Source organism: Gymnoscopelus braueri (genome assembly GCF_963280865.1).
Source record: "Gymnoscopelus braueri genome assembly, chromosome: 15".
Classification (NCBI taxonomy): domain Eukaryota; kingdom Metazoa; phylum Chordata; class Actinopteri; order Myctophiformes; family Myctophidae; genus Gymnoscopelus; species Gymnoscopelus braueri.
The window spans coordinates 25,538,850-25,827,207 of NC_137620.1; the positions used below are offsets into that span (position 1 = coordinate 25,538,850).

The 288,358-nt window shown below is 42.6% G+C and overlaps 11 protein-coding genes across 17 annotated transcripts; 7 read left to right on the plus strand and 4 right to left on the minus strand.

Annotated features, from left to right (window-relative positions):
* Positions 1–4,163: 4,163 nt before the first annotated feature.
* ank2b (ankyrin 2b, neuronal) lies at positions 4,164–114,038 on the plus strand (the record flags this gene model as incomplete). The annotated part of the gene is made up of 45 exons (XM_080451935.1): positions 4,164–4,295; positions 36,121–36,222; positions 43,131–43,229; positions 46,410–46,508; positions 46,964–47,062; positions 48,071–48,256; positions 53,157–53,255; positions 54,365–54,463; positions 54,844–54,942; positions 55,502–55,699; positions 56,419–56,517; positions 57,019–57,117; positions 57,445–57,543; positions 57,668–57,865; positions 63,187–63,285; positions 63,775–63,873; positions 64,541–64,738; positions 66,392–66,490; positions 66,658–66,756; positions 67,341–67,439; positions 67,702–67,800; positions 68,918–68,990; positions 71,287–71,428; positions 72,217–72,304; positions 72,832–72,935; positions 76,023–76,247; positions 78,408–78,562; positions 79,252–79,463; positions 80,119–80,323; positions 80,449–80,545; positions 81,371–81,599; positions 82,077–82,202; positions 82,288–82,410; positions 83,272–83,293; positions 90,636–90,713; positions 92,449–92,580; positions 92,847–92,999; positions 93,101–93,335; positions 93,844–93,904; positions 106,200–106,292; positions 106,930–107,013; positions 108,333–108,497; positions 108,827–109,015; positions 109,694–109,785; positions 111,157–114,038. The coding sequence occupies 45 exons, from the start codon at positions 4,164–4,166 to the stop codon at positions 111,377–111,379; spliced, it is 5,805 nt and encodes a 1,934-aa protein (XP_080308061.1). The 3' UTR covers positions 111,380–114,038.
* Positions 59,286–60,464, plus strand: LOC308102130 (E3 ubiquitin-protein ligase pellino homolog 1-like; the record flags this gene model as incomplete). Its single annotated transcript, XM_080451734.1, has 1 exon — positions 59,286–60,464. One exon carries the CDS (start codon positions 59,286–59,288, stop codon positions 60,462–60,464), a length of 1,179 nt encoding a protein of 392 aa, XP_080307860.1.
* A 4,551-nt stretch (positions 114,039–118,589) lies between the features above and the next one.
* On the plus strand, positions 118,590–121,682 carry LOC308101445 (solute carrier family 12 member 7-like; the record flags this gene model as incomplete). Its single annotated transcript, XM_080450864.1, has 1 exon — positions 118,590–121,682. One exon carries the CDS (start codon positions 118,590–118,592, stop codon positions 121,680–121,682), a length of 3,093 nt encoding a protein of 1,030 aa, XP_080306990.1.
* A 1,170-nt stretch (positions 121,683–122,852) lies between these two features.
* On the minus strand, positions 122,853–147,281 carry gba2 (glucosidase, beta (bile acid) 2). Of its 2 annotated transcripts, none has more exons than XM_080451886.1 (18): positions 146,939–147,281; positions 145,648–145,921; positions 139,655–139,746; positions 139,400–139,515; positions 137,783–138,001; positions 137,006–137,245; positions 136,562–136,664; positions 135,788–135,941; positions 134,905–135,030; positions 131,553–131,737; positions 129,791–129,895; positions 129,511–129,618; positions 128,790–128,941; positions 128,045–128,151; positions 126,848–126,990; positions 126,220–126,335; positions 124,690–124,881; positions 122,853–124,144 (listed from the first exon to the last, which is right to left on the minus strand). In XM_080451886.1, the coding sequence occupies exons 2-18, from the start codon at positions 145,833–145,835 to the stop codon at positions 123,908–123,910; spliced, it is 2,583 nt and encodes an 860-aa protein (XP_080308012.1). In that variant the 5' UTR covers positions 145,836–145,921; positions 146,939–147,281; the 3' UTR covers positions 122,853–123,907. The 2 variants fall into 2 exon arrangements, with proteins under 2 accessions (XP_080308012.1, XP_080308013.1); XM_080451887.1 differs by having other exon boundaries at positions 146,906–147,281.
* A 1,492-nt stretch (positions 147,282–148,773) lies between these two features.
* On the plus strand, positions 148,774–157,235 carry rgp1 (GP1 homolog, RAB6A GEF complex partner 1). 2 transcript variants are annotated; one of them, XM_080451262.1, is made up of 9 exons: positions 148,774–148,826; positions 150,218–150,333; positions 150,508–150,641; positions 152,391–152,474; positions 152,593–152,742; positions 153,937–154,083; positions 154,716–154,843; positions 155,013–155,190; positions 156,177–157,235. In XM_080451262.1, the coding sequence occupies exons 2-9, from the start codon at positions 150,218–150,220 to the stop codon at positions 156,398–156,400; spliced, it is 1,161 nt and encodes a 386-aa protein (XP_080307388.1). In that variant the 5' UTR covers positions 148,774–148,826; the 3' UTR covers positions 156,401–157,235. The 2 variants fall into 2 exon arrangements, with proteins under 2 accessions (XP_080307388.1, XP_080307387.1); XM_080451261.1 differs by lacking the exon at positions 148,774–148,826 and adding an exon at positions 149,371–149,551 and having other exon boundaries at positions 156,177–157,234.
* Positions 157,236–158,037: 802 nt separating this feature from the next.
* Positions 158,038–160,114, minus strand: msmp1 (microseminoprotein, prostate associated 1; the record flags this gene model as incomplete). Its single annotated transcript, XM_080451340.1, has 3 exons — positions 158,038–158,209; positions 159,311–159,419; positions 160,009–160,114. The coding sequence occupies 3 exons, from the start codon at positions 160,112–160,114 to the stop codon at positions 158,038–158,040; spliced, it is 387 nt and encodes a 128-aa protein (XP_080307466.1).
* Positions 160,115–166,949: 6,835 nt separating this feature from the next.
* Positions 166,950–191,806, plus strand: pik3c3 (phosphatidylinositol 3-kinase, catalytic subunit type 3). Of its 3 annotated transcripts, XR_013934604.1 has the most exons (26): positions 166,950–167,338; positions 169,908–170,096; positions 171,423–171,566; positions 171,990–172,119; positions 175,155–175,241; positions 177,165–177,260; positions 177,384–177,467; positions 177,656–177,760; positions 178,685–178,777; positions 179,472–179,657; positions 180,305–180,456; positions 180,835–180,916; positions 182,166–182,233; positions 182,330–182,435; positions 182,826–182,942; positions 183,914–184,045; positions 184,656–184,784; positions 185,283–185,352; positions 185,635–185,699; positions 186,906–186,990; positions 188,198–188,272; positions 188,874–189,042; positions 189,659–189,749; positions 190,619–190,744; positions 191,358–191,564; positions 191,716–191,806. XR_013934604.1 is itself a non-coding variant. In XM_080451583.1 (25 exons), exons 1-25 carry the CDS (start codon positions 167,274–167,276, stop codon positions 191,370–191,372), a joined length of 2,661 nt encoding a protein of 886 aa, XP_080307709.1. In that variant the 5' UTR covers positions 166,950–167,273; the 3' UTR covers positions 191,373–191,634. The 3 variants fall into 3 exon arrangements, 2 of the variants coding, with proteins under 2 accessions (XP_080307709.1, XP_080307710.1); XM_080451583.1 differs by lacking the exon at positions 191,716–191,806 and having other exon boundaries at positions 191,358–191,634; XM_080451584.1 differs by lacking the exon at positions 191,716–191,806 and having other exon boundaries at positions 166,951–167,338; positions 180,305–180,444; positions 191,358–191,634.
* Positions 191,807–208,218: 16,412 nt separating this feature from the next.
* tesk1b (testis associated actin remodelling kinase 1b) lies at positions 208,219–237,882 on the minus strand. Of its 3 annotated transcripts, XM_080450714.1 has the most exons (12): positions 237,658–237,882; positions 237,156–237,230; positions 236,332–237,013; positions 224,182–224,303; positions 223,888–223,936; positions 220,551–220,697; positions 219,634–219,716; positions 216,596–216,686; positions 215,124–215,207; positions 212,430–212,516; positions 211,289–211,385; positions 208,219–210,651 (listed from the first exon to the last, which is right to left on the minus strand). In XM_080450714.1, the coding sequence occupies exons 3-12, from the start codon at positions 236,521–236,523 to the stop codon at positions 209,612–209,614; spliced, it is 1,992 nt and encodes a 663-aa protein (XP_080306840.1). In that variant the 5' UTR covers positions 236,524–237,013; positions 237,156–237,230; positions 237,658–237,882; the 3' UTR covers positions 208,219–209,611. The 3 variants fall into 3 exon arrangements, with proteins under 3 accessions (XP_080306840.1, XP_080306841.1, XP_080306839.1); XM_080450715.1 differs by lacking the exon at positions 237,156–237,230 and having other exon boundaries at positions 236,332–237,003; XM_080450713.1 differs by lacking the exon at positions 237,156–237,230.
* A 7,083-nt stretch (positions 237,883–244,965) lies between these two features.
* faah2b (fatty acid amide hydrolase 2b) lies at positions 244,966–261,276 on the plus strand (the record flags this gene model as incomplete). Its single annotated transcript, XM_080451979.1, has 11 exons — positions 244,966–245,166; positions 246,259–246,341; positions 249,196–249,332; positions 250,015–250,224; positions 253,488–253,607; positions 254,377–254,512; positions 255,203–255,320; positions 257,351–257,470; positions 259,255–259,366; positions 260,024–260,212; positions 261,101–261,276. 11 exons carry the CDS (start codon positions 244,966–244,968, stop codon positions 261,274–261,276), a joined length of 1,602 nt encoding a protein of 533 aa, XP_080308105.1.
* A 2,428-nt stretch (positions 261,277–263,704) lies between these two features.
* Positions 263,705–275,257, minus strand: nelfa (negative elongation factor complex member A). Its single transcript, XM_080451483.1, has 11 exons — positions 275,012–275,257; positions 271,253–271,424; positions 269,241–269,402; positions 268,383–268,466; positions 267,947–268,077; positions 267,764–267,833; positions 267,520–267,608; positions 267,228–267,339; positions 266,347–266,726; positions 265,399–265,498; positions 263,705–264,501 (listed from the first exon to the last, which is right to left on the minus strand). Exons 1-11 carry the CDS (start codon positions 275,219–275,221, stop codon positions 264,317–264,319), a joined length of 1,695 nt encoding a protein of 564 aa, XP_080307609.1. The 5' UTR covers positions 275,222–275,257; the 3' UTR covers positions 263,705–264,316.
* Positions 275,258–278,725: 3,468 nt separating this feature from the next.
* nicol1 (NELL2 interacting cell ontogeny regulator 1) lies at positions 278,726–281,327 on the plus strand. The gene is made up of 4 exons (XM_080451331.1): positions 278,726–278,789; positions 278,992–279,125; positions 279,890–279,978; positions 280,186–281,327. Exons 2-4 carry the CDS (start codon positions 279,017–279,019, stop codon positions 280,255–280,257), a joined length of 270 nt encoding a protein of 89 aa, XP_080307457.1. The 5' UTR covers positions 278,726–278,789; positions 278,992–279,016; the 3' UTR covers positions 280,258–281,327.
* Positions 281,328–288,358: the final 7,031 nt, after the last annotated feature.

Genomic DNA, 288,358 nt, shown 5'->3' on the forward strand with positions numbered 1-288,358 from the left:
ATGAGATGAAGAAAGAAAATAATCTCATTATTGTTTTTGTAATTTATGACAATCTCATATTACAGGTGCATTTTTTACGTTCTCAGGGTTATATTAACACTCAGAATTTAACCCCAGCACCCCTATTCTGGTGGGAACGTTTGCCAAAAAAGAATCTGTTTTTGGCAAAGAGATTTGGCGTAGGCGGAAAAAAAGCTGTCCAAGTAGTTGTAACTCAGTTGTGTTTTCACTAAGACTAGAGGGTTTAAGTGGCTAACTGTGTAGTGTCCTGTTCACTTGTTGACAGTACCTGTCTGTGGTCACGTGGGACAGGTTGACTGGCTGACACAGTGACATGTTTCTGCTAATCGTCTTTCTGGATCATCGCTCGCTCTCGCCTGATTACCTCTGCTTATATGTCTGCGGGGTCAGAGGTCACACTACAATCTTCCTTGAGAGACAGTGGCGCGTGTGCGTGCGGGCGTGAGTGCGTGCTTGCGCACGCATGTGTGTGTAAATGTGTAAATAGCAGCTGTACACTAACTGTAACCCTAGTCACACAGAGACCTCCTCTATTTTTCTTCACCCTCCCTCCTTCCTCCCTCTATATACTTCTCTGTCTCTGTCTCTGTCTCTCTCTCTCTCTCTCTCTCTCTCTCTCTCTGTTAAGACAGGATTGGGAAAGGATTAGTAAACTAGGCAATCCTCCCTAGTACTACGGTTAGGCCAGAGAGAGCCCACTGCCACGATGAAGCACAACACACACACACACACACACACACACACACACACACACACACACACACACACACACACACACACACACACACACACACAACATTTTAAATGCTGCTGTATCAACATCAACAGTGTCAATAGGTTGTGCTTCATTGCCTCTGCAGTGGCCTTGCAAATGGCCCTTTTATTATCACTGCTGGGCAATGCAGTAGCACTCAGTGGCCTACAGTATGAGATTAATGGACATGCTGTGACTGTATAGGCCTGTACTGTAAAAATGTGCTGCTCTCTGCAGTAAATCAGTTAACCTGCCACACTCCTAGGCTGCAGTACACACCTGTATAATAATACATGTACTGTATACGTACATGTATATGTATATATATACACACTGTACATATATATATATACTGTACATATACTTTGTAAGATTGTCCCCATCTTTTTCAGGGTATGAAATCAGGAAAATATACACACACACACACACACACACACACACACACACACACACACACACACACACACACACACACACACACACACACACACACACACATGCACACACACGCACACACAGTTAATTATCATTCTTCCCATTCATCACTCCCTGCACCTCTGCATATGAAGTCTACCACCCTGTGACCAGTAAACCTCCAGTTTTCCTGTAGCATTGTAATCCTCACACTAAGTACCCCCCAGGGCCATCTATCCCATAGTCAGCACTCCTGCATATTCTCCAATCTAAATGCCATCACACAAGCACTCACTATTGTACTGCAAGTGGTTTATATACCACAGGACTTGGAGGTGGTGCTGCTGGTGCTATTTGCGTATGCTATCACATATTGTGGTCAGATGGGAGTGGAGTGCAATGATGGTGTTTGCCATAAGGTGGCAGCATTGGACTGAAAATTGAGACGGGAGAGGCAGGGAAACGCCTCACCCGGGAGGAGATATGAGTCTCTTCTGTTTTGTTACTTGGAAAGAACATTAAAACAGAGCCCGGTTTAAATGGTAGAATGGTTACTAACTGTTTAAATACTGTCACATAGTACAAGTACAGTGTGTTTGCACTGTCTAAAAGGTTTGGTGCTGACCGAGATTTCGTGCCGATTGACCGTGTATTTAGCTTTTCTGTCCATAAGGTCTGCTGGGTAGACTCAGATACTCATAGATGCAATTGCATTACTCCGGTGGTTCATCACACAGCATTTCTGTCAAAAGACATTTGTTTTATGTTTAATCTATATCCTTTAATGTGCAGGCTGGGCTAATAGGATTTCAGCACCATGGACAGCACCTCACATTCACTGTGGGTTTTATGACAGCAGCCACGCAAGACAATGCAAATACTTTAGGGTCACTTCTGCTTTTTGTCACAGCCTGCATCTGCATATACTTAGTAAAGATATAGGCTCATTTTACTTTGTGTTTCATGTACTACGGAATATCCACTTCTCCTCTCTTGCTTTCTATGAATTTTTTGCTCTCTTTCTCAAATATTCTGTCTCATATGTGGGAATGAAGTGAGGTGATGCCAAATCCAAATGGGTCATCCAGACAGACACTGAATACACCCATCAATGCTGCATGGTTAAATATAAAAATACAAACAAATGCACACATATTCGCAGACTTCTGAAAACAGTACTGTGTATACACTGTGTAACATTGCACATCCATGGAGACATTAGACATGTAGACAAGCCTACAGATATGGCATTATTTCCATTACAGTGCACAGAATATAGCCGACATGTTCATGAAAGGATGTCAGGACGCTGTTATACTACTATAACATGAAGAACTCTGTCTGTCATTCTGTCCTGATCCATTTTTCTCCTCAGTGGGTTGACCAAAACAATCTGGTCTTGCACATTTGCATTGACCAGTGGCATATGCAGGGACTGAGGAAGGTGAATTTTCTTCATTAATTTAAGGAGTTTAGTAGCATTTTTTCCAGGGTCTATGTAGTAATATCTGTAGTAATAGGCATGGCCCCTTAGCACGGAAGGACGGCCATACCGTGCTTTTTTTAGGGCTGCCAAGGTTAATTGATTGGCAGGTGCTTCCAATTATCTAATTGTACTCTCCTCTTTATAGTACTGTACTGGACCTGGCCTCATGGCTATACATGCTCACACACACGCACACACACCAGAGAGAATGCCAGTAGAGAGAGAGAGAGCTAGAGCTCAATCGTGCAGTTATAAAGGACTTTGATTTAATCACATAGCAAGCAGACTCAACAAGGCTTGGCTATATAGTAAATTATATTTGCTATTTTCATGTGGACATTTACATACAGCAGTCATTTTACAGCCAATTTCATTTGCTGCTCTCATTTTCATGACCACAGAGTACTTAGTATTGAGTGGTGCCTGTGTGCGTGCATGCCTGCATACTGGACTTTCTAGGTACTGTGGAGGTGGTGCCAAAACAGCAGGTTGTTTCCACTGTGTGTGTGTGTGTGTGTGTGTGTGTGTGTGTGTGTGTGTGTGTGTGTGTGTGTGTGTGTGTGTGTGTGTGTGTGTGTGTGTGTGTGTGTGTGTGTGTGTGTGTGTGTGTGTGTGTGTGTGTGTGTGTGTGTGTGTGTGTGTTGCTCTGGAGCTGTCAAATCTGCAGGAGTAGGTAGCAGTGATCAGGGCAGACTGTACCACTTCCAAAACATGTACAGGGGGTGGTTTGAGCAAACACAGCTCCATCTCCCCCTATTTTAGTGAAGATGGCCCCTCTTCCCGTGTTGTGCTCTCTGTGGCTCCGCCCACCTACCATTTCTCCTCCCTCCTCCTATGTGATTAGTGGGGAAATCATGCATCTGAATGACTGACAGCACAAAGAGGAAGCTTCACATCTGCTGTTGCCCCTGACACTCCATGGAAACGGGTGGATCTCTGTCTCCCTCCTCCCACTCTCTGACTGATTCCAATGTCTTTTCCATGCTATTGGCTCTATACCTTACCTCCGACGTTGAGCATTGGTCCGCCCCCTTCCCGTTCCCTCTGTGTTCCTCTCTCTCTCTCTCTCTCTCTCTCTCTCTCTCTCTCTCTCTCTCTCTCTCTCTCTCACACTCATGTCATCCTCGGTTTTCCACGGAGTGGGTTGTGACCAGACACGCAGACGTTCCTAGTTTCAGTGGAGAGAGAGAGAGAGCTGGTGGGTTAGAGGCACAGTCAAGCATAGTGCTGTCTCTGTCCTCTCTCTTCCCATCTTCGTCTGTATCTGTACCTTTTGTTTTGCGCAGAGCAGTGGGAGCAGGCAATTTGTCCTTGGACAGAAAGTCACCTGGCCAGCAGGGAGAAGCTTGATCCTGTAAGCTGGCTGACTGACTGGCTAGTGTCTCTCCCTCTTGAGGGGGGATCTTGCTGAGGAGATCCCTAAAAGTGATCCAGGTGATAGCGTTTTTGTTTACCTCGCGGAAAGGTGAGAAGTGAAAGAAGGCAGCCATGGCGCATGCCGCGGCCCACCTTAAGAAGGCCAGGATGGTCGAGGTGGAGCCGGCTCCGGACCTGAAGGCTCTGGAGAAAGCCAAGGAGAGGAGGAGGCGCTCCCGGGAGAGGGCTGAACGCAAGCGCAAGGTACCGGGAACCCTGTGAGACTCACTGTGACATCACCATCCCACCCACCTGCTTTCTCTGCGTCTCCCTTCCCACACACTCTTCTTGTCATCCATCATTAGAGAACGGGGAGGATTTAAGAATAAGATGCATCATTTCACCCTAATCGTCATGCCATCTCTGTGACACCAACTTCATCTTTAACCTCAGTCATCCACCGCAAGGCCAAGAGTCCTGTCTGAGCTCGCCTGATGTCACCCGATCATCCGCTGTCCATCTCCCCATCACATCACATGAAGCATAGTTACCCGCAACACTTCAGGTGTGGGTACACTCATCAATCATCATAACCAACAGTCATTGTCTGTCTTACGCTAGCTTGCCATCATCACCACCACCACTATTCTGTGACCATCTCTACAAATGACCAGCCTCAACCCACTTTCTCTCTCTTTTGCTGTCATCACAAGTCACTTAACCACATGGACCCTAGTGTTCCTATTCTGGGGTGGACATTTCCCCAAAATTGGCGACCCACAAGCTCAGCATTGTGTACTTTGGGTATTTTCGCCGAAGAGATTTGGTGTAGAGGGGGAAAAAAGTGTTTATAGGTGGTTACGGTTGACCTTTGCCTATTCTGGTGTTTATTTTGAAGCACATTCAGTCTACGCCTGTCGTATGACATGTGCTATATACTGTAAATACGTTTGACTTGACTTGATTCTAAAATAAGCCAATTCTCTTGTGGTGTGAACTCATGGTGTCACTACAGTATGTCACTACATGCATTGACATGATACAGTAAATGGCTGACATGTGTCAAACACATTTCGCCATCAGTGTGTCGCTCCCCAATCTACCCTGCACAGTTTTAATTTAACCTTGAAAGTGTTGCAATGCACCCGTAAGGGTCTGAACGTGTGAGTAAAATTAACTCCCTTAAAGGGACATTTTCTTACTGTTTCAGAGTTAAATTAACATTCCGGATTCTACTGAAAATGAAGATGTAAAAATACTGGAAAAGTGCCCCACTGCCCCAAATCGTTGCCTTCCATAGCACACTTGGGCACTCCTTGTTCCTAGTTCATGTACCTGCAAAGGTATCCTCTTGTGTTGCAGTGCCAGGCAGCAAAACGCAGTGCATCTCAGCACTGCGTTTGCTTCAGTAGCACTGCTGGTCCATGGATGCAGTGTCTGTATCTTTATGCGACAGCTTCTCATTGTCCTCGCATTGTCCTTGTTGCGATGGACAAGTGCATGCTGTGTTGTTGCTGTTGCAGGGTGTTTGGGAAATGTTTTTGGCTAACGTGTCCTTGGCAGGAGATGGATGTGCGCTTTCTGTTCACGATCAGGGGTAGCCATGATATTGCACCACAGGATAAAGCAGACAAGCTGGTATTTTGTGTGTGTGTATGTGTACACGTGCAATCTTGTGTCTTGCTTTAATTTGTACAGTGGGGTGTCATTGTACCATGTAATTTTACTACACACAGTCAGACACACTCAAAACTTTCACTGCAGTTTTAGGCAAATCTTATAAATAACAAGGCAGGAACTAACACTGACACAACGCTGATGAAGGCTTGACACCGAAACGCGTACGTTGCTGTCTGCTCTGCAGTTTACCATGCCAACTTATATATATATAAATAAAAGTGCCTTAAAGGACAGTTCCGTGAGTGCTGGTATTCTCTTTAATACAGAGATTTATTTTAAAGGAGCTAAACACTGCCCACAGACTATAATAAAGGAATTGACAGTGAGAAAGTTACATAAGCTGTACAGTCAGTTTGAAGCACTACTGTAGGTTTGAACGTTGTCATGAAATTAAAGGGAGCCAAATGGAAGAATTTATTTATGTATTTATTTATTTGATTAATTCTAAGCAGTGTTTGCTGGCCAGTTTCCTCCCCAAGAATAAGACATCTATGGTTGTCATAGTACATCACTGACATCAAATAGACACTTTCTGTGGACAAAGAGCTTTAGATTAATTTGACTTACTTACTCACTGCATTGAATACTTCTCATGACCAATGGGCTTTTCATTGTCAAAGGAGCAAGGGGCGGTCATAACAAACAGGGTAGTGGCTGCCTGTCAGGTAATCAGAAGGTCACCGGTCCCCCCCCCCCCAGGCTCACCCAGTCTACTGTATGTGTCGAACTGTCCTTGAGCGAGACGACCCCTCCCTGGGCGCTAGTGCCCACTGCTCCTCATAGTTAAGACGGGTAAACGCAGAGGACAACTTTTCACATAATGTGCAAATATACTGTGACAAGAAATACCCCAAAGGAGTGGGGACTAAATTGGATCAGTGTGACATCATGGGTTTGGGGAGCAGGACAAACTCAGTCCTCCTTGTGGCTGTGAGTTGGTATGTAATACAGGCCATCTTTAGAGTGCAGGCAGTAAAGTGCTGTTGACATTAACCACATTAACACTGGTGTCCCTATTTTTGGCAGATTAAAATCTTCAAATGCTTTAAGATATCTGATATTTGTCACACATCAAAAATATTTGGGCTTAAATAGTTAAAAGCACACTAAACTTTCCCCCACACTGGTATTATTGTTGACCGAGCAGGCAGAGAGATTATCACATGGGATTATTGGTCCTCCAAGCATACCCATCTTGTACTAAAACTCTCTCTCTCTCTCTCTCTCTCTCTCTCTCTCTCTCTCTCTCTCTCTCTCTCTCTCTCTCTCTCTCTCTCTCTCTCTCTCTCTTTCTAATGGCAGATGTGCTAAACACACACACATTCACAGAGAGCTAAGAGTGATTAATCGATTCCATTCGCCAAATTGTCTGCCAAGCACCGAAGGCAGACATTATACATCACATACTCGCTCACATATGAACATACACACACACAGTCTAACAAGTCCACATGCTTTATCGCCAGCAATCAACTGCTACACGGACAAACAATTAACCTCATGTAATTGGTGGTCCAGTAGAAACTACAAGGTCAGGATTGAAGTATTATGAAGTGGTTCAATGGTCATGACCAGGACATGCATCTATGAAACTCAATATACATCATTACCAATAATAAAACCGCTTCTCCCCCCACCGGATCATTCATAATCTCTGTCCTCTACTTCCAACATGTCACCAGAAAGGCACTTTGTGTGCCTTTCTGGTGACATGTTTGATGCATACTCTCCAGAGACCTTTTTAATTCCCTGAAATTATAGCTTGAAAGAATCTCCAGGCCACGCTCCCTGGATGCTCTCTAAATGCAACCACAAACCCCCACCCACACACACATTCTCCCACATAGTCCATTCTGCCATCCTAGCATCCAGGAGGATTTACACTTGTGCTTTTTGCTGTGGAAAGTGATGGATTAATATCGTCTCTAGCAGCGTGTGTGGCTTCAGCGTCACTCTCTGTGGGGTCTGCAGTAGGGTTTAATACCGGGATTCCCGGGATTCGGGAATCCCGGGAACCCGGCATTTATTTGCCGTCCCGGGAATTGAAATCGGTTCCCGGGATCCCGAAGGTTGTTTTTTCTTGTTAGAAATGACTACTAATTAGTAGAAAGGCCTATCTACAGCGCGGAGGAATAACGATTATAATTAGCCAAGTTACTTGCCGCGTTGCCGACCAGGACAGGGCCCCATCGTCCCGTTTTGAACCAATATGGGACGCACTGAATTTAACAGTAATGAACAAAATAAAACACAAGGAGAAAGCAAGTAAGTTTGTCGTAGGAGTCGTAGGATCCAGGTTGGACCTCCTATGCCATATGTTCAGTCTGTGCCGCTCTGTGCTGCTACGCAGTGTTGGGTGAACGGTAAACAGAAGACTTGCCCCAAAACACATCACCCCCATTTCTTTCGCAGACAAGCGGTTCTTATTCTTGTATTTGTTTTACTGAGGATAAGGTTAGGAATATAGTTTTACTGAGGTTAAGTGTAGGAATAAAGTTAGGTGTTGGCACCGTTTTACTGAGGTAACGTTTAGGAATAAGGTTAGATTTAGTTTAGGCATAGTTTACTGAGGTTACGTGTAGGAATACCAGGTGAATACCGCCGGATTTGCCCCAGGGCTACTGTGTTTTGGGGCGAGCGTGTTGCCACGAATACGAGCGCAGCGCCTGGGTATTTAGACCGATGCTAGCTTAGTAAGCCTACTAACTCCACCACATCTCCAGAACTGAAGAGAAAACGCACGCTAAAGTTAATGTGTTACGGTTAACGGCACAACACATGGTGGTCTGTCTGATCAAACAGAATCCCCAAAACAAGAGCAAACAGTCCCGTAACGTAACGTCACGTCAGAAACACAGAACACCGCAGCAGCAGTGCCGGTGTCACAGGTGGCTACCCCAATCATCTCCCGATATATATGGTATGGAACATCTTGTTCTAAATCTGATCCATTTGATCATTTTCTTGTATATTTAATCAACCCGATCTCCAGAGATTACCGTAACATTGCACGGAACGAGTGCACTTCATTCCGTGGATAGCCGCCTCGGAACTCCCGAATTGCGTGCATATGGTACGGCGCTCCCTTTGTGACAAAACCATTTCGGAGGCGCGCAGTCACAGGCGAACTGTCACCCCGTGAAGGACCACCGAGGGAGCTAAGGCGACCGAGTTGCCGTCCTGAACGGTGGGACGTTCGCCTGTGCCTACTCAGCGCCGTTTGAGTTATGTACCGATAGGCACAGAATCGTAATTTTTTTTGTGGGGACTGCTCTGCTTCCGGGTTTTTCCGGGTTGCGACTGGTTACGCCCACCGTGGGACTCGGCGTACATATGCACGCAATTCGGGAGTTCCGAGGCGGCTATCCACGGAATGAAGTGCACTCGTTCCGTGCAATGTTACGGTAATCTCTGGAGATCAGGCTGATTTAATAGCAAATAGATAGGTGTCAATGCTTACTAGAAATACAGGATAGGTGGGCACAATAGGGACATCTGGGCACCTCTGTGTAAAATTGGCTATTTAAGTATCTACATATAAATGCATTTTAGTGGGCCTTGAAAAGGTCTGAAAATTCCTGGGAAATTTGCTATTTCCCGGAAAATATTAAACCCCTAGTCTGCAGTCGACACAAACATGTTACAGTATGTGATTGTTTCTTTAAAGAATATTACAGTTGCAATGCATGTACACACAGCTTTTGTCAACCCATGCAGTTCGTTTTTTCAGCCACTGTGAAAAAAACTCACTAACTGTCAAACACATGCTCATCTATGATATTAACAATGTAGAAGCCATGAACCATTGCAGTAAACTCAACAGCCACTGTGTCTTAATGGACACAGACAGGTCAGCACCATAACATATTATGATACAGCAGTAGAACAGTATGTTCTGTGGTCAGTACACCTACATTCTCTTGGCATTAGATGAGATAAAAAAGAGTCAGGATATGCTCAGTCCCCACAATTCTTGATTCTTGAACAATTGCTGGACCAAAAAAACGAAAAGTAAAAAAGGCACTGTAATGTCCGCACACATCATATAATGCTATCCCATTTGTTGAATAATCACCGGACTGCATTATACTGTATACTGAGATCAGATAAAACGCATTATGACAACAGTAGGTTCTGTGGTCAGTAAACCTACATTCTCACGGCTGTGTCAGACACTTCTGTCCCTCTCTGCCTCTCTGACTCTCTCCCTCTCTGACGATGTAAACATACATCTCTTGGGAATTTGGCATGCATTGCTCCGTGTCTAAGCAACCAGCACATCTATATATATAACATAAGGCAAGGCTGAAGCGGGCTAACTGTATCACCACAGCTTAGCGTGCCTGTATGAATCACCATGGGGTGTAGGGGAGGACCAGTGAACAGCATCCTGCCTCCATCTGTGGGTTTTGGCCTGTTCACTGACCACGGATCAGCTAATATACCATAACTATTTCATCTTGTATTTAAAGACATTAACTCTAGACATCAAGGTCTTTATTAGCCTGTGGCCAGCTCCAACAATCAGTAAGGCCGTGCACTGTAAAAGTGTTAAACACAGGCCAGCAGATCCTTTTCCTTTTGGAAATGTTATATATGTTATATGGAGATGTTATATCATCTCTGTCGGGTGGAAACCTCATGTCCAAAACTGTTACTTTTCAGGAAACAATTGTAGCAAATCTATGAGCTTGCAGATCTGCTACTTTTGGTGCTTTTGTGTGACGCTGTAGTATGATCAAGTAGGGGATTCATTTACGAAAAAAACACAAAAAGTAAAAAATATGGAGAGAGGTTTCTGCCCGACAGCAATGATATACATTTTGGAAATGGTGTTTGAACACCTAAATCTGCCCTGCCCCCAACATTTTCCATACTCAAGGCTGTGACGTCAGGAGTGGAAGTCGTGCTGCTTCTTGACCACACTACTCCACAAATACGGGGACACTTATGTCATCAATACATTTCAATTTATATTTAGAGAGGCTTCCAGAGCATCGCAAATATAGCTGCTTTTGAATGCTGTACATTTACAATGTACATTTATAGGCCAATAACGTACCAATTACAGTCAATACAATATGTGCAACTAGCAACTTCCTCCGCTTGTGATGTCATTTATTGGGCAGTTTGAACTGATCCATCCCACTTGCCTTTTCAGAACTTTTTCATTTTAAGTTATTTCCATATTTATATAGAAAAGCAACTGATAATGCTGTCTACTATATGGCGTAGTATGTAAATCAGAACATTCAGAAGTTCTTGCATTATCTGTTACCCTACCTTTAGTACCATTTTTACACACTCCAGTGAAATGTATTAGTGTGTACTTTGCCAATTTGCAATAGTTTTACACACAATAGCAGCATCTTATGCACTGCAATGTATGCAGAAAAAGATCCACTGTCTGTCAATTTGACAGTTGCTTGTTAACTGGTAGACTTATGGCTCTGGGATAGAAGAGTTCAGTTCACTTGTGTTTACAGCCTTTTTAACCGTATGAAGCCGTAACTATTCTGGGGGGCGAACATTCACCAAAATGTGTAGAGAGAAAAAAGGAGGGGCCCCCTGCAGGGACTCCTGTCAACGAAGTATATAGACCCTGGAGGAAACTTCTGGTGTCACAGCAGCAACGGCCGTAAGCATGAAACACTATAGGTGGGGAGGCACACGACAGTTCAGAAAAAAGTGACCCATTTTATATCATCTGACCTCTCCTCTCCTCTCCTCTTCTCTGCTTACAGAGCATGTTTACTTTCTCGTATTGCCTCCACTTACCTTCCCTCTCTCTATGTACAGTATTATGGGTTTTCAGCTATACTGCGGTGCCATTTTGACAACTGCAGTCATCTTCTCTGCATACTGAATATATAGAACATGCCAGTATACTCAGCTGCCTCTGTTCTCGCATGTATTATTATCGCTCTCTCTACCCCCCCCCTCTCTCTCTCTCTCTCTCTCTCTGTCTCTATCTCTCAAACACTCACACTTACGGTATTCCCTTGCATCCTCTCCTTTCTCCTCTGCTATCTCTCCCCTCTGTCTCAGCAGTATAGAGGTGGACAGCATCCATGCATGAAATGAGCATTCACCCCGTTATCTGTTAAGCTGACTAATCGTACGACGGTGTCGCATGGCGAAAATACCTGATCTGTAGCTATAGCTATAGATCGGCTAGTAGATCGGCTATTTTCAGAGTGCGATACGGTCGTACAACTAAGTAGAAGTCAGGCTTAACACCGTGCACCCTATGACTTCACACTTTCTATCCGCCTCTCTCCATGCCTGCACTGTCCCCCCTACAACACACACACACACACACACACACACACACACACACACACGCTCATGATGTAGGACCATAATGAGACAGGGATCTCTGTAGTGTTCAGCCCAGGGAGAAGCACCTGTCCCGGGCAGAGGGAGCAGACGGTGTTGCCCAGGTTTTGGAAGAGAAGGGGAGATGTCCTTGGCGACTAGCTGGCACCATGAATTATGAAGCCTGTGTTCTGTGTGTGTGTGTGTGTGTGTGTGTGTGTGTGTGTGTGTGTGTGTGTGTGTGTGTGTGTGTGTGTGTGTGTGTGTGTGTGTGTGTGTGTGTGTGTGTGTGTGTGTGTGTGTGTGTGTGTGTGTGTGTGTGTGTGAGAGAGCAATGCAAGAATGAGGGACATGATGTCCCTCATTCTTACATTGCAATGGTAGGACAGAAAGTTAACCACATTAATCCTGGCGTCCCTTTTTTTGGACATGTTAGTTCTTACTTGATGGTAGGGCATTATTTTGCATTATTAAGAATAGAGCAATAATATTATGAATACTATTACAGCTCTACTAAATGAATGAATTTCTTTTTTTTTTCATGTCTTGTCCCAAGACCTTTCCCTTACAGGATCATCTGACACCAAAAACGTATAATTACAGTATACAAAGTTACATTCACTTTGTTTACTTGCCAACTTACATCACTTCTCAGTAACTGAAAGCTGCTTGACAGGCACATTCTTTACAGGAAAACAAAAACAAAACAATCAATTGTAACACAAGGGCCAAAATAAAAAATATAATGTATATGTTTTCTGTTTTTCACTTATCCAAAGCTTTCTCCATGTATTCAGTAAATGCAAATACCTTGTATTCTCTCTTGCGTCACTGAACCACATCTACTGTTATCCGCAGAATAGAAAATGCAGAGGCAGATATCTTGACCATAATGCAGACTCATTGAGAACAAGCTCGTCTTTCTCCTTTCTTTCTTGCATTGAATTACCTGGTTTCACTGACCCATGGGGGCTGCAGTGCTACAGATAATATACACAATGAAATTCTCACTGTTAATTTAGTGTAACAAATGGACCCAGTCCAATTTTACACTCTCACTTTTAAATTAATACTTAGGATTTTGCTGTGCACAGAGTCCAATTGAAATGAAGTGAACCATTATTTAAGTTCCCCTTATCTGCTCCTTGCCTGTGTGTTTCTCATTGTTTCTCTGTTTCTTTCTTTCAATGTCGGCCTCTCTGTCTATCTCTGTCTGTCTCTCCTTCTCTACAGTTCATCTCTATAATATGCTTCATAACTTGAATAATCTGCTCTCTATGACTGCAGTCCATCTTTTTTGTTTGTCCTTGCAATGGGTTGTTATTGTGGTTTGTGTTTGACAAGCAGTCCATTTCTAGTCATGGCCATTATAAAGCATTAGTGTAAAACATTATATGATGGACTGATACATTAAATACACAGACTTTTCCTGAGTGCAACCCTCTCCTTTTGTCTCTTGTCTACAACATATAACGTTTGTCCCAAAGCCCAGCAATTCACCATGCTGTTTGTTTTCCATAAATCATCGTAACTCCAGTTCACCAACATTAATTCCACTGTCACATATAATAAAGACTTCAGGCTCTATCCCAGGGTAGTGTTTGTCTATATACACTATATATATATATATATATAATAAGAAGTTTTATGTACAGTCGTCTAGCATCAATGAATATATGAATGAATGTACCGTAAATAAGTCTCACAGCAGTTATCCTCAACAGGCATCTGTCATGGTTCTGTATTGTACATCCTAGTAGTCCATGTGCAAGTACAGCACCATAGGAGTCAGTAATCCTAGAACAGAACAGAATGGAGATTGTCTGTGGAGCCTGATGGTTACTGGCACAAAGGACTGTCCAAGTGACTTAGTGGTGTGCGTGAGGGGAGTGCTCCTCATCATAGTGGGGATGAGACGACTTTATCAGGATTGTGTTGAGCTTCTTCCTATCTGCAACCTCTCTTCCACAACTCTCCAGTTCAACTCCTACAGAGCTAGCCTTCCTCGACAGTTTTTCCCTTGTGTTGATGTTAAGCCCCCGTCCCCAGCCCACTGCAAAATAGAGGAAACTGGACATACTGGTGGAACATTTTTACATATATTTTTTTAAATGTAGGAAACGAAGAACAGGGATATTTATTCACTACCCATAAAAATTGTTCCGCGACCCAAACATGGGTCCCGAGTCCCGAACCACCGTTTGGGAAACGGTGCTCTACGTTATCTCCTCCCTCTGCCAGGACATAACATTATGCGTCTCCATCTCATCCTCCTGCTCACTGACTCTCCATCCATTGTTACATGTACAGTAATCTCTGATCACAGCCAGCCGCTCGGATGATGCAATTTGCCATGAAACGTTTGTGTAATGAAAGATAATCTCTCGTCCTTCTGCCCGTCTATCTCTCTTTTTGGTCTCTTTTTTCCCTGAGAATCTCTTTTAACCCTGTGGATTATTGGACAGAATATGTGCACACTAGTACGTCCTCTGGTGCACTCTGGTGTAGCTGTACTTTAATACTATAGTGACATCTGGACTGGAGCCATGGTTTGCGTGTGACCTTTATGTTATCACTGGAGAGAATTCATACTGCAGATGCTTTTGCCCTCCACTGGAATTCTTGACTTTTATAAACTGGAAAATTGAAAACCTGTTTTAACCTGTTTTTACCTGCTTGTAGTTTGTTTACCTTGTGGAATTTGGCATTTGCCCTTTTCCATCTTAATTTTTTTTACCCTGCATTTCCCTCTATACCAGCAGTTATCAGCCACTGGAGTAGTGTGGTGGTGTTTACCTGCACGAAATCTGTGTATTTCATTTTTTCACTGTTTGTTTTGGTAGACAGTGACGTTTTTGGAAACTAAAACAGTGAAAACACCTAAATACAGTGAGAGGGCAATGTGTTTCTGCAGGTAAACACCACCGCACTACTCCAGTGGCTGATAACTGCTGGTATAGGGGAAATTATGGGTATTTTTTTTGTAAATTGTTATGTAAACATGGGGCAAAGTTACATATTATGCCTTTAACCAATTTAAACCTGGCGTCCCTATTTTGGACACATTTTCAAAGAGTATAAACAGCTGTGCTACACAATTGTTGTGTGCTACACCCATATACATATACTTTTGTGAATTTAATACATTATTTACAACCTATAAATTCACATAGATTGTAGACTGTAGGTCTTTGGCTGTGGATGTGATGGATGGATGGAATGTTGGTTGGAATGGATGTTGTTGCTGCTGTTTGGCCGTGAACTGAACTGGGATTGACAAAATCCCAGATTAGAGGGTTTATAATTTGGTTGCCATGGGCACACCAGTTCAATTCCAGTACCAATCCCATCTCTGTGGAGACTCGGGAGACAATAAGAGAATAAAGGGAATAATGGTGTGGACAGTGGACACTGACCAGACAATTGTCACTCAGACTGTACTCATAATTGTTTATCTGTAGTGGAATAGAATCTGAAGCGTTTCTAGTTGCAGTTCTTGCAAGCCACTCTGGATAAGAATGCCAAGGCAAGGTTCAAGGTTTCTTTATTGTTACATGTGGGGAGGGTTCACATTCACAAGAGTAAAATTATTATTGTTCCGCTTTCCTCAGACATTGTAGCACCGATAAATTGTAACACTGGCTTCCTCTAATTTATGCACCATCGTATACGTCAAAATAGCAGATCCTCTAGCTCACGACGCGTTGCATCATGTACACACAGGGACTCAGGGGTGATAATTTGATTTCAGACTACAGGAAGAGGTGTGATATTGGTGTTGCTACCTGAATTGTGTGTGTGTGTGTGTGTGTGTGTGTGTGTGTGTGTGTGTGTGTGTGTGTGTGTGTGTGTGTGTGTGTGTGTGTGCGCGCGTGTGACCGAGACCGACCAAGTACAATCTGTCAGTCTGGTATCCCGACATCCATAGTCCACTCTGTATAAACCATCATGATTCTGAACAACACCTAGAAACCATTGCACACATCACCAATGGATGTAGTGCATATAAAAATGTGTACATTGCTCGCCACGACCGCATTGTCGACATAGTGTCCGATGCAGTCAAAAAATGTATGCCATCGGTGGCGCAGTCGGTAGCGCTGTCGCCTCACAGCTAGAAGGTCCTGGGTTCGATTCCCACAGGGGACGCTGTGGGCGCTGGGGGTGTGTTCTCTCCTCCGCGTCATCAGTGCCCATACCCTAGGTGGGGTTGGCGAAAGGGCCTTTCTGTGTGGAGTTTGCATGTTCTCCCCGTGTCTCCTAGGGTAGGTACCCTCACAAAAACATGCAGTAATCCTGGTCACTATACTGCCTCCCCCTGGCCAGCCGGGGCGCCTGATGGAGGGGAAAGGAACTGGTTGGAATAATGTGTTCCTTCCACGTGCTACGTCCAACCAGGGAAACTCTCCCCTGTCAGGTGATAAGAAGGTCAGTTGGCTCTCATGCATTGAAGGAGGCATGAGCTCGGCCCTGGCCTCCCTAGGTTGGCAGAGGGAGTGTAGTGCCCAGGATTACATAGACAATTGGCACTGGGTGTAAAAAATAGGGGTTACAAAAATCGTGGGATAAAAATTTAAGTAAAAAAAAAAAAAAAAAAAGTATGCCATCCAGTGCAGCAATGTACAAACACTCAAGAATGCTACCAGATTGGTTTGGTTTAGCTTGTGATGTCTTTGCTAACATCCCAAATACCCCTGATGTAGTTTTTGTTGACACCTGTCACAAGGAGGCTCTGATTCTGCGTGTCCACTCTACCTAGATAAGCAGTGACTGTAACATATTAAACCCACTATGAAACTACATAGTACAGTTTTACTGTCTCTCTAATTATCTCTCCCTCCCTCTCTCTCTATTTCCATCTCCCTCTCTCCCACTCCGTTCAAATCTCTATCTTGTTTCTCTCTCTCTCTCTCTCTCTCTCTCTCTTTCCCTCCCTCCCCTTCATCTTCCAGAGAGCTCTGTGGGTGTCTGGTCTTCTATTTTCAGCACGTCCAACATACATCCACGTCTCTCCTCTGCTCTGCTCTGTGTGTGTGTGTGTGTGTGCGTGCATGTGCGTGTGTGTGTGTTCCTCGTTCTTCTACATTCATGTCCTTCCTCACCATGCTTATGGAGGTTGCCATAAGCACTTCACAGCCAGTAAATGCGTGTGTGACATTGTTGTCATTGTGATGCAGATCGGCCAGTAACATAATGTCATTGTCCTCGCTGTGCCACGTCACACCAATTCAATTAAACAGAGCTGCTTTAATTTACCCTGCTGGAAGTGACCTAGCACTATTTTGGTACCGGCAGGTGTGTGTGTTTTTCTGACAACTCACTTTTCCCATGCCAGCATTATGGCACCAAAACATTGAAAGCATCTTTTTGAAGAGCATTCAACCACTTAAACCCTATATACTTTGTTGACTGGCGTGGTCCCTCAGGGGTCTGTACTCGGTCCCTCCTTGTATCCCTATACTCCAAATCTCTTCGCCGAAGATAGGTGATCTACAAGTTCACAACGTGTCTCAACGCAATGCGATGTGACCTTGCAGATCTGATATTTCTGCCATACTGTATGTTAGTTAGCCTATTCTCGCACAGAATAGGGAAGCTACGGTTCATGCGGTCAAAGTCCAGTCAAACTATTATGGTAACATCACCATAGCACAACCATGCATGCTACAGCAGGCTGGTTCATAAGGTGGGCTAGCAGGTCCAAGGTCACAGCTTACAAGCTGGAGCCTGTTGCGGCTGCATCTGGACTTTAACATTGAGAAACGTAGAGCCTGCACTCCACTCACATGGAAAATAACCACTTTATTTGCAAAGCATGACAACGTTTCGATCCTCAAAGGATCTTCTTCAGGTCCATTTTAACATGCACACCTGTTCAGTCCTTTTTAAACCCCCTGTCCCCCAATGTGTACCCCCCCCCCCCCCCCCCCCCCACACACACACACACACACACACTGTGTGCCACACAGTCACAGCAGGTGAGCCTCATCCCCTTGCACTTTCATGCCAGCCTGTTCTCACCAAGATGCGTCCATGCCAGTGATCCGTACAGAGAACACATTGAAAAATGCCTATTTCCTATTTCCTCATTTTCAAAATCAAAGCCTGTGCACTATAAAGGTCTGACACAGAAATGATCAAAATGTCGAAATGCATTGTGACGCAGTATGAAGTCTCCATAATAGACTCCATTATGGTCCTATAGGACCTACTGTATAGCACTTGCATAATTGTTTACTAGCACACAACAATGGACAGCAGGCAACATGTCTTAATGTGAGTGCCTTAATTGATAATTAACTAGTTATGAGAAACATTCAAAATGGTCATCCTGTAACCAACCATCCATCCATAACATTTATTTTGAAATATGGAATAGGGAAATACATTTCAATTTGGGGGTCCTTGACATGAAAAAGTTTGAGAACCACTGGCCAACAGTGCATACAGTTTACTGCAGTATGTCCTTATGTATGGTGTCTGAACATTATGCATGTCTTTATACTGTACATCATTGATTGCGAACGCAGCGGAAGGAGGCGTGCCGCGCAAGTGGAGCTTACTATGAAACCGTGCTCGGGTTGTGCGTCTGTCTGTCTGTCTGTGTGCAGTATTGTGTGCACTGCCTGTGTGCAGCCGCGCCCCCATGTGACTCACGCTCTCATTGGCTGCTGAGCCGCGCCCCCATGTGACTACAGTGTGGCTGAAATCCGCCTGCCCCTCGGTGACTAATTACACTCCTCTGAGAGAAATATAGCAGCTACAGTCAAAAATAACACATCTAAAAGCATCTACACAAGTTCTTCCATTGGGATATCTAAGAATTCCATGTCATTTGTGCATATTTCAGGCCGGATGGAAGTTGAAAATGTCTTAGTTTGAGGACCCACTTCTCTACAATTGCTCATTCCTTTCTATTCATCTTATTGTTATTTTCGAGCTGCGTTCGCTTCCCGCGTTCGCGCGTCTTACTTGTTATTATCTGTCTCCCCTCCACTCTATTAGAACTAACAAAGACATAATTACCAAAAAGCTTCAGCATGTGAATCTACTTTACGTAAGACTCAGACAGGCAGCTCACGTCAATAGAAATAAGTCTGCTGATAACTCTCCTCGCAGTCAGTGTTCCCATAGCAACACGTCTTCTCTATTATTCATGTTTTTAGGTGTTGTTATAGCTACCGCTTTCATTGGTGGATTAGTGACAGTGTACAAATGAGCCCAGAAGGAACTTAGCTTGTCTATTTAGAAACGTTAATACTATTGCTGCACTTCAAATGTAGTGTTGCGTGTGTGGCATAAATACAGAATGCATACACACCGTGTCAGACTTTATTTATTTATCTACCTACGTAGCTGATCTGTCTGGCTGTCTAGAAGACAGACATTCATGTGCTTCTTTAACAGTCTCTTTGCCAGCTGTGTGTGTGTGTGTGTGTGTGTGTGTGTGTGTGTGTGTGTGTGTGTGTGTGTGTGTGTGTGTGTGTGTGTGTGTGTGTGTGTGTGTGTGTGTGTGTGTGTGTGTGTGTGTGTGTGTGTGTGTGTGTGTGTGTGTGTGGCTGGCCAGTGTCGCCTGCTTTTAGATTTCTCAACATGTTCTGCCAAACCTGCTGCCTCCACGCAGGATGCTAAATGTGTTTACGTACCCACACTCCTCCCATCTGTCCCCTGCTCCTTCCCTCTCTTCCTCCCCTACCTCCTACCGCTATCTTCATTTCCAGTGTTCTTCTCCCCCGTGTTGATTTAAACCCATGACTTCACAATAAGGTTCTGTGCCAATGCGCCACGCCCCCCTAATTGCACAAAACGAGGTGCGAGATGGTACCTGAAAGAGTAAAATGCTTTTCGCTGCAGCTGCACCCTATGAGAGTAGGAATCATGTACCTTTGGACATGGTCCATATTTGTACATTTTAGTCTGTGCTACCTTTGCTGGAAAAAGCATGTACCCCAAGTGACAAAAAATGTACTTGGGTAAATTAACCAGTTTTGTACAATTTTAATTGGCAAAAGCATCCTGGTGGTGGTACTGTCATTTGAGTACCAGGACTGTGTTGATTTTCTGGCAACATTCCATGGCGCACAAATGCATAACTATTTCCCCCCCGCTTTGCCACAAATCATACCGATGAGATTTGGAATAGAAAAAAAACAGTCTCCAGTCTCAAACATCCCAAACAGAGCCTTGTATTAGAGAGTTACGCCAACCCGGGGGCAGAAAACTGCGCCGGTCACGTGGTTCATGTAACTCGTATAGTGACAAACGCTCATAGACTACAGTGCATTCCGTAAACTTCCGGTTCAGGGCTTTGTCACTAGGCCCCGTTGAGGTCAATAGAGGTGACGCAACTCTCCTTAAATGGCTCTGATCCCAAACAGCTCTCCTCTCCTCTCTTACCAGCTGTCAACGCCCCTCCCACCCCCCCATACAGCTGTATAAGTCAGTGGAGTGATACTCGGAATGATAGCTTTCACCTTGTGCACTGACCTCAGAGTTAAACACAGAGCACAGCACCAGTAGTAGCAGTGGGGCAGTTGCCCTAGGTCGCTATTATGTCCATATCCTGATATGAGACACTATAGGTATCGTCTGTGATTTTGGATATCGTAACATTGTGATACGACAAAAGTGTTTTAATCACTTAATGCCTTATTGAATACTTTTAAAAATGTATTATTTGTTTATATATATATGTATATATATTCTGTATAGTAGTGTGTATATCTGTCTGCCTCTTACATCATCATGATTTGTGTGCATGGGGGTCTCATCTTAAACAAGCTGCGTGCTTAATGAGAGTTCCAGTTTAGTAGACCTTGTATTGTGAATTTGTACTTCCATGTACTGTCATGTACTATTCTCATGTCTTACTAAATAAACTACATCAATCAAATATATATTCCGTATATATATTCCGTATATATAAACCACACAATTTTTGTCACAATATCCATAACGAGGTATATTTGGTCAAAATATTGTGATATTTCATTTCCCAGCCCTAGTTTGCGCTGAACTCCCTTCCTCAGTCCCGTCGCTTGCAGCCAGCGAGCCATATGGTCCATGGCAGATTAGGGGCGTTTTGTTGTCACTGCCACTGCCCCGCCCAGCAGATTAGCAGCCCAGAGAGGAAGAGAGCAGAGCTAGGGGGGTGGGGCTGAAGAGATGGAGAATAAGTGGGATTTGATGATGGATGTTGTGGGAGGGGGGCAGGGGTTATTAGGGGGGTGGGGTTTATGTGGGGCGGGTGGACAGTCAGTGATGGGGTTTAAGTCACACCAAGAAAAGTTAAAGATTGCCCACTTGGAACTCCATGTAAACTGTTAGCTATAGACGACATTCCAATATGATTGGATGATAAATCAAAATTATAGTATAGAGTTCCTTTCTGATTGTTTCTCAGACAGCTTTGATGCTTTTGTGTGACACTGTAGTATGATCAAGTAGGGCGTTAATTTATGGAGAAAAAAAACACTAAAAGTTAGAATATGGAGATAAGAGATTTCTGCCTGACAGCAACGATATATTCTGTTGTGTGGTACTGAATTCATCATGAAAACTAAATGAGCTTCCCGTGTGAAAGCAGGTGAATACCATCCTGTGTGTCACTGACACAGCCGTGGCAGTCCTTATTGGATGAGTGTGTTGACAGATGACGGAGGCATTAGAGGGGAGACTGGAGGAGCACTAAACAAATTATATCCAGGTAGATAATAATGACACTAACAGGCCCGTTAGCCCACGGCTAACCAGGGACAATGTTAAGCTGAAGTGACGTGGGTGCCTGCGCGCGTGTGTGTGCACGCACGCATGCATGCATGAGCATGAACGTGTGCTTGCTCTTCTGCTTCTATTGAAGTGAAGGTCATAATGTTCTCAAAAGAACGATATAAAAATGTATCTGGCCTGGGAGTGATCGTCTCTGGCTGGCATAATGCTGACTTCCATCGTGTCGCAATGCAACACTTTGTGAGCTTGTAGATCTGCTATGCTGACTGCTTTAAGACAAGGGTCATGTTAAAATAAGGGTCATATACTGTAAGTGTTGATGTTAAGACAGTGAGGGGTTGGATATTAGTGTACCTTAACAATCTTAAAGAAAGCAAATGTGTGTGTGTGTGAGTGCATGTGTAGTCTGCAAATGTTTGTGTGCATCGCTGCAGTAAATGTCAAAAGCCATGTTTTGGCTTACACACACACACACACACACACACACACACACACACACACACACACACACACACACACACACACACACACACACACCCCCACACACACACTTCAGGTTTACTACTTGTAGTTATTCATACTGCATGTTCACCTAATACAGTAGGTCATACTGGCCATATGCTTCTGTCAGTCACACCTACCTAGACATAGTACTGCCCTCCGTAGGAGTGGAGAGACAAGCCCAATTTTTACTTTGTCATACGACACTGATCTTCAAGCTCTCAACAAGCCGCGTCGCAATGTGAGCTTGTACTGTAGATCGGTTATTTTCTTAGCTTGACACTACCTTATAACGAAGCATAACAGAGTGATCCCAGAATGATGTGGTTGTGAGGCACACATTCAAGGCTTGTTGCTTTCCAAAATATTCTCCACTCTAGACCATGCTTCATTTGTTTTGGGACTGTACTTCTGCCGTCCCACAGACTTATGGGAATCGCAGTTCTAACAGACAGACGCTACCAGAGGTGTTGCTAAAAAGACTACAACATTTTTAAATATGACTCTTTTTTTTTTAAGCACCGTCCTTCAACCCACATCACTGTGGCTTTTGTCAGATAATTACAGATCCGATTAAGGATATATTTTCATGCCATCCAGTTCTCCCCCCACACATTTCTGCCAACCTATCTTCTAAGATATCTCATTCTGATATTGCCAGTCACAGAGAAACATTTATGCCTAATCACTTAGTTCATCATTCATGTATTCATTCATTCTTGCTCATGCCGTTCTCTTCCCCACAATGACGGGGTCTCTCCCCCCTACGCTAACATTATTCAGTGAATGAGTAATATCTGAGTGATATTTGGAACAGCGAGGGCATTATGTACGATGTTACAATGCTGGCTCCTGAAAGACCAAGCGTGTAGAATGGGGACATTTACCTCTCGCGTGAGGAGGGACAGCTCGTGCAGGCGTGTGCACTTATGTGCACGTGTACACACGAACACACACACACACACACACACACACACACACACACACACACACACACGCATAAACTGTACATAATATTATGTAAACACACATACTCTATTGTCATGCACATACTATAAGTAAACACACCACACACATGCACGTTTGTGTTGAGAGAACAGAACACACACACACACACACACACACACACACACACACACACACACACACACACACACACACACACACACACACACCCCCACACACACACACACACACACACACACACACACACACACACACACACACACACACATACAATTTCATTTGGATCTGCACAAAAAGCGCAATACATGATAGATCCAAACACTGATCAGAAGAAGGTTACATTATACGGTCAAACCAGATAAAACTGCTTATTAACACATGAAAAAAGATAACACATTGATGACATACTACTATATACAGAAACTTTTTCTCGCCCCTTAGCTACTCAAGGATAAATAAAACATCGTCTTCTCCAGATAGACAGACTGCCCATGATAGCTGAGACAGAACAGTATTTAGCCAACTTTTGTGCATTTGTCTTATGCAATCCTCCCAATTGCAGGTCTCGGAGCACAGGTTTGTGAACGTGGCCCAGACTCCCAAACACAAGGACAATAAGTTGACAGTTATATCCCAAGGCCATAATACGTTCCACCAAAGTGGAACTTATTTCATAAGTTTGAATGTAAAACAAGTGTCCATATACAAATTGAATGGGCGTGCACACACACACACACACACACACACACACACGCACACACGCACACACGCACACACGCACACACACTGTGCTGAATTACTCATCATTCATTCTCTTAAACCCAGACCAGTCCTGAAAAGGGCTTCAACCTGCATATAGAGCAACACAATCAATACACCCCTGCCCAGGGCTATTCTCTGACACAGCTAACGGCATATGTCTGCTCCCATTAACCACAATGGTGACATGAGCTTCCCATGTGATCACAAGTTACAGTGTTTGTGTGCCGTGTTTGAATGCCAAACGTCTTTTGTAATTCAAGGTTGCGAGAGGAAGAACTCAAAGTTAGAGGCACAAACCGAATCTGAAAGTAGCTGTTCCTCCCATCGCCTGACTGTCCAATCGAAAATTCAGTGTACCGCCTGAGAGGATGTTGTCTGAAAGGAGAGGTTATTGCACAGTACAGTATACAATCCTGCTTCAATCTTTGCATCCCTATTCTGGGACTTGGTGAAGAATGAAATACTAGTGGTCCTAGTTTAGATCCCTTGGGGGACCCCAGTACTGCATAGGGTTTCAGTTGTTAAGTTAACTCTGGGTTCATTTGTGTCCATTTTTATAAAAAAAAATTCACCACGCTCTAATCTTGACTCCTAAAAACAGCAACTTTAAAATAACAGAGCTAAAGAAGAAAAAGCAGCCACAGGACAAAGACAAGCTAGCAGCATGTCCTGTGTACATCCTGGATGTTGTGCAGTGACGATAACACATCGGAAGTCATCAGTCATAACCTTGCTTCACAACTCCTGCCACGTGTGTGTGTGTGTGTGTGTGTGTGTGTGTGTGTGTGTGTGTGTGTGTGTGTGTGTGTGTGTGTGTGTGTGTGTGTGTGTGTGTGTGTGTGTGTGTGTGTGTGTGTGTGTGTGTGTGTGTGTGTGTGTGTGTGTGTGTGTGTGTGTCTTCCTCTGCATATGTATGTGATGCCCTCCTCCCCTTCTCTGTTTTGGCATGTCGCCCTCCGTCCCTCCCATGCCGACCACCCTCTCCCTCCACATGCATAACTGAGCTGGTGGGTGTAAAAATAGCCCGGAGGGGGGGGGTCAATGGACTAGGGCACTGGCACTAGCAATGAGGAAGAGGCACTGTAGTTCACAGTGACAGTAGCTAAACTAGGCTAGGCTAGTAGACATCTGACTCTCCAGGGTGACGGAAGGTACCACAGCACCGCTCATTGGCCGAGTGGAAGTGAAGTTTCATCCGGCTTTGGGGGTTACCAACCTGGCTCCCCCCCACGCATGGTAGCCCCCCCCCCCCCCCCAGAGCTAAGGTTGTAGGGGGAGGGGAGGGGGAGGCAATCCCCCTTTGGATTGGTAAACATTTTGGCGGAATTGACACAAACCTGCGTAGATTTGGTAAAGTTTTGATGGGATAGAAGTTGTACTGTAGGTACGCATTCCGCCATGGGCAACGCTGCCTTGTGTAAGGTGTGCGGCTCAGACAAGGGCTTGAGGACTTCCAGGAGTCAATCCAACGTGGACCCCAATGCTTTGCCAGACTACTACTGTTCTCAGCATTATCCACATCAACAAGCATTGAATCCGGTAAGACCCTTAAGACAGATTTATATACTTTGTTGTGCGGCAGTGTCGTGGGCTGAAAATGCAGATGTGACACAATGTGACCTTGTACAGTAGATCAGATACATATATTTCTGTACAATATGTTGTACGATGAATAAATCAGCAGGCTTTGCAGAGCCAAGAGAATATGTCAGAAAACATCTTCTTGCCACTAGGCCTGTACCGCAAAAAAAATTATCATGGTTCAAAATGTACATTAGAAATTGCCAAAATATTGGTCATTTGTTGTATAATTTGAAACGTAGCTTTTTTTCCAGTGTACAATGGGGCAAGTGTCATGTCTTGGCTGTTTGGGGATATTGTTTCTGTAGCTATGTTACATGCAGGTTTTGGGACAGTTATTTCAAGAAGACAGATTTCTAACACCTGCCAGTGAATCGTACAGCTGTATGAAGGTGTACACATGACATGATAATGTTGTTTTGATTTAGACTTTTATTTATTGGATGTAGATTTTGCTTAGGAACTGCATTGTGAAGTAATCTGTGAAGGTGTCTGCATGCGTGTGTGTGTGCGTGCATGCGTGCATGCGTGCGTGCGTGCGTGTGTGTGCGTGTGTAATATGGAAGGACTTTTGGGCATTTTACTTTGAAACGTGTCGTGTACAGTTGGGAGTGTCACTGGTTAAACGTGGTTGTGTGAGTATGTGGGGAGGCTCTGTGTGGTTGTGTGCATGTCTGTTTGTTTGCGTGTGTGTGTGTGTGTGTGTGTGTGTGTGTGTGGTGTCAGTTCCTCTGCTCTCTCTTTAAAGGACACTGTGACATGTTCTGCCCTTGTCCTTGGCTCATAGGAGATATACTGCAGTGGTTCATTTGAAACACTTGGGAATTACTTTAGCAGCATGCCAGTGGTGGAAAAAGTACTCACATTATTTACTTCCTCAAAATTGTACTTAAGTACAGTACTTGAGTAGATGTACTTAGTTACTTTACACCACTGCAGCATGCCAACATTCTAACACTAGATCAGTGATTAGTGAGACAGGTTCCCTTGTGGATACAGTGACATCTCATAAATGAGAGGCCACATCTTCAATCTCCACTGCAGTAATTTTTCTCTCTCTTTCTCCCTCTTTTATTAGCAAAGTACAATTACACCTGCCTGGAGTTAGACTAATGCCCTTTGGTCAAGGACACTGGCAGGAGTGTATTCCTTCAGTATCTGGTTACGATGGTAGTAGCTGAGTGGCTAGAGAGGCCGTCTGGGAATTGGAACGACGCTGGTTTGACCCTCGGCTCGCCCAGTCCACGTGTGGAAGTGTCCCTGAGCAAGACACATAACCCCCTAACACTATAAACGTCATTTTAATCGCGAGTGCCGGGGATCGACACTCTGTACTGCACTCTGTTGGGTGGAAACCTCATACGTCCAAGACGGTTGCTTTTCAGGATTTAAATTCAAAAACAGCAAAAGTAGCAGATCGACAAGCTCAAAACGCGCCGCTTTGTGCTGCGTTTCGAGCTTGCAGATCTTCTACTTTTGATACTTTTGTGTGACGCTGTAGTATGATCAAGAAGGGCGTTAACTTACGAAAAAACACAAAAAGTCAGAATATGGAGATAAGAGGTTTCCGCCCGACATTAAAAAATCATATTTTACAGTTAATAAATACCATGTCGAAAACGTGTTGTTGTCCATAATACCCTCAGGCGATAGCTAGCTTGGACCCTGCAGCATTACTTATTGAGCAGTAGATTCCGTATCAACACTGACATGGCCTGGACATCGCCAAATTAATGTTACACGGTATGACTTAAAAAAAAACTCAGTGTGTGTGCTCTTAGTGTGGACTTTTAATCCATTAAGAACGGGAAAGCTTCTGTGTCTTTGGGCTATTCAAAAGTTATTTGGGCTTTTCTTTGGGCTATTCAAAAAATAACTTATTTTTTGAAAAATCGTGATTTGTGCAACATTTTTTATATATATTTATTTTAAGCGAACATTTGTAACCCAAATCTTTGCTTCTGGGGGGGGTCCCTGGAACTAAATATTTTGAGATGGGGGTCGTGGCCAAATACATATAATTTTGGGTGGTCCTTGACATGAAAAAGTTTGAGCACCACTGATATTATAGCAACATAGGTTTTTCATAAACCTAGTTAGGATTTAGAAGATATTTGCAGACATTTGAAGACATTTGTAGATGCGTTCCTGGATTGAATGGGTTAAATCCACGTGAGGCACAACAACAGAGTTGTCCTGTGGGGAGAAACCATCACAGCGCTCTCTGAGCTCAAAGGCTTTGGTACTTGAAACATTTTTGCTCGAGTGTGGCGATTGTTGAAAGGTTGAGGTGTATAAATAAATACAAAAGGGTACCGACTAAGCCTTTGATACACACGAACGCACACATGCACACGCACACGCACACACACACACACACACACACACACACACACACACACACACACACACACACACACACACACACACACACACACACACACACACACACACACACACACACACACACAGAGAGTCTGTTTTAGTTGGCAGTGACACAGGTAACCTATTGACCTACTGTGTGTGTGTGTGTGTGTGCGTGTGCGTGTGTGCGCAAGCGCGTGTGCGTGCGTGCGTGTGCGGCAAAGCCAGAGGGCAATATATTGTCCATCTTCCTTGACTCGAGTCGGTACACTTTCCCCAAAAGTACATGACAAATGATAACTGCTTGTAGAAATGTCAACACCAACCAACTGCTGTAATTTAGACATTTAGCAGGCGCTCCTATCCGGAGCGGCTTACAAAGTGCAAGATCATAGTAAATGGCACGAACCCTTGTCAACAAACGACAGGGTAAATGGGCACTTAAATAGAGTGCAAAGAAAACAATTAAGGGCTGAAAAGTAACTAGGATACCAGGTACAGTAAACATCAAACTTCTCTGTCTAAACAACGCTCTTACTGTAGCCCACATATGCCCACAAACAGTCATTCTGTATAATGCTTCACCATTGAACACTTTGTTGTGATTTGTGCTGTGTCGTTCACAAACTGCACACATACGGCAGTAAGTTACTATCAATAGCTTGGTTATATACAGTAGGTAGGCCTTGCTGCTATTAGCCTCTGCTGTAAATCTTGTTTTAATTCAATCCGCCTTTCAGCCTGTGTGCCTGCAAACCAAATCCATGGTTAGCAGCTTTAGAACGTCATCCCTGGACGGCAATGAATATTGATCAATGCCGCAAATGAAGCTCTCTCCAGAAAATAGACCACACCACAGCTTTCATCTCTGTGGTCTGAAGGAAATTGATAAGAATCAAGCCACAGCAAGTCCAGTCAGTATCTATTCACACTTACAGTTGGTAACACTTCCTATAGGCCCATGTCTATAATGCATTATAAACACTGAATAATTATATAACTCATATACCATACTCATAATGCTTCATTACAATACTCATAACCCATTATAAAGTATTTTATAATGTATACATGCATTGTAATCTGTTTATACAACACTGTATGATTACAGTTATAAGCACTCATAAGTAGTAAGTACTCATGATGCACAGTCTAGTAGTGTATGCACAATGCACATTCTCAACGTTTGCATGGTGTGGCATGGAAGATAAGATATGATATGAGCTTTGAGTTCTTGGTAGCACTCTACCGAGTTCTTTTCTCTCGGAAGACCCCTCAACCTGTTTTTAGACCTGCTCTACTCTAGCTTTACCTCTGGCTCCACCCCCTGACCTGTGACATGTGACCCATATGCACTCTGGTGTCACTCCTAAGTGGCATAATTAGCACCATATTGTATTACAACTAAAGTTCAGTATTCCACATAGGGGAGCAAGCAGCACTCCAATTTAAAGGAATAGAGAGAAACAGTTCATCGAACTAATCGATCTAATCAATTATAAAAGATAATTGATCATTTTACCTCTGAACAGAACATCTCTGTCTGTTGCAGCAGATCTCTGCTCAGTGAATTGTGCAATCATTGACATTGCTACTGCAGCTTGCCATCTCACCCTGTTATGAACAGCCTACTGTCTACTGAACCTTTCAATGTTACTTACGCCATAAATGTTACTTAATATCGTCGCTGTCGGGCACAAACTTGTATCTCAATATTTCAACGTTTTTTTCTTTTTTTTTGGTAAATGAATGCCCTACTTCATCATACTACTATGCTAAGACTAAGACTATATACTAAGATTTTGAAGGTGAAAGTGTGTCTGTAGGTTTTATAAATATTTAACCAATGAAAAGTATTAACAAGAGCTTTTGACTAAATAATAATTACATTGGATCCATTGGAACACAGGTAGTTTTTTCCATTTTCTGGAAAGGTACAGTTTTATACATAACAAGGTTTCCACCTGATAGCAAAGTTATGCAATACTTTTTCATGCATAATGAAATTTTATGTTCAGTCAGTAGTACACCCACAACTGATACCCAGTATAATATTCTGTATAAATGTTAGCTTTTGAAATTCAAATACTCTTTGTCTGCTGTTAAGTTATGTATTGAAATGATGAAGAAAACATGATGTAGAATATTCCATTATATGAACCTGTGTACTTGCCATTAAGTGCCTCTGATTTGCGACTCTAAATTTAGCATGAATGTACTTAGGAAACTCAAGGGCCACCGCTGTTGTGTGGTATGCAAATCAGTCCATTGGGACTGCTCTGATTGGCTGGGAGCTGTCTGGAGGGGATCGTATCCTGCTTGAGTTGGTATTGGTCTGTGCATGTCAGCTGTAGATGTCATTGATGATGATGATGATAATGGTGATGATGGCAGCATGAAGGGGTGGTAAACAACAAGTTCTCAGTGGATGCAGTGGTTCTTGTTCATACAGTTGTAGACTACTAGAGCACCAGTTACGTGATGATTTTTAACTTACTTACTCTTATCTTACTTATGATCTTACTAGTTTTTGTCAGGTTGGTATACCAATTTAATTCTATCAGGAGTGAGAACTCATACAGGCTATATAGGATAAACAAGTGAAACTGGAAGGAAGTGATGACACAAAGCAGACAAAATCGGAACTGTAACACTGACATTGAAGCTGATAAATGGGTACTCTTTCCTGATTGGCTGCTGTTGGCAACCCACCTGAAAATGTATTTTCTCTTTACTAAAGAGCTGGAGAGACAGGGAGACCCCTGTTATTGAACAAACACTCTATAGCAATGATTACTATCAGAATGTAGAGCTTTATCTTTTTAAACAAGAAAATATCACTTAGCCTACCTTTAATTAGTCCTAAATGGATAGTGCTTTTGTTTTCATATACATGGTAAACCATTTAAACATACCACCCCTAATGTGTAAAGCCAGTAATGATGTGTTTCTTTGATAGAGCGCTGTGTAGTGACAGAGTGCTTTCATGTCTCAGTCTGGTTCTACAGAGGCAGGGCATGCAAGGCAACCCTGGGGAGCGTTTAGTGACGCTCGCTCGCACACACCCACACACACACACACACACACACACACACACACACACACAGTCACCCACAGATCATAGCGAACGATGGCTGAAATGTTAAGGTTGATTGCAGAGTGCGGTTGCTAGTAAACAGTGATGATCTGTTATTCTGCCCTGATGGCCAAGAATAGAATGTCTCTCTCCAATCACATCAACAAGGACACAGTTGGCTGTGTGTGTGTGTGTGTGTGTGTGTGTGTGTGTGTGTGCGTGTGCGTGTGTGCATGTGCGCGTACGCGTGTGTGTGTGTGGGCGTCCGAGCGCGCGTGCACGCCTCTTAATCTTAGTATACATGTAATGTGGGCTATGATTCGTCATGGGACACGTAGACAGGGTTAATGGCTCCTTCGTGCATACTGTGGTTGGTGCTTTTGACGCACATGCACGCATGCACACGCACAGACGTCAAATGACTCAGGTATAATAACTATCACATGCTGTGTTGCTTTGACCTTTTTTCCAAAGCAGCAAGACAGAGAGAACTAGAGATAGGGAGGGGGATTGAGAGAGGGATAGGGGGAATAGAAAGGGAGAGAGAGAGAGGTTCTCAACCATTTTCTTCTCAAGGACCACATATTGATATTCATTAGGCCACGGACCCCCATTATATTGGATTTGTATGTTTGGGAGCCCAATCTAACGACAAATCGAAAATCTGGTTCCATTTGTATTTTGTACACTCTGAGTTACGAACCTGTAAGGGACCATCTGGTCCCTAACTATCAGTGATTTAGCTGGGGACCCCCTGGAACACCCTAACAGGACCCCTGGACGTCCATGGACCCCACGTTGAAAACCGATGCTGTAGAGAGTTCAAAATAAAACACAGCAGCGGCCTGCATGTGTTTCCTGTGATTTCCTCCGCCGTGGCAACCACTACCGAAAGCTCTGTTGTCATGGGAACCTCAGGAGGCAGGGCAGCGCTTGTCTCCGTGGTAACTGGGAGGGTGCTTGGATGTATCCGCGACATTGGTCGATCGTCTGGGAGGGAGAGACGGATGGGGTGGGTGGGGGGGTGTTTACATTATTGATAAAGGCTCCTCACATAGACTCCATTTATGAAGGGAATGGGTGGATGAATGTTTGATGTCATCTGTCAGAGCAGGGCTTTAGGGACTGTGTTTTGTCGCGCTTGACAAACTTGATTAAGTGTGAGTTTGTGTGGTATGTGTATGCGTGGGAGGCTATGTGTGTGTGTGTGTGTGCGAGCGATATTATGACCGTCTAGACGTAGCCGGACTATAATTTAGAGCTAACGAATCATGACATGTTGTTGAAGAATCAAAACATAACATCAGTGAGTATCAAGCGAAGTTGCTGATAGAAAGAAACATTTTTTCACTGAAGCGTGCAGGGGGACCCCAATGGGGTCCTCAGAGCTACTACAGGGGAGCCGCCAAATCTTTGTGCGATAGGAATTTCTTTCTTCTTTTTTTTTTACTATAATTGTTATGAAAATACACATAGAAAATATCATATGTAAACAACCATTTTTTAAAAAACATATACAACACTGATGATAGTGCTGTCAAACAAGTCTATGAAGCTATCTATGAAATCTGTGAAAAAGTTTAATATGCAACACAATTGTACACAATATGTAGTGGGGGTCCCTGCTTCATCTCTGTCTGAGCTATGTGGTCCTTGGCCGGAAAAACATCGAAAAACCCTGGCTGGCTTACTGGCTTACAACAGACCCGGCCTGTGCTGAGAGAGTGTCATGCCTTGTGCACTTAGAAAACACTCACCCTCTTGGATACGGGAAGAAACCATTCACTCTGGCTTCTGTCCGATTAATATAAAACAATTTCTGTAGGAAGTGGGTAGGCACTAGTCCCCCTTTTTTTCATGAATGTTAAGTGCTTGTCATTCAAAACCCCACTTGTTCAAGAAGTCATTTTGGCTTCAGCATAGCTAACAGGCATAATAACACAAGGAGGATTAGAGCAGGTCTTGTATAATGCGAGCCTGTGGCTCTTTAAGGAATCTGGGGGGCTATGTTCAGAGGGGTTTATCTCCTGTGGTAATGGTCCCATTGTGTGGTGGTGGCGCTAATGTACAATGCTAACCCTGTCTCTGTCTCTGTATGTCGCTGTGTCGTCTGAGCTAACCGCTAACTGAGCCAGTCATTGGCCCCAGATCAAGGCCTACCAAGGCATTATTCAGCTAGAAACTACCAGATGATTCATCATCAGTGATGTAAGACTCAATTGCGGTACGGTTTGGTGCTCAAAGCACCCAGGGGTTGTGGGCTGATGTCCCAGAGGGGTCATCACCCACAGGGTGACACTCACTTTGGATCTAATCTATGGCCTTGGTTGGTCAGCACTAGGGATGGGAATTTTGGCCAACTCACATAACCTCGACTAACATAACCTGACCCACATAAACTAACTACAGGACGATAGTGGTTCAGGAGGTAGAGCAGCTCACGTTTATGGGTAACCGGTATCCGGAAATGTGGATTCGGTTCATGATTGGAACCTAATTTCGATACCTAACCCTACCGAGCAGCATTTGAAATGTTGAAATAGGCCTATACAATGAACATGCTGTAACAGTATATTCTGATGAGACATTTTATTTTAAAGTATTAGAATAGAATAACGCTATACGTCTGCCACTAAAAGCAGAACGATGTTTTGAGAATCACTTGCTACGTAACAGCTCAGCATCATTCAGAAAAAAGGACACATAATCAGTCATGTTATGTTTATTTACAAGTTTCAGTTCATTCATTCATTCATTCAGTCAGTCATTATTTAACGACAAGGGGAACAAGAAGCAATTACTTGAGACGTGAGAGATGAAAAATACCAATGCAACTAAACAATCTAGATATCCAACATCATATGCACTATAAAATCAATGTAGCCTAAATTAATGAGGCTGCATTAATTAATGAATGAGTTATTTCTAATAGTACTTATAGTTATAGTTTAGTCAATCTGTTGTCCTGCATGCATGTGTGCAGTAAGATTTACTCACTCAGATACCGTAAAATGGCTTGAAGTAAAAGCCGTCAGTTTCTCACCCCTAACGTTAACTCCTTTACTGACTGAAACACCAACATGGTGCATGAGGTTATAGCGCATATTTTTCTGGTCCCCTTTGTGAGGGGGAATTGCTTTTACACCTTCACACTGCTGATGACTGCTCAGATGGCTCTGTTGAGTGCACAGGGTGGGATCTGTTAGGGGTTAAGTGCCTTGCTCAGAGACACTTTGACACGTGGACTAGGCGAGCCGAGGGCCGAATTGGCGACCTTCCGATTCCCAGGTGGCCTCTCTAGCCACTCAGCTACAGCCGCCTGTCAGCATCACACTGGTACGGTGACTGGTAGTTTGCCAGTTTATTTTGGCATGGTCTGCTTAAAACAGTTTCTATTCTCTAGCAGGGCCAAATATTGCCACGCTCTACTTTTCCGTGACATCATTAAGTCAGAGTTATTAGCAAGATTTGGCGTGGCAAATACTGTGTGTCATCATGCAAAAATTAATTGTGCCTAATATTAGACATTACAAGTCCAATAAAATGTTGTGAGAACAGTGTGATATTGAAACATTTAATATATGGAAGATTTAATTATAGAAAGATTTAACCACTTGAACCTTAGTGTCCCTATTCTGGGCATATCACTCGGTGTAAATACAGTAGCAGATTTCCAAACTCACTAGATGCAATGCACCACTTTGTGTGCTTGTACTGTAGATCGGCTGTTTTTGTCAAATACATTTGGTGTAGAGGGAAAAAGGAAGGGGGCCAAGGATAAGCCCCTGAAGTACAGTACATTATATAGGGTTTAAGTGTTATACTGTTACACTACTGTGTTATAGTGTTAAACTTATAGTACAGCAGTTGTGCATAGCGCTAACATATGTCCCCATTCAGTGGGTAAGTTTGGTGGAGGATGGAGGTTAACGGCAGCTGAAGTTCAGCCAGTGCTGCAGATAGCTGGTCTTGCAGGGTCTCTGTGATGCAGTGCAGCCTCACTGCAGCACACAGACACCACCAAACTGCAGACCACTGAGACTCACATCAAAGAGTGTGTGTGTGTGTGTGTGTGTGTGTGTGTGTGTGTGTGTGTGTGTGTGTGTGTGTGTGTGTGTGTGTGTGTGTGTGTGTGTGTGTGTGTGTGTGTGTGTGTGTGTGTGTGTGTGTGTGTGTGTGTGTGTGTGTGTGTGTGTGTGTGTGTGTGTGTGTGTGTGTGTGTGTGTGTGCGTGCGTGCGTGCGTGCGTGCGTGCGTGCGCGCGCGTGCGGGCGATGCAGCCACCACTGCAGCACTGTCGGGCACTCATTTCATGAAATTAGTGGTTCTTTTTCACCCCCATCTATTACTGTGTCAACCGATGACAGGACTCTAATGACGAGTCAGTTTCCATACAACACTTCATTCTGTTGTGTCACTGTATCTTGAAGTGTACACCCTTCCCTTTGACCTCAAGTCAGAGCATGAGAAAATTAGATCAGAGTAGTTCTTATGTCGTTTGAGGGACAGAGGGATACACAGGTATAAGGGCTACACTTTGGTTTTTGGGGAAAGCTCACACTCTTATCGAACTCTATCTGTCTGATAGAAGGCTGTAAATTTCCCATCAGCACAGGGTTGTTTATCAGGCTGTAAGAGTGTTTCAGCACAGCAGGAGGTGAGAGCTGAGTGCCTTTTAAAATTGTGTACCAGCCAGGCTCTGAATTCGGGTGGAAAATGCTGAATCATTCTGCCTTCTTCTAACTCTGTTGGTCCATTTCTAGTTCAGCATCCACAAACAGAGGATATCCACTACACACACATGAAATACCTAAAGTATTTTGTTATTATCCCCTAAAACGTTCATCTTCAGTGATTTTGCTTTTGTTTGGTTCCACTTCATAATGCACAAAGACATAATGGAACCATAATTGTAACCTAAGCCTAAGAAGTAACATTACGTTCTGTTCTATAATTGATTCAGCTTCATTGTTTCTCCAAAATGTCAAGGAAATGGCTCACTTAAAATTAAACTTGAAAAAATAAAGCCACTGATTCAGATGAATCTTTGAAATTCTGTGATTATCATTGTGATGTGTTTTTCTAAAGCAGTGCTTCTTTCTTTCTCTTCCAGTCGGACAGCAACACCAGTTTCCTGCGAGCAGCGAGAGCAGGGAACATCGACAAGGTTCTGGAATTTCTGAAGACGGGAGTAGACATCGGCACCTGCAATCAGGTAGGAAGGAGATGAGATGGATGGATCACACACACACACACCAGCCTGATCTCCAGAGATTACCGTAACATTGCACGGAACGAGTGCACTTCATTCCGTGGATAGCCGCCTAGAAACCCCGAAATTGCGTGCATATGTACGGCGAGTCCCACGGTGGGCGTAACCAGTCGCAACCCGGAAAAACCCGGAAGCAGAGCAGTCCCCACAACAAAATTTACGATTCTGTGCCTATCGGTACATAACTCAAACGGCGCTGAGTAGGCACAGGCGAACGTCACACCGTTCAGGACGGCAACTCGGTCGCCTTAGCTCCCTCGTGGTCCTTCACGGGGTGACAGTTCGCCTGTGACTGCGCGCCTCCGAAATGGTTTTGTCACAAAGGGAGCGTCGTACATATGCACGCAATTTGGGGGTTCAGAGGCGACTATCCACGGAATGAAGTGCACTCGTTCCGTGCAATGTTACAGTAATCTCTGGAGATCGGGTTGCACACACACACACACACACACACACACACACACACACACACACACACACACACACACACACACACACACACACACTGACACTCTTGACCAGGTTATTATTTTACCTACAGTATGTGACTTTGAGTCTCTCTGGTGTGGTTGACAAAGACCAATGTTGGTACAAGTTCAGTTGGCACACAGTCATATGTCACCTCTGGTCTGGGGATCAAGAAATGGCTGTCGATCTGTTTAAAGTGACAAGGTGACCGTATACTCTCTAAGGGTAGTGCTACCAATCATACATTTACATTGAGCAAGATAACTAGTATCTTTTGCTACACATAATTCCCTTGCTGTTGTGTCTTTATTGAGACGGATGAGCATGAAACCATGTAGGAGGGATTGACAGTGGGAAAGAAGGGAAGGAGACAGTGTAGAGGAAACAGACAGCAGGAAAGTTGAGGAGACCATGACGGACAGACAGTAGGAAAGCTGAGCGGACAACAGTGTGGGAGAGACAGACTACAGTATATGAAAGCTTAGAGAGAGACTGTAGGAGAGACCGACTATAGGACAGCTGAGAGAGAGACTGTAGGAGAGACAGACAGCTTATGGACAGCACATATGATGGCAGGGTTTGTATTGGTGTCTTCATGTACAGGGAAACACGTTGTCCTTGAATCTCATTAGGAGGACATTTCCTCCACATCCACCAGCACATTATCTGAAAAGTCAATCCATAAACAGAACCACAATTGATGGTTACCAATAAATACCACCATAAGAAGATTAAATCCATCCTTTCATTTCAACCACATGTTCCTCCTTTGGCACTTTCCCCCCCTCTCTCAATTTATAATTTAGAGATTTAGCAGACTCAGAGCAAATGAATATCATGGATCCTCCTAGTTAACAAAAGACAGGGTAAATGCTCATTTAAATAGAGTACAAAGAAAAAAATGAAGTGGTGCAAAGTATAACTATACCAGTAAAACCAAATATACTTCAACATCAAACATACTTTTGCATTTGTGGACAAGCAAACACTATTGTGTCTTATCTCAATAACATAATATATGTGAACAATAAACAACAACAAGCATAGCATAACTAGCATCTATCAAACATAGGCAATGAGGGATGAAGAGTGTTTGGGGGTGAATAGGGTCTGAAAGCAGTGAGTTGTCAGACTGCAGTGGAAGACGTGGAGTGAGTCTGCAGTTTTGACTGGGGGGGGGGTAATTCCTCTCTCTCTCTCTCGCTCTCTCTCTCTCTCTCTCTCTCTCTCTGTGGGTTTGAATCATTCTCCTGTCTTTAGGGTCATGATCATGTCCTCCAAACCCATTAGCATTCCAGCCAGAGGGTGGAAAGTGAAAACTGATAGGGTGGAAATAGTTTGAGCCCAACAACGGCCACACAGGTCACCATGGTAAACAGCAGTGTGTGTGTGTGTGCGCGCGCGCGTGTGTACTAGGACCTTTCCATTCTCCTCTCCACTTCTGTTCTATTCTGTTCAGACCCATCCACGTGCCTCCTCTCTCACACAGACATCTCATATCTGTTATAGCCGTCATACATCCTGCAATGGCTTCTTATCTTATCTGAGGCACTTGTTTACTTGGCTCCTTCTCTATCCCTGTCTTCTCTCCCTTCCTCTCCTCTGTCCCAACAGCTCCCCTCCCTGTCCATTATGGTCAGTTCCACGTGTGTGTGTGTGTGTGTGTGTGTGTGCGCGCGTGTGTGTGTGCGCGTGTGTGTGTGTGCGTGCGTGTGTGTGTGTGTGTGTGTGTGTGATATGGTATGTAGAGTCAAATTCCTATTGATATCATACAGCGTTATGTGTCACACAGGATCATTGGATGCACTTCTTAAATCAAATACACGCTTATTAATTAGTGCCGTGGAAAGATTACAAGGCGGGAGTCGATAGTGTTGAGCCTGAGAGAGCCTCATGTATAGACAGGAGACTAAGTTGCACATTCCCAGTTCCAGTACCACTCCTCTGCATAGAAAGAACATTTACAGCAACTGAGGTTTAACACCCTTCCATTGCTGGCATGACAACCATGAAAAATTGCAGAGCAGAAACATTCCCTACCACTCCCCAGGGGAATGTCCTTGGATGGATGTATACATCCAGGACATGTTTACTAATCACATCCATCAAAACCTAGCAAGTGCAATTGTGCAGCTTATCAATCACTTTGGAGAGGTGTGTCCCACATCGTCGTCATTATAGATCACCAGTGTGCTTGACCTTGAGAACACGTTGAAGTCATCATGCACCTATACAATACGGCAGCAACCAACACAACACAAATATGACAGTGACAAAAAGAGACAAGTATGCCTTGTACACCAGTGAAATATCACTCATAGCTGGGCCTCATCCAGAACCTAACCTGGCACCATGCATGGATTTCCCTACAGGCATTAATAAAGGTTCAATTATAAAAACCCATATTCTCTCTCTCTCTCTCTCTCTCTCTCTCTCTTTCTCTTTCTCTCTCTCTCTCTCTCTCTCTCTCTCTCTCTCTCTCTCTCTCTCTCTCTCTCTCTCTCTCTCTCTCTCTCTCTCTCTCTCTCTCTCTCTCTCTCTCTCTCTCTCCTCTGTTCTGTTTGTACCGTGTATTCCTGTCAAGGAATCTCAAGGTTTGAGTTGTTGGCAACTAATTATACCTACATTTCCTCATACATTACAGAATATGTGAGGTGACCCTTTCTAACGTTATCTGACACTCACTAAAACATGGCGGTTTGTTGTTCAAATATGATTCCTGGTAAAAAACACTAATACCAAAACCTAACCCAAACCAGTGGATAAGCCTACCTATACCATGCCCTGAAGATGACTCTTATTACTAATGTTATTGTTGGACAGTTGTGTTAGTTCAGCTCTGTAGTTAATACTGCAGTGGGGGCTTGCTTTTGAAGCCAGGAGTTGGGTTTTGGAGTTCTCTGTACTCCTATTAACAACACCAGATGTATTATTCACAGTGTTTGTCTGCCAAATTTGTGTATCCTTATTTTGTCAAAGCCGTCGTCTGAACCACTACATTCACACATTAATGATGATGGTTGCTGTGAAATTCCATTGGGTGCTTTGCCACAACATCCTTCTGCAAAGTCAAGCATAGATTTTGAGCAGAAAATAGGTAATTCAACAGCCAACATAATGACTTTAATGGTGTATCCCCCCACGCGGCAGACTTTTTGTGTACAGACTGCGGTGTACACTGCTCTCTAGTGCTGAGTTAGTATTTTGCCTGCTTTTGTCCCCCAACTCCACCCCGGGGAATACACCTGCCCTGCTAAATTACATTTTCACCTCGTTACAGAACAACTATGGAGGCAATACATCTAATAAGTGATTAGAAAACGTACTATGAGTGAATAATGTGATATTAACCACTTACTGTAAGGCCTACAGTATGTACTATGTCATCTTCACCCAGCTGATGGCTGCTCAGAGGCGCTCATGATGAGCTGTAAGTGTCTTGCTCAGGGACACTTTGACACATGCTGGGGAGGCTGGGATTACCAGACTGCCAGACTGCTTCTCTACCCACTAAGTGATGGCTGCCCCATTAATAAGGGTCATGGTGTGTGACAAAGTGACAGTGTCCACCTGGCGTTGGTGAACGGAGGGCAGTGGAGATGGCGAGTGGGGTTAGAGATGGATGGGCCTGCCAGAGGTTGCAGACAGTAGGGTTTTTATTGGAGACTGGCACGAGGACATGTGGGTCCACCATATGGAAGAATGAGTTCACTCCATCTCTCCATGCATCGCATCCATCCTTTGGGATAAAAGGCAGTGGTGCTACAACCGCCTTCTTCACATTTTGGCCTATAATTCTTGAACCTTAGTAGCTCGTACAATCAACATATTTTTTCCCCTGGATTCCTTGCATATGGCGCAACAGACTGTACTGTAGGCCCCATTTATGCCAGATTACTGTACATTTTCTACCATTTGGGGTTTTGTTCAAAACACACTTTTTGCCACTACTCCTACAGATATTGTCCCAAACTCACACAAATCGGTACACATTATAAATATATGTCATGTGATCAAGATGTGTGAGTCAGATCCCGTCCCAATTGGTTTGCGTACCCTGGGTAGGCAACCTGGCCTAGATATATGAGATATATGTCCAAGTCTTCATATTGTACTTTTCATGTCTCTCTTTTTATTATTTTGGCCTGGGTAGACCTGGTCACAAGTGTATTTTACTTTTGTAAAAATGCATTATTACAGATGTAGGTGATGCCTGCCTCTGCTTATTGTGGCCTTGCACAAAAAAGCATGAGAGGTTCTTTTCCCCATTGTGGTCCTTTGCAAATGTGTGTAAACTGAGTGCCACGTGTTTGGGGTTGGGGGGTAGCAGAGACATACAGAAAAATAAAATCAATAGTAAATACATTCATACCATTTCCAATGTACAGTATACTGGATAACTAAAATAGCAAAACAACATTATAAATGGAACCTGCTATATCTCAACTAATATAATTAAGTTCAGCTGCTATTCAGCCAGCTCTTTATGGAGGACTTGACGTTAATAATAGAGCTAATCAACTTAGGGCTTCCAGGTAACCCATTCCACAACTGCTGCAGAGTTTAAAAATGAGTGAATAATATATCCAGAATTGGGTACGTACATCCCTATTAGGGACCCAAGAATTCCAGTGGGGGGAAAAAAATTATAGCCTGCCCTGAGGGATCTGTCGTGGTTGTCATGCTGATCAGCCACAGAGGAAATGAATTATCGACCCAGCAGCTCAAACTGGAGCCTAATGCCTGGCCTGCTGAACGGGTTATTGTGTCTATTCTGGGTCACAGAGAAAAGTCTCCCGAGAGAATTAGGAGAACTAACCCTAAATTCACCTCAAATGTATTGTTCGATTTTCATATTATAGTCATTTTGAGCAAGCTGCAAAGTATACTACAATAGTTGAGTATCCTAAGAAATAAAAAAAATAGGTGGAGTGGCCGCCTGACAACCGGAAGGTTCCCGGTTTGATCCCTGGCTCTTTGTAATGTTGTGTCATTGAGCAAGACACTGAACCCCATCGGTGTGTGAATGTGTTTGTGAAAGGGTGAATGTGAGGCATATATTGTAAAGCCTTTTGAATAGTCAGAAGACTATAAAGGTGCTATATAAATGCAGTCCATGAATATAAATATGGAGCTGCAATAGTGCTCATATACACAAAATGACACAATGATGATGATAGTTTTTCTCATATTGTAATAATTATACAGTAGCCTTGTTATTGTAATTAGCTGCCATGATGGATATTTCTGGCTAATCACACATTCCTTATTGTCCTCTACCTCTTTAGTGATAATATATTCTGTCATTGGCTCAGTCTCTCACCATCATTAAGATCCAGTTATATAAGCGCCCATGAGTGATTTACAACTCAACATGTCTATCATTCTTTATCCATATGTTGTTTGAGATATTATTACAGTACATTATGTGGAACTCACTTGAGATATCAGCGGCAGCATCTTTCAGTTGACACAATAGATAAAATAAGAATAAAAAGACACAATGTTATGTTTTTTTCTTTTTACATTCTGTTAATCTTCATTTTGAAACATATATCGCATACTTACATAACATACCTAATCTCTGAACAATGACTGTTTTATCCCCCCGTTGCCCTCTTTTTACTTAATGTTCTGGGATTTTCTCTTCGAAACACCACGTTAAAACTTGAACTTTGGCCCATTCTGTATTTTTGGAGTTAACCGCTAAATGCTTCATCTCCTTAATCCCGGGTCTAATCCCACCAGAGTGATATTGGAATGTAATCTTCATTTCCCTCCCATCATAATGATTGTCACAGCAATTCAGGAACAATACAGCATATTCTTCACATTAGGATAGAACAGAGAAGGTGATGAAATCTGCCCTATTCTCTGGCTGTCTGTATGTCAACAAGTGTATTGAATATCACAAGATTTCTGAAAGTAACAGAATCACAAACCATCAAAAAGCTCTAGATAGACGTTTTTACATTCACGCAAACCCATGCAAACCCACACACACACACACACACACACACACACACACACACACACACACACACACACACACACACACACACTCACGCGCGCACAGAGAGGTTATAAATAACTCCATGTCCAGGGCTGGCCCTCGTCCACAACAGCATGACATGGCACAACACATAACCTCGTAGCTTTGATAGCTAGCCTCGATATTAGAGCCATTCCTCGCCTGCATCGACAATGACACTGATGCCCAGCCAGGAGACAGATCCATCGAAGAACAGAAAACGAGAAGGAAAGACGGATGTAGTAGTTAGAGTTATGGACCCAGAGGAGGAGGTAATCCCTCCTCCTTTCTTCTGTGTGCACCTTTTGGTTTCATTTCGCCACCCTTACCATTGTTATTCTTCTGCTTCCAGAATGGGCTTAACGCGCTGCATCTGGCGGCAAAGGAGGGTCATTTAGACCTGGTCCAGGAGCTACTGGAGAGAGGCTCTGACGTGGACTCGGCCACAAAGGTAGGTTAGCTTCTCTTCACCTCCCTTCCTCATCTGCCCTCAGTTCCCCTCATGCCTTGGACAAAGATGGCAATAGGAGCATTCAAATGTGTTTCAATAGTCTTGTCTACACAGTAAAGATGTTCAACTGTTTGATGATAGAATTTACTCGCCAATGTTAATGTGTCTATGTTAAAACATAGACACATTAACACATTTTAAATTATAAAACAAAACGTAACTTGCAGTTGAATGACCAGGAATGTTTCCTCTGTGAATGTACACAGTCTTAGTCTCTCAAATGCTTTCGCCTAGAAGCACTGAAATTAGTAGAAAATAAAGTCCCCACCCACACACACACACACTTCTGTTTCACCTTTGCAGTCGCATAAATAAGTACTGGAAACCAAATTAGCCAAAGCCTATGTAACTAACTGCTTAGCAGAAATGGAAATATATTTTAAAGATATCCTACAAAAATATGTAATACGGCCCGGACGGTTGGCGTAACCGTCTGGGCACCTAGGCTGGTAATTCCGCCTGACAGCGTGTCACGGGTTCGACTCCCGATCTCGATGACCTTTGCTGTGTGTCCTGGTTAAATCAGACCTGGGTACTCAGAGTGCTTCCAATTTCCCAGTAGTACCAGATGGTAACTATAGGTGTGGTAACTGTATGCAATGTACATACACAAAAAAAATCTACGTTTTTTTGTCATCCTCACACCGGCCGGGATATATCCATACGTGGTGCGATTACATGTAGCACAACGCATGTGGTATATCTCATCCGGTGCCCCTGTGGGTTGGCATATGTAGGCAAGACATCCCGGGCTCTGCGCACCAGGATTACTGAACACAGGAGTAGTATAAGAACAGGTGATGAACGTAATCCTGTTGCTGCTCATTTTTAAAAGGCTGGTCATAATCTTAATAATTTGCGATATGTTGGTGTTGAGAAGGTTGAAAAGCCACCCAGAGGTGGAGATCTCGAAAGGTTACTTCTCCAACGTGAGACCTGTTGGATTCATCTCCTCAATACCATGTCTCCTGATGGTCTAAATGAGGAATTTGATATTAAGCCTTTCCTCTAGGTTGTTGTTTAGCTTATACATTATATCACCATTTATGACTTTTAACTGTTCTTATTGTTGGTTTTTCAGAAATGTATTTACTGGCTTTTAGTGTCTAATATGTTAGTTTAATTAAATGTGAAAAGTCTATTTTCTGCCCATGCATTGAACACTCCCCAGAGGGGTGTAGACAGGTTTTTTTGTCCCTGGGATTGGAGTAGGGTGTTTTTTGCTCCTCCTGACTCCCAGGTGTTGTACATCATCATTAGTCAATGTTTGTGTATATGTCACAGGTAAATTGGCATTCCAGGGAAATTGGAAGTGGAGCGCTTGTTTTTAAGCTCGGGGCGGGGCTGCGATGCGAGGACGACGACGACAACATGGATAATAAACATACATACCGGCCTCAGTGGTGCACTTCGATAATCATTGGACTCCCCATCCACTATCACTGGGAGTCTGGGTTTGACTCCTGCTTGGGATATGACTTTTTCAAACAACCGCGGACTATGTTTTTTGGACCATGACGGAGGCGCGCCGACTCAGCAGACCTTGAGGCGCGAGTGCCCGCGACGACCGGCCGATGGTCTGCTAGTCGACTAAGCGCCGTCCGAGTTATGTACCGATAGGCACAGAATCGTAAATTATGTTGTGGGGACTGCGTTTGCCCCTCTATGGTTTGCCCCAACTGCCACTCACTGCACTAACATAGCCCGCCAGCCCCGCCTCCTCAGGCTCGCCCCCTTGTGCTTCAACTGCATGGAATAAGGCTGTGCGCGCATGCGTGTGTGCGTGCTCGTTTGTGCGTGTGTGCATGCGTGTGTGTGTGGTGTGGGACTCATGTCTGGCTTGCATTGCCCTCTAGCGTTGGTTCTACAGAATTGCCTGGGGGGGCGGTGAAAACAAGCGCTTCTTTTCCAATTTACCTGGAATGCCAATGTACCTGTAACATATATATATATGATGCTTTTGTCTGTCATTATAATATTTGCCTGATGAAGACCTAGAAGGTCGAAACGTTGATTTTCTTGGAGCTTGAGAACAGTGTGCGGACTTCCTTCTTCTTTTTCTTGATTCTTCCTTGATGTCCAGCACCTGGCCTAAATACAGGCGTGGGATGTGCACACAACCTTCTCTTTGAACTGCGTGTCACCCCCCCATCTCTCTCCCCATTTCCTGTCACCCTACTGTCCTGTCAAATAAAGGCATAAAAGCCCCCCAAAAAATCTTTAAAAAAGAATATATGTAATACAGTAATAAAATATATATTTTTGTGAACGGATATGACAAACACATGTCACAAAGTTGCGTCACAAAGTTGTCTGCCTTGACAGACGAATGCTGTCTTAACCAGAAGCTACTATATCTGGCTGCCAAACCACAACCCTAAATCTACAGTAACCCTACCCCGGTCATTGCGCATATCGTAATGCTGATCATTCATTGAGGTGTAAAAACAATCTTCTCCAGATGGTTTAGTATTTAGACATTAGAGATGAGGTGAAACAGGCATGCTCAGAAGACCTGCTACAGATAGTGGAATAGTCAACATAAAAATCTGCGACCAGTCCAAACCGTGTAACTAAAGGTCTGCCATTTCTACCGTTTAGGGTATCATCTTGGACGTCGGCCTCAAAATCAAATATATGCTGCATGGCAGTTGCCTAGCAGCAGAGCTCAACTGCAGGAACAAGAGAAATGGAGGCCTTTGAATGTGCTACGTGCTAAGTAAAAATATCACAGTCTCTGGAGATGACATTGGACTCCCAAAATATCATCATGTTGTCAATGAGTTCTTGATGTGAACAGACATCAGAAACGGCCATAATCATCAAACATGGCGGAAGCAAAGGAAGTAAACTAATTATCTCTATGCTTTTATGGATAGCTTACTGCGCTGGTTCTCAACCGGGGACCCCCAGGGGTCCTTGAGAGTTAAGGGTCCGTAACTCAGAGAGTGTACAAATGGAACCAGAAGGACCCATGTCCATCTGGTTTTTAATACATGCTAGTCTTAAGAATTCTGTTCCTCAAATCCCTTCAGCGTTTCTGACACCTTGGTATGGTGTTGCATTTTGTTTCTTTGTTTCTCATCGCCCCTGTACTGTATGTTCTCTCTCCTCCTTCAGAAAGGAAACACAGCTCTCCACATCGCCTCTCTGGCTGGACAGTTGGAAGTTGTGAAGGTCCTGGTCAAACGAGGTGGTGACATCAACTCACAGTCTCAGGTAAACCTAGCTATGGCATTCAGTACATTTCTGAGCAGACATCTTTGCTCTCTGAATGAGAGCAACACATCTTTTAATACCTCAAATACCCATAGATCAGACAAATGGAAATATGTATGAGGTGAGTAATTCAGTTCAGGACACCGTAGAGTATTCTCAACGTTAACTGTGTTCCCACGCTTATCAATAGACTACAGTACACAAGGCTATGCTTAGACTCACCACAGTGCACATCCTATAAACAAGACTATACCTGGCTGTAATCAAAATTATTGTGTTGCTTGCATCGCGGGAAATGCGTCACTCTGTTGCATTCACACCGGTTGTGAATTTTTGTTTAAAGCAATATACACACACACACACACACACACACACACACACACACACACACACACACACTATGACTTGCATTGTGTTAATTAACTGCTATGTTATCGTGTTTGTATGTTTTCCAGAATGGCTTTACTCCTCTGTATATGGCTGCCCAGGAAAACCATCTGGATGTAGTACGATACCTCCTAGAGAATGGAGGCAACCAGAGCACCGCTACGGAGGTGAGGAAGTGTGTGTGTGTGTGTGTGTGTGTGTGTGTGTGTGTGTGTGTGTGTGTGTGTGTGTGTGTGTGTGTGTGTGTGTGTGTGTGTGTGTGTGTGTGTGTGTGTGTGTGTGTGTGTGTGTGTGTGTGTGTGTGTGGATTTATAATCCTGGGAAATACCCAGAATTTTAAATTAATTAGTTAAATGCATTTCAATCATCATAAATATGATGGACTACTAGAACATAAACGTAAATCCTCCTTTGAAATAGAAACACAGGCATGCCTTCCAACAATAATAATTCACTGGCTTGTAAACATTTATTTTTTTCATGACCAAGGCCATGCTATGACAAGTGAATGTCTCTTGTGGGATCAATAAAGGCCTATCTATCTAAGGCTGAACATCTCGTGACCCACTTTTGGCGTCCAAATAGCCGGTTATAAGATGACATGAGAATTACAATTATGACATTAAGTAAGACATGTAGTCTTTGCATAAGTCCATTGTGTGGATGCAGTCTGTACACAGTACTGTGGGTATCAGCGGTAGTAGTAAGTCATAAAACAGTGGTTCTCAAACGGTGTGCCGGCCCGTGAGACATATCCAGGTGTGCCTTGGGAACCACACATTATTATTGCAATATATACAACTAGACTAAGTTATGAATTATCTATTTACTTTATCAGTAATTTGTGCACACTCGTTTCCTAATACAAAGGCAAACCACTTTCAACCTGGTGTCTCTATTTTGGGCATGTCAATATAGGCAAACATTCTAAATTGTATTTATTTATCAATTAAATGTTTTAATTCAGAATGTACTTTTCACAAATTAGCCAAAAATTGCTGATCTACAAGCTGAAGCTCACAATTTATCAAGATGCAACATGTTGTGAGCTTGTAGATCGGCCATTTTAGCTAGGAATACAGGTGGGCCTTGAGACTTTTGACTTGCCCATTGGTGTGCCTTGGGCACAAAAAGTTTGGAAGCCACTGCCATACGGTACCTCCTCTCCCCTCCAGGACGGCTTCACCCCGCTGGCCATCGCCCTCCAGCAGGGACACAACCAGGTGGTGTCCATCCTGCTGGAGAACGACACCAAGGGCAAGGTGCGTCTGCCCGCGCTGCACATCGCCGCTCGCAAGGACGACACCAAGTCTGCCGCCCTGCTGCTGCAGAACGACCACAATGCTGACGTCCAGTCCAAGGTACGTTGTCGCAAAATGGGGACCGGGTCCTGTGAGTCAGTGCTGTTTCTGGGTCAGTGTGTTGGCATGATGTGGTTGCTACTGTATTGTGTGGGTGCTATGTGTTGAGATGTGTTGACGTGCCAATAATGTGGGTTGTAATTGTCTTTTTTTTAAAGTGTTAAGACACTTTTTGAGAGGGCGTGAACTCACGAGGGAATCGAACTTGTGAATCGGTACTCTAGCCGTCTTACGAAAGATGATGGCAGACTTTTGATTTGATGTTAACCTTAACAGTTTGTATATCTGTCTGTAGTGCTTCAGTAGTTGTGTTTCCATCTGTCTGTGCATCTCTCTCTCTCTCTCTCTCTCTCTCTCTCACTCTCTCACTCTCTCTCTCTCACACTCTCTCACTCTCCTTCAGTGTCTGTGTACCTGCCATGTGCCCTTTGGTCCTGCCACTAACTGGGTCTATCCCTCTCTTTCTCTTTCCTCAAACGCCTTTTCCTCCTCTGCCCCACTTACTCTCACCCCCCCATCACTCGCTACCCTCCCTTCACCCGCTGGGTGTCTAAGTGTAGCACGGTGTCTACTGCATGGAGAATGCCACTGTGCTGCAGGTTGTATGGGGGTGACGTTATGGGCTGCATGCACCAATTGGGGGGGGGGGGTGCTCTTCACTGGGTTGGGGAGAAAAGGTCAATCCGGTATTGGGGACACCACTGTTGCGATTGTGAACATGGTTAGTGAGTAGAGATCCTAAGTCAAATGTAATTGTACCTGTTTAACCAGTGAGACCTGAGGAACAACGGGTGCTATTACATCACATTTGGGGTTTGGCCACCAGTGTAACTTGCAGTAGTTGAAAGTTTCAGGTTCTTTCAACCTGTAGAGGCCGGTGCAACACTATTTTGCTGCACTATGTGACTTAGGGTGAAGTTACTCTTTAAAGCTAAATTACACTTTGGTTGAGTTGTGTAGTTACCTTGCACCGTGTCCGGGTAGCTCAGTCGGTAGAGCTCTCGCCTTCAGACCACAAGCTCATGGGTTCGATCCCGGGCACCGCCAACTCAGCGCATGAGTAGCACGGCTTGGGTGCGGTAAGTCGTGCGGTAAGTACTGGGAGCTGAGGATAGGTGTGGCGCTCCACCTCAGCAATCCATCTCCCAGGGGTCTAGCGCATAGTAACGGGGACAGACTCCCGCGTGTTACTCGGCTGATACCGACAATAAGCCATCTCCCGACCTACTTATTATTGCACTGATTTAAGATATCTTCAGTAGTTGCTCCACTGATTAGAAATTGATTTTCCAAAATAGTCTTCTCATTGACTTGCATTGCAGAGTGAAACTGCTCTCAAAGTCACTATTTTAGCACATACATGAATATATAACATTGCAAAACCCAACACAGCATAAAAAAGAGAACTTTGTGTTGATTTTGATTTAGGAAGAAGATCCCGAATAAATCTGCATATTTTCAAATAGTAAAATCAACAGGAAGTTGGCATTTTCATAAAAAGAATACGCTATGTCGGGTTTCGTATTGTTATACGTTGGCAGAATCCGCTTTATTTGCATTCATTTATGAGCTCCTGTTTGGATTATCAATGTCTAATCAGCAGAGCATCTACTGACGATGCTCCAATATTTGGAGTTACATCATGGTAAGGTAACTACACAACCCAAACCTCTACCAAAGTATCATTTTGCTTTAAGTCCCATGTCTGTCCTGTGAAGCATCCTTGAGTGACTGAATTCCTGATGAGGTCCAAGAGCTATTGTTCTTTGGCTGACCGTACGCTCGAACATTTGCATGCGGAGTCGCCAGATAAAAGAGAATGTACCAATACACAAATATAATAATAATTTCAAAATATACATTATAAGAAAAACTGTGTTAATGTTGGAACACCAGAGCTGTGGCAAAACCCCAGCACAGCTATGAGTGTTCCTCCAATACCGGATGGTGGCTTTAAGTGGCGTGGCTAGAGTGAAGTTGAAAATACACACTACCAACTGTTTCCTGTATTAAATGTTTGATGCACCAGTGCTCCTCAATGTTAAATATTACATACGCTATATTGTACTGTGAATGCAGTTAACACAAGGCGGCCATAATGTGTGTTGTTATATAACAGAATGCATACATCTGTACAGTGACAGGGTTATGTGGACATGAAATGGAATGGTTCAGCTGTAGCGATGCAGTCATCAACATGAGTCACAGGAGAGCGGCTATAAACGGCAGCATCTTCACACACACGCACACACACACACACACACACACACACACACACACACACACACACACACACACACACACACACACACACACACACACACGTGAACGAGTGTGACGTAAATCAGTGTAATCAGTTAGGCTTTGGGGACATATCTTCTTCTGCATTTCTTCATTCCTGAGATATGGCTCATAACGTAATTGTAACCGTGACCCTTTCAGCTTTTTGACCCAAAACTTAATCATCTCTTTGAGGCAGCCTACTGATAATTTCCAAATAAAAATCTTATAATCCTCAATATTGATCTTGACCTTGATTATGAACTTGACCTTTTACCCTTCCTAGGGGAGCCTACTGATCATTTCCACCAAGTTTCATGTCCCTGAGCAATACACAGTAAGCCCCAGCTGCTCCCCCGGGCACCATATTAATGGCATCCACTGCTCTCGATAGTTAGCATGGGTAAAAGCAGAGGAAGAATTTCATGTGTTATACCCCAATAACAAGAGCTACAAACAGACAGGAACAATTACAATATCCTCCCCTGCATGCATACGGGTCCAGTGTGTGTACTGTAAATGGTCACATTATAACAAAACAGTTTTGACAGCAACTTCAAGTAAATCGTACCACTCCAGCCACGTCGCTTGCCAGTATAATACCTCACTGTACAGCTAGCCCCTGAGCTGATGTCGCTTGTGTGTGTGTGTGTGTGTGTGTGTGTGTGTGTGTGTGTGTGTGTGTGTGTGTGTGTGTGTGTGTGTGTGTGTGTGTGTGTGTGTGTGTGTGTGTGTGTGTGTGTGTGTGTGTGTGTGTGTGTGTGTGTGTGTGTGTGCGCGTGCGTGCGTGTATGCGTGCGTGCGTGCGCGCGTGTGATGCGTGTGATGCGTGTGATGTGGTCTAACTGAATGATGTTTCCCTCCCTTGCTCCTCTGTGCTTCAGATGATGGTCAATAGGACTACTGAGGTATACACACACACCCTCTAAACATCTCCACACCTTCACCACTACAGTCACAACCCTTCTATTCCTCCCTCCCTTCATTCTCTCACCGTTTGAACCTCCTCATTGTTCCACAGCACTGCATGGTGCCACGTTGAGGACCACTTATGAGTTTAAAAAAATGTCACGTTTTTTTTTCCTGAGTTTGGTTTGAGTTTGCGTTGATGATAAGCCCATGCACGGCTAGTCGGCTACCATGGCGTCCACTGCGCGCACACGCACACACATGCCGAGCGCACTTTGGTTATAGTTTGCTTGGTTTTGCTTTTACATACGTGTATCTATTCATTGTCATTCTTCTTTTGTTTTGTTTGTATCGTCACCAAGTGGCTTTTGTTTTGTTTCCTCATGTTCATGATCTTGCTTCTTTAAAACCATTGAAACTATTCTATGCATAATCATGACTGAAATCTGTGCATATAGTGCTGAAGCGATGTACCAGCTATGATACATGATATTGTCTTAGAGTCTACATTATGTTGTGTGTTTATGTTGTGTTGCATGATTTATAGAGATGCATTTTGAGATAAGGCGACCATTCAAAACAAGTCTTATTGTAAACATGATGAATATAAGGATTACATTATCTGGGGTCTCGTGACCCCCTTACCCATTAATTTAAAAGCATGCTAGTATGGAGATCGGAGATGGCTTATATTTCCCAATCTTGGCATGCAAGCCTTAATCAAAATCTACGATGTGCTTGGCAAGAGGATTGTAAAATAACCTGAAAAGCATGTTTGCATCTATGCTATATCTTCAGTTGCACCATTTTAAGCTTTTTAAATGTTTAACTCTTTTGAAACCATCACGTTAGTCTCTGTTCTTCACACTTTTGTAAACAATGTTTTCACATTAAATCGGACCGTGACTTACAGAACGGAAAGGTAAGGCAAGCATTTCAACAACTTAATATACTGTACAACCTGCTCTGCAATCTCTCTTCATTTTCCATATCTATCTTATCTACATCTTTCTTGTGCCTTACATGATATAACTGATATGACGTACAGTCAACATAGTGCACTTTGGTGTTATAACCCAAAACGTACAGTCCCAGTTCTACGTAATAATATGATTTCACTATGATTTGATGGTGGTCTTTCTGGTCTCGTCCTGTAAATGCTGTACTGTATGGGTGACTAATATTGTCTGTTTAGTTTTATGTCGACAACAGTCTGTGTGTACTGTACGTCTGTTCAATCAGCTTTTCTTTGTTTCTTATACCAAAGAACGACTTTTTGTTTTTACCCCCTTTTATGGTTGTTAGATGCCCTGCATGATAGGGGTGTGTTTGAGTGTGTTGGGGTTGTGTGCGTGCGTGTGTACATGCGTGTGTGTGTGTGTGGGGAGGGAGGTGGTGGTGGGGGGAGGGGGTGTTTAAAAAATCTAATATTTCTTTATTTATCCACTTTTTGTTTTTCTCATTTGATGATGTTTTGATCCCCCTCCCCCTCCTCAGTTTACTTTCTGTTCCCCTGTGATGCTTGATGAGACTGCTGCATGCTGGGATAGAGGATGCGAGGTCAAGGGGGTAGGGGTCAAAAATGCAGTGGCCTTAAGAAGGCACTGACGACTGACCTCTCTCTCTGTCTGTCCCTCTTCTCTCCTTTCTCTGTCTTTCTACCACTCTACCTGTCTATTTTCTGGCTCTCTCCATCCCTTCTGTCTTGCAGAGTGGGTTCACTCCCCTGCATATCGCTGCTCACTATGGGAACGTCAATGTGGCCACGCTGCTGCTGAACCGTGGGGCAGCGGTAGACTTCACAGCAAGGGTAAGGCCACACACACACACACACACACACACACACACACACACACACACACACACACACACACACACACACACACACACACACACACACACACACACACACACACACACACAAAGAGCACTTTCTTCCTTGTGTGCTGAAGCCAACTCCTGCTGCCAGCATGTGTGAATGGACCACACACACACACACACACACACACACACACACACACACACACACACACACACACACACACACAAGGGCCTTTCCTCCTACACAGTCAGCAAATCAGTCATTTGCATCAGAACCCCTCTCTTAGCTGTGTGCCTCATCCATTCTCGGGGGCCCCTCCACTATCTATGTGTGTGGCCCTCACAATCCCACTCCACGAACTGACATCAACTCATGCACAACAAAAGGTCCCTCTCTTGAAGCGGGCCTGTGTCTTTTCATTGTCAGAGACACGGCCCATGGCGAGGTACAATGGTGTTTTAACAGGGTGACGAAGCTCTGAAGGAGCAGCGTAGGCTTCTCTAGCTTGTCTACTGTAGACGTTCAGATGAAGACAAAAAAAGAAAACAGCAAGGTCAGCAGAGCCTGCTTGGTCAGAAACCTTAGCTTTCATTTTATGGGAAAAGGACGGATCAAAGAATGATTGTAATTTCTGCTCGGTCTGACTTTTTCAAATGCGAATCTTTGTCTCAGTCATCAGTTGTGCTGTGAACTCCCTGCTGTGATTTTAGATCTGGCTAAAGGAAAAAAGGCACGGGTTTCACATTGTCAAGGCGTTCGTAGAAGTGGGAATGGACGCTCGCTGTCAAAGAAAGGGGAGATATAATGATTAGTCACAGCATTGGTTCCATTTCGTAGTATAAACTTTTCAATGAATACTCTCAGAAATATTCCACTTGATTTTGTGTATTAACCACTTAAACCCTATATACTTTGTTGAACATCAATAGCAAAAATTCACTCACAACGCGTTGTATTGTCATAGAACGGATATTTTTGCCGGCTGTTGGCCTATTTTTGCCAACAGCCTATTTTTTCGCCTATTATGACTTATTATTGTGAATTTCACACATTGGATACCTACAGTATACCTAACATGCTGATGTTGATCCATGCAGAATGGGATCACACCCTTACATGTGGCCTCGAAGCGTGGGAACACTAACATGGTGCGCTTGCTGCTCGACCGGGGCTCTCAGATTGATGCTAAAACCAGGGTGAGTACTGTGTGCGTGTGCGTGCACTGTGCATGAGACGTGTTCGTGTGTGTGTGTGTGTGTGTGTGTGTGTGTGTGTGTGTGTGTGTGTGTGTGTGTGCGCGTGTGCGTGCGTGCGTGTGCGTGTGTACATTTTATTTTACTTCCAATTATGTTTTATTGATTTCTCAGAAACGACAATGTACAGACAAAGGCAAGCGTACAGTACATTGAATGTCTCTTTGTGTGTGTGTGTGTGTGTGTGTGTGTGTGTGTGTGTGTGTGTGTGTGTGTGTGTGTGTGTGTGTGTGTGTGTGTGTGTGTGTGTGTGTGTGTGTGTGTGTGTGTGTGTGTGTGTGTGTGTGTGTGTGTGTGTGTGTGTGTGTGCGTGCGCTCTGTAGGATGGTTTAACCCCTCTGCACTGTGCGGCCCGGAGTGGCCATGACCCTGCTGTAGAGTTACTGCTGGAGAGAGGAGCTCCCATGTTGGCTAGGACCAAGGTACTGTAAGCTCTCTCTCTCTCTCTTATACAGCTTCCCTCTGACTGCACATTTTGTTGCGCTGTACTGTGTTTGACAAGCTCGAACATAAAATGTGAAATAAAGTAGTTTTAGTTATTCAACCATCTAGAACAGGGGTCTTCAGCCCTTTTCAGGCCAAGGACCCCCTAGCTTCGAGAGAGATGAAGCAGGGACCCCCGCTACATATTGTATAAAATGTTGTTGTATTTGATAGATTTCATAGATTGCATCATAGACTTGTCTGACACCAATATCATTGTGTAGCATTGTGTTGGATTCATGCCAATGTGTATTTTCAATTAACCACTTAAACCCTCAATACTTAGTAAACTTGTACTTGGTCGGCTTTTTTTTTCCCCCTATACCAAACCCCTTACAGGTTACATTTGGTTCCTTTTGTACTGTACACACTCAGAGTTATGGGGATCCTTGAAATTTAAAAGTTTGAGAACCAATGGTATACTAGTCAAACAGCCCGAACTGTCCAATCATTGCCTTTACTTTCTGACCATTTTGTCCCTCGTCTCTCCACCTGCAGAACGGTCTGTCTCCTCTCCACATGTCAGCTCAGGGTGACCACGTCGAGTGCGTCAAACACCTGCTGCAGTACAAGGCGCCCGTGGATGATGTCACGCTGGACTATCTGACGGCGCTGCATGTGGCGGCACACTGCGGCCACTACCGCGTCACCAAACTACTGCTGGACAAGAGGGCCAACCCCAACGCTAGAGCACTGGTAAACACACACACACACACACACACACACACACACACACACAAACACACAAACACACTCACACTCACACTCACACTCACACTCACACTCACACTTAAACGGGAGGGTAAAAGATCCAATTGGTAGACATCCACTTTTATGTTACTGTAGGTTAATTAGAAACACTACAGGATAAAAAATAAATGATGACAACGCAAGCACATTAAAGTTTATATGTCATCAGAAGTGTAGTTATAAAGTACTGTATGTTTTTAATACTCTAAGTACCTATACTAATTATTTGACACTTTTATAATCACGTTTCACAGTTTGTATGTATTTGATTATAATGAGCAAGCTATGCAATTTAGCAACATAATAGACCAAGCTGAAGTGAGACGAAAGCCAAAAGCCAACAGCCAAGCCAGCAGGCTGTTTGTGCTGTAGTGTTCATACATAATGCTGGTGTATCAGTTTGTGAGTGCTGCAGCAGAACACTGCTTCAATGAATGTTTGTACGTGCTTATGTTGACACTGCAGCGCACAGGCTGAGCTGATATCGCCTGCAGCGGATAATTTCCGTATTATGATACATAATACGTGTGTGTGTGTGTGTGTGTGTGTGTGTGTGTGTGTGTGTGTGTGTGTGTGTGTGTGTGTGTGTGTGTGTGTGTGTGTGTGTGTGTGTGTGTGTGTGTGTGTGTGTGTGTGTGTGTGTGTGTGTTGCTTTTCCTTTGTAGAATGGTTTCACGCCGTTGCATATAGCCTGTAAGAAGAACCGAGTGAAAGTCATGGAGTTGCTGGTTAAATATGGAGCCTCCATCCAGGCCATCACAGAGGTACTGCAGTGCACACTGACCGAATGATCCCTAATAACATTCCAGTAGAGGTTGGCAGTGACAGGGACTATTATATACATTGGGGGGGAATTGGCAATGACTAGATAAGGGGAGAAAATGGTAAAACAACAAAAACAGTTAACTACTTAACCCTAGCGTCCATATTTTGGGGTGAACATTCGGCAAAAATAGCAGATCTAAAAGCTTGTAGATCTGCTATTTTTGCAGAAGAGATTTGGTGTAGAGGGAAACATTTTGCTGACCTAGTAGAAAGCCCTGGGGGACCCTGGTAAACCAAGTACTGTATATACGGTAGGGTTTTTAATAAAAAAAAGAAAAGAAAACTTTATTAACTGTTGTAAAAACACCCCGCAAAGTGATCATGAGTTCAAACTCCATCTGGTTTATGATTGCATAGGATTTGCACAGTTTCCACAGTACGTACAAGGTGCCTGACACTCTTAATATCCCTCTACCTCTCCTTCCCTTATCCCCCCCCAGTCTGGACTGACTCCCATTCACGTAGCAGCCTTCATGGGTCACCTCAACATTGTTCTGCTGCTGCTGCAGAACGGAGCCTCGCCTGATGTCAGCAACATTGTGAGTAATCCACAGATCAGAGATCAAAGACAGACAGAGGAAGACAGAGAGAGTGTGCGCGCGCGTGTATGCGTGTGCGTATGCGTGCGTGCGTGCGTGCGTGCGTGCGTGCGTGCGTGCGTGCGTGCATGATTTTGGGTTTATGCTGACTTAATGAATCATACACTTGAGTCAAGTGTGACACTCAGCACTGACTAAGGGGAAATGCAATATGTACCCCAGTGTTGATCCTTTGTGTGTGTGTGTGTGTGTGTGTGTGTGTGTGTGTGTGTGTGTGTGTGTGTGTGTGTGTGTGTGTGTGTGTGCGCGCCTGTGTGTGTGTTACAGCGTGGGGAGACAGCCTTGCACATGGCAGCCAGGGCGGGTCAGGTAGAGGTGGTCAGATGTCTGCTGAGGAACGGAGCCATGGTGGACGCCAGGGCCAGGGTGAGACTACACACACACACACACACACACACACACAGGCACACGTCGCACACACGCAAACCTGCGCGATTATGTGCAGTATAAGCCAACAACGTGTTTTGTCCTCCCCTGCTCTTGTCTCCAGGAGGACCAGACTCCCCTCCACATCGCCTCTCGTCTGGGGAAAACGGAGATCGTCCAGCTGCTGTTGCAGCACATGGCTCACCCCGACGCCTCCACCAACAACGGCTACACCCCCCTCCACATCTCAGCCAGGGAGGGACAGGAGGAGACGGCCTCCGTGCTGCTGGAGGCTGGAGCCTCGCACTCACTGGCCACCAAGGTGGGTGGACAAAGACATCAGTCACACACACACGTAGACATACTGTGTATGTCATCACTGTCAGGTGGAGACCTTGTACTGTATATCCAAGCAGTTACTTTTTCATGGAAAGAAGAACCTGTGCTCCAATGTAGTATTTATAGTCACAAGCTCCTGTTAATACTTTCCATTGGTTCAATATTTATAAAAAGCCACAGACAGTCTTAACCACTTTCAACCTGGCGCCCCTATTTTAGGCATGTCATTATTGATGAACATCTGTCATTTTGTAAAAGTTTTTTTCAAAATGTTTCACAAATAGCTAAATTAGCCGAACTTATAGGCAGGTTTTTTTTTTTTTTTTACTTTTGCACTACACTAAATGTTCTACAATGTAAAGACAGTTTTATACTATAAGTATAAACGGGGAATTCATTTTTAAAAATCATTAAAAGGAGACAAGGTTACTACCCAACAGCGACGACATACTAATGTATTTTTTTTTATTTTTTTATTTTTTTATCTTCGATAAGCTTTTTATTGTATTTAAAAAAGAAAAAAAATACAAACATTATCACACAAACATAAATAAAATAAATAAAAAAAAACATAAAAAAACCAATAAAAAGATCCGGAAAACAAACAAACATAGTAACATACGAAACAGAGCATACAGTAATAGGTCAATACAATACAAACTTTGCTGCTATTCGTCCCAAAGGTTTATAGTGAATTGAATTGATAAATGTATGCCATTTGTTTCAAATGTTTTTCCTAAGCTAACTTTTCCTACATCTATGTTAACTTATTTTTACAGCAAATACAATTTGTATGGCTTTGTAAGATTCTGTAAGTTGCAATGTAACACAGCTCTTTTAACGCATTTCTCTATTCCCATTTAATTGTACCTATGTTTTATTTGTATTTTTTATAGTTTGGTTTCACTTTTGCTTTGGCAATATAAACATGTGTTCTCATGCCAGTAAAGCCCCTTTGAATTGAATTGAATTGAATTGAATTGAATTGAATTGAATTGATTTGAATTGAGAGACAGAGAGAACCCTTTGATCAAGCTGATTGTCAGAGAACTGTAAATGACTGAATCAGCTGAAAAGGTTTTTGATCAGGCTGTATATCAAAGAACTGTAAATGATTGAATCAGAGATAAAGAGAGAGCAGCACATAAATAGCACATCATGAACCTCAGTTCAGACATTGAGGCTTGAGGACTTGACGAAACAGAGGAGCTGTTATAATTACTACAAAACTTCCTATTGAGAAGCTATTAGTTTCTTCTAAGCCGTTGTTGGATATCCTACTCAAGATAAGTCAAGTTAAGTGAGACATAAAGGACAGCAACAACCATTAGACTTTGAAGCAGGTGACAGAGGAGTGTTTCGCTTTGGGAGAGCCCTGCACCAACCCTGCCCTCCCTCCAAAGATGTCCTCCTCACCGGCCTCCATCAAAGGCCCAGTCAAATATGGGGAGCTCATTGTCCTGGGGTACAATGGACTCCTGTCCAACGGGGACGAGGCCAGGACGAAAAGCCCCTTCGCTTTGTACAAGAGACCCAAGGCCAGCGGTGTGAAACCAAGCACTATACACATGGGCGATCCACAGGCTATCAGCAAGGACAAGGACCAGTTCTGCACAGTCTACGTCAACCAAGTCAACACAGTCGTGGTGGAATACGCTCCTGACAAATCTACGGACATGCTTCAGATTGGGCGTTCCACGGAGAGTCCCATTGACTTTGTGGTGACGGACACAGTGCCCATGTCGGTTAAGGACACCATCTCGCGCTTCGCCTGCCGCATCATCTGCCAGAGGAGCTCGCCCTACGCCGCACGCATTTACGGCGGCGCCTTCGACTCCTCTAAGAACATCTTCCTGGGTGAGAAGGCAGTTATATGGGAGACAGGTGAAGATGGACAGAGGGACGGACTGACCACCAACGGCGTGCTGGTGATGCACCCGCTCCATGGCTTCACTCAGGACTCCAAGCCCGGCCTGTGGAGGGAGATCTCGGTGTGCGGCGACACCTACACCCTCCGGGAGACTCAGCAACTACAGGGGAAGAAGGTTTCCGTCCAGGTGCACAATGAGTCTCAGGAACTGGTGGACGGCTCGCTGATCTACCTGTGTGGTGTGACCCTCATGTGGCGCACGGCCGAGGGCCTGGCGCGCATGCCCACCATCGAACACCTGGAGGTCCTGTGCCAGGAGCCTTCCGCCGGGAACTCGGTGGGCTTCAACGGCATACAGGAAACACAGGCGCTGGACGCGAAGCAGCCCTGGGCCTACCTCCAGTGCGGTCATGTCCTCAACAGAGAGGCTGAGGTGGAAGCGGAGGTCCAGAAGCGCAAGTGTCCCATGTGCCGGGTGTGGGGCCCCTACGTGCCTCTGCAGCTGGGCTGCGAGAAGAGATTTCACCTGGACGCCGCACTCTCCACCCACGCGTTCGTCCCCTGTGGCCATGTGTGTTCAGAGAAGACTGCCACTTTCTGGAGTCACATGACACTGCCTCATGAGACAGGCAGCTTTCACGCTGACTGTCCCTTCTGTGTCCAGAAGCTGACAGGAGACACCGGCTACATCAGACTGATTTTTCCGGCGTGAAGAAGCAGGGCTCCGCTCAGCATCCCCCCCCCCCCCCCCCCCATTGACAAAACGCTCCCGGGGGGCACCGAACCGTGGTCCGCGCAGCAATTTATGTTTGTGTGATACTAATGTATTTCAAACAGACATAATGTGAAAATCCTACAGCCATGTCTAGATGTATGTATTCTACTAATGGTGCATATCGTTGTTTGTGATTAATTTGGTCATAGCTGGAGCATGTCTAAATGTTTCTCAGTCAATGTGTCAAGACCCAGATATAGAAACAGGTTCACAGAGGAGGAACAGCCAGTTCAAATCAGTTCAGAACCACTGAGTCATTTAGTGAGTTGACGACTACAATGCACCGTCGGCACCATTTATCACATACAGTATGTCGGACATCCTCCGTTCAATTCCCACCTCAGGACCTTTGTTGTAAATCCTTGCTACTCTACTCCATCCTCACTATTCACCGTCCTCTTTAAATGAAACTATAATACCGCAAGAAAATGTATTCACTCTTCATGAAGCCATCAATACATTCATATGTTTGAATGACACACGGCCCTGTAGGAAGGAGACTCCGGTGTTCAGTTTGACCTAGTTGTGATGAATGATTGATAATGTCGAGTTTAATTTATTGACGCCATCGTGACCAAAGAGGTGCTTACAGCAAGAAGCTGAGGACACTGGAGATGTAGTCCTTCAAGGATCTTAAGTGCGTCCAGCAGGAAAGATTATTGCTTAATTTATTCACCCACACAGTCCTGGAACGCTGCAGTCAAAATAGCACCATCTGTCCAGGCTCTGTTTGTCTCTCCCTCTCCCTGTTTCTCTGTGTCTTCCATTTCTCTTGTTGCTATCATCTCTCTGTGTTTCATATCTCTGTCACGCTCATCTCCCTGGGTTGAAGTGAGTTTTCCTTTAGCTTAATTTATATTCCCTCCCCCTCTTATATTCCCTCTCTCTCTCTCTCTCTCTCTCTCTCTCTCTCTCTCTCTCTCTCTCTCTCTCTCTCTCTCTCTCTGTCTCTCCCTCCCTCCCTCCCTCCCATCTCTTCTGGGAGAAAGGGTGTGGCTGTGTTCCAAGCCTCAGAGACCTGACATGCTGTTTCAGTTTGAATAACAATCTAATCCCACCCTGATCCCACCTTTTAGCATGACCAGTTAACATTTAAGATTATCTCTCAGTCGATCTGTCCTTGTTTGTCACATTGTTATGAAATGTTTCTTCACTTATTGGTCTTCTTTCTGCCCCCCTACCCCCATGCCAGTATTTACAACTGGTTTATTTTCAGTTAGACATTACATCAGTTATATTCCGACGGACAAACAAAGGAGGGTTTGGGCATGGGCTGGTTCATAACACACTGGTCATGTGACTACTGTCAGACACTGGCAGCCTATCAGAGCAAGGCTGGCTGGATGTTCCATAATGGCTAAAGATTGCCCTCTGCTGGATGCGGTGTGAAACTGTGTGAGGAATTTGAAGCATTGTGTTGGATATGGTTGATGCCGTTTGACGTGGAATTGAAATACGGTCAGCTCTGACCTGCTTTGCTATTTTTTTTATTAATTAATCCTTAATTATTAGGTTGTTGATGCTCACATTTAGACATAAAATTATACTTTTTACATGTTGTTGCTGTTTTGGGGGGTTTCATCTGATTGTAATAAAACCAAAATCATATGATTAAAAAAATTAAACAAATCAGACAGAATTTAATGTTTTTAACCACCACAAAATTGTCACATTTCAAAGTTTTAGATCTACAAGCTCACATTGTGTCACATCACAATGTAATCCAGCCTGTGCCCAATACACAATACACATTGAGAGATTCTCCTACGTATAGGCCTGTCACAATTATTACATAATCGTCTGATCACAATTATTTCAGATAATTGCAATTATTTTGCATAATTGTCATAATCCTTTCAATTGTTGGAAAGAGTTCATACATTTTAAAACATTTTCATAAACTGTGGAAATAACCGATCTACAAGATCTCAACACGTCGCATCACCACGCCTTATGAGCTTCTAGATCAGCTATTATTTCCAAAAGTATAAAAGTATTTATATAATCTTTTTATAATTAAAGTTTTTATTTCTCTCATGTGTCTTGTGGACAAAGACATCACAACCATACATCATCTGGCACATGGTACATACATAATAAACAATAAACAGCCACGGGTAATGTCACACAACAGAACACCTAGTCACAGCCATGTGTGTCCTGCTTATACTATAAGAAAGAAAGCGGTCCCATGCCCATTTCCATTTGTCCCCTTCATTATTATTTACTTTTGTTCATACATCTGTTCATATGACACTATTTCTACCATATTCTCTTCAATCCACTTTTTGGGGTCCGGAGAGGATGTGCTCTTCCATAATCTCAGAATATTTTGTGCGGCCGTGACCATATGGCTTACTTACATTATTTACTTACCTATTTACATTATATTATCTATTTTGATTACTGGTGTTTGGTTTGTCATTGTCAGTCATTTCTTTGTAAGTTATTTTTCTTGTTATCTGTCATTTTTCTTTACAAAGCGTAAAAGCCAAACATAAATGTAATGTTTATGTATGTTTAATGCCAAAAACACAATGAAATCGTTAATGCCAATCTTTTTTGTATGACAATTAATCGTCAAGTACAATTTCATGATTGCGACAGCCCTATCGACGTATGAATGTTATTCATCATTCTACCACATTTCTCTCCACAGAAGGGATTTACTCCCTTGCATGTGGCCGCTAAGTACGGAAGCCTGGATGTGGCCAAACTTCTGCTCCAACGTCGGGCTCCCCCTGATTCTGCTGGCAAGGTATGCATCGCAAATGTGCAACTCAGACACACGACAAGATAATAAAACACATGCAGGGGTAGGGTACAGCTGAAATGTAATGTGAAAGTACATCTCTAAAATGAAAAACTTGTGTTGCTATTTTTGTATTGAGGCTATGTTGACTGCCACAGCATCGGTAAGCCTAGTTTGATTCCAGTCAGCCTTCGTTTGGATTAACTGCTATTCATTCCTTTGTTCTAGGAAAGAACAGATAACAAAAACACATTTGTTTCTCCAACATTTGTTCTTCTGTTCTTCATAACAAGGACCCCCCCGTCCGTCGTTCTCGTTCTTGCTCTCTAATATAACTCTAAATCATCTTAACCTGCAGTACAATCCCCCCTTAACATGTCCTATAAACCATGTAATGTTACTGTATATGTGTGTTCATGTAGACTAGCCATAACAGCAGCTTGCTAAACTAATCGCTGGTTAATCTGTGTGCCACTGACCATCCATACCTTACAGAATGGTCTCACCCCGCTCCATGTCGCTGCGCATTACGATAACCAGAAGGTGGCGCTCCTGCTTTTGGAGAAAGGAGCGTCCCCCCACGCCATGGCCAAGGTGAGACGGAGTGGCCCCTCGTAGACTGGCCCCCCGCTCCTCCTATCACTGTTCTGCAGCGAGGAGGGCCTCAGCATAGCCATGTGGATTTACACACAGAAGATGTGTAGATATGAGTTGGTGTATCTATACTGTGTGTGTGTGTGTGTGTGTGTGTGTGTGTGTGTGTGTGTGTGTGTGTGTGTGTGTGTGTGTGTGTGTGTGTGTGTGTGTGTGTGTGTGTGTGTGTGTGTGTGTGTGTGTGTGTGTGTGTGTGTGTGTGTGTGTGCCCAATATCTTCGTACAACATATAGTGAAAATAGCCAATCTATGAGCTCACAAGCTATGAGCATGTAGATCTGCTATTTTCGATATTTGTAATTACTATAATTTGTTTTAATCTTGATTAATTGACAAATTTGACAAAATGCATGTTCAGTAGGCTATTTAATTCAGTCTAACCAGAAGCACGGATAAAACACATCCCACCAGCCATAAAAACGAATTAACATAATGGGGGATATCAAAAGCGAAGTCATTGACCACCCATAACCCTCCCTACCCGCCCCCCCCCTCCAGCAAATTGAACCCTGGATGTATATGTTTATTATCTACAACACACATAACCCTGTCATCTCCTGTACCTGCATCAATTACACCACTCTTCCCTGTGTGGCTGCACCACCAGAACGGCTACACTCCTCTCCACATCGCGGCCAAGAAGAACCAGATGGACATCGCCACGGTGCTGCTGCAGTACGGGGCAGAGACCAACATCCTCACCAAGCAGGGCGTCACTCCTCTCCACCTGGCCTCCCAGGAGGGACACGCAGACGTGGCCGCCCTGCTCCTGGACAAGGAGGCCCAGGTCAACATCCCCACCAAGGTACTGCACTGTAGGACCACCACTGGTTGTACCCCCACACTCTTCTTATGTCCCGGAACCGCCCCAAAATTGACTTTCATCAGGCCATGGACCTCCAATTCAAATTATTTTTTTCCAAGGGACCCTGACATGAAAAGATGTTTTGGGTAAAATCTAAAATGTAATTTACCACTTAAACCCTATATACTTTATTGACCGGAGTCCACCAGGGGTCTATACTCCTTTTTTCCCTCTACACCAAATCTCTTTGAAGATAGCTGATTTACAATCTCAGGTTGTGAGCTTGTAGATCTGTTATTTTTTACGAATGTTTGGCTATTATGCCTATTATGGTTTATATGGTTAAATTGTCTACATTTTAAAATTGTATATGTAGATTCATAGTGGTGATATTGAAACATACAATGCATAGTCACTCATGCATTTTTTGCTTTTAAACGACTCTCCATTTGGTAGGGGACCCCTTTGAACCCTATAGGACCGCTGGGGGTCCCTGAACCCCACTTTGAAAACCACTGATGTAATTTAGTATGTAATGGGGCCAGCACTGCCTTATTTTAGACAGATTTATGATTATGTACCCATTTGTACAGTATATATATGACCACTAGCAGCATCGGCCCTCAAACTGGCAGCTCTATTCACCTTGACATGACCATCAAGCCTGACATTATTATATAGCATCTGTTATCATCTGCAACCTCAGAAGGATCCAGTGCAACAGGACGGTGGTGTTATTTTAACTAAGAATTATATTTTCACCAAAGGGCCAGTGAGACCTCAACTTGACAACTCTAGAGATGACATTAAATGATGAAGCAGCTCATCAGAGCCTGTAACACTTGTGACAATTGTGGCTTTTGCTAGCACAAGAATGGTGATCTATAATATCAGAATATCAGAAATGTACGGCTATGGTTGCTTGTTTGCCTACTCACTGGAATGGTCTTTTTGGAAGCCCGTCTATGGCAAGGGATTTGAGACAGGGTGTTCCATTGATGGACTTATCTTCTGTTACCAAACTGTGAGATGGAAACACGGGGTGTAAATTCTGGTTCCGTTTTGTTCAGTGCAGTAGAGAGCAGAGGAGAGGGGGACAGTCATGACATGTCTGGCCCTGAATGCCAGAACGAATCCTTCAATCAAACACGGCTCCAATTTACCAGCTGTCAAGCTTCATCTGCTGCCCCAGCACAAATGGCAGATTTATACCTGTATGCCTCTAGCACAGGGATGGGTGAAACTATTAGAACTGGTCACTTTTCACCTCACCAACGAGGTAGTCACCCATGTGAGATAGTTACATGCAGTTAATTTATAATAATGAAATAATTTAATTCATGTAATCATGTAATCATGTAATCGAATCACACTTCCTTCTTACATATTCTCGACGGTCGACGGTTCATTCTAGCTGTCTATTAAACATGATTGATTGGTGATGTGGCAGGAGAGTTTGTACAAGTAGAGTACAGACCCAATCATGATGTCAAGGGTTTGAATCTGGCTCCCGATTGACTGATTGTCATCTAAGAGGCCTTTAAAAATAGTTTCATAATTTTGCAGAGGTACTGAGATGTCATCAAAGAGGCCTTTAAAAATAGTCTCCATAATATTGCAGAGGTACTGATGCATCGTTGTCCTTGTGTACAGAGTGGACTGACGTCCCTCCACCTGGCAGCCCAGGAGGATAAAGTAGCCGTGGCTGAGATCCTGGCCAAACACAGTGCCAACCTCGACCAGCAAACTAAAGTATGGAAAGCACTGACTTTGTCTTACACAGAATTACATTCCTCATCTTCATGGTCATTATCATTAAAATCCAGCTTTAATAAAACACATTGGTAATGTTCCTTACATTATTTTGCTGTGTATCTTCCTAGTTCTTTTTCTAATCATGAACAACTGTCATTTTCCAGTTGGGTTACACTCCTCTTATCGTAGCGTGTCACTACGGTAACGCCAAGATGGTCAACTTCCTGCTGCAGAATGGAGCAAATGTCAACGCCAAGACGAAGGTACTAAAACTACAGTGACATACTGGTGCTAAAATCACATTGACGTACTGGTACTAAAACACTACAGTGATGTATACCAGTACTAAAACCACATCAATCCAATGACTTCTCTGGCTAAACATGTCAGACCAACACCATGGTATGGTGGGGCATAACAGCTGATCTCAGAGTCAAAGATTACTCTATGTAATCATATAGTAGAGTTACTTTGGATAGGAGTGACAATTGAATACATAACACGTTGAATGTAACTGATATGTATTAAGATGGCTTTCAAAGTCAAGACCATTATGCTAGATTTGCTTCAAGTGTTCTTATTTACACACTACTCATGAGTGAGCATTATTCAATTACTCCCGCATTGCTGTGATGACATAGAGACAGAGCATGGCTTTGTTGAATTGCTAGTCATATTACATATATCTACTGTACATCAACATTGTATATACTGTATGGGAGTGGTCCGCCCTTCTTAGTATTCCCCCTATACTGAGACAGACAGTAGGTCCTGTAGGGGAAACAAGACGGTAGGAAAGCTGAGAGAGAGACGTTGTTTAACCATCAACATCATGGATCTTTCCCAGAATGGATACACACCCCTCCACCAGGCCGCACAGCAAGGAAACACACACATCATCAACGTGCTGCTACAGCATGGTGCCAAGCCCAACGCTATCACTGTGGTGAGTGGACACACACACGCACACACACACACACACACACACACACACGCACACACACGCACACAGGATACAGGAATTTGCCTTGGACATAAACTAGGTTGATTATTCACACCTTCCCATCTTGGACAGTTCGGGACAAAACAATGGCCAGCTACTACACATGACCACTGCACACATATACATTTGATGTATAATTATCTTTGTATATACACACTCACATCCTTTGCCTGTTTTTGTGAATGTTTATTTTGTTCTATTGCAGAACGGTAACACTGCTCTGGCAATCGCACGGAGACTGGGCTACATCTCCGTGGTGGACACTCTGAGGGTCGTCACTGAGGAGATTATCACCACGACAACGGCACGTCACACACCCTTCATGTCACTGGGCTGTCTCTATTAATTGTCATCAGTAGTTGCTGGGGGTAGTAATGAGTGTGTTGTAATGGAAATGTACCAGGGGACATTGCAGACTTTTGTGGAAGTACAAAAAGAAAGAACAAGTGTGCACAACAGCTTAATGCTCCAAATGTGTTTTTACTAAGCAAAAGCAAACAACATTTTGACCAGGTTTGGTCTTAACTCTTTGACTGCGGACGACGCGATAACGCGTCAAGTGCTACTTTGTCCAGTTGGCCGTCGACGCGTTCGACGGGCTGGACGCGCGTTCATTGTTTAATCTCTGATTGCGCTATGCTGCTTAATATTCAATGTTATTCTCGAGTTCCACTTACTTTACGGACATCTGCATCCGGTTTCATGACCTGGATTCCGTTTCCGGTTTTTTGATTTTTTTCCCCAGTCATTTTCGTCCAAAATAGGTAAATAAACGTTTTTTCACACGGTATAACGGACAAACGGACAGCTTCTCTTCTATAATCTATGGTCTGGGTGACGATCAGTCATCGCCGTCGTGTATCACATCGTAATTTTGGCCGATCAAAACAATCTAGGACGACGTCACATCCGTTTTCATGTTTTTCCCTGTCTAATCTATCAAGAAGGGTGAGAGAGACCCAACGACCTGATCAGGCTGTCATGTGCTGCTCTCTAGTGGCGGATTTGTGCTGGGTCTTTAAATTATGTGTCTTCAAATTATTTTCATGAGAAAAATTCAAAATATAAAAATAAAAAAACACGAAAATTGCTGGCACTGGAGGAGTACTTTATGAAAATACTCTGGCAGTCAAAGAGTTAAGATCAAACCTGGTCGAAATGTTTTTTTCTTTTGCACAATAAAACAAAAAGGTGGAGGATTAAACTGTTGTGCAGACTTCTTTCTTTTCATACCTTTACTTACTTTGTTCTGCACCAACAACCGAATATACTGTATGGATGTGCATAACAGTACCTTTTGAACTAGACTTTTGTGGAAGGCCTGCATTTGAAGCATCTAACGTAACAACACCTGCGCAACACATAAGGGCCTTTTGAGCGTGGTAGATTACTACTAACCTCGTTCTGTCCTGATTTTACAGACGGTGACAGAGAAACATAAGCTCAACGTACCAGAGACCATGACTGAAGTTCTGGACGTCTCTGACGAGGAGGGTAAGTGTTGGTGGACACCTGAGCCAAGCAACGTCGGCCCCCATCAAGGCACTCAAAATGGAAGGAGACCTTTTAGTGGCATGTCGTCTACGTATTTGTGAACCCTGTGGATCAGTTACAGTAGACCAACTGTGTCAGATATCACAAATCCTTATTTATGTCAGTGGGTTAGAGGCTAAGCCTCAATCAGCACGGTCCTTAGCACCTGCCCTGCTTTAACCCTCCAATCAGCCAACTCATAAACCAACTCATAAGCTGGTGAGAGGACCAAAGTGTACGTGGCACTCATTTTAAGTGTACATTTTTGCACTCTATCATGGTGTGTAGAAGCCCGAAATGTAAAATAACCCCAAATGGAATGAATCCCAGGACATAATAACTGGTCCAAAATGTAATACAATTCTGAACCTAAAACCTAAAAAAACTCAAAATTTAAGAAAACTTTTCATCTTCTTAATAAGTTTAAAACTGCATATGGGTCCTGGCCCACTGGTTTTGGAACACTGATTTATTGAACCCTAGGGTCTACATTGTGGTTCTAGTACTTGTAATGAGTGACCATGTTGTCCACCCACAGTGTTGAAACGCATTGAGGATGATGTAATGTCAGATGACTCCATGGATGTGGAAGGTATTGAAAACAGCGCTGTCGTGTGAGAGTTCACTGTGGAACACACTAAAGGGTGCTGTGACTTGCATGGCGAATGAACTTAAAGTCATGGCCCTTTGGTTACGTAACTGAATACTAACGCGTGTTATGTTTGGAAATAAATACAGCAAATTGCTTGGAAAGTTAATACACGTCACGGGAGAAGAAGCCAAGGAGAATTTGTCTTTGAGTGGAGCATATTTGAAATGCTGTTCTTGCTCACAGCATCATCACGCTTTGATACTGTACGATGTTATGCCAAAATGTCAACACAGCATGTTGTTTTTCTTAGCTTGGCCCCCCTCTAACACAACATTCAAGGGACTAAATAACACAGGAAACATTTGAATAATATATTCAAAGCTCTGCTCTGAAATGTTTTATCCCCCTCAGAGATGTTGTGGAAAATCCAGAAAAACACCCTCTAAGACCCCATAGCAAATTATGATTCATTGTCAAATGTCTTTTAGGATGACATTCAGTGGACATATGTTTTCTAAGTACTTCTATGATAGCAATTCAACCTTCTTGTTGAACAGTGGAATACATTCAGAAATCACATTTTCGCGTGTGCCTCCACTGGATTTAGTTTTTCTTATGATTGATGTGTCTGACCTTATAGTTATCTGCTGTGAAACAAACCCCACTGAAATGATACAAAATGTATTGATTTGTCTTTGATACACATTTCACTTAAAACAGCACTATTGAAACTGAATGATACTGTACTTCTTTCAATTTGAAGCTCACATTGTTTCATCCTTTTTTTTTAACCCTTGACCTCCCCAGGGAGCCAGTATTCTATTGCCACCAGAACATCTCTGTCTAACTACAGTATGTGTCTTACTTGTCCTGCTGGCCTAGCATACGCTTTCTGACACACCTGGGGGGCAAAGTCAACTTTGGGAGCGTTTGCTTGAGTGTGTCTGATGCATCAGATGGATGGAGCCTTGATATCTGTGTCACAGCATGGAAACGAACAGATAACCAACTGACCCAGATTTGTGTAATAGTGCCATATAAATATGGCGCTGCCGTTTTGACACTTTCTTTTATGACGAGGTGTCCTGCCTCAACTGTAATTTCAAGTTCATCCGTTAAAGTGGGTGATTCATACCATCACGAAACCGGTACAGAATGATTGTATATTATTACATTTCACTCATAGTTTATGGTTTAATGCACCATGCAGTTTAATGACCACATCACATCACACACATCCAATACACGTTACAATGGAAGTTGGCCCTCTGTTCATCTCTACTCTGTGTCTGAGGTCCTATCTGAAGGGTTCCATTACAACAGATAAGGCAAGCTCAATCAATCTTTATCCATCAGTCAATCTCAATGATCTGAGAATTTTGGTCCATGTACTGTATGCCTGCAGCCAGTAGTGATTCTGGGGGATTCTGCCCCCTGCTGTACAATAGTGGTAACAACAGCAGCAGTAGTGCTTTTATCCATGGCCATAAAGTGCGCAAACAAATTCTGCACCCCATTGTGTGCTGGGTGAGGTTGATAGAGGTGTGTATGTGAAAGAGAATGACAGAAAGAGAGTGCACACTGCAGTGTATGTTGCTGTGCACAGGCTAGCACTGAAACCTGAAATGAGCCCATTCTCATGTCAGAAATATGCTCTGTCTCTAGGTGACGATACGATGACAGGGGACGGAGGGGAGTACTTGAGGGCAGAGGACTTGAGGGAGCTGGGAGATGACTCCCTGCCGGGACAGTACCTGGACGGAATGAACTACCTCCGCTTCAGCCTGGAAGGGGGGCGAACCGACAGGTAAAATAAACACACACCCCTCAATTTATAAAGGGGAATGGAGGGGTTAAGAGATAGAGGTTTGTTTGTGTGTGTGTGTGTGTGTGTGTGTGTGTGTGCGTGTGCGTGCGTGTGCGTGTGCGTGTGCATGCGCAATCACATGTGATTTCATTCTTACCATTTACAACATGTACTCATACCACCACCAATATTTCCCTCTGCCTTCCCTGTCACACCAACATACAGCAGTGGAACACAAAGGTACTTTATGTGCGGAACCTGACCCACGTGTTGTGTGTGAATCCTCAGCACTTAATTCAGTAGTTTGTATAGACAGACAGACAAGTCCTGTAGTCTTAGTGTGCTAGAAGGCATATACTCATGAATGACATTCAGATATTTCACCCCAGCTCATATCCCAGGTGTTCCATGGCAAATTAATTTATTTAACTTTTCACACAGTAGTAGTTTCAATGGTAGGAAACTAACATGGTTTTATAAGGGGCTCTTTTCCAGTTAACAGGAAAATCCTGAGTGTTCATTTAACTTTTAAGTATAAAAGTGGGCCCACAAGGGTCTATTTTTACATCCTCTGAGTTAATTGAATTAACACTGTGTCAAAATGTTACATTTGAGTGTTATGAAACTCTGTTGGCTTTCATTCTGTTTTTCCTATACAATTTCTATCCCTCATTATACACCAATATGTTTATGCTTACAAATGACCCACTATCTGTGTCATTCCCTGTTATATCCTTCCCTGGGATGTTATTATCAGTCTGACCGCCCTCTCCTCTCTTCTGGCCCAGTACGGACAGGTCGTTCACGCCCACCCATCACACCTACTACTCAATTAAACATGAAGGCATAATGGAGGAGATGCTCGCCAGTCACCAGGTACAGTACACCATCGCTATGGCAGCACAGCAGTTTGCTGATCCAAACCATACTGGTTTTTTTTGGCCAATACCTACAGTATATTAGGGATAGGGAGTAAGAAATTCCAATATATGTATACCAATTGATATATTGGCTGACACTCTTCTATCCATATGAACAAAATAAATGTATTCTGATGCCTTAATTGTTATCAAACACTTTGACAAAGATATGTGATGGAGGAAGGATATTTAACAATACACTTTATTGTCCAAAAGTATGCACTGAAACAGTAAACTTTACTGGGAATTGAATCATTATAAATGAAAGATAAATACCAATAGAGTAATTTTAGTAAATATAGTTTACATGTCGGCACATAGAGGACAAGATATGCACCGATATCTTTGTGATAAGTTCAAAGTTGATTTAACTCAGAGAGTGTAAAATTGTGATTTGTTACACTGTTCACAGTGCACGCACGGTAGCATGCATGTTGAAGGGTGTACGTAAAAGACACACACGCTCTTTGTTGTGTGCCACAGGTATCGGCTCTTGGTAGAGAGAATGAGAGGGACTCATACCGGCTGAGCTGGGGGACAGAGAACCTGGACAACGTGGCCCTGTCCACCAGTCCCATCCACTCTGGGTAGGTACAGAACAACAGACACTGTGGCCATGCCAAGAAACGTAAGGTTATTCACATAAAATCCCTGGCTCTTCGATATCATGAACGAGATATCTCGCCAAAACACCCTCCTTGCCTTGATGGCGAGGAAGGGATTTGCTAATCTTGAATGACAGGTCCGCACTACTATGGGGCCTTGTAAGGCAGTGGTTCTCAACCTGTGGGTCGGGACCCCCTGGGGGGTCCCCACATGATTTTGGGGGGGTCCCCAGATGTCAGTGAAGTGACAATTTAAGGACTTCTAAGACCTTTTTAATACCTAAAAAAAAAGAAAGAAAGAAAAGAAAAAGACCATAACTATACTAAAAAAACTAGTCAAACATTGGCCAAATTGTCAAATATTATAAGATCGCAATAGCTTGTCTATATTAAAATAATATAATAAGCAACACACAATCACTAAACTCCCGCCCTGTGCACTCATCTGATCTTAGCCATATGAGCAGCCATCTGCTAAGTAAAGCAGTAAAGGCAATTTCCTCTCGACTGGGGACCAGAAAATACTCCCCCTATATATTAAGTACAGAATGGAGGAATTAGTTCATTGGTTGAACACACGCGCGCACACACACACACACACACACACACACACACACACACACACACACACACACACACACACACACACACACACACACACACTACACACATTCATGAATATGCATACTGTTAATTAGCCTATTGGGCATAGCAGTGGTGGCCATTTTGTGGTTCCACAGATATAAACCCCATTAATCTTTCCCATAGAGATTTCCGAAATTATTTATTGAATTATTTTAAGCCTGGAACCAAGCCATCCAGGCACCTGTTGAATCATGACCATAAAACATTTGATTTTGTGTAAAAAAGATAAAGAGACCGCAAAAAAGGGTATTTATTAAATAGTATAATTGAATATTCAAATATGTTTTGACACAATCAAATGTTTTATAGACTGAAAGAACGAGCCCAATCGATGGTCTTGAAGGGCGGATCCAAACCCAGCCGCCCGGATTCCTGCGGCGCTTCCTATTGCTTCACCAATCTATGTCCCCGCCTCCCCTCCCCTCCCCCCCTCTTGGTTCCAGGCTTAAAATAATTTCTATAAATATTTTTGGAAATCTCTATGGGAAAAAATCATTGGGTTTCTATCTGTGGAACATCAAAATGGCGGCCACTGCTATGCCCAATAGCATCAGTGACAACACATATCTTTTGCCGACTGTGAGTGTGTATTGTGCATGGAAGTGGAAGTGGAGGTGAATAATAATTATGTTTAGTTGATGTGTGGTGCGGGGGTGTAAAATTAGTTTTTCTCTTTTTTTCTCTCTAACTTTTTCTGTTGTGGGTTTCCTCTCTCTCTCTATCTTTTTCTCTCTCTCTCTTCCCTGCCCTCTTTCTTCCCACCCTGCGTTGTGATTTCTTTAGTCGTTCCTCTCCGTGCCATGATCATGGAGACCACAGCAGGTGACCCACTGCACCTTGCCTTTACCATCCATTATTGTCCTTCTTTCTCTCATCTTCCTCACCTTCCTCTTCCTCTCTTCACAGTGTGCTCTCATCGGAGGAGAGGTGTTTTTTGTGTGTGTGTGGGTGCGTGTGTGCGCTACAGGTTGTTTTGTTATATTTTTTTACCTTCTCTGCCTCATACATGGTTAAATCCGGAGTGTCCATTTAACTATTGAGAGTGTAAAAATGGGATGACAGGTAGAGCAGTGTGCACTAATTTTTACACTTTTAGAGTTAAAGGAACACCCCAGATTTGACTGTGTACAGTATCTTTCTCTGTTTGGGTTCACAACTTCACTCAGGCAGCTATGCTCCAATGTAACCTGAAGAAACAGATCATGTCTGTTTTCAAATGTCGTATACAAAATATCTACATGGAGCATGGTGGGCAAGTTCAAGATACGATTGAACGCTTTACATCTGAGAATGAAAGCAAGGGTGACCCAAGAGATGCTAAGAGGCACAGGAGGTGAATTACTGTATTGTTTATTCCACAAATGTCTTGTTAAAGCACTGTCACTAACATGTTTTGCCATTGTGTTCCTCTGTTTCCCGAAGGGGCATTTTGGCAAACACCACTAGTTATAATATAGTACTGTTGTCCAAAAGGACAATCACCTAAGTCCACTTATTTCCCTGTGTTCTCACATCCACAAGGTGACTCTTTGCCAATAGTGTTTTTATTTATTTACCCCCAAACACTTGACAAAATGAAAGAAGCAGCTATGATCGTTATCTTAACATCCTTGCTGGCCATGTTAAGTGCTGTCAAGTCTCTCTGTGTTGTGTTCAACAGTGTGCCCAAGTGTTTGCTTTGCTTAAACTCCCCCAAAAGCAGTATTATAACATGAATAGACATTGGTGCCACGGTCACACACACCCATCACACCCATAGCCCCTCATTGACATCTGTGATTGTTGTGTATATTCACCACTTGCATTTTGCATGGGTTGTTGTGAGCACTGAAAGAGGTTTTCAACAGGTGAGGTCATTTTCAATTTAAAGGTACTGTGTGTGCTCTGATATAGTGTACTGTGTACTCTGAGGATGGTGCGATGAAGGTGCAATCCATGTCTTCCATGGATTGTTTTTCAGCAAGTTCATAGTTCTTGGCAGAACCCACAGCCAAACACTTGTACAATGAAGCTCATCTGCCATAGATTTCACTCAACCACTTAAACCCTATATACTTAGATGACCGGTGTCCCACAGGGATCTATACTTAGGTGGCCATAGCTGAATGGGTAGAGAGGCCGCCTGGGAAAAAGAAGGTACCCCGCGGGACCAAATAGGTCTAAATTATTATTATTATTAATTATACAGTACCTTTTTACCCTCTACACAAAATCTCTCCCAATCTACAAGCCAACAATGCGTTGTGTTGCAATGCGTTGTGAGCTTGTAGATCGGCTATTTTTGACGAATATTCACCTATTATGATAATGCCCAGAGTTGGGTTTGTGTGGTTAAGTCAATTCTCAGTCTCACTCTAGGAGATAAATACATTGAGTATAGGTTACCTGTGTAAACGTTCCTAACCATGTCAAAACTGTTTCCAGCTTCCTGGTGAGCTTCATGGTGGACGCCAGGGGTGGAGCCATGCGTGGCTGCCGCCACAACGGCCTGCGCATCATCATCCCGCCCAGGAAGTGCAGCGCACCGACACGGGTGACATGTCGGCTGGTGAAGAGGCACCGTCTAGCCTCCATGCCCCCCATGGTGGAGGGAGATGGCCTGGCCAGCCGGATCATTGAGGTGGGGCCCTCTGGGGCCCAGTTCCTCGGGTAAGGCTGCAGACGTGTAGATGGATCGATAAGAAAGAGGGTGGTCATAAAGGAGGGAATGGGCTGAAGGCCAGGATTGTAAGACGTTTGGGATAATGGAGGAATTTTATTTGTTACTCTTTTGCTTTGGCTACAGATACTGAAGTATTGAATGCCAATGAAGTTCATTTGAATTTAAAATGAATTGAGAAGGAATATATTCATAGATGGCTTGGATTAGGCTTCTAATAAATGAGGGGTACTGTACACACTACACAGTATAATACAGTACATAAGAGTTACTTAATTCTGAAAGTGTAAAAGTGGATGTGTCAGAGATAAATGAACTCTCCAGATTTGACTGTTGTGTCAAATGTAAATGTCATTTTATCTACCTTTGCATCCCGGGTATTGATAATCCTTTGCATTCCTCTTAAAAAGAAGCTAACAATATGCTGCCCTTTCATTTTTTTCAGATTAAGTTCCTCCCTGCCTCTGCCTTACTAAACCTGTTTCTGTATCTGCCTTTGCTTCTGTCCAGCGTCAGGGATTCAGTGTACCTATTATAGTTGCGTTTCCACTGCATAGTACCGCCTCAGCTCGACTCTACTTGACTTTACTCGCTTTATTTTGTTTTCCACTGCAGATAGGACCTTAGATGTAGCTCGCCGTCATAGCGACATCCAACCCTATGCATAGGAGAGCGCTAAACAAGGCTGAAGTTGAAGTTATTTCTAACGCTACTACAGTACAATAACAAAAACGATTTATTTTAGCCTAAAAATAGGGGACGCAGTTAGTAGCAGGTAGTTTTGATTTATTTCACATTTACAACACCTAGTTTAAAAGTTTGTTAACAGTATTTGGGAACTTCCATGCAGTAGGGGAGTACATCATGACGCAATGATGCTAGTCAAGATTCTCTCTGACCAATCAGTAGTATGTTTTCATGTCACCTTTTGGTATCGCCTCAGCTTGCTTGAAACCTCGATAGAGAAAGTTCCAGGTAGCATGTATCTTTTCCGAATGGAAAACCGAAAAAGTCAAGTAGTCAGGTCGAGATGAGCCAGTATGCAGTGGAAAAGCACCATAACTCTGCTCTACCGCATGCCTCTGAAACTGCTGCGAGCTAACTCTCTCTTTAATCTTATCACCCTTCAGAGTCAAGCTATTGCGATTAACTACTTCACCCTAAATAAATTGCACCATGATTGATTTGATATGTAGCTTTATAATGTTTTTCCCACACTTGAGTGTGAGCAGCACTCTCTGCTAGCAATGTTTACTATCAAAGCCTTCACACCGGTGATAGACTTATAATATGAATTAGCAAAAAAAGCCTCAAAATAGCAATGGACCCACATACGGCTTTGACTGTAGGGGGTTTATTTGAGTTCCCTGACCACATTTTTGACCCCTCGCGCCCGCACCCCCAAACAAACACTGTGTGCTCTCTTCTTCCTCACTGCTGCGTACGGACCGGTTGCTTGGCTGATTGGTCGGTCACACAGTAAGCTCCACCTCCCCACCGCCCCACCCCCTCTTAACGAGGGCGAGAGCTTGGTTAGCCGTATTCTCCAGCTGGGGCCGCCAGGGACAAAATTCCTCGGGTAGGGGAAAAAAACAACAGCAGACAAACCCTTTCACATCAACAGCAACGCATATGAAACAATCCATGGATGCCGGTTCCATTTCTGTTCATTTACACCAATACTCCCCCCTCCACCTCCCTACTCCCTATCTGCATTTGTATGTTCCTGTACCCCATGCTAGTGTCCCATGTCCTATAGTTAGTTTTTGTATTGTAGATACTGCTCCCACTACATTACTGTTATTTCCACTTAGCACATGCACTTATGCCTGATTTATGCTCTGTCGCACGGCGAAGTATAAATCGGCGTTTACATTCCTGTGCTCGTCATTGTCTGTGTTAGTGCTTCCCGTTTCACGGGTGTCATCGTATTCCTGGGTGGATGGTTCTCACTTTAGCATGCTTCACCTAGACTTGTAGTTGTCACACTGAGATCGGTGTGTCGTGCGTGGCGGCCTGGTTGCTTGGTGAATGCTGGCGCGGTGACATGCACGGACGCTCGCTCGCACGCACACGCGGTTGTCCTCCATCGCATACACGCTCACTTGTTGTTGTTGTCGTTGTCATTGTGTTGGTCCACCGCTCCGCAGCCCGGTGATTGTGGAGATCCCCCACTTTGCCGCCCTGCGGGGGAAGGAGAGAGAGCTGGTGATCTTGAGGAGTGAGACGGGGGAGAGCTGGAAGGAGCACCACTGTGAGCACACCGAGGAGGAGCTCAACCAGGTCCTCAACGGCATGGACGAAGGTGGGACTCTGATGGTGTCGACGTGAGACAGCAACTTGGGCTGGGCGATATTTTGACTTCAAATTAAGACCTGCGGCCGATTCTACAAATGCCTTCTAAATCTAGTTCTCACACTTTCAAGATTTTTCAAAAATAGCAGATGTACAAGCTCGCAGCACGGCACGAAGTGACGTGCTGTGAGCTTGTATATCTGCTATTTTTTGTACGCCACCATTGTACACCGCTGAATAATACAGGCTTACTCAGACTAATCGATTTAGTTGACTTAAAAAAATCAATTTGATTTTTTTTTTGTGGATTTGTTGATATATAAGAAAATATATATATAAAAAACTTTGCTTCTCGATTATTCAGTTACTCCCAAATATCTGTTTCGATACATTTTCGGTTAAGTGCCCAGCCCTAACAGCAACACAGCGGTGCATCGTAGATGCATACGAACTGTAGAACTCCAAAAGTGCACTCTGGTCACTCAAATGAGTTAATGTGTGACCGCAACCTTCTGAGTTAGATGCTAAAACTTTGGCTCTGACATGGCTTTGCAGAAGGTGTTCCTCAATTTGGTTTGGCTATTAGAATTATTTAATAGCTGCAGATGGTGTAGACTTTTAGAAACACTTCAAAACATATAATATTTTTTATACTGAGCGTATCATTGATGACGTTTGCTTTGTGCCCTCCTTCTGCAGAGCTGGACCCCCCAGAGGAGCTGGAGAGGAAGCGCATCTGCCGCATCATCACCCGAGATTTCCCGCAGTACTTTGCGGTGGTGTCTCGCATCAAGCAGGACAGCAACATGATTGGCCCAGAGGGAGGCATCTTGAGCAGCACGGTGGTTCCCACAGTGCAGGCTGTGTTCCCAGAGGGAGCGCTCACCAAGAGGATCAGGGTTGGTCTGCAGGTGAGGCAATTCTTATAAAAGGTAGATAAGCATATTGCGTTGTTTGTACCAATGCAGTGGACAAAGCAACCAACTTCATACCTGCCAGGTAACATATATGCTCGGTGTCGGTTTGTGGACCCTAGGTGTAGAACAAAACAATACAGCAATTATGTTGTACCTGCAGCCATTGCACTATTAAACAACGATAGTACAAGATACGGTAACCTCGCAGAATGAAGGGCACTTAACCACATAAACCCTAGTATACCTATGCTGGGCATGTCATAATAGCTGAACATCCTGGAAAAATAGGCAGATCTACAAGCTCACAACGTGTCGCAAAACGACTGCTTTGTGAGCTTGTAGATCTGCTATTTTCAGTGAAGGGATTCGTTGTAAAGGGGAAAAGGGAGGGGACCAATAAAGGCACCAAAGTATGTAGGATTTAAGTGGGTAAGCTCTGACTGAGTGGATGAGTGAGTGTATGTGTTTGTAAAAGCACCGTCATGGCCCTCTTATTAGGAGTTGTATACTATGATGATGAGTATTTTAATGTCTTGTATCTGTATTGTTGAGATTGTCTTGTTTTTAACTCTGCATGGCTGAATCTCCCATCGATACAATACATTTACACTCGGGTACTAAAAAAATTACCTCGACCTTGTGTCCCCAGGCCCAGCCCATGAGCGTGGACGTGGTGAAGAAGATCCTGGGAAACAAGGCCACCTTCAGTCCCATTGTCACTCTGGAACCCCGCAGGAGGAAGTTCCACAAGCCCATCACCATGACCATCCCTGTCCCCAAAAGCACCTCTGATCCTGTGGTCAACGGCTTCGGAGGGGACACCCCCACCCTTCGCTTGCTCTGCAGCATCACAGGTCAGAGGCAAAATGATGGACAATTCAAAATAGTCTGCAGTGTACTCCCACATAGACACTCTGGCATACAGCCATGTATAATTGGTCACCTCGTCTAATTCCGCATTGTTTGTGTGTAATGGCAGGTGGAACCACGCCCGCCCAATGGGAGGATATAACAGGAACCACGCCCCTAACATTCATCAACGACTGTGTTTCCTTCACAACTAATGTGTCTGCCAGGTAATGCATTACTGAATTACCTTCAGTGGTGGAAAAAGTACTCACATGTTTTACTTAAGTAAAGGTATCAATACTGCAATGTAGAAATAGTCTGTTTCAAGTAAAAGTCTGGAATAAAAAATTTACTTGAGTAAAAGTACAAAAGTATTGTTATCAAAATGTACTTAACTCATTCAGTGCCAGACTTATTTCTGTCTGTGTTTGCCCAGTGCCAGAGATGTTTCGATTTTTCTTACATTTTCAAGTAGTCACTGAATATTTATCTCCAGTATGATCGATCCCCTGAAAAAGAAAAAAAAATGTCATTGTGACCTCCCGTTCCCTTTATTCCACCTTTGAAAATGTCTCGGCCAAAAATACATAGTAAAAAAAGAAAGTACACAGGAGCCGAGATACAAATGGAGCAGCAAATCGTTTTTATTTATTTTTTCAAAATGGACGTCGGCGACGTCCATGGCGCTCTGGGCTTATGAAAATGTGGACGTCGGTGACGTCAATGGCACTGAATGAGTTAAAGTACCAAAAGTAAAAGTACTCTTGATGCAGAATGTCCCGTTTCACAAGGTAATATGTATCAAATGTATTAAAATCTTTTGAAAATAGCCAATTTACAAGCTCACAACGCGTCGCATCGCGGCACGTTGTGAGCTTGTAGATCGGCTATTTTCAAATAGACAAAGCTTGTGATTAAGCGGAAATGTCCTAAAAATCTACAGACCGGCATCAAAAGATGACGTTAAAAACATCCTTTTATTTGTTTCACATCCTGCCAAAAGTCAAGTGTCAACATCACATGATTCTCTCCCATGCACCTTTCTCTTAAAGGTTCTGGCTGATAGACTGTCGGCAGGTCCAGGAGTCTGTCACCTTCTCCACTCAGGTGTACCGGGAGATCATCTGCGTCCCCTACATGGCCAAGTTTGTCATCTTCGCCAAGACCCACGATCCCATCGAGGCCCGACTGCGCTGCTTCTGCATGACGGATGACAGGATCGACAAGACCCTGGAGAACCAGGAGAACTTCACTGAGGTGGCCCGTAGCCGAGATGTGGAGGTGAGGATGGAGGAAGGGAGTGGGGAAGATGGATAAAGAACAATAGATGAAGCACAGACAAATTGTGTCAGAGTAAATATCAGGACAACAGGATTTGAGGTGGTCGAGAAACGAGATATACGAGAAATAACTACAGATACAGGCTAGAGCAAAGGAGGGGACTTCAACTTCAGCTTGAAAGACAAGGAGAAGTACTGGATAAGTAATTGTGGGTAGAGACGGTATAGAGGGATTGTGCCCAGAAGTTTACCAGTTAAAACCCCTGGCCTTGCTGGGAGCGGAACGTGAATGAGAAACACTAGCGTTCCCTCAATGTCTACGGTGCCTTGAGCAACAGACAACAGTGGTCAACAGGATTGGACTGTGGCTTTGCTAGGCACTACCCACTTGTTAACCTGTGCAAATGTGAGTGTGAAATTCAAATGTTCGTCATCATTTTCCCCTCTATAATTAATATTTGCCATTACTTCTTGCTAGGTCCTGGAAGGTAAACCCATCTATGCAGACTGCTTTGGAAACCTGGTGCCTCTCACCAAGAGTGGCCAGCACCATCTCTTCAGCTTCTATGCCTTTAAGGAGAACAGACTAGCACTCTTCATCAAAGTGAGCAGCATTCCCTCTTTGTTCATTTTGTCCTGCAAATAATCAGCTACTGGATGTCGATTGGTAACTGTCTTCGATGTTGTAGATCCGAGACAACACTCAGGAGCCCTGTGGTCGTCTGTCCTTCATGAAAGAACCAAGGAACTACAGATCACTGACGCCAGGTGCCATCTGCAACCTCAATATCACGCTCCCATCTTACTCGAAGGTAAGGGCCCTGTATAATAAAGAATAGTGTGTTCACCAGATCCTTAGTTCCTGTCTGACTTACATTTTGACTTAAATCATGCTAATGTCTAATGCTGGGAGATATTGCCATTTTCACAGTGCTTTTCAAATTTCAAGCAAGTGAATTTTTGTTGGTCTAATAGATGTGTGAATCCACATCTAATGAAAGGTATACTCTATTGCCCAAGACTATCCTAAAATATCTTAACTGTTACTTTTTTGCTCCAATATGTGACAGTGTATACTAATATAAGTTGTATTATTTTGTACTTTCTGTGTCATAACACAACACTAACTATTATTTTCTTTGAAGTTTGTGAATATAAATTCTGTTTATTATATCAATGTTTGACAACATAATACATTGATTGCAGCCCCCCTAAATTCCCACTGACTGTCCCTTTTCATAGCTATGATAACCATGCCTCGCTTGCTCTCTTTTTTACCCCCCTATCATTCTGTCTGTCTGTCTGTCTGTCTGCGGTCTCTATCTGTCCATCTCTCTGTCCCTGCTTCTCACCGCCGCTTGCTCTCCCCAAGGAGTCCGACTCAGACCCAGAGCAAGAGGAAGAGGTAACCTGAACCTCCTCCCCCAACTAACTACTGTTGCTCTGCTGATGTGTCCTGGTCACTGATAGGCTTGTATGAAGCCAAATATGCTAATGTTATATATGTTACCATATACCATATACTGTATTTTAATGCATAAGTCAATTGCAAATTATGGAATCCATTTGAGCTGTTTCATTTGTGTCTTTGGTGTGCTGTTCTCAGTGCTCTGAAGTAGAAAGTTGTAATGGTGAAATGAAACTAATTGGCACTGTATTGTCTATTTTTACAGACTGGCAGAACACTCGACAAATGTAAGACATTTATTCTTTTTCTCTGTTCTAATGTTCAAAGTAAGGATTAATGTATAGTGATGCGGCCGCCGGCCACTGTGCATTAAACTTATTCACTATGTCTGGGTTTATTTTTCCAGTAATGACCCCCTCACTGTACATTATCCCATTTGTTACACGGCTACTTATGGGCAAAGAAAATATTGATGTTAAAAGGATTTCGTTAGCATTCAAGTTTCCTATTCAATAGTGGTCTGTTATTGAGAACAGTTGTCTGCTATCAAGAAATAAACTGCAGAATGCACTAATGCAGTAGTTGATTAATCAGAATCAAGCATTCAACAAAGCCGTGTAATAAACTACTAAAAATTTAAAATTCTATAAATACCTACTTATAGTAAATCATAGTATAGTAAGTTTGTATTTCCTGATCTTGACAATTAACTAACAATAATACAGAATTGGTTCCCAGTTATATTATTCCTACTGTAGTAATGAGTATTACTGTGTGATTTTATTAATCTAATACTTTAGTCCAGCTTCACTTCCCTCTGCCACGCTGTAGACAAGACGCTTCTTTTTCAAAGCCCCCTTTGGTTCCTCATGCTTTTCTGATCACAAAATCATAACAGCACCACTTTCATCTCCCCAAGTCAGTGTTACGTTCCTCCATAAGGGTCCAACTTATCACATTTATTTTCTTTTGATCATCTCTCACCTGCCACACACGGTCTTCACATTTTACAGTAGGTCTTTCCCCCTGTTTAACCTCCAACTGTTTTACCTCCAACTCCTTTGTGTTAAGATTATGAAATTGGATGTACAGTGCAGTATGGAGAAGCGTGAAGCAAGACTCAGTCATACTGTGCTGATGTCTTTTAGTGCTGTAGTACCCCAGTGACTAACCAGTTGTGCACCAGTCCACAATAACCAGAGCCAGCCCTTCCCTACCCTCCTAGCCTTTCCGTTTGGTTGTATGAATTGGCCTTCAGCCTCTGAAAATCTAATAGTAATTGAGCAAATGTACCCTTGCCTGAATTTAACATCACAATCAAAAGACTAACATAATTGTTATCAGGGTACGCCTGCTGAAGAGAAAATACAGTATATAGTTTTATTAGCTGAGAAATAATAATCAAGGATTCACCACATTATTGAATGTCAGTTAACACACCATTATAGATCTTCTTCATTACCACAAATCTATGATAACTCATCTCTTGACTCACCCCACTCACTCTTCACTTCTCCATTTGATTTGCATGGAAATAACTTGCCTAACATAAATGTGTGCGTGTGTGTGTGTTTGCATGTCTATATAATATGTGTCATGTTTTTGGAAGTTCCTTTGGCTCTTGTGTTTGCTGAGATTCTATTTGGCTATGGCTCGGTACACTGTGCTATGATTTAACTGTTATGATTATACATTTTCATTGTTTATTTGTAGTGAAGATAGAATGAAGGGCTAAACAAATACAAAGCTGGTCCTTCCATTGCAGATACATGTTTCAGTTTTCCATTTCTTTGGGTTAAGTGCTACTGAGTAATGTTGTCAAAGTAGCTTTGCTTGGTACAAAAAGCACAGGAATATTTTCTTTTATTGTTTTCACTGGCTTTCTTTGAAAGATACAACAACCATTCTTAATTGTTTGCATGTTATTCATTTATATTTTTCTACATGAGTTTCACATTACTACAATCTTGAGATGTCTTCATATTCCGATTCCTTTGTTTTTCCTTGTCATCCTATTTGTTCAGGTATCGTTACTGTGTGCTCACATTTGTCTGGTCTACTTTTACTTATTTCTTTAATGTCCTTGGTTTTCATTCTGTGTGTGTGTGTGTGTGGGTGTGCTGAGTCTGCGTATAAGCAAGTTATTTCCTGCTCATATCCCTTCCCATTATTCTTGTTCAGTTTGGTTTGCTTTACCACAAACTTTACCACAAAATACAACCGAACGTACAGTAGAAATCCAATTCCTCTGCTGCCCTGATGTTGAATCCATTGTGAACCTTTTTCCCTATGATCCTGATCCCCGTGCTCTGCTCCTGTCCTGACCATATTCTCCATGTCTGTCTCCTTTCATTTGAACTTTTGATTTTCTTTACTCCTTACTCGTCCTTCTTCCAAATGAAAGATGAAGAGTCGGAGACATCAGCATTGAAATCAGAGCTGATCCGAGAACCAGACCTTCTGTCCGACGTGTCAGAGATGAAGCAAGACCTGATCAAAATGACTGCCATCTTGACTGCAGATGCCACAGAGAAATCAACGTCATTAGGAGGGGGTGGCATAGAAAAGGGGGCTGAGGAGGTGTCTGGAGAGCCATTAGAAATAATGGAGAAGGACTTAGAGAAGGTCAAAGAGGACCTAGAGAAAGTCAGTGAAATACTGAGGAGTGGAATGTATGAGGGTGAGGTGGCAGAGGAGGCAGCCAAGGCAGCAAGAATGGCTGAAGAGTGGGTCCTGCTCTCAGACAGTGAGATAGAGGAGGCCAAAAACATGGCACCCTTAGAAAGCCCTGTTTTGCGTGAAACCAGGGCAAATAAAGGGGCTCCAAGGCCCAAAGCTATAAAGAACAGTGGTGACCTCAAAGAATATCTCCTCGATGCACCAGTGGGCTCTAAAGCAAAGGCTAAAAAAGAGGTGGTGGTCCAAGAAAAATTCACTGACGTTGTCCTGCGTGAAAATACCAAACCAACTACACCAACCAAATCACAGGACAGAACCACTGTCAGTGACATAAAAAAGCCAGCAAGGCGGAAGGGCAAGGAGCAAGGGCAGGCAGAGGAGTCAACAGGGGCCACTACGCAGCTAGTTGTACCCACAGATCCTGCTCCTGTGTCACCAGTATCCCCAGTGATTGAGGAGACTCCCATTGGGTCAATAAAAGACAAAGTCAAAGCACTTCAACAGAAAGTGGAAGCAGAACAAAAGAGCAAAAAGGTCACTGGTACCAAACCTTCACAGTTACCTGTTATGAGCAAACCTTCTCCAAAGGCCAAAGAAAGCCCTAAAGCCAAACAGGGCACCCCTAAGTCCCCCAAAACTGAATCCGAGAAACTTGAGGAGACAATGACAGTAAAAGAGCTAATGCAATCCTTTCAAACGGGGCAGGACCCCTCAAAGCGAAAGTCAGGGCTGTTTGAACTCAAATCATCCACTGGGGCATTACCTCAGCAAAGTATAGACTCACAAACTATCCAGTCCAAAACAATGACCAAAGCCATAACCCCCAGTGTCTCTCATGAACGAGAAGTATCTCTGGACTCAAAACCCCACAAGAAAGAATTCACTCATCAGGAGAGAGATGCTGAAAAAAAGTCAATTCCGGACCCATGCTCTGAGCTCACTGAAACTGTAGACTTTGGAAGTTGTGGCCTTGATGATAGCTCTGATAGTTCGAAACATGAAGGCGTTGCAGACTCTCTAAGTGCCAGTCCTGGGGATGGTACGTCTCATCTGAGCTCTGAGGACAGTTACAAACATGAGGGCTTAGCAACTCCAGGTACAAGCCCTGAAAGCTTCGCTCTCACTCCCAAAAATGGAGATCAGACCACGAAAACATCGGGTGACATGAAAGAGAAGTCTGCAGATTCTGGTGTGGGGACCGTTGATGACCAGCTGTCTACAGAAATGACCCTCCCTGTCTCATCCAGTGAGGCTGCAGATGACCGTACCACAAGTGAGTCTTTATCAGTAATGAGGAGCGATTCTAAGCCATCTAAGCCGCAAAAGCTTACAAAGAGAATCTCAGAGACTTTAGAAACTTTTCTTAGTGATGAGGAGAGCCCTGACGGTCAGCTAGTATTATCATTAGCTGGATCTCCAGCCTCTAGGTCATCGTCTCAGCGTCATGGAAGCTTAGAGCTGCATTTAAGACAAGACTCAGATGCCCTCAGTCCTTTAGCTGATGACTCTTTGACAATCAGCCACCGAGACTCTCTAGAGGGTAGTCCCCTGGAAGAAAACTCCTCACATAAGTCCCCAGACTCCATTGAGCCCAGCCCCACAATGGAATCCCCCTGTCGTGACTCCTTAGAAAACAGCCCTGTTGAGCAAAAGAGACAACCAGGCTTCCCCCCCACTCTAGATCAGCCTAATAAATCCTCTAGCCACCCAGAGCCCTCCAAAGCCCCAGAATTCCCCCCAGATGCTTTGCGTAGTAGGCTGCTGCGAGACCACGAGGCTAGTGCCAGTGATGACAGTTGTGAGCAGACATCTCAGATGACGAGTTCTGGTAAGAGTCCCCTCTCCCCTGAAACCCCTAGCTCTGAAGAGGTAAGTTATGAGGTAAACCCTAAAACCCCCGACCACATGTTCCTCTCTGTTCAGTCCAAACCGGCTGTTATCCCCGAAGATCCAGAGGGAGAAGATGCATCAGAGAGCAGTGAAGCTCTGAGAAAAATCACTCCTGAGGAAGAGATGTTTAAGATGGCAGCCAAAATAAAAACATTTGATGAGATGGAGCAAGATGCGAGGAGCAAAAAGAACTCTAGGAAAGATATGAATGCCTCAGCAGATCCCAGAGTAGGGGATGACAGCTGCGAAACATTAGAGCCGACAAGTGAGAAACATGAAAGTGGGCTCTCTAGGCCCAGAGAGGATTCAGAGTTAGCTAATTTTGTTGATTCCCATATTAAAGTACAACCTCCCTCTCCTTTTCCAGCAGGTTTGCATGAAGGACTCCACAGCAAAGAGGCCAAGAGTGCGACAACAACAACCAATGTCATATCAAAGGGACCTCATTCTGTCTCAGATCAGCATGGTTCAAAATCTAAAGCAGAAACTGAACAAGCACAGGAAGTCCCGCCATCGTCAGCAGCTGACAAGGAAATGACTGCTAAAACAGCAGCAGTGACTTCATGCGCTGCAAACATAACAGATGAGCAGAAGGAAGAGAGCCTGAGGAAATGCAGGGAAAACAATAGAGATGAGAGTGAAGTTAAATCCTTGGCCACTGGCAGTCCACAGGCTGTTAGTTCAGGTAGCAATGTAACAGATGAAGTGAAAGGAGATCCGAGTGGACATACAGGATCATCAGAGGCGGGACTCAGTGCTCCTGTTGTCATTGGGCAAGCAAAGGAGACATTTAAACCAGAGATCTGTATTTATGATGACACAGAAGAGGATGATGACCTGGTGGAAGCTCCCAGAACCGAGTCTAAGGGTGTCACTGCCAAAGCAGAGTCTGACCCCTGGACTGCCATGTGTGAGAACAAGGCGGCTGCTTTCGTGGATCACAGCAAAGAGCAGGATCAGATACTGAACCAGATACTGAATCTGATGGCCGACCAGCAGTCTCCACAGGCGACCCCAGACACATCCCCTGTAAGGACTCCGACAGAGGAGAGCACTCCCACCAGTGAGCCCAACCCCTTCCTGTTCCAGGAGGGGAAGCTCTTTGAGATGACCAGGAGTGGTGCTATTGACATGACCAAGAGGAGCTATGAAGAAGAGGGTGGTGGCTTTGCCTTTTTCCAGATAGGCGAACAGCCCATTGAGGAGGCAATCTTAGAAGAACCTAGGCAAGAAGTTAGTACAGCAGCAGCTGAAACCGAGGTTGCCCTCAATCTAACATTGGAGGTTAAGGTGGAGGAAGATGATAAATCAAAAGAAACCACTGATTCTCAGCATGAAGCTCATGTTGAAGATGATCAGACAACCTCCAAATCTGATGTCTCTAAATCTAAAATTCCTAGAATAGCCGTTTCAGCCTCAGCCAAACCTACAAAGATAGATCAAACTTCACCTGAAGCTGTAGAAGCGAAAACAAATAAAAATCCACAGGAAGGCCCCTTAGACGCTAGTTCCTCTGATCCAATGATAACAAATGTACAGACAGCAGAAAGCACAGTAACCAGATCTGTGTACTCTGAACAGGGCCAGGAGTCCTCTGATTCCTCGCCAGAGGAACCACAGTCAGTAATAGAAGCACCCAAATCATCAGGAAAGTCCAAAGAAACTACATCCACTAGTGTGAAAAAGACGCCAGCCAAAACCCAATCTAAGGCAGTTTCTCAAGGTCGAGGTCAATTGTCAACCTCCTCTTCATCTCATGCAACTTCCTCTACAACCATTCTTAAGAAAGAGTCTTCTTTCACTGCTGAGTCCAAATCTAGAATTCCTGTCAAGGCGGGCTCTCAAAAGACAGATTCTATGGCCAAGCGTACTGAATCTGCCTATGAAAGAAAGCTTAAAGTCCCTGTAAAGAAGGACAGCAGGAGAAAATCTGAGACAGATGCAGGTCCCTATGTGGATGGCAAAACCAAGACATCATCTTTCAAAGCCAAGAGTTTTTGTGAAGGGGATTCCTCCAGGCCATCTGCTAAAAAGGAACAGGGCCGACCATTAAGCGTCGAGTCCGCAAAGTCTAAGGGTTTCCAGTCTAGACTGCCAGTCCGAGGCAAAGCTGGTCAAATCTCCCACACGTCAACACCCACTAAAGAAAAACGTGGACCACGCAAACTATCTGTTGAGTTCTTTGAAGAAATAAGTGATGAAGCTGCAAAACTTGTGGCGAGATTGGCACAGGCTGAGAAAGACAAAGAGCAAGAGGCTTCAGCTGCCTACTCAGATGATGAGAGCAGTCTAATAGATCCCTCAGTCATTGAAAAAGAAACTTTCCCTGAAATGCAGTTCCCTCCGTCAGGAGACGTCTTTCCTATTAGACCATTGTGGGATGACCCTGTTGAGACACAGATGCAGCGAATCCCAGACGATAAAGTCCGAAGTCAAGGTACCCCCCTTCTCTCGGGGCACATTCTTGTGCCTCAGTAGTATTCTATAGTCGTGAAGGTGCCGCCTCTCTTTCTGTCATAGTTTAACATCTTTTTAGCTTAGGACTCTGTGGCTGTGTTGCTTGAACTGTGTTTGTGTTTGTGACGTGTCTATCTCTTTCCTTCTATGTGTTCTTAAAATCTCAAGATTGAATTAAAGTCTTTATTGTACTGAAGCTATTTAAAGACTGTTATCGAGAGATTCAAAAAGAAATAATTTCAAATTGAAACTATGCCAAAACATTTTTCAGGAATTAGGGTTAGTTAGTCAATTTAGTAGTGATTTTTTTTATCCATAGTCAGAGGGTATGTGATGGCCATCTATGACAAGTGTTTACCACCCTCCAATTGTTTTAGCTTTGATATAATTAAATAACTGTTACTTTTAATAAAATAAACCAGTGTGATACTTTTAAAGTAGATGTGTGCCAACCTCAAGGTCAAGTCCACTTCCAAATTCCCCACACCACACAAGAAAAGAAAGCCAGTGAAGATTTCTTATGTACTTGATGGAAATTAGTTTGACGTATTTTGGTGATCCTTGCGGTTCTGGCTGCTCATGGCTGTCTGGTGGTATTTGCAGTAGATCCACAGGATGAAGCAGAGAGGAAAGAGCAGCGGTTGGCCATCATTGCCGACCACCTGGGCTTCAGCTGGACGGGTGAGTGTCTGTATGTCTGTATGTGTCTGTCCTTTGAAAGTAGACCAACTACAGATCATATTGCAACATGCAAGACATCACGAAACAGAACCACCTCTGGCCATGAGACTATTAGCCTACCACACTAGATGACTTATACGGCTTCATTCACAAGTACCACATGTAGATCAATAGCTAAAGACACCTTTATTTGACTAAATACAAGTCTTATGTTATTATAGCTGAGCACTCGCATCCACAGAGGCAACCAGAGGAAGCGCAGCTGCTCCACATCTAGACCTATATTACACTCTGTGTTTTACCCAAATATGTTGGGTAGCTGAAAACTGTCTCTCAACAACATTTCCGTCTGAGCTAACAAATACTACACACACTCTATCAATATCACCATCTCTGTGATCAAACATAATCTCTCTGTCAGAGTCGGAATCAACTTTGTCATCACATCACATGATGACAGAGTGGTTTATTGTCTCCGCCAGGCCGAAGGCATGGCGAGAGAGTATGTTTTACCCCTTGTCCGTCCGTGTGTGTGTCCGTGTGTGTGTCCGTCTGTCACCAGCTAATCTCCGGCACCGTTGGCCCGGTCGCTCCGAAACTGTGCACACACACTCCCTGGATGCCAATTCAGAACCTCTGCCCCAAATCTTTCACATGGGCCTGTTATAGCGCCACCAGGAGGCCGATTTGTGCAAAACCCATTTTTTAATATTACTCCTACAAATTTTATCCAAACGTCATGCAAATCGGTACACAGTATCACTATAGTCATGTGATCAACACGGATCTGTCCGATTTCCCATATTCCATCCTCATTGCCTAAGGTTGGCTTCCAAAGTTTGCAGGATTGGTCCGTTTTGAACAAAAAGCCTCAAAGTATACACACAGCTTGGGATTTCCGTGAAATTTCACACGCACATTCCCACTAGGCCGAGGAAGAAATGCCACCCTTCTCACATTGGCCTGTTATAGCGCCACCAGCAGGTCTAATTTAGCAAAACACATTTTTGGAACAAAATGCCTCAAATCATGAATGCAGTGTCAATGCAAGAATAAATGGCACGGTTGGCACCCTTTTCACATTGGCCTATTATAGCGCCACCAGGAGGCCAGAATAACGTACCTGACCTGGTGGAGACCTGTGCTCCGAGGAGCACTTTTTCTAGTTATAGTTTTTTTCTGCATATGATTGCTTTTTCTGTAAAGCACTTCTGCTTTATTTATTGTTTGTAAAGCACTTTGAGCTGCATTCATGTCATGAAAGGTGCTATATAAATAAAGTTTAATATTATTATTACAGGAGGGTGAAATGAAGTTCTCAAATGTTGCAGTCACAGAAAGAGTTAGAATTGGAAAGAGCTAATAAGCTAATAAATTAAAATATACAAAAGTCCAATATACATCTGGTGCATCATTTAAAAAATGTGCAATGGATAGTCACTACGGATGGCAGAAATGCTTCTTGTGCAGGTGGAAAACATCTGGGATCTAAAAATAGCTGCAGGTATATAAAATCATAGTTTAATGGGCATTGTTTAGTGGAAATACAACATAGCAACAGGGCTCAGCGCACTTGTGTCTGCTGAAAACCTAATTTACTGCAGTACATGCAGTACAATCATGTCAACATGTGTTATATCAAGCAAACATGCACATATGATGACAACTTTGAGATGTTGAGGAGTATTCAAAACATTCCTTGGTGTTATAACCATTTGTTTTCTGTTCCCCAAAGAGCTTGCACGTGAGCTGGACTTCAGTGAGGAGAGGATAAACCTGATAAGGATTGAGAACCCCAACTCACTACAGGACCAGAGCCATGCCTTGCTGAGACTGTGGACAGAAAGGGAAGGAAAAGATGGCACAGGTTTGTGATAGTGATAGATAGTATTCATAGATAGTATAACATTTTTAAAACTTGTCCAAACTAGCAAAAAAAAATCTGATCTACTGTACACACGTCACAACGCATTGTGAATTTGTAGATTGACAATTCTTCACTACTTTGTGGGGCACTGTCGTACTACAAAGTATAAAATGGGGCATTCATTTATTTTAAAAAAAAAACATAAAAAGATGGTATCTTTGATACAATGATATCCCTTTTGGTAATTTGTGATCATTTTTCCACAGAAAATACATTGATAAAAAGACTGACAAAGATCAATCGAATGGACATTGTTCACCTCATTGAAACCAAGATGACCAAGTCCACAGAGGATGAGACATCATCACACACTTATGCAGAAATAGAGAGAACTATAGCGCTGGATCATCATAGTGAAGGTACTGTACATAAGCTAATGTTGGCTTGATGTAGATACAATTGATACAATTGTATCTAGAGAGAAATGATTTACCAATCACTATACTGTACCACTTCTTAGGTTTTTCTGCCCTTCATGAGGACTTTGACAGTCCCAGGCCAGGCAGACGTTCAGAATCCACAGCCAGGAGTCCAGGCTCTGGAAGACAAGTACCCATGGTGTCAGCAGAGGACCTGTCCTCCAGCTTGTCATCGCTCCAGGAGACGACGGGACGGTCAGAGACGGACGCGTTAGCAACAGGCCTCCTGAGAAATGCTCAGAAGGAGAAACGGCAAAAAGAAATGGAAATAACATAGTAAGTATAATGGGATCGTTAATGAGCATGACAATTTTTTTGAGGTGTGGTGTGGAGGGATGTTTTGTGGTTTTAAGATACCTTGAGAAGGCGCTCCGGTCGTGCAGTGGTAAAGTGCCTGCCCACCACCACAGAGGTTGTGGGTTGGAATCCACCGTGGTGCATCTGGCTTTGTCGAGCGTCTATTTTTTCTTTTTTTGTCGAGCGTCTTTATGAACACAATTGGCCCGTGTTCGGGGGAGGGAAGGCGGGGCGGGAGGGTGATATCACTGGACATAATCCTATAGACTGGGGAGGCACCTGTCAGCAGGGAGTGTTGGGCGGGAGGAGTAGGGCGAAGGCTCTACGTCCTCCCGGTGGGGGCTCCTCACTGGCAGGTGAGTCAGTAGGGTACAACAGCAGTGACAACACACACATGTGTATTCGGGGAAAAAGCAACAAAAGAAATCCACTGATAATATTTTGTATCTGTTGTGGGGACTAACCATTACAAACTCTCTTTTCTCAGCACATCGCAAAGAGATTGTGAAGAAGCAACGGAATCGGTACATCAGGGAAATCTAAAACGAGTAAGTCCTTTCTTCACATTGTACCGCACCTCCCCCTACCAGCTCCGGTCCCATGTGATAGATCCTGTGTACAAAGGGGCACCCAAATTATCTGGCCAGGTTACCCCTCCTCTGTATCCCACTGTTGAGCCAGCTGAAGAGGTGGCGGAGGAGGAAGGGGCTGTGGGTGGAGAGGGATGGAGCTTGGAGTGTCTACAGATGACCCGTCCTGAATATGGCAGTCATTGGTTGTCACCGGTGACTTGGCGAGAGTCATCCAACCATTCTCGAACAGGTGTATGTGAAAGTCGCCCGTTGTCCATGACGGATTTTGGAGATAGTTTGACAGAGTCTGATCAGGCTGAACCAGATTTCAGTGAACTGGCTATGGAATTGAAGGGGACTGAGAGCATCTCAGCAAAATGTTTTACAAGTAGCATTACACATGAAGTTAGGACTGAAATATTGTCTTTGCCTGGTGAACATCTCACTGCTGCTAATATTGGATTAGAATCTAAGCAGGCCCAACCAGCAACCATAAGACAGGCTCTTTCAGAGGAGCATTTGAATGAAGTAACTCGTCGACTGTACGGTGTCCTTTATGGGTCTGACGTTGATTTGACGGCTTCAGATACTGAAAGCGTACCGCTGGAGGCTAAGGACACATCCAGTGAAGAGTCAATCCAAGCTACATTGGGGATGGATGAAGTTCAGCTGGCTGTTGAAGTTACAGAGGTTTATGAAGCCATTTCCCAAACCTGTAAGCCTGCAAATGATACTACCACATTACTACAAACATTGCCCCGTATTATCTGTCCAATTTCAGTGGTTCAAACAACGAATTCCATGGTCTCAACAGCCTTCATTCAGGTGTCACATGACTCAACTGCCAAGCCCATAAAGGAGCTAGAAAGTCCTCTAGTAGTTGATCCTCAATCAGGCAAATCTCTCATGCAAGGGGTTGAGTATAGTTTTGAGATAACATTACCACTCATGCAGGATGGAACTCGAAATGCAGATATAGCCTATATAGAAAAGGCAGCAGATTCACAGTCCTCAACATCAATATACGATAAACAGGCCTGTAGGCCCCTGACACCTGAATCAGGTCTAAATAGGTCCCCATCGCCCGAATTGGCCTCAGAGTACATTCTTGAACTCCAAAGGTCATCTGATAGATCATCTCTTGAATCTATGACATCTGCCGATAAGTGTTGGTTGGTATCACCCGACTCAGCAATACATATGAATCGTCCATCCACTCCTGACATGTCAGTACTACTGACAGAGAGTAGAGCCTCATCACCAGACTCAATATCTTCAACAAAGGAACTAAGTTATATATTGCCTGACTCCCCTATACCTCAGTTTAGGCCCTTGTCTCCCCTTCCACCCGCTGTTGTTCAATGGGAAGGACAAGCCCTGCTGATTGCAACAGATGCTACATCCACGTTGCAAACATCTGAAACAGAGGAAAGGTCATTGACACCAATGGTTCCAAACAAAAAGCCATTTGGAAGGCCACTTTCACCAGACAGCGACTACAGTGGTGGTAGATCCATTTCATCTCAGTCTTTAACTTTTGACATGGAGGACAGGGTACTGTCACCAGAGTCTGTCATTTTAAAAAAGGATCAATTGCTGTATACATCAGAATACAAAACAATCTCCCTTGACTTAACCATACCAGACCTCAGAGCAGAATTACCTACAGAAGACGCATCCCCATCACCTGTCGAGTCAATCTCTGAGTTTGATGATGACTGGGTTGTTGTGTCTGTGTCCGACACTGAGGAAACAGAGGAAAGACCTCTTTCTCCAGAGTCTGCAGCTGACTACAAACCTATGTCACCTGACTCAGCAATGTCGATGGCAGAAGGCAGAGTGTCATCTCCTAACTCTGAGTTATTTTCATCTGATGTCATTTCAAATCCCTCAGAACGTCATACAAAAGCAGCCGAGTCCACATTACCTTTACCTTCTACAGCAATACAAGTGCCTGAGTATGAACTTGTGTATGATGCAGAGCTGTGGAAGTTGATTTCTCAACTCCATGATCCACAGTATGTAGGAGAAACATTCCATAGTAAAACAGGTGTATTTCAGTATGCTGGACATGGAATAGACTATGATCAGAAACCACAGTATGAAGTAACAGCATTATTAACAAAGGACATACTAGTTACACTTGATTCTGAAACCAGACCTCTTTCCCCTGAATCTTTACCTGACTACAGGCCACTGTCACCTGAGTCACTTATCTCAATGGTGAATATGAGAACAGTATCTCCTACATCTGTCTCATCAGTCAATGAATACAGACCACTGTCACCAGACTCTCCAATTCCCCAATATGGGCAATCTGACCCAGTGGTTTTAGTGACCGCTTATCGATCTTCAAGTCCAGAATCTGTATTTTCTGACAGAGGAGATGATCCAATTCCAGTTCTTGCATTACTTTTTGAAAATAGACCATCTTCACCTGAATCAGTAGCATCAGCTGGAGAGCAAAGATCACTGTCACCCGACTCACCCATACCTGACTTCGGAGGATCACAATCTGTATCTGTACTTGCAGAAATAGGACACAGACCATCATCTGCTGAATCGTTATCCTCAGATACGGAATATATTCCAATGGCTCTTGACTCAGTAAGCACAGAGGATAGGTCAGAGTCACCAGAAGCTCTGTCGTCAGGAAAGGTTGATGCAAAGTCGATTTTACATTTGGAAACTTTGGCTGAATATGGCTCTGTGACTGAGATGGTTCAATCTGAAAATGTATTGCCATCTGGTGAACCCATACCTCTGAATTTGACATCTGCAATGCCACATACTTTCAATAATGAACAGCTAGATGCTAAATCACATATACTGACTAAAGAAACTAAGACAGTTACATCTGTATTAGACTATTTAACAGAAGATGTATCTCATGAGTCTTACCCAGGAGAAACAGAGGAGACAAAACCCAGCCTGATAACTGATAAGGCAAAAACTGTGAAAAGACGAAAATCTAAGAAATCAAGAAAAACTGAATGTGAAACTGCCAGTGATGTTACAAAATGTCAGGTAGTATCACCTGAATCTAGTATAGAAAAACAGCTGAAAGTGTCAAATGTAGCTGAATCTTCAGATCATATGTCACCTCTATCATCAGAAACTGTGTGTGATAATGGCATTACAGACCAACCTATACCAGTAAAGTCTACAGCCCCTATGCATGAACGTCATATGGATTTATCCCCAACAGCAGTCAGAGTGCCAGTATACAGACTTGTGTATGATGCAGAGCTTTGGAAGTTGATCTCACATATCCGTGACCCACAGTTTGTCGGTGAAACCTTCATGAGTAAAACAGGAGTCTTTGAATATGCCGGAAGTAGGATAGAGTATATTCAAACTGAACCACATATGACAGACGTGAATGACCGTGCTGGCCTACGATCAGAGCCTAGACCTTTACAAAGACATTTGTCACCGGAAGATTATTCTGATTTAGAATATAGACCCATGTCCCCTCAATCGCTGAGGTTGATGGCTGAATTGAGAGCAGATTCTCCACAGTCAGTAAGGAGTTTAGATGAGAACAGAGCGTTGTCTCCAGACTCACCCATTCCCCAGTATTTTGTGTCTGAACCCTTTAAATCTTATCACAGGTTATCATCAGCTGAGTCATTGTCAGATATGGAATTGGAGTCTGATTTACACAGTTCAAGGCTTTTTGAGGAGAGGCCAGAATCTCCTGATTCAATAGCATCTGGAAATGAATACAGAGCACTCTCACCCGAGTCACCCATTCCTGAGTTTAGCCTGGTTTTACCTGAGTCTGCAGTTTCCTGCAGAGGATATAGGTGCTCGTCACCCGAGTCATTATGTTCAGATGTAGAATATGGGGATATCTCATCATCATCATTATTCTATGAGGCCAGACCCTCGTCTCCAGATTCAGGTGATGAATATAGAGCAACCATGTACACAGAAAATGACAAGGAGCCTATCATGGAAAAATATAGACCAATGTCACCTGATTCTGAGTCAGAATTTAGACCACTGTCAGCTGACGAGCTTAACGTGATAGATCATTTCAGATCAGATTCCCCAGCGTCTTTTGAGGATTTTACAGCCTTTCCACCAGATTCTCCTGTTCCCCAATTCTTTACTTCACATGCTGAAGTTGTGCAGCCTGCTCTTCGGTCAACCTCACCAGAGTCAGTGTTGTCAAGTGTTGAATCAGAGACCGAATTGTGCAGCCCATGGCTTTTCAGTCAAGATAGACCCTCCTCACCTGATTCAGTAATATCTGTAAATGAAAACAGGGCATTGTCACCTGACTCACCCATCCCTGACTTTAAACTACCAATGACTGAGTCGGACACAGTTGCGTATAGATCCTCTTCACCAGAATCAGTGCTCTCAGATATTGAATATGGACATTCAGCTTCAGAGGCCCTTACAGAGCAGAGACCAGACTCGCCTGACTCTGTTGTGCTCAAGCCTGGAGAAGGGCCTGCAGTTGCTGCTCCAATGTTTAAAGTGATCCAGATACCAGTTTACAGACTAGTGTATGATGCAGATCTTTGGAAGCTGATCTCTCAAATTAACGACCCTCAGTATGTAGGAGAAACTTTCATGAGCAAAACTGGAGTGTTCGAATATGCCGGAACAAGGACAGAGTATGTAAAGATTGAGACGGATATGAAAGAGCTTGGTAGAGCCCTGTCACCAGACTCTGTGTCAGAGTATAGACCCCTCTCACCTGATGAACTGAGATCACTGGCTGTTCTCAGATCTGATTCCTTGGAGTCAGTGAAGTCCCTGGATGAATATAGGGCTTTGTCTCCAGATTCACCCATTCTCCAGTATTCAGTCTCGCTCCCTGAACCTTCATTTTCAGGTCATAGAATGTCATCACCTGAACCTGTATCTGACACTGAAACTGAGTTATTTGACACTACATTGTATCCTGTTGAGTTTAGGTCACTATCTCCTGAATTGATAGCATCAGTGAACAAACACAGGCCTCTCTCTCCTGACTCACCAATACCTGACTTTACACCAGTTTTACAGGAATCAGTTTCTATGTTTGGTGTATGTAGATCTTCCTCCCCTGAGTCAGTTACCTCAGATATTGAGTGTGCACCATTGATTTCTGATGAAACAGTCTATCCTGGTGCTCAGGATAGGCCGGATTCCCCTGAATCAGTGGCATCAGAGGCTGAGGAGAGACCATTTACACCAGAATCAATACCAGAGTACAGACCCTTATCACCTGAGTCAATGATGCTGATGGAAAAGATTAGGGCATCATCTCCTGAATCAACAACATCAGTCAATGAGTTTAGATCTCTGTCACCAGACTCTCCTGTACCACAGTATACAAACTATGTAGAATCAACCATGTCCATGACTGGAAGCAGACCATCGTCAACTCTTTCTGTAATGTCAGAATTTGAAATGGAGGTTTTGGACACACTCTTATTTTCAGTTAACGGGAGGCCATCTCCGCCTCATTCAATAGCATCTGGAGATGACCATAGGGCTCTCTCCCCTGATTCTCCCATTCCTGATTTCAGACAGGCTATTCTTCAACTAATGGCTTCAAATGCAGGGTGCAGATCCATGTCGCCTGAGTCGGTTATAGATATAGTGTCACTTGATTCTGAGTCAGAGGACAGGGCTTTCTCACCTGAATCAGTGATGTTAATGTCACATCTCAGATCATCTTCTCCTCAATCAACAGGATCTCCGAATGAATTTAGACCTCTATCAGCTGACTCTCCCATTCCTGATTTCAGACAGGCACTACAAGAGTCTATCATGTCACATCTGGGAACCAGGTCCTCTTCACCTGAGTCATTGTCCTCTGATTTAGAGATGGAACCTGAATTAACATTCACAATGTTCTCTGAAGAGAGAGCATCATCTCCTGATTCAATGTCCTCAGTTAATAAACACCGAAGACTTTCACCAGATTCCCCCATACCTCAGTTTGAACACGTATTACCAGAGTCATATGCTGTTGCCATGGAATACAGGTCCTCATCACCTGAATCAGTAGCTTCAGAAATAGAATTTGCCTCTCACATTTCTCAGCTCTTTGAATTTCAGGATAGACCAGAATCTGTGGCATCAATTGACGAATACAGATGTTTGTCACCAGACTCCCCTCTGCCTCAGTACATACAATCTGAGCCTAGTATGTCAGTAGTAAGATACAGATCTGTATCACCTGACTCAATAAGTTCCGATATGGATGTGGAGGCTGATTTGTATAATCTGTGGCTTTTTGAGGACAGACCCGCATCTCCTTATTCTGTTGCATCTGGGGATGAGTTTAGACCTCTATCACCCGACTCTCCCATTCCTGAGTTTAGACAAGCAGTACAAAGTTCTGCTATCATACACATGGGAACAAGATCCTCTTCACTTGAGTCATTATGTTCAGATTCAGAGATGGAGCCTGAATTAGCTTTCACAATGTTCTTTGAAGAGAGAGCATCCTCTCCTGATTCAATAGCATCAGTCAGTAAACACAGAAGACTTTCACCAGACTCCCCCATACCTGATTTCAGACAGGCTATTCTTCAGCAAACAGCTTCAACGGCAGGGTACAGATCCATCTCACCTGAATCAGTTTGTTCAGATATAGAGCACAGGATTATGTCTTTAGCGGCACTATGCGATGAAGGTCGACCCTCCTCTCCTAATTCTGTAACATCTGGAGATGAATACAGGGCCCTGTCTCCAGATTCACCTGTACCCGAATTTAGAACAAGGTTACTTGAACTTCCATCATTTGTTGGTTTTAGACCATCATCTCCAGAATCTGTTACATCAGATATTGAGTATGCACCTTTGTTGTGTTCAACAATTGGCATTGAGGATAGAGCAGATTCACCAGAGTCATTCATTTCGGAAGTCGAGGAGAGACCTCTGTCACCTGATTCTGAGTCAGAGTACAGGCCTTTCTCCCCTGAATCAGTGATGTTACTGTCATTTATCAGATCATCGTCTCCTCAATCAACAGGATCACTGAACGAATTTAGGCCTCTATCCCCTGACTCTCCCATTCCTGATTTCAGACAGGCACTACGAGAGTCTATCATGTCACATCTGGGAACCAGGTCCTCTTCACCTGAGTCATTGTCCTCTGATTTAGAGATGGAACCTGAATTAACATTCACAATGTTCTCTGAAGAGAGAGCATCATCTCCTGATTCAATGTCCTCAGTTAATAAACACAGAAGACTTTCACCAGATTCCCCCATACCTCAGTTTGAACACATATTACCAGAGTCATATGCTGTTGCTATGGAATACGGGTCCTCATCACCTGAATCAGTAGCTTCAGAGATAGAATTTGCCCCTCTAATTTCTCAACTCTTTGAATTTCAGTACAGACCAGATTCCTCTCTATCTGTGGCATCAATTGATGAATACAGATGTTTGTCACCAGACTCCCCTCTGCCTCAGTACATACAGTCTGAGCCTAGTATGTCAGCAGTAAGATACAGATCTGTATCACCTGACTCAATAGGTTCTGACATGGATTTGGAGTCAGATTTGTACATTCCGTGGCTTTTTGAGGACAGACCAACATCTCCTTATTCTGTTGCATCTGGAGATGAATTTGGGGTTCTGTCGCCTGATTCACCTATACCTGAGTTCAGACTAGCAATACCTGAACCTGTTCTATCCACTGTTGGACACAGATCCACCTCCCCTCAATCACTATGCTCAGATATAGAATATGAGTCTATGTCTGAGACATCCATATTCTATGAAGACAGGCCCTCATCACCAGATTCGATAGCATCTGGGGATAAATATAGGGCTCTGTCACCTGATTCCCCCATACCTGAATACGGACAGGCAATACTTGAATGTATTACAAACACGTATCGATCAACCTCACCTGAGTCAATTGCATCCGATATTGAGTACATATTAAGTGAATACTTGACGTCTGTAACTTTTGATTCTGAACATAGGCCAGATTCCCCTGTATCTGTTACATCAGAGGAGGAAGAGAGGCCATTATCAGCTGAATCATTGACAGAATACAAACCCATGTCACCTGAGATGCTGACATTACTCAGAAATATCAGGTCAGTATCTCCAGAATCTACTGGATCTGTTGATGAACATAGGCAGCTGTCTCCAGATTCACCTCTTCCTGCTTTTACACAGAGTTTCCTTGAGTCTAGCACAATGGAAACTGGTTATAGGTCTTCATCACCAGAGTCCGTAACGTCAGACATGTTCTCTTCTTTGCTCGATGTGTCGTTCATTGAAAGCAGACCACAATCCCCCACGTCAGTGAAATCCGATGATGAATACAGATCACTTTCCCCTGACTCACCAATACCTGACTTTTCAAAGGCCATTGTAGAGTATTCCATGACTGTGAGAGATTTAACACCGGATGAATATTCCGATTCCGATGACTTAGTGCCAACTGTGGAGTCTTTTGTTAATGAACAGAGACCAGTGTCACCTGAGTCCATTGATTCAGAGGCAGATGAATTGCGACTATCACCGAAATCATTAGTAACTGAACTAAACATCCCAGTGACTGCTAAATCAACCACTGAAGTTTTAGCCACATCATCACAGGAATCAGCTGTTCTGGTTGCAGAGTATAACCTGGTTTATGAGGCTGAGATGTGGAAGCTGATTTCTCAAGTGCATGACCCTCAGTATGTGGGGGAAACATTCAGTAGCAAAACAGGGTTTATGAAATACGTTGGCAGCACATTAGAGTATGTAGAAACTGTTGAATACAATGAACTAGATCGAGAAGAAAGATTTCAAACCAATTATAGTGACTCTGCCACAGAACCTGTTTCAGAAATATCCTTAGTTTCTACAATAGAAACTACCCAGGTTGATCATGAAAAACTGTCTGCTGTTAGCCCGCAATTCACATCTGTCACAGTAGCTGTGCATTCACCACCACCAATGATTGAACACATGAGTTATTCGCCAACCACCCAATACAGACAGACAGAGGTTAGCTTTGAAAGAGCTGTCCCTCAGGCAGGTCTAGAGATGGGTGATGACCTGGGGGTTCTATCAGTGTCTGATCCTGTGGATGGTAATAGGCCTCTTTCCCCAGATTCCCTCGCAGACTACAATCCCACGTCATTTGAATCAGCCATGTTGACCGAAATGAGGGCATCATCACCAGAATCTAACATATCCATTGATGAGTTTAGAGCACTCTCCCCAGATTCCCCCTTGCCTGAATTTAGAAACACATTATCAGTCTGCATTACATCACTTAGGTCTGCATCGTCATCACCAGAATCTGTTGTATCAGATATAGATTACATGCCTTTGGGTTTGGAACATTTGTCCACTGAGCATAGGCCAACATCTCCAGAATCTTTGACGTCAGATGATCAGGCTGAGAAAGACAGACCTCTATCACCCGAGTCAGAATCTGAATATCAACCTGTGTCACTTGAGTCAGCTATGCAAATGCTTGACCAAAGAGTCTCCTCCCCAGAATCGACACATGAGCATACTGAAAACAGGCAGCTATCTCCAGACTCACCTGTCCCTCAATTTACTGTGTCACTGGTGGAATACACCACCACATGGACAACACACAGGTCATCCTCACCCGACTCAGTGAGTTCAGATTCAGAGTGCGAGGTGGTTGTCACGTCATCAAGAGCCATTGAAATTGAGAGGAGGCCGTCCTCACCTGAATCCATATCATCTGTCAATGAGTACAGACAATTGTTGCCTGACTCACCTGTACCCGAATTCATGAGAATATTATCATCCTATTTTGTGGATGTTGGCCCTGAAGAAATGTCATCTTCGCCTGTGTCTTTGTCATCAGACAGTGAGTTTGAACCAACTCCGTTTGATTACTGCATTGATGATAGTCTAAGGCCATGGACGCCGCAATCTGTTGATTCAGAAGAGGCGTCAGATTTAGGTTTGGAGCAGAAAGAGTGTTTAGTCTCTGAAGCAGAACATTTGAGTCATATGACACCTGTTTCAACGGTTGAACAACTTCCACTGGCTCGAGACGAAGGGCTTGTCGACCCATTACTAACTTCAGCTAATGAGTCAAAGATTGAGGACGGACATTTCAAAACAGATGGTCAAAAGATAACTAGATCAGAATCAGAAGCAATATCTGCATATGAGGAAAAGCTACACCACGAATCAGCACACACTGGAAAGATGTTAACTTTGCAAACCACTCTAAGTGAGGAAGAGTTGGGGAAGATACATGAAGACAGTCCCATCCACCCATCACCAGTGAAGGCCCAGGACATAAAAGAAACAGGAGAGGAAATCCTGTACGCCAGTGCTGGTGAACAAACTCACACAACTGCCACACAGAGGGTAAGAGAAAGAGCATGGCCGTCTTTGCGAGGGGTTGCATCACTTGCCACAGAGGAACACATTAACATGTCACTTGAATGGAGGACACTAACCGTGTGGTTTTTAAGGATGTGTCTGGATGAAGTGAGATCACAAAATTGAGTGTGCTCTGTTTTGTAACATGTGTGCAAAAAGAAATTAAGTGATTACTAATTTCACTCAACAGCTCACTCTTTTCTTGCATTCAAGTTATTATAGTCAAGTCACACATCTTATGTCTAACCAGATGTTGCTTGGTGGAAAATAATTGTAGTTTCTTTGAATGGTGATGTTAAACTGGTGAAAATGTGAAGTGAAGTTAATGGTGCATGCACCAAGTGTATACGTAATATGTTCTTAATCAGATGGTAACTGACATTCATTTACAGGGTTCACCTCAAACAGCAAAGGAAACACAGTTGCAGACAGAGAATAAAGTAGAAAACAAGCTGCTGCCCACTGCAACAGAGACACAAGAACTCGATCAGTCATCAGACCAATCGCATGGTTACTCGGACTGGGAGCTGTCCCAGTCCAGTGAGCTTTTTTCACCGATGTCAAGTTCCTTTCTGGTGCCACCAGATTATGATGCCATATTTTCAGGACGTCAGGCCCCGAGAGCTTCTGAATGTAGCCGAGGCTCTCCGACAGACCTGAGTCCAGTCTCCCCGGTGTTCAGTGATCCCTCTTCAGCTCAGGGTGTCACTCAGGCCACCCCCAAGGAAACCGCGGAAGACTTACAGTTCTCTCCAGGCTTCAGGGAAGTCCTCTCAGAGTTTGAAAAAACACTCTCTGAGTTTGGAACACAGGAGCCAAAAGTTTCAGAAGAAAAACTCCATGAGCGCCCAGAATCCTCGTTACACTCTGACTCTGATGTGGAGTTCTTTGACTGCCATCAGGGCCTCTCAGAATTGTCTGAAACAGAATATAACCTGGAACCTGAGATCAGCTATCGGATCTCTGAGCCCCCATCCCCTATGCCTGGTAGCAGCCCTGAAACTTGTTTCTTTCAAGAAAGCCCCCCTGAATACGCAGGCCAGTCGTTCCTTCGGGTGGATCATCGCAAGCGCTTCTCGTCGGGCAGGGAAGGCCTCAGCGACTTGACTTATGATTCAGAAGGTGCAAAAGAATACAGAGCAGAGAGGAACTTGCCTGCATGTGAGGAGCTACCCTCCAGAGATGATGCAGGCTTTGATGATGATGATGATGATGACTTTCTGGGAAGGGTAAGAGGTCAAGCATGAGCTCACCGCTGCCCTGGTTCGTGTCCTGCCTGCTCGGGCTGCTTGCAGTGGGGCTGCACTTGACATTAAGAAGGCTGCCAAACTAAAACACACAGCTTAAGAGTGTTATTCAAAGAATTCAACTAGGAGGCTAATGAGTGCCATGTTTGCATGTGTGCATTCACCTACTGTACATCAACGCAATAACAGAAAAGGTCTAACAACAACTTTGAGGACAGAATAGAATATTGGATGGTGATTGGTGACTGAGTTGGTGTGCTGTGTTGACAACAGCCCATTTTGAACTAAACATTGACCTTCACAGGGTGTTGTGACATAATAGATTGTGTAATAACGCTGTATAAGCCACTTTCACATTGGTTTTACCCTTTTGCTCATTTTGATTTTGGCTTGTTGTCATTTCCATCCACGCATGTCCGTTTTGGTCAAACATTGATATATCCATCTGTACCTTCTCTTCATCTTCTTCCAATGTTGCGTTATCCATAATGTATACAATATTATTTTATACCCTCATCTATTGGTTTTAAAGAACCTCTCTGTCAAACTAAACTACGAAAGCCATTGCTCAAACCAAGAGAAAAGAAGGGACAGGTTTTGCCTGCTATAGTATAGTATATGCCTGCGGTGACACTGTACACACATGTCCTATTGACACATACCAGCTGTGTGCTGTCTCTCAGGAGATAGAAGAGGAGCTAGGGATGCTGTCCTCTGATAGCTCAGAGGAGGAGGTGATAACTACCAGGGTGGTCCGACGCAGAGTTATCATCCAGGTAAACCAGCATGAGCATGTACAGGTGAAGGGATGCTGTTCGTCCCCGGTGTGCCGTGGTGTGATGCTAGGCTAGTTAGCATTTATTTAGTGGTTGCTGTTTCTTTCATGCAGCATTGACTTAACAGGTGTTGAGATCTACTTGATGGCTGCATCAGGTATCATTGGGAAAGACAACTATTCTTTACGGCCTATGGGGAAGCTTATGCCATTTTCTTTGTTCATTTCATTTCTGCATCATACTCATCCATTTTATTTTGTGGTGTTGCCAATGATCTTGCGGTTTTTCTGCACCCTATTGTCAACATTAATTTACTGTTGTCGAAATCTTGAAAATCAAAGTCTACACAGACGGCATGTTTATATACATTATTTGTCCTGGTTTGAAATGTTTGGGTGATAACATAAACCAGGGTTCTCAGCCAGTCGGTTGCAAGATATTCTGACAGCATCCCAATCCAAACAACTTTAAATGAGCACTGTTATGTTGTGTGTAATATATATATATTGGGTACTGACTTCATGGTCATTGTAAAATCCAAAGCCTCAGTATGCAACTAGTTGAGAATCCCGGGTATAATGTGTGTAATGCTTAAATTGTAGCATAATTTACCTAACGGTGTGCTTGGTCCATGCAGGCGGATGATTTGCCAGACATCCTACCACAGACTGTGACGGAGGAGAAGTACACAGATGAGCACGGAAACATTGTCGTCAAGAAGGTACAATAATGTTTTCTTGCCTAACCACATGAACCCTAGCATCCCTATCCTGGGCATGTCATAATAGTTGAACATTCAGCAAAAATCTTCAAACATTCAGCAAAAATAGCAGATCTTAATCTGCTATTTTTGCAATTTAATGTACAACTAAGTAGGGTTTAAGTGGTTAACACAATTAGTTTACACTAGACCATACCCGTAGGGGGATATGAGCACCCAAAGTGTGCAGTTTGGCTTATGCGCTGTGAACAGACAGTTCATCAGGGATGGAAAGTGAGTTTGTAGTGTGTACACACACGCACATCCCGTCGGCGCGTTGTGGAGGCACAGAATACACACAAACACCCGCGCATATACAGATGTAACAGGAGCCACCCCCCGTCGCCAACACACACACGCGCGAGTATATATACACACACACACACACACACACACACACACACACACACACACACACACACACACACACACACACACACACCACGGTACATCCTCATGCGGCCCCGTCGCGAACACACACACACACACACACGACCGTGGCCTTCTTCTTGCTGCTTGTTTCACGCGCGAAACGCTGCTGTTTTCCAAGAGGCAATGTATGTGTGAAGGAGCTTCGTGTGGCCTTCTTCTTGCTGCTTGTTTCTCGCGCGAAACGTGGCAACCCTGATGTCCCATTGTTTGACACATAAACGCTATTAATAAGCGGAGATTTGTTGAAATTGAAAAAAGGAGCAGTTGTGTTCAGATGGTAATGGTAAATGGCTGTGTGCAAAATCAGATCAATTGCTCCAGGCAGTGAGGAGAACGGGCGCACATTTTTGCTCTCAGAGGTTACTAGAATTATAGGAGGATGATGCTACTACCTTGCATTAAAGGTACACTATCATGATTTTCAACATTATCTCCATATTTATGTTGTATTTGTTCTATAAGAATTTGTATTATTTATTCATAGATAATCAAAGAAATTAACTGCACATCACCACCATTATAGATTCTATTTAATGATTGATAACCTCGATCACACAGCATTGTTGTATCATAATGCTCATCAACCACTACCCAGAGATAGTGTAGTGGTTAAGACCCTCATCAATGGAGAAACATGTCCTGGCCTAGGACTGAACCCTGTTAGATGCTTTCCTGTGCTTAACCTAATCTGTGTTTCTGTTAAGTGTCTCAGAAAAGATAATCACAGCGTGAATTGCACTGCTCAATCCTCTCCATGGCACCTCTTGAAAAACCAATGGTCGAGTGATGTTTTCTAGTCAGCCATGAAGGAAAAGGTGTCCTGTTTAAAACTCTGTCCTCTCCACCAGATCACGAGGAAGGTTATTCGTAAGTATGTGTCTGCGGACGGAGTGGAGAGACAGGAGGTGACCATGGAAGGCTCTCCTCAGGAGATGGTGCCCATAGAACAGGGAGACCTAGTGTCCAGAGTGGTGAAGAGAACTGTGGTTCGCAGCGCGGGAGATCAGGCAGAGGTCAGTGGCATGATCTATGACAGTCTATTGACACTTTTATGACCTTATTTGTTGCCTTGGTATTCAAACATTTGCAACACAGATGTTGTTGTTTTTTACTCTCAGACTGTACAGATAAAAATGTCCATGATAATGTTACAGTAGATAAAAGTATACATAGTAAAATCGTCCTGTAAAAACCCAAATGGACCCATCCATTTTAACACAGAGGATGTAACTGTGTATATTATTGCACACAAGGTACAGCCAAATATACATAAGTGTTACAGATCAATCATGTAACTTCATTTCCACTGACTTAGACAAAATGCTTTGACCTCTGATTGCAGCTGACCTTCTCGGAGCCCCTGGCTCTGGGCACCGCCACCGCCTCTGAGTTTGAGGCGGAGCCGGTACAAGGTCGGAAGGTCAGCAAGGTGGTCAAGACGACGGTGGTGAAAGGCGAGAGGATGGAGAAGCAGACGGGTGACGCCTCATTGGCTGCCGACCTCCCTTCAGCCAGAGAGGACTTTGAGAAGGTCAGTAGAGGACTAGCCCACATTCCTGTCAACTCTACCGCAGGATCTGGGGCTTGTTTAGCGTCCTTAAGCCTAGTTTAGTCCAAAGATTCGAGACATAATTAAGTTGGAGGACGATTTATGCTTTGGTAAGACTGTTCTAAAATAACCAATCTACAAACTCACAACACATCACAGATGCAACGCGCTGTGAGCTTGTAGATCTGATTTTTGGCATGCGGCATGATGAAGCATAGGTTAACTTTGCAGAGAAAAATCAGTGGCCTGAATTACCCCTTAGACAATATAAATGAAGACAAGGGTTAAAATATCAATAAAATAACATTTCAGTCCATCTAGGACTCATTTTGATCCATCCACTTTGATCCATCCACATGGACTTGAAGAAAATCCACATGAAATAGTGTTTGTGATGTTTTAATGTATGTTTAATTGTCCAGGAATTATATTATCTTCACTGACAGTCCAACATCATACCTTGATTTGCAAATAGTGGCGCCAAACGGTATATGCCATATTTTCATATTACCTGTTGATAACTATTGTCAAAGATGTTTTTGAACTTGAAGAACAAGGGAAAGCTATTTCTGTTGCAATCCTACTGTAGTGTTTTATAATTCCACTTGCTCCTTCTTCTCATCTTTCTCTCCTTGTGTCCTCCCTGGCTGTCTCCTCCAGGCACTGAGTTATGCGGGAGGCTTTGGGAAAGTCCTCCTGCCTCATTTAGTAGAGAGACAGATTGTTCAGGACGACGGTTCTGTGGTCAAAAGGTTCGACTACTAGAGCATGGTGGAGTGTTTAGAAACGCCCTGAAAGACATTCATGTTGACTTGACAACTAAAACAAGGCTTTACAAAAAAATAACTAACTCTGTTATGTGTTCACAAAACTAACTAAAACAAACAAAAATCCCAGCAAATGCCTTTAGTTTTTGTCTTTGACAATTTATTTATTTATAGTATTTTTGAATCTCCCCCCTGACAAATACCCCAATAAAAAACTAAAACATTCCATAAACTAAACTAGCAAAACTGCTTTAAAAATTAATTAAAACTAAACAGAAATTAAAAAGAAAAAGTCAAAAGGACTGTCAAAAGGTGTGTGTGTGTGTGTGTGTGTGTGTGTGTGTGTGTGTGTGTGTGTGTGTGTGTGTGTGTGTGTGCGTGTGCGTGTCGTAGCCAATGCAGGCCGGGACTTCGGACGTGTCAATTTCCCATGTTGTCTTGCATGGCTGTGCTGGTTTCCTGTTGAGTAGTTCATTTGACGTTGGAGTATTGGCCCACTGAAAGGAACTGTTGTTGAACTTGAACTCCAATCTTCTGATAAATTGGACTAAAATGGAAGCGAGCAGTAAAACCTCCGCTTCTGATGTGGTTGAAGCGCTTGTGACCATTCCCTTACATGGAAGCATGGTGTGACTTTAACCAAAGGTTGATGTATAGCCTAAAGTGTTGCTTATAGAGTGTCTGCATGGTTCAGGTTACAGTATAGTCCCTTCATACTGTCTAACCCAGTGGTTCCTAAACAGTGTGCTGAGGCACAATGATGTGCCTTGGGATTTTGTGACAGCCACACATTATTATTGCCATATCAATTATACAAAATATTATTAGCATTATTTTTTGTATTTACTAATATCAGTACTTTGTGCTCATATCCTAATACAGAGACAAAACATAATAATAATAATAATAATAACAAGGTTTTAACCACTTTCAACCTTCCGTCCCTATTTTGGGCATGTCATCATATACAGTACGAAATGTTTAATATTACATTTTTGCTTTTTAAAAGTTTTAATGTTTTCACAGCTTTTCTAAGATACTGCAAATAGCAGATCTACAAGCTCACAACCCATCTCATGAGCTTGTAGTTTGGTTATTTTTGCTATTTCCGAAATTTTTTGGAAGTATGAAATAAGGATTAAATGGTTAAACAATTTTTTTTCCCCTAAATAAAAACAAACATTTATAGAGTGATACAGAGTTATGACATATAACCTGTTATAGAGGCTATTTTGCATGGATATGAACACAGGTGTGCCTTGAGATTTTGATTTGCCCTTTGGTGTGCCCTGGGAGACGATGCGTTTGAAAGACACTGACGCCATGGTTATTCGCTCTGTCCTTCTGTGTGCACAGAACCCAGATGCGTAAGTCCCGCACCCAGAAGAGGACGGTGGTGAGGGACGGCCAGGGGAAACATGTGCACCTGGAGCGGCTGGACGACACCCCCGAGGCCCTGAAGCCCGACGCCCTGCAGCGACACCTGCATCTGCTGCTCCAACGCTACTGTGACGACAACCCCGAGGAAGAAGAGGAGGAGGAGGAGGAAGGAGATAAAAAGGAGGAGAAATACGAGTGATAGGTGGATTCTACGGCCTGACACACCTGGATTCGAACCCTGGTCTCCCGCATGGGTAACCAAACATCCACCGCTCATGCAATGGGGAAACCACCCCCCCCCCATTCCACGTGAGGCTCCAAGCCAATGAGTCAGGCTTCTTACCCATTAAACGCTTGAGAATAGGAAGAGATCCTTTTTTTTGGCCGCGAGACCCCTAAATCGTTCACTTTAACAGATAAACCTGCGAGCTGTCCAGTAGTGTCTATCCTGTGGGGAAACTTCGGAGGGAGCCAACTACTAGATGGTTCCATTACGTTTTCACTTCTGGGCTGCTACTGTGCTGCACCCTGTGTACTGTAACACACCCGGGTTTGAAACTAGGTGGTTAAACTGACTCGTCCCCCGCTAACCCCACATGTCCCCTCACTGCCCTACACAGAATCCTATGGTGATGTAAGCTACCCCAGGCTGCCATGGTTTCCCATCCCTGTAACATTTTGCTCACTCTTTATCATGAATTGTCACTGCACACAAGATTTACATCTTTTTGTTATGATTGTCGTCCCCCCTCCATGGCAAATAAAGGAGCACTATTCTTGTTTTATTTTGTGCTTTAACTCTTATCTTCTGACTTCCTGTTTCGTTTGCTCATCTTGTGACCAAAGATAGCTACCCTGTATTTTGTCGGGTGACTTATGATGTCGAGATTTTTCGTGGTTATCCTTGCTTTTTCTCCCCCTACTGTTGTTTTTGAGCTACTGCAGTCTGATTAAAGGACAACACTTAACGAACGCAATGGCGGATCAAAGTTGAGTGGCATCTTGGGACGTTTGCCTCATGCACAGGCCTCTTCTGGAAGAACTACTGTAAAAAAAAAAAACATTTGTACATAGAGGAGAAGGGGAAACAAATCATGCTCGGACTGGGAAGCATAAAAATGTAAAAGCATTTAATACATTAGCCCACCTTTACCTGCTGTACATGTACTGTGCACCAATCAGAATCGCTCTGCTCTTCAAAGGTGTTTTAAGTCACAGATCGCCACCACAACGATGAGATTAATGTTACATAGAAAATAGAACAAATGAAGCCGCAGCTTTGGCAAGATGACACCAAGAGGACTGAATGTGTAAATCTTCCATTGATGACTGTAGGAGTCACTGAACCTCCCTAACTAGTGTATTTGAAAACCTATACTCATTTCATAGCCATGTACCTGCGCACGTCTCCAAACATGCTCTGTTAATGTTAGAATCCATGTTCTGGAGTAGGCTTGCGTGTAGATTTCTTTACCACGTGGGCTTTGTGATTGCAACTCCATCGTCTCGCCATGGCGTTGCCGCCTGTCATTTACTTTCTATGTGTCTTGTCTTTGTTACGTGATGTGCATTCACCTATTCTTCCGAGCGGTGTATCAAAAGCTGCCACCCGTGTGTGTGTGTGTGTGTGTGTGTGTGTGTGTGTGTGTGTGTGTGTGTGTGTGTGTGTGTGTGTGTGTGTGTGTGTGTGTGTGTGTGTGGATAGACCATAGCATCCTCGCCGGCATCGTTAACCTGACATGTGAAAGAAAGTATTGATCAGGAATGTTTCTTTTAATTACATTTTTGTCATTTTATTCAATTTGCAGAATAAGCACTTCTCCTGCTGTAGGCATGGTGTACAACATATATAGGTTGACCCCTCTGTTCACCCTCAGTGGAACAGTGGAACCCATATGATTGTCTTTGATCCAGCCTGTTATGATTGTAAACTGGGAAGAGTATAGACGGATGGCACGCTGAGTGATGTGACGCTTTATTTGATCTGCTGTTGCTGATTCCATTTTGCATTGTTCATCGTTGGTATCAGACATCATCATCACTTAAACCCTTTACCTTGTTGACTGGTGTCCCCCAGAGGTCTATACTAGTCCATACCATATCTCTTCGCTGAAAATAGGCAATCTACAAGCTCACAACTTCATCTTGTAGATCTGCTATTTTTGCAGAATGTTTGCCTATTATGGCATGCGCAGAAAAACTAGGGTTCAAGTAGTCAAATTCTGTCTCAGAATGACTGTCTCAGTTCAACAGATTATTGCTGATGATAGCATTTAGTCTTGTTTCAAATATTTTTATTGTGAAGCGCTGCAGATACATCACAGAATAATTGTTTTTCTTTTAATTCTTTATTTATTTATTGGCAGCCCTTAGTGATCCTTCAGCGTCTGAAGCTGAGGGTGGCGTGTATGTTTGTGTGTTTGAATGTGTTCTGAAGTAATGACAAACAAGAGGAAAATGAGAACTTTGGGGGAGTTGAACGATAACTTGCCATTGTACACGACACTTTGTGTTTTATTTGAATTCTGGTTTGCTGTGAACGCTTTCACCAGTGCAGACATCAAATGACACTCTGGCATGGAAATGTGTTGGTGTTATTTACAGTACAGATTTGATCTATGTAACAATACAATCCTCACGTTGCCATTTACTTTGAGTGTGATCAAAAGCGCAAATAAAAATGTGTGGTCGGAAACAAAAGACCTTTGATTTGATAAATCAGCATCTTGTTTCCATGGTGATAATATATACATATTTACAGTTCCAAAATATCTATGCGGGCATGTATTAGTTATCAAATTATTACTAAAAAGAGAAAAAACAAAACTGAAACGCTAACATGGCATAGCTGTGTGTACATGACAGAAAATAAAATTGTACATGTGTCAAATGTGGACTGAGTAACTGTCATTCTTTCAAAGGTGGATCTGTCTTTTTTAGTGCAACTCAAAGGAATGTACAACTGATGAATGGAGGCTGTTCTGAAAGGATGAACGTCGAAGGGGGCGTGGTCTAGGACATTGGTTCTCAAAGTGGGGTCCGGGGACCCCCAGGGGTCCTTGGGGGTTGCTGTGGACAACAGTCTCCTGGTATGAAAACACACAATGATCATCATTTATTGCACATTTATCCCACTGTTGAGGGCCTCAACAGTGGGATAAAAATCAATATGGTAACGTCTTATGCAAATGAGCCATGCGGTCGAATGTAAACAAATCCCTAGTGCAGTCTGGATCTGTCATGGCCGTCATGGATGAACTTCAACCTGGTGTTCGCACTTTCTCCATTTTTGACCCGTTCATCTACATAAATGTTCGGATTTCAAATATAAGGTTTTTGACCCTGGCGAGGGTGAGAGTTGAACCTGTAACCTTCTATTTGTCATGCAGGTGCTCTATCCATTGAGCTATGGCTGGCACTTCAAGCAATATGGTGGTTCTCAAAAATGTTCATGTGAAGGACCCGCAAATTGATATGAATTTGGCAGCATACCCCAATCTGAAATGTAGTGCCTAAGGGCTCCCATAAGAAAGATTTGTATTTAAAACTTATTAAAATTAATTCAAAATTTGGCAAGATTCTTTAAATATCATGGATAACTTCAAACAACTGGAAATCAAACCTGTGACCTCTTGGTACCCAGACTGGCTCTTAACCCAGTGAGCCACCATACACATGTTGGGTTCTGAAAGCAAAATGGATAATGACACAAAAGCCAGAGCTTTAAAAACAAAGTATTCCAGTTTTGTCAAGATGTTGCGGAGACTTTGACAGGGCCAGGATTCAAACCTGCACCCTTTTGTTTTGAGGCGGGCTCTTACCCAGTGAGCCACTGTGCTTACCTGAATATGCCGAATTGTTAAATAAAAAGCATTTTAATTCGATTGGTGGTCATTTCCCCCGTATTTTCTACATATGCTTTCAACTACGTGACCCTATCAGCTGGGAGGTGTATTGCACTCTGATACATTATCTAGTAGTTCCTAGTAGTTCCTTATAATAATTATAACATTATTATTATGAATAAATATAACATAATGTGCATAAACACGTTGATGAATACATTTGACTTAAAAAAAATTACGTATTTTGGTCTCATCTTGTTGCCATGCCACCTGCTGGCCGAAAACGACAAAGACTCTCCCGACCAAAGTTGGCAAGACACACCATCTCCGGTTTACTTCCCGTATCTGCGAGAAGTGGGCGGACCATAGAGGTATTATAATATAACGGGGCGGACGCCTTTTTAGGAGACAGGAAGCAGGTTGGAGTCTATTCCACTGGTGTATGGTGGGTTCTAACGTTGACCGGGCCAGATCCTTAAACCCCCCTCCCCCCGAGGGGGGTTTAAGAATCGGAAAACGGAACGCTCGTCCCAAAACACACTGCCCCATTTTTTTCCGCGGACAGAGGCCGCCGGTTTAGACACGGGGCAGGGTGTTTCAGGACGACGGTTCTTCTTCTATTACATTTCTGAATGGAGAGCATTAACAATTCGGCCGAATGCAAATGAGCCCCATTTGAAAACAAAGGCGACTTAAAGGGTGAGGGGCTGCTAATGTTGTTATGTTGATTTTGTTTGGGGAGCAGGGTTTTACAGACCGGGCCATGGCCTCGTTGGCCCCAATGAGAATACGCCTCTGGTCTATTCGTTCCAATGGAAGAGTGAACGGTGAACACAGCTTCTGAACCCATTCTTTTAGCCCCATGGTCACAGAACTAAATATTGGACCCGATCGTCACAAGTCATACAATATTCCCAAGATTTTCATACTAAAATAGCTTTTTTCAGAGAGACGAATCAGGTGAAAATCAACTTTATTACTGACCTTTCTCTGTCCCAGTAACACACACTCTCGCGGGATCTAGCACCAGTACCAGCCTAGCCTCGATCTCCAGGCTTTTATTGTTTAGTTTTGCTAAAAAATAAAAGCCTGGCCCAGCACGTCGGTGTACTCGGTATGAGGAAGTGTTTCACTTCCCAACCAACCAGAGTGCAGTGGGCGTCGCTCGTAATGTTGTGTTAACGGGGCGGGGGTTGACGGACAGATCGGTGAACCAATGGGGATCAGGCGCAATCTCTCGCCGGCTCTAACACCCGCCCCTCTATACACGAAATCAGGAGCGTTGGGGCAGTCTAGTACCAGCCTAGTACCAGGTCTCCTAAAAAGGCGTCTCCGCCCACTTCACGCAGATACGGGAAGTAAACCGGAGATGGTGTGTCTTGCCAATTTTAGTCGGGAGAGTCTTGGTCGTTTTCGGCCAGCAGGTGTCTGGCAACAACATGAGACCAAAACAACTCTATGAGAGAATGGCCACCGATCGGATATTTTAATCCAATCGGTGGCTTTTAGTTTTTATTGAACAATACGGAAAATACGGGTACTTATTGAGGGCCCGTACATTATTGTAACATCCGTGGCCATGGGGTAAACACTTTATATTTGAAATCTGAACGTTTATGTAGAGAGTATGGAGCAAAAAGTGAGAAAGTGCAAACACCAGGTTGAAGTTCATCCATGACCGTCGTAACAGACAACCATTATGTGATCCATGTCTAGAAAGCCTTTGTTTTCATTCTTATGAGACCGCATGGCTCATTTGCATGCACGTCAATACATTAGAAATGGCGGAAAGTAACTAAGTACATTTACTCAAGTAGCCTACTGTGCTTAAGTTACAATTTTGAGGTCTTTTTTAATACTTTATTGGAGTATTTCCAATCTTCAGTACTTTTACTTCTACTCCACATCTCAGAGGCAAATATTGTACTTTTACTCCACTACAATTATTTGAAAACTTTAGTTAGTAGTTACTTTGTAGATTTGGATTATTATTACAGAACATACATTAACCAACTATATACATTTCAGCCATTTGAAAATAGCAGATCTGTGTGTGTGTGTGTGTGTGTGTGTGTGTGTGTGTGTGTGTGTGTGTGTGTGTGTGTATATATATATATATATATATATATATATATATATATATATATATAATAGAAATATTAATATTCCATTCAGGTGAAGTTTTTAGATCATTTATTAGGAAGATTTCAGCAGAGAGACAGCATACAGATTATGAGAAGCAGGGCTCCGGCCCTGCTCCAGCAGCCCCTCGGGGCACAAGCCTCCCCGCACCTCATCTCACACAGTTCTTTATAGTCCACATTGTACCAAAGATGCTATTCTAAATGTTCATATAAGGTATGTACTAAAGATAAGAGAGACACAAACATAGCTACACAAATACAAATAGCTGTCACAGTGAGAGTAGCATGGGGGAAACAGCTCAGCTGTTAGATTGACAGCTGTAGCTGAGTTGGAATTAGCGAAACCTTGCTTCAATGAGAGAGATATATATATATATATATACATATATATGTCTGTCAGACATTTTTTATGATATAAAAAAAATCTGTAATATATTATCAAACATCTAACAACAATATGAACTATAGTGTTAACATAGAGAGAGTGACAATGACATATCATTGTGAAGCAATTATGATTCATAGTCACACTCTATTTCAGTAATATAATTCAATTGATTATATCTTATTGTATTTATTTCATTTTATTTGAATGCAGGGTCATTAAAATGAGTCCATATACAAACACATGTTGAATTAACTGTGGAAAAACTACTTGAAGAACAAGGCACTGGATTAGGTAAGCTTGGCTGTTAGCCTTGTCCCTACCAGGCTAACTTCACAGCAAAATTTCCATGGTAACTACGGTAGGATTGCGTACATTTTCTTTCGTGAAATCGAGTCATGGATAAACTTATCCAGGGTGCTCTGGCTAAACTAATCTGGCAAGATAATTCAGCTTTCATGAAACCGATTCATCGCTAATCCTGGCTAAATTAAGCCAGGATAGATGTTAAATGTTAGATGTTAAATGTTAAACCCCTAATTCTGCTTTCGTGAAATAGGCCCCTGGCTCGACAAAGCCTGGCTTGACAAGGTCTTGCTCGACAAAGTCGCTCCTTTTCAGCCTGGCTTGGCGTTCATGGAACGGAATAAACCAGGCTGTACGGACCAGACTTAATCCAGGCTTATTTAATTCTCCTTTCAATAGGCCCCAGGTTGAAAGAACCGCTGGCAATGATGTACCATTAACAGTGTTTGCTTCAATTGCTTGGCTTTGGCTTTTGAACTTCTCAGACAGTGCCATTTAGAGATACATGCAAAATTGCAAAATTCAGGACAAGGGCGCCTGTGTAAATCGGCATGCATGTCAACAGATTGTGTTGTGTGTGATGTTAGACCAGAGCTCTTGTCATCCTTTATGTGTTGAAGATGCCAGAGATTCTTTCATTTTTCTGTACCTTCAGGTTGTAGAAACACAGCATAAAGCTGTTGTGGTTTCCCCCAGGAAACAATGTGATAAGTGGAGACACACAGGAAGATGGGGGATATGAGCGAGAGATTTGTGGTTGTGCCGAGCGACGAATGCGACCCTTTTATCAACACAGATAGTGTCACAGGGAGCAACTATGATGGCAAGAACATGGTCCTCTTTGAAGAGGAGATGGACAGCACCCCTATGGTTTCATCTCTCCTCAATAAACTGGCAAACTACACCAATCTCACCCAGGGGGCTCAGGAATATGAAGAGGATGAAGATGAGGGACACGAAAAGAAAGCTTTCAGGCCCAATCAGATGGGGACCTTTATGGGCGTCTACCTGCCCTGCATCCAGAACACCCTGGGGGCCCTTCTCTTCTTGCGTCTACCCTGGATTGTTGGCACAGCAGGCATCATGGAGTCTCTGGCCATGTGGTTGATTGGCTGCTTATGCACCCTTCTGACGGCCATATCCATGAGTGCGATTGCTACTAATGGTGTTGTACCAGCTGGAGGCTCCTACTATATGATCTCCAGAGCTCTGGGTCCAGAGTTTGGTGGAGCTGTGGGCCTCTGTTCTTTCCTGGGAACAACCTTTTCCAGCTCTATGAGCATATTGGCTACTATAGAAGTTTTGCTGACTTACATCTGGCCTCAGGCGGCCATCTTTGTTTCCTTACAGAATAACATGCGTATTTACGGCACCTGTTGCTTGACGCTCATGTCCCTGGTTGTATTTGTTGGCTTGAAGTATGTAAACAAACTGGCCTTGGTCTTCCTCGCCTGTGTCATCCTGTCCGTCTTAGCTATATATGCCGGTGTTATCAAGACCACCTTTGAGCCTCCAGACTTCCCTGTTTGCCTGCTGGGGAACCGCACGCTACAGAACCAGGACTTTGACAAGTGTCTGAAGATGGAGATCATCGACAATGTGACAGTCACTACAAAGTTGTGGAGTCTGTTCTGCTCAGGGCGGGAGCTCAACGCCACCTGTGATGAGTACTTCCGTGTCAACGAAGTGAACATGCTACAGGGGATCCCCGGGCTGACCAGTGGAGTCATCTCAGACAACATGTGGAGTGACTACGGTCCACTTGGCATGTTATTAGAAAACAAGCATCTGACATCTATTCCAGTCACTGACAACTCCAGGGACACCTACAGGCCCTACTTGGTAAATGATATCACCACCTCTTTCACTCTGCTGCTCAGTATCTACTTCCCCTCCGTCACAGGAGTAATGGCCGGTGCAAACCGGTCAGGGGACCTACGAAACGCCCAGAAGTCTATCCCCATCGGAACCCTCCTGTCTATTGTTGCCACCTCCATCATCTACGCCACATTTATTGTGGTGTTTGGTGCCTGCATTGAGGGTGTTGTGCTCCGAGACAAGTTTGGTGACTCTGTGAAAGGGTCCCTTGTCATTGGCAAACTGTGCTGGCCCTCACCTTGGGCGATTATGATTGGCTCCCTTTTCTCCTCCTGCGGGGCAGGGCTTCAGAATTTGACCTCAGCCCCACGTCTGCTGCAGGCAATTGCCCGAGACGGCATAATACCCTTCCTACAGGTGTTTGGCCATGGAAAAGCTAATGGAGAGCCCACCTGGGCACTGCTGTTGACTGCAGGAATCTGTGAAATTGGCATCCTCTTTGCCTCCCTGGACGCTGTGGCTCCCATCCTCTCCATGTTCTCCCTGATGAGTTATCTGTTTGTCAACCTGGCCTGTGCTGTTCAGACCCTGCTCCGTACACCCAACTGGAGACCACATTTCAAATACTACCACTGGACCCTATCTTTCCTTGGTATGAGTATGTGTCTTGCTCTCATGTTCATTTTCTCATGGTCCTACACTATCATAGCCGTGGGCTTCGTTGGCTCCATCTACAAATACATTGAATACACAGGGGCAGAGAAGGAGTGGGGAGATGGGATCAGGGGCCTTTCTCTTAATGCTGCACACTATGCTCTTATGTCCCTCGAGGAGACACCACCACACACCAAGAACTGGAGTCCTCAGTTGTTGGTGCTACTTAACCTGGACTCAGATCTGGCTGTGAAACATCCTCGCCTACTGTCCTTAACCACTCAGTTGAAGGCAGGGAAAGGCCTGACTATAGTGGGGCACGTCCTGAAAGGAAATTATTTCACCAAGGACACTGAGGCCAAAGAAGCTGAGAAAAACGTCAAATTGTCCATGACAGCGGAACATACCAAGGGTTTCTGCCATGTTGTCGTATCGTCCAACCTGCGAGATGGCTTCTCTCACCTCATCCAGGCAGCCGGGCTAGGAGGTATGAAGCACAATTCTGTCCTGATGGCCTGGCCTCGCACCTGGAAGCAGTCCAATGAACAACAGTCCTGGAAGAACTTCATACAGACTGTGCGTGAGACCACAGTAGCCCATCAGGCTTTGCTTGTGGCCAAGAATGTGGACAGTTTCCCCTCCAACCAGGACCGTCTTGGGGAGGGCACCATCGACGTGTGGTGGGTGGTTCATGATGGAGGGATGCTGATGATGCTGCCCTTCCTGCTCCAACAGCACAAGGTGTGGAGGAAGTGCAAGATGCGCATCTTCACCGTGGCCCAGATGGATGACAACTCCATCCAAATGAAGAAGGACGTCCAGATGTTTCTCTACCAGCTCCGACTGGACGCAGAGGTGGAGGTGGTGGAGATGTACGACAGTGATGTCTTAGCCTTAACCTATGAGAAGACAATTCAGATGGAGCACAGGTCTCAGATGCTCAAAGAGATATCGCTGTTGAGGACGAGGAGGAAGAGAGAGGCCCAGCTGAGCCATCACCAAGCTGAGAACATGCCTGGGCGGGTCCATTTGACCCGGACTAAGGAGAAGCGCTTCATCGAGTGCCATCACCATCGTGAGCCCAACGGCAACATGGCCTTACATGACCTCTTCAACATGAAACCGAACCAGACTAACGTTCGTCGGATGCACACGGCAGTGACGCTGAACGAGCTGGTTGTCAACAGGTCCCAGGGAACCCACCTTGTCCTGCTCAACATGCCCGGGCCACTTAAGAACAAAGACGAGGACGCAAACTACATGGAATTCCTGGAGGTTCTTGTAGAGGGCCTCAACCGGGTCCTCTTGATCCGCGGTTGTGGTCGTGAGGTCGTTACCATTTACTCTTAACAAAACAAACACACACACACACACACACACACACACACACACACACACACACACACACACACACACACACACACACACACACACACACACACACACACACACACACACACACACACACACACACACACACACACACACACACACCCCAGTGGTGAAGAAGTCAGCTAGCCTTCCCACTCCACCCCCTGGACTTCAGGAAAGACTGGTAGGGTTTCAGTCTCCTGAATCTTCCACTTCAAAATTGCTCTCCCACAGGATCAATCAGCAAAGAGCTTGCACGTCCACTAGAAAGCCCAGGTGCAGGACAAACTGGTCAATAGTACATTAAAATAAATAGCCTAGTCCGCACACTGCAGTTGAACTTTTCAACCCGCAAAGGGTCTTTATCAGAATGAATGAATAAGTATACTTTTGAAAAATACAAAGCATGAAAAAACAAACCTTATTTTTTCTGTTTTTATTTGTTTATTCATTTTATATTTTTTCCTGTGCTATTTTTCAACTGTGTTGTGGCTCCTTCAAGGTTAAGATGCAGTTATTTCTGTGTTTTAAAATGGTTTCTTGTTGTTGCAGTATTATATTTGCCAGACCCAGAGGGTCGGCCTACATGAGGCTCTGCCCCCTTTCGTCCATACATGGGCGAAAAAGACCGGCTGTATAAAAGGGACCCTTTCTTCTCCATACATGGGCATAAAAGGGACACAGGCTGACACGTAATACGAAGTCCGTCATACGAAGTCCATATAAAGTACTAGGAATTTATTCTGGGTCTGGCAGAACCAGGTCTCCTGGTCTTGTTTTCTCCCCAGCTGTCAGAGGTGGCTTGTAATTATTCACTGTATGTCATACAGTTTGGTTCCAACTTAATTGGGAAAATATATATTTTTTTGGTTTACATTATTAAAATATATATTTAATGAATCCAAAATTAAATAATTTGTCACTCACTGAGTGACAGTCACCATCCAGTGGACAGTGTGCGTTACCCAGTCGATGGCTCGTGTTGTCAACTCACACTAGGTGGCATGACTGGATATCGTTGCTGTTGGGTAGAAGCCTTGCATCTCCATATTTCAATTGTTTTTAATACAACAGTGCTATTTTCTCTACTTTACAAAAACATCTTGATAGTGTTTCTTTGGGTTTTCTAAATACTGAACCAATGAGAAGTCAGTTCCACAATCTTTAATCACTCCTCAAAACATACCTGTTTGATTCATTCATAATATTATATTATAATACTAATAAACTGTAAATAACAATTGTTTTTTATTTATATTTATTTACTATCATTGTCCTCAACAATATTGGATTGTATAAAACATTAAATGTCACTGCTACATGAATATGGATAACTGCAAATGTGCGCAAAGGCACTAAATGCAAAGTAAATGAAAAAGTACATGTCAGGTTTGATTTTAAACTACACATCACATATTACATCAGTCAGTAAAGCATTCACATTGGAAAAACGATCTTCAAATTAACTGGTTTCTTTTCAAGCTTCTATGTTCTAAACCCACAAATAATCCAAAACTACCTCGGTCAGTCTCCCAGATGACCCAAGGTGGGACCTTGATCCTTCAAGTTCAAGATAAACATTCTGTTTCAGTTCCAAGATGAGCCTAAATGTCATAATGATTATATGAGCTGCTACAGTAATAGACAATTGTCCTTCTCATACAGTTTGCATTCACTTTTGAATAATATGCAAGCATTACAATTGATGTGGACAGTGTTTAAGAAATAATGTACTTAACTGGAGCCCTGTGGCTGTGCATAACACAAACAGACGTTTATACTTGATAAAACATGAGATCAATGACAATGATCAATACATCTAGCTATGATATTGATGCTGTCTTGGCAACCCACCCCACATTCGTCAGCATCCATCTGATGACAACATTCCCAATTCAGCTGTCAAATTAGTCTCAGCTTTGACTTGAGCCTCATATGACTAACACTATAGGGTCGGATAAGCCAGAGAACTACTAATTCAAAATCTGTAGCCAGTCACAGGTGCAACGCAAGATGGAAGGGTTTGAGCTAGAAGCTGAGGGAGACCACGTGAGAGTTCAGAGGTCAACTTTTGTCTGGGTCAGTTCCCTTGCAGTCGTCACTCTATCCATGCTGGCCTAGAGGCTTGGGCTCAAACTCATTTAGACTTTGTCATTCAACCTTGTCATTCGCGACACACCATTACAATAAAGTATGAATTAGCCTTAATCGTGTCCCTGTTCCCCGTCAGAGATCCCAGTCTGATTCTGTTTGGTTTGGTCCTTGCGTGAAGAGTCCAGGGCAAGCTGGATAGCCCAGACACTGAGAGGTCTCATGTAAGCCAGGGAGCGATAGATGCCCTTTTCACAGTATGCTTCAGGTGTTTGGAAGGCCATGCCCAGTCTCTCCCACACGGTCCGATAGCAACCCTCCGCTGTACGAAGTCCTTCCTCCAGCATGCCCTGAGAGGACAAACAGCCATCGGAGGGGGAGATTAGACTTCAAAACACCAATGTTATAGTGTTCATGTTACAAAGTAAACATGAACACCGAAGTGAACATTTTATTTACACAGTCAAGAGTAGCAGGAGTAGCTAACACATGTACACATAGCAATTAAACATGCTTTACATAAAACATCAAGCAAGAGAAACATAGCAGGACATTTGAAATCAGTAAAAGTTAAACACCTATCCTACCTAGGAATAGGAAACACCTTTTCAGGACACAGAGCATAAATAACTGGAGTAAAATTTCTTGGTATTAGTAAGGACTCGAGCAGCAGCATTCTCAATCAAAAGCAGTTGTCGACGGGGTGATTTTGTCACTGTACATTTTGCAGTGCACAGTGCATTAGGAGCAGTGCATTTTGAGCAGTGCATTTTGAGTTTAAGTGCGGAAGCAGTTGTAGACGTTCAACAGTCTAAGGAGTCGGCTACAATTGTATATATACGTGTAAGGAGGGATTACAGCTTAATTGCCAATATTCAGACAAACACACACTTGCCTCATAGATCATAGTGGCTGACAGTCCGTACACCACTCCGATCCAGACCTCATCTGATTGGACACTGGAATGGTCAGGCACTCCTTCAGGACGCATGCCGTTGACAGCCCCCATCTGGCCTCCAGCGAAACTCATCACATTCAAGTCAAATACCGACTTCAGTGCACTGCGAATCTTCTCCTGGGGAAAAGCCTTGGGAAAGAGGAAGTGAATGTTGGGACCACTACCTTTTGAAAAGAGTATCTCCTGACGTTGTCTTTATAGTGCCAGCTGCATGTATTATAAGACCGTAAGAAAACAGCAGATCTAACGACCTCTTAATGTTGTGCCTGAAATCGGCAATTTTTGCTCATTTTGTACGACACTGTCATACGACCAAGTATAAAACTGCGTTTAAGTGGTTAACCACTTAACCCCTGTATACTTCAGCGACAGGGATCCATCAGGGGTCTATACATGGCCCCCTCCTTTATTCAAAATGCTAAATCATACTTAGCCGGAGATACTCGGGATACACAGAGGCTCTCTGCACCCTCACAGTGTCCACCCTAGCAGAGAGGCGCACTCAACTGTGTCTCGACTTTGCCAGGAGGCTGTACAACTTCAGAAATTGTCTACCCTACCCCCCCTTCAGGAAGGAGATCTCTGGTCGCCTGATATTGTCCTTCTAATGTGTGAGCAGGCCGTGTTTTTTCCATTTATCTTTTCATTTATTTTTTATAATTATTTTGGAAAATGAAAAATGTATAAATAAAACTAAATAAAATGAATGAAAAAAGCAACAAAAAAAAACAGCCCCCTCACGTATTAGAAGGACACTATCAGTCACCAGAAGCAAGGACAGGTGTTTTCGATGAATCTATCATGGTTAAAATAGTTTGAAGTTACAATGGGTTTGTATAGGAAGGGGGCGTGTCTGATAAAAAGAAGGTCAATATCTGTGAATACTTAATCAAGCAAATTAAAAACTGTCTGGGGTGCTCACAAAAGCCAGAGTAGATGTTAAAATGACCCCAAACATGTTTGAAAGTGAAATATCCCTTCAATAGGGACACTTGGGTTCAAGTAGTTAATATGGAACACAGTGCTTTTGTCTGCTTGTTTTGTGGTGGCTCTTCAACTGAGTTGACTCAAGCTATGAATATGACCATATATCATAATAACCCAGATGATGCATGGCTTCCTCTGTTATCACAGACAGGGCAGGGTTATGAGTCATCGCTGTCACAGGAGCAGAGAAGAGAGCAGGGCATGCGAGTGTCTGGGATCACACATCCCTTATTAGCGCTGAAGCAGTATTGTTGCTGTATCAATGTGCAATATCTATCTTTATTTACAACTACATTTAATGTAGCATGTCTGTGAATAAGACTTCGCAATTTCTACATTTAGTCGCTCTGCTTTGAATCTGTTGCACACTGATTTGTAGCATGTCATCTCCACTGAACTGAACACCAGCATGTGATCTCTCATGATGACATTTTAGCCCATATCTATTGAACATGTGTCACAGCTATCTAGATGACTGACCTGGAACTCCCCTTCCCCCAGTCCGGAGGCCCTCAGGAACCAGTGTCCAGCACACTGGTCTGACATGACGCTGTTAGACAGGTCTCTCCCACTGCTGTCATAGTTGTAGTACTTGCCTGAAAACATAAGCATAAGAATATTTTATTTAAGTCTAAAAGAGATACTAAAAAGAATACTAAAAAGAAAACTAATTATTTCATTATGATGGTTACAAATATACAAAAGAAACGCATAGGCCCTAATTTTTTAATTATGATGGTTTTAGTCTAAGAAAGTTGTAGAGTAGGTTCAATTGAACTTCAGTCAACCAAGCCCTATTTGTACAGTTCAAGCTTCACACAATGAGGAAGGTCCTTAGACCTGATGAAGGTCTAAGGACCAAAATGTTGTAGTCCTAGACAGTGTGCAGAACCTTCCTCATTGTGTGCAGTTGGACTTTTTTTGTCCTTTCCACCTGTCGTCAACCACATAGGTGTGCCATCTGCCTTTTATCCATTTTCAGTTCAAGCTTGCCATCTTTATCAACCATTTACACACAAGTAGGAATAGTTGACAATTAAAAATGGCTGTCTCTAAAACCAATTAAACAATGGGGGGAAAGAAAAGCTAGATTTACTCATAAACTTACCGTTCCACAGCAGCTTGTCATAAGCAGCACTGCCTCTGTCCAGTATGTCTCTGAAGCGCTGGTAGGCTGCCTCGTCCTCCATCAGTTTAGCCATCTTGCACATCACACACACCGATGCCAACCACAGGCCCCCGCAGTACGCACTGACACACACAAAAGACAAATTCAAACTAATCACATGAACTTACAAATCACTGCCAACAGGTGGCACCACACTACAGTAAGAATGGAGAGAGCAGAGAAGTATGCAACAGCTGGAGAGAATTCAGACAGATAAAAGATAAAAACACAAAACAGTCATTTTCTTCAAAAGGTACATCCGAGAAAAGGATAAAGCCTCTGTCAGTCTAGACTTTGCCGTATATATAATGGGAGGGGGTTACATTCGCAGCTTTGAACCCTCTGCATCTACACTTATCTAAATAAACTAGAGCCCGATTATCTTTACCACTTTCATCACTCTGATCTGATCAAATCTTCTTGAGTTTAACTTTTTAAAATGTTGGTTAAATAAAATAATGTTCAGTTTATATGTGTATTCTATATTTACCTGTTTGCTTGTCATTGTATAATTAAAGTTAAATGTTATTTTCATATATTGAAGTCTAATATATATATATAACCTTTGAACACAGGCTCAGCTCCCTGCATAGAGCCAGACCAACAGTTACAAATAACTCATCATGGAGCAAAACCTTTTCCTGCATTTTTTATTTTGTTTTTGTCACTGTGGAAAAACTTGAGTCATGCTTCTTGCATTTAGCATTCCTGCTCTTGCCATCTCTCTCTCTCTCTCTAACACTTCATAAGCTTGTGTGAAATGGAAAACCATAGTAAAAAACCATAGTACCCTCTTTCACCTTGTTTATGGCATTATGTGAATTAAGGGTTTTAAAATTGGAGTGTATCAAGTTGCTCCTTTTATTCTTATATAGTGTGTATCAGTATATCATTCATGACACTGAGATGTTTAGTTAGTTAGTCTGAGGGTCAGGTTGGGTAAAATGTACATTCATTCCTCTGTCCAGTTCTGTTGTCCATACAGATTCCTCTTTAAACCTCACCTGGGTCCAGTAACAGTCCTATTTAAACCTCACCTGGGTCCAGTAACAGTCCTATTTAAACCTCACCTGGGTCCATTAACAGTCCTATTTAAACCTCACCTGGGTGCAGTCAACAGTCCTATTTAAACCTCACCTGGGTCCAGTAACGGTCCAGCCATCATATGTCTGGTCAGCGTAGCCTGAGTTCTCTATTAGTCCGTCACCGTCTAGGTCAAACTTCATCTCTGACTCCATCACAGCCTGGAGGAACAACCACAAGGAAGCCAATAAGAACAGGTACAGTATCTGAGCAGGTAACGCACACATCTATTGGTCAGCCCTTATTATTATAATGTTCTGTTTTCAGCCACGCCAGCTGTGGGGCTCTAAGGATGGCAATGTCTGTCAAACAGCACTGCCCAAATGAGATATCTCCCTTCTAAGGATTGACATGGAATTAGCTGTGCATCTTCATGCTACCTGGAGGATGAACCCTACTAAATGGCCTCTAGTTCCACCCTTATGTGGTCATTTCCACTTGCATTCATCTGTGCTCAAACCCCTACATTACATGAAACAATAGTGAGGCATTACATTTTGTTTAACTCGGTTCCACAGATAAATATTGTTAAAATAGCCAATCTACAAGCTTGTAGATCGTCTATTTTCACAATTTGTGTCTATTTCTTATATTATTTGACAATTTGGCCAATGTTTGACCAGTTTTTATAGTATAGTTTGATTACTTTTAATGCAGTAATGGTATTTTTCTTTTCTTGGAGGTATTAAAAAGGTCTTAAAAGTCCTTAAATTGTCATCTGGGGACCCCCCTGAGGTCCCGACCCACAGGCTGAGAACCACTGACATAAAAGGTACAATTACTGTTCAGTTCATCCCACCTGACAGATAGGCCACATGTCTTTGAGGTACTGGGAGTCTTGGGTGAGATGGAAGTCCCTGTACACCTGCAGGACAAACTTCAGGTTCAGGTCTTTCCAGTCTGCAGTGTCATGGATGAGGTAAGCATTGACCCTCTGCCATGGCTCATCATCTGAGGAAAGGGGCACAGGTTTGTTCTATAAAAAAAACTTTGACCCATTAAGACCTGAGGCCGATTCCTACAAATGTCTTCTAAATCCTAACAGTTTTCTGAAAAAACATACTCAAACTTTTTCATGTCAAGGACCCCCAAAATTGTTGTTTGGCCGCGGACCCCCGTCCCTGGAACATATTTTGTTCCAGGGACCCCCATAAGCAAAGATTTGAGTTGAAAATGGGCGCTTAAAAATAAATAAATATATATATATATATATATATATATATTCAAAGATTTGCACAAATTTTCACGATTTTTCTAAAATAGCAGATCTACAAGCTCATATCGTGGCACGAAATGACACGCTATGAGCTTGTATATCTTCTATTTTTGAATAGCCAACGCTAAAATCTAAAATGACACAGATGCTTTCCCGGTTTTAATGGATTCATCTTATTTATTTGATGTCTGCCTTTTGAAGTAGGTTTTAGACACAGCTAACAATGTTCTTTCTAAACTCCCTGTCGTGAATAATTCCATTGATACGTGAATAGCGGTGCTTTAAGAACTGCTTACTCTCATACCTGGGTCTCCTATGTCATGAGGAACCACATTTTTGGCCTTGACGGAAGAATAGCGGCCACTCATCAGATGAAGCCTCTCAGTGGGATCATGCTGAACCACGCTGCCCGCTTGGAAACAGAGGGAGGATAGAATGGCGTTTTAAAAACCCCAACATTCAGTCAAAACCAAGAACCTGTCACTGCAAACATTTCCCCTTTCTAAGATTCTGATACTGATTCCGATTCAAATAATCGCATCATTTAACGCGTCAAACCACTCAGAAAACAGCCTTCCACTCACCAATGTCATACTGCAGGCTCAAGGCCAGTTTGGGCCACAGCATGATGAGTGCAAAGGATGCGTAGAAGTGCACGTCATATGTGTTGTACATCCTGTACTCCTGACCTGAGACGCAAGACATATTGGCATCAGTACAGGGGATCAAACTTGACCATTAACATTCAGCAAGCATTCACCCAACAATTGAGATATCGACTTGTTTCAAAGTGGATATGCCTTTTTGATTAGGGCTGTCCCGTCATTGTTGATTAATCAGTTGGTTTGGTCTTAGCCAACCAAGACTTTGTAGTTGATTAATCATTTTGGTACTGTATATATTCAGCAATATAGCATATGTAGTCAGCAAATGAGTCAACTAAGAATTCTGGTGTGTGTGTGTGTGTGTGTGTGTGTGTGTGTGTGTGTGTGTGTGTGTGTGTGTGTGTGTGTGTGTGTGTGTGTGTGTGTGTGTGTGTGTGTGTGTGTGTGTGTGTGTGTGTGTGTGTGTGTGTGTGTGTGTGTGTGTGTGTGTGTGTGTGTGTGTGTGTGCGCGCGTGTGTGTGTGTCTGTGTGTGCGCATTGTTAGAGTGAAGAGGAGTACGGCTTTAGGTAACCATATCCAGTTTAACTCTTTTCTCTGATACTGTATGTCATTGTTGTAATATTGAAAAATGTAACAAAACCAGGGATCATCAACATGTCTGTACAAGTCTAGCCACGTGTCAGTGGTTATTTTGGTTAAAATGTGTCTAAGAGTCTAAGTCCATGACTACACCAAGGTTTTTGACTTGGCTAGAGGTGTTTAACATTACCGATCGGAGTTGGGCGCTGACTTTTAATCTGTTTTCCTTGGCTCCAAAAACGATTATTTCAGTTTTGCCTTTGTTTAATTGAAGAACATTATGTTGCACATCCAATTGTTGATTTGTTCAATGCATTTACTCAGTGTTTGTATTGGACCATAGTCCTCTAGTGATAATGGTTATGTACGGTAGATTTGTGTATCGTCTGCAGACACTTTCTGACAAACCACAAATCATTTGACTAGAGCTTTCCAGCAGACATAGAACTGAGAAAAATAAATAAGGAACTGAAATCTCAGCCATATGTATTGGTGTACCATACATAGGTACATAGGTGCATATTTGTGTATCGTCTGCATAATTATGATAGCTTATTTTGTTGTTTTCCATAATCTGAGCAACCTGATGGTGAAGAAAGGGAACTTGGAAAGACACTTGCGGACAAACCATTTGACTAAATTTCCAGCAGACAGGGAAATGAGAAAAATAAATAACCTTAGGAACTGAAATTTCAACATTTTTTTTCTATACAAAGAAATCAATTCACGCACAATCGATTTTAAGTCTCATAAATATATTTTGTATTATTGTTGACACTTTTTTCATAATTTATCTTTTCTTTCATTCATATTAAACTATTGACTTATTCTCTTTGCATTATTTGAATTAGCGATCTATAAGATGAAAAGGCAGTGGCTAAATAGATCTCATGCCCCAAATGATACTACTGGTATAGACACTATGGCACATTACGAGTCCATTAGTTTACGTTTAGGGCTAGTCATTTGTGTTTCTGGTCAAATTATTGACCAGTTATTTTGTTTGTCTGTGACAAAAATATAATATTGATAAGAAATGTCCACCAGCTGTCATGGTTATGACCACTGCACATAACATTTGCTCGCATAATGAGTTTAGTGCAACTCAGCTATACGATAAACTGCTATGTCTTGTGTAAGGGCTATTTCCTTGCCACTCACCCTCTAGGTAGGCAAAGCGTCCATACTCCTTGACGACAGAAGGCTGGGCAGGCAGACCCCCATCCTCGCTTCGTACCCCACCGCTCACATCACTGTCCTCTGGGAGCTCCGTCCACACCGTCCCTCCGTCCACCACAAAGTACAGCTCATTGAACAGGGCCGACTTGTACCAGGAGGGGAGAGAGCTACGGCACCAAAGAACATTTACAAACAAAAGGTGAAAAGAGCTACTAAAGTAGAGAGATAGGCAGTGGTGGGGAAAGTACTCACATTTTTTACTTAAGTAAAAAGTATCAATACTGCAATGTAGAAATACTCTGTTACAAGTAAACGTCCAGAATTAAAAATGTACTTGAGTAAAAGTACAAAAGTATTGGTATCAAAATGTACTTAAAGTACCAAAAGTACATGTCCCATTTCACAGGTTTTCTTTTGAAAATAGCAGATCTACAGATCTTTGTGTCCGGGTAGCTCAGTCGGTAGAGCTCTCGCCCTTAGACCACAAGGTCATGGGTTCGATCCGGGGCACCACCAACTCAGCGTATGAGCACCACGGCTTGGGTGCGGAAGTCGTGCGGTAAGTACTGGGAGCTGATGGTAGGTGTGGCGCTCCACCTCAGCAATCCATCTCCCAGGGGTCTAGCGCATTGTACCGGGGACAGACTCCCGCATGTTATCGGCTGATACTGACAATAAGCCACTTCCGATCTACTTATTACAAGCTCACAATGCGTCGCATCGCATCACATTGTGAGCTTGTAGATCTGCTATTTTCAAATGGTCGAAATGTATATAGGGCTGAAGTGGTTACTGGTTTGTAATAATAATCAAAATCTACAAAGTAACTCAAGTTTTCAAACTCAAGTTTTTAGTGAGGTAAAAGGACAATATTTGTCTCTGAGAAGTAGAAATAAAAGTATTGAAAATTTGAAATAGTAAAAGTACCTCAAAATTGTACTTAAGTACAGTACATCATTATGCACTCCAATTCCTTGACCAATTACCCTGTTGGTTGACTAGAGTTCACGGTGCTTACTCCAACCTCGCAATTTGCAAGTCACTCTGGATAATAGCATCTGCTAAATGCCTAAATTGTAAATTATAGTCCACATCTATGCCTCAACAGTTTTGAAAACCTTTGTAAACCGAAACAGACTGATGATTAATATATGAAGGGGCATTGAAAAAAATGGCTGTGGAAAGGTTAGTGATGCCTTCTTCGTCGTCCGGAATTGACATGGAAATTCCACTGCACACCTGTAATATTTGTCACGAACAATGGTGAGATGAATCAATAAAGATACACAAATCGCTCATGGTGTGGTTTAATGTTTGCAAGTATTGGAAAACATACACCTATACACCTCGTAAGAGTTGTCTGAGTGTCTGTCTGTACTCCATATACATTAGAAAGTTACATCGTTTATAGACGGACTGCCAGTTAACTTGTCTTCACAAACACCTGGGGCCTGTTCCTCAAAAGGTGAATTAGAGCTAAACCCTGGCTTTACCACCTATCCTGGCTTAATTTAGCCAGGATTAGAGCTGAGTCGGTTCCTCAAAAGGTGAATTATCTTGAAGATTAGTTTAGCCAGTTCACCCTGGCTAAGTTTAGCCTTATCCGATTCCTCAAAAGAGAATTGAAGCAAGCCTAGCTTAGTTACCATGGCAATTTAGCTGTGAAGTTAGCCTGGTCAGGAGCAGGCTAACAGCCAAGCTTTATTAATCCAGTGCCTTGTTCTTCAAGTTTTGTGAAATAGCTGTTAGTCCAATGACTCCAATCATAAACCAATGAGTTTTTCTACACTTATTCAATTCTTATGCGAAAATCTAAGATCTACAAGCCCGAAATGTTTTTGTCTTATGGCGGCCGGGGGTCCCCGGCCCCCCATGGACCCCCGCCCCCGTGGTCCCCCGCCCCCCCATGGACCCCCGCCCCCGTGGACCCCCGCCCCCGTGGACCCCCGGACCCCCGTGTACCCCCGGCCCCCTGTGTACCTCCGGACCCCCGTGGACCCCCGGACCCCCGTGGACCCCCGGACCCCCGTGTACCCCCGGCCCCCTGTGTACCTCCGGACCCCCGTGGACCCCCGGCCCCCCATGGACCTCCGGACCCCCGTGGACCCCCGGCCCCCCATGGACCTCCGGACCCCCGTGGACCCCCGGACCCCCATGGACCTCCGGACCCCCGTGGACCCCCGGACCCCCATGGACCTCCGGACCCCCCGTGGACCCCCGGACCCCCATGGACCCCCGGACCCCCATGGACCCCCGGCCCCCTGTGTACCTCCGGACCCCCATGGACCCCCGGACCCCCATGGACCTCCGGACCCCCGTGGACCCCCGCCCCCGTGGACCCCCGTATACCCCGGACCTCTGTTGGGGGTCAACGGGGGTCCGGGAGTACACGGGGGGCCCGGCCCCCCGTGTACTCCCGGACCCCCGTTGACCCCCGTTGACCCCCGTTGACCCCCGTTGACCCCCGTGGACCGTGGACCCCCGGCCGCCAAAAGGCAAGCTTTTCCCTTGTAGATCTTCGATTTTAGAAATTAGAAATTAGAAAATTATTCTAAGTGTTTATAATTATAATTCCAACATTCACTTAAACTCCTTATGTTTAAACCTAACTGAATTATATATTTATGGATTTGTATATAAATTAATTGCATATTTTTGGACAACTTGTGCATTTAATTTGTCGGCAATACTTTGCCACGCTTTCTCCCTGGATCTATATTTATTGCAGCCGTGTTTCCTTTCTTGATTATTATAAATTTTACTTCCTTGTAAGATTCCATGAGCTGCTGCAGTGCTGCTGTTCAGCCACAGAGAAGAACGTCGCTCTGGTTTTGGGCTCCATGATTGGTCAAGTTCAAGGATTCTGCTATCGACTTTCATGGTCTTTTATAGAAATAAGTGAAGCCTGGCTTCATTATCCTGGCTCGACACAGCCTGGCTTGACAAGGCCTAGCTCGACAAAGTCGCTCCTTTTCAGCCTGGCTTGGCGTTCCAGGAACCGAATAAACCAGGCTATACGGACCCGACTTTGTCAAGCCTGGATTTGACTTAAATCCAGGCTTATTTAATTCACCTTTCGAGGAACAGGCCCCTGGTTTTACCAGGTCCAGCATATATGAATACCATATGCGGCTTACTATTAGAATCTTTACCTTGGCTGCTCAGTAGCCTCAATAGAATGGAATGTTCTGCCACTAAGCACAAATAAGATAAGAGAGAACCAACTACAGCAGACATGGCTTCTGTCTGCAAAGGCAACATAATGAGCATAGAAAAGAAACGATTACCGTATCCTATATTACTACTACTGTATTAATTTTCCATCACGGCATACCTGTCTTCCAGTATGGGCCTCTGCCACTCCTCGATGCTTCTCTCCCATTGTCTGTAGTGTGTTAAGGCGTAGTGACTGAGTGAGGGAGACGCGTCGCCCTGTGTCCCAAAGTAACGGGTGTATCTCCTGTGAATAGAAGTGTGAGAAGCTGATGCTAGCATTGTTATCATGATACTAGCAGAGCATTTCTACACTCTGGTTGGTAGCTGTTATTAGATATTAGCTATTGGTGGGTTTTCTTTATGAAAGAAAGAGGTATCTGTAAACTATTACCAGAGTGCTCTATGGTTATTAAGTGTCCAATTGCATCACACCAAATTACACCAATTACGTCCGAGGAATGTGACTGCCAGGCATCCAGCATGTTATGCTGAATTCAGTCTTATTTCCCAAGTTTTCTTATTCGCAAAATGTCTGTGGTGGAGTGCACACTGCAGAGCAATGAATTAATTGTTTTCCAACAAGTTGTGTTGCAACACTACAGATGTCCCCCATGATTTCAAAATAGCGAGAGTAACACCTCTGTACAAAAAAGGAAGGGAGGGGGAACTTGTTTATTGTTCATATTTTTCTTTTTGATTTCTAACTGTTTATATGATGTTTTGCATAGTATTGTATATTTGTCTGTCATTAAATGTTTCGATGAATTGAGTACAAAGGACCCCAATGGAAACAAGCTATAGGTTTTCTTGGGTTTAAAATCCTCTTAGCAGAACTTGTATTGAACTGTTCTTTACTGTGCTTTTTTTTTGCAAACTGCTAACAAAGTATTCAATCAATCCATCAATCAGTCTTCAATCATCTGCATAAATGGTATCACCCACATTTGTACATAATTTGACTAAGTCAGACTTGCACTTTGGTGACTTATACTGAAGGCTACCTGACGTGCACCCGTTCCCTGGAACCGAAGGTGATCTTGGGCATGTCCCAAGACAGGCTGAACTCCAGGGCATTGTGCCCCTGAGCAGGTACTGAGCATGCAGTAGCCAGGGCTGCTGCCACCGTCTCTCCCTTAGGGGTGGGCGGGCTGCAGCCTAGGGTTAGCAGAAAGAGGAAGATATTAGGGGTGCAACAGAACTAATCAATTTAATTGATTATAAAATACAATACATTAAAAAGAAATAGTGAAAATAGCAGATCTACAAGCTCACAATGCATCGCAATGCGACGCGTTGTAAGCTTGTCGATCTGCTACTTTTGCATGATACTGTTGTAGGACGAAGTATAAAATAGGGCTTTAGTGGTTAATCAGACGAAGATTTAGTTCATTATAAAAATCTGATTTTATTTTGTGTAAATTTGTTGATAAACCGTATACAAGTTAAACATTTAAAAGATTTAAAGACAAACTTATTTCAAGATTATTCAGTTAATCAAAAAAGTAATCGATAGAATAATAAAATAATCACTAGCTGCAGCCCAGAAGGTATGTCTATGATTGTGAAAGGGAATGGTATGCTGTCTGTCGAGGCATGCTTATCATTTATTCTTCTTTCATTTCACAATGCCACGTGTTCATGTTAGATTCTTTTACAGCTACGCTGTGTTCAACTCCAACAAATACTAAAGAATCCATTATGCTCAGTGGATCACAGGATTAGAATTCAATTCTGTTCACATATCCATGTCCGTTCTGTGCCTTCTGCAGACTGACCGGTAGGTGAGTCCAGCCGTCCATCTTTGATAAGGTCACTCCACAGGCCTCCACAGGTTCCCTTTGGACTGAATGCTGTCTGGTGACTGATCTCCCGGTCAGGCTGTTAAGATGCATAATGGTGCACACACACACACACACACACACACACACACACACACACACACACACACACACACACACACACACACACACACACACACACACACACACACACACACACACACACACACACACACACACACACACACACACACACACACACACACAGTAAGCAGTATTCAGCACAATACATTAATAAGCCTAATGTTTAATGAGCTCTAAGCTCTTTCAAAATATCTGAAGCTATAGATCCTAAATCTCAAGGTAATTCCTCAGCAAAGCGCTGGTGCAATGCGTTCTTGTATTTTCAAATCTACACAGGCAACTAAGCCAATGTCCAACCTGTTCTCGCGCTGCCACGCACAGAGTGTAAGGGTTCACTGTAGGGCAGTGGTGCAGCAAGACCCCGGACACGGCCTCCCCCTCCTTCTCTAGGTGGAATGGTTCGTTCCAGTGCCCACCTCCCTTGTCGTCCTTGTGGCCCGACCCATTGACCACAGTGAACATGATGGACACATCCAGAGCATAGTCATTCCTGTTCTCTATGTCCCACACAAACACTGCCACTGGGAGGCTGGAGTCCTGAGGGAGGGGGTGAGAGAGCGAGAGAGAGAGAGAGAAGGAAAGATAGACAGAGACAGACCAACAGAGAGACAGACAGAGACAGAGAAAGAAAGAGTGAGAAAGATAGGCAGAGAGAGATATTTAAGCCTGAGAGAAAGAGTTAGAGTCAGATGATTTTCTTCTTTAAACTTTATTTGCACAATTTACCCAAAAAATTATAAGCAGTAAATAGTGCACGGAGAGACAAAACAAACTGGGCTTATTTGTAAAATAATGTGTTTAAAATGTGTTGTGTGTGTGTCGTGTGAGGAGAAAGAGTGCTTAAAGGGGCAAACAGACAAAACAGTTTAGTATGAAGTATTTTATTCAATATTGTTAAGGCCCATGTTAGAATCTTTTTCACTATGTATGCAAGACAAGACAATAATGGATTGAACAGAAGAACATCCTTGCTAAACACTCGAACACAACACCAAATGAAGAAAGGCAAACAATCCAGAATGGGGTCAGTGGGATACGTTATACCTGCTGGAATGTGCTTTTATTTTGCATTACCTGATAGTCGTGTGGGATGACGGGGGAAACCTGTCTGCAGGTAAGGGTGACGTTCTGTCCGGGCAGGTGGTATACGGTCCAGGCGCGGGGGTACAGGGCATGGTAGAAGGCATACTCCCCGCAGTAGCCCCAGTTCCAGCCCTGCATCGTAGGGGGGCGCTCTACCGACAGCACCTGCTGGTAGACCGTCTGACCGCCGCGGCGTAGACACACCGTGAACTAGAGAGAGATGGAGGATGCGCAAGTAGAATTTTTTGACCCGTGTTCATTTGAAATGAAAATAGCCAATCTACATGTGTGTCGCATTGTGACATCGTTGACAACATTTAATAAAGTGAATTTTCTTCAATTCTTTTTAACATTTTCCCAAAACATGGATTAATGTGGGTTAACATTTGTAATAACATATTTCAACATACTGTGTAACTTTCTCAATTAAACCCATTTTTGATATAAGCTTTCACATCACTGGTATATTTTTCACAATAACCATTCCTCATAAATGTGTTTTTGACAACTTCTCTAAACAAAGAATATCAAACATATTAGACCAAAACGAAATGCTTGTCTTTAGAAGAAGGGATTAAACATATCCCCACCAGTCACAAAAATGAATGACCAGAGGGGTATTTTCAAAAGAGGAATGGATTTCCTCTCCATCTCCCCAGGAAATCAAACCCTGTGCGTTGGTTGGGCAACAATGTGACAGTGACATACGCATGTCTATTTGTTATGTGTTTTTTGGGTTGTAGCAACAATGTGACAGTGATATTTGTCTATTTGTAGGCGTCGGTTGGGTTGTATCAATAATGAGTCAGTGACACGTGTTTGCAGTTCGCATGTAGTCCCACTGGACTACATACTTGTCTGTCAGCTTTTCTGTCAGCTTTTCCCCCCTCCAGCCTTACAAATTGCACAAAATGTACACTACACTGAGGATTTTACAGTGTACACGTTTTTAATTGTTTACACATTGTCACTGCGGTTGTAAAGACATGTTTTTTTTTCCTTTATTTGACAAAAACGACAGGAAATGGGGAGTGACATACAGCAAAGACCGTCGGGATCTTGACTGAATGGGTGTTGTTTTGTTTGTAGATTCAAATGAAGTCTGAAAGCATCCCGGATCCATAAAGCCACAAACATTTGTCTTTCGGACACTTATGGGCTGTCCACACCAAGCCCTAACTATAAATATATTGTTTTTAAAATCGTTCCAACTCAAATGGATGCCAGAGTCCACACTGACAACTATAACGACAACAGTGGTGAATGATGCAGATGGTGTATAGTATAGTTATAGTTACAGTGCTTTGTGAGGACGGGTAGTACAACATTTCTACCCATCAGCCTAGCACTGCTGGATGTGTCAGTGGCTCAGGAGGTAATCAAAAGGTTCCCGGTTCAAACCCCGGCTGCTTCCGGCTTAGTGTCAAAGTGTCATTGAGCAAGACACTTAACCTCCAACTGCTCCCAATGAGCAGATTGGTGCCTGGCCCTTGCATGGTTAACGCCGGCATTGGTGGTGAATGTGTGTGTGAGAATAGGTGAAATGTAATGCACATTGTAAAGCGCTTTGGAGAAAGACGCTAAATAAATGCGCCATTTACTACGTACCTGGTTAGCTATGACGGTTTTGTAGTGGTACATCCCTGGGTTCATTTGCCATCTGCAGAACTCCCCCCTCCAACCTCTGGTGATGGTGCCTCCCCCAATGCCTCCAAGGGGAGCGCCTGCATAGTTGTTGTACCAAAGAAAAAGTACAGGACTGAACAATGGACTTTATGCATTCAAAGACTAGCAAGGCGTGATGTGTGTCTGGCGACAGATCATGCTAGATGCTACAATGTACTCTTGGCTAAAAACACCTACCATATATCTGACGCAAAGGCAGAGCGCGGAACATGTCAATGAAGGGAGCCTTCTTTTCCACCTGGGTCTTCTTGTACCACCATTTCAGATACCTGGCACAAACAGACACACGTGATCCGATTACTTTGGGTCACTTCCTGTTATAACAAGTTACAAATGTTTGCTTGATACTTTCACAAGGTTTTCACAACATTGGAGAGAGGACCCAAAACAATCACTGAACAAAACAAGGTTTTGGATGTAGGTGTATAGAGAATGGACACTCCACACAGAGACGGAATGACAGAGACTGGACATTCCACAGAAACTATTGCAGCGGTTCCCAAACATTTTAGCTCGAGACCCAATTTTTTTTTTTTATGTCTCCCCAGGACTGAAACTAGTGAAAATAGCAGATCTACAGGCTCACAACACGTCGCGATGCGACGTGTTGTGAGCTTGTAGATCTGCTATTTCTTAAAAGTATTTTCCCTCCTCTCATTCATGGATTTTTGTTTTGGAAAAATGTTTGATTTTGTTTTTAACTTATGGAAAATTGTACATTTGTGAAATCATAATAATTAAAAAACTAAATGTAGTGGAAAAGAAATAATGGCGTATTTTCTTGCGACCCACAAAAATGGCTCCGCAACCCACCGTTTGGGAAACACTGAACTATTGGACACTTCACACAAAGAGTGAACGACAGACTGGACACTCCACACTCCGTTTCAGTTTCTGCCCAATCACAACGGCACATTGACTCAGGAAAGACGATATGCGAACTAGGCTGGACAAGAACTAATGCCTAAAGTGTCTAACTGGAAGAACAGGGCTACAGATCATTCCGGTAGGCTGGACAACATGTAACCTTGTACTTCCTGTACTTCCGGTTAGATACTTTAAGCAGTAAGCTAGTTATTTTCCAGGAATTGTGACCTCGTGAGAAGGAGATAAAACAAGGTTAGAAGCTAATTGGTCATGTGCCGGTTACAATTAGGGATGCTCTCATTACTTTTATGGGCTAACTGACATTGCAAATTAACGCATAATGTAGCATCACACAGATGCTCTTTGAAAGCAAGCTCTCTTCTCTAACCTCTTCCTGTGTCTATTCATACACTGTTAAAGTAGAAATGCAGCCACAGCTGTTTAAATGCATTTAGCACTCTGAACTAAAGCTAGAGCCAGCAGCATACAATTCACACACACATGCATACATACAAAAAGGAATAGAGAGACAAGAGAGAATCTGTGGGACAGCTAGATAAAGGCAGGAATTGTTTGTCGTGCTGCGTGGGGTCAAAGTGGCACATCCAGTGGACGGGTGCTTGTTTGTGCACATGTCACAGAGACTACCACACCATGGTCTTCACGTGAACTAATGATCAGGGTGTGCTGCAATAGGGCAAAAACAAGCCAACGTTATTCTGGGTGAGGTCTGAACCTAATAGGCTGCCTTATCTGCCGTTTGTGCCAAGATAGAAAGACAGATAAATTGTATTGATCCCGCAGGGGAAATTCAGTTGCCAATGGCAGTACAGCAGTAAGAAACACAGTGCAGATACAGGAGGGAAAGAAAGGAACAGTATTCAAACCAGTTTCAGTGCAGTATCAGTATGTAGACGAGACAAATACAGTATCGTAACAGAAATGCCATGAAGAGGGACAGCAATGGATTCTTTATTTTGTGTTTTTGATTGACTAATTCATGTAGACTATAACATGGGCACATACAGGCTGCAGTGTCAGTAATTACCTTTACACTACAAGCGTTTAGCTGTCGTTCATAACCAGTCGAGTACAATGAGCACAGCAGTATAATCAACTGCAACACTGGTGCAGATAATGTTGTATGCAAAGCAGAAAAGTGCTGTAAAAGTAATATTTCAAAAGTATAAGAAGAGAGCTGCGTTTATCTTTTCGTTACATTAGTAACAATGCAACGGTTTTGTGTGACTGGCATTGGAAAGCTCGGTCACAGAGGCATGCCATTGTGGCCAACCACTCCAGCTTTATTATAGGGGATCAAGAGATGAATGGGATTGCTTTTGACCATGTGTTGTTTGAAGCTGTGCCAAGTAAACTATTGATAGTCTCTGGATAGAGCCATTGCTCTCGTTTAGAACCTTTGAATATCTGCCAGATCTTCTAGATCAACTTCAAGATCTAATGTGTTTATGACATCGTAGTAGTCTCGTCTCACTGCGACTGTGAATGCTACGGACGTTGTACCGAGTCTGTCCAGACTCAGACTCAGATAGATGAAGATAGTGGAGGGTTTCCTCTAGAAATGTTTGTAGCTGTGGGAGTAGTTCCAGTTCTCACTCAGTCCTGTTCTTCTTCTCTCTCCCACTCACTATCAACTGCACAAATTGTGGCATGACTTACAATTTAGGCATTTAGCACTCTCTGAACCAGAGCAACTTACAATAAGCAAGGTACACATATGTCAAATGCAGAGAGACAGTGCAGTGCCTCAGTAAACTAGGATCACACGTCAACCAAGAACATCTCTCTAAATAACATGCTATCTAGATCAGGGGTCAGAAAGTACGTTTAGATGGTGGGAAAGAACACAATCTCTGGCTAATTTAGGACCTAGAACATGCGTATAGAAATGTGTGTAGAATAAAATGTTACAGGTGCATACAAGAATTGCTTGTGGAATCATCTTGTGCAGGTCACCTTGAATGTGGCACTTGGAGGATGTTTAGTTCATCAAAAAGTTTAAAAAGAACACTTTATCTGGAGACAAACAGTCATTCTCCTTTTCAAACTAGAGCTTTTTCTTGGTTCAAGGTCTCGTCTTAGAACAGAGAGAAACAATGTATCGTTTAAGGCATGCAAAACACATTTTTGGTTTGTTTTTAAAAAGTCTACAGAGGCAAGTTGACAGTGAAAACATAACATTCAAAGAAAGGAAATAGAACTATGTGTTCATCCTACTTGGTTTTATCAATGCAAAGCCATTGCTGTCAATATCCTACATTTGTGGGACTGTCAGTCAGATATTGTAAATTATTTACAGAATAATTTGTTGAGCCAGATATCATCGCTTAGTTTTGGCCCACCGGCCGCCTGTTGCCTAACACTGATCTAGATTACAGACTTAGACTTAAAATTCATACATAATAATCATTATATATGAACACAATGTGTTAGAACTGCCATTGATTGGACTACATACAAAGTCCAGATTAGGGCTGCAACAATGGATTATTATCTTAGCGATTATTCTATCAATTACTTTTTAGATTAATCGAATAATATATAATATTTTTTGTGAAAGAATTGTAATCGATTATGTCAAAGTCAATTATTTCGATTACTGAATTTAAAGACATGTACAAACAACAATATGTAGAATGTATTTTCTGTCCGTGTATGTCAATTGAACATCATCTCTAGATATCACAAAGTCCTCAAGCCTAGAAATAATTATAATAATTGGACAAATAAAAGAAAACTCCAGGATATAACTGAAAAGCAACTGAGATGTTTAGTTTCTCCAGAAGCCCTTGACCATACAATATGATTGTATTTATATGATAAGCTTACATTTCCCATCACACACCATTATGCACTGTGCATTATCCCCCCCCCCAAAAAATAAATAAACATAATTCTATTTTCTTTTAATAATCAATTAAATTAATTCGTTCGATTAACTGCTGCAGCCCTAGTCCAGAAATGATTTATCTCTCTCTATCTTCTTGTTATGATTGTTTGTTTTTATATCAGTGTGATCACATTTCTAAAAGTGATAGGCCCATGGCTGCATTGATGTAGCTGAGTCACTGGTTAAATCTTTAGGCCTCTGACTGGTAGTAGGCCAACTACTGCTGCATTGACAATGCCATTCACAATATCATTGCTGTAGCACTAACTCAACCATATCTACCATGACAATGATTAACAAGTATTGCCATGGTGACTGACTGTGGAATCTTTTGAGGTAATCTGTTTATGTTGATAGAGCCACACCTTTGAAACAACTATTCACTCTGGTGTTATGGGATCCATAGGGTTTAAGCTATTAAGTCTGCCATGTATAGTATTTGTTAATATGTAATGAACAAATCAAAGGCTCTTTACCCTTATCCCTTTAAGACCTGAGGCGATTCTTTAAAAAAATCTAAATCCTAACAGTTTTTGGAAAAAAATCTAAACATTTTTTTTTCACGATTTTTTCAAAAATAGCAGATCTACAAGCTCGTAGCGCGGCACTCGGTGCCGCGCTATGAGCTTGTAGATCTGCTATTTTTGAATAGCCTAAAGAAATCTAAAAGTGACACAGATGCGTTCCAGGTATCAATGGGTTAAACTAAGGTGCAGCCCAGGTGACAGTCCACAAAAGCATGCTGCTGAAAGAGCCCACGCCAAATTGTGTAATTTGGCGTGGGCTCTTTCAGCAGCATGCACAACCACAGTGGATTTGTTGAGTTAATATGAAACAATAATGAGACAGTAAAACATGTCATGTAAATGATAAGACAAATGTGTGCACATGATTGGAAGTAGATGTTTGGCAGATCACAATGAAACGTCCTTAGGGCGAGTGAAATTTGTAACTATTATATCACAATATATGCATATTAATTCACCAGACGAGTAGGACCTCTGGTACAGAGAGCATTCCGTCCCTTGGAGGCCTAATCACTTAGTACTACCACCTGATCCAGGCTCCACACCCAAACAGTACAAGTCCTAAAGCAGCCACCTGCCAGATTATTTTGTCTGACTGGTTCCATAATCATAATTTTATGTGCCGTAGTACGACGGTGTCGCTTGCCATGCGATGGATGGAGTATACATTAAATACAGTTTCAATAGAAACACAACTTGATCAATTCTACTGTATGCCTCTGCCATCAAACTGCATTGTAAAGATGTTATGAAAGCCGAGATAATAGAGGATGTTGTTGGCTGCATGCCAAAAGGTAAATTCTAAGGCTATACTTCCTGTATGGATTATTTCTCATCCCAAATGCAAAAAGAGTCGTAGGGGTGTGGGGAGATGGATGAAGTATATTAGTTCAAATGAATAAATACAAAGTTATACAAAACTGCAGTTGTGTTTCCTGACACATTATGTGTATAGCAGTTCAGGTATAAGAAAATAAAAACAAGTTTTGGGGCCATATTGTGTCAGACTCACTCACATACAGTAGAGGTAGGATTACATTTCACACCCGCTCTCAGGTGTGTGCTGAGACACATGACACTAGACTAGAAGCCCCAACTCACCAGCTCCTCTTCCATGGTAACATTGGCTATAGTAGCACAGCAGTTTGCAACAGCATATTAACCTCTTAAACCCTATACTTAGTTGACAGGAGTCCCTCAGGGCTCAATACTAGTCATCTCTCAAGAACAGATTCTGCTCTGCGTTTGAATCTGTCGGGGGGGGGGGGGGGGGGGTTCGTCATATTAACTCATTTAACAATAGCCTCCTCGGAGCAGACAAAACCACGGAAAGATATTCACATTTTAACTTGCTCTTTCATCATAGAAACAAGTGGGCTATACTAGTGACTTTTCTGTTTTCACGCTACATACATACAGTATCTTTGCTGCGAAGGTTTCCCCCAGAATACAGATGCTAAGTGGTTAACACATTAGGACCGGGGGAAGCACTTGTGTCATTTTAGATTTCTTTGGCTATTCAAAAAATAGCAGATATACAAGCTCATAGCACGGCACCGAGTGCCGCGCTACGAGCTTGTAGATCTGCTATTTTTGAAAAATCATTAAAATGTGTGCAAAATCTGCAAATCTTTGAATATATTTTAAAACGAACATTTGGAACTCAAATCTTTGCTTCTGGGGGTCCTTGGAACAAAATATTTGGAGATGGGGGTCCGCGGCCAAATACATATCATTTTGGGGGTCCTTGACATGAAAACGTTTTAAAACCACTGATGTGGTTAAATACCACCTGAGGGTGAGGCCAAACATTATACAAATCAACAGTCAACAGACAGCCCGAGTGAGTGAACGTCTGATATTACCTGAGTCCAAGGCCAATGTGCTCCAGGATGTTGGACAGAGAGACATCTTTTGCTTGAAAGGGCTTTCTCTTCTCCTTGAACTCGTGCGCCAGGCAGATCCTCCAGCCCTCCTTCGGTACGTGATAGCCAGGTTCTTTGGACACATACGTGCTCATGAGGTCTGCTGTCGATTTCTCGCCCCAATCCATAGTGTCTTCTTCACTAGGGTGCCCTGCTAAAGGAATGGTTCTAACCTACTGTTGTCTTGTCACTGCAGGCAGCGAGACGTCACCACCTGTTGTAAACAAACAATAACTTTAGCAATTGTGGAAAACTTTGAAGTGCTGTAACTACGCCCTGTATGAGTTATTCTGTCTAAATCGTCCACTGGACTATTCCACTTGCCAAGCAGTACTCGAAAAACTAGCTTTGAATACCTGTGGGCTGTGGAGCAGGTGAGTACTAGCAAAGTGTTCTTCCTTCCAAGTGGGAGGACCAATAACTGCCATATACTAATAGAGAATGTCCACATAAGCATTTAGCCGGGTAGAATTCATATTTTTGCCTCCATGCTGAACGTTGGAGAACCCTACAGATTGTAACTTTACAGAAAAAAACACAAACCCTTTGCAACAAGTCTAAATCCTGGGTGACATATGGTCTGTGTCAGTTTAGAGATATTGGTAACAGGCAAAACAGTGAAGTCTCCAAGTATCTGCAGATCAAGTTTGAACCAGAACCAGTAGCAGTGAGCAGTGGTGGAAAGTAATTAAGTACATTTACTCAATTACTGAACTTCAGTACAATTTTGAGGTATTTTTACTTTACTGCAGTATTTCCAAATTTCAGTACTTTTACTTCTACTTCACTACATCTCAGAGGCAAATATTGTACTTTTACTCCACAACAATTATATGGAAAACGTTGTTACTAATTACTTTGTAGATTTTGATTATTACAAAACATACATTAACCACTTCAATCAGCCCATATACATTTCTGCCATTTGAAAATAGCCGATCTGCTACTTTCAAAGGTTTTTAATATATTTTACACACATGAAAACTTGTGAAACGGGACATGACTAACAGTACTTCCACAATGACTTTCACTTTTGGTACTTGAAGTACATTTTGATACCACTATACTTTTGTACTTTTACTCAAGTCAATTTTGAATTCTGGACTTTTACTTGTAACAGAGTATTTCTATATTGCAGTATTGATACTTTTACTTGAGTAAAAAAAAAAGGAGGAGAAAAAAAGAGTACTTTCCCCACCACTGGTGAGACGATCGCAGAACCTCAAGTCACCTGTTAAGTTGCAGAGCAGAGCAAGACCAGAGCCCCGCCAACAGAACAGAACAGAACCGGGGGGAGCAAGTCAACCAACGGTCATGTAACGTTAGTTAGCTACACCGAGCCCAGTGCTAAGTAACGCTGCCGGGTCCGGGTGAGAAGAGCATCACGTCCCTCCCAGTGCGATCGAGCAGCAACACAGTGGCAACAACAACAATGTCTACCCGGCCGTTATAACACGGTTATAACTGTGGGTTCGCTGTCATTTGAGTGTCACTGTGTGTGCAGCATGCAGCAGATGGCTGTGTCACAGCTCCATGTAGAGACGCTGCTAGCAGGGCGCTGCTCTGACACAGTTCCCTGTTCACTTTAACCGGAGCCTCCTGCTGCTGCGAGGCCAAACCAACCTGCACTGGAAACATAGGGGGGATTCGGCCATAGTCACACAGTGGTGTAAAGCAGTGGTTCTCAAACTATTTCATGTCAAGGACCCCCAAATTGACACTTAATATCCCGCAGACCCCCATTTGAAAAGATAAGCCAGGGACCCCCATGAGAGAAGATTTTTACAGCTCTCTAGCAGTGATTTTCAACCATTTTAATTTCAAGGACCCCCAGTTTAACATGCATTAGGCTACGGACCCCCATTTAATTACATTTATATCCCTGGGACCCCAATTTATATTGTAAAATCAATGTTAATTTAACTCTGAGAGTGTACAAATGGAACCAAATGGACCCGTTAGGGTCCATTTGGTTCCATTTGTACACTCTCAGAGTTACAGACCCATAAGGGTCCATTTGGTTTATATCCATCATTTAGCTGGGGACCCCCTGGAACCCCCTCAAGTACCCCTGGGGGTCCCCGGACCTCACTTTGAGAACCAATGGTGTAAAGTAACTAAGTACTGTACTGTATGTCCAATTTTCAGTACTTTTACATCTACCTCATCTCAGAGGCAAATATTATACTTTTACTCCACTACAATTATTTGAAACTTTTAGTTAGATAGTTACTTTGTAGGTTTTCATTTATTACGAAACATGTAATACATGTTATTACATGTAAAACATGTAATAACACTTCAGCCCTGTATACATTTCGGCCATTTGAAAATAGAAGATCTACGAGCTCACAGTGCATCGCGACGTTATATTATACCTCTATGATCGCGACTCATTGTGAGCTTGTAGATCTGCTGTTTTGAAAAGATTTTTATGCATTTGAAAACTTGTGAAATGGGACATTCTGCATAATGAGTACTTTTACTTTTGGAACTTTAAGTACAGATACCAATACTTTTGTACTTTTACTCAAGTACATTTTTTATACTTGTAACAGAGATTATTTCTACATTGCAGTATTGCTACTTTTACTTAAGTAAGATATGTGAGTACTTTTTCCACCACGGTCTAATTTCAAAAGTTGTGGGTGACGTTATTGCTTGAAACACATAGCACTGAAGTACAAAGTACGACAAATGTACATAATGAATCTAATAACGTATGTAAAATGTATCTGAGTGAGTGATCATATTCCCCTGTTTTACAGCTTTCATGGTAGAGTCCGTTACGTCACAATATGCCACGGAGCTTCCTCTCGTTGTCCAACCATAATATAGCGATGAGTTTATTCTATCCGTAGAGTTAAAATCACGTTTAATTCGTGCACAGAATAGTATTGTATTGACTATTGAAATGCTGCAGTGTTTTCTTGGGGTGCAAAGTGTGTTTCCTCGTTTTTGTATGGATCCTTAAGCCTTGCGCATGTTATTGCAGTGTTCCTACCCAGTGGTGAAAAGTAACTAAGTGCTACTCATACACTACTTAGCCCTGAAACATGAAAGACAAGCGTCATGTGAACCATGGCTACTCAAGTACTGTACTTAAGTACAATTTTGAGGTATTTTTTACTTTACTTGAATATTTTCAATACTTTTATTTCTACTCCTACATCTCAGAGGCAAATATTATACCTTTACTCCACTACACTTATTAGTAACTAATAACTTTAGTTATTAGTTACTAATAACTTTAGTTATTAGTTACTTTGTAAATTTGATTATTATTACAAAACATACAGTAACCACTTTAGCCATTTGAAAAGAGACGATCTAAGCTCACAATTGCGTCGCCTACGTGAGCTTGTAGATTGGCTCTTTTCAAAGGATCTATATACATTTCCTACATTTTTGAAAACTTGTGAAATATGGGACATTCTGCATAACGAGTATGTTCTACTTTTGGTACTTTAAGTACATTTTGATAGCAATTATTTTGTACTTTTACTCAAGTACATTTTTAATTCCGGACTTGACTTGTAAGTTGTAACAGAGTATTTCTACATTGCAATTTGCAGTATTGATACTTTTACTTAAGTAAAAAATGTGAGTACTTCTTCCACCCCGGGGTTAGTGTCTGGTCGTGCAGCAGCAGTGGAGCTAGTATTCTCCATATTGTTGTTTATGCTATAGCTCGTATGCTAGCTGTGTTTTGCTTTTGATGTAGAAGAAAAGCCTCACGGTTGTCCTGTATGTCTCCAGTAGAAGAACACAGCTTGTCTTAGGAGTGTGTGTGTATATAAACTAAGGCATTGTCTTGCTGCTGCAGTTCTATTCAAGACCAAAGGTTTGTACTTTATAAACGGTCCAGGAGATCGAGTAGCCTGCAGACTTTAGCTAAGTTAACACAGGCAAGCTCCACAAACATGTTGACTTATTGCTGTTTGTGTTTTTAGACCAGTGGTTCTCAAACTTTTTCATGCCAAGGACCCCCAAATTGATAAATATCTGGCCGCGGACCCCCATCTGAAAACATGTTGTGCCAGGGACCACCAGAAGCAAAGAATGTGTAAATTGTGTTAAAGAATGTTCACTCATGTTAAAGATTTTTGAAAAAAGAGCAGATCTACAAGCTCATAGCGCAGCACGAATATGAGCTTGTAGATCTGCTATTTTTGAATAGCCAAAGTATAAAAGGTTAAAGAAGTGGTTAAAATGATTGATGCTGTATTAACTGCTTTGGCTGGGGACCCCCTGGAACCCCCTCAAGGACCCCTGGGGGTCCCCGGGCCCCACTTTGAGAACCAAATGGTTTTGACAACTTGACAAGTAGCACGACTGCCCTTACAGTTCACTAACGTCTAAAATGTGCTCAATTGGTTTCAGTAAATGACCTGGATTGACCAATCAGTTGCAGCACAGCAGCGTTGGTTGTATTTGTTTATTCTATGATGGCTAACTGTAGTAGACAAATTCTCAGCTGGACTTTTGTCTGTCTCCTATAATTATCCAGATGATTGAGGTCGTGGCCTCCATGGCCCGGGGTCCGGTGTTCCTGGCCGGGGAGCTTATGGAGTGCCTCATAACCTTCACCAACCCCATGTCCCACCTCTCTACCTCTGCCAGCAGGTAGAGTATTTCTACATTGCAGGATTGATACTTTTACTTAAGTGAAACATTTGAGTTTTCCACCACTACTGTCCACATTAAACTGTGTTTTAATAACCAATTTTCTGTAGATTTGAGATGTGTCTCTAGAGAAATAACTATCCAGTTCCCTTGTCTTCCTGCCTTGTGTCGCAGTGAGATGCTGGCATGGGCCAGTGCCCAGATCCACTGTCAGTTTCATGCCAGTGAGGGCAGAGTGGCTCTGCCAACGCAGGGCAACAAGCAAGATGTCCAGGCTGAGAGCGACACAGTGCTCATTCCAAGCAGAGGTCAGTGGTGTGGATGAGTCCATGACTAATGGATGGAGTGTGGGAAGAAAGGGGAGACAAATGGCGAGGATAGTAGTGTTGGAGAAAGATGCATGATTTGAAGTGAGATTAGGTTTTGGAATCTGTTATCTTATATTTAATTGTCCTTCTATTCAATGTTTGCACCCAGTGACAATTGCCAGAAGAATCTGCTTGTTTGGGCTTTTTCAGGTCACATGGTCTGTCAGGCTATAGTATTATACATCCATTTGGTCTGAGCTACATCATTTGAAGTCCACATAATCATTCAAAGGAAACACTGGCCACTGATCTTGCATCCTTTCATTTTGTTTCCCATCTGTTTGCTTCTTCCAGATGTGAGACAATTTATTTAGCTATTAATCTTATGTTAAAGGAAGCTCCATCATGGAAGAACACAGAAATGGGTCCAGTCAATAGGTACTTTACTTTCTCTTAACAGGGCATTTAAGTAGGGTGGGGTGCAGGATAGGCAGTAAGGAAGCCTTGTGTTTTATGGCTTTGTATAGCCTCTGTGCACAACTGTTGTCCAACGACTTCCAGGTTTCCAGAAGGTGTTGTGTTTTCCAATCAATTACTCACCCTGTAGAGCCTTGAATTCATGCAGAATATTAGTTTTTGTTGCATTCCTTGTGAATTAAGAAACAAAAAGAATACTTGATGAATTGAAGACAAAAGGGGTTTAGGATTAACAACGGCAAAACTATGCGTGTGAACTGAATTTGTGTTTGAACCCCACACGTACACGCAGGTACACTAGACTTTTTGGTGCATGAGACTGTTACACCAAATGTGTTTCAAATAGTAGAGTTTCAGTGAAAATGCATTGTTTTGGAAGTAGTTAGGACATGGACTCGATACATGACACTTGGATTATACTGTGAGACCTGTGTTGGAGCTTTTAAGTGGACTTTTTACATAGTTTTGCTGTTCTTAATCCTGGCTACCTATTGTCTTCAATTCATCAAGTATTCTCTTTGTTTTCGGATTCTTAATTCACCGTGAAGGAATGTGACACAAACAAAAAAAAAATCCTATGAATTTAAGACTTCACAGGGTGAGTAACATAAAATAATAATTTTGGGGTTAAGTATTTATTTAAATCTGCTGCCGCATGAATAAACATGTCATCTACAGTACGTTGATGAAGATGGCATCCTGTTCAGAAAAATTACAACACGATCACCATGCTGAACAAATTCTAAACACACCAATAACTAAAAAGTGCCATCCTTTGGTTCAGGGAAAAGTGACTGCATGTCTATATGTTGTGCGAATGTTTCCATATGAGTTTGCATGCTTTTTTTGCATTCAAATGTATGCAATCTCCTATTTAACTAGAAATGGTATTGTACTACATCATTTATTCATTATAACATTGTATTTCACAACTTAACTCTTACCTGTTGTTCTTTCCCATTTACAAGAAACTGGTATGACCACGTGGTAGAAACCAGAAATGATCAGACTACAGTTACGCACTGTTGTACAACTGTATATTCTGTATTGTGTTTAACGACTTACTATTTTATACTTCACTCTACACAAGTGGTATGCACAATCTGTGAAAATAGCAACGCACTGCGAGCTTGTACTATAGATCCGTTATTTTCACTATTTTAGAATTAATAACAATTTTGAATATTTTAGAAAATGTTTGCCTATAATGACATGCCAAAAATGGGGCCACCAGGTTGAAAGTGGTTTTAACCTCTGATTGTTGTTTCCCAGGAGAACGAGGCCAGTGCATGCTGGACACACCGCCCAAGATCCTCTTCTGTGACCTGCGCCTGGACCCTGGCGAGAGCAAAACCTGTAAGTCACTCTTCCTCTGCATTGTCCACCACGCCCGGTCGCCCACATTACTTTTGTGGCGTACAATGAAGTATACAGTAATTGGTTGAGCCTCCCTCACACACATTCTCTCCCTCAGATTCATACAGTGAGCTCGTCCCCAACGATGGTCCCCCTAGTTTCCGTGGTCAGGCGGTGAAGTACGTTTACAAGCTGACCATCGGCTGCCAGAGGGTGAACTCTCCCATCAAACTACTCAGAGTTCCCTTCAGAGTGCTGGTCTTGCAGGGTGAGCTACAGTCCTTCTAATTTACAGTTTGTAGAGTACAGTTTTTGTCCACAATAATACATTTAATTAAAATAGAATAATGCAAAGGTTTATTCTACTCTACCGTGTCATAGTAACTGTGAATCAGATTCAGATGTAAGACAGCGGACAGGGAGGGTAGAAGTCATGGCTGCTAGCCATGCTGGAGTAGCCTGGTAAACCCTCCCTCCGGAAATCTCATTTCTATTTGATTCCTGGAGTGAGTCTGGCCTGATCCGCCTTTCTGCAATATTGGCTGTGTACGCCAAACGGACGAGCCTATCAGCGTCGTCGCTCATTGTTCTGTGATTGACAGCTTACGTTGGCCAATCAGGTGGCGAGTTCGAGTGAGCCCAAAACACGAACGGCAGCCATATTTTTCTTGTCCGCTATATTCTCCGCTATTTTTTTACTTCAAAAAGCTCTCTAACTTCTATTTTGAGGCACGGAATTTACTTATAAGATATCGTTTGGATAGAATTTAGTTGTTTAACTTCATATATGTGGTCAATTAATCATGACAAAGCCTATTTAAAAATGAAAATTTAGAGAACCGGTAGGGGCGGGCAGTGACACCCATGTATCCGAATAAGGCAACCCATTTTGGCCATGGCTGTCTCAAAAGTCCCGTTGCGTCACATTAAGACTGGTGAACTGCTGATTGGCTGAAGGGGAAGAATTATCATTGGCTGAAGGGGTTGTCAGTCAACGGTATTACTCCCGCCCAACTCCAGCACAGCCAATATTGCAGAAAGGCGGATCAGGCCAGACTCACTCCTGAAATCAAATGGAAATGAGATTTCCGGAGGGAGGGTTTACCAGGCTAATGCTGGAGTGCTAGCCGGCAAACAGAATATCTGGCACATCGTTGCACGGCTAAAAATAAATGACAACATGGGCAAAGCGTAAGGTGTTGAACTCAATCTCACCTCAGCTTGGTGTAACTTCAAATGCTTCACTGTTGATGGGGAATGTTGTTTATGCTCTGAAGCCATAGAAAACACCAGGGAAATGTGAACTTGCACTTCTGTGAAATGGGATCACAAGCAAAGAAAAAAATATATATAGATATATAGAAAGACAATGTCGTTCTACCCATGCCAAAGTGTGTGATGTGTGTAAAATGGCCGTCCTGTGAATACGGTCAACGGTGACATGTTGCTGTGTGCCAAATAGGCATGCCAGAGCCGCCATTTCCACAGGACGAGGAGGTTTCTCCCTCCAACCCCTTCCTGGAGGAGGAGGAGGGGAGCCGGAGGGACGCCAGGCCCCTGGAGAGAGCCCTGGACATGCTCATGGTCACCACTTCAAGGCGCTGCGCCCGTGAGTTCAAGACCTCTCTTACCTGCACTGTTTTCACTTTGACTTATCAGAATGGGACCTTGCCCACAATCTACAAGTTTGCATTCAAAAGCAAATAAGACCAATCTAAAATGAGACAATGGATAAAGCAGTTGATTGAGTGATTGTGAGGAGGGCGACCCGCTTGTCAAGTATTTAGCGCATGTACTGTACCAAATGGGCTCTAATGCCACTCAGCGAGTCCCCGGTTCGATTCCCAGCTGGCCAGACAACTTGCTGCATATCACTCCCCTACTCTCTTTGTTTCCTGCTTCTCTCCACTGTACCTGTCAAATAAAGGCTTAGAGCTAACAACACTTTGTACCGTGATGTGTTGTTAGCTTGTAAAGCTGTTCTTTTTGTCACGTGACGCCTTCGCTTGAGTCTGTCTTGGGGCATAGCACGCTGGAGCCTTATTGCACTATATGATTGCTATAGGCCTGGAAATGAGGAAAAATACATTAGATAGATACATATTTAAGTTATAAATACTTAAATACGTAATACGAGGGTTCCGGAAGTTCGGAACCCTCTTCTTTTCTTTTTTAAGGATTCAACAGCTGAATGGGCAGTTACAGTATTTGAACTGTGAACCTTTGTTCCTCCCCCCTCAGATATGTTCAACATCACCAACCAGCGCGGGAAAGTAGCAAAGTTCTGCATCTTCAAAATCATCTACAGACTAGGGGAAGACATCGTCGGCACATTTAATTTCTCGGAAGGCGACATCCCCTGCTTACAGGTGTGTATATTGTACAAAAATAGAAATAGTAGATTGGCTATTTTTGTGCGTGAGGCTCTTGTGCAATCAAGTATACATCAGGCTTTACAAGGGTGTCTTTGGAATATGAACATAAACGGCTATGATGTGTACAGTATGTGAAGTTAATCGTACTCTGTGTGTGTCCCAGTACTCGGTGAGCCTCCAGAGCGAGGAGGAAATCCAGCAGCTGTACCAGCGGCGGTCCAGCCAGGCGGTCAGCGTGACGGGCCACGGCCGCCACCAAGAGTCCTGCCTCCACACGGCCTCCAGCCACTTCTCCCTCCCCGTCCCCCTCACTGTCACACCAGGGTTCAGCACAGACATAGGTCAGTGGTACCCTGTACTTACCATGTAGTAGGGCCCCACAGCCTAATTTGTTCCAGGTTTGGTCTATGTTGAAGTGGGTTGTTGGTTGTTTTATAAAAGTTTGAGATTATTTTTGAGCGGTGTAACCGCTCCTATAAGAGGGTTTAGGACCATCCGTGGCGAAAGTTTTTCTTTCCGTCGTGAAAATTTGTCTTTCGCTGTGACGCCATGCTGTGGAAAACACACCCATAGGCTAAGCTCTGCAGGACGTGCTGTGATTGGCTAGCGAGACACATGATGAAATTAACTTCAAACTTCGCAGACGCGCTGTGATTGGCTAGCGAGACGCATGATTAAATTAATAATAATGTAAAAAATGTAAGCACGTCACTTCGCAGGACGTGCTGTGATTGGCTACCGAGATGCATGATGAAATTAATAACTCATAAATAGCACCGCTCACTTCACACTGGGTGTGATTTTTTTTCAGAATGTATGTGTTTACTGCACAGCACTTCTCAATATATGTATGCTCTTATTATGGTAGAAGGTAGGTTCTGCAATCGTCTCTTCAGAGCATACTGTAAGAGTACTGTAGTTTTCAAAGTGGGGGCCACCAAGGTGGCCAGTTGAAAAGCAGTGGAAAATGAAAAAAAGTAATTAATTGATCATTGATCTACAAGCTCACAACGTGTTCACAATACAGGGGCCGGGCTATGGCTATTTGGGTGTCCTTGGCATGGAAATGTTTTGGACCCCCTGCTGTAGACTGATGAAATTCTCCTTTTTTCCCCATGACCATCTGGAATGTTCTTATGACATTTTGATTGACAAGCTTCATTCCTACTGTTGATCATCAGTTAGCTGTATTTTACCGGTCACCATTTGTTCCTATTGTATGTGGTGTTGTGTACTGGTGTATGTGGGTCAATAATCACTGACCGCTAACATGAATTTCAGATATAAGCTTTATTTCACTCAAATCTTAAACACCCGACTTTTACAGTGACCCTGAGGTGGCGTCTGCACTTTGAGTTTGTTACCGCCCGGGAGCCCATGGAGCCGCCTACTGTACAGCAGAACCAATCAGAAGTCACGGTTTGGACAGGGGCAGAGCACGTGGATGTGGATACGTTCAGCTGGAATCTGCCCATAAAAATCCTGCCCACCAATCCAGCCTTGGCTTCCTACATGTCCCAGTTTACAGGGAGCAACAGCATCAACATCTGAGAGTGTGTGTGTGTGTGTGTGTGTGTGTTTGTGTGTTTACAGGGGCTGACAGCATAAACGGAGTGTGTGTGTTTGTGAGAAAATACATCCTAATGACAGAAATTGTGTTGTTTGTGTTGACTCTTGCAAGCTGTGTGTGTGATTTGTCTTTTTGTCTTCTCAAAGTTGTACTGTTATAAGGGAAGAGGAGTGTATTTTCGGAAAAAGGAGAACATTTCCATTTGTATATTCAGAATTTAAATTTTACTCCAGATGTAAAGTATGCAGTTTTTTCTTTTTGCCTTTTTGCTTCTGTATTTTAACATGCATTTGGCAGTGCAGTCTAACTTTGAATACGTTCTTCCTTTTTAGGGAGATATATACATCACCTTTGTAAAGTGCAACTATATCTATGGTCATTTTGCATTTCTGTATTTATTTAATTTTTGATCCATGTATTCAAGAGCCCACTTGCGATCTGCTCTTTATTATTATGTAAAATGGTTTATTATGCAAGTGATTTATACTGTTCAACTGTCTCTTTTTTTCCAGTGTGGACAGTCTGCACCAAGATGTTATTCATAAACTTAAAGTGTGATTTGAAATACAGGAAATGTGAGTCATGTTTTTCCAATATCATAATTTTATTTGGAGATTAAACAGGCTTCCATACATAACAAATATATTACTATATTGTTTTATGAGCTGATATTTACAATAGTGCATTGGTTGGTATTGGATAAGCCTTTAAATATGAACGTCAATTTTCCCAATTTTCTCAAAGAGAGGTTCCACATCTTGTGCTAGCTCTGCTATGAAACTTTATAGAAATAATATGCAGTACTACTTTAAAACACATTTTGTTATATTTCTGCTGTTATACAGTATATCTGCAGCTTCAGTCATCTATTAAAATGCATTTGGTTGGCCAGCCAATGGTAAATACTACTATACTTGTAATTTGTGATATCGAACACACACACAGAGACATTTCCCTCAATTGCTTAACCACTGTCAACCTGGCATCCCTGTTTTGGGAATATATGTTACCATTTTCAAAAAGTTCAGACATTGTCAGAGATAGCTAAAACAGCTGATGTACAAGTTAACATTGTGAGCAATCCATCAATGATCCATGCGGTTAGTGTTGTGCATTTACAACAAGGTATACATGTAAAAATGGTTAATGCATACAGAGTTAATGCAACGATAGCTTAATACAGTGATTCTCAACCTTTTCTGTCCACGACCCCCCAAAATAATCATATTTGAACTGGGGACCCCCCACCCTGATAAGCACTTGGAATGTGGGAGTTGAGGCATTACATTTTGTTTGACTTGGTTCCACAGATAAATATTGTGAAAATAGCAGATCTACAAGCTCACAAACAACGCCTCGTGTTCTTTTGCCTCTTTCTGATATTATTTGACAATTTGGCCAATGTTTGATCAGTTTTTATCGTATAGTTTGTTGATTTTTTTTTTTTTACGGATAAAAAAAGTTTTTTTCGCTGTCATCTGGGGACCCCCGCAAAAAGAAAATCATGTGGGGGTCCCGACCCACAGGTTGAGAACCACTGGTTTAGTAGAGTCTGTTGTGTAGGACGATAGAACAGATGGTGTCCATCAATCACTGGTCTGACCGACTGGCTGACTGGCTATCCCTCGAGCTGCTGCTGTAGTTTCAGTGATCCATGGCTAGGGTCCTGGTTGTCCTCTCCTGGGATACAGGGCAGACGGCGGTCGGACGCCTGCACCAGAGAGACCTTACAGGTAACCGGCTCCACGCGTATCTCACACCATGGGGGGAAATCCACTGGCCGATGAACACTGAACAGGAGGGAGAGAGAGAGAGAGAGAGATCACTTTTCTGACAGCCAACCTACAACTACTCAACTAAAGGATCTATTATTCAACTAGAGATTCAGGAGGTGAGATTACACAAGATGAGAAGCATTTTTAACTGGAGGTGGGGTGCAATTGAGGTTGGGTCAAGTTTAGAATCTGGGGCGGCGTACGGTCGGTAATTGACCAGATAGTGCACTCTTTTATCTAAATAAAGCAACAAAAAAACAGCCTGATAAAAAATGGTTTAAAATGTAGGATACATGATGTTATGTACCTACAAAATGCAATTTGTCTGGAAGGAAAAAAGTAATCTTTGATAACATTAAACCCTGGCATTCCAATTTAGATCAGTTAGAAAAGGTCTGTGAGTGACCAGTAATTATGAAGTATTATGATACTTGAACTTATGAGTCTTTATAAAAGGCTGTGCAATGTTATGATTGCATTAAGAGGACTTATGAGTGCTTACCTGTAATTTATCAGTGTTATAAACATATTACATTGCTTTTATACTATGTGTTAGGATTATTGTTATAAAGCATTGAGTTCTTATAACTATAATTATTCAGTCTTATGAGTAGATTATGATGCATTATACATGTGTTTATAATAAAGCATTATAGACATGGAATGCATACTGTAGCAAGTGTTATCAGAATTTCTTATTAACGCATTAAAACCGGGAAAGCATCTGTGTCATTTTAGCTATATATAGCAACTTACGTGTTTCAGAAAACACTTAGTATTTAGAACATTGGTTCTCAAAAATAGCAGATATGCAAGCTTGAAAAATCTTGAAAGTGTTTTAAAGATTTCTAATAATTTTGAAACGTTTAACACATCTTCTCTGGGGGTCCCTGGCACAAAACATTTTCAGATGGGTGTCTGCAGCCAAATACATATCATATTGGGGTCCTTGGCATGAAAAAGTTGACTACTGACAACTACTGATTTGAAAGGCATTTTTAGAATCGGCCTCAGGTCGGAATGGACGAAGTGATTAAAAAGTGTTGCTGAAGCTGGCTACAGTGTGAACCAGGCTAATATGAAGACCAAACAGTGTTTGTGTACTGCTGTACTCACGTCTCACAGCAGCCCACACCAACAGGGTGCAGGCAGGTGCACTGCAGACAGCCGTCTTCCATCCAGCTCTCTCCCAGGGTGTAGTGTCTGCCCTCGTGCACACACACCCCTGCATGGGACAATGTCAAGTATTAACAAAGGTTATCGGCACAGTTTTTGTGAATTCAGGACAATTAACAAAATGAGATTGTTTTTATGTTGAACAAAATATCTGGAGTGAGATACACGTCCAAGCAGCACATTTATTTTACACCCAGGCTTGAGAATGATTAATGAATAAAAGAAAATGACAGATGAACCCTAGTGGTGTAACAGTTAATAGAACTAAACAACTTAATTCATTATTTAAAAATGTTCGTTTTCAATAAAATAATCGATTTTGAGATTTTGTTTTGTTTTCAATTTTGTGATGCATTGTGATCTACAAGCTCACAACACATCGTAAAAACAAACAAACAAACTATAGAATGGGTCAAAAGTGGTTAATCAGACTAATTGATTTAGTCGATTATAAAATAATCTATAAATATTTTTGTTCACGTCAATTCCTTGAATATAGAATAAAATAACCAAAAAGTAATTGCGCTAATAATTGCAAAGAGAATAATGGATAGTTGCAGCCCTAAACCCCATGGAGAATGAAGAGCATCCCTACAGGTCCTGATGAAAGAGCACAGAGGACACCAGCAGCATCTTACCTCTGGAGTTGAAGTGGCACTCCATGGACGCCGCTGAGCAGCTGGTGCTCCACAGCAGAGTGCCCATCAGGACGGTGAGTGCCCAGTTCATCACAGACGAGTCCATCTTTCTTTTGATCTGATCAACCCCGTTTCTCCTTCCTTCCTCTCTCCTGTTGCACCTTCCATTTATACCCCTGGAGCTGTATGGCCATGGTGCGGAGGCGGGGTTATTGGCCCCATCACACGACCCGGGGGCCGGGGTGGTGCTGGTGGTGGTGGTGGGATGCCATTGGGAATGGGGGCGGTGTTGGGGTTTAAGGGGGGTAAAGGAGGGGAAAAAAAGACTTGAGTCTTGGCACAGTTTTTGGCACTCCGGAGATCACCTCCCTCGCTGCGCTTCAGTGGGCATGAACCTCTAAACTGATAGAAACAGTGACACATCCACGCGGTGACTAAGAGGCCAGGGTGGGTAGGAGGGAGGTGAGAGGGAGGTGAGTTCCAAGGAGGGGAGGTTGCAGAGAATGAGGGACGGAATTGTCTTCACATGATTCATTGGACCTCTGCTGGCTCCTGTGGGGTTTTAGAGGCCAGGTTGCTGTCCAGCAGTTGGTACCATGTGACTCATACATAACTGCGTACTTAACATAACTGCAATGGGATTTGAACCATTATCTATATATCTGTGGTTGTCAACTTGGGGTCCAGGAACCTCTACAGGTCTGTTACTCTGAGACTGTGCAAATGGAACCAAATTTAATTCCATTTGTACAGTCTTAAAATTAAGTTAGAAAGTTAGAAGTTAAAATTACACTGAGGATTTTCCAGTGTAAATCTTTGTCTCAACGATAGAAATCCTATCAGACTGGGGGTCCTTGTAATTAAAAAGGTTGAGAATCCCTGATCTGATATGAAGGGATAGCTCTTAGATCTCCTTCTGAAAACTAGGGAACCAGGGGACCTGGTACTGCCAGACCCCTAATGGCCGACAGAGCACTCACGCTAAGCTTGGCCAATCAAAAGGACCATATATGGACGAAAACGTTGAACCGTTTTCGTCCATACATGGACGAAAGAGGGTCAGACAAAGCCTCATGTAGGCCTGACCCCCTGGGTCTGGCAAATATTGTCAACCTAAAATTCAGCAGTCAACATAAAAACAAGATGGGCTCTGATAACGGCATGGCTTCATATGGCAAGTCTATGACGCCAGTTGTCTGTGACGTATCTATGATATATGACTCCCTATTTTGGCAAGGTTTTAGCTCAGTTCAACCGCCTTTCAATTGATTGGCTTTAAAAAAGAGGCTATCTCGTAATGGTTTACAATCAAATTATGAGTTCAGTATTAATTACATCATCATATATGTTGTATACATTGTGCACAGTATGTCATATGTGCCCAAATTTGGCCAATCTGTGCTCCAAGTAATTATATTTGATGAATGAAAAGTTAGATACATTTTTCAAAATGTATAAAACACGTAAACATTTTGTGAGGTTCTATGTTAGCCAAGTGGACAGTGTTTACGGGATTAGCTCCGGACAGACAAACAATCTCACATAAAATATGTATAAACTAAGCTGTCAAGAAGTATTTCAGTATTGAGTAAAGCAAAGCACTTTCTGTAACATAAATCACACCTCATTCTCTACTGTTCCCTGGTTCTACCATAGTTAAATTACTGTTCAGAGGTTTGGGAAAATACCTATAATTGTTCACAACGTGCACTAGTTATACTCCAATCATTCATAATGCTAGATATTGAGATCACACCCATTTATTATTCTTACAATCCAAAACATTAAAATACATGGATATTATAGAATTTAAGGCTGCACAAATCATGTATAAATCTAGGAATAACCCACTGCCATCCAGGTAATATTCAAAGGGTGTTTTTGTTTAAAATTCTACAACCTGAAAAACCTTTGTATTTCTATCTTAAACTGTGGAACAATATGAATGTGGAACTCAAGTAATGTCAAAGCATGAACCAGTTAAAAGATTGTATATGGAACATATTTGTATGAGGTAAATGGATATATGGGCCTTCACTTTGTTTATATGAACTATTAATTATTTGTATTATTACTAATTCACATTATTTTCTTTTTGTTTGATAGATTTGGTTTACATTCATATTTCGGTGTATGTGTGGACGTCAACTGATGACTAGTTGAATAGTGGAGAAGAGGTAGGATTAGATAAGTTTGTACTTCTTCCTACTCCTTTTTGGTTTATATATTAGTATCATTATTTGTTTGTTTTTTAGTAAATTTCTTTTATGTTTAACATGTTCAAAATAACGTTTCATTCATTCAATCATTCATCCGTGTGTTACGATGCTGTTAGTAAAAAGCCTGCAAATGTATGTGTATACATTCACATACACACACACACACATATGGTACTTAAATGGTTTGTCATTGCAGTGGTCTACTCCTTGACCCGTGTCGACCTCAGTGGAATGAGCTCATATTGGTGATGTCATGTCACCGGCTACATTTTGTGACCTCATGTGGGCCCTGTCCAACCATCCAACCCCAACGGAGTGGACAGAGATGGGGATCTTTGGGAGGAGAAACCCCATAAAGATATTGTAGGACCACACATTTATAGCTGCTCTGCAGGTGTGTGTGTGTGTGTGTGTGTGTGTGTGTGTGTGTGTGTGTGTGTGTGTGTGTGTGTGTGTGTGTGTGTGTGTGTGTGTGTGTGTGTGTGTGTGTGTGTGTGTGTGTGTGTGTGTGTGTGTGTGTCAAAAGCCTGTACATTAGAGTATCTGTCGCTTACCTTCTCTGGAGGTAAGTGACAGGAAAGGTAAGCGAGAGTTGAAACCCATGTCTGCTGCCGGTATAGTCCCTTATCCCCATCGCAAAGGATAGCGAAGTGTCAAGAAACATTTGATTGGACCAGGCTGCCTTGGAGGTAGAACAGTAACGCTTCCCAAAACATTAGCTCATATCCTTCCACTTTTGCTATCTGAAGCCTGGGGTGCAAGATCATAGGAAAAATGTTCTCAAGCCACTCAGAAGGGGCCCTGGGGCCTCACAAAATTCTGCTTTACGCACTTGTTCTCGGGTACCCCCACAGTAGTTGGAGAGTGTTGATAGGTCCTCTTCATCAGCCAGGGGTGCTACCACGCTCATTCTGGATCCGGATGACTCACACTTACCCCTCTCTGGCCGCACGATGTTTCCATGAAACCCATTGCAACTTAAGAACCCTTGTCACAAAGGCGCCTGATTGTCAACAGAAAAGTTATTTTCTAGCTGGCAAACATGTATTACTTATTTTGAGAACCTGACAGTGCTTCCAATGGGCTAACTGTCATATATATTTATTTTATTTTATTTTTGACCAAATGAGGACCTAGACCTGTAAGTGTCTGTGGTGGGATGTGTGACTGGTGGATGGCGATTTGTGACAGCATTTCGACTTTGTGTTGCTTACATGGGCTTGTGGCACATTCGCATCTGGATAATCCATCTTATGTGTTTATTTTTGTATTTTTCTTGTGAATGTTTTTTTTTTCTTTTCTTTTTTTTCTATCACATTCCATTGTTTATACCAAGTTTTATATCGTGTTTGGTAGTCTGGACCGTTTCTTTATTATTTGTATTGATTTTTTGTATTGTCTTTTGAAAAGGAAAATACAGCAATAACAACATGGGGGGAGGGTTGGGGAAAGGGAGAAAATGAAAAAATGTCACCAACTTGTTATAATGTCTATTCTACGTGATTATAAAGATATTTATAAAAAAAACAAAGGCGCCTGATTGTAAAGTAGGGACACCAGCAGCCTTGCCAGAATTCAATCCTGATGTCGATGGCTGTCTCAGTTTGCCAATTCCAGTTTGGACATCTAGGAAGGAAGTTTGCTAAATACTTCCTGGAACTATTTTGTTTGCTAAGCAGTATCCTATATACTCCTACTGTATATAATGTATTTAACCACTTAAACACTTAATTAACCCCCAAGGGTCTATACAAGGATCCTCTTTTTCCCCCTCTACATCAAATTTCTTTGCCTAAAATAGCCAATCTACAATATGATGCGTTGTGAGCGTGTAGGTCTCCTATTCTTGCAGAATGATAGCCTATAGCCTATGGTTCATGTGGATAAGACAAAAAAAATCTGCACAGGAGGACATGTGAGATATTTGATGACGATGTTCTTCCATGTGTTCTGCTTGGATAGTCACAACCTCTTTAGAGCCTATGGGTCCCATACAATTCCAGACAGAAATGAGATGATGGTTAGGGAGGTGCTTTTTAAAACAAAGGATGAGGATTTTCCTGTAACACGCCTATTGTCCTTCATGGACATGCAGTTCATTGGTGACATGTGGATTTTAATTGGGGAAACCAAACTGATGACACGTCCCAGGTGCATCCACGTGATGTTTTTAATTTATTTTTGAAAAGTACTTTCCTCCATATGTGACCATCAGAGCTAATTGGTAATAATCATTTCTAGCATTAATTTACATCATTTTATTTAGAGTATCCTCAATGTTGAGGCTTAATTCAAGTGAAAAGTAAAGGACCAATACCCGGGGTGGGGAAATGAGTGTTGTTGCTATTAACCACCTAAACCCTATTGCCAGATATTCATCAATTTTTGCATCAGTGTTCACCTAATATGAGATGCCCAGAACAGGGATGCCAGGAACCCAGCATGTGGTTAAGGACAGCCTGTGCTGAATTAATGTGGAGCAAACAATGGTTACCTTTTATTACCAACCTACAGACAGTATTCACCTGTTTACCTGTGCCCCTGACAGTCTGCTGACATGCAAAACAATGCCAGGCATGGCAAGGCATTTCCTTAATAGCGCTTTAATAATAAATGGATTACATTGAACATTGTCAGGGTGTCGGGCAGAAACCTTGGATCTCCATATCTCATCTTTTTAGTTTTTTCCCCTAAATGTATGCCCTATTTTATTCTTTGTTGTAATAGTATGACAGTGTCATGCAAAAGTAGTGGAAATCTACAAACTCAATAGTTGTGATCTTGTAGATCCACAATTTTGGGAATTTTTGAAATATTTTGAAATATTTATACCAGAAATAAGGATGCCTGGGTGAAAGTGGTTAATTATGTCAATTTTATAAATGTTTAATTTAAACAATGAATAGTTTTAACAAGATCATGTGACTAAATAATAACTAGGCCTACATTGAATTCCATTTCATGAAAGTAACGGTTTTGGACATTGATAACCCAAGCAACAATATGATGAGTGCAGGACTGTTTGTTTTAGGGCTGTTTTCCTCCCCTCATGTGGATCTGTGTTCCTCAATGCAGACGTTGACTTTCCCTGTGAAACCTGCCATGTGGATTTTTACCAGTGAAGTTTTATGCTACAAGTATATATCTTTATGTTTTTTTTTTTTACTGTGATTTTCCTCGCACTGCCTGTCCGCCACTCCTTTTTCTTCTTGTCCCTTTCTGAAAACAACAAAAGTGATGGAGATTGCGCAAAAACAAATGTCACCTACCTCTTTACACCTGTAAACCTGAGATGTGACAATAAAGTTCTTGATTCCTGTAGCACCATTGTTGTGCTGCTGAGTGTTGCTGGCTGGCCCATCAATCAATTGTGTGTTTAGGCTATTTATAGTAGTGTGTGTGTGTGTGTGTGTGTGTGTGTGTGTGTGTGTGTGTGTGTGTGTGTGTGTGTGTGTGTGTGTGTGTGTGTGTGTGTGTGTATGTGTGTGTGTGTGTGTGTGTGTGTGTGTGTGTGTGTGTGTGTGTGTGTGTGTGTGTGTGTGTGTGTGTGTGTGTTTGTGTGTGTGCGCGCGCGTGTGCGCGCGTGCGCCTGTGTTTTGTACATAATCAGTGCAGTGGTACTCAACATGGGATCTGGGGAATCCCAGGGGTCCTTTGGGGGGGGGGTCATAATATTCACCATTATTACATGTAATAACCATTATTACACGAGATAACAGTTTCACTGTTTATCTCTATAGGCAGTAAAGGAATGACCAAATGATCTCTAGACCATACATTGCACCATTCATGTACAATAAAAATGTTCTTGGGGACCCAGAGACAAAAATTGGGCCAGGGGGTCCTTGAAATTAAAAAGGTAGAGAATCACGGTGATCAGCCAGGCATAGGGATATATACAGTAATTGGGCTATTTTTCTCCACATCGAAAATAGCAGATTTCCAAGCTCAGAATCCGTCGCAACGCGATAGGTTGTGAATGTGAACTTGCCTTGTTGTAGATCGGCTATTTTCATTACATTTTGTCAGAAACAAGCCAGAACCGTGGTAGAACAGTGAAGCTGCCGTCGCCTGGTGGTCAAATCTGAGATTGCAGGACTTCTGCATTTAAAACGCTACTGCGCATGCTTTTATCGTCTGAAACGCTAGTGCGCCTGCTCCATTGGCTCCGATGCAGTAAGTAGAGGTCCTTTCGGGTGCTTCATGCGCTTGTGAGCAACTGTCATTGAAATGAATAGGTGGGGGCGGGCAGTCGGACAGTCCCCCTCTAGCTTATTGGTTCTCAAAGTGGGGTCCGGGGACCCCTAGGGGTCCTTGGGGTAGTTGGGGGGGGTACTTTAACCATATTATATACTTTGGCTATTCAAAAATAGCAGCTATACAAGCCCATAGCGCTTGTAGATCTGCTATTTTGGAAAAATCCCTGGCACAAAATATTTTTGAGGTGGGGGTCCGCAGCCAAATTACATATCATTTTGGGGGTCCTTGACATGAAAAAGTTTGAGAACCACTGCTCTATAGAATAATATCATAACTCTATGGTCAGAACCAGAACAACACGCTGTCCCTTTAAAGTTTACACTTTAAACTCCGCCCCTTGTCTCGCTTCCTTCCTCGACTTTTCAGACTCGACAAATCAATGCACGAGAGCCACGATCGGCCGTTGGGCTTTGCGTTGGCGGTGCATCGGCCAGCTACTTGTTTCGCCTGGTTCGGGGGCATCGGTGTTTTCCTGTGTATTGTTGTGTGAACACAGACAGCAGATACATCAGAAAAAAAACATCAAATCATGCGTGGTGATGTGCTTGTAATTACTGTGTCGTTACTGTGAATGAACAGAGACATTCGCCGGTCCAGGGACGTGTGGCCGTTGTACTTGGACGCGCTGACTTGTGTTCATGATCCAAACCCTTTGCGTGACAGATCTAGTTTAATCTTCGTGCACTGATCCGTCCGAGGCCTTGTCGCAGCAGTCAGTCCCCACACAGCCCACCGCTCGATGTTTTCTCTTGTTTAGAGTCAGTGTTGTTTACCGTCTGATAGAAGATGGACACGGACAAGTTCAACTATGTCTACAGCTGTGACCTGGACATCAATGTTCAACTGAAAATGTGAGTTTTTGGGGGGGGGGGGGGGGGGGTTTGTATCGTCTGTGTAGTGCCTTATCGATAAAAACCCCTTGTGTCTTGTGACTTGACATGGTGTTGTGTGTGTGTGTGTGTGTGTGTGTGTGTGTGTGTGTAATGGTGGAAGAAGTACTCTAGAAGTACTACATATTTTACTTAAGTAAAAGTAGCAATACCACAATTAAAAAATACTCTGTTATAAAAGGCCTGTGTTCAAAATGTTACTTGAGTAAAAGTACAAAAGTATTGGCATCAAAATATACTTAAAGTACCAAAAGTAGAAGTACTAAAATGTTTGAAAATAGCAGATAGCATTTTCAAATATCATATGTATAAATTAGGACTGAAGTGGTTAATGTATGTTTTATAATATAGTGATTTATTTGCATATGCAAATTAACTAGTAATTAAAGTTTTCAAATAATTGTTGTAGAGTAAAGTGCAATATTTGCCACTGATATGTAATGTAGTAGAAGTAAAAGTGTTGACAATGGGAAAGTAAAAAATACCTACAAATTGTACGGGCAGTAGTACTGGTATACTTTAATTCAGACCCAAAGTGTGGTATTATACAGCATACAAGTTTGTCAATAATTGTTTGTTGGGTATTAAATTACAGTGTGTGGCAACAAGGTCATGATCAGGCTTTTTTTTAATTATCTCTTGGATTACAAAAACTATTGTAATCTAACTACTTTTGGATTACTGCAAAATGAAACATTGAAAATATTGCACCTTTTTATACCATAAATATATGAATATGTATTTGAGTTTTGCAAATATACTTTGTTCCACTCTTTGATAATCTCAAAACAATTTCAAACACATACCCCTAGCATTGCACAGATAAACAATAGGACTTATTGTATTATTGATGTTGTGTGTTAATGTGTATGTTATCATGAAATAAAGGTTGCTGTAGTGGTGCCTCCTCTTCAGTGCCCCCTCCATCTCATTTCACAATCCCAGTATGTCTCACCCCATAATCAACAACCCATCAACACCTTCCCCATTGAACCCACCTCCTATCTATCTATCTATCTATCTATCTATCTATCTATCTATCTATCTATCTATCTATCTATCTATCTATCTATCTATCTATCTATCTATCTATCTATCAAAGGGAGGGTTTCGGTCAGGGGTCAGAAGATGAGGTGTTTTATACACTTGTCAATTTATTTTCTTCGTATGAATGTTGTATCTGAGCTGTATTTTTGTCTTATTATTTTTTGTTTGTATTTTGTATGTCTTTAAAAAGCAATAAACATATTTTGCAAAAAAAAAAAAGAAGATGAGGCGTGGACTGGACTGTTACAGCAGGGAACCAGACTATCTGAGCTCTCGTGGGTGGGGGTTGAAAATGTCAGAAGTAATCAAAAAAAGTTAACAAGCTTCCTTCACAAATGTAATTATTATCCAATTACACATTTTCCAGATGAAATCCGGGCTGATTATGCAGTTGTTAGTTATTTCCTGTAATCTGATTATGTAATCCTTACTACCTAAAGCCTGGTCATGACTCAACAGCTACGGAGTACCGATCTCATTACATGCAGAACATGTGAGGGCCTTAATTTAGTTGCACAGTTGTCCTGTTGTTGGTGTTGTTGTCATCATGTGCACAGCTCACCCAGTCTCCTGAGCCTGCTAAAAAGCTCATAAATGATCCACATTGTAACAAAATGTACTAGTACTATAGTTTTAACTTTTTGCCTGATATTTTTGGGTTAAAACAAAAAGTGTTTTTGTTAAAACTTTAAAATTATATTCTGAGAATAATCATTGCTATAGAGCAGTGGTACATATATACAGTACTTATACAGAATGTATTCATCCACAGCACCCCTAAATTACATTGTTGCTGTTCACGCTAGCACCTTATTATCCATTGCACATTTTACTACTTTGATATTTTACACAACGCTATGATAGGTCCTACTATACATTTGTAGAATGATTATTACTATTCTTATTATTATAAGATGATGATGGTGGCATTGGTGACATTCAAGTGAATGCACACAGTTGAAAGCATACATTCACTCTCTTTTTTCATTTTCTGCTCTCTATGAATATTTGGTTCTGTTAGAATTGATTGAAAATAACTTTGATGTTTAAACTCATACAAAATAATTAAAATTAGCAATATTGGTAAATTCCAAATATTTTCAAAAGTATTCCGCGGCACCCCTGTGTTTGTTCCACACTTAAAATTGGTAACCCAACCTGAAGATGCATTTTCTGAGGAGAGACGAGGAGAACCTGAACAAACACTCTATAGCAATGATTGATACTATTAGAATATAGAGCTATTTAATCTGTAATATTGTGATTTTCGTCAGGTGAGCTCACACTACTTGCAGGCTGTTCCAAAAGTGTGTATTCTAAACACACACCATATAAACAGAATAATCAATTATATATACATTATGATAAACGTGGGAGATATAACTTAGATCCTTGTATGACACTTGAATGTAAATACAATTTCTGCATGCTATTTTGAGTGAATGAAGTTCAAACCTCCTCTCTTTGTCGTTGTGTTTTCCAGTGGCAGTCTAGAAGGTAAGAGAGAGCAGAAGAGCTACAAGGCGCTGCTTGACGACCCGATGCTGCGGTTCTCAGGCCTCTACCAGGAGAACTGCTCGGACCTCTACGTTACCTGTCAGGTGTTTGCCGAGGGCAAGCCCCTTGCTCTGCCCGTACGCACCTCCTACAAGGCCTTCAGCACACGCTGGAAGTGAGTCCCTAACTCCATTGTAACCCTGAATACCACCTGCTTAACCCGTTATGACCGGGAACGCATCTGTGTAATTTTATCCCGGTCTTAATAGATTAAACAACAGTTGTTCTGAAACTTTTTAAATTTCAAGGACCCCCATAACTCTTGAGAGTGTATTCCATTTGTACACTATCAGAGTTACAGACCTGTAAGGGTCCTTTTGGAACCCACTCAAGGAACCCTGAGGGTCCCTAGACCCCACTTTGAGAACCAATGAGCTAAAAGGTTAATTCTCTGGGTATCCTAATAGTTAAGTGGCTTGGGCAATCATTTTCTGTAGGTACTAGGTCTGCACTTTTTATGTCCAAGTAAAGAGCTAAAACATTTCACAAAGTACTGTATAAAAAAAAATCCATTCTCTGATGTAGCTAATGTTGCTTTCTCCAAGAATCTACTGTACAATTTCACCATTAAAGCTTCTTTCACTTCACCTCTGCTCTCACCAAATACCGTATGCCTTCTTTGTCCACTTTTAACAATGAACAGACGGCAACACTCTTTGTTGATTTAACCCATTAAGACCTGAGGCCGATTCTACAAATGCCTTCTAAACCAGAAGTTCTCACACCTTCAAGATTTTTCAAAAATGTTCAAAAATAGCAAATGTACAAGCTCGCAGCGTGGCACTAAGTGACACGCGGTGAGCTTGTACATCTGCTATTGAAATAAATGTATTGGGGCTCGGGGGGCATTAAAAACACGGTGACTTCAACACAATTTCAAGTTATTGGGCGCCGATAGCCGAGTGGTTAAGGCGCGTACCACATAGGCTCTGATGATGACTGACTGCGAGTCCCAAGTTCGATTTCACGGGCTGGGCAGACTATGTTTTAGGGCGGCCATAGCTGAATCGTTAGAGCGGCCGCCTGGAAAGCATTAGGTCCCAAGTTCAATTCTCGGCCCAGCAATGTGTCGAGGTGTCCCTGAGCAAGACACTTAATCCCTAACTTCTCCCCTGCGCTCATTTGAAAAAAAATAATTCTGGGCGCCCGCTGGCCTAGCGGTCCAGGCGCATACCACATAGACTGGTAATCCAGTCTAACATTGTGTTCGACTCCCGATCCCGACGGCCTTTGCTGTGTGTCACCCCCCCATCTCTCTCCCCATTTCCTGTCAGCCTACTTTCCTCTCTCATACAGGCAGAAAAAGCCCTAAAAATATCTTTAAAAAAAAAAGAAGAATTCTTCGAAAAGTAGAAAATGGAATTTCCCCCGTGGGATGAAATAGGTATTTTTTTTAATGCTTATTCATCTTCTCCTCACTGTGTCCCTCTCCTATATGCAGCTGGAATGAGTGGCTGAGGTTGCCAGTGAAGTACCCAGACCTGCCTCAGAGCACCCAGGTTGCCCTCACTGTGTGGGACGTCTATGGACCAGGAAGAGCCGTCCCTGTCGGAGGAACTACTGTCACACTCTTTGGAAAATATGGGTGAGTCTGTCCCAGCAGTAAGCAGCTAGACAGTATACTTTTCATGCAACGTGACTATGAGACACAGTTTAGTAAATAAAAATGCTTTCTATGCTTCTTTAACCACATGAACTCTAGTGTCTCAATTCTGGGCATGTCATCATAGGGTCTAAGATCTACATCGTAGATCAGATAGTTTTGGTGAAGAGATTTGGTGTAGAGGGAAAAAAGGAGGGGGCCATGTACAGTATAGACCCCTGGGGTACCCTGGTCTACTGAAGGATATAGGGTTTAAGTGGTTAAAATGTGACCATAATTTGTGGTAAGAAAATGTTTTACTAATCAGTGGATTTCAAAAAATGGCCTTCATGTTTTCCAAAATAGTGAATAACCTAACGCTGGATTGAAATACTTGAACTCTTTCCTGTCTCTGTGGCACTGCAGAATGTTCCGTCAAGGAATGCATGACCTGAAAGTGTGGCCAGGAGTGGAGGGTGATGGAGGTGAACCCACCACCACGCCAGGACGCACCAGCAGCAGCCTGTCAGAGGACCAGATGGGCAGACTGGCCAAGGTACAGTGGGATGGATACCTTTTTTTTTTTAGATGGAGGACAGAGAGTATGTTTGTAGAGGACAGAGGAGGAGGTGAGAGAGAAAGGGAGAGTGGCATGCGTTTCTGTAAAGGAGACGAAGATACAGTACTATGGTATGCTAGCGCTGGGCGATAGATACCTCTATTGATATTGTGATGATAAATCAATTTTCTTAAAACAATTATATCTAAAATGTTGAAGAAAATAGCGAAAATTGTAGATCGACTATCAGATATCCAGAATTCCAGATGATATCTAGTCTCATATCACATTATGCTATCCAGAATTCCAAAGGATATTTAGTCTCATATCACAATATGGATATAATATGGATATATTGCCCAGCCCTACTACAGTACGTGTGACTGATCCTATGTGTGAGAGAGAGTGGCCTGTCTAAACCATCGTCTGTTCCAGGAACCTGACCTGGAGGTACTCAGTGATGTGAGTACAAGAGATGGAGTGGACGTTTGGAATGCGGAATGTGTGTGAACTAGAGCTGGGTGAAATAGTAGTTGCAAATCGACCATTTAAATAATTTGAAGGTGTGTGGATTTCCAGGTGGTTTGGGTTTACAGCATCATGACAATCTCAATTTACTGTACTTTTGTCAGTGGTAGAGTGTACTACATTGATTTAGATTGTTATTGTATACTTTCAATATACTGTACTTTAATCAATCGTATATAGTGTACTACTTTGATTTAGATTTTAATTGTATACTTTTGACAATTTAATGTATTGTCTCATGTGGCAAACTCGACCCATCTGGCAGCTAAGTAGGATAAAACAAACCATAGAAACTATTTGCAAATACTATTTAGCCGGGTCTGGAGTGGTCTTTTCAACATGCTTGTGTTTGTGAAAGCATCACACATACTAGGTTCTTATAGTGGCCTTATGTTCTTCGTCGCGTAAGTAGATGTTACAGTATGTGTGTTAGGGATGGGCATGACAGGCCGTCACTTGATGTTGAGCTGATGTTGACTTAGATCTTTTATTGTTGACCATTTTAATGCCTCTATGCTAGAATGACATGTAAGAGTCAAGAGTTATCCACGAGGCCTGGCTTCATAGTCGATGTAAATAGTTGTAATAAATGGGAACTTGTGGCATTGCAGACAGTAGGCCTATCCTTGCCTGTGTTTGCCTGCTTGCCCCATGTTTGTGAATGGTTTAGTCCAAGTTGAAGTTTCTCATATACGTATTTGATGTTGTATTTTTGGTATTGTATTTATTTTTTAATGTATCACTTGCCACTATTCGTGATTGGATCTGTGGGTTTATGATGCCACGCAAGATGTTCCGTTGCTTGTTCAGCACCAAAAACAGGGCACATATTGCCAGATGAAACAGTTTTACACAGTTCTGTATTCTGTAGTTTTTAACTGAACATAGGAATACATAATTAAAAATGAATGGAGGACCATTTTCACAGTGGCTATTTTGACAGGTAAATGCAGCTGAAGGTAATAATGTTAATTGTGGGTGTATTTCATTTATGTTTTTGTGTGCCAGCATGAAGTTAACTGTACAGAAGCTGTCTGTGCTGGTGCACAATAACACCTAAATGAAACACACCCACAATTAATATTATAACCACCAGCTGTGTTTACATGTCCAATAGCACTACACCCCTGAATATATCACTGGCAAAACAAGGGTGCAATTTGTGAAAAAGCAGGGGGTTTTGTTTTAGCTGTAGGATGTGAAACATTCTACAGCAACTTCTACTGATAAAAACTGACGAATTAATTAACTGCTTCAACAACTGCTTTGACCGTCAGATGGGGGTGTGCTCAATCGTGTTAGATTTTTTTTTCCCCGAGTGCCTGCCGCAAGTAGTTTTGGATCCTATCTCCTAGAGAGTGTAGAGTTTAGATCCTATAGCCTGAGGGGACAAGCAAGAGTCAGCGGATGGATATGTTGTGGTTTTATTGGTTGTTGTCTGGTTGTCAGGGTGACATCATGACCAATCCAGAGACCGGCTCTGGCTAAGTCCGCAGCACGTAGACTGCTGCCAAGTGACAACCGCTGAGTCAGTATAATATGAAAACAAACTGAATTATTGACCAAAACCATATTTTTAGAAGTGAGGGGGCATTACACCATTGCGGTACCCCTCCACTAAAACCCTGGATATATGATATTATTCATGGCATTTAAGTTCAACTTGTCTAGTCACCGATTAGAGAATTCTTGTTACTCATCATTACTACTGCTAGAAACTGAAAATGCCCATCCCTAGTGTGTGTGCATGGCCTTTTCATATGTATTAGAATAGGTCATTTGACTTGATTGTTTCTTGTGAGAAGGGATCACTGGGGAACCCATTCATTTATTTATTGTGTCCAGCGGATGGGATTAGCTAATTCTATCACCATTTATTTACTAAAATATTCTTCACTACTCACAATTTTGTTTAACCATGAGAACAGGCAATTTAACTCTGCCTGTGTACATCTCTAGGCTTTAATTTAATCTAGTGTAATTAACCACTTATGAATTAATTACTACATGAACTACATGCTCACAACGCGTTGCTTTGCAACGTGCTGTGAGCTTGTAGATCAGCTTGCTATTATATCAGAATGTTCGGCTGTGAAATCATGACATGCCCAGATTAGGGACAAGTGGTTAACAAATGTTGTAAATGATACTATAATTTAGCTGTTTAAATTAAGAGGTAGTACTAAATAAATCTAACCAGCTGAGTTGTGGGCTAATTGTCCATTGTTTTTTGACATGCCCTGAAATGTTTTCCTCTAGACCACAAAAAGGGGTTGTAACATGCACAACAGTGTGTTTTCAGATTTGCTGGTTTGGCTGCTGGCACCCTAAGCTATGCATTGATTAGTCAAGTAGTCTGCACACTGTCCACCATGCTTTTCATGTACTAATTCCCCGAAACACCTTTCTCTTCATTTTTCTGTTGTCTTACCCTCCATTTCTTGTCTTTTGGTCTGTTTGTCTCCCTCTCTCTCTAACCCCATGACCTCTCTGTCTCCACCCAGCTGACAAAGGCCCATCGTCAGGGACACATGGTGAAGGTGGACTGGCTCGACCGTCTGACCTTCAGAGAGATTGAAATGATTAATGAGGTCAGTTGTACGTTTTATATTTAGCATTTGGGAAAGGGCGGTTAAAGAAAGAGAAGTATACATGGCTTTTATACAGAACATACTGTATGCATACATACAGTACATACACACACACATACATACCGTACATACTATACATACAGTACCTATTCCCCAACACAAATGAATAAAGATAAAACAAAAGTTTGTAAAATAAGCCAATTTTGTCCCTCCTTAGGTCTTTTATCCCTGCTCACGATACCATATAGAAATGATCCTCAAAGAAGTTAGGTTTAGGTGTATATTTGGAGGAGAGAAAAAATAATAATGCAATTTGTTTATAATAATAAAAGAACAGTTAACTCTTACCCTGCCAGAGTTTTTTCAGAACAGTCTGTAGCCTCTGCCAGGGTTTTGACCGATTTTGGTACCTTTTCGCATAGCCACAAAATACTTTTCTCAAGTATGATTGATCCCCAGAAAATTTCTAATCACAGATGAGATTCAGGTGTGGTTTCACAAATGTCAACGAGGTCAATTTGACCTTGTTGTCATGTGTTGTTTGATGTTTGAAAATAGCTCAAAACCAGTGGTTTCAAACCAAAAAACATTGTGAATTGTTTGTCCGTTTCAATTTTAACACTGAAGTGGATGGAGCAGCAAATCTTTGGAAATTGTTATCTCCTTATTCGTTTGGAATATCGAAAAGGTGTCAATACTAAATAATTAGAGAATCTTTTTAGAAATTTTTTTTTTTTTAATTTTTTTTTTTTTTTTTTTTTTTTTCAGGACGTTTATAAACGTCTTTGGCAGGCAACAGCTAATTTCTCAAAGACGTTTATAAACGTCTTTGGCAGTTATAGAGTTAACATAAGTGAACATGTATGTATGTAGAATATTATATTGTTGCTGTCGGGTGGAAACCTACAGTATGTCAAAAAGTGTGACTTTTCAGGAAATGGAAAACATAACCTGTGTTCAAATCGATCCAATGCAGCCCTTGTTAATGCTTTTCGTTCGTTTTTTATTTTAATTTTTTATAGCAAAAATAGCAGATACAAGCTCACAACACGTTGCATTGCGACAAGCTGTGAGTTTGTAGCTCAACAATTTTTTCTACTTTTGTGTGACACTGTAGTATAGTAGGACATTCATTTATGGGAGAAAAAAAACACATTGAAATATTGAGATGCGAGATTTCAGCCTGACAACAATATGTTATACAGTTGCCTAATCATGAGTACATATCAACACAACAGCATCATTTGACATAACTACCCTTCTGTCCAGAGGGTTTTGCATATAGAGCGGAACTAAAGCAAGATGGAGGCTGGGGTGGAGCAGTTAGATAGCGGCACAGTGAACATGTCAGTATAGAGTGCAGTGTGAGCGTAAAGGCCTTTAAATAGACCGTCAGTCACTGTGGAGAGTGATTTGATGGGAGTGATGGGCTCGCTGTCAGCTGACACCGCATGGTATGACTTAGGCCTATGTGACTTAGCTTGAAAATCAGTTCTTTCCAGCAAGCAATATCGTCCAGGCTTCAAAGACAGGAAATAAAAAATAGTCTGCACCAGATACTCTGCTACAGAATCGGAATCAAACTTTATTGTCAAGTCAAGTAACATGGGTGAAATTCTTAATTGTGCAGGCCCATCAATGCAGTTAAAAGATGGAGAATAGAAGTAGAATAAAGTGCATTAAAAAAGTGGCTAAGGTGCATAATAATTTAAGAGTCATGAATGTATGTAAAGGAGAGTCCATTTAAAACACAGATCAGATCAGTCTTTGCATTAAAAACACAGTTCAGTTCAGTGTGCAGTGGCTACAGGCTTAGCACAGTAGCATCCATACAATAAGTTTTCCATATTCCATATACAATACTAGATTTTTGTTGTCCTTTATTCATGCGGAAACGGTGACATTGATTTGATGTCTCCCCAGAGTGAGAAGCGGAGCTCCAACTTCATGTACCTCATGGTGGAGTTTCCCCGTGTCAAAAAGAATGACAAGGAATACAGTATTGTCTATTATGAAAAGGTATGTGCATTTTCATAAGGATACAGGTACACACATGCCCTTTGCTATACAGATGATGTATAAGTATACTGTTAGTATGACGACAGGTGATTGGTGTATTGATTGTCACCCCTCCCCCCTCAGGATGGTGATGAAACGTCACCAGTTCTGACCAGCTGTGACATCGTCAAAGTCCCTGACCCACAGATGTGTGACGAGAGATATGTGGTGAGAGGACAAAATCTTCAATCCCAAATGTTTGTGTTGATACAATTGATGGTTCAGTTAATTTAGACATTAAAACACTTGAAGGCATGCATTTACCTTTATTGACCTACATCTTCAAAACATCCAAATTAGAACATATATCAGTTTGCTGATGATGATGAGATCAGTTCCCTTTTGCCCTAATGCAGGAGAACCTTGTGGAGAGCAAACATCACAAGCTGGCTCGTAGTCTCCGTAGCGGCCCCTCAGACCACGACCTGAAGCCCAACGCTGCCACTCGGGACCAGCTTAATGTGAGTCACTACACAATGTCACTGAATGGACTAAAATACGGGTCTTCAACAGGTTCCGGGACCTCGAGGCTAGGGGGTCCTCAGAGTTACTACAGCGGGGCTGCCAAATCATGTGTGATAGGAACTTGTTGTTTTTATTTACATTAACCACTTGAACCCTAGCATTGCTATTCAGGGGGAAACATTTACCGAAAATAGCTAATCTACAAGCTTGCTGCAACACGTTGGCAGCTTGCACATCACCTATTTTCGGCGAAGAGATTTGGTGTAGAGAGAAAAAGAGCAGACCAAGTATAGAGACAAATGTCAAGTTTACTAAGTATTGAGTATCCTTGGCCTGAAAAACTAAATATTAACAGCACCCGCTTGTAATATTGAGTTGTAAACCTTTTTTGGTATCTTTCTCTACAAAGACAAATGCTTTAACCACTTAAACCATACGGTGTCCCTGCTCTGGGGATTTGGTTCATTAAATGCCCAATCTGGGATCATTTTGAACATATACATTTAGGTTATATTCACATTTATAGATTTAAAAAAAAAATGATATTTGGAATACTTTGCTATTTGGAATACATTGGATTACCAAAGTTAACAATCCTATTTATTTACTTATACCCCAAAATACAGATAGGGGCTACCCTTTTATATTTGTTTGTAACACTAATTGGGCCTTAATGGGTTAAATCCATGGTGTCGTGCAGTAGCTTCCACCAGGAATAGGGAACATTCTGCAGATTAAATTATTGTTTTGTTTTGTGCTGAACAAAATAAAATATTTTGTCAGTCAGGTTGAAATTCTTGCTAGAGAATGTTTAAACGTTTACGGTAGTTGAGTATGGTTTGGACAGGTGGAGCTCATCTTCTATTGAGTGTGATGTTTCGGTAAGTGTGTTGTGTAAACATTTTACCTGGTGCCTACAGACCATCGTGAATTATCCTCCAACCAAGCAGCTGAGCTCTGAGGAACAGGACCTGGTGTGGAAGTTCAGATATTACCTCACTACACAGGAGAAGGTGGGTCTGTTCTGTTCATTTCTCTATTTACCTTCTTCTTTTCATTTATAGGGAAGAGAGTACAGTGAGTCTAATAAATAGTCTAATCAATACGTGTCTAATAAATTGTATCACGCTGTTGATGTGCATATCAGATCAGATCATTGTTGATGATTATCATAGTCTAGAAACGACAATATTTACAATACAATCCATAGTGACAAAGTTACCCTTACTGTCCGTTTTTACTTTCTCTGCGTTCCTACAATGTGTGGGCAAGCAGCATCCTGGTACATCCTATACTATAGTCTATAGCTGCCATTAAGTCAGCCGGATTAATATTTTCTGAAGTCAAGATCACTATTTTGCCATAAACATGGGTAAAATCTATGAATGTGCTGCTGTAAGTTTTTCACAGCACAACGTTCGCAGCGTTTCTGAGACACAACAAAGACTCTTCAGTCTTCAGGTGTGATAGTGATCCTTTTGCTCTTAACCACAATAACCCCTGCGTACCTATTCTGGGGCTATTCAGGGGGTCCCCGGAAATAATTGTTAATAAAGCATCACAATAATTTTAATCTGGGAAAATCTGGTACTTGTACTGTACTTGTGTTCTGGGGGTCCCTGTCACAAACTCTTTGGGTGTCCTTGACATGAAAATGTTGGAAACCCACTGGTCTACAGTATGTTCCCTCTCCTCGCTTCCCCACAGGCCCTGACAAAGTTCTTGAAGTGTGTGAACTGGGGCATGCCCCAGGAGGCCAAGCAGGCCTTGGAGCTGCTGGGGAAGTGGAGACCCATGGACGTGGAGGACTCCCTGGAACTGCTCTCCGTTCATTTCACCAACAACACTGTCAGACGCTATGCTGTGGCACGCCTTGAGCAGGCTGACGACGAGGTAGGGGATCATGGGAGAATGAATCGTTTTAGATTTGAGCTATAACCATTATTTCATACTTTGGCTATTCAAAAATAGCAGATCTACGAGCTTGTAGATCTGCTATTTTTGAATAGCCAAAGAAATCTAAGATGACACAGATGGGTTCCCGGATTGAATGGGTTAATTCAACTAATCGATTATAAATAAATGGATGATTGAATTTACCAAAATGTTTACGTTTGACTTTTGCTTCTTTCAAAGCTCCTTAAATAGCGAATATAGCTGATCTACAAGCTCTTATCTTGTAGCATCTCTTATCTGAACACGTTGCATCGCAACGCTTTGTGAGCTTGTAGAGCGGCTCTACGTCCTCCCGGTGGAGGCTCCTCACTGGCAGGTGAGCCAGTAGGATACAGCAGCAGTGACAACACACAGAAATGTGTGTGGGGAGGAATTCATTGGCAAAACGACTACATTGGGGAGAAAAAAGGGGTAAAAAGCAAAATAAATTTGTAAGACAGGGTCACAGACTGAAAATAACAGATTTATAAGCTCATAACGTTTTGCATCTGCAACGCCGTCCTGCCATAAATTAGCTTAAGTGGGAGGGTTCCAGCCTCATTCTATAATTCTAATAATGATATGCCTTGCTACTGTCCTCCTAGGACCTACTGATGTACCTTCTGCAGCTGGTTCAGGCCCTTAAATACGAGAACTTCAGTGACATCCAGGGTGGCCTGGAGCCAGGCAGTAAGAGAGACAGCCAAGGCCTCGGAGAGAGCTCCACCCTGGGGGACCTGGACAGGTCAGTACCAGGGTAGGACATTACTGCCGTTTCAGCAAGTTGTGGAGTTGATCTAAAATTGCCATTCAGAATTGAACCAGTATTGGCCAGAAATCTGCTCACTAACTGACATTGTATTTGCTGAAACACAAGGAATTCCCAACGATATACAACTACGTATGATGTTGTTTGTGACAGAAGGCACTGCAGTTTTGTTCACATGAAACATTTTGTATTTGTTTTTGTGCTGAAAGAACAGAACAGAAATGGAATGGAACCACAAAGATCATAGATCAATAGGGGACGTTAATGTCATCTCATCAATCCCTGCAGAATTGCATTTATTCGGATAAACTGTACCGTGTCAAAGTGGTGTTACAATTGTGTTTGTCTGCTGTTTGCATGCCGTAGCTCCCAGATCCTCTCAGGACCGTCGGTGTCCTCCCCTGCTTCCCAGAAAGGCAAAGAAGCATCAGATGATGAAAACCAAGAGGTAAATTAAACAAAAAACTAAACTGATGATTCCTGTTTGTTATTATTATTCCTCTAACTACACATGGACAAGTGAAGTAAGACTGTTAACGTATATTCCATATTCGAATATTTCTTTGAATATTAAAAAATAAAGGTTTCGACTATAGAAATTAAGGTTCAAATTAAGAATTTTTAAATAATCTGCCGGAGTTCTCTTGAGACATGTAACCTTAAACGGCAGCCGGCCTCGCGAGATCACAGAGCCGTCAGTCTGAGAGGCAGAAGTCTGCCCTCAAGGCATTACTCCATCGTACGACGGTGTCACGCGAGCCAATCTACAAGTCCACAATGGGTCACTGATTCAACACGTTGTGGGCTTGTAGATTAGCTGTGTTTGCCACGCATATATCAGCTGCCTCGCTGTAAACACAGACTTCACAATACAGACACATACGCGCACACACACACACACACACACACAGTAACTCGGTACTAGAAAGCACACACGTTTAATCACACAACGTTGTTTTAATTCAAAATTATAACAAGTCAAGCTGAAACGGGTGATTCATTTGGTAGTGAAGTTTACGAGACTTGATCAAAAGAATTATGTAAAAACTATGTATGGATTGTTCCTCACGTTAAAACTCCCTCCTTGTCACATTTCTCTAGCAGCGTACCTTCATTTGATTTAAACCAAAAACAAATAATTGTTTCGATTATAATTTCCCATTTCATGTTGAGGTAAAGATTGTTCCAACTTCCATCACAGCACAATGAGCACATCCTTGGAGCACTGCATCTCTGTTCTCCAGATTCGCTCTCTGTTTGCCCAGTCCGGGCTTGGATCTAAACCATTACAGCTTCAGCAAAATGAGGCAAATTAATAAAATAAGTATGAATCATTCATTTTATCTCTCAAGAGAGCGTGTTTCTCAGCACCAACCGTGGCCGGCGCATATAGAGAAAGAAAGAGACTTCTGTTTGAATTAAGTTTTATTGCATACAATATTTTATATTAAGAATAATATCCATTCGAAAAATAGATCAAATCCACGTTGTGTTTAAAAGAAATATTCGGAAGTCATTTCTCGCCAATTCTGACAGCTCTCTGACTACACATGGACAAGTAATGCTATTCCTCTAACTACCCATGGACAAGTGATGCTAAGTGGGTTTACAAAAACTGTAAACTTATCAAGTGTCTACATTTTGTATGTCTGCAAAATGGTAAGAAGTAAAAGCTTTGTTTTTTGTTTCTTTATTAGCAAGACCTATGCACCTTCCTTATCTCTCGTGCTTGCAAGAACTCCACTCTAGCCAACTACTTGTATTGGTGAGTAAAATTCACTGAAACGTTTGTGTATGTTGGAGAGAAATCGTGCATGCCCATCTGTCGCTCACGCTGCGAATTGCGCTGTGTCTTGCTCAGGTACGTAATAGTGGAGTGCGAGGATCAGGACACGCAGCAGAGAGATCCAAAGACTCATGAGATGTACATCAACGTCATGAGAAGATTCAGCCAGGCGCTGCTGAAGGTCAGACCCTACAACTGCCTCTGGAGTCACATGGAGTGTAGCATTATCACAGCTTTCACACACACTACATTCCACTGGAGTTAATCTCTGGACGCATTTTTATAGATTAACACTAAGATCCTGAAAACAAACCCATTAAAACCGGGAAAGCATCTGTCATCTTTTTATTTTAGCGTTGGCTATTCAAAAATAGCAGATATACAAGCTCACAGCTCACTGCAAGCTTGTACATCTGCTATTTTTGAACAATCTTGAAAGTGTGAGAGCTACTGATTTAGAAGGCATTTGTAGAATCGGTCTAATGGGTTCAAATGAATGCATTGAGATACAAATGTGACTTCCCGCCATCAATTCAGAATGTCTTCCCATCTTTCTCGCATCAACCTCCAGGGTGACAAGTGTGTGAGGGTGATGCGCTCTCTGCTGGCCTCCCAGCAGACCTTTGTGGACAGACTGGTGCAGCTGATGAAGGCTGTGCAGAGAGAGAGTGGCAACCGCAAGAAGAAGGTAATAAACCACACCAACATACCCAGAGTATGTGATTATATACCTGCTTGTGCTTTATAAATACTGCACATACCCACACACTTCATCCACGAAAATCCAGTAAATTCAATATCTATATGATATTGTTACGACCTTAATGTCGTCTAGAGGCTAGAAAGGAGTAACATATTTAAAAGTACCATAAACCAGAGTAACAAAAAATATATATTATTAGAATCAAACTTAAATTTACAGCGGCTAAATAAACGGTTTAGGGAAAGCACAAAACGTCAGGGTGGCCAAAGCCAAAATACTCCACCCTACCTGAAAATAAACCAAACTAAACTACACTAAAACAAAAATCACAGTCTATACTCCCTAGCTAAACAAAACGGGGTCAAAAGGGGAACAAAAGAAATGGCGGCATAGCCCTACCAAGCTTCCCTTCTCTAATACACCCAAGAAATGGTTTGGAATACACAGTTAAGTTTCCTATCTAAGAATAGCTTAGATTAGATGTGTCTGAATCTAGCAGACACACTCGCAAAAGGGTCTCAGCATGTGGTGTTAGAAATGGCAAAAGAGGTTAGTGGGCTGTTCTTTTATGTTGGCTGATTGATTTGAGGAATGAGGCCCAGGTGAATCTCTAATCTCCACACCACTCACACCTTCATTCATGCAGCACTGAAACCACTGACAGAGGGTTAAACACACACACACCATGGCCGTATAGGGCTGTAGCAATATGTAAAGGTGCACATGAACCAACCAGTCACAGAGCTAATAGGCATTCCACTGGGTGGAGTTGAGTTTGGAAAGGTAAATCTGGTTGTTTCCTATTCCATGTGTGCATAATGTATGTATGTGTACAGACTGCTAACATGCAGAATGTATTACAGAATTAGTTTTCTATTTTGACTGTTAACATAGGGAATGCATTAGTGTCATGTTTGTGCACAGACAGTTAACAGTAGTATCCTGTTCTGTGTCAGACTGAGCGCCTCCAGGCGTTGTTGGCAGACAATGAGAAGGTGAACCTGTCTGAGATCGAGCCCATCCCTCTGCCTCTGGAACCAGAGGTCCGGATCAGAGGCATCGTCCCAGAAACAGCCACCCTTTTCAAGGTACTGCAACATAAACATAACCTTAACCCCTCCATCTGGCAAATGTTTAGATTTAAAAAAAAGCTCTGCAATTAACTAAAACATTTTAAAAAAAATAAGAGAATATAATTTATAATATTGTCTCTGTCGGGTGGAAACCTCATATGTCCAAAACTGTTACTTTTCAGGATTCAAATTCAAAAATAGCAAAAGTAGCAGATCCGCAAGCTCAAAACGTGGCGCGAAGCGTTGCAAGCTTGTGGAGCTACTACTTTTGATGCTTTTATGTGACCCTGTAGTATCATCAAGTAGGCCGTTAATAAAAAAACACAAAAAGTTAGAATATGGAGATAAGAGGTTTCTGTCCGACAGCGACAATGTAATCATGTGGATTCTGGGATATACGTGGGAACGGCATGGCTCCCATGTGGATCTCGGACTTCATGTGGCGGAGCCTCTGACGTCAGTCGTCTTATGACATACTCATGGGCAAGGTTTCAGCCCGCTCCGAATCACTTTGACTTCCATGATAAAAAAGTAAAGTTAAATGTTTCAAAAAGTATAAAACGGCACATGACATATTTGACATGAATGCACTGTTTGAGCTCCTCTGTATGTGTACATCTGTCAGAGTGCTCTGATGCCGGCTAAGCTGATCTTCAGAACGGAGGATGGAGCCATGTATCCGGTCATCTTTAAACATGGAGACGACCTTAGACAGGACCAGCTCATTCTCCAGATCATCTCCCTCATGGATAAGGTCTGCATACCCCGGGCAGGGTCATATTATTCTAGGCGGGGTATTAGCAGATGTGGTTTAACCACGTTAACCCCTGGTGTCCCTATTTTGGGCATGTCATTTTAAGCAACAACCACAACAAAAACAATCATAATTTTCGAACGCAAACGCATCCCAGTGCGTCGAGGGGTTCGAATACACTCCGGTGCATCCGGTTTGGCAGAGCGTCTAATACAGATACAGTCGGTCCATGTTCGAGGGAGGGAAGCCAGGCGGGGAGGGTGTTCTTTGTCGCTGCACATACTCCTACGGGCTGGAGCGGTGCCTGTCAGTGGGGAATGTTGAATGGGACAAGTAAGATGGATGTGCTACATCCTCCCAGTGGGGTGTCCTCACTGGCAGGTACAACAACGGTAGCAATACAGAAATGTGTGTCCCATAATGACTAAAAAGGGAGAAAAAAGGGTACAAATACTTTGCTACTCTACTCAATTTTGTTCAAATTGTCTTTGAATATAGCTGCTGAGGAAAGAAAACCTTGACCTGAAGCTAACGCCATACAAAGTCCTGGCCACCAGCACCAAGCATGGTAAGAGCCACTGCTAGCTTATTACACTACATTATTTATGTTACACACACTTGCATTTGATTATGATTACTGAAATCTAAGTGTGCCACTGTGTGAAGAACAAATACATTAAGACAAATTGAGCACTCCAACGAGCTTAGACCAAAACAACTGCAAGTCAACAGATTAAACTACAGGCATAATAATAATTACATAACAATGAGGGACGATCTTAGATATAGAACATGAATGTTTTCATGTGTTTCAGCATTAATTTGACCTTGCATTGTGTCTCTCTTGCAGGATTTATGCAGTTTGTCCAGTCTGTTCCTGTAGCTGAGGTTCTAGCAACAGAGGGCAATATTCAGGTACTGAATACAGTAGCATTTATTTAGTGGTATCATTACTTGTAGACCCCTTATCCTACCATGTCACACTGACATCTCGCATCACACAGCAGGCAGGTTGCAAAAGAATCCGACAGCTCATAAGACGAAAAGGAAAAGAAGTCATGGCACTCTCATGTAAAAATGTATTCCATCAAACTTTCAATTGTAGTTTGCTTCCAAAGGTTATGTGTATGCCTGGTAACCTCTTCTTTAAGTATATACTCCTTGGTTTCTTTCGTTTGTAAGCTATTCCCAAACCAATTGTCCTAAAAAAACAATCACTTGACTGAAATGCACGGCTGTTCGCCTGGCGTCTCACTCGGGCACGCCTCACAACCCTCTTATAGAGGACGTTGAGTGAACCGAAACGAGCACTCCTCAAAACCACAGGGTTGAGAATCACACACATGCGACCAGTTTGTGCCTGTGCAGTCTCAATGTTTGTATACAAATAATTGGTCTATCCACAAGTTTCCTAGGGCATTGCGGGCATCACTTCCTGTCGATTTGATCCCTGATACCTGATCAAATCGACACGAAGTGATGCCCACAATGCCCTAGGAAACCATAACCACAGAAAATACTCCTTTCTGATTGGCTGGCTGGTGATCAAGACACCAAGCATAGTCCCGGTCACTGTTCTAAATCAATGCTAAATATATTGAACTGTTCATTATTGTTGTGATGGTTACATGCAAATGCAACACAGCTTTTGTTTTATGCTTTTAATATGTTCAATTATGACATTTAAAAAATATATAGCTTTTTTTCTTTGGTAAGTGGTCATGGTATTAGTCTGATAATGCACAACAAGGTGTCCTAATATATAGGGAAATAACTTATTTTACTATAGATCGGGACACCTCGTCATGCATTATCACTTACTTAACCACATGAACCCTAGCATCCATTCTGGGTATGTCATATTACGTGAAGATGGTGCCACGATGCTTTGTGAGCTTGTATATATCGGCTAAGACATGTGGGGCCCTAAATTGCACGTTGCCTTATGCCTAATCTTATTAGGCATTTTTTATTATTTTGAAAAACATTTTACAAAAAAATTAAATGGTACAACAAAGTATACTATGTGGGGTAAGAGGTTAATTGGTCCCCAAGTAATGGAAACGGACACGTTGGGAAGACAACAGCAACATAACTTTGTTGTGTTCCTTGTTGTGACAGAGCTTCTTCAGGAAACATGCCCCCAGTGACAAAGGTCCCTATGGCATCAGTTCTGAGGTGATGGATACATACGTCAAGAGTTGTGGTGAGTCCCCCGCATTCAGGTCTCAGTAGGCCTGTCACAATTATTAGAGATAATTGCAATTATATTGTCTTAACTGTCAATCGTTTCCATGTTGAAATCATTTCAAAAGTAGCGGAAATGGCTGATCATTATTTATTTTGGTTATTGGTACCGTCATTGTCAGTCATTTCTTTGTATATTGAAGTTATTTGTCTTATTTGCCCTTTGCAAGGTTTGTTTACAAAGCCTAAAACGTGAACAGAAATGTAATGCTAAAAACATTTAAAGCATTAATGGCAATTATTTGTGTGACAATCTGAGGACCACTTCACCCATTTTCAAGCTATCTTCATATAATATGTCCTAATGCTCAGTATTATAAGATGGCACCATTTCTGTCCACTGGGTCTGTTTCTGGCTGTAGACCGTTCAGAAACCTGCCTACCGGCACTTGGGTGGCGCAGTGATAAAGTCCCTGCCCACCACCACGGAGGTTGTGGGTTCGAATCCACCGTGGTGCATCCGCCATCCGGCTTAGTTAAGCATCTATAGGAACACGATTGGCCCGGGTAGGGTGATATTGGTCACTGCACATACTCCTACGGGCTGGGGGGGGCGGCATCTGTCAGCAGGGAGTGTTGGCCGGGAGGAGTAGGACGAAGGCCCTACGTCCTCCCGGTGGGGGCTCCTCACTGGCAGGCGAGTCAGTAGGACTTACAGTGACCACACAGAAATGTGTTAGGGAAGGAATGAATTGGTATAACGACTAAATTGGGGAGAAAAAGGGGGAAATAAATAATTGGCTACTCTAAATTTAGAAGAAAAAAAAATTATAAATAGAAACCTGCTTATCAGTGACATCATTGGTAGGCAGGTTTGGTCATCAAACAAGATGTCAAACTCTAATTTAAATTATTTATTTTTGTCAATGCAAGAACAATGGCTTTTATTTAAGCATGCTAACTTTCTAGGAAGAGAGAGGCTGCTTTTATTAGCTTGGAATCCCCCATCGTATGATGCCATTGGTAGGCAGGTTTCTGAACTGTCCATAAGTAGACAGAAATTGTGCCATCTTATGATGAGCATTAGTGAGGACCAATTACAGTACATGTATGAAGATAATGTTGAGAATGGGTTAATTGTCAGATAGAATGTCATGATGGTGACAGCCCTGGGTCTCAGGTCAGTTCGTCCAAGCAGGTTCATAATCCTTTCTCTTGGCCTGCAGCTGGTTACTGTGTCATCACATACATCCTGGGAGTTGGAGATAGACACTTGGACAATCTGCTACTCACTAAGACTGGTGAGTCATTTAAGATAGCAAATAGCATCACATTGTGAGCGACACTGTCATACAACAAAGCATAAAATAAGCCATTAACTGAATGAAAAAAACATAGAAAGATATGTTTCTGTCAGACGGAGATATGTTTCTGTCAGACAGCAACGTTATACATTATTGTCATCCAACCTCAGGCAACCCTAATAACAGCACTCTCTGTCCTTTTATCACACCTTGGCCAAATAAAGGCATATAAAAAAGGCAGTATGTTGTTACTGTCGGGCATGAACCTTGTATCTCCATATGTCAACTTTTTATGTTTTTTCGTAAATTAATGCACTACCAACTACAGTGTCACAAAGAAGTAGCGAAAATAGCCGATCTACAAGCTCAGCGCGACACGTTGTGAGCTTGTAGATCTGCTATTTGCAATTTTAGAATTTTCAGAAAGTGTGTCTGGGGGTTGTAGAAATATTGAACAAATTAAAAGTATTAGCAAGAGCTTGTGACTAAATAGCTAATTTATATTGGATCACTGGTTCTTTTTTCCCCCAATTCTTTTTCTGAAAAGTAAAAGTTTCCGACAATGTGCTACTTATATTATGAACCCACCCTTTCTCAGGGAAGCTGTTCCACATTGACTTTGGCTACATCCTGGGCCGCGACCCCAAGCCCCTGCCTCCGCCCATGAAGCTGAGCAAAGAGATGGTGGAGGGGATGGGAGGCATGCAGAGTGAACAGTACCAGGAGTTCAGGAAGCAGTGCTACACTGCCTTCCTGCACCTCAGGAGGTACACACAAACTATTAACCCATTAAGACCGGGAACGCATACTGTGTAATTTTAGATTTTTTTGCTAAAACCATTATTTTATACTTTGGGCTACTCAAAAATAGCAGATCTACAAGCTCGTAACGTGGCACCGAGTGCCACGCTACGAGCTTGTAGATCTGCTATTTTTGAAATATTTTTCACTCAAATCTTGATCTGCTATTTTTGAACGATTTTTCACTCAAATCTTTTGGAGGTCCCTGGAACAAAATATTTTACAAATGTTCGCTTTGAAAATATATATATTCAAAGATTTGTACACATTTTTATGATTTTTCAAGAATAGCAGATTTAGTGCTATGAGCTTGTATATCTGCTATTTTTGAATAGCCAAAGAAATCTAAAATGACACGGATACTTTCTCGGTCTAAATGGGTTAAAACCCACACACAAAAGGGCTGCCACTATCGATTATTTTCTTAGCAATTATATATTAATTTGTGTTACTGTATTTAAAAATGAAAACAAACAAATAATCGATAACATTTTGTTGGATTAACTGTTGCACCCCTACACACTTTCTATTCCTTATGCCATCAGCAGTGATAAAAACAACAACAACTCTACCCCTCTGCAGGTACTCCAACTTGATCCTGAATCTGTTCTCTCTCATGGTGGATGCCAATATTCCTGACATTGCCCTGGAGCCTGACAAGACTGTTAAGAAGGTAGGTTACCATTTCCCCTGCCACTGAAATGACCATCAGTAAAATGCCCTTCAAGCTGCGCTTGTTTGTAAGAGGGTGCCAATTCCGAAGCTAGATTTTTTTTGGTGAGCGCTTGTTTTGTTTCAATCAACGTCTTGCGTGCTTGCCGTCCGAGTTGGCAAGCCATTGTGGATGGAAGAGGTTATCACGTGAAGCAAAATGAATGCTCCCTCCGCACGTCTCAGCCCTGCAATTGTGCTGTTGAGGACGACTGACTTGGGAATGGCATGCACACAATGGAAAGCATGGAGGGGAAAAGGGATATATTCCCCATTTTCGAGCCGGGCCTCTTTTGAGAATAGGTTGAGATCGTTTCGGCCCCAAGACCTCTAATCATTCGCTTTACCAGATAAAACTGCGTGCTCTCTCGAACTTCTTTTGGGGGGATTTTTTTTGGGGGGGCTTTTCCGGACCCAAAAGAATGATATGATAGTATACAGTATATAGACAGGAAATGGGGAGAGAGAGACGGGGTGACACACAGCAACGGTTGTCAGGATCAGGACTCAAACCCACGACACGCTGTCAGGCTGCAATGGAGCCTAGGTGCCCGGACCGAGTGCCAGCTATCCTTAGGGGAACTTAAGTACATGTAGTAACTAAAGTTTTCAAATAATTGTAGTGGAGTAGCAATACAATATTTGCCTCTGAGATGTAGGGGAGTAGAAGCATAAAGTATCCAAAAATGGAATTACAACTAAATATTGTACTTAAGTACAGTACTTGAGTAAATGTACTTACTTGTTACTTTCCACCATTGGATAGTTGGGTAACACTTTTTGGATGATTTTTCAGATAAGTTTTCAGCTGCTCACCATTTGTCTCTCTAGGTGCTGGACAAGTTTCGTCTGGACCTGTCAGACGAGGAGGCGGTACACTACATGCAGAGTCTGATAGATGAGAGTGTGGGCGCTCTGTTTGCTGCCGTCGTCGAGCAGATCCACAAGTTTGCCCAGGTGAGTGTCTGCAGACAGGAGTCGTCTTTAAACTTTTCTTCATCCTGTAAAAATGTAGATGGATGTAGTTGTAAAAATAAATGATCAGGGTCAGAGGGCAACGATGAATGTTGGCAGATTTATCACAATCATTGCCCTGTTTATTCACAAAGAAAATAGACATGAGAAAATAGCATGCTCTGATGAAGACCAATTAGGCCGGAACGTTATAATAAATTGTCCTTGTTTTGGTGAGTGCTACCATACATCCTTTTGGGGTTTAGCACCACATAAGAGTTTAATTCTGGGAAGGCGTGTCCAACTCCTCGACAGTAAACTATGTGTCAATCAAAGGTTGTTTTGTCGTTTTTTTATTTATAAATAAGGCTATGTGATGAACACATTTTTGACCGGCATTTGGCCTTGCCCTCAGTTGGATAAGCTTGTGAAATGACAAATGTGCAGGTGATAATCTATATATATATATTCCACAGGACCTACTTTTGCAGCATAGCAACTTAAATATTTACATTTTAAACCAAAGAAGTACAGATACATACTTTCCATCTGTCACAGGTTAAATATCAGACACAAATGTTTTATGGTATTAACCAATGCTTGACACTCTCCTCAGTACTGGCGCAGATGAGCAGGACAGAGGCTGGACTGGAAAAATGGATTACAGAACTGTTACCGTACAAACAAGTCATATGGCTCTCCGCTGTTCCTGCACATGCCAGGCGTGTGAGAGGTAGAAGCCACCATGACGCCAAGAATGCACTGCCAACCTCTCTACTGCAAGACGGATAAACAAGGACTTGGAATGCCTTGGTTTGCTCCTGTAAATATATTGTATATTAATTATTAAATGAATGAATGAATGAAAGGTATGGCCAAATAAAAAAAGAGTTGATACAAGAACGTGTTAATTGGTTTTTTTTCCTTACCCTCCTGAATTCTAAAAGACAATCTGTGTTTTTGTGTTTTTTCAGCCCAAGAAAGTGCTGCTATGCAGTGGTTATGTCGCTCAAGATGTTTGTTAATTGAGCATCACTGCCCATCTGTGTATAGTTATACAGTCCATGCAGGGGGTTTGAAACAAGGTGACCCCCCAGGGAGAGAGTGAGTCATTGAGCGAGTGACTAATAATTTCCTGACAGACCAAGAGAGAAACCGGGGCAGAAGCTGTGCATTTCTCAAAGCGATACCAGTGCTGATTTGTTGGCTCTGTATTCAAGAAAGATTGCTCTGTTGTGCGATACATACATACATACATACATGTTTCTTGTTTTAACGCTTACTAGAGCAATCTTTCACAAAGTGTGATAACGCTGTTAAGCTAATTAGAAACGCATTACAGCAATATTTGACAAATTTTTTTCAGACATACTAGAATCCTTGAGCTGCGATCAGAGTAATAACATTAAGACTGAGGTATTAGCCCTCAATTACTACGAGGAATAACCGAACATTAGGACCCACTTAAACTTGCTAGTGTAAGCACAATTGTTCTTCAGTCCAAGATAGATACAGGAGTCACAACAGTTAGAGATTAGTTATCATAGGTGTTGAGCAAGGAACAAAGAAATGCTTTGTTGTAACATCACAGGTGGGTGAAATTCGTTTTCATACAAGCTCCCATCATTTGTAGTTTTCAGGGAAATGGTATGAGGCAGTTATAAAAGGAGAAACATGTATATAGTGATAGGCACGTACGTGGTAATGTACATGCAATGTACAGGTATGCATGTACCTGATGTTACAATGTAGCAGTAAATGCAGTTGGGTACGTAAGGTGCACCAGTAGAAACAACAGTTGTAGAACATTGGTGCAGATGTGTGCATAACATGCAGCCAGTTGCTATGCAGTGGTTATGGCAAGCACATTTCTGCATTTCAACAAGCTAATATTTAAGGATATGACAACAAATCTAGAATGTATTCTTATTTAGATGCTTTAGCACAAGTAGATTCGGCTGACTCAGACAAGTTATTTTCTTGTTATCTTAGGAAGCAGCGGGCTGCACACCACACGACCCGCTACAGTGCAAGCCAACAGGCACACACACACCAGTGGACGAGCAAAAACCGAGTCCATCCCAGCAGAGGTTTTCTGCAAACACAGCAGAACTAACAAAAAGCATCTCCAAAGACATTAGTTTTAACGCCATTTCTCTGCTGCATTGCCTGAGGGCACAATGTTCTGATTGACACTATTACTATTATAATACTGACATGATACTGACCATGATCTGTTGAATATCAGGACCAGTTGACTCTATTCTATGATCTTTTGGGGCCACTCGTTTTAGGTACCCCCCTCATGCACAAGCACACACAATCTTTCATTTTTATCCTGATTAATTGTTGTCAGGAGAGATGAAATAAAACCAATATAACCATTCAGTGTCACTAACTACCTCACCAAAGTGAGCGACACCCACACTGCACAGCCACAATACTAGAGGGAGCGACAACAACGATCTGGTACCACACTCCTATAGAACAAACATGGGTAAATTATCTTTCTACTGCACTGAATAGCCCTGACACCATCCCTTTAAAAAAATTGATCTCTGGCTTCCTTCAAATCAGGCCTAAAAATTCATCTCTCAAGAGGCCAGAGGAGGAGGTAAACTTACTTCCCCCATAGAAAGGTGTAGGCATTCACTGCCAGTTTTCCCAGTTTTCCCAATCCCAGATTTGACCACCAGGCGACTGCAACTTCACTGTCTACCGCGGTTTTGGGGGCTTGGACGTTATAGACTGGTGTTTGTTAGCCATGGCCGCCAGTTCCCACTTGATGTTGTGAGGGAGTTCCTTCTGCTCCACACCGTACTGAATAACTGCTAGCTGGGATAATGTCTTCAGTGTTGGACTTAAATCTAAGATGTACAGATCATTGTTTCCTCCAAAGAGGATGATACGATCTCCCACCGTGCAACAGCACATCCTACACCTCTGAGAAGGGCCGTTTCCCCTGAGTTTAACCTTCTTCCAGGAGAAGGTCTCTGGGCTGAATTTCCAGAACTTAATGCGTGCATGCTTATTGCCACCATATATGTACAGCTCTCCATTGTAGGCAAAGGCTGAATGACCACAGCGTTGTTCTGGGAGAGGCTGTTGGGAAGGTGTGCTCAGCCAGCAGTTGGTCTCTGTGTCACACACTCTGATGACGTTGTGGTTGACGATCCTGTCCCCCCACCAGCCCCCAAATACAAACATCTTTGTCCCAATAATGGTGGCAGAGTGACCTGATGAAGCAGGTGGTGAAGTGCCGCTGGTGTTAATTACAGCCCAGACCATTGTGGTGGTGTCCAACTTGTAGATGTCATTAGTGTAATCATCGCCTATGATATGTCCATAGATATACATGACCTTCCTCAAGACACAGGCTGAGTGACCCCACTGCCTCGCCTTTGGAACAGTTCCAGAAACCTGGGGTTGAACCATCTGTGGGTGTTGACATCAAATTCATAGAGCAGGCTGCAGTAAGGATACCCTCCCCAGATGTAGATTAAATCTGCTATCAGTACCGCTGTGCGGTGACCGCGATTGGGGGGAACATTAAGGGTACCTCTTCCAGTGGTCACTAGGGGCAACATCACCCAGCACAAAGACACTGTGTTGAAGATGTGCACTTCAATCTGATCACTGTCGTTCTGTTCCCGTCCAAAGCAGTAAACCTTGTGTCCTACTGCAACAACTGCATGGCCATGACCAAGCTTTGGTCCTCCTCTCAGATGTACCGTCCAACACAACATTACACACACCAGCGCCAACGTCAGACAGTGTCACAAACTACATTAATTACCCGATGTTAATTGACAAATTCATAGCTGTCACGCTAAATGCTGATAAATGATGTTTTGTTTATTTGACATCTCATTTTAAAGGATAATTGCACGGCTGTGATGACAGTGTGATGTCATTGCATTATGACGTCTTCATGTAGAATAAGCAGTGAGTCGGCAACTATATTTAGAAATGTGTTCATTGGTCGATTTGTTGGGTCAGTATGACATCTAACCTGTTGGCCCATGGGCTAACGATGAGGTGAAGACCGATCTGGACAATGTTGTCTCAGTGGATGTCTCCAACCTTTTGTGGAACTTTTCATATTATAATATGTTAATTACTTGATAAATACACCAGTTCAAATGGAGATGCAGTTGAGGTGGTTTTATTTCTAAGGCACATTCTCAACAGTTGTTTAGAAATTTGGGAGTTTTCTTGTTTCCCTTTTTTTCTACTCTGTACATAGTGTTTTATATTTGTTGATGATATTGTATTTGTGTTTTTATGCTATGTTGAATTGAATACATAGGACCACAATGGAAACAAATTCCAATTACTTTTCTGAGTTATCCTTTTAGCTCAAATGTCTGACTGTACCTCGTGCTGTTACATTTCTGTAATAAAGGATTCAATCAATCAATGCAGGATTTGGAGCTCTACGTAGATAAACCCCCTCAGGGCACCTGCAGGCGTAAACAGCTTTGTTTACACTTTTCCCAATCATCCCTTCCCCCCGTCTTCCAGGCTCCCTAATGTTGCGGAAAAACTGCACCAGCAGCGTAAACGGGAGTCAGGAGCAAGATGTTCCCCTTTTGTTTTCACGCAGGAGTTAGAATGAGGTGTCAGTCACGGGTAAGATACAGTGGAGCTCTGATGGGGTAACTGTGAGTCAGAGACATTCAGAGCAGGGGGGGAGGTATTCAGCCGACAGACCCTTTGCATTCATGGGTCTTCAACATGGGGCCTGTGACCCCTAGGGGGTCTTCGGTTACTACAAAGTTTTTGTGTGATAAATAAATCTTCTTAGACGTAAATGTCTGAAAATACAAATGAACATTAATCCAACATTTTATTAGCAAAGATAACAAAAACACATTTAATTTACACAACACTGACAGAACAAATCTATGAAATCATCAAAGCTGCAGCATCACTTGGAAGCAGGCAACCCGGCTCTTAATTAGAAGAGAAAACTGTGGAATCCTTCAAAGTTGGTCTCAAATCACTTGGTCAACAGACATTGATGACCTTGCTCTGAAAGCCTCTTTACAAGTTGCATGAAAAGGTTAATATGCAACACAATTCATACAATATACGTATGTAGTGGGGTCCTATGTGGAAAGTGTTGATTTATATAATTATCTGACAAAGGTAGGGTAAAAGATCAGATTTACAAAATGTGTTATTTATTAAAGATCCCATATTGAGCAAAGCCAGCCAGTTCCACCAGGCATAGAAACCACAGTGCAAATTTAAGGGGAAAACTAAAACTAACCTGATTGTATTTTGTTTTAGTTAGTTTGCATTGTTCATTTTAGTTTTGATTTATTCACAGTATGTATTTAACTTTGTTTTTAGTTTAGTTTCAGTTAAAATAAATGTTAATAAATGAATTGCAGCTGGTTCAGTTTAGATAGATTAGATTAGAAACACACCTATAGGTTCATTGTTGTGTAGTCAGTAGCTACAAGTTATTCTGTTTTGGCAAGGGTAGTTAAGTATATCTTTTTTTTCTTTCTTTTTTCAATACACATGGTTAAATTGTTGTTAGGCATTAGTTTAGAGATGGAGATGGTTAACCATACTGTAAGTTTAGGCATGGGTTTGGCATGGTCCTAATTAATTCATTGAAGTTGAGGTTAAGCACTGTTAATATGTGTAAGTTTAGACATGGGTTGGTGGTTTAATTAATTGATTAATTTTAGTTAAGGTGAGAGACTGGTTGAGTTAAATATGTAATTATATTTTTGTGTGAAGAAAAGGTCATTTTAACCAATCTATATGGTAGAGTATGGTAATACAACTAACACATGCAGTGGTTAAATGTGGTCTCCCTGCTCTTCTATTGAGACATTTAGATCCTGTGGTCGTATAGTGGCTTAAAGGGATAGTTCACCCCAAAACATTTTTTTTCCCTATCGATTAGTCACCTCATGGAGACTTGAATTCATGGATATTTTTAGTTTTTGTCGCATTCCTAAGCCAATAATTTGATGACCAGCAGCGGTACCAGTGGGAGACACAAAGTCTCCTTTGTGTCTCCTACCGGAACCGCTGCCTACCGGTCCGCTGGTCATCAAATCCACTAATCGATTGAAAGCAATTTTCTGGATGAACTACCCCTTTAATGGTGTTTCCTTTAACAATGGCGTCCATCCGGCGGTTGAATATCCACTGCCAAGGAAAAGGCAGAACTATGGGCTGCACAGAATAAATGCTGTGTGTTCTGGTCTGCACCACTACAGGGAGAGAGAGAGGGGGGGGGCAGCTGTGAGCAGATTTAGAGGAGCTTTGAGTACACCACATATACAAAGAAATAGTTCCTTATGGGCCAGTGAAATAAACACTTTCTCCTCCATTAGCAGTCCTTGCTCAATAGTCAAGCCATTGACCCCCCCTAGAGGCAGTACTGTGACTCATAGCCTAATAGACTGCTAAATTCCTGAGAATCAGTCAATGCCAATACAATATGCTCAAATGTCTACATGAAACCTCACAATCCCTCAGCTGCTATGCCATCTAAATGGATACCAGTGTATTAGAACTGTGACCTGGGTCAGTGTGACCTGGAGACTCAGCACAGACTAGGAGGACACAGTTCCATTGTACGCAATCTACACGTAATGAAGTCCAGCGCTCAACCTTCTTGCATGCCAAGCCAAGCACTTGCTTCTATTTCTCCCGTTTCTCTGCACAGCTCCAACACGCACAGCTCCAACTTAGTGGTCAAGTTCGCTGACGGCACAGCAGTGATGGGCCTGATCACTGACGAGACCACCGGTCTGGGAACTGTACTGACCTCAACTGCAAAGCAATGCAGAGGATGGAGCGGACTGCCGAGCGCGCCAGTAGATGTGAGCCTCCCTCCATCCAGGACATAAGACAATTGACATTGTGTCAGCAAAAACACAACCTACTATACCATGATGCTGAAAATACCAAACTAAAATGTCTCACACTATACTACAGTAAGACAGGCCAAAAAAGGTCCTCCTATACTAGGATGCCAAAATACGACCGTAAGTATCATGTGGTATCCTATACCATATGAAAATATCATATAGGTTACTATGACACCTAAAATATCACATACTATGATACCCAAAATATGGACTACTGTACATCCTATACTGTGACGCTCAAAATATCACATACACTACATTATGATGCCAGAAATATAACCTACTACACCATGATGCTGAAAATACAACATATTCAATCAAATATCTCAAACTGTACTATACTATGATATCATAGTGTGTTACGAGGCACTTCAGTTGTCCTACTGTATGCAATTATAAAATGGTAAATGCATTTGACAAGAATTATGAAGTCAATTATGACTTAAATGACAGTGACCTTCTATCATTGTAGATGTAATAAATAGTGGCACTTTGCTATTATTATTATTATTTTATAGAAAATCCATCATCCAATGATGTGCATGTTCTCACTTCGCAAACTCAGCACAACCATACATTGCATGCTAATGTTCAGTTGATATGCTCTTTGATCCTAGATAAAGATAGCAACCAGTCGATAAACAGTGAATGAAAACGATGAGACAGATCACCTCATTAATTTGTTGACATGGGACCGCTGTCTAATTTCAGCATTATGGGAGCCAGAGCAAAGAATAATCAAGCCCTCACATTGAATAGCCTTTTTGTTGTCATGTTTCAGGGCTAGCCTTTTTGTATACCCAATAAGGAAGGTTAAATTGTGATTGATGATGGGTTGACCTACCAAATCTAAGTGCACTTCCATATGCTTTGTTGTAGCACATGCTAAAAGGTCAAACTATGACGCAGCCAAAGAAGAAGACATTTTTTCTACGTCGTACAGTATATCATCTTGAACAAAGTATTAACAGAATTGTACTTTGTTTTATGGACATTTCCTGCAATTCCTGCAACAAGAAAAAGCTGACTACAACAGCAAGCACTGAGTGAGAACAGTGTCGACTCAACAACTATGATTTCCTAAAGTTCAATGTGACTGAGGTTTGCCTGTTCTCTCACCTGGTTTGGCGGCAGTGTGGACACACACTGAGGAGGTGACATGAAGATGGCTACAGTGCAGTAGTTCTAACCTAGAACCAGGCAAGAGAACTCTGCATGGGACACCAATTCCTGGTTGGGTCCAAACTGTACAGATCTGAAACCATAATAAGAACAACTGCCATTAGGATTTCAAGCAATATGGTACAAAGATTTGCGTTCCACTCTACTCCCCTATGCAGTGCTATAGGGTCTATGTTGACCTACCTACGGTATAAGGGTCAAGGAAGATCATCAATTTTCAACTGGAAATAGTTGGAGTAGTGAGTTAGAGGCCTATACTAGACAATGGTTATTGCAACATTTCTGCTACATTTTGAGTTAATGTTTAGGTTTTTAGGATCAGATTATGATTAGGCTGGTCTCTCTCATGGTCATCTTAGTCTGATGAAGAGCTGGTAGGTTAAGACTTTGACAGGGGCCAATTTGGAATTGCAGCCTCCTGAAGGTGATTATTTAGGGCAGTTTTGAAAGTGAGTAGGGTTTTACACTCCTTTACTCCTTTGGGTAGAGCATTCCACATTTTTGTTGAATAGCATGAGAAAGAGTTCATTCCCTTGTTTGTGCCAAATCTGGGTTGAACATGATCAATGGAGCTGCCTCTGGTGTTATGATTGTGGACTTACGTTTATGTGGACATTTATGTTTTGGAAGTATTTTGATAAATACAGGGGGATTCCAATGTTGTGTCGAATCTTGTAGACTAGGCCCATAGCAAGTTGCCGTACTCTGTCCTCAACCCTGAGCCATCCAACCCTAGCAAAGTGAGCAGGGGTTAGATGGGTTGTATGATTGAGGCCAAGAAGTAGCCTTACCAGTTTGTTTTGGGATGTCTGGAGCCTTGTTTTTAAGGCCTTAGTGGTGTTGTGATACCATGAGAAGCATGCATATAACATACATTCATTGATGTAAACTGGAGCCCAACATTGTGCAAGCCTGATTGATTGATTGATTGAAGTACTTTTATTTAGTAAGACATGAGAATAACAGTACATGGAAGTACAAATTATTTTCCCGTCTGGTTCGTCCTGCCTAAATTTCGGATTGGATGTGCGTGTTCTTCTTCATTATCGGATAAAGATTAGGCCAGCCATACCTGGTAGTCAGAGTGGTAGCTAGCTGGTTATAAAGAGTCACTGAATTTGAAACCCAGGGGTCAATAGTTAGCAGAGAGACAGGATAGCACCTACGCAGAGGGCACCTCTTGCTGGAGGCAAAGGGGAACTGCATCTCCACTGTCAACTGGTCTCCATTCAGTAGTGATACAGAGTAAACAGGAAATCAAGTGCGAATAGATAGAGGGGATTAATCATCCCATGCATTACATAACATCACTGCAGGACCCTTCCACTGGCAGCTGCGTGTGTGCATGTGCAGTATGGAACAGTACTGAAGGCTGTGTAATTGCATTAGACTTAATCATACCTGCCAACCTCAGACCGTCAGATAACAGGAGATTTTTTCCCGGGGGGGGGGGGCTCTTGACCACGCTGGGGGTCCCCCACCCAGGAATTTTTCAACAGAGTAGATGTAATTTCCAGTATTCTGGTGGATTTTGGGAGTTTGACTCTTTTATCAGGCTTTAATACAATAGGAATCATTAAAAAGTTAAAAGTAGCAATAAAAGAGCCAAATTTATTAATAACATTTTGCTGGGGACCCCCTGGACCCCCCCGGACCCCATTCTGCTTAACGCTTTTTGAAAGTACTTAAAAACAATACATTTTACAACAATACAAACAATACAATACATTTTCGTACAGCAGCAATTTTGCATGTACAATATAAATATAAATATATATTGTCTGGCAGAAACCTCATTATGGCCAAAACTGTTACTTTTCAGCATAAACATTCTGCGTTCGGAAATTACGCACCTGAGCACACTAAAAAAACGCCAACCTGCTTCCGGTCTCCTAAAAAGGCGTCCGCCCACTTCACGCAGCTAGCTACGCCAGACGCGAGACTATGCAGATACAGGAAGTAAACGGGAGATGGTGTGTCTTGCCAAATTATGTTGCATGAGTCTTGTTTTTTTTGCTATTTTTGCTGAATCTGCTGTTTTTTGAGTGTGCTCAGGTGCGTAATTTCCGAACGCAGAATGTTTATGCTGAAAAGTAACAGTTTTGGCCATAATGAGGTTTCCGCCAGACAATATATATTTATATTTATATTGTAGGCCTACATGCGAAATTGCTTCTATACGAAAATGTATTGTTACTGCACTGTTTCTTATTTTTATTTTCATTTGTAATAAAATGTCACTGACATCAGGTATTCTTCATTTTACGTATGGTCCAGTATATTATTAATTCATATCAGTCACTGTATTCCAGTGGGGCAAGGCAGCCTACTGTAAGTCTTAAACAAAATATATAAAACATAACCCTAACCCTCAACAGTGGGATAAAATCAATACGGTAACGTCTTATGCAAATGAGCCATGCGGTCGAATGTAAACAAATCGCTAGTGTAGTCTGGATGTGGGGTGGTATGAGGCTTGAACCTGGGTGTACACGCAGCAAACACTGCTTTTACCACAATCTATCCGCTCAACCATCAGTACCTTTGCCATAGCAACGCAGGTTTCTGACCAATTTTAACCTTTTTTCTGGATGTCTTTAAAGTAAAGCTTCAGAGTAAAGAGCAGAGTGGGAATTAAACCCACGACCTCTGGATATGCAGACAGCCTTTTAACACGGTGAGCTACCAAACTCCCTGTGATTTAAAATGGTTTCCTTTCTGTCCCTTATTTCACGAAAGGTGAATTAAATAAGCCTGGCCTTAAGTCAAATCCAGGCTTGACAAAGTCATGGTCCGTATAGCCTGGTTTATTCCGTTCCATGAACGCCAAGCCAGGCTGAAAAGGAGCGACTTTGTCGAGCAGTAAATTCACGGAGAGCTTGGTGGCTCCATGGGTGAAGATGCTGTCCATGTGAACTGAAAGTCGTGGGTTCAAAACCAGCTTAGGACCTGCAACGCTTCCCTCTGGAGTTTGTTTTGGAGAGTAACATCCAGAAGAAAACTTGAAGCAGATTGAACACTGTCTTGAAAGTGCTTGGTGGCTCCCTGAGTTAAGACACTGACTATGTGAGCTTGAGACCAGGGTTCATATCCAGCTCAAGTCTTTCTACTTTTCACTCCAACACATGTTTTAAAGAGTAACATCCGGAGGGACACTTGAATCTAATGGAAAACTGAAGTAAAATACGGAGAGCCCGGTGGCTCCCTGAGATAAGATGCCATCTTTGAGAGCCAGAGGTCGTGAGTTCAAATCCAGCTGTAAGAGAGTTCCCCCAGAAGCATATGCAGATTGAAATCCAATTCTTCAAAGACTGACTGACACTAAAATCACCTGTGATGAAAAAACGAACACTGCAACTCACTGTGTTGATAAGCTCTACACTCTCATCATTGGATCCAATTAATTCTTGTTATATACATTTTACTTCCTCGTATGATTCTGGGGAGACATCAAATTTCTCTTTTGGGTCTTGAGTCTTGGGACTCAAGACCCAAAAGAGAAATTTGATGTCTCCCCAGGAGCCTGGATCTTGACTCAAGACTCTTTTTTTTTCCCACACACACACACACACACACACACACACACACACACACACACACACACACACACACACACACACACACACACACACACACACACACACACACACACACACACACAAACACACACATGACATATCAATTAAGAGGTCCACGGCCAAATACATTAATTCGGGGGTCCTTGATAATATATATTAAAAAATAAAAAGTTTGAGAACCACTGTACAATACAGAATACTATTATTATATCAGTGGGGGGAAAATGCACTAATTGAGGCGAGCAAATGTCAACATGAGACCAATATACTTGATAGTCATGTGACTCATGAATAATAATAATGGTAATTATAATAATAATAATAATTCCAGCTAACGTCCCTGCCTTGTTGACATAATTATTTTAGCCTGCTTTACATTATGTTCTTTATGGTAGTTAGTTAATAACAATCATATCTGATTTATTGAAGTGAAGGAATTAGGAATATATTCAACTATTTCTTTATACATTTTGCAACACACTACCCCCACTGTGCTCACAACCATATGACGTCCATACAACGTTACGTCCATACGAAACCCATAATTCAACGTTGCACAAATACGGCAATCTGGGAACCCATGTAAAAAAAAAGGGGGAAACAGCGCCCCCTGCGACGTCGTATGGACGTCCAAAACGGACGTCCATACGACGTCCGAGTCGGACCTCACTCACTCACACAGCTACTTTACTGACTGAGGACTCAGACGTCGTTTGGACGTCCGTTTTGGACGTCCAAACGACGTCGCAGGGGGCGCTGTTTCCCCCCTTCTTTTTTTTTGTGCAACGTTGAATTATGGGTTTCGTATTGAACTTTTAAGTGTTCACATGGCTTTTCCCAACCTGTAGCCTAAGTAACTCATGAAGACTATTATCTTCTGTATATGTGATGCCAAAAATAAGGTCATTACAGTGAGGTGACAAAATCCAGCCCTGAGAAAATGTAATCAATGCAACAAATTATAAAGAACACTTAGTTGATTATTTATCTTATCTTTTGACATTGTGTAATCATACACTGACTGAGCTAGTGAGCCCAGTCTTAACAGAGTATGATTCAAATGCCAAATGAGCAACCCAAGCAAGCACACTGCATATATGCTGGTTATTGGTTTAGTAAATAGATTTAGTGAGAAATTGTATTCTGTGGTGGCCAGTGGTTCTCAAAGTGGGGTCCGGGGACCCAGGGATCCTTGAGGGGGATAACCCTATGCCTGACATTTTACAAAATCAAAACAATCAAGTCAATAGTTGGTCAATCAAAAGAAACCATCCATTGGCTTTTGTACAAGAGTAGAGCCCTGTGGCCTACTTTACAGCAGGGAGAGATAATTGAATTAGATGGTTTTGAATTTCTTTATGTAAAATAACTGTGATTTGAACATGGAATCTCTGTGCTGAGAGCATTACACCATTGCTCAGTGACACACAGCAGATATATAATATATATATATATATATATATATATATATATATATATATATATATATATATATATATATATATATATATATATATTCCCAATGTCTGACATATATGTATGTCAGACATTTTTTATAATAAAAAAAACAAATATATTATCAAACGTCTACAATATGAACTATAGTGTTAACAGAGTGACAATGACATATCACATGAGTCATTGTGAAACAATGATGATTCATGGTCACACACTATTTCAGTAATATAATTACATTGATTATATCTTATTGTATTGATTTCATTTTATTTGAATGCAGGGTCATTCAAATGAGTCCATATACAAACACATGTGTTGAATTAACTGTGGAAAAGGCACTGGATTAAGTAAGTTTGGCTGTTAGCCTGCTCCTGACCAGGCTTACTTCACAGCTAAATTGCCATGGTAACTAAGGTAGGCTTGCTTCAATTCATTTTCGTGAAATCTAGTCATGGCTGAACTTAGCCAGGGTGAACTGGCTAAGCTACTGTAATCTTCAAGATAATTCAGCTTTCATGAAACCGATTCATCCCTAATCCTGGCTAAATTAAGCCAGGATAGGTGTTAAAGCCAGGCTTTAGCTCTAATTCACCTTTCGTGAAATAGGGCCCTGGTTTACCTGACTTACATCCATGATAACACTTAAAAGCTCTGAAGACACCAGTGATGGAACAGCAAACACTGTTAAGACGCTTTTACATGATCCCAAGACCCTTTTGAAGACTAACAACCAGCAGAACAAGTTAAAGCAGAAACTATGTAAACTTCACGGAGAGCTTGGTGGCTCCATGGGTGAAGATGCTGTCCATGTGAACCGGAAGTCGTGGGTTCAAAACCAGCTTAGGACCTGCAACGCTTCCCTCTGGAGTTTGTTTTGGAGAGTAACATCCAGAAGAACACTTGAAGCAGATTGAACACTGTCTTGAAACTGAAAGTGCTTGGTGGTTCCCTGAGTTAAGACACTGGCTGTGTGAGGCTGAGGCCAGAGTTCATATCCAGCTCAAGTCCTTCTACTTTTCACTCCAACACATGTTTTAAAGAGTAACATCCAGAGGGACACTTGAATCTGATGAAAAACTGAGGTAAAATACGGAGAGCCCGGTGGCTCCCTGTGATAAGCTGCCATCTTTGAGAGCCAGAGGTCATGAGTTCAAATCCAGCAAAGAGAGTTCCCCCAGAAGCATATTTAGCAGATTGAAATCCAATCCTTCAAAGACTGACTGACACTAAAGTAACCTGTGATGAAACAACAAACACTGCAACTCACTGTGTTGATAAGCTCTACACTCTCATCATTGGATTCATATCCAATTCATTCTTGTTATATACATTTTACTTCCTCGTATGATTCTGGGGAGACATCAAATTTCTCTTTTGGGTCTTGAGTCAAGACCCAGGCTCCCGGGGAGACATCAAATTTCTCTTTTGGGTCTTGAGTCTTGGGACTCAAGACCCAAAAGAGAAATTTGATGTCTCCCCGGGAGCCTGGGTCTTGACTCAAGACTCTTTTGGGTCTTGAGTCTTGGGACTCAAGACCCAAAAGAGAAATTTGATGTCTCCCCGGGAGCCGGGACCCAAGCCTCAAGACTCTTGAGCTAAAACGTTTGTCAACCACTGCCATTTAGAACAGTGGTTTTCAAACTTTTTCATGCCAAGGACCCCTAAATTGATATACATTTGGCCTCAGACCCCCATCTGAAAAAGTTTTGTGCCAGGGACCCTGAGAAGCAAAGATTTTAGTTAAAAATGTTCGCATTAAAAATGCATATATATTTCAAAGATATGCACACATTTTCAAGATTTTTGAATAGCCAAAGCTGTGGTTAAAAATTATTGTGACGCTATCAGTGGCCTACCCACCGTAAGGTCTACTAAACTGGAAGACTCATAAAGCACTAAGCTTGTTTAAAATGAGATCCCCATGCACACAAATCATGATGACATATAAGAGACAGACAGATAAAAACTGAAAAACAGGCAGTGAAAAAAATCCAAACAGAATAGTGGCCGTCGGACCATTAGCCTGCCTCCTCGTCCATTCACGCGGGCAGGCAGCTAATCAATACCACCGTATCCATTCAGCAGAGCGACCCTCGCCTATATAGTGATGCAAATGTATGCCTTCGTCTTCATGGGGTACCAGGAGTGCCAGGGGTGGGGGTCTGGGTCATCACCTGTACTCACCTGGCATAAAAAAGGGGCTCCGAGAGCAGCTTGAGCCATTCATTACTAAACTACAACATGAAGAGACCACCGCTGAATAATTGATTGATTGATTATACTTGCATATTGTTTTTATTAACGTTTTTCAGTTTTGTAGTCAGTGTAGTGTTGTTGTTAACTTGTTTCCCCCGAGATTATTCCCCGAGTACCCGCCCGAAGGGTGGAATCCCCCAAAATAGGAGAAATGGAAGAACAGGAGTTGTCCAGGAGAAATGGTCAAATAACAGGAGTCTCCTGGTGAAAACAGGAGAGTTGGCAGGTATGGACTCAACTGTGTATAGTACTGTATGTAACTGTATGTAACAGAAAGAAACATAATGTCCTGCTGTGCAGTGTTAATTTTGATTTAGTCATAGTCTTTTGAATAAAATTTAATTTAGTTCGTCATATTTTAGACATTAGTCTTAATTCTACTGGATCTAGTTTTTTTGTTGACAAAATTATTATATCTTATATTTTTAAATGATCTTTCCTAGTTACTTTTGTGTTCTATTAGGGCACAGCTTATTTTTTTTGTTGTTGCAGATTTCATATAAAAAAGAATGTTCTGTATGTTTGAAATGGAGTTTGAACACCTATGCAATGATTTATATGTTGTTCCCTATAAGTCCATGTGAGCTGGGCACCTTTGGTGCATGAGTCATGACACAAAAATAAATAAATCTAGCTATATCTACCATTTCTAGTAAAAAAAAAATGTTGTACACTTTCCTTGCACATAAAAACATAATGCATTATCATTCTCAGTCACACTACACTTCATTTGGCTCCCCTCTCTGCTCATCCCATGAAAAACTCAAAACGCAGTCAACATTATTCCTTCATCACAGGACACATCAGTTACTTTTGAATAGTCGTGCTACTTAGTAGAGGTACACTCATCCCTTGATCTACAGTGTCAACTACAATGCCACAGAATCTTTTAGTCCTCCTTCATTCAAACCTTTAATTCCTTCTTTTTGATCATGTTTGAGCATCCACTGTAGAACTGAATGACAGGGATGCACACACACACACAGTTTTCTTTTGACCAGTGGTAGAAGAAGTACTCAGATATTTGACTTAAGTAAAAGTAGCAATATAAAAATGCTCTTTTACAAGTAAAAGGCCTGTGTTCAAAGTGTTACTTGAGTAAAAGTACCAAAAGTAAAAGTACTAAAATGTTTGAAAATAGCAGATCTACAAGCTCGTAAATCGGCTATTTTCAAATAGCCTATGTATAAAATAGGGTTGAGGTGGTTAATGTATGTTTTATAATGTAATATTTATATCTCCAAAGTAACTAAAGTTTTCAAATAATTGCAGTGGAGTAAAAGTACAATATTTGCCTTTGAGATGGAGTGGAGTAGAAGTAAAAGTATTGAAAATTGGAAATACTCCAGTAAAGTAAAAAAATACCTCACAACTTTACTTAAGTACAGTACGTGAGTAAATGTACTTAGTTACTTTACACCACTGCTTTTGACCATTAACATTTAAATTCAAATGCAAAAGTCGAGTGACCAGTGTGTGCGTGCGTGTATGAAAAAGAGTAACAATCCAAAACAGTATACAGGTTGGAGTATACAGTAGTCATACCCTCATGTCTTCTTGTTGTGGCTAGTGTACTGTACAGTAGGACTGGCATCCCACTGCAGCAGGCGTTCTGAGTCCAGTGGAGCCATGTGTAGCAGAGGGACTCCGTCCATCATAGTTCACACAAAACTCAGACTGAACCAGTCAAGAAGCATCTTTGTTGGTGCCTGGCACAGCTACATTTATGAAAAGACTTTACCCAGTTGAGTTACATGTCTGTATAAGCCCATGTTCGATAGTATTGAATTAATACCATCATTACTGTACTGAAATAAGCCCATAGTAAGTACTAATCAGTGATGAACAGAGTAATTACAGTTTTGTGACGATGTTTACCTGGACTGTATTCCAAAGATGTCACCATGGTGATTTAGGAGACCTAAATCAATTCGTTTTCGTATAAATTAGGCTTAAAGTTACCCCGCATGAAATTGATTGTTTTCCCCCTCCGTTTGTTGTTCACTTGTATAAAAAGGTGTATTAATAAAGAAGACATGACAGTTACATTTCAAGGCAAATGAAGGAATACAGGCTTAGGAAAGAGAGAAACGTTCCAGAATCACTGCATTCTATATCTTTTTATTCAATGCCATCTTTTAAATAAGTGCTTTTACCAGGCAACCAGGAGGCCATACAGCAACAACAAAAATAACTCAGTCATAAGAACAGTGTATGGCACACACTCTCAACCACCTGCTCATCTCTTCTCCACATGCATACACAAAGCACCACTTCTTGTGCACAAACACACACTCTCTCTCTCTCTCTCTCACACACACACACACTCACACACACACTCACCACCCATTGTGATTTGAACGCTCACAATCGCACACGCGCTGTGATTCCCTGACTTGTAGAATACACCACAAGTGCACCATACACCTCTTGATAATCAAAGACAAAGCAAAACTGCCCACTCATTCAAAACAGCATCAAACATCATAATCATCGCAACAGTAATACTAGGCATGACATTCCTCATCGTAGCATCATTATCATCAGTCAAAAAGCATTTACAGTAGGAAACATACACCATCCAGCCATCTAGACCAGAAATAAAAGTGTTTTCATGCCGAAAAAAAATATTGTCATCGTCCATCAGTCTGTCACAGACCTCGGTGAGATCTCCATGTCCTTTTACAGCAGAGCTGACATCCAAGTTGTAACAACCCCAGCCCAGCAGAGGGCGTCAAGAGTCCACGTTACCAGGCGAGCCACTGGCTAGTGGTCAAAATGGTCCCTTATCCTTTAATGCAGTTACAGGCTCAAGCGAAAAAAAGCAAAGGGGTGTAAGGGAGTAATCTGATCCTAGATCAGTCAATGTGGGGGGGGGGGGGGGGGGTCTGCTTCCTGTAGACAAATCCAATCTTTATGTCTGTGCTCCATCTGCAGCAAATGACATGTTTGGAAAAGAAGTGGGGTATTGCTGAGTTAAAATCTGTGCAAACTAGTAAGACCCACTCATTTCCAGGACAGGGCAGATGATGTGAGGATGCATCGGGAGCAGAGACAGGGCACAGCTACACGTCAGAAGGACCAGCGCAGACCTGAGCGGACTGACTGGTACTCCCCAATGCTCGCAGAATGTGGAAGGAACAATCAGCTGGCCTTTGCCGTGGCAGAGCAAGAGTTTGGCATCCAGCTTGGTGACCGCATGAAATGAGATGGCCGTGGAGAAGGAGCCAAATCCTACCACTCACAGTTCTACATGGCCTGCGGGGAACTCACCAGGGAACGATGCTGGCTGAGTGGAGCCAGGAGAAAAGAGTTCTGCTCAAAGAAACCATCACCTGCTGAGGATACCCAAGGATAACAAGAAGCTTATAGAGGACGGTTCTGCAACCTACAAAACAGGGTGAACAACAGAATGCCACGGCTAGCTAGTGAACCCACTGTCTTTTCCCCCGGTTCCCGGTTGGTTCCTGGTACATTTGGTGTCGAGTGGAGACTTATGTCCGAGCCCCTGGCAGGGAGAGTCCTGGCTCTGGGTTGGTGGTGTTGGTCATGGGGTTCAGGCCTTTGGTTCCTGGGCAGAGCAGCCCGCGGGAGGCCGCGTGGTCCCCGTTCAGGTTCTTGTAAGGGTTCCTCCGTGGCGGCGTAGCACGCAAACACATGGAGGGGAAGCGGAGGCCCGCCAGGCAGCAGCCAGGGCAGGAGATGACCTCCTCCTGATCCACGGAGTGACCACTGCCGGAGCCGTACGGAGACGGGCCTGCGGGGTCGCCGGCAGGGGAGGAATGGTAGCCGTTAGAGGTGGCCCAGCTCGGCGGGCTGCTGATGACCACGTTGTTATTGTCCAGGTGGGAGAGCGGGGGGAGGCACGGTGGGCCGTTGGAATTGGTGGTACCCCATCCGTTGGATAGAGGAGGTGTAGAGGGCTGGGATGGAGGCGGGGAGGGTTTGGAGTAAGGAGACGAGGATGTGTCCAGTGTGTCCGGGGAGCTGGTGCAGTCCATGGGCTCCCCGAGGTCTCCGTACAAAGACAGAGGTTCAAGGGATTCGTCAGTCGGGTTCTCCCTCGGTTCCTCCTCTTCCAGCAGCGGCTTCTCATTGCTCTCTTCCTCTCTCTCACTCAGTCCCGTCGTATCGGTGTCCACGGTGCACGCGTTAGATAGAGGTCCCCTGTCCTCCTCTGTAAGGACACTGAAAGGGCTTGACGTGAGGTTCGGAGGGGGGGTGCAGGGCAGCGAGTTGCAGCGCCGGTGACTCCTGGGACGCACTGGCATTTCTGACAAAGGGGTGGCGTCGTTGGTGGGGGAGGGAGGCGGGGGGAGGGTGAAGGTCAAGGAGATGACCGACTTGCTGGGAGTGTCAAACAGCTTGATCTTGCCCCCCTTCAGGTCCTTTCGCTGAGAGAAGGGGTTCACCCGAGTTTGAGGGGTGGACAGCAGCGGTGGGGGGAGCACGTCCGATTTGCTGCGGCAGAGCCGGGTGTCAGCGGGGACACACAGGGAGCTCCTGCGCAGGGGGCCGACTTCTGGAGTCATTACTGAACATGAGAGAAGAAAACAGACAGAGACTATGATGATTTCATCACGGTTAAACAGGTCATGCTACAGCCGCTTTAAGCTGCACAACACCACAATTGTGTTCTTATACCTTTCCCGCAATACATTATATGTACACTGCAACATCCTGACCAGTTAAATTAACACAGCGTACGCACGTAAAAGGCCATGGGAGAGGAATGAAACAATTCTGTTTCACGTCCCCTCGCAATACTTTTTTCCATTCGTTTAATGGCTCCATAATTTACAGCTCAAGCAGCTTCATGGGAAAGAAAATATTGTACATCCCTAAGAAAAACCCCTTGCCTTTCCAGGAGGGCTCAAACGCCAAGGAACAGGTGTATACTGTACAAACATCTTCATATATTCCTAGCCGTAGGCCACCCTGGGAGTCTGGCTGGCCCCCGATAGTTAATAACAAGCATCTGGACCTCAGCCTGCACGACTCAATGTCTGAGCACCATAGCACTAGGGTGATAACATCTATGAGCTGGCAGTGCACCCCACAGACTGCTCTGAGACCTCCCTGGATTGTAGGACCCCCAGAGAGACATAAAACACACACACACACACACACACACACACACACACACACACACACACACTCGGATGACTCACTCGTAATCGCTGGCTCATCCTTTGGCGTCCTCTCAGCCTCTCTCCTTTCCATCTCTTCCACAATCTGAGAGAAGGACGGACGGATCTTTGCATTCATCTGGAGGGGGGAGGGGGGGGTGACAGAGACAGGACAGCAATAGAGTGAGTATATCGCTGCTGTCGGGTGGAAACCGTTCCTTTTTCATCCTTATTTTAAAAACATCTTAAAATAGCCCAGCTACAACCTCACAACGTAATGTCATGTGAGCCTGTAGATCTGCTATTTTCACTACTTTTGTGTGACACTCTTGTGTGATGAAGTAGGGCATTACTTTATGAAAAAAAACCTAACATGGAGAATTTAAACAACTTCTTAAATCAGTGGTTATAAATCTTTTTTGGCTTTAGTACGCCTTTCCCTGATCTCTGAATGCAAGTGCACCCTTTACCGGACTACAAGCTGTTGCTTAGAAAATTACAAGAGAAAACGATAGCTAGCATATGATGCCCACCTTTTGAAGAATAGATCTAATAACTATCTCCATCTATAGATAATTACAAAGAAATGGAGTGAAAGAGTTGCAATTAATGTCTCCTGTGCAGATTTATTTTTAAAAAAGTCTAATTTTCAAATAATGTGCAAATAAGAATTGCTTTCTATTCAATAATACTAGGGGTACATGTCCCCCAATTGAGAAACACTGGAGAATACTTCCAGTACACATACACTATATGGAGTCAAATGTGGTTCCCTCAGAACACCTCCAGAGGGCTCAGTAGTAAAACACCCACACTACACCAGCATTTAGCCGTACATGTATCCCACAACATTGCAAATTATGACTGCGGTGGGCAATTAAGTATAAATCATGCTTTAAAAGGTGGACATACTTTAGCCACATGGCTCGGTTAGGGATAGATACTATAATATATGAAGTTTCATGGCCATGTGTTGTGATTTGGCGATGATAAGAGTACCGAGTCATTGAGGGCAGGGTGACATATACAGACAGACAAGATGGCCTCGCTACAATAGTGTGGCAATTGCTTCGCGGCTCAACTAATAACTGCACCACTCCATTGAACACCTTCCAGCTGCACATTAGAACGCCCAAGAGAGCGGATAGAAGATAACAGGCCTCGAGGAGAACATCTGACTTACATTGCAGCAGGTGAAGGCCAGGTCCAGGAAGTGAGGGGGACAGTCCCCCACCATGTGGCGGAAGGCCTCCACATCCAGACCAAAGTCCTACAGAACACACACAATTCACAGTTTAGCATTGTATGCAGTGGTGGAAAGTAACTAAGTACATGTACTCAAGTACTGTACTTAAGTACACTTTTGAGGTATTTTTTACTTTACTGGAGTATTTCCAATTTTCAGTACTTTTACTTCTACTCCACTACATCTCAGAGGCAAATATTGTACTTTTACTCCACTACAATTATTTGAAAACTTTAGTTACTAGTTACACTTCAGATACAAATTATTACATTATAAAACATACATTAACCACTTTAGCCCTATTTTATACATAGGCTATTTGAAAATAGCCGATCTTACAAGTTCACAACCCGTCGCAATGCGACGCGTTGTGAGCTTGTAGATCTGCTATTTTCAAACATTTTTGTACTTTTACTTGTGGTACTTTAAGTACATGTTCATACCAATACTTTTGTACTTTTACTCAAGTAAATTTAGAATTCCGGACTTATACTTGTAACAGAGTACTTCTACATCGCAGTATTGAAACTTTTACTTAAGTAAAACATTTCAGTACTTTTTCCACCACTGCTCAGTAGGCGTTGTGTGGTTGCTGTAACATCCACTCTGTTGTCATTTGTAACGGTACTGGTTTGTGCTGATGTCATAGCTAGGCTTAACCTTGCTTAACCTTGCTACTCTCTTCTTGTTCTGCATCAGGCAGGATGATTGTATAGGGCAGTGGTTCTCAACCTTTTCAGGGCGCGACCCCCCCAAAATAATCATATTTGAACTGGGGACCCCCCACCCTGACCAGCACTTGGAATGTAAGAGTTGAGGCATTACATTTAGTTCGACTCGCTTCCACAGATAAATATTGTGAAAATAGCAGATCTACAAGCTCACAACGCCTCGCAACGTTGTCATTTTGAGTTTTTGAGGTTGTCAATTTGTGATGTTAGTCTTCTGTACCTACTGTACTTCTTGCCTGTATCTGTGAAATGTACTGCTGTGCCGTCTCGGACGCCTGAATTTCCCCCGCGGGATTAATAAAAGGTATCTATCCATCTATTTATCTATCTATCCTTGTATGTTAAAAAAATGAAAAATGTCAGGGAATGGAAAAAATAACCTGTGTTCCAATGGATCCAATCTCCAATCTAATCACTATTTAGTAACAAGCTCTTGTTAATACTTTTCATTGGTTAAATATTTATCATAATATCAATAATATCCACTACTAAACCGCCCTACTTTTGTGCGACACTCTTGTACAATGAAGGGCATTCATTTACGAACAAACATAAAAGGTTTAAATATGAAGATTCTAAGTTTCTGCCTTGACAGAAATGTTGTGTGTGAGTGAGAGTGCATGTTGTGAACTTGTGATGTGCACCATGTTGGCAAGCAACCAGCTTGCTATTGGCTATTCTTATGCCAGAGAAACATAGTGGGCAGTGAAGAATCAATACAAGGCCTAGAAGCAGCCACAGATGAAACGTTTGTTTCCTAAGATGTCAATATTCAGCAGCACAGACAGTCCTCAAAACACCCTCATGGCAATCAATATGTCTAGTTTCTAAACAATTATAGTTGTAATGTAATTTTATATGCGCCTGGGGGGGGGGGGGGGGACTATTCACATAATACAAAATGATGCCATCTTTTAAATATTAAACACAATTTTTTTCATCTAGAAATCAAATTATACCAAAACAACCTTAACCGTTTGTAAAGTTGACACTTTTGGTGAGATATTCCTCGAACAAAACAGGAGTAATCTTAACCAGAGGCTGAAAAGGGTGCAGTGCAGTTTGATCACCACTAGGTGGAGACATATTCAGCACCATATTGTTGCCCGTTCCCAGGGGTATGGATGTAATAATTAATCTGATGGACCCGGTAGTGAGCCCCATGGGACACATGTCTACCACAAATTCAATAAGCTGGTTTACAAGTCCTCCGTCTGCCTTTAACCGTTCATTGAGTTTCTTTAAAAGAGATTCATTTGGAAAATGTGACAACCACTATGACTAAATGATCACAGACATCAATGGATAAAGCTCACTGTTTTTTAAGTCATCAGAGGCCATAAGATACCATTTTGAGTCGGTGTCATGAAAAACGATAGATTTATTTTAGGGTATGCAATAAATCAGTTTTACCCATTATTTTAAAATGTATATTGTTTAAGCACTTAAAACCCTATATATACTGACTGGGGTCACCCAGGGGTCTATACTAGGTCACCTCCTTTTGTCAGTTTAAACCAAATCTCTTTGCCATAAATCAGATCTCAAATACTGTAGATCACGAGTTGCGACACATCTGACACAACAGATCTGCTGTTTTTTGCCAAATGTTCGCCTATTATGACATGCCCAGAATGGTCAACGCTATGGTTCATGGTATCTAAACAAATTGAGCATTTGTAACATGGGTTAAGTGTAGCACTTTATAAGTAGTCTATGATTCCAATCCCTCCAAATAAAGCACAAAACTATGATACTGCTAACAACTATGCATGTTATATATCAAATGCAATATCGCTCTCGATGAAAACCTTGACAAATTAAAAGCATAAAGAGTGACTGCTGATATTAAAACAGGTGAATGGTAGAAGCGATGTGATGAAAGACTTGTCACCGGTACCTCTGTGCGTGGCAGGATGTCAGGGTCAGCCTGTATCCTGGCAATAATCTCACACAGGATGATCCCATATGCAAACACATCCACCTGAGGAGAGACAGAGACAGGCCTGTGAGCATCTCTCATCCCAAAACCTTCTCATCAAACACTTATTCATAAAACACGTGTAGATTTGTTACTTCCTTCCATCCATACTTCACCCCCGAAATTACTTTTTTTTCTCCTATCAATTATTTGCCCTGTGAAACCTTGAATTCCTGTTTGTTTTTTTTGTCGCATTCCTTCACAGTGAATGAAGAATCCAAAAACAAAGAAAATACTTGATGAATTGAAGAAAATGGGGTCGAAGATCAACAACAGCAAAACTATATAAAAATCTGTTAAATAATTCTCACACAAACTCTGACAGTATAATATAAAGTGTCCCGTGTCCTTAATTTGAGGATAGGGACAGGAAAGAAGACATATGGAATATACTGTGAGAGTATTGTTGGAGTTCATAAAACAAATTTTTTATATAATTTTGTTAAATTCTTCCAAGTATTTTCTTCGTCTTGGGATTCTTCATTCGCTGTAATAAAGGTAAAAATCTTCACGGGCCGAGTAATTGATAGAAAGGTCATTTTCGGGGTGAAGTATTCCTTTAACCGCATCTGAACAATGCTTGTTTTTATTCTGTCATGATGTTAACATGCAGAAATTGTCGACATACTAAAACAACATTTCAAACGTTTGAATGCCATCAGACAATGAGAGTGATTACACTTAGCTGTACCCTGTAGATACTCAAGTGTGTATGCAACTGTACTAGCACTGCCACAAAGCATTCCTCCCAGGGGTGTAACTTTAACATTTTGGACGCTAGCCCAGTCATTTTAGTTGATTGCCATCTGCCATGTCCACAACCAAATCCCATTAGCCTCGGTCCAAATTTGGCTAGTGATGATAAATTTTGGATGAATAAAAATTAAAAGGTTAGATATAGGCCAGTTAGTGAAACCTCTCCCAAATATTAAGACCACCGCCTGAAAAGTAAACACAAATTTTATATTTGTAAAAAAACAAAGGATAACTCGTGGTTCTCAAACATTTTCATGTTAAGGACCCCCACATTTATATGTAGTTGGCTTATAGTAGTTGGTTATTTTTTCAAATGTTCAAAGAATTTCTGGATTTTTCAAAAATCTTTCAAAAATAGCAGATTGACAAGCTATATAGAAATATGTAGGATATAAAATAGGGTTTAAGTGGTTTAAATAATTTGAATACTGATAACATATTTTTCTGGGGACCTTCTGGAACACCCTCAAGGACCCCTGGGCTAACTAATCAGTATCTAAAGGCTGACATATTGGTTTCAATATCTGCTTTGTACAGGCTTTGTTTGAGTGCTTGTCATCATATCTATCATACACCCACTATGTACTTTGAACTCTTGGAATATTACAGAGCTAGTGAAAGCAATCCGTCACTACCTTCTCATTATAGACCTCTCCTCTGAGCACTTCTGGAGCCATCCAATAGGGGGAGCCCACCACGGCCAGAGGCTCCTCGTCTTCTGCTTCACTGTAGACAGGGACAACACAGCATGGGTGCCAGGTTAAGTGATGGAAAAATACAGTGACAGAAGAAGAGAAAGAGAGATGGAGAGATGAAGATTATCCAAAAATATTGAATAGTTGGATTGTAAAAAAGATTAAAAAAATATATAAAACAATCAGTTTTCAAAGATAGCGAAAATAGCCGACCAACAGGCACACAGCATCGTCATATGACAATATATTCTTGTTCACAATACATATCACATCACGTCAAATAACAGTGTGACCACAATGGCAGAAACTGTAGTCACATGCATCAGGAAAAGACCATTAACTCCCCCCTTCATCCAGAATTTCCCAAAACCTCCAAATTGTCAAATTCATTTCCCATTCCCTTTTCCGCCTACTTGGGCTTTCTAGAACGGTGCGAGAACCCAGGATTTCACATGGGGATAAATGCCAAGCAAGCATGCCTAATGTCTAGCTCTAGTTCATAGAGGTTCATCGCAACAGCAGGGGTATTACTGGGTCAACCCCTGCAGTGTGTGTGTACATGCACGCTCAAGTCTTCTGTATCCATAAGGCTGCGGCGTGTTTCAGTTAATGTGGTGATATTGTGGTGAAACTTTGACCGTACAAAAAGGAAGGAACTCACGAAAGTGCAAGGACAAATGTGCTTGTATACACACATGCAGACACACACACACACACACACACACACACCCCTGCTGGCAGACACTTCCTCTCTGCGCTATTTCCATCTGCTACTGTGGGCTATGATACTGCAAAAATACAGGGAGGGAAGTGATGGGGGGAGAGAGAACTGACAAAGTCATGGCTCCCAATGTAAACATCATCGAACAGAGGGACAAGAATAAGAGGTAGAGCACGAGCGGGCAACAGAGAGAGAGAGACGGAGACAGAGAGAACATCCAATTTATAAAGTGGAGCAGCCGTGCTCAGACAGGGAGGGAGAATGACAGAATTTGCAAGAACAAAGCAACTAAATAGGAAGACAGAATAGCAAAAAAATTACGTAAAAGTAAAATGTATATGCAAAGTGTGTGAGAGATGGAGTGAAGGAGAGAGAGAGAGAGAGAGAGATGGTAGTCTGGAATAGTTTTACCTTATTTGGAGTTCTGTCCTAAACCCTCCTGCCATCTCCTCCCCCCCCCCCTCCCTCCCTCCTGCAAGTACAGCACCACTGCGCCAGTAAAACACACACCCAATTTGTTCGTTTGTTGCGTTCTCAGACGCAGTAAAGTTTGGAACGCACACAGGTACATTTTTACACACTTAGTTAAATGAACACTCAGGATTTTATAGTTTACAGGTTCTGTGCTGCATAGCTATTGGCATACAAAATCACAGAGACCCACAAAATATTACAAAATAAGGTAGTTGAGAGCAGGCGTTATTATTGATAATTAGGGCACAAGTGCATGTGTGCACAGACACATGCATGCATACACACACGCGTGCAATCGGCACAGACCAGGTTACAGCAGCAGCAGCTGTCTCCTCTCAGCACCAGTAGAATGTTTACAAAATGACTGCTGCTGACACATTCGCTAAAGAGACTGCGGGGGAGTATGACGGCGCTAATGGGATCTGTGTGTGTGTGGGGGGGGGCACCAATATATGGCCTTGTGGAGGATGCTAGGGGCAACCTCCCTGGCATTTCTTTGAGGTCAGGTTGGTCTGCCTGTTCCTAATTGTTTTCTTAGCCTTGGCTTAACATCATTCCACAGTCAAGAATTAGAATTTTGGCTAGATTTAAATGAATCTGTGCTTTAAAATCCATAAAAAATTAAATAAATTAAAGAAGTTTTTTTCCTCATGAGATTAACGGAAACACTGGCTCTCGGAAATCTAACAAACTACAGTATATTCAGTGTATTTTAATTCATTGAGACCTTTTATGCCCTTTTGGTCATAACTTTTCCTTTTTCCTGAATATTATTCCCTTCCATGAGCACCGGTGGTTTGAGGACCGGTGGTTTGAGGAATACGAGTAGTGCTCCTGTAACTTTGCTCTTCCAAACAACAACAGTATGCTTTGGAAAATGGTCAAGTATACCGTGGGGTGAGACGCATTCAGTGGGCTACACATGCCACTAATGCCAGACCACCAGTATGGTCCTAGCTTGGCATTTATAGTCAACGCAGACTGGAGGAGAATTGATGGTGATGAATAAAATATGCCACATAAATGTCACGGCATAATAAAAGGCACAGCTGCCCTGAGCGAGTGGGAACATTCTGTGTGTGTGTCAGGTACGTCATGACAGGACAGATTAAATATTGACACCGTCTCAGTGAGTCAAAGCACCCTGTCGGTCTCACCACCCCGTTCTTTCCCCCTTGAAATGGGGATTGTTAATAATAGTTCCACAGATGGCGGGATGATAACCCACGAGGTTGCATATTTTGGAAAATTACACTACACATTGGTGTGAGTAATGGTTCTTGTTTTTTTTGTGTGTGTGCCGTTAGGTCTCGTCCAAGTGTCTCTGCAAAGACAGACAGGCAGAGACAAAAATACCTTTTTCTTAACCACTTAAACCCCACCCCTACTTAGTTGACCAGGGTCCCCCAGGGCTCTGTACTAAGTCTGCTACCATTTCCCTCTACATGGACTCTCTAAGTAAAGCTGAAAATAACTGGTCTAAAAGCTCACAACGCAACGCGTTGCGATACATTGTGAGCTTCAGCTTGTAGATCTGCTATCTTTGCCAAAAGGTTAGCCCCAGAATGGAGACGCTAGGGTTCAATTATTTTCATACACAGAGGAAGCGACCAGACAGTTGGCATTGCCACATGGCATACAAGGGCATGCAACAACAACACGTGCAATAAAACAACACAGAGAGAGGAAGAGGAAGGTGGGGGGGGCTCAGTATATTGGGAGTGTCTTATCTAATCAGTGTGTGTGTTGATAGAAATTTGATGAATAGACTGTTAAGACTGACCTGTACTCCGGTATTTTCTCTGCCAGACCAAAGTCCCCAACCACGGCTGAACACACACCATTCTCCCAGCGCACAAGGCAGTTCTATACAGAGGGACACAGGTCACACACACATGACTTTATGACTTCTGATAACTGTGTGTCTGATGCATATACTGTTATAAGCCTCTGTGTGTGTGTGTGTGTGTGTGTGTGTGTGTGTGTGTGTTGCATCTCGCAAGATGCACCTCTGTGCAAGTTGATGTTGGTACCTTACTTCATTCCTAATCCCTGTGCGTTACTACCCGTTTTAATTAACTCTATCTATCTGTTTACTCCTAGCCGTTATCTCTGTCTGTATCTGTCCTGCGTTCCAGAACTGCAATGAAGTGAATTTCCACTGAGATCAACAAAGGTCCATTGCTCTAGCTATGCATGTGGTGATATGCATGTTTGCATGCATAAAGCCTTCTTTTCTTTTGATTAACAGATTTTTTTGTTTGTTGCAAGAGCCATTTACGTACATGCATGTGTGTGGGAGCGTAGATTATTGTGCACTCATCTGTGCGTAATACATGTTTCTTGCTACCATGGAGGCATGGTCCCTCTGGAGGAGCTATCTGAAAACATGTATTAAGCTCAGTGTCTGTCTGTCTGTGTACTTGTATTACTATATTTTTGAGGGGCAAATGTCCCCACAAGTATAGTAGAATTTGAGAAATAGACATTGTGCGGACCATTTTCCTGGTTCTGACAAAATAAATGGTCGTTTTTAATGGTTAAAAAAATAAAAGAGTTATGCTTACAATTAGGAAAAGGGCTGGAGTTAAGGCTGAATTGTGTGTCGGTGTCGTGCACCAAAAATAGCTAATGTGGGTGTGTGTGCGCTTGCTCATGTGTCAGCGTCCATGCGTGTGTCGTTTGGGTCTGTGGCGTCACCTTGGACGTGAGGTCCCTGTGGAAGATGCCCTTGCTGTGGAGGTACTGCAGTCCACGGGCGATGTCCAGGGCCAGGTCCTGCCGCACGTTCCATGACAGATAGACGTCGCTGTCCAGCAGCTGTTCCACGTTGCCACCGTTGATGTACTGGAAGAGCCATGAAGAAATAAAACTATTCATTAAAAACCACATACCCGCCACATAACTACAACCACATACCCACTAAGACCACTAAGGCCAATTCTACAAATGCCTTCTAGACCAGTGGTTCTCAAACTTTTTTGTGTCAAGGACACCCAAAATGATTATGTATTTGGCCGCGGACCCCCCATCTGAAAATGTTTTGTGCCAGGGACCCCCAAAAGAGAACATTTGTGTTCAACATTCAAAATCAACATTTTCCATACACTTTCAAGATTGTTCAAAAATAGCGGATGTACAAGCTCGCAGCGTCGCACAAAGTGATGCGCTGTCAAATTATTTATTTATTTTTGTATTATGTTTTAAACCACTGTTCTAACTCCTAAGAGTTCTCTGAAAAACCTATGTTGCTATATATATATATCTATATAGCTCAAATCTAAAATGACACGGACGCTTTCCCGGTTTTAACGGGTGAAACACTATTTACGTTGACCGGAGTCTAGCAGGGGTCTATACAAGGCCCCCTCCTGTTTTCGCTCTACGCTAAATATCTTAATCGAAAATAGCAGATCTACATAGATCTGCCATTTTCGACGGATGTTCACCTCAGGCTTGGGACACTAGCGTTCATGTGGTTCAGAGGAATTACTGAGCGATTTGTTTACCCCTTGCGACGCTCGTCCGTGTGTACGCTCTGCAAAGTCCTGTTGTGCTACATGCTAATCCTTAACTCTTGTGTACTTTGTCACAATACCCACCACGTCCCATGTGTTGGTTTTGTCACACGCATGAATGTCATACGTGTCAATCAAGTGTTCCTGACTCTGCACAGTGAGTCACAAAGGGCCACATCCACGTTACGTCTCAAATACGCAGAGGACAGCCCTAGGGCTGAAACACATCCTTCTGATGCTGTTTTAATACGCCTTTGTTGAGCTGCCAGTGCCTTTCTGCCATGCATTTCTAATGGTAGAGACATGTTGGAGCGCTCCTATTTCCAGCGCCAAGCGTTGGGTTTCAGCGTTCTCGACATCCAGCATTTTGTGGTGGCCAAGAAAATAGTTCAACTTTTGGAGAGGAGTGCCGCTCATTGATCCTCCTGAGCTGTGTCTGATAACCCGGTAATTTACAACCTGACTTTTAAATCATTAACACAACCATGAGAACCATGAGTCCATATTTACCAGGTTCAGGTTGTGCCAGGCTATTTGTGCTAACTGCTAATAGCGCTCTGGACAGGATATCCAAAGCGCTCCTCCGCTCAGAAATGCTTTCTGTGGACATAGCCCCTAAAAGTGTGACATACTTATTATTTTTTGTGCTGATGACATCATTTGCCATGTTTTGCATGACTCTGCATGATGCAACAGTACAGACACATCCAGTATTCGTGCTGTCCTGGTTACCCTATGCTACTACAACATGTGACGCGTTGGACTCGAACCCGGTAGTCCCACATTGGAAACTACACATCAACCGCTCGCTCACGCAAAAGGGGAACGAACCCCCATCCCGCGCCAAGGGATATATTAGGCTCTTGGGTTTCAGGCAGAGCTACTCTGCTACAAACTGCTGGCAGCATCACTTAATTTATTTCTCATGTCCATTACATTGTGAGTTGATGGAACGCGTCGACAGAAACCAGCCTGCACTGGGTTTACGTGTTCAGCCATGGGGTCTTTCAGAATGAGACCCCCAGTTTGATATGCATTAGGCCAAAGACCCCCCATTTGATACAATATTGTATCCCTGGGACTGCAATCTACACTGTTTAGACATTTGTACACTCTCTGAGTTACGGACCCATAACGGTCCATTTGGATGCCTGGTGGTTCCCAGATCCGACGTCGATCCAGTAATCGATCCAGTGTGATGACATGTCAATCAAGTACAGCCGACACAAGAACCCCACCCCAGCACTTCCTTTAGACAGCTATCGATCTGTTAAAGTCACCATGTCAACGTCAGGTCAGCCCGTCACGCCTGAACCGCCTGACCTCAGTGTCTGTGTGCTCTACCGCCATACTGTACATCACTAACCACTTCCGGTCAGCCCGCATGGGTTTGTATCGCACACCAAACAGAATTCCCGTTCGCAGAATGTATTTGTTTGCGAGTAAGGTTTTGAGCCACCAGCCACCAGCAAAAGGACTCTTACGGGGTCTGTAACTCAGAGTGTACAAGAGGAACCAAATACAGACCCATACAGGTCAATTTGGTGGTTCCTTTTGTCCACTCTAAAGAGTAAAATTAACACTGATGATTTTAGATTTCCCAGATATAAAGTAAATGGTATCAAATGGGGGTCCGTGGCCTAACACACATCAAACTGGGGGGTTCCTTGAAATTGAAAAAGTTCAGAATCACTGGTCTAACAAAGAGAGCATAGCTGCCGTGTTTGCTTGGTCTAGCTTTGGTATTGCTGTAACAAATGAGGGTAGGAGGTGTTCGTCAGCAAAACATGAAAAGTTGTTTTGCAGTTTGGCACTCTGATCTTAACCACTTTCAAACTGGCGTTCCTACTTGGGCATGCATATGCAACAAGTATGACAAAAATTAAAAAAACATCTAAGTTTCAAAAATAGCCAGAATACCTGATTTACAAGCTTACAAGTTTGATCAGCTATTTGCATGTATCACAAACGTATGATCAAGAATAGAATAGGGCTTAAGTTGTTAAACTTGAGATATTTTAAACTGCTTTTGTTTTAGTACTAATCTATAAAACAAAGCACTGTTGGGAATGTGCAATAGTGAGCCATTTCAATTGAAAAACAAGAAATTGTATTCCAAAGAGAGGCTCCCAGTTAACATGCGACCTCTAAGCCCCTCATTCCCCTGTCTCCTAAACCATAATTTTAATATTTTTCCCCACAGGACTTAAGGTCTCACCTCCTCTGAACATCTTCAACCTCCACTCTAAACTGGGATTTGTGCCTGATGGAAATATATTAACCACTTAAACCCTATATACTTAGTTGACCGGGATCCCCCGAGCTCTATACTTGGTCCACTTTTTTTTCCCTCAACACCAAATGTCTTGACCAAAAATAGACGATCTACAAGGTCACAATGTGTCGTGTTGCAAGCTTGTAGATTGGCTATTTTTCACAGAATGTTCGCCCCAGAATAGGGACGCTTGCCTTGGGATGCTTCTACTGCAAGACTTTCAGAGTTCACGATCATGTCTTACCTCTGTTAGAGAGTGGAGCTGTCCTTCATTGACACACACTCCTATAAACCTGGAGGAACAGACACACACACACACATTAATCAAACACTGCAATAGCAAACATCTAGACACAACAAAAAAATGCACGTCAAAGGTTTTTTTTCCATGGACAGGACAAAAACAAACAGGAAAAGGGAATGTGTTAAAAGAGACAAATGAGTGGTTAGAATAAAACTGACAAGAAAGCACTTGTAATGTTAAGTTATACGAAACACTGCCGGTGCCTGCAGACTATGGATCCCCACACCCACTTACCTGAGTATATTGGGGTGTGAGAGTCTGTTCATGAGTTGCACCTCCCTGAGCATGTTGGCTCTGTTACTGACCATAGTGTTCATTTTCAGAGCCATCACCTGACCGGACACTTTGTGCTGCACCTGGACACACACACACACACACACACACACACACACAGAGAGACAGAGACAGAGACAGAGACAGAGACAGAGAGAGAGAGAGAGACAGACAAAGACAGACAAAGACAGGGGGAGAGAGTCATTAAATCAAATGAATACATGACAAGAGGAAGTGTCGTCTGTGTAGCGTAATAAAGGTTTGAGACAGAGCAGGATCGTCTGTGCTGGTTTATTTCCGATGCACCTGTTTCTAAAGCCTCTTCTGCAACTGTGCAAAAGTAGTCTCCTTTTTTTCCCTTATAGCTGCAAGACTAAAGATAGAATTCAAAAATGTGGCGAGTGGTTTAAGGACATTTAAGAAGGCAAAGCGAACGCTTTCCACTTCAAACGTGTCTCCGCCTTCCAGCTGGTCACCACACAGGCATACAGTTATATATATATATATATTTTATTGAATTTACTACCATGCACTCTACACCATAAACAGCATTTACAAACATTTGTGACATGTGGTAGTTACACGAGCAGCACGCTTCATGCGACATTTGCCACAACACAGGATCATCTTTATACTAAATTACTATGGCAATGACATTTGGCACCAAGTTATCTTGGTACTGCTGATATAGTGCAGACAGCAGGAAGGTCATTTAAGCTCATTCATTCATTCATTCATTCCGCAGCCGCTCTGTTCCTACTATACGCTGCTATGGCGATGTACTACGTCTGGTAACCATGGTGATACGATATGCTCCCCTTTGCGTACGATCTCATCTGCCTGGAAGCTGGACTCGTGTCTCCTCCCCTGAATACATTTAGATCTGTGAATTTGTGCAGACTGCTGCACTTACTGCGACAATGACTGTGCTGACTGCATGTCTAAGACTGACCGTGGGGGGGGTGCGTCTGCGTGAGCATGCACACGTGCATGGTACAACTGTGTATTAATGTCATGTTCACTGGCGAGTGGAGGGAGTGAGACTACACAGTACACGCGATAGTGCTGTTAGCATGAAGATGGGATTAGCGGGGGAAAGCGGCAAAGTTATTCGAAGCGTGTGTATGTGTATGCAGGATGTAACGATGGGTTACGGTTCACGCATTAATGGCGTACATTAACACCGTGAGGGTACGCTTGTGGGGGAGGGGTGCACAGGGATGAGAGGACCGAGTGAGAGTGAGGAGGGGGCTCGGTAGAAGAGGAGAGGAGTGGGAGTCGTAGGAGAAATACGCAGATGTGATCTGGAAGCGACGCGGGAGTCATTGACGAGGTCCAGTAGGAAGCAGTGAGCTGGTGGCCTGGATCTGAACTACGGCACAGGATCAGGATGGAGATGGGAAATCCACAAAGCCTATTAGGGACACGGCTAGAGTGCAGAGAGTAATGCTATTAATATACTCACACGCGCGCATGTACGTCTGGGCTTTTAACCTAGTAAGATCAAGGATACCTGCTTCTGCCTTAACCGCCAGTCAATGAGAGTCAACCACTCCTGAATTAAGTCCCTTGTCCACCGGGATACCAGACACGCTCTCCTGCTTCGACTAGAATGAACTAGGACTGGGCGATATCACTTCAAATCAATATCACTATTATTTCAGACTTTTGCCTCGATTATGATTAATGAATGACTATTTAAAAAATTTAAAAACAAAAAAACTGCTTCTCAATTATTCGATTAACCTACATTAGCAAGCTTAAGTTGTCGGTTTCAATATGTTTTTGGTTAATTACTCAGGCCAGCCCTAGAATAATCTCAATAGATCTGGTTCCTTCCTCTCTCACATAGGTTTCTAACACCGGCACAGAAAACCACAGGCACACATAGTAGTAGTAGTAGTAGTAGTAGTAGTAGTAGTGAGTATTTCGGTGCTCCATCAGCCGTAGAGCACTTCCAGCGAGTGTTAGAAGTCTGCTGCCGGAACGCAGTGCAGAGGATTAGAGGCTTCATAACGGCCTGTATGATAAATCACTGCTCTTTTCTGCTTCCATTGCACTACTACTGCAGATTTACTCAAGACAGCAAGAGCACACAGGGTTTGTTGCACTGAGCGTGACAAATGCAACTTTACGCTCTTCCAATCTGATTTAACTATCAAACATTTTCCAAAATAGCAAAAATGGCTTATGTCTAAACTCACAACGCGTCACATTGTGGGCTTGTAGATCAGCAATTTTTCCCCACGCAATATAGTCTTACGACAAAGTATAAATTAGAGCTCACAAGTGGTCATCTTAAAACCGAGGATTTTCATGTGTACGCTCAAACTGTTAGCTTGACGCCCTCTCTCTCTCTCTCTCCCTCTCTCTCTCTCTCTCACTCTCCGACACACGCCTCACCCAAAATCTCTCACACCCAGCCAGCCTATAATGCAGATGTGAGCCAAGTGCTGATGCAGCATGTCCCAGCAGTAGGTGTGTTGCTATACTTGCTGGAGGAGCAGACACGTTGAGCTGGACAGACAGCCTACAGGCTGTGTCACACCATCACAGTTCAGGGGACCGACACAGGCTTCCTCTCTCTCTCTCAGGTGTGCGTCTGTGAGGTGTGCTTTGTTTTCACAAGCCACAGTGTGTGTGTGTGTGTGTGTGTGTGTGTGTGTGTGTGTGTGTGTGTGTGTGTGTGTGTGTGTGTGTGTGTGTGTGTGTGCATGCATGTTGGAGTCCTTGTAATTGGTCCGTTGGAAGAGTAGTCCAGTGGTTCTCAAAAGGTGCCACAATATTTACAACTATACAAAACGTTACAAATTATTTATCACAAGTAAGACGCGCGAACGCAGCTCGAAAATAACAATAAGAAGAATCGAAAGGAATGAGCAATTGTAGAGAAGTGGGTGGTACAGTGAAATTAGTGAGAACAGGGCCGCCAGAAGAGTTTGTGAAATGTGTTTGGTTTAGGCATGTTGCAGGCTATTGTGTATTTTAATCAGAGCATCGTCTACATTCCTGGTGGTGCACTCTGGCGCACTCTGGCGGCTGCTTACAGGCAGTGCACGCAAGTGAGTCACATGGGGGCGCGAGCCAATGAGAGCGTGAGTCACATGGGGGCGCGGCTGCACACAGAGACACACACACACAAACCGAGCACGGTTGCATAGTAAGCTCCATAGATATAGAAACCTAGATACCTCATTGGCCTCTGCAGTTCGTTGGAGCAACTTGTATCGCGGCCGCCATTTTCGCGTAGGCAAACGGACACTCAAAGTGTCTACTGGCCAATCACAGCGCTCACAGCGCGTTGACTACTGGCCAATCACAGTGCGTCTTTTCTAAGACCTGTCAGAATCAGTTGTCCCGCCCCCACCTGCCTCTGATTGGCCTACCGAACGCCCCCTTCTGTGACACACACGGAAGCTTCCCTACAGCTTTCCTACGCTAAAATGGCGCCCAAGATACACATGCCTCAGAGCCGAAGGAGGCGTCTACCTATATATGTCTATGGTAAGCTCCACTTGGGCGTTCGCAAATATTTTGTGCACAACTCATTTATATACACATTTACAGAGGCAAATACTTGTATTTTCACCAAAAAAAAATAGTATGAAATTAAGTTTTTATTTGGCTTTAGTAAATTAAAATAAACATTTGCAGAGTGATAACTGGCACATTTTATAGATGCAATTTTGCACAAATATGAATATACGTAGGTGTGACATGAGGTTTTTACTTGCCCTTTGGTGTGCCTTGGGCACAAAAACCACTGAAGGTGTGTGTGTGTCTGTCTTTAATAGGCGTCTCCATCGACTTGTTGCAAGAACACCGATACATAAGCCCTACACAATGGTTACTGCACTCCACCTTATGGTGCAATCAGACAAACATGCACGCACGTGCACACCCTTCTGCCAGCTACCAGAGCTGAGACAGTGGTGAAGGGCACACCTCTCTTCTCTCAATCATGAACACGCACTCACTCCTCCTAAAACATACTCTGCCTTGTAAAGTGCAGTTGTCAGCTGAAAAAGGTCACAGGCATCTTTCTCTCCGTCTCTCTCTCTCTGTAGTGAACATGTGCAGTGGTGTCTGTAATTAGCCAGCGGCAACGATGAGACAGACGGATAAAGAAAGAGGGAATAGGAGAGAGAGACATGGAGATTTAATGCATGTCTGAGACTGTAAGCGGTGCAGAGACAATTCTCCAACAGGAGAGATGGGGAGAGAGATAGTAGAAACAGAGAGAAGAGGAGAGACAAGACTTAGGAGAGGAAGAAAACTGGGTTTGCGGAGCACATCACTGCACATTACACTCTGCTGCTGAGGTCAAAAGTGTAGAGCACGAAAGAGAGGGAATGCATCACTACACACACAAATCACACATACACACGCGCACACATGCATGGCATACACACAACGGCGGGACATTGCCAGTGGATTTTGGCACTCACACCCTCTTGTGGTTTTGTGGTTTTGGTGGCTAGGATTGAATCGCTAGCAGCAGTTAGCTGGTGTCATTTAACTCTGGCTTAATATAAACCCAGTACATCAAAATAAACTTAAAATAAACCCCACTGAGGTTTCCAAACAAATGACACGCGAGAAACCCTTCAAACACCATTTGAGGCATAGTTCGTCTCATTGGGAATATCGGACAGCACTTGAGCAACACTGGAAACGTTTCAGTCCTAGCTAAATGTTATACTTTTCTTTGGCATCTATACCACCGCTGTGCAAAGAAGAATTGCCTCTATAATCAATGTCACTTGATGCGAGCTAGAAATGGGGGGGTGGGGGTGTGTTCCAAAATGGGGCTTTGCAGCTGAAAAACAGCCTCTTCTATTGAAACACTCAACCTCTGCCTACAGCTATGCTCTTCCTAGACCCCCCCCCCCCCCCCCCCCACTCCCAGGAAGGATGACAACAAGAGTCGAAGTGTGTGTTTACATAAGTGTGTGTATAAGCATGCGAGTGCATGCGTGTGTTTTGAAAGGAGGCGTCGAGGCGAGCGGCCAAGTACAGTCCGTCAGTGAGCGAGCAGGGAGGTCTCTCTGCTAGCTGGGCTCCTTCTAACAGAACCTGATCCCAGTTCTGTCTAGACCAGGCAGGTAGTGACCGACACACAACCCTTTAGCCTGTTGGACAACCGCCAATACCCCCTGCCTCTCACAGAAACACACACACACACACGCCTAAACACGAGTCACTCCAGTTCACATGCTGCCTCCAGAAAAATATACGTTCATGCTTGTGCGCACGTGAACACACATTACGTCTGCAAAAACACACATGGCTTATTGCTTGTTAAATGCGTGTTCTGTGCAGCTTGGTGGAAGGAATGAGTGAAAGTGAGCGAGCGAGCTAGCTGATGGTGGGTTAGCGCAGGTCTTGCTGTGACAGGTAAAGGCATTCAACGCCAAATGGGACATTCAAAGAAAAAGAAAAAAAAAGGGAAAAAAGCTTACAAAAACATTCCCCAACCCTCCAACTCTGAGCAAGTTCCAGGCAAAACACTTCACACACCTGAGCTGTTTGTTTACCTTTAATGGGAGGAGCTTCCCTTAAGGCTCAGCTGAGAGATTGGATTACCTGTACTCCCCACACACACACACACACACACACACACACACACACACACACACACACACACACACACACACACACACACACACACACACACACACACACACACACACACACACACACACACACACACACACACACACACACACACACACACACACACACACACACACACACACACACACACACACACACACACACACACACACACACACACACACACACACACACACGGGGAAAAAAACAAGCAATGATGCTCATGATGAACCACACTAGTGTCCGTATTCTGGGGGCGAAATTAGCCTATGTTCTACAACCTCACAATGCGTTCTGAGCTTGTAGTACATTTGCTTGGTTTAGCGGGAAAAGCCCTGGGGGACGCCGGTCAACTAAGTATAGTCTATGGTTAAGACATTTTGCCTTGCTGAACAACTCCACTTGCGTGACACACTGCAGATCACCAACAACAGGGAAATTCACAAAGACAGGCGCACACACAAACACACACATACACAGACCCACACACACACACAAACATACACACCTCTGCTCTGAAGTGTCAGCAGAGCAGGTCCTGACTGGAACGAGGGAGGAGAGGAATAATAAAGGGGAAAAGTGTTTTGCTAAGCCCTGGAGGTTCAAGTCAAAACTGGTACTCCATCCAACACCGCGATCCAATGGCAACAGAGTCAGACCCTGTGTGTGTGTGTGTGTGTGTGTGTGTGTGTGTGTGTGTGTGTGTGTGTCTCTCTTTATTTTAATCACAAGCATATGGAAGATGGATAAGGTCTTGTGTGTGTCTTAATGCTGCTGCTTCTATCTTTCCTGACATTTAATCCTCACAGCAAAATCCAGAGTGACACTCTTACTCTGGAAGTCTGGATTGTATAGTGGTGCCAGAGCAAGACGTTTTCCAGCAGCTAGTCCCTACTTGTCTTGAGTAAGACAGATCCCATATCCAGACGACATACCCTGGTCTTTCAGCGGTTAATCCACCCAATCAAAATTACACACGCACACACAAATGGAGATTGTCTCAGGGGAGTCACTGCCCCCCCCCCCCAGAAAAAAAAAGAAACACCATATCATGAAAAGTGGAATAACTGAATTATGCTAACATTTGATGACACAAGAGCAAAAAGTAGCGATCAAATTAAGCAGACTCATGAACACACATGTAAAAGGGAGCGTACTACTTTGCTAGTGATAATATCAACCTGTTTCACACAGCACACGGGTACTGTATAAGTGTCTGTCATTACATACGCAACAACCATTTGGACACTAGTTTCTTTTTTATTGGTGAAACTCATCTGTTTGCTATGCCCCTTCAGCAGACTAAAACGTATCTCATGTGTGAATCCATTACAGAAAATACACACACACACACACACACACACACACCTCACCAATGCTAGGCTGTACAGTAATTGCACTAATCATAGCTTTATAGGATAATTATTGTGATGATTCAATGTTTACTATGGCGAAGCATCTCACTAGGTGACTCACGGACTATCACTTATGTCCATTTTCCACAACAACTGCAATGAGCCAATCGAGGCAAACCATTGAAGCAAACCCTGAAATTACCTGTCGTGCCAATGCCAATAATAGCATTGCAAGTTATTTTGAATTACCAGAGAAAAGTCATCACAACACACACTTCACCCTATAGGCTGTTCTGTAGGGTTGGCACACCCCTACCAGATTTTAAAAAGCGATTAAGGACTCCAGGTAGAGTATCAACATTTCGGGCACGCCGGTAGTGACCAGGTAGCTCGTCGACCACATAATTGCAACGTTGCCCCCAGTTCAATTCTGGACAGAGACTTATGTTGAATGTTGTCCGCCCTCTCTACTTTCCTCATTCTACACAACATCTAAGAAAAAAGCCTACCTAATCTTACAAATATTTAAAAATGCCACATTCTTGCCAAGATTCTGAAAGAAAGAGGATGTGAGATATCCGACCCATATAGAACCACACACTGGAAAAGGCTTCCTCCATCCAATCCACACCACACAGTGTGTGCACTCTTTCTCTTAGATGGTCCATCTTGGGAAAACAATGAACAGATGAGGGCAGAGACACAAATACAAATATGTCTCATTAGAAGTGAACGGAAGGTATGTCAACTATGTAAATCAAAAGTTTTAAAAGTCCAAAGTTTAAAAGGAACATTGGAACAATGGTATGGTACTGTGATTTATTTGTGATTGGGGGGTTCCATTGTGTTCTGACCAACAGTGGATCAGGTCTGGTTTGAGCCTGATGGAAACAAAACTGGGAAACCAGCAGGAATCCTGCACATGCAGACCAAAGCAGGGTCTCACACACACAAAGTCGAATCCTGAGTGATCATTTAACTCCAAATGGACCTGTATGGGTCCGTTCAGAGGTAAATTAACAACACTCAGGATTTTGCCGTGCACAAACACACGGCCCAGCAGGACTCTTTCTTTGAAGAATATTAAAGAAAGATGAAAAACAGCACCTGAAGGATTTGTCCTGACATGCGTGCACCCTTCTTTTCTCTCAACCAGCTCCCCTCCTCCTCCCCCCTCTGCATTTGGGGGGGGTTGCACAATGGCACACCGGTGAGGTGAATGGTTGCCTTGCTTGCCGTGAGGCTCCATTGATCTTACATTGACGGGGGCAGAAATGGCAGGTCGCCAGAGTGTTTGCAGCAGAATGAAGGATGCAGTAGCAAGGATTAACACTTCAAAGTCTACATGCACTACAGCGCATACGCACGTGCGCGTGCAAACTTGGCTCCTTTGAGTTTGTGTCCTTCGCAGCAAAAGTTCGAAAAGAAATCCATCGCATCTCTTGAGAGGGCCGATCAGTAAACTTCTTCAGCAAACTTATTTCTATACCCTAAGGCAGTGCACAGCAACAAAATAAGTACACGGTCTGCGTAATGCTATTAGGAGACAATTACACAGCACAACATTGCCAGCAAAATTTATGGCAGTTCTCCGGAGCCTGATAGCTGTGGTAACACATTTGCATTTATATGGCACGCTATCAAAGGGCGAGCCGATCAAAACCCAAGTGGCATCTCGACAGGTCAGCTGTAAACACAGTGACATTTGCATCCTCATTGGCCATTCAAAAGGGCAAAGCGGAGGGGAGGGAGTGGCTTATGAGGGCCCAGTGGCCCCTTGTGCCATTCTCTGGTTGTCCAGACGTTTTCCTTCAGAGTATGGTCACATTAGAAGAATTGTTCAACAAACTCCAGTGAGTTCATGCCAGGCACATTTTGTATTTGTTTGAGTGTTATACCAGGTAAAAAAAACTGCTGAGTTCACAAATGACGTTGTGGATAAATAATGTGTCATAAATCCAGATTAACAGCATAAACTTATTTTGGTGCAACAGGTTTGTAGGAGTTAATAAGAAGGTTCAACCACCAAGGTGTTCTGTATCTGTAACAGCATAGCCATAGGCCCACTACAGTAAATAAGTACTTCTGCTAGTTCTGCCTTCATAAACACAGAGAGCAGACAGTGGAAGGTGAGATGTGTTCTACTGGCGTCAATAAGAGTCCCTGGCTAGCCAATACTTCTACAAGTTAGGATTTTGATGCTTGGGCCTGTAGACCAGTGGTTCCCAAACTTTTTAGCTCAAGACCCAAAAGGAGAAATCAGATGTTTGCCCGGGACCCAACTAGTGAAAATAGCAGATCTGCAAGCTCACAACGCGTCGCTTTGCGCCATGTTGCAAGCTTGCAGATCTTCTATTTTCCCTACTTCTTAAATATTTGTTTTCTAATTTAGGGAATTTCTTTGATAATTTTTTATTTTATTCATGAAATGTTTTTTTTTTAATGTTTGAATTTGTTTCCAACTTATGAAAATTTGTGGAAATATTTTTGTGGAAATATTTAGAAAATCTTTTTAAAATACTTAGGAAACCAAAAATAAAAAAAAGGGATATTCACTCACGACCCATGAAAATGGATCCGCGACCCACAAATGGGTCCTGAGTCCCGACGCACTGTTTGGGAAACAGTGCTGTAGTAGACAACTGCAAGGTGCCTCAGGTATGTTTTTCTTGTCAGGACTTGGGCATTATTCCTATAGAAATACTAGCACAGAGCACCATAGGAGGACAGCTTAACGAGAATAACAACCAATACCTTCTAGAGCCCGACTGATGACAGATGTTTCTAGTTCGATGCCGATCCGGATTTTGGAGAGTCCTAGATTCTCAAAACATCATGATCATGGATTACCAATGTTTTTCGTAAAACAGTACGATATCTTGACATCAATTTGAAGAACCTTGATTTGATTAAAGCTTCAATTTGAGAATATTTAACCTATAAGTAAACATAAAATGAAACAGCAGCAATAACAACAACATTATACAACCAACCAATGATTGTACATGTCCCCTCTTTAAAGGCCCATATCGTTTTAAACATATACATTAGGGTTATATGCACATAAAATAGTTTTTGTAGATATTTTTGTAGAAATATATATATTTCTTTTAAAAAGCTAAATATAGGTATGTTTTCCTAACATTATCTGTTGTCTGTAGCATAGTCGAGCTGAATGAATCACCTATATAAAATAAAAACATATCTAGTCATTTTGTTTACGATTCTCAAATCTGGCCTTTAAGATGATGCAATTTGTTCCTTGGGCTCATTAGATTTGATCTCTTACACAATCAAACTGCGCTTTATGAGGCAGTTCAAAGAGCTGAGAGATGCTGGTCCCAACAGGCAGAGTAGGGTTACCAGTACCTGTGCCGGATCTAGCTGCCCTGACCAGATCACTTACACACCAAAACACTGTGTTCCCCGTCCATGACATGTGGGTCAGTGGCGTATGGCTGGCGGAGGAGGGGCATCATTAGCAGGGTCAGTGAAGTGTATGTTTCCAAAATGACGCCATCGGCTCCGAGTCCTCACTAATCCTACAGCAACATGAGTGTTCTCTGCTCGTCTAATTTGGGATGTTTGTTACCAGAGAAACCACTTGTTTTCTTGATGGGGAACTAGTAGACACGGTCATGTTTTGGGGGAATTTGTTCAGCCGACTGAGATGATTTCTGGTCATTCCAAGTCATGCAGTCTGTCACCATAGCTACCAAATTGTGTTCTTAATCAAGTGACTATAACTGGATAGCCTAAAAAGCTTTAAGGAAGTAACTTAGTGGGTGGGCCAGTACCTTTAATATTTGAGTAAAAACACAGAATTCAGCTAGCTCCAATAAATAGGATTCTAAATCCAGACCATGGGCATCAATGTTATGTTCTATATTGTACTCTGAATGTTGACTTTATTGAACATAACCTATGAAGCATAAAGCACAATTACTTTGTCATATGTTGCTTGCAGAAAATAGCTGATGTTCAACTGAAAAACGAGAGGAAACGTTTATCAGCTGAAAATCAGTTATCAGAGAGAGACAGAGTCTTATGGCGGAGTATAAATTACCCATAAGAAAGCAGAGCCCAAGCCTAAGATGTGTGGACTATACTATGTAGCCAGAACGCTCGCCCCAAAACACTCACCCCCATTTTCTTTGCGGACGGCTCGCCCCCAGCGGCGGTTCTTGTATTCTTGTATTCGTTTTACTGAGGTTTCAGATAGGAATACGTTTAGGGTTAGGCATAGTTTTATTGAGGTTAAGTTTAGGAATAAGGCTAGGTTTAGGAATAGTTTCACTGAGGTTACGTTTAGGAATAAGGTTTGTTTTAAGCATAATTTTAATGAAGTTACGTTTAGGAATAGGCTACCTGGTGGCAACCGTTCCGAGGCCGCCGGAATAGACCCGGGGTGCGTGTTTTGTGGCGAGTGCTCTTGTATTCAACCCTACTACTGTACTGTAGCGTGGGATCAATACCATTTTCGGGTTTCTGATCCGGTCTGGAGCGGAAATAACTTCACGTCATCAGGTGGCCGGAAACCATGACCGGAACCTTCGGTGCCGTGCGCCTCCAAAATGATTCGCCTAGTTTAAGATTGGTTTAAATTGGTATAATCGTTTTGTTTCTTTTGGTATAATAACCGTCTAACTCGTAGACCGTCTAACAATGAGAACACACCACTGGAACACGATTCTTCTTTTCCTTTTTTCTAAACCGGATCACACAGGCCAGTTTAGAATGAATACCAGGCTTTCCTCCTTGGTGGAAAGTCTGGTGACAAGAGGTTAACTGTACTGTAGTAGGACCTACTGTATGTGTGTACCATGTACATGCTCCTAACACAGAGTCTAAACCTAGGACCTATGTGTTTAACATACACCGTTGATGCTCCTAAAACAAAGCATAAACCTATAGTGTTCAACATGTAGCCATGTAGACAGTGTAGGCCTACTACACTGTCTGTAGATGTTCCTTTAACAAGTTAGTCCACCCACTCAGGGGTTATAACTAAAAGACCAGGGGTTAACTAACATAAATCTGCTAAGAAGTTGTAATTCTTGTGTTCATAACTACATCAGCTGTCATAATTACACACACACACACGCGCGCGCGTACACACACACACACACACACATCTCACCTTGAACACCTCCGAGAAGAACCCCGCGCCGATCTTCTCGCAGATGAAGTCATCTATGCGGGCCAGACTGGACACGGCGCTGCGCAGGGCCCGGTAGGAAGAGGGCCTGATCCGGTTGGGTCCATGGACGCTGTGGAGGAGCGGCTCTGCTCCTGCTACCTCCTGCACCACCTCCGCGTCGACCTTCTCCATCGCGGACTGCTCGGGAGGAGCACGAGGAGGGGGAAGTGTGTGCGCACTTTAAAATCCAGCTCCTAACGTCTATTTACATTTCCCATCATCATGTCCGCTGGCCGCGGCGGAGCGGAGGGTTCTGATGGCCAAAGACGCAACTGAACGCACGGTTTATTCCAAATATTACTACTGTGGAAAGTCCGGTTTATTACCGTTTCTCCAGTTAAATTCCCCCCGGCTGTCAAAAAGTCCCTGCCGCTCTCAGACTAGGCAACCACAGTGTAGTGGGTGAGCGGTGGTGGGTTTAATTCCGTCATGCCTTTAAGCAGTGGAAGGCTCCTGGTGCGGTTCTGTAAGTGCGCAGCAGCCAGCAGGCAGCACTGGGGGTTCCGCTGTCTTGGCAGTGCGGTCGCTCCGGGACCGGCGCAGTTTCCTCCCCTCCCGTTCCACCGATTCAATCCACTGTTTTCCCCCCGTCGGTCCGCGTCTCTCCTCCTGCTGCAGATCACTGCGGTTACACGACAGATACAACACAAACACGAATGTCACACTCACTGTAGAATGGAATGGATCGCGCCGTGCGTTTATTCTGGTGCACTATTCTGGTTATCTGGCTTATGATGAGAGCGTCTGTTCTGACTGCAGCTGACCTGTTTCTGCCTGCACTTCACACGCTGCTGATCCAATCACCTGCAGTATGCGTGCATAGATCCCCCGATTGCTCTCTTATCAATTGGAAGCGGGACGTATAGATAGATGGGTAAATAAATAGGCATTGTATGCATATTATGTTTGATGATGCCTTCTAAATCTTGTGTGTATCGTGACACATTCTCGCCACAGCTCGACTGCTGCGGCTCATAAATAACGAATGATAAACTGATCTGAGTGAGTTTGTGGGTTCATCTGTCACTGAAGAAGTCCCACCGGATACACACACACACACACACACACACACACACACACACACACACACATAGCCTAAAATAAAAACACATATAGTCTACAACAAATAAACACATATAGCCTCCCAAAAAACATTGCCTAAAAAAACACAAAAAAAAAGAGTTTATTAGTCAACGGGAGCTCATCATAAACCAGTGGGAGCAGCAGCAACATGCATGCGTATTATAGCCTATGGATTTGACTTACCTGGCCTCCTCCCGTCCTATTATAACCACCACGCACGCTGTCCTCTGTGTGTGTGTGTGTGTGTGTGTTTGTGTGTCCGCCGATCAGGGTGTCGTGTCCAGTTACCGAGGCATTTATTTTACTAATTAATCATCTTGGTGCACCGCACCACGCCGGCCTTTGGACCGAGTCACACCGGGTTTCGTTTTACCTCCCGGCCTGGCGCCGCCTCTCTCTCTCAGCAGCGTTGAGTTGGTTGTGCGGCTTCTTGGGTTGCATTTGCCTGGAGGAAGCAAGCCAGAGCGTTGCCAGGTTTTGTGAGACAAATGAGCAAGTAAAGCAACCGCATCTAGGAAAACAAGCCCAAAAGAAGCAATAGGCCACATGAGCACTTTAAACCTACAGTGTATTGGCTATTTGAAAATAGACGATCTGAGCTTGTAGATCGGCTCACAATGCGTCGCATGATCTTGTAGATCTTGAAATAAAATGTGAATATTTTTTGAAACATTCAAACATCACAAATCTGGTATGAGGCTGCCTGAAAACATTTTCAGATGGGGCTAGGGACAAATACATATTAAATAATTTGGGGGTCCAAACCATGACATTAAAATATTTGAGAACCACTGGTTAAAATTTTGGAAGCAAGTCCAAATAAGCAAGTAGGCTACACTTTAGAAACAAGCCCAAAAAACGAAAACCGCAACCACCAATATTTACAAGCAACTTTACAGAAAAACAAGCCCAAAGCTGCTTATAATAAGCAGACATGGCAACGCTGCTTTTGGTGTGTGTGTTTTATTGGAGGAGGCGTCTAGGCTGGGCGGATCCACACGTGATCACCACAAAAATGCACCTGCGGGGGCGCTTAAATAAATGGGTGCAATTCTCACCTATGCACGTTTTTCAGCACAAGAGCCAAACTCCCAGGGTTCTTTATTATGGCCCTATTATGCTTTAGCCCTGTTGTTTACAGTGGTGGAAAAAGTACTACTTTTACATTACATTACTTAAGTAAAAGTATCAATACTGAAATGTAGAAATACCAAAAGTAAAAGTACTCATTATGCAGAATGTCCCTTTTCACAAGGTATCATAATATTATGTATCAAATGTATTCAAATCTTTTGAAAATAGCCAATCTACATGCTCACAAATAATGCCTCACATCAAGACCCATTGTGAGCTTGTAGATCGGCTATTTTCAAATAGCCAAAGTTTAAATAGAGCTGAAGTGGTTAATGTATGTTTTGTAATAATAGTTCAAATCTACAAAGTAACTAACTAAAGTTTTCAAATAATTGTCATGGAGTAAAAAAGTACAATATTTGACTATGTAGTGGAGTAGAAGTACAAGTATTGAAAACTGGAAATACTCAAGTAGCCTACCTCAAAATTGTACTTGAGTATGTGTAGCCTACTTAGTTACTTTACACCACTGGCCACAGACATTCAGTCTGCAACTGACCAGAGTATAGCAGACATGTATTAATACATTTCATGGTTGATTGTGATTGTGAATATCGTATCGGTCAGCCACAAGCATCTGGTCATAACAGCATTGTGATAAAATCCTTATTGCAGTGCCACACCACATACCTGAAATTATGACACATTGTGAACACATTTTACTGCTGCCAACTTTCTGCCAGATCGACAGCCTTTACAAGCAGCGGCTGACGCTGACCACCCCTCCACCCCCCAGAGCAGACACACTGCTAAAACCTATTCTTGATCATTGCATTATTGATAACTCAGTCTATTGGCTCTGTCCTATTTACAATAGCTAGGCCTAAGCCAGGGGGGTGATAATAAAGTCACACAAAAGTCTTAGACAATGGTATGAAACATGTATTATTTAGTGTTCCTGCTCACTTATTCATTGTGCTTAAATTGTATTTCCTTTGAGGATAGTCCAAGAAGTGTGTGTGTGTGTGTGTGTGTGTGTGTGTGTGTGTGTGTGTGTGTGTGTGTGTGTGTGTGTGTGTGTGTGTGTGTGTGTGTGTGTGTGTGTGTGTGTGTGTGTGCGTGCGTGCGTGCGTGCGTGCGTGCGTGCGTGCGTGCGTGCGTGCGTGCGTGCGTGCGTGCGTGCGTGCGTGCGTGCGTGCGTGCGTGTGTGTGTGTGTGTGTGTTGACCCCTGCGACCCCTCTGAGTTGCCTCAGGGTGACTTTATCTTCTCACAGTGCTGAACCTTCCGACAGCCATTCTCCCTAATGACTTCCTGTCATCTGTACAGACCAATTCCAGGCTATATCATTCATTCAGCTATAACACATCTTATGACAACACACAATTGATCCGAAGCTATACAATTAACACATGGATGAACCAAATCAATATCAAGTCCATAAATCAAAACAAGACATTCATATAATCATATTCCACACACACAGCCTATCCTAGACAACATGTGCCATTCTCATTCTCACAGTAAGATCCAGAGTGATATTTCCATTCTTATTATCTTATATCTTAAAATAAGACTTTAGATTTTGCTGTGCGGGCTTTTTCCAATCTATAGAATGTAACCCTTCTTCTTCTGAAACATTCGCTTGTACTTGAACTCTTCAACAAAAGGCCACCCTATAAACACATGGTAGTTGACCTGATAACATAAACACCTATGACCTAACTGACCTAATTATTGAACCCTAATTGTTGTGGTTTCATTGCTTAAACATCATAACTGCAATATGTTCACAACATCACCAATGTAATTTTTTCCCTTTAAAATAACTAAAATGAGGTTTCTTTGGGACATGGGTCATGTCTCATGTCCTAAATTAGTATCCGACATGGGGAGAGGAGAAATAGGTTTTATACTGCACATGGGTAGTGGTTATGGTTAACGTGTAAGTGCAGCCCAAATCTGGCTTAACAGGTCAGGAGAACTCTAGAATTGTAATTCCTGTTTAACCGCTGACTATAGACCTGCAGCCTCAGAAAATCGATATCCTGTGGTTCCCATCTGACTTTGCTGGTCGACCAGGAGAAGCCTGGCTCTTGTTAATGCCTTCTGTATAGGTGCTAACGACCATACTCCCCGTCCTTGCCGATTCCCCTGCTCGGCCTAGCAGGCTGTCCCGGGCACCAAGGCAGGGGGCCAGGGAGCTCTAATTGGTTTTCGGAGCGCACCAGCTGTTTCACACGTTGGCCTGTCCCTGAAGGAGGGAGGAGGGGGGAGTGGGGTAGTTGCCACATGGTACCCCCACTCTGCAGTCTTTGATGGAGGCCTGCAGCCAAATCAGCTGAGATGGGGGATGGCTATACACTACAGTATTAACGCATACAGCAGCACACAGACGCTGCATAATGCACATGAAGAGATATACATTCACAGATGCCCTTGCCCTCCATCCCCAAGGGAGAGAGACACATGAGTCTAGGTTGGTCACCAGGGCAGTGCAGGAAAGTGGATCAAAAGGGAAGTGCTCCTGTCCATGAGGGAATTGTAAAGTAAATTACCCTCTACTTTAAGGTAGACCAGGAGCCAGAAGGGTGCTAGGTCCTTAGGACCAGATTATCGAAATGAAATACTATTTACCGTGTAGATTGTGTGAATATCTTTGTGACTGTTGCTCAAAAAGAAACAAGCCCACTGTCTAGTGGCAGTCCGCCACTTAGACATATAAGCACTTAATACACATGATATGACTATGTCTGCACTCTCTGCTGCAGCACTAACACTATACTTATAGTTGATATCATGCACACGAGATGGTGACTCAATACCGACTGCTTTTTTATTGCTGTTTTTCTTTATCAATGCCACTTGACTTTAACCATGCACATGAAACCATTCATTTATACCTGCTGCTATTTGATGTGATTTTATATCTGATGCCCTGTTTCATTTATTTAACTATTAAGTCACTTTACCATGCACATGAAACTCTGATTTGATTTATATCTGCTGGACATGTTTTCCACCTGCACAAGAAGCATTTCTGCCTTCCGTGGTGTTCTTTTTTAATCATGCACCTTTTGTATATTGGACTTTGTATGTTTGATTTGACTGTGCCTTCCTGTTATTTGACTTCTGTGTACCATTCTTGTCTATTCTCTTACCCTATTCTACCTCTTCCTGAAAATATTGAGAGCTTGCACACAAAATCATTTATTATATGTAATCGTGTGATGTGACAATAAAGTTGTCATTCTGATGCTGAGTAGCTCAAATATTAGAGGTCTGTCTCGAGTGATGACGGCAGAGCTCTGTTGTACAATGTGAGAGTCAACATAATGAACTATAGGATGACGGCCTCATGGTGGCTATCCCATGACAAGAGGGAAAAAAGAAGGAAATCAATGCAAAAAGACCCTCGAGCCATACTCTCTTGTACTGTATGTGTGTGTGCGTGTGTGCGTGCCTGTAGTCATCTGTGCACACTTGCATGGGTGTTGTGTGTGCATGTGCCGTGAGTGAGTGATTGACCCATATCATGTTATCCTGAGGGGTTGAGGTCACAAAAGCATTTTAAACACCCATGAAATATGACGGGAGCATTATGGCACAGTGACCACAATGTTGCACTCAATGTTGCACAAACTACTGTACATGATCGCTAAATACTGGACTTCAGCAGACAGTTAACTTCAGCCGTCTTCCCTGTTTGCACTATGCTAGATAGCAACAGAGTCGCTGTAGCCTGTTTTGGGGATACAATAGACTGTTTTTCACATATTCTCACTCTTGTCTCTACATGCCCTGTAGTTCCTTAGCCTGAGTGTGTGGGCAGGTTTCACCTTACAAGAAAATATCTGTTTTTTCCTGCACTGAGCTAAGATGGGTGCATTATGTTTGGCTTGACTTAAAGCCTACATATTTAGTTGACCAGGGTCCCCCAAGGGTCTATACTTGTTCCCCTTCTACACCAAATCACTTATGAGCTTGTAGATGTGCTATTTTGTTAAATGTTCATCTATTATGACATGGCCAGAATAAGGACGCTAGGGTTCATGTGGGTAAGCCTGATGTATGGTTCATCTTAGTTCTTTTAAGCGAGCAACAAATAGGCAAACATATGTAAAACATACTTGATGTACAACAAAGCATATAGGGTTTAAGTGGTCAAGCCCTTCTCAATTCATTCAATTCAAAATGCAATGCATTTCATTTCACAAAGATGAATAACTTATTCTGTTCTTTTTGTTGGTTGCATAGGTCAGTGTTCTCTCATGCCAACATTTGCTTTTCCCAACACTTTACTGGAATTGGAGGAAAATACTTCCTGATTTGAGTGATTTTAAAGAGCTGACCCCCCAACACTAATACCCTTCCCAGTGCCACCCTCTGTTTTAACGGCTCCTCTGTCTCAAAATCAGGCATGAAATTAGGTCCCTTCTTCTGAATGACGTAGATCAATGAACAGCCTACTCCAGTGGACCACAATTACCCATTCCAAATTTCCTTTATTCATTCCATTCCTTTCCTATGCAGTCATGGACATTTCTGTTTCTAAAAATAGAATGAATGCATATTCTGTGTCAGTCCCATTGGCAAATCTAATGATGTAATTATTCACATTGATGTATTAAATTCCAGCACTTGCTTTTATATGTTACAGTAGGCTATATCAATTAGGCTATACAACATGCATTAAATAGATAAAACATGCCAACTGCATCCAAATGTCATTGGGTTTGGTCAGGTAATGATATGATATCCCACCCAGAGGATACTGATCTGTGTTTAGTGAAGACCAAATAGCGCATGGGTGGGATGACTATGCTATATAATCATCTTGAAATTGTTCAATGAAAATTGCATCCAATTGTCTACTGGCTAAAGCTACACTGTTGAAATAACTAGTATGATTTCAAAGTGATTAAATGGGCCTAAACCTAAATTAGGCCTGGCCTATCCACCATACTAGCACTGCCACTGAACCTGAAATTTCCGCATTTATGATGGCAGGAATCCATGGTGATGGCACACAGACAGCTTGGTTAACAGATACAAACGTGTGGAATAATAGCTGCTAACCCACTGACCTGCATTGCAGAGGCCTTTTTTCTCTCTCACTCACTCTACAGTAGCTACGTGTTCTGGTTGACTAATGGCACACCATAGCAATGACGCTTAAATGCAGCAATGCTGCCACCGTGTGGCCATCATTCAGCATTTTCAGCATTTAATTTGATTAATTTTTAATAAACAGTACAGTGTATTTCTACATTGCAGTATTGATACTTTTACTTAAGTAAAAGTTATGAATACTTTTTCCACCACTATTATCCAATAATATAACTCAAGTTATATGCCTAATAATATATATTTTTTGTTCTATTAAGTTCTAAATTTAGACTAAATTAGAGGTAATTGTCAACTTCTGCAGGTTGGAGGAGGAATGCATTTACCATTAACTTTAAGCCTTAAGGCTCCATTAAATTGTTGCCTAGTCCTTAAGTGACTTTTTGCAGCATAGTTAATGGTGAATCTTCCATTAAACCTTTACCAAGAAGTGACACAATACTTTGTGTCCAAGTCCAAGTGCTGTAAACTCTCTAAATTGGCCAATTCCAACATTTGCATGCTGGGAATGATAGTGTTGCTACGTTTAAATAATTAGTAGATCTACAAGCTCACAACACTTTGCACCCACAATGATTGGTACTTTTACTTAAGTACAAAATGTGAGTAGGACCTACACAACGTAGGTCCTACTCACATTTTGGACTTCAGTAAAAGTATCAATACCACCACAATGTAGAAATACTCTATTACAAATAAAAGTCTGGTACTAAAAATGTACTTGAGTAAAAGTACAAAAGTATTCGCATTAAAATATATTAAGTACTGAAAGTAAAAGTAGTCATTATGCAAAATGTCCCATTTCACAAGTTTCCAGATGTAAAAAAATGCTTTGAAAATAGCAGATCTACAAGCTCACAATGTGTTGTGCACGTTGTGAGCTTGTAGATCAGCTCTTTTCAAATAGCCTAAGTATGCATAGGGATTAAGTGTTTAATGTCTGTTTTGTAATAGCTAATAATCGAAATCTACAAAGTACATAACAAAAGTTTTCAAATAATTATAGTGGAGTAAAAAGTACGATCTTTGCCTCTGAGATGTAGTGGAGTAGAAGTAAAAGTACTGAAAATTGGAAATACTCTAGTAAAGTAAAAACGCCTCAAAATTGTACTTAAGTACAGTACTTGAGTAAATGTAGGCCTACTTAGTTACTTTACACCACTGGCTTGTAGGTCGGCTATTTCAGGCGCTCGACACCGTCGTATGACGAAGTGTAGAATAATGATCACACCCCATAAACTGGCAGTGCCAGGTTGTTTGCCAGTTTGACTGTGTCTACTGTCTAGACATCATGGCACTGACTCGTCTAGAGGGGGTCCATGCGTGGCTCCTGCGGACCCTCATGGGCTTCTTCTATGGACTGTTCGTGCTCCTGAGCCCCCGGACCCCCCGGGGGTCCTCGGGTCAAAGGTCCAGAAAGCTTCCACCTGTCACAGACCCACTGCTCACACTGTCTGCCACGCAGCTCGCACACAGGATCCGACGCAGAGAGGTCTGTAATTTATGTGCATGATTGCTTTCTTCTGATTTGCTACCATTTCATGTTTCCTGATTGTTTTTTGTTTTTTTAAGTAGGCTACAGTACTTCTTGAGTAAATGTACTTAGTTACTTTACACCACTGCCCAGGGATTTATAGTAGCCTATACACTATAGCTACTGTATTTCCTTTCTTTCCCTCTAACAGTTGGGCATGTCCAAATATATGGTTTTCTGTCATGGGCCTTGAAGCTTAATCTAGATGCTTAATAACATGTTTTGATCATAATGAAGCCCCTTACATGTTTCTCCTTGTGTCTGGAATTAATGGATCAGTTCTTAAATGTAGGGTAAGTGATATTGTTTTGTTAAAATAAGTATTAAATAGCTGTTCAGTGTCTCCCTGCCTCTCCACCTCTTTAGTTAACAGAAAATGAAAATGTCAGGTCAGGATACCAATTTTATCCAATTAGGAGAGAGAACTCACACAGGATACAGATTAAACAAGTGAAATTGGAAGTGATGACACAAAGAAATTAGCAGACAACATTGGAACTGGAACAATATAAAGTTTCTGTTTCTGTTTATTAAATAGGCAGAGAGTCAGGGAGATGCCTGTTACTGAACATACACTCTATAGCCATGAGTACTATGAGAATATGTGCTGTAATCTTTAAAAAAAAAGTTTTGTTTTAAACAAAAAATATCTACGTTTAATATCCATACACATTTCCCATCAGTGCAGTTTTGTTCTTCCTAGTGGGGCAGCAGGGATTCTGTCTGGAGGTGAGCTTCCCTAAACGGACCTAATAATTATTGTATCATTATTAATTGGAACCAGCCCTTATTAATTCTCTATTTTATATTTGTCATCACAGGAGACTACCTTTAATAATGTATTAATTAAAATGGTTAATTATTCCAGTTCATGACAGTTATGCATTATCACAATTTTCTCTTTTTGAACCTCAAAAGCATTACAAAAGCAACCGTCATTGCTACCCTTCCCTTCGTTATCTGATTTTATAGTCACTAAGCCATTCATACTCCGATGACAACACATGTGACTGACACACACTCACTCACTCTCTCTATGTCTTTGTCCAGGTGTCCAGTGTGGATGTGGTGCAGGCCTATATTGACAGGATTCAGGAAGTCAACCCATTAATCAACGCCATGGTAAAAGACAGGCAAGTGTTATGAAGGTAGACACTTTCAGCCTGGGATCCCTATTTAGGGGGGCATACAGTCTGTCATTATGTCTTGTAAACAAACAGAAGGCCGTTCTCTAAACACAAAAAAACATTGTACACTATCAGTGTCCATAAGGTAAAATATAATTAATGTAATAATGTATAATAGTATCCAAAAAGTGCGCTCCTCTGAGTGCAGGACTTTTCCAGGTTGTGTGGTCTACCCAGGGCTGTCAGTCCTGGGTAGGTAGGTGCCACTGGTTCTAATTGAAATGGCTTTTGACTCTGTGTTGTTTAGAGGCTCCTCAATGTATGATTAAAATGTGGTGTTGTGTTCATTTTTGCCATTTCATATAAAATGCTTTTTTTTCTTCTTTTCTTTCCTAAAGTGTTTGTTTGTGGTGTTGTCAATTGGCAGCAAGGCAAACAAAACAATGATTTTAAGTTCACGTTTTGGTTAAGGATGATTTCATTCTTAATACACAGTATAAAATTGTTAAATAACAATGGCTGTTTATTTCACCAAATTGGTTCACAGTGGCTATGGCCTTCATGGAATTCCTGCCCCCCTAGTAAACCCTGCCCTAGTATCTCAATTGTGTGTGTAGTTGAAGGGTGGAGACGAGAGATAAAGTTACGGAGAAAGAAAGACACAGATAAAGTGAGAGATAGAGAGATATTTATTGGACCCATTTTCAACCTATCTTCATATAATTGGTCCTCACTAATAATCATGATAAAATGGTTTAAAAAAAATCAATGTTATCAGTTGACGCATCAATGTTATCAGTTACTAGGAAGTCGGATGTCAAGAACTTCCACAGAAATCAGAGTTATAATCTCAACGGAAACTGTACCGGATTGTCTGGTTGAGTCACCATTATTAGGAAACAGTGGCGCAGCCAGAACGCTAGTATAGGCTGGGCCTAGGCAGGAGCGGGTGGGCACGCATGCACGTGCGCGAATTTTGCGGTTATTGGGCGTTTTTGGGCGTTTTTTTGTTACTTTACTTTGGTTATAGGGTTAGGTTAGGGTTATGTTATTTATTTTTACCTGATTATACTGATTTTTTATCAAATAAATAATTATAAAAACATTTAAAAAAAATATTTCCCAAATTATTATTTTTTGGGTGGGCCAGCTTTCTATGTGGGTGGGCCACGGCCCACCCAGGCCCACCCATGGCTGCACCCCTAGGAAATGTGCCCATAATCAATCACATGACTCTGCTTGCTCATGCAGTTGCAATGAATCAGTTAACATGCGTTTAATAAGGAAGGTTAAGAGAACAGAATAAGGGCAACCATGGGAAAGGAATAGATCAGTGGTTCTCAATCTTTTTTTTAGCTCTGGACCACTAGCATATCTCAGTAAATAATAAAAGTAATAGTAACAATTCACCTCAAATTAACAAATTGAATTAAGCCCTTAACAGTCATTATTTAATGTCAAGCTTCCCAGGTTGATTCTCAGTCAGGGTGGTGGTCCCTGGTTCATAATCAGTTGATCTAAGTGATACTCTCTTTAAAAAAATCTGGTGGGGGGGACCCCCAGACAACCGGCTTGAGGGTGGGGTTAGTGACACTGAGCCAGGGGCCTCATACTACGTTTCGCCTAAGGCCTCCAGATCCCTAAGTCCACCCCTGCCTGCGTAGCTAGTTCAGGCAGTCAACTCAAGGCAGCGCGCCAACCTGATCAGGTGGCCAGTCACATGAACTCTTCTCCTGATCTGGGCGGCTATTTAAACTTCTCTGCCTACCGTTCATTCTGGCTTCTCTCCTGGCTGTGCTGTTGTGCTGCTGTTGCTCTCGTCTGCTGTGATTATGAATATTGAGTCTGAAATACTTAGTTAAAGTTACCGTGACGCGGAGACAAATATGAGAAGAGAATACGGAGTTCAATTAATTGGTTTATCCAGAGAATGCATTCTGAGATGTACAGACAGAGTAAAGCAACAGTTTACATACAGGGATTAAGTCACTCCCCTCAAGGGGGAGAGAAAGAAAGAGAGAGAGAGAGAGAGAGAGAGAGAGAGAGAGAGAGAGAGAGAGAGAGAGAGAGAGAGAGAGAGAGAGAGAGAGAGAGAGAGAGAGAGAGAGAGAGAGAGAGAGAGAGAGAGAGAGAGAGAGAGAGAGAGAGCTCTGGTACATGACCTGACCTTATCTTTTCGTACCAGGCACCTGGACAGCACAGGGTTGCAATGATATGATCTCATCTTTTAAAAAAGATGAGAAAAACACTGTTTAAGGTCATACTGACACCGTTAAGGTTACTGCTATCGGACTGTGTCTTTAATGACAAGACAATTCTTTAATAACAGTCCAAACATACAAATGATAAAAATACAAAATAAAATTCTATTTATCACACAGAGATGTGTGATAAATAGATGTCAGCCTGTCAGCCTGGCAAAGACAAAATGGAAGTAGGAAAAAGAAAAGGCAAGACACATAAACACATAAAACAGCTATCCCACTTAGTAACCCCCAGCCCCCCGCAGTAATCCCTGCAGGTGATCATTCTAAAAGGCTTTTAACATTCCCAGAGACCGAATTCTGCATGTCTATAATTTACTCCTTCACCCCATGCATACAAAGCCTGTCGATAGCTCTAAGTGCACAATATCTAAGTATGTTTGCACCCGTGCTCGAAAAGGAGACAAAGTGAGGTGGTTTCCTGAGAGGTTAGAAGCAAGTAAGCAACCATCTTCCATAGTCTGTCTGGCCACATGAGAGTATTCCCAGAACATATGAAAATAAGTACTGATAACCTCTCTGTCTCTGTCTGTCTGTCTGTCTGTCTGTCTGTCTGTCTGTCTGTCTCTCTCTCCTCCACTTCTCCTTCTGTGTAGGTTTGATGCTGCCCTTCAAGAGGCAGGTGAGGCAGACAAGCTGATTGCAGAGGAGACGGGTGGGGAGAAGGTCCTGGAGGACAGATTGCCTCTTCTGGGTGTCCCTCTCTCTGTCAAAGAGGCCTTCGCCCTGCAGGGTACCTAAGCTAACTGCTAACCTATAGTGCAATTTATTCAATTCCCATTATTACATAAATTACTATCTTTAATGGATTCACTGTATAGTGTGATAACCCAAAAATTTGGGATGCACGATATACAATTGGTATGAGTAAATTTGGTCTTTAAAAAACCTTAATCGGTATCACTCCGATATTTTTGTGGCCAATGGTCAAAAGCGATTATGTGTAGGTAACCTGGAAGCACCACTTGTGTGTTGGTGTGTTTTTTCAAGCTGCTTATTTTACAAAACCAAGTCCTGACCCCTGAAGTGTTGTAACTTCCCTACTGTATATTAATTACACTATACTTGATTATCTTAAGACAAGCATGTCTGAACAACAATTTTGTACATGAATTTAGGCTAAAATCGGTCATTGCTCGTATGGATGGGAAACAACCCAATGTACCCCCCACATACACACAAGTATACACCAAATTGCTCTGTTTTTGTTTGATTATTTATAGACATTTAATACAAGAGCCATATTGTTGTTGTTATGTTATATAATTGCAAATGCCAATAAATATATTGTTTAAAAAAAAAAGTATACACCAAATTTAAAAAACAATATTGTACAATTGTCAGATCTCTCAGTTCCAGCTTTGTGAGACTCACCTGTGTTTAAATGTTGTGCTTCGTTTCTCTTTTTCTACCAGGCATGCCTCACACGACAGGGCTAGTTTCCAGGCGTGGAGTGCTAGCTGCAGAAGACGCTCCACCGGTCGCCCTGTTGAAGAGAGCCGGGGCCATCCCACTGGGCGTCACCAACACCAGCGAACTGTGCATGTGGTCCGAGTCCAACAACTACCTGTACGGCATCACCAATAACCCATACGACCTGGAGAGGATACCAGGAGGCAGCTCAGGTTAGCAACTACTTAGGTAGTTTGGTTTTTAAGTAGTTACTTGTTTATATACTGTAGTTAATTTCCCCCTCCATACAAGTTTAAAATTATAAGAATAAAAACCACTGCTAGGATTAATATGTTGAGGTTTTTCCACATACCAATGACAAAAAGGGGCAACCTGATAGCTGAGTTGTACCACATTGGCTCAAATGGCTGGTTTCAGCAAGTGGCTACTTTGCATATTGGACCAAGGTGGCCTATATGTATGATTTTGAAGTACAGGGAAGCATCCCACCTCCAGTGTAAGAAGGTGAAAAGTATGGTCTGGTGGTAAGTTCTGTACATAACAATCTCTAGAGTCAAACTCAAACCATAGAATAAACACATTTGTGAGTGGAGAGGAACTTTTATTTCATACATCCTAGCATCCCCGATCTGGGCTTGTCATAAACTTTCACAGGGCAGGGCAGCCCGTGGCGCGCACACCAGGGCCGTAGGAGACGGGGGGGACGGGGGGGACTCGTCCCCCGCGAACCGGTATTTGGGCCGCGAGGCCACGGGGAAAAAGAGGAGGAAAAAAAAGCCTCAAATGAGGCCGGCACTAGGACCCCGCGGCCGCTGCCTGGAAGGGAGGGCTGCTGGCTGCTGCTGTGAGCTGCTGTGAGCTGCTGTGAGCTGCTTGAAGGTGGAAGAGCGGCACAATCACATTTATTAAGAGTTATAAAAAGAAATAACCGCAAATAACCACCCAAAACTCGGAAATATCCGCCCAGAACCGCAAAAAAGCGCTTCGCGCGCGCGAGGATGGGGGTGCGCACGCGCGCTGCGCGCGCGCACGCGACTTCGTGGGCCGGTACAAATATGTCCCCCCCAACTGGGAATGGCTTCCTCCGGCGCTGGCGCACACACACACACACACACACACACACACACACACTCTCTCTCTCTCTCACACACACACACACACACACACACACACACACACACACACACACACACACACACACACACACACACACACACACACACACACACACACACACACACACACACACACACACACACACACACACACACACAGGCTTGGAAGCGGCTGTGGTAGTGACTGTTTGTAGCATGACATGATTTTTACCAGTATTCATTCAATGTAGACATAACACCACAGACTTCAGGGGTTCAAACTTTATGTTAATTTAAACACTGTTTATTGGAACCCAGCTGAAATGTTTGTTTGTCACCCGTCTTTCCTCTGCAGTACTGGAACTGCCGAAACAGAGCAGGGCCAGTCCATTAGGTTAAAAAGGAGGGGTTCCCTGGGGAACGTGCCAAGTACTGTAGAGGAGAAGGGGTGTGTGTATGTGTTTAACCGCGTTCTTGTTGTTAAAGTCTTTTTGATTATATTGGCGCCTAAATATGTGATTTGTGTTGTACAAGTTCAACATTTATTTAAAGTTTTGATTATTCCTGTGGTATGGGGAATATATGTAAAGTTAATTGGAGTCTACTTCTGGTAGGATCCACTCCCTATTTAACAGAGGCTGCAAGTGATACTTACACTTGGGCAGGCAAAGCGTTAACAGCCGTGAGACAGAGCTGCCAGGGCCCTTATCTAAGGGCTAGCCTTTATTTGTGCAGTGTACAGTATGGTTCGTTGTCTTTAGTTGTGCTTTAAGTCTTCCTATTTTTTCTAAGTCTATTTTTTCCAAGTCTTATTTTTATTTAAAAGGCCTTCACTGTTATCTGCTGCATGGAACCTGCAGTTCCTGGAGGTTTAGACAAAATAAAACACCCAAAATCAGCATTTCTGAACTTGTTCGTTTTTGGGGCCTTGGCCGCTTGGTCAACCTTTACACAAACCTTCCGTGAAAATAGGCGAACATTTGTCAAACCCAAACCAGTGTGTTCCTGATGTCCCATCCACACAGACATCCTTCGGGGAAACACACAAAATTATACTGCAGCAGTAGCGTAGTCATGGAAAACCAAGCTCTACATGCATCGATTGGTGAATGGTTCAGCACCACCGCTGATGGACAGCGACAGGCCATGCACACTGTGATCCAGCAGCTGCATGTCTTTTTTACACAGAGATCAAATACACAAGGTGAAAATCTCACCAAATACACATTTCTCTTTAAAATAAACATCCAAAGGCAAAGTTGATATGGCAGCCATACAACATTACTAGACATTTTCAAAGATAATAAAGTAGACATGGCTGTACAGCTTCTTCTTCTGTCGTATGTCCTTAGACCTTCAGCTCCGTTGCAGCAAGCCAGTCCAATGTGTCATTGTCTAGGTCAATTAAACCACGATCACCATTAGGTGGCCGGTATTTGGGGCAGCTGGTCATAACGTGTTCCACAGTCTGTTCTGGATCCCCACATTCGCAGTGGGCATTGTCTGTGAGACCCCACTTGTGCATTGATGCATCGAAACGTCCCACACCTGTCCTCAGGCGATTGAGGGTTGTCCACTCCTTGCATGGGAGGTGCTGGCCAGGAACATCTGCTGGGTCCTCAATGTATTTGTGAAGCCTGGATGGTTCTGCTGCCTTCCACTGGTCCCTCCATCTTGCCTTCACCCAGGAAGCCTTGGAGGTGTCTGCTGGTGTTGTGCGGAGCAGTTCCTGGGCCTCTGTGGCAAAGGGGCACCGGGACTTGAGGCGCGCGCGCTGTGGTGTCTCCGTGACGACCTTGTGGAGGAGGTGGGATTCACTCATCTGTGCCTTCCGAGCGAGGGCCAGCGTGGCGGCTTCTCGTCTGACCTCTGCTGGAGCGATTCCAGCGAGGACAGGCAGTTGGTTTGTTGGAGTGGCTCGTAGACATCCGGAGATGGTCCGTAGGGCGGTGTTGAGGGCAGCATCCAGCTTCTTCACATGAGGGCTACGGCTCCAGACTGGGGCACAGTACTCAGCGGCGGGGAACACCAGAGCCTCGGTGGAGATGCGCAGTGTCTTTGTGGTGGCTCCCCACGTAGTACCGGCTAAACGGCGTATCAATGCGGTACGGGCGGTGGTCTTTCCCTTGACACTGTCCAGGTGTTGTTTGAATGACAGTGTTCTGTCCAGCTTCACCCCAAGGTATGTCGGGGAGGACTGGGACTGTAGCCGGGCATCTTCAACCATGATGTTAATTTCACGGGTTGCTTCCTTGTTGTAGAGGTGGAACATTGTTGATGTACAGCGAGGGGAAAGAAAGAGAGAGAGAGAGAGAGAGAGAGAGAGAGAGAGAGAGAAGTTGAGTGAGAGGAGCTACCATTTTCTTTCCTTGCTGTTCCAGGTGGAGAGGGGAGTCTGCTGGGGGCAGCAGGTGCAGTCATCGGGATCGGTGCAGACATTGGTGGCAGTATCCGTATGCCCTGTTTCTTCAATGGGATATTTGGCCATAAAACCTCTCCAGGTGAGTGGTTTTACACATACACACACACCTGCCTTTAGTATGGGACAGATCTTTCTCTGCAACTTTCGAATGTTTAATTTATGCCTCGCCGTACGAAGGTATTGTCGCACACTGACAATATTTTTGGCGCGCAACACCGTCATACGACTTGTATAAAAGTTTTTTTCCCCAAGGGGCGGGATCAAAAGAACTTTTTTGAAAACGGCAAAACAGAGGGTATTTATTAAATATAGTATATCATATCATTAAATATAAAATAAAATAAAATCACAGAAAAAAAACGTTTTATGGTCATGTTTTATTGGCTTGATTCTAGGCTTAAATTCATTGATATAAATATTTTTGTAAATGTCAATGGGAAAAATGCATTGAGCTTTTCCTTCCGGCACCACGAAAAACCAGGAAGTGGGCGGGAACTGCGATGCTCTATTGGTTAGACCTACAACCAACTACCAATTACAGTCTCCCATATTTGAATACTGGGCTCTAATTGGTCACCCCAGACTTCGGGAGCAGGAAATGGATTCACAACGGAGCGGTGCCAGACCCAAATCGCAGAGGGCAAATTTTGTTTAGCACTGGCATATTCGTCTGGTCCCAGGCTCATACACCGTATTCCCAGAGCATGCAGCTTGCATGTACTGTACACCATAGTGAATGCAATTGTATGGATGCATGCATGTGTGCATGCGATCATAACCGAATCAAGTTTCCCTCAGTGGAAATGACGTGTTCTGGGATGCTCTGCCTAGGATGTGTCTTTTTGCAGGTGTGGTGTCCAATGACACCCTGTACCCTCCGTTCACTGGGAGACAGGGGGAGTACAACAGTACTGGCCCCATGTGTCGCTATGCAGAGGACTTGGTGCCCATGCTGAAGATCATGGCTGGGCCCAACGCTCAAATGTAAGACACAACCTGTTTTTACACCGTCTGTCTATAGTATCTGTAGGGACAGCCAATTTGTCACTGCAGTACAATGGAAATGATCAGCTCAGTGGCCTTGTGGTTAGAGTGTCCGCCCTGAGACTGTGAGGTTGAAGTTCGATCACCCGCCGGGTCATACTCTAAAAATGGGACCCCAATGCCTCCCAGCTTGGCACTCATAGCATCAAGGGTTGGATTGGGGTAAGTCCCTGCGACATACTAGCGTCATGTCCAGGGGGTGTACTTGTAGCTGCCTCACGCTAGGAAACAGGAGATAGGCTCCTGCCCTATGGGCCTCAGGGCTCGGCAAAGCTTACTTACAGTAGAAATGTAACTGCATTTTGCACTGTTCTTTTGCATAATTATGTCTAGTTTGCTCATTTACAAATGATGTTAAAGGCTAACACATTTGCAGGCCTATGAAAACAATCTGCAGTAATAGGTTAACATGTCTTATGTGGCAGTGAAGGCGCCCTTTGTATCCATAAATGCTTCTTTCTTCTCTCCCTCTCGCTGAAATATTTCAATCTCGATTAATCATAATTCATTTGATGCAAATTGATCATAAAGACATAGAAAGAGTGTGTGCCTGTGTGTGTGTGTGTGTGTGTGTGTGTGTGTGTGTGTGTGTGTGTGTGTGTGTGTGTGTGTGTGTGTGTGTGTTTGTAGGCTATCTTTATCCACACATGTGGACCTAAAGAAGCTGCGGGTCTTCACCATCCCGCATGATGGAGGCTCAGTGTTGGTGTCTCCTGTGAACAAGCAGCTCATTCAGATCCAGAGAAAGGTGGGTTAATTAGGAGAGAATTGGGCTCTATTCTTGGCCCACTCATTTGTTCCCGGTACAACAAATCTCTTCGGCGAAAAGGGCAGATCTACAAGCTGTCAGAATGTTCACCTATCATAGCATGCCCAGAATAGTGATTAAGCCAAGGGTTTGATTCAGGCGACTTAGGTGCCACGTGGCACATGACACATAATGCAAAGAGTGCGGGAGAGGTAGCCAATCACAGTAAGTATGAAGTATTTGAAAGTAAAATTTCATGACAAAATGCTTTTCTGCAGCGGACAGCCTGACATCCACCCTCTCTGGTATTCCATCCAGGTTAAAACTGTCATTATGTTTTTTTTGCAACCACTGCTTTACCCTTGCCTGGTTTAAAAGCTACAATTCGTAAGATTTATGTCCTTCCCGGAATCCGAACCCAGGTCTCCTGTGTGGGAGACAAAAGTTCAGGCGATATCGTGCTTTGAGCTTCAGGCAATATTACTTGTCAACTATGATATGTCTCAACAGAAGAGCAGGGAGACCACCTTCAACCACTGCAGATGTGCTAGTTATATTGTATTGGGGCCATGTCCACAGGAAGCGTTTTTTTTAATATCGTCTCTGTCGGGTGGAAACCTCATGCCCATTACTGTTACTTTTCAGGATTCAGATTCAAAAGTAGCAGATCTACAAGCTCGAAACGCGTCACATCTACACAATCGAAATTGACCAAAGTGCTGTACAGGGTGAGACAAAAAACAACAGGACACCCATTTTGGATGCTGTCAATGCACTGAATGGGACATTATCACGTTCAGACTATTGATTGGTCTAAGTAGGTGAGATACTGACCTACCCACGTTTAATCAGACTGTTGATTGGTCGGAAAGATACTGACCTACCGAGGGGGCTCAGAAGGTGTTTTGTATAAAGTATAGTTTTGGACCGCGACAGAGGCGCGCGGTCTCAAGCGAACTCAAGCGAGCAAAAGCCAGCGAGTTGCCGTGGCGAATGTTGCGAAGTTCGCTTGAGCCGACTCAGCGCCGTTCGAGGTATGAACCAATAGGCACAGAATCGTAAATCATGTTTTGGGGTGAGCGTTTGCCCCAACTTCCATCAACCCACAGAATAATGATAAAAGACCTACTGAGCCCCGTCGGTAGGTCAGTATCTCACCTACTTAGACCAATCAATAGTCTGATTAAACGTGACAATGTCCCATTCAGTGCATTGACAGCATCCGACGCCGGTGAACAGGAAAGTATGCAAGTGCGACAACAGCAAAGTCACACATCACATACAACAAGCAGATCAAGACATAAACTTAAGTGTGATTAAAAGCTAAATAAAAGTGTGTTTTAAGAAGGGATTTAAAAGCCTCAATAGAATTAGCACTTCTAATATAGAAGGGCAGGCTGTTCCAAAGCCTCGGAGCGGCAGCAGCAAAGGCGCGGTCACCCCTACTCCTCAGCCTGGTTTTGGGAACCTCTAAGAGCAACTGGCTGGCTGACCTCAGTGCTCTGTGTGGGGTGTGTAGGGCTCCAAAAGTTCAGACAAGTATAGAGGGGCCAAAGATTTGGAAGTAAATAAAAGAAGCTTAAAATCTATTCTGAAAAAGACAGTGAGCCAGTGCAGAGCAGCTAAAACTGGGGTTATGTGCTCTCGCTTTTTTGTGCCAGTGAGGAGGCGAGCAGCCGCATTTTGCACCAGCTGCAGGCGCCTGAGTGAGGACTGGTCAATACCGAAGAACAGGGAGTTGCAATAATCCAGTCTGGAAGATACAAAAGCATGGATTGCCATCTCCAGCTGTTTAGGTGGGAGATTTAACCTTGGCTAACAGTCGTAATTGAAAGAAACTGCTTTTAACAACTGAGCTTATATGTTTGTTGAAGGTACTGTCAAAGGTGACACTAAGGTTTTTGATGGAGGAACAGATGTTTGAGCTGAGGGAACCCAGGGCATTATTGGTGGATGGAGCAGTGTCATGGCAACACACACAAACACACACACACACACGTGAAGGCGACCCTCATGAGGTGTTTCCCCAGGTGGTGGCGCGTCTGGAGGCTGACCTTGGCTTGAAGGTCCAGGAGGTGCGTCTCCCGGGGCTCAAACACAGCTTCCGGATCTGGGTCACCTACATGGGCCTTCCGGACCAGGAGGGCAAGGTACAGTAGGTGGACCTGGAGTAGTGGTCTGAGCACACAGTGGTTCCCAAACCGCGTACAGGAGCGTAAAACAACTACACAAGTGTCCTGGTGTCCCTATATTGGGAACGTCATTATAGGCGAAAGTAAAAAAAAAAATGTTTTAACATTTGTAAAAAATATTATATTTATACATAGGCTATAAACATTTTCACAAATAGCAAAACATAGCAGGTCACGTTGCAACACACTGTGAGCTTGTAATTGTCTATTTTCGCTACTTTTGCACAACACTGTCGTGCATCACAACATGTTGTGATATTTCGAAAGATATCGAAGAGATTTTGTGTAGAGGGAAAAAAGGAGAGTCCCGAGTACAGAACCTTAGGGGACCCGGTCAACTACTGTATAGGGTTTAAGTGGTTAAAGCAGTGCCTAGACATTGATTCACAGCATATAAGGTTATGAGGGCTAAGGGATACAAGACGCATACAAGACAGACAGACAGGCCTGGCTGAGCCTCTAAGCTGGCAATGTGGTACAGCTGGATTTCAGTAGAATGGAGTTTGAGTCTGTAGTCAAGAGTCTGTACTCTCTGTGAATGTGGAGTGACCTACTAAAGCTGCTCTCCGTTAAAGTGATTCCTTTGAACATTCAAGTGGATCAGGATCAGGAACGCCATCCTGAAGTCCAACTTTGACCCCCTTTTACACCTCCAAACCTCAGATATCTAAAGCTGTTGTTCTCCTGGTCAGTGTACACATCAGTGGGAATCGCTGCCTTGCGTGCCTTAGATCTTAAAGCTTGAGCTTAAAACAAGTAAATCAGCCTTTGTTGCATGTTCCTACAATGTGAGAGGTCTATTAACACCCAGTTGACTGGTTACTATGTCCCTACAATGTGAGAGGTCTATTAATACCTGACTGGTTACGATGTCCCCACAATGTGAGAGGTCTATTAACACCCAGGCGAGAGGTGACAAAAGTGTTCTTTGACTGGAGTCTGTACAGTAAAATCCTCAAATAAATTGTACTGTGTGTACCAGCACTACTGGGATAGCCAATGGAATACAACCACCATAAGGACTAACCATTATGTGGTTCCTGCCCCATCTGTACCGTGCAGACCTCTGACATAGACCCTCTGCACATATAAACATAGCTACAACCTTTAAATACATTTGAAATCTGAGGCTTTCTGTATACTATTTTAAATAGTTTTGGGAAAGATTCTGCTAATCGTCCCAAAAGTGACAGCAAAATCCTGAAAGATTGCTGCTATTTGTTTCAAAAAGCTTGTATGTCTATAACTTTCTAACAGCTAATGAACATTAGTGGTTTTGTAAGCCAGTTTTTTCCAAGTTGAAATGTGACAATAGCTCTGCTTACACAATGCTGTACCACCACCTCCAACTGTACAAACCTTCCCCATTTTTTTCTTAAATTGTTTTACTATGCTTTTGACATTTGCTTTGGCAATGTTAACACTTTGTCATGCCGATAATGCTCTTTTGAATTGAATCGATAGCCCATCCTCAAACTGTTTGCCCTCACAAAACATAACCACTTAAACCCTATATACTTTGTTGACTGGGGTCAACGAAGGGTCCCCTTCTTTCTTTTATCTACAAGCTCTACAAGCTCAAGCTTGTAGATTGTCCGTTTTCGCTGAATGTTCGCCTATTATAACATGGCCAGAATAGGGACTCTAGGGTTCATGTGGTTAAAGCACTCACCAAATATGTTCATGTTTTCCTTTTCGTGTGTGTGTGTGTGTGTGTGTGTGTGTGTGTGTGCGCGCTGAAGTGTCCACGGCCATTTGCAGAGTGGATGGGGGAGCCAGGGCGACCAGCAAGGCCCCTGTGGGAGCTGCTGAAATGGATGATGGGAAAATCGGTTCATACTCTGGCTGCCATAGGTATTTCCAATAACACGCAGTATATTCAAATTCATTCAACACAGACCTCCAATTCTGAGAATTAAAAACTCTCTATACACTTTCCGATCTATGTTAAACAAAATAGATAATATGAGCTAAAATTGGAACTTTAAAAAGGTTCCATCTGCGATAAGAGGGGTTTTAACACATTGAATGCGTTCTTTGCGTTCTTTAGAATCCATCACTTGCTTGCCAAGAACGCATATATGCGTTTTTTGAAGAAAAAAAGAAAAAAATATCCCATCCACTTCCTTGTTAACTTAAAACTTAAAATTTCTGTATCTCGGCTCCTGAGTATTTTTTTTTTCTCAATGAAAAATCTCTGGCATAAAACAGCTAAAAAATCTGAAATAACTCTGGCATTCAATGTGTTGATTGACTGATGTTATGAACATATATGTGTCCGATTTTCGGTGCATGACACAGGCGCGCAGCAAAGTATAATATAGAGGCTTTAGGGTTAAAAATGGCAGTGATAAATTTGCTGTACTAAACTTTTGATGTCCTCATGTGATGATGTGTGTGTGTGTGTGTGTGTGTGTGTGTGTGTGTGTGTGTGTGTGTGTGTGTGTGTGTGTGTGTGTGTGTGTGTGTGTGTGTGTGTGTGTCACGTGCACACACCGTTAACATCTTCAGGCCTGGCCCTGGTGGAGATGACCCATGCAGGCAAGCCTCCATCCTTCCTCCTTCAGCAGAAGGAGCAGCTCCAGGCGGAGGTGGAGGCACTGCTGGGGACCGACGGAGTCCTCCTCTACCCCACACACCCAAACGTGGCCCCCAAGCACCACCACCCGCTGTTGAGACCCTTCGACTTTGCCTACACCGGTCAGTGACGTCATTGTCTACTACTGTACCATGCTGTATCTATACTGAACAATCATTCATTTAACTCTGTAAAGGCTAGATTCGCTCTTCCTGAAAAAAAATTGATTATAGAACATCATTAAATGTTAACCTATAATAGGGACAGCAGGTTGAAAGTGGTTAGGCAATAACCACCAGTCTTACCACTCAAGTGAAACTCACATCTGCAACAGGAATTTACTGTGAAATGAAAACAGCTTTAAAATGACCCAGTCAGATTCAGACCCATTGAGAGAGTTACCTTCTTTGCTTTTGCAGATGTTATCACATGGTTAATAAACACAAATTAAGAGTTCAACACTGGAATTACACAGTAGTGTTTGGAACTATTTGTCGCCCCTTATAGCAAGCGTTCCTTATGCATTTATTATCTCTCTGCACAATAAAACAGTAACTTGGTTTTGGAAATATACGATTGAATATTTAATACATATGAAACTTCTTCAAAGTCTATGGGAATGTTGTAACTCTCTTAATGGTTCTGAACCCAGTATCTCTTTTGTGTGAAATCACTTCTGTGTGAGTACAAAACGAGGAGCCCTTGAGGTGTGCCGTTGAGCTGTGTTTTCAGCACCCTCTGGTGGACACATTTGCAAACACTGACAGATGTACGTACAGCGTATATACACAGGCCTCATTACAACAGTTTTGCATGGCTTCGTGGACTACTGAGGACGGAATCCTTGCTGTTTGCATGCCATTTCTCTGGGCATGCCATGAACCATTCTGTCCTGAGGGCACAGGCAAAATGTATAAAGAATCTTAACTTACCCTGGCAATTTACCTGTGGAGTGAAGAGCAGGTAAACTCAATATGTTTTGTATAATCCTTTAATCTCCGTCTCTCTAGGTATAATGAATATCCTGGGCCTGCCGGTGACCCAGTGCCCGTTGGGGCTGAGCGAAGAGGGGCTTCCCATGGGGGTGCAGGTAGTGGCTGGGAAGCTACAGGACCACCTGCCCCTGGCCATGGCTCTGTACCTGGAGAAGACCTTTGGAGGGTGGAGGGACCCAGGGGCCAACTAAAACAATGTGCTGTACAAGACACGTATACAGTAAACACATACAGAATGCAAACAGAGGCAAGTTTGCCAGCCCCAGGATTAGGAGATAGACCAATACCAATACCACCTTGATATATACAAATCGCCCAAATATGGAGAATATTATCAATGGGGCTTGAGGTGGCAATATACACACACACACTAAAGGTCAAATTAGCACTTACATGCACAATGAAAAGGGATTCCCACTAAGACGAGTTGTGATTTTATACATTTAGACTTGTATATAGTTACCTGGTAGGGGCATAGATTTATCACAAGCAATCACATTTGTCACTGTGGTGACACTTATTTGTCGATGGTGTGGCTTACTATGCTGGCGTTTTTCAGTTAGTAATTTTTTTTCATATCATATCACTTTCACAACCTATCATGCTCATGTCAGGCTCGATAGGGAGACCAGACCACTGAGTAAATATCAGCTGGATGATCATTTCATTTCATTAATTTCATGTATTAAAGTGGCAGTGCCATTGCAGGCCTTTTACACCCAAGATAATGATCATTGGGTATTATTGTTACACAACCCGTTTTGTTTTTCTTACAACAAAACAGTACATTTATGAGTGGAAAAAGCTGTATTTCTGTGGACACACCCAGCAGCTCATTGAGAATTCCAGGTTGAGACCTTAGGACCCACCAATTGTACAGCTAGTCTCAAAGCATTACTCTCACTACCTCTCTGTGGAGGAAATTATTCTGGCCGTTGAATCGGTTCAGACAGGACATTTTAGGGAGGATACAACAGTGAAAGTGTGTGTGTTCTCTGATTTACTCACACACACAATCACAAAGTATAAGCAGAAAAAAAGGTGAATTGTCCCCGCTGAGCACAACCGACCCGTCCATCACCATTCCGAATTTGGTGCTCACCATGCGCATGTCCGTGCGCTCCGGACTTGCTCACCAATCATCTAGGAGTGTTCAAAGGGGTAGTACAGGGTACAGTGTGCTTTGCCAAATGAAAATAGCAATCTTTCTATTTATAAAAGGCTTCACAACAAGGTTGGTGTAACAAAGACATTGGCTACATCAAATAGCGTTTTACATGCGTGGATTACAAAGATTATCAAGCGGTTCCACATTCTCTTCACTATATGTGCATTCCCTGGTTGTTGAGGTGCATTCCCATCAGGCAACACATCTTTTGAGCGACGCAATGTTAATCTGTATGTATGTGATGGGAGGTACATGGTTTTAATGTCAGAAGTCCAGTCGGTTTCTACTCCAACAGTCAACAAGACACCGAAAATAGAGAAGACATCCTTACACATTTTAACCACATCAGGTGGTTTAAAGTCTAGACCACCTGATGTGGTTAAAATGTGTGTAGTCTAGACTCTAGTCCACAGGATCAATGTCAACTCCATAGACAAATGAAACATAGAAAAAGTACCTACATTTTGGCACTGCCTCTTTCATATTAAAATGTAATAGTGCATCTTAGGCTAACCTTCTGAATGGTCACTGGCATCGACACGTCCCACTGGCTATGCTGTGGCAAAAGCGACAAATTAACTTGCTGATCTGAGTGACCTTGTACAGGCATCATGCCGCCACCCCCTCTCCCCTCTGCCTATTAACAGGATATATTGAGTGGTGATGTAAATATTTGCACATAACTTAATGGAACGGGTGGTCCAAGTACAATTCATGGGCAGCCATAGCAGAATGGGTAGCGAGCCCGCCTGGGAATCAAAAGGTCTCAGGTTCGATTCCCAGCCGTGGCAATGAGTCGCTGCGCAAGACACTTAACCCCTACCTTCTTCCCCCCAGCACTCAAGTCTGACCACTTGGGCAGCTGGGTGAAGCCGGTCAAATAAGTCAGATAACACCACAATATTTTGAAAAGGGTTCATTATGGCCCCAAGAATAACTGATTAGAATAACTGGTCACATACATCATGATGTTATAGTGGACAAAAGGACATCGTTAAACAGAATGCCCTCTCACTGGCGGAGAATTACACAACGGAACTCTAATACACACCACTCACATCTTCCATGCTTCCAGCATCAGGATCAGGTGGGAGCCAGTCTTGAGGCACAGTTTTCAAAAGGTTTCCAGTCTGTACATTGGAAACACTGAAAATCTGTAATAAAAAAGTCCTGCCTCCCCCCACTTCTGTTTTGCCTTTGCAGTCGCGTGAATAAGTCCAACTGAGTAATTAGTCAAATATACAGTATTTTAAATGACAAACAGATGACAGCTTCCTGTGCGGAACTGTCTGTAGCATTCGAAGATTGTGGAAGAGTCGTCTGCTTGAGAGTCTAGGTGAGAGCAGAGATGAGAAGAGATCATGCAGAATCACAGGAAGTAGGACACTTCAACACAGATCCACATTTTGCCTAGACAACAACTGAAAAACAGAGAGAGTAAAGAGAAGATGTGGAGTCTGTTTTCAATTTATTTTCTTCCCTTATGAAAAAAGGATGAAAGACCTAAACTAAACATCGTCTGAACAGAACTTGGGACAGCCATCAAGGAAATATGCGTCGACCGTCTGTTTAGTCTCTGATGCCACACCGCTGTGTCACTAATCAGTCTTACCTCTAAAACACAGGTTGCAAAAGTCACATTCATACACAAAAACATGGACAGCTGTGATTTATCTCTCTCTACTAGACACATGACGCGTGCGTACCCCCGTACAAGCGGATCTCATAAAAGGCACCGGCCTGCCCGAGATAATGATCTTTCTCTCAGTTTCATACAACTCTCTTCACCGTATGGACCACAATGACATTCAGGAATTTGAAGGGAATTAAAACCAAAACAAACGATAAAAAGAAAAAAGCAAAGTCTTGTCTTTAAGAGTCCTGCATTTTGGCGGTGCAGGAACTTTGAGAGGAAGGATCATGACCCCCACCAAGCGCTTTGATTTGGCCCATGTGTGTGTATGTGATCATCTGTATCAATGTAAACTTGTATTTTGTTTGTAGAAGTGAAAACGTGTGTGTGTGTGTGTGTGTACGGGATTGTCCTCGGTGTCCAAAGTGCCTCAGGAGGTGTTGGTGATGGGTTTGTATTTCTTGAGTCGGGTCCACTGTCCTGTAGAGTAGTTCATCTCGAACACTGTGTCGACCAGCATTGTGGTGCTTCCGGTGCCGTCCGCCTTGGGCAGGACCTCCGTGTGCTCGCTTAGCTTGATCTGGATGATGTCCCCTTGCTCCGGGCAGGGGTTCTCTGCAAGATGAGGTTTAGGTTCATTATTACACAAATGGTAGAGGCACACTGAAATGCATGGGCATTACAATAGTAAAAAATATAACAAGAAGCTTAAAAATCCTAAAAATATATCTGAAGTGAGAAGCCCCCACCAGGAGGACGTCGCGCCTCCGTCCAACTCCCCCTGTTCAACATTCCCCACTGACAGGCACTGCCCCAGCCTGTAGGAGCATGTACTGTGCAGTGACAAAGATCACCCTCCCTGTCCAGCCTCCCTCCCCTGAACACCAATTGTGTTTGTATAGCCCGTCGGCCCAACCGGAATCCACTGCAGTGGATTTTAAGCACTAGACTCCGCGGTGGTGGGTGGGTACTTTAGCCTTGCGGCACCCGAACGCCCAACAGTCAACCAATTTCTAATTTTAAGACTGTATCAACAGTTAAAAAGGGGTTTAAAAGCAGAGTGGAAAAGAGGAGCCTTCAGTCCATCAGTACATTTTCACATGCATTTGCTTATGTGAGGAAAGGGATCTTTTAAATGTTCAAGTTTATTTCCTGTCAGATACTGATACTCACAAACACTACAACAGGAATCAGATTCTACATTCATTTACAACTGTTATGTTAAGAGTGAAAAGATCTATTTGATTAATCGTTTCACTCCAACACGTTATTGTTGGTGAATTATGGACACTTTAGACAGTGTCTAAACTTATATTCTGTGGTGCTGGGGTAGCTGTTTAAAGGAGTGTTCGCACAATTAGAAAATATATCGTGATTAATCCCACAATTTGATAACATAAATCAAAAAAGAGAATCAACACTAAAATGTGTACAAAATGGTAAACAGAAATATTTCTTAAAAAGACCATTTAGATGTACATTTTTAAACAGGCAGTAAGAGAACTCTTGTACCTCTGGATCCAGCCATAAAGCCCAGAATGAGGGCCTTCTCTGGTCTGGTGACCTTGTTGGCCGTCTTGAACATCTCCTGGGCAGCGTACATCTGGTCTCTCTGGGGAGCAGACACAGCATATGGCAGAGAATTTAACACAGCACATCCAAGGACTCTAGCAAATCTGTCTGCAAGCAAGTATGAATTCAATACAGAACAAATACAGGACCACACACTCCAACAGAAACAAATAGTAGAGAGAAATATTGATTACATACCCAATATTAGCATTATTAGCTATAATACTGTAATACCTACAACACTATCCTATTTATATTATTTTCCCCCATCATATCATAACACTTTCACTACTACACTATTGAAAGCATAAAGCCTGATTAATACTTACAGAAATTAACAGATCTACAAGCTCAGAGCGCGTCACTGTGCGACAGTAAAATCAGGCATAAGTGTGCCACTGGTGATGTGATTTATTTTCTGTTTACTGAAGAGTATGATCGATCCCCTGATGGTTGATAATCACGGAGGGTTTCACTGTGCTTCCGTGAAAAATAATGTCATGGCGACCTCCCGTTCGCTTGTTATACCCAGTTGAAAATAGTATGTCTCGCCAAAAATACATAGTAAAACACAGGAGCCGAGATACAGGTTATTTCCCAAATAAATTAACCAGGAAGTGAATGGAGCAGTAAATCTTCGGATTACGTTATCTCCTGGTTCTTTGTGAAAAAACTAAAAACTAAAACATAAAAAATAAAATGTCATCATAAGTCTTCGTTGGCAGTGAGGGCGTTATGACGATGTCTCGTCATAAGTCGACCTTGGCAGTGAGTGAGTTAATGGGTTAAGACTATATGAGGACCGGCAGGCGACCAGGGACAGTAAGCCCTCACTGTCCCCTCTGTGCTGTAAGCGTGACAATCTCACATCCTCAGGTTGTTCCTTACCGTGAGCGAGAGGTTCTTTTTGGGCTGCGGCTGAGGCGGCGTGGGGGTCGGGGTGGCGGCCTGCGGCGTGCTCGGCGGCTGGGCGGGGGTCTCCGGCTGGCTGGCCGTGGCGGCGGCCGGGGGCCCGTTGCTGGCGGGCGTGGATGCCGGCGTGCTGGGGGAGGCGGGGGTGGCGGGGCTGGCCGTGGTGCCGGCGTTGTACATGGGCGTCCTCTGCTTGTACTGACCGGGCAGGGTGGTGGTGGTGGTCGCCGCGGCGACCGTGGAGGAAGCAGAGGTGGCTCCCCCTCCGCCGCCTCCCGCCCCTACGCCCGCCGTGGCCGACTCCTCGGGCTGCCGCGTCGACTGCAGGGCGTCCCGGCCGGACCCGCCTGCGTTAGCTGGGGAGGGCAGGGAAAAGAGACGTCTCAGTGTATGAGATTACTCTGTCTAACCACATGGGCCCTAGCTGGGCATGTCATAACATTTGGTGGTGAAAATAGCCGATGTACAAGCTTACAATGCGCGTTGTGAGCTTGCAAATCGGATATTACTGCTGAAGAGTTTTGGTGTAGAAGTAAAAAGTACCGGTCAACAAAGTGTTTAAAGGGATAGTTCACCCAAAAAAATACTTTTTTTCTATCGATTAGTCACCCTGTGGAGAATTCAAGGATATTCTTCAATCATTTGATGACCAGCGGACCGGTAGGCAGCGATTCCGGTTGGAGTCGATCAAAAAAAAAAATTCTAATCATGAATTCAAGTCTCCATGGGGTGACTCATCGATAGAAAAAAAGTCATTTTGGGGGTGAACTATCCCTTTAAGTGGTTACAGGAGCACATTGATATTCACAGCCTATAAAGGTTATGGCATGCAGGGAAAACAAGACAGACAGACAGACCTGGCTGTGCCTCTGAGCTGGGAATGTACGAGGAGGACGGCACCATGCTGGGCGTAGCCGGCAGGTAGCTGGTTGACGGGAGGGCGCTCTCGTTGCTCAACGCCCCCAGTTTCTGAAACACAAGACGCATGAGTGAGCAACGGACGTAGTAGGGGTGTGTGCATGCCTGGGTATGGGCTAGTATTATTATAATATAGTACGGAGATTGGGAGCCCAATATTGAGTATCGTATCATAAGCCAAGTGGGGTCAAACAAGACTAAAAACAAAGAGAAGGAGAGAGTGGACAATACCTGTGTAGAGACCAGGCCAGCAGCATAGTCCGGCGTGGCGTTCTCAACCACGGTTTCCTCTTTGGCTGCTTTCTCTACAGCCTCCGTGTCTGAAGTGGAGGACATACACAAAAACAACAACAAAGTTATAGCACTGATCCTCAGCCAGGTTTTCATTATTTGACTGGAAGAAGACAGTAAAGAGAGAGAGAGAAAATTCACAACAAATGTCAATCGGCAATTAAGTTAAAGACCAAAATCTTACCCAATGTCTTTCTTCTCCTCTTAGCCTCTCTACCAGCACCAACCATGTCCAACTCCGAGATGTCCAACAACTGGAAAGCAAATCCACAACAGTCACAAATGCACTCTGTTCATGCATTCACTTCCAAACGTGGTTCGTTCAATCGATCAATCGGTAAATAACACAAAATATAATAAACATTACCTTGACCCCCCTCTCTTTCCGCAGAGGCGTCGTGCGGGCTGGGGCAATGGCTGTGCGGTTACTGGGAGGGCTGAACATGCTGGGGGTGGTGGGACTGCGGAACGGAGCCTTGGGAATGCCTTTCAGAGGTGCTACAATGTGAACGTAAAGAGTATTACATTGACAAAAATCCAGATGCAAATGGAAGAGAAGAATGAACACCAGCGTAAGAAGAAACCAACAAGAGAATCAATGAGTTGACAAATATCCCCGTCTGCCTCCCTCTAATCATGTCTCAATTCAAACTCTATCATCATAAAACTGTGTGTGTGTGTGTGTGTGTGTGTGTGTGTGTGTGTGTGTGTGTGTGTGTGTGTGTGTGTGTGTGTGTGTGTGTGTGTGTGTGTGTGTGTGTGTGTGTGTGTGTGTGTGTGTGTGTGTGTGTGTGTGAACTCACTAGTGGTGTCAATCTTTTTGACCAATCCTCTCCCTTTCGCATGGAAAGGCAATGTCTTTTTCAGCTGTTGGGCTGTTTCCGTGGCTAAAAAAGAAAACAGAAATGGTGATGATTTAACAGAACAGAAACTTTGGATTTTCATCAAAATAATAAACATTCAACACTTGTCTATCAACAGGCTAGGATCCACCCACTGGCTCTCTCTCGATTTAGTCTTTTAAAAAAAGAAAATAAAACATTTAATTCAGACAAATGTGAACAAAGCAGATTGAACAAATTCAATATATATTTTTTAATTAGTCATGTAATGGCTCTTCATGTTATACTTTTGGAATTGAAAGATCTCTAGAGAGCAACAGGGATGATTTTGTTAAGATATTGTCAGAATCTGCTTTGTCCACGTTTGTTCGTGATTACCTACAGCTTAAACTAAAGATCTGTTGTCCCATAACATACGGTCAATTTAAATCTTTGATTGCAGACATACCCACAGGTGTCTGCAACTGCTTTTAAACTTTGTTGCATCACATGATAGGGAAAAGTTTCTGTTTTGTTTTGTTTTATCGTTGATGTGAATATGTGAAAATGAAATTGTACTGTGATGTATCTCAACGACACCGCAAATGAGGGCAATCTCAATGTCCTTTGAGAATAAATAAAGGTTTGAATGAATGAAATTAGCACAATTAAAGTATTCCATTTGTGTGATTTTGAGACCTGCTATGCAAATGAATAGAGAGAGAGAGAGAGAGAAGAAATCACTATGTTTTGTTCCCCACTCAGAGCACAGGAGACCTGTGATGCTGTTGTGTGTGTGTATATATACAGTACAGCACTTGACAGAGGGAGATGGCTTACATTTCTGTAGCAGCTCTGCCCTGAGGGTGGCACTCTTGGGCTTCCTCTTGAGCTGGAAATGTTTGACGGGGGGCGTGAGCGGTCCCACCAGGGTTGTAAGGGCGTACTTGTTCAGGTACTGGCACTCCAGTGGCAGCATGGCGGAAGCTTCACACTCAGTCACTGGGGGTTCAAGGAAGAGGAAGAAACTTTGAGTTGAAAAAATTACCTACTCTAGAGCAGCCACTCATTCTGAAGTTCTTTCATATTGCAATTGGAGCCCGAGCTAAGCCAGACATTTGGGTCTGATGCCGATTTTGAAAAAAAAAACTCTTAAATCAAACTCTTGAAATCAATTTGAAAAACTATGAGAACATTTTACTTGTAAATTATAAGCAAACGAACACAAATGAACTTTGATAGATTTTACATGAAGTATATAGATATTAAAACTTAAATGTATGAAAAAAACATTTAACTTTAAATTACACAATGAACAAGCAGACAAGTTACAAGTTAAAATATACATAAACTGAACTTTATTTTATGTAACTACTTAAGCCCTATTAAAAGAAAAAAACAAAATAGCCGATCTATAAGCACACAAACACAAAGCGTCAGTGTAACGCCTTTTGAGGGTGTAGATCTGCCATTTTTGAACCAAATTCGGACACATCGGCAGCATAATTGCCAATTTCCAAAAAGTAAATTAAAAAATAGTAAATAATGGCCCATATATCGTCCATACCGATATATCGGTCTGGTTTCAATAATAAATGTGAAAGATGTGTCGGATGAATTTCTGGAAGCTGTATAATGTCAACTTCAGCTGTTGGCAAAAAATAAAAGAAAACGTTTTTTTGCCCGTTTCCTGCACAGAGCAGAAGTGAGCAACCGGCATCTGAACCGTCAGGCTTCAGCATTACAAATACAAAATAACAAGTTTCCAACTGTTAAATTGCTGTACTTTCAGTTTGCTGCCCTGTTACTTGGATTACTTGGCAAAACAAACTTGATAGAGCAATAGATCAAAAGACTAAAACACATCTTATTGCGTACAAGTTCAACAAGAACACTTCCCGATGTATAGGACTGAAACAGATGAACAGGCTACTAGCATAACAGGTGTTCACGATGTCACTTATTTGAACTCCCAGACGACCACACAACGTCTGCCATTACTGATTACTTTGAGCTATAGTAAAGAGTACTTCAAGGATATTGTCTCTCACTCTACTTCATTCCTCACAACAGACTCCTTTGGCAGTTTCATGATGCATGCTGCTAACCCAAGCAGAGACCAATGCAAATTATTTTCAGTAGTCCACATGCAAAAAATACACTTTATTAGCACATTTTATTCAGAGGAAGTTACTCAGTAAGCATCAATATCACCCTTATGTGCTACTGAAAACTATCTTGACTGATCAATTGCTGTATATGAATATGTAATGTAAGATACATGGGCAAATAAAGAAATGCAAATAAAGAAATCCCTTAACCAGATGAACCCTAGCGTCCCTGTTCTAAAGGCAAACACTTGGCACAATCCTCAAGTATAAATATGAAGCATGTCAGGAACAAAGTGAGGGAGCAGCTAGAGAAGCTACTGTGTCGTCCGTCCACTATGCTATTTGGACATTCAATTTCCTTCACACTTAATAGGTTCTCCTCTAGACTGTGGAACCATTGGCGCACTTGTCTGTATGTTCAAAACTTAACATGGCGGAAGTCTTTTTATTTTTCTTATTTTTATGTTTTGTATAGTGTTTTTATTGTGATATGGATCCCCCTCGGGTGCAAAGCAGTGTGCATATCGCAACCTTTAAAAATAGTTTGGGCACAGAGAGCGAATATTTGATGGTCAGACTTCATCACTGCACAACGCACTGTTGCTCGCGCTACGTCAGGATAGCCTGGTTGAAAGACGCCTTAATGACTTTTCACTAGCAGTGAGGATGGGGTGTAATAATCAGGTGTTTCAGGTCTACTCCTATTCTGATGAGAACATACTAGGATAACATAATCCCTACCTTTCTCTCGGAGTTCCCCTAGGATGTCCTGCACGTTGGGGTTCTGCTCCTCCAGGTCTAGATTAAGGGAGCCTGTCTCTGGGAAGGACTTGAGGATGTCAGCCACCATAAGCACCCAGGGCTCAGAATCCACCGTAGCCATTTGGATGATTTCTGACAGGGCCTCCTTCATCTGAAAAGAGTGGAGCAGTGTGATTGTAAGCCCAGCGGTTGTGTGGTAAAAATGTAAAAAGGACAAAAGAGTCAAAAAGGTTGAAATGTAAATTCTGTTGCTAAACTGTGAAATAACCGGGGGGAAATGTTTTACCATGAACCACTTGAACCCTAGTGTCCCTATTCAGGGCATGTCATAATAGGCAAGTATTTGGCTATAATTGCCAATCTACAAGCTCACAACACATTGCAACTTGTTTTGAGGTCGTAGATCAGCTATTTTCAGCAACAAGATTGTATGTAGAGGGAGAAAATGAGGGGGCCAAGGACAAACCCCTGGGTGACCCCGGTCAAGTGACTGAATAGTGTGACTCGAGAGATCTGACAATAAAAAGGTTAGGATTATGCTTAACCACTTATGCCCTATTCAACAAACGTTCACAAATAGCCAATCTACAAGCTCACACATTGCATTGTGATGCGTTGTGAGCTTGTAGATCTGCTGTTTTTGAACACTGAACATTCTTGAAAATGTATGGATATAATATGTATAATTGCATGCCTAAAATGGGGACCCACGGTGAAAGTGATAAAAGATTTATTTCAATGTGTCAGAGGAAGACAACGAGAAGTGTCAAGCATCTAAATTTACGGACACTATGATGTAATATCCAAGCAGTATACATACATACGTAGTAACAGAGGATTCAATGCAGTTTTCACTATTGTAAGTCTAACTCATTTAACTTTATTATGACAGTCCCAACATACATTGCTGTGGTTTGCATGTATACTGTATACATACTGTAGGTGTATGCAAAATGTTGGGCACCTTTGCTCAAATTGCATGCTTTGTCAAATCTCTCCAAGTAACCTATTATTTGCTGAATCTGAAAATAATACAGTAAATGCGGCAAGTGGTAAGTGTGGCAAAGGTTTGAACAGTGAGCACACTGTCACTCAAGCAACCTTGCAGAAGTCACAACATCCTCATGGATTAGAGATGAGCCTGTTGCTCTTGAGGCTATAGGCACGGCCAATTTATGAATTATTATAAATGATATTATACTGTCTTCATAAAAAGGTACAACCAACCTTACAAAATACCACTAGTGACTCTGAAAGGGTGCCAAAACTCACAATAACACATTTACACTGTTTTTGAGTAATTTCTTTTTAAGACAGAGAAGGACAAGAACATAGTAAATGTGCATTCACAGACACTGTTAACTTATTTCCACTTGGACATTTTAGTAAAACACGTAGCCTTGGATCAAGGCTATAATATATGTACGAAAGTAAAAGTCAGACTCAATAAAATACATCCATGATAAGTCTTGATCCAAGGCTATATAAAAACATGCATTTTTGACCAACGTTTTGCATACAACTGCAAACAGTAAAACCATTCAATATCAACTTAACAAGTCAGAGAGATTATAAATGGAACGGTTCCACCTGTAAACTCTCTGAGGTTGGATGAGGATTTTACTGTGCAGCCCCTTATGCTAGCCTTGGATCAAGACTATCATAGATGTATTTTATAGATTTTGACATTTACGAAAGTAAAAGTCAGACTTGATAAAATACATCCATGATAGTCTTGATCCAACGCTACATAAAACATGTAATTTTGACCAACGTTCCGCAGACTTTTGCATACAACTGCACACAGCAAAACCATTCAATATCAATTTAACAAGTCAGAGAGTTAATAAATGGAACGGTTCCACCTGTGTAGACTCTGAGGTTAGATGAGGATTTCACTGTGCCGCCCTAGCCTATCATTGATGCATTTTATCGATTTAGATACGAAAGTCAAAGTCGGACTCAATAGAATACATATGATAGTCTTCATACAAGGCTAGTACCGCCCCTTATGCAAGCATATAGCTGCCATGCAACAGATGCAGACTTATTGCACACACACACACACACACACACACACACACACACACACACACACACACAGAGCTACATCTACAGTGTGAAGTCTCTCTCAACAATGTATTTGTCCTGCAAATGTGACATCGCCCCCCCCCCCCCCACACACACACACACACACACACACACACACACACGAGATCTCCAGCAGACAGACAGATCAATGAACCCAGTGCAACCTGATTCTTCTTGCTAACGTTAGCCAGTGTGTTAGCCGCTGTCAACAGTAACAGTATCAGTGAAGCTAACTAGCTAGCTTTGGTTGGATGAACTGTGTTGCATGTTGTGACCACAACACCGTCTCGGTTAGAGAGAATAGAGACAGTGTGGGGCGACAGACATTGATTGAATACTTTATTAACAGTGCGCCCCCCCAAAAAAGCACAGAAAGTACAGTTCTATACAAAAGGATGCTAAAAGGATTAACCCCAAGAAAGCACTATAGCTTGTTTCCATTGGGCTCCTGTGTTTTCAAGCAAGTTGGTTTGGTCTTTTAGATTATTATGACACGGTTATTATTGCTATTGTTTGTGAAGCCAACGGCTAAACGTTCCACAGCTTATGTTAGCATTGATACCGTTGACTCCCAGCAGCAGCAGTTGTGGAAAGTAATTAAGTACATTTACTCAAGTACTGCACTACAATTTTGAAGTGTTTTTTTTTTATTTCCAATTTTCTGTACTTTTACTCCACTACATCTCAAATATTGTACCTTTTACTCCACTACAATTGAAAACTTTAGTAACTAGATACTTTGTAGATTTTGATTATTATTACAAAACATACATTTCAGCCCTATTTAAACTTTGGCAATTTGAAAACAGCCAATGAGCTTGCAGATCTGCTATTTTCAAAATATATATAATACATTTTATACATTGTGAAATGGGACATTTTGCACAATATAAGTGCTTTCTACTTTTGGTACTTTAAATACATTTCGATACCAATAATGTTGAAGGCTGACTCGCTGAAGTGGTCAATGTAGGTTTTATAATAATAATCAAAATCTATAGAGTAACTAAAAGTTTAAAATAATTGTAGTGGAATAAAAGTACAACATTTGCCTCTTGAGATGTAGAGGAGTCGAAGTAAAAGTCGTGAAAACTGGAAACACTCGAGTAAAGTGCAGTACTTCGAGTAAATGTACTTAGTTACCTTCCACCACTGAGCAGCAGCAGCAGCTCAGTGGTGGCTCTACAAAGTAACTAGTAACTTAAAAGTTTTCAAATAATCGCAGCGGAGCAAAAGTATAATATTTGCCACTAAAGCAGTGGGACCCCCATTTGAAAAGATAAGCCAGGGACCCCAATAAGAGAAAGGTTTTTACAGCTCTCTAGCAGTGATTCTCAACCATTTTCATTTCAAGGACCCCCAGTTTAACATGCATTAGGCTACGGACCCCCATTTAATGGCATTTATACCTCTGCTCTGGGACCCCAAATTGTAAAATTAATGTTAATTTAACTCTGAGAGTTACAGAGCGATAAGGGTCCATTTGGTTCCTATGAATCATTTAGCTGGGTACCCCCTGGTATCCCCTCAAGTACCCCTGGGGGTCCCCGGACCCCACTTTGAGAACCAATGCACTAAAGTACATTACTCGAGTAAATGTACTTAGTTACTTTCCACCACTGGTAGTCACAGGGCACAGCAACCCACCTCGTCCACGGTCCTGCGGGGCAGATGCAGCATCCCCAGCAGCAGCTTGAGCTTCACCGGCGGCGACAGGCTGGAGAAACACAGGCGTATGTTGTCGATGACCGACACGGTGAGCAGCGAGGCTATGCTGGCGGGCGCCCACAGCTCGTCCGTGGATCCCAGCTTGTTGTGAAGCCACAGGCCGGTGTCGCTATCCTTCATCGACGCCATCTTGGAAAAAGAAGCGCTTTTCGGTCGGGCATTTTAACGGGCTACCTAAGAGAGAGAGAGAGAGAGAGAGAGAGAGAGAGAGAGAGAACGTCCCCAGCGAGGACCCCACCCACCCTCATGTTCTGTGTTTCTGTTGTCTCTGCTTGATGATAAAATGTATTTATTGTTTTATAAAGTTAGCAGATTCATTATTATTAGTATTAGTATTGTTATTATATAATTAATTATATAAATATATGTTTTACTATTATTATTATCATTATTTTTATCATTATTATCATCTTCATTATTATTACTATCTATATGTATACACCATTATTATTATTATCATGTGTGTGTTTCTGTTGATTTTGTTTGATAATACAATAAATACATCCAATGATGGGGGAGATGGATATTTATAGTATTATCAAATTAGCAGATTCATTATTATTATTATTATTATTATTTTACTATCATCATCATCATCATTATTATTATCATTATTATTATTATCATCATCATCATCCCCACCCTCATGTGTGTTTTCTGTTATCTGTTTGTTAATTAAATAAATACATCCAATGATGGGTAGGCTACTTCAGTAAATGTACTTAGTTACACAACTGATCATCATCATCATCATTATCATTATTATATTAGTTATTTATACTTTGTAGTACGACAGTTGTTCGCCAAAAGGAACAGATCTACAAGCTATAACTTATAAGATATAGCATCATCATGTCCCTTTATATTCATTAAATACATTGAAAGTCATCTATGAATCAACTTAAATTTCAAATGTATATTGTCACATCGCATCACACGTTTCCATGTGTGAAAGGGGGGGGGGGGGTGAAAGTATTTACAATAGGCTATTCCTCAAATTGCAGTTATAAAAAAGGAGTCACAAGAAAAGGAAAATGCTTGTCAAATAACAAAATAACATATACACTATAGGTGTGTACTAAAATTAAAATAAAGAAATAATGCAAAGTACCGTAGCCTCTTGGGCAAGTATCATCACTTACTTAATTCATAATTTACCTTTTACCTTCCTAGAAATGTAGTGGAGTCAAAACAAAATACACAATTTTTCTTTGAAATGTAGTGGAGTGAAAGTCATAGGTATCTAAAAATACAAATATTCAAGTAAAGTACACATACTCAAAAGATTACTTAAGTACAGCACTCAAGTAGGCCTACTGTATTTTGTCACTACACTGGTCATATAAATACTTTATATCCTGGTCCTGACCTGGTGCTATCCTGGCTCTGACGATGTGCAGGGCCTTCCCACTGCCCTCAGTTCCCATAATAACAGGCTTGTCAGAATGCTCTTGATGATGCTCTTGTAGAATGTAGAGCAGGGGTCTTCAACGAAAAGAGCAGACTAAAAAAAAGAGCAGACTAAATACAGACTGAAAAGTCAAGTATTGACGATTTAAGTCGTTTATTGTCTGAAAATACACATTATCATGAATCCAACATACACTGATGACAGTGCTATATGAAATCTATGAAAAAGTGGAATCTTCAACACAATATGTAGTGGGGGGGGGTCCTTGCTTCATCTCTCTCTCAGCTAAGGGGTCCTTGGATTGAAAAACGTTGAAGACCCCTGTCCTAGACTGTATAAGAACACTGAACAGCAAATAGAAACCAGACTTTCCACAGGGCGTTTTACTACGGAAAGCCTGGTGTCACAAGGTTACTCCAGGTGAGAAAGAGTGGTATGAAGAGCCATGGGAATTGCATCATCAGTGGAACTGTTTTGATAATAATGTAAACTGCCATGGGTCCATGTGGCATGCAGCATGGAACAAATGTATAGTCCCTCACCAACCTTGCAAAGCATTCACTGACAACTGAGGTCAATTAGTATAGTGATTATACGTAAATATCAAGTACAATGTTATAAAGCCACCTTTCTCTTTTTTTATGAATGGCCTCTAAACTATGCAGCCCTGTCGATTGTAAAATATAAGAATAGACCAAATTAAAATGTTCGCATTTCAAACAAGGCTCCATGTCCTATGTGCCCCTCTCGATTGAAGGAGCACCTGAGTGGAGAGAGTGAGCAACTTGCTGTACCTTGGAAATTCAGGATGTCACAGAAAATCCTTCTGCTTTGCTGCCAGAGCTTAGTGGCAGAGGGGGCCCATCACTGTTTGGAATGGGAATAGGCTAAACACTCCCAGGAGTCCTTCAGAGTAGTGGTTCTCTCTTCTCTCTTTTTCATGTCAAGGATCCCTAAATTAATGTGTATTTGGCCGCGGACTCCCATCTGAAAAGATTTTGATACTGATACTGTGTATAAATAGAGCCATGGGAGTCCCCGGACCCCACTTTGAGAAACCCTGCATTAGACCAAGGACCACCATAACTCCGAGAGTGTACAAATGGAACCAAATGGACCCTTCAGAGTTACAACCACTTAAGGGTCCATTTGGTTCCTAACTATCCTCCATCACTTATCTGGGGACCCCCTGGAACCCCCTCAAGGACCCCTAGGGGTCCCTGGACCCCACTTTGAGAACCAATGCTTCAGAGGATGGTCCATTTGACAAACAAAACAAACAACATTGTGCTGCTTAGTGACAAATAAACCTTGAATCTTGTCATATTCCTTCATTCAATGTAGAAATCATTGACTATATAAACGGTACACTACGTTATGTGTAGTAATTACCTGTCTATAGAGCAATTATAGCTAACCCACTAAAAGACAAACACAGCACAGGCCTACTGTATGTAGCCAAGAAATATACTTTTAGCTAACATTTTATTCCCAATGAAATAAATACCCCTTGGCTTGCAATATTATTCTTCTAATGCACATTTTGCAGTTCTTTACCAAGAATTCAGTGGTGTAAAGTAACTACGTTTACTCAAGTACTGTACTTAAGTACAATTTTGAGGTATTTTTTACTTTAATGGAGTATTTCCAGTTTCCAGTACTTTTACTTCTACTCCACAACATCTCAAAGGCAAATATTGTACTTTCACTCCACTATAATTATTTGAAAACTTTAGTTACTAGTTACTTTACAGATTTTGATTATTATTACAAAACATACATTAACCACTTCAACCCTATACATTTCGGCCATTTGTAAATAGCAGATCTACAAGCTCACAATGCATCGCATTGCGACTCATAGTGAGCTTGTAGATCGGCTATTTTCAAATGATTTTTATACATTTGAAAACTTGTGAAATGGGACATTCAGCACATTCAGCATAGAGTATTTCTACATTGCAGTATTGCTACTTTTACTTAAGTAAAACATGTGAGTAAGTTCTTCCACCACCACAGCAAGAAATATAGGCCTACTTTTATTTTAGCAAAACATTTTATTCCCAATGAAATAAATACCACTTGTGCTTGCATCATTATAATGTTTCTAATGCACATTTTGCAGTAGAAACAGTTTTATTTTTAAGTCCACAACCGGATGTTATTTTTAAATATTACTTTTATTTTGAAGTCATTGATCAGGAAAGCCGAGTGTTTGTTAGGATCGGTTGACTTGACACTGGTGGAAGATCATATCGTCCTGCATTGTGAACATTTTTACCAATTGTGAGTACATTGTAAAATAATGATGTCTGTAGGCATAGATATTTATCGGTATTGTTACAATTAATTTGGCAATTGTTAGACGTATCATCATCTGAGGCGGATGATGGCACTTTAGCCTATGTTATGAATGTCGTTACATATCTCTATGTAGGCCATATAATAAAAGGCTAATAATAATAATGAGGTTGTTTACATATTCCAGGTAATTGATCTACATTCCCATCGTTATGGCGTCCAGTGGGATTGTGCAAGCAGCGATGCTTCTTCTGGCCGTGCAGCTGCTCTGTCTCCGGGCAGCTGATGCTGAGGAGACAGGGACCGTCATCCCTGCTGAAAGTAGGTCCATTTTAGCCCTGGAACATGACTGTCATATCATGACAGTCATGGATGAACTTCAACCTGGTGTTTGCACTTTCTCCATTTACAGCCCGTACATCTACACAAACATTCAGATTTCAAATATAAAGTGCTTACCCCATGGCCACGGATGTTACAATTGTACTCGGGCCCACATAAGTACCCGTATGTTCCGTATTGTTCAATAAAAAGCATTTTAATCCGATCGGTGGCCATTTTCTCCGTTTTTTTGCCATCCGACCCCATCGGTTGGGAGGTGTATTGCACTCTGATACATTATAACTCTATGAGACAGATCGGATTAAAATGCTTTTTATTGAACAATACGGAAGATACGGGTACTTCTGAGGGCCCGTACAGAATTGCAACATCCGTGGCCATGGGGTATGCACTTTATATTTGAAAGCTGAACGTTTATGTAGATGTAAATGGAGAAAGTGCAAACACCAGGTTGAAGTTCATTCACGACGGCCGTGACAGACGACCGTCATTTCATTTATTTTCCATCCTGTGCGGCGTTTCACCTGTTCAATAAACAGTGTATTTTGTGTGTGCATAAATACATACAGTAACAGTATGTTGGCTCAATGTTGCTATATTCCCCATTAGTGACTAATGATTATCAATCTCAGCCATCTCTTCTTTGTTGACATGTCTCATCCAGCATAACATGTAGGCCTGGCCTACTAGGCCATTCATTCTAGTTGGGTGCTGTCCATCTATTTACCTGTCTCTTTTTCCAGGCCGCCCGTGCGTGGATTGTCATGCATTTGAGTTTATGCAGAGGGCATTGCAAGATCTAAAGAAAACTGCTTTCAACCTTGATGCAAGGGTATGTGAAATATATCTTTAGACCCATGGATTTTATCTGGTGTAACATATATAAAATATTATTATTATTATTTATTTTTAAAGCCACCAAGGAAACATCCTGTACATGTTTTATAAAGAAAATTGGCTTTGGGTTGATGTGCTCAGCCAGACTGGTTGTCTTATATAACGGAAGGTACTTTTTCTCTCTCTTCATCTTACTCAATAGACAGAGACGCTGGTACTGAGGGCAGAGAGGAGGGCTCTGTGTGATTGTATGCCCACCAATTCACTGCGTTGAACACCGGTCTACATCACACCCTGTCTGTCTGACGCAAACAGTCCCTTCCAACCTTTGCCTGATACTCAGTCCAGGATATTTCATTTTCTCACATATCAGCAATATGGGTTTTGATTTGACTCCATGCATCATTACACATAATATTGTTTAGCTTTTTTCAAATTGAATGTGAAACCACCTAGAGATTTTTGTTATATTTTAAAATAGTACTTGGAAATTGTAAATCAGCTTGATTATTTGTTTGTTTTTGCTGGGTAAAGGAATTGTACATTCTCATTCGGTAAATGTTTTCGTATGAGGCAGCTGTTATTTGTAAACCCTAGTGTAGAGGGTACACTGTAAAATGTAGATAGAATCCATATACAATGTATTTCTTGAATGTGTTAAGAGATTTATCTTTATGATTGCTATAAATGTCAAACAGTAGCATTACACACTGATAACCCTATAATTTGTTGAACTGTGTCAACAAACTAACAGACATAGTTTAGTTGCTCTTAATAATCAAGATTATTTTACTAAACCGCATTATTCCATAATGGCTCTATGAATTGATTTCTAACCCATGGTCTGCATTGTGTGAAGCGGTCAACAGATAAGTAACTTAAGTTGCATACACTGCAGTAGTAGTTATTATAACTTAATTTGAACAGTAGCTATCGTTTCAAGAGCAACACAAAGTGCGCCCAGAACTTCCAAACATTATTTTAAGCCAGCATGGAGCAGGTGGAGGTTATTTGTTTAGAGTAAATTAACTGGTTTGTTTAAATTTAGCGCAATGATGTAGCATGAATCTAGAGCACTTTTTATTAACTTATTCTCAGTATAGGCTATATGTGTACATATGTCAATTGTTTGTACATATCTTCTAAAGTAAATGGAGTCATCAGTAATTATGTAAATTGTGTCATTGGATGTTACAAAGTTATGACACCCTATCAAGAAACTCAGTCAGGGGGATTGCTCACTATTGTAGTTGTGTAAAGTTGTTTGTCTTTACTGTATACAATGTAGTAAATGTATTTAAAATTAGAGCGAAATGTTAGTATTAGATGAACCGCTATGTTGGGTTGGGACTGTGTGGGTGGGTAGAAGAAGTTGTGATGGGAGACATAAATGTTAGTTGCTTTATCATCGATGTACTTTGGAGAACATTGTTCTTAGTTGAATCTATGTCACAGGAATTGCCTTTAGTATCTTAATATATTAAAAACACTGTCAAAATCTTCACTGCTTCACTTTCTGCCCCCCCCCCCCCCCCCCACACACACACACACCATTTTTGTGCTGACATTTCTCCTGCCACAAACAGTGAGATAAGTTAAATGGTAGAAGATCAAAAAGAAAGTCTGCACAAGTGCTTATTGCTCCATCACATGTGAAAAACACTTCCAAACTCCCTGACCTAATTACACATTCTTCATCTAACATACCACATCACGTGAACAAGAGAAAGTAATACTTACAGAGTATTTTTATATCATGGTATTCAGGTATTGCTACTTTTACTTAAGTGAAAAAATCTAAGAACTTCTTTCACCATTGCACAGATCTATGCAGGGCATGATCAATCTATGCATTTCCTCCACCCAGTCTACATCCACACAGTAAAACACTTCCCCATCAGGCTGAACATTGAAGCTATTGCTTGTATCCTTTCTTAACAACCAAATAACTAACAACTAAACAGTAAAAGTCAATAAAGCGCAGTTAAACTGAATAGACCAAGAACAGATATGAATCCATGCCTGAGGACTTCCAGGTGGGCAGCTTGAGGGAGTGTGTCTCCTTGAGGAACTCAGTGGATGGATTTACCATGTTCTCCACCCTGATCATGTCATCTCCAGCAGTCATTCCAGTCGCTCCTACATGGAAGGCAGTCACAGAAATAAACACAACTGAACTGTACAAATCACAAGATGAGAAATGTTAAAGACAAAACCAATGCAAAAAGTAGGGGCACACTGACACACGCACGCACGCAGTTCCCGGGTTGATCCCTCCTGGATTCATGTCGAAGTGTCTTTAAGCAAGGCACTGAACCCCTAACTGCTCCCGCTGGGTTGGTAGGTAGACTACACCGCTGGTTATTTATTTAGCCCCTAAATTGCTTAAACTACCCCAACAGCCCCATTTCAATGCTCAAATGATGAACTTCAACCATATCAGTACTTCGCTCCAGGTTCAGTTGTTCGAAAAGCTGTGGCCTGCAGAGATAGTCACAGAAGTGCTGTTGTCAGGTCTTGCTGTTCTAAGCTAAACTCATCTTCCAATGCAAAACATCTTTACTTATTTACGAAGGGACTTGAAGTATTTACAAAAACAAAACCTGCTGTCCCTATCCACACCACTAGGAGGAGCCCTAAGCCAAGACAGGACACAGATGATGTCGCATCAATGCAGCACTCTCCATTCTCTTCTCCTCCTCATGGCAGTAAAAGCTGGTTCTCTGCAGAGATCAGCATATAGGGGGAAATAAATAGATACAGCCACAGTAAACACAAACCCCAAGACTCTACAATGGCCACGAGGACTGTTGGCAACCAATCCACCTGCAGTGACCAGGCAGGAAATGCAGCTCCAAGGCCAATGCCATCTATTGCCAGCTAGACACAAGCAAATCCCCTTATAGATTACTGCAACAGAGCACATAAGCAGTCTCATATTGACAATAGTACCTACAGCATTATTTTACTGCTGTCTGGGTTTTTAAATTCCGGTGGATTTCTTTCACTGCATTAGAATCATTTTTCAGTGGAAAGGTCTCATCATTTATTTATTTTTTTGTGTTTTTCTGTAGAAGCCAAAGAGGAAGCGAGGTATTTGGGGTTGGGCTATTTGTGTTAATTTAACTATGCAAATGCAAAAGTGGATTGAATTGATCCAAATGATAAAGCTGATTTGTTCTAAAACAAAGTACTAGGTAGTGGAGAAAAAGTGGAATTACTTTTCTCTACCTAGGGCCTACCTAGGGCCTATACCTTCCGTACTGGTCCTCTCACTCACGGCTGGTGCTAGTGTTGGCTGCCATAATAGTAATCAGACACTAGCATACACGCTTTTGCATAGTTGGCTGATGGCTATCCACCAAGACACAGTATGGTGAAAAGTTAAACCTCTCACATTTGTCCTGCACCTTTTCACTATGGGGTTATAACACTTTTCAGGGCATCTAAAGGAAGGAAATGCAAAAACACAATGGGTCTGGTACTGGTAGCACAAAAAACTAAACCTAAACAACAAAAACAAAAAGTCAAAAATGTCAAGATATCCCATTACGCACATTACAGTTTAGCATTATAAAAAGAAAACATTCTGGAAGTGAGGCCTGATTAGCTCAGTCTGTGAAAGCATGGCATACACTGTTGCATTGAGAATTAGCTGAATCACCTTGAAAGAGCCTCATGCTGCTTTCATGTAGCATCTTCTCTGTTTCTCTCAAGAGGCCTTTCAAGTTCTCTTTCATCTGCTCCTGCGGGAAAAAAAGAAAAGACTGGATCGTTACCAGTGTGTTGAAATTCTCTGGCAGGCACAGTTATCTGTGTTTTGTTCCCCTTCTCTCCCGCCTCTCCAGATAAGTTTGAGCTTGCTGTGAAGGTTTGCCCACCTCATTCAACCACAGGGCAAATTCAGCATCTTAGGATAGATTCAACCGGGACACGTGCTAAGCTGCTGCAGTCGTGTTGTGTAACTGTATAGATAGTGGGTGTGGCAGTGCTAAGGGTCACTAGAGGAGACTCATACCCTACCCTTCCTTCTTTATGTCACCAGGCAGCAAGACCCAAGGTCTCAACATCATGTGTCAAGTGCCAAAATGGAATTCATTGGTCAGGACCTTAATTTAGTCTCATAATAGATAGAGAATGTGTCATAGCTATGTAAAGAAACTCTTGTGAATCGATCTTAGTGTAGGTGCAGTGCTAGAGTCAAGACAGCGTAGGCATGATGTGTTGTTAGAACGAGGATGCTAATAAACTTATGTGTTGTGAAACTGCTGCAGGCTTAATTTTAGCATCCCAAATGCTTCCCTTTCAAAATCCAAGCTAGGTTCTCAAGGAATACTACTTCTGCTGCTGCTACTAGTCATCATTATTTAATTAAAATATTATTTGTATGGCTTTTTAGAGAATGCTACACAAAATTGTGTAGTAAATGCAGTTACAGTATCTTGTGAATTGTTTACTGCTCATTTCAAGCATTCTGAACTTGAATGCAATATACTGTACTTTGTATAGTCTGTCAACCTCTAGCACACAAATCCTGAGTGTTAGTTTAACTCAGAGTGTAAAAATGTATATCCAAAGACTCATTCACTCAGGGTTATTACAGTCCAGCAGTTGCTGCAGGAGGTCCCTCACAACAAGTCTATCATGCCTTCATTCATCTCTCCAACAGGGATCCTCACAGCTCCTCCTGTGCAGGAGTATTTTTTCTTCTTTAAAAGGCTTCAAGGATACAGGCTCAGCAGTGTGTCAGAGGAATTAAAAAATTAACCCTAAGTCAAAGCCAGGAACAGTGTTCACAACATTAACCCTGTCGTCCCTCTTCTGACCATTTCAACGTTCAATTTTCACCTTTTTATCATCTAAAATAGATCTAGATCGACACGGTCATACAAGAAAGTATAAATCAGGCTCAAGTTATTAGAAGTGCGGCCAGTCATCAACTTGTATTTGGTCCTGAAAACAGAAGAACAGCCAGTCCAAAGTAGCTAAGAATGATGGAAGAAGCTGAAAAATTATGGAGACTCAGACAATAGTATAAAGACTAAAACAGATATCATCACTGCTTATGTCTGTCCAGTAGGGGGCAATAAGCTCTCTCATGTTTCTAAATATCTGCCAATTCACAGAGTAGAAGAGTTTAGCCTGATATGAATGTTCATAATCACATTCATAGAATAATCCTAACATGTCTCTATGACTTGAAAAAAAATAAAAAAAACTTAGATTATTAGTCAGTGCTCAAAGGCAGCTCCACCCGGTGACTCCACCCTGGTATTGGTCGGTGGCATGTGACTGCAGTGGCTGAAGCCTATAGAGGAGCAAGTGCTAGGAGGACACCATGAATAAGTGATATGCATGATAATGCATTAAATATGCATACATATTTTTGCAGGGCCTCTATGAATTACTCATTACATGGCAATCTATGCATATGGCTGGCCAGCACCACTGACAATTTAGCTGAAGAGCAAAAGAAAGAGACATGAAGAGGTAGAAGAGTTGTGCATCCCTCTAATTTTCATTAAATCTGAGGGATACCATCACTCATCAGTTCGGTTCAATGTGCGATGTTCAATGTGTTCAATGTTCAGAGTTCATTTACAGTCTTTGAGAGCAAAACAAGATATTAGTTAATAGTTAGGTTCAATACTCAAGCAGAAAATAATGATAAACAGCCTGTCTTGGATTAAAGCCGACTCACTGAAACACTTTAATAGACAGAATGTAAACATTTCAACCGTGAGTTTGAAGGGATTGGGTGAAAAGGGGGCACAGACCTTTGTTAGTTCTAACACCTCACGGCTTAGAATTCGGTTGGACAGGTTCCTCGTTCCTGCCTTGCTGTGCCTGCCTGAGGAGTTTGCCTCCATCCATGTGTGCCCCTAACCTGACACCGTCAAATGGAAGAAAGCTTGCGACACACATTTTGTTTCACAGCGTAATCAAATGCAAATGAGATTTCCGGAGGGAGGGGGTTTACCAGGCTAGTGTGCCCCATCTGCCCCGCCGAGTCCTCCTCTGAAAGGCTGGCGCACTGTATAAGAAATTATCTGTGTATTTTAAATTCATACGGAAGCATATTGCTGTCATGTCAGGAAAAACATATCATGTTATAACATGAAACGTTTCATGATATGTGATACATTTATATCTTATTATAACATACATTATCACATTATAACAAGTCATTAACATGTGTGTGCCATGTCGTGCAGATCTATAAGCTTGTTGATCTGCTATTTTCAGTGACACCCAAAATATCCCAAACTGCTCAAAAACACCCCAAATCAACCAGGCCAAAACTACACAAAAGTATCCATAACTACCCAAAACATTTTATACCAAAAATACATGTCAACAGTGAGATTTGGGCGATTTGTCAATATAGCTGACTACATGCTCATGATCAGATATATAAAACAGAAACACAGTCTTAAACAATGAATGGTTTATTGAATGCCAATAACAATAATGTCAACCTTTTACTTTTTTTTTTACATAAAATATGTAATTTATTACATGAAGCATGCCTCAAACTCCAGTACAGCACCAAAAAGAACTGAAGTACAAAGTATAAAATTAAATAGAAATGTCCATTTGTAAATTATTCAAATTGGTCCCTTGGTGTAACTAAACATATTAGGGAATTTCCCTCATAAATGTTTTTGCTTATCTGATGTCTTGAGCGTAAAACACCATTTATAATACATTAAATTTATGTAGCGCTTTTCAAGACACATAAAGTTGCTTTACAAAACAAAACTTCAAGACAAAATAACTATTCAAAGGACAACTTCACCCATTTTCAACCAATCTTCATATAATTGGTCCTCACTAAAGTTTTGATGGGGAATCCTTAATCTAATAGAAACTGTAGGCTCTCTTTTCCTGAAAAGTTAGCATGCTATAATGTAAGCCATTGTTCTCGCGTTAATGAAAAAAAGTCTAACGTTGATGTCACTGTTGAAAAAAAATAGGTTGAAAATGGGTGAAGTCATCCTTTAAAAAGGGTAATAAGTACGTAAAACAAGATTGTAAAAAGAAAATCCAACTTGAATGATGAGTGATAAAAAGTGATAAAAGTGGAAAAAAAACTCACCAAGGTTGGATATTCACACAAACTGTCTTAGCCAATCGAGATTCTATCAGTGCACAATCAGACCGGGTTTATGTAATCATAGAAGTATTATTTTTGTTGATGTGGCATTATACAACAATTGTGTCTTTTATCTATGCCTAAAATGTGCCTTTATATTCCAAATTAACATTTGAATATTAATCTGCCATTAAACAAATTAATGTATTGGGCGGCCCAATAGCTAAATGGTTTGGACATGTACGCTCTGATGCCTGACAGCGGCCGGACCATTTGCTGCATCTCTCTTCCTGTCTCTCTCCACTGACTATCCAATCAAGTCTCAGAAAAAAGAAAATATATTATAGATTTTGGTTTGCACGGTTGCTATCGAAGTAACTTTCTTCCCCTTTTTTGATGTAAAAAGGTTGCCAGTTTGCTGATCTTTGTGAGGAGGGTGGGACCCAAATGCAAGACTACCGGAGGCAGAGCAATGTGTAAACAACGTATTAACAGAAAAAGGCAAAAATGCGGTGTCCAAAATTAAAACGCAACAACAAATAGAAAATCAGGCTAGACGGAACCTCAGGAACAACTCAGAAAAGGGCAATAACTCTAAATGTGAGCCTAAACCGGTATACTTACAGAAACAGGGCTTTACGAACTGACAAAGACTAAGGGGAATGGGTCCAGTAATATAGATGGGTTTCCTGTTAGTAAACATGAGAGGATGATGCGCGCGCAGTGGAGGGAAGAGCCTGTAGAGGGCGCTATTACCCGCAGCAGCTCTGCCCATTGTACATTCATAAAAGTAATAGTCTTCACTGGGTTTAATGAAAGTAGATTAAATGATGCAGTTTGTAATATCTTCTTTACTCAATAAAAATGATTTGTTGGAAGTTGGATCTGTTTGTATATAATAGCAGCATTATGCCTATTATGCCTAAAATAGCAGCATTATGCCTATCTAAATCCCGAAAATAACAACAGAGTCAATGGCGCTTCCGGTTCGTTCTACCTCCCGCATGCGCAGATGACGCACTCTGCTCTGTGATGACGTCGCGCGGAAACCCATCTATGGGGGCAAGCTGACGAGGGAAATGACAACAGGTGTGTAGCTGGGCAGAGAAGTGCAGGACTGATGAGGGAGACAGGTGTGCAGGTATAGCTAAGGTTAAGTGGACTGTGGAGGTAAAGCCGGATGGGAGACAGAGAGAGTTAGTGAAAAAGATAGAAAGAGAGAAGGGTAATAAATGTCCAGGAATAAATGTCTAAGTGATGGAGAATATGGCCAAAGGGG

What these genes read in the sequence shown, in the direction of transcription:
- rgp1 (XM_080451262.1), top strand. Translation starts at nt 150,218, where the DNA reads ATGATTGAGGTCGTGGCCTCCATGGCCCGGGGTCCGGTGTTCCTGGCC. An exon ending in CCCTGGCGAGAGCAAAACCT is followed by an intron (nt 152,475 to 152,592) that starts GTAAGTCACTCT and finishes TCTCTCCCTCAG; the next exon opens with ATTCATACAGTGAGCTCGTC. An exon ending in CACTTCAAGGCGCTGCGCCC is followed by an intron (nt 154,084 to 154,715) that starts GTGAGTTCAAGA and finishes CTCCCCCCTCAG; the next exon opens with ATATGTTCAACATCACCAAC.
- gba2 (XM_080451886.1), bottom strand. Translation starts at nt 145,835, where the DNA reads ATGGATTGGGGCGAGAAATCGACAGCAGACCTCATGAGCACGTATGTG. An exon ending in AGGCCCATACTGGAAGACAG is followed by an intron (nt 131,738 to 134,904) that starts GTATGCCGTGAT and finishes TTGGTGCCGTAG; the next exon opens with CTCTCTCCCCTCCTGGTACA. An exon ending in ACGCTTTGCCTACCTAGAGG is followed by an intron (nt 129,896 to 131,552) that starts GTGAGTGGCAAG and finishes CTTGCGTCTCAG; the next exon opens with GTCAGGAGTACAGGATGTAC.
- pik3c3 (XM_080451583.1), top strand. Translation starts at nt 167,274, where the DNA reads ATGGACACGGACAAGTTCAACTATGTCTACAGCTGTGACCTGGACATC. An exon ending in GCCTTCAGCACACGCTGGAA is followed by an intron (nt 170,097 to 171,422) that starts GTGAGTCCCTAA and finishes TCCTATATGCAG; the next exon opens with CTGGAATGAGTGGCTGAGGT. An exon ending in CTGGACAGGTCAGTACCAGG is followed by an intron (nt 180,457 to 180,834) that starts GTAGGACATTAC and finishes TGCATGCCGTAG; the next exon opens with CTCCCAGATCCTCTCAGGAC.
- nicol1 (XM_080451331.1), top strand. Translation starts at nt 279,017, where the DNA reads ATGGCGTCCAGTGGGATTGTGCAAGCAGCGATGCTTCTTCTGGCCGTG. An exon ending in GACCGTCATCCCTGCTGAAA is followed by an intron (nt 279,126 to 279,889) that starts GTAGGTCCATTT and finishes CTCTTTTTCCAG; the next exon opens with GCCGCCCGTGCGTGGATTGT. An exon ending in CTTTCAACCTTGATGCAAGG is followed by an intron (nt 279,979 to 280,185) that starts GTATGTGAAATA and finishes CTTACTCAATAG; the next exon opens with ACAGAGACGCTGGTACTGAG.
- tesk1b (XM_080450715.1), bottom strand. Translation starts at nt 236,523, where the DNA reads ATGGAGAAGGTCGACGCGGAGGTGGTGCAGGAGGTAGCAGGAGCAGAG. An exon ending in TCACACCCCAATATACTCAG is followed by an intron (nt 223,937 to 224,181) that starts GTAAGTGGGTGT and finishes CTGTTCCTCCAG; the next exon opens with GTTTATAGGAGTGTGTGTCA. An exon ending in ACAGGGACCTCACGTCCAAG is followed by an intron (nt 219,717 to 220,550) that starts GTGACGCCACAG and finishes CCCTCTGTATAG; the next exon opens with AACTGCCTTGTGCGCTGGGA.
- nelfa (XM_080451483.1), bottom strand. Translation starts at nt 275,221, where the DNA reads ATGGCGTCGATGAAGGATAGCGACACCGGCCTGTGGCTTCACAACAAG. An exon ending in CAAAAAGATTGACACCACTA is followed by an intron (nt 268,078 to 268,382) that starts GTGAGTTCACAC and finishes TTCACATTGTAG; the next exon opens with CACCTCTGAAAGGCATTCCC. An exon ending in CAGCTCAGAGGCACAGCCAG is followed by an intron (nt 266,727 to 267,227) that starts GTCTGTCTGTCT and finishes TGCCCTCCCCAG; the next exon opens with CTAACGCAGGCGGGTCCGGC.